This window comes from Plecotus auritus (genome assembly GCF_963455305.1).
Source record: "Plecotus auritus genome assembly, chromosome: 8".
Taxonomy (NCBI): Eukaryota; Metazoa; Chordata; class Mammalia; order Chiroptera; family Vespertilionidae; genus Plecotus; species Plecotus auritus.
Genome location: NC_137782.1, coordinates 30,798,057 through 31,048,433, shown reverse-complemented (window position 1 = coordinate 31,048,433; position 250,377 = coordinate 30,798,057). Strand labels below are relative to the sequence as shown.

General features: G+C 48.5%; 6 protein-coding genes across 20 annotated transcripts; 3 read left to right on the top strand and 3 right to left on the bottom strand.

The window, feature by feature from the left end:
* Positions 1-15,447: 15,447 nt before the first annotated feature.
* On the top strand, positions 15,448-15,708 carry LOC308255748 (bolA-like protein 2; the record flags this gene model as incomplete). 2 transcript variants are annotated; one of them, XM_080683622.1, is made up of 2 exons in its annotated part: positions 15,448-15,510; positions 15,549-15,659. In XM_080683622.1, the coding sequence occupies 2 exons, from the start codon at positions 15,448-15,450 to the stop codon at positions 15,657-15,659; spliced, it is 174 nt and encodes a 57-aa protein (XP_080539748.1). The 2 variants fall into 2 exon arrangements, with proteins under 2 accessions (XP_080539748.1, XP_080539747.1); XM_080683621.1 differs by having other exon boundaries at positions 15,448-15,708.
* A 60,404-nt stretch (positions 15,709-76,112) lies between these two features.
* On the bottom strand, positions 76,113-91,293 carry KLF15 (KLF transcription factor 15). Its single transcript, XM_080683367.1, has 3 exons — positions 91,049-91,293; positions 85,514-86,614; positions 76,113-77,374 (listed from the first exon to the last, which is right to left on the bottom strand). Exons 2-3 carry the CDS (start codon positions 86,587-86,589, stop codon positions 77,206-77,208), a joined length of 1,245 nt encoding a protein of 414 aa, XP_080539493.1. The 5' UTR covers positions 86,590-86,614; positions 91,049-91,293; the 3' UTR covers positions 76,113-77,205.
* Positions 91,294-128,536: 37,243 nt separating this feature from the next.
* Positions 128,537-159,172, top strand: CFAP100 (cilia and flagella associated protein 100). The gene is made up of 16 exons (XM_080683541.1): positions 128,537-128,644; positions 130,023-130,103; positions 134,941-135,041; positions 137,225-137,426; positions 139,072-139,139; positions 139,219-139,382; positions 139,597-139,677; positions 141,196-141,371; positions 141,697-141,729; positions 141,806-141,914; positions 145,349-145,400; positions 145,614-145,765; positions 155,534-155,669; positions 156,801-157,006; positions 157,920-158,013; positions 158,902-159,172. Exons 1-16 carry the CDS (start codon positions 128,617-128,619, stop codon positions 159,013-159,015), a joined length of 1,797 nt encoding a protein of 598 aa, XP_080539667.1. The 5' UTR covers positions 128,537-128,616; the 3' UTR covers positions 159,016-159,172.
* ZXDC (ZXD family zinc finger C) lies at positions 145,684-187,846 on the bottom strand. 3 transcript variants are annotated; one of them, XM_080683540.1, is made up of 11 exons: positions 186,830-187,835; positions 184,012-184,164; positions 183,836-183,914; positions 182,772-182,902; positions 181,335-181,505; positions 177,423-178,018; positions 176,148-176,207; positions 175,431-175,515; positions 164,801-164,970; positions 162,169-162,270; positions 159,459-161,097 (listed from the first exon to the last, which is right to left on the bottom strand). In XM_080683540.1, exons 1-11 carry the CDS (start codon positions 187,794-187,796, stop codon positions 161,011-161,013), a joined length of 2,601 nt encoding a protein of 866 aa, XP_080539666.1. In that variant the 5' UTR covers positions 187,797-187,835; the 3' UTR covers positions 159,459-161,010. The 3 variants fall into 3 exon arrangements, with proteins under 3 accessions (XP_080539665.1, XP_080539666.1, XP_080539664.1); XM_080683538.1 differs by lacking the exon at positions 162,169-162,270 and having other exon boundaries at positions 159,467-161,097; positions 186,830-187,846; XM_080683539.1 differs by lacking the exons at positions 159,459-161,097; positions 162,169-162,270; positions 164,801-164,970 and adding an exon at positions 145,684-145,742 and having other exon boundaries at positions 186,830-187,846.
* A 1,532-nt stretch (positions 187,847-189,378) lies between these two features.
* UROC1 (urocanate hydratase 1) lies at positions 189,379-224,711 on the bottom strand. 3 transcript variants are annotated; one of them, XM_080685116.1, is made up of 21 exons: positions 224,625-224,711; positions 223,817-223,971; positions 216,444-216,574; positions 215,354-215,447; positions 214,485-214,544; positions 214,019-214,147; positions 213,828-213,889; positions 212,984-213,050; positions 212,754-212,897; positions 211,811-211,899; positions 210,023-210,085; positions 209,483-209,662; positions 209,072-209,169; positions 207,969-208,041; positions 206,365-206,486; positions 204,495-204,565; positions 203,787-203,885; positions 202,020-202,119; positions 200,217-200,298; positions 193,458-193,557; positions 189,379-192,319 (listed from the first exon to the last, which is right to left on the bottom strand). In XM_080685116.1, exons 2-21 carry the CDS (start codon positions 223,940-223,942, stop codon positions 192,179-192,181), a joined length of 2,031 nt encoding a protein of 676 aa, XP_080541242.1. In that variant the 5' UTR covers positions 223,943-223,971; positions 224,625-224,711; the 3' UTR covers positions 189,379-192,178. The 3 variants fall into 3 exon arrangements, with proteins under 3 accessions (XP_080541242.1, XP_080541241.1, XP_080541243.1); XM_080685115.1 differs by having other exon boundaries at positions 224,427-224,654; XM_080685117.1 differs by lacking the exons at positions 189,379-192,319; positions 193,458-193,557 and adding an exon at positions 196,156-198,332 and having other exon boundaries at positions 224,427-224,665.
* Positions 224,712-228,973: 4,262 nt separating this feature from the next.
* Positions 228,974-250,115, top strand: CHST13 (carbohydrate sulfotransferase 13). Of its 10 annotated transcripts, none has more exons than XM_080683535.1 (5): positions 229,085-229,290; positions 229,582-229,841; positions 230,284-230,425; positions 241,224-241,306; positions 248,601-250,115. In XM_080683535.1, exons 4-5 carry the CDS (start codon positions 241,286-241,288, stop codon positions 249,444-249,446), a joined length of 867 nt encoding a protein of 288 aa, XP_080539661.1. In that variant the 5' UTR covers positions 229,085-229,290; positions 229,582-229,841; positions 230,284-230,425; positions 241,224-241,285; the 3' UTR covers positions 249,447-250,115. The 10 variants fall into 10 exon arrangements, with proteins under 10 accessions (XP_080539658.1, XP_080539661.1, XP_080539657.1 ...); XM_080683528.1 differs by lacking the exon at positions 229,085-229,290 and adding an exon at positions 234,918-234,997 and having other exon boundaries at positions 229,744-229,841; positions 248,601-250,109; XM_080683531.1 differs by lacking the exon at positions 230,284-230,425 and having other exon boundaries at positions 229,087-229,290.
* Positions 250,116-250,377: the final 262 nt, after the last annotated feature.

Genomic DNA, 250,377 nt, shown 5'->3' with positions numbered 1-250,377 from the left:
TCTAAGCTTATGTTCAGGGATTGGCTTATGTATTATCTCTTTTGGGAAACCTTCCCCAGCCCTCCTCCCTTGGAAATTCCCATATTTATAGCATAGATTACAATCTAATATAATTTCCCAAATGCTTGTCTGTCTCTCTCAACTATAAGGCTCCTAAGGGCAAAGACAGGGACTACTTCACCTGTGAAGCCCAGAGCCCTGCATGGGACCTGACTCAAAGGCACCAGTGGTTGAGTGTGGATTGAGAATGTGCCCAACAGAGAGAGCCTCTGCCTGAACTTTCTGTGGATCCCTAGGTGGCTGGCTGGATAGTGGGTGCTTGCATAGTCCTATGTTCTGGTTAAGGGGATGGGGTTACTGCTCCAATCCAGGGGCAGTTTAGAGGATGAGTCTGCCCAGGGCCACATGGGTGGGTGACCAGATGGATAGAGAGGTGCGTTTGCTTTCTGTTGTATAAGGATGATTCAGCGTGTCCTTTGGGAACTTAGTAACTGGATGGTGCTATGTGTACCCTGCAAAGGAAACATTAACTTGGCAGGTCTATGACCTTTGGGAAATCAAAACAGGTAAGATACATGACCTGAACTTTCTTTTCAAATTTGGGGCCAGTGTTCCCCTTTGCTCAACTTCTGTGGCCTCCTATTCAGATGCAAAGTGAGACCACCCCACACTTCTACTTTGCCCTGTGAATTACTCATGGTATCACCTGATGTCCCATCCCTTAGAACCTTCCCCTAGTAAGAACCTAGAATTCAGGGTGGCTTTCCTTGATGTTCCCCTGGAATATCAAGCCCAACATGTGAGTTTACATATTGTTTTAGTCCATTCTGGCTGCTATTACACAATACACACTGGGTAGCTTATAAACAACAGAAATTTATTTCTTACAGTCCTGGAGGCTGGAAGTCTGAGATCAGGGTACCAGCATGATTGGGTGAGAACCCTCCTCTGAGTCACAGATTTCTCATGTGTCTTCACATGAGCTCCATATGATCTCCATAGGGGGCATGGAGCATTTGCCACATCCAAAGAAGGATAGTGTGGAGAGAGGGCTGTTTGAGAGGAGTTGTGACCTTGGGCAAGGACACAGCCAACTACAAGGGAGAGCCAGGAAATAAAAACCCATCTCATTCTCTTCCCTCTCTCCTCAGATCTCCTTCCAGGACTCTCTCATGTTTGGGTAACTGGAAGTCACAGATAAAGAGGCCAGTAGAAGCAGTCCTTCCAGGTCAGACTCCTGAGCAGCAAGCAGCAAGGACAGGAGGAGCGGATGAGCAGATACCATCCAGTTAGGAGAAAGCCCACCCAAGTTTAATGGAGGGAACTTAATATGAAGCCATGGTTATAAAAGCATTAGAAGAACTGAGGGTGCAGACAAGAAATAATGAGGCAACCCAGAGATTAGCAGCAAACAAGAAGCTGAAACCCCTAAGGCCAAAGGGAAAATGAGGTCACTGGTGCCATTCATATTGCCAAACCCAGTGCACACACTTTTCCCCACATCTTGACCTCTCCATAGCAGTCAATGCTGTTGGTCCCCTGTGTCACTCATGTGCCTCCTTATTCAAAACACTTGCCCTCATCTGCTCTGTATTGTGAAGCTCTGAAATTGGAGTCATCCAGCAGGGGGAGAAAAACAAACCTAAAAGAGAACCACCTGGGAACTGGGACCAATAGGGTGGCCGAGGTAGAGCTGAGATCGAGGGCATCAAGCCTCTCCTGGAAATGCAGCCTGAAGCACAGATGATGCTCATTCTTTCCCATCTTCCCCAGGGCTTCCCAGAGCTTCCCAGGGTTTGAACACACTGGAAGGTACTCACTTGACAGCAGCCGAGAAATGTGGTTCACTGAGGCCAGGCACCTGCAAGGGAGAAACAGAGGAGTAACAAGGCGCATGACTGACACAGCGGAACAAGAGCTTTGACTGCTACAGAGAGGACAAGATGGGGAAGATAGTCTGTGTATTATATTTGGCACCATAAAAGGTATTGGTGATGTCAGTGAACACTGAGTCTGGAGTAACGGGAGCAGAGCCATCTTGGAGGGAGTAAGAAACAAGTGTGCTATGATAAAAACATGGAGACAAGCACTTAGGGCATTCTTAGCTGTGAAGAGGAACATAATGAGAAAGGCCAAGATGGGAGAAAGACCTGAAGTCAAGGGAAAGGGTTTTTAATGATAGAAACTTACCAGTGTAAAAAGTCAATGGGAAGGATTCAGTTGAGAAGGAAAAATTGAACGTACAGGAAGAAAAGGGAAAATTAGTAGTGTCTGTGGTCCCTAAACAGGTGGGAAGGGAAGGCATCTAAAAACAGATTCATGGAGTGTTCTTCAATGACACTAACCAGAGGGAAGCAAGGCAGGATGAATTGGGTGGGGATGGTTAGATGGATATGTGGATGGATGATGGATAGATGGATGGATATGTAGATGGATGGATGGAAGGATAGAAGGAAGGAAGAAAGAGAGGAAGAGAGGAAGGAAGGAAGGAAGAAAAGGAAGGAAGGAAGGAAGGAAGGAAGGAAGGAAGGAAGGAAGGAAGGAAGGAAAGAAGGAAGGGAAAAAGGAGACATGGATGTGTGGATGGGTAGATAGATGGACATGTAGACATAGGAATGGGTGATGAGTGGATGGGTAGATGAATATATGGATGGGTAGATAGATGAATGTTGGATTTCCTTTGCCTGTTTCATGTTGGTTCAAGATGATAGATCTCACCTCATAGCTTTCCCTCTCTCTCTAAACAACAGGTGAGATCATCTTGTGAGGTAGGATGGGAGAAGGTGGTTGGTTTGTGAAAGCTTGAGAAGCCAAGGCAGTGTTGAAGGCTCACTTGATATTGGTGGTCATGATTAGGACCCATCTGTACTATTTTAAGACCTTTTTCTAGCAGCACCAGGTACTCAAAGAGGAGGTACTACAGAAAAGTAAAGAGATCTTTGTGTTCATCCACCGCTGGCAATTTCCCCAGATGATTTCAGTGAAAAGCAAAGGGCAATAGTGAACTGCTATGTCTAAGCTAGACAAGGAAATTGCTGATGGGTTAGGGGAATTATAGAGGTCAGTGACCTAGACAGAGGTTCCTTAAGGCCAACGAGTGGTCATGCTGGGACAGTTGAACCAGAGGCTGAATGAGAGGACATGTGGGCAGAAAATGAGATGGGGATGCCTAAATCAGTGGCTCTGGTAGTGGAGGGGGCCTAGGTGACCACAGTTGTAAGAAAGAGTCAGGAGGAGGTTATGGCAGCAAGGGCCCTTTTGAGATTAGCAATAGGAGGAAGCATACATTTTTATATTCCCTATAATTGATGTTTTTCTATTTTTGGACCAGCAGCTACCCTTTTTAATTGCTTTAGTTTTCATGCTTTATTTTCAGTTTACTTTATTAAAAATAATTACCTACCCTATGATCCAGCCATTTCACTCCTAGATACTTTAACCACGCCAATAAAATATACATCCACACAAAGACTTGTAGAGTGTTCACAGCAGCCTTATTCATCACAGCCAAGACCTGGACACAACCCAATCATGTGCATCAACAGGAGAAAGAATAAACAAAGTGTGATATAATTATACAGTAGTATATGGCTTATCGATGAAAAGGAGCGAATAGATGTGGCAACATTATGTTAAGTGAAAGAAGCCAGACTCAAAAGGGTGCACACTGTATGAGTCCATCTATAGGATAGCTAAGATCAGACAAAACCAGTCCATGGAGTAAAAGTCAGATAGCGGTTAACTGGGACAGGGTGCAAGGGAATTGACAGGAAAGGGTCACCAGTTTTGTGGGTGGTGGCTACAACACGTTATACAATTTTCAAAACTCATTAAACTGAACAATTAAGATATGTGTATAGAAATTATTAAATGACTATAAACTAATACTATATATATGCTCAGTATAAAATGTAAACCAATTCAAAGGTGGATAAAGAATAATCTTCCCCACCCCATGCCCCACACACATTCACCCCCTTTGGTCTTCCCTGGCATAACTGATGTCACTATTGTTTATTTCACAAAACTGGAGTCATTGTTACTGTGCTTGTTACTATGCAATGACTTTTCTCATTAAAACATGCATCACACACCCGCCAGTGTGGCTCAGTGGTTGAGTGTCGACCTATGAACCAGGAGGTCATGTTTTGATTCCTGGTCAGGGCACAAGCCCAGGTTTCAGGCTCAGTCCCCAGTGTGGAGTGTGGGCATGCAGGAGGCAACTGAGCAATGACTCTCTCATCATTGATGTTTCTATCTCTCTTTCCCTCTCCCTTCCTCTGAAATCAATAAAAAATATATATTTTTTTTAAAATGCATCTCAGTGTCCCTAAATGTCAGTAGATAGAAAATCTGATCCCCACCCCCCACCATGAAACAATTCTGTGGAAACCGTGTCTCTTTATTATCACTACAGGACCATTGTGAAGGCCTTAACTACTTTTCCAAAGGTCATCACCTCCAAGTCAAAGAGAAATACAGCAACCTTAAAATCTGTGATGTCCCTAGAAAATTTATCCTAAGCCACAAGAACCCACTTGCATCACATCAACAGGTTTTTAGGGATCATTCTGCAAGTATGTATTTATAATTTGTAGAAAAATAATGTAGAATCCTACTAATTATTGTATTTTTTCAAGTGTCTTTTAATAGGCTTCTTTTGGAAAAAATTCAATAGTTGCAAATGTGTTAGTCTCCATAATATTTGTAAAATGTGTGTTACATTTTAAAACTCCTTTTGGTTTAATTTTTATTATAGAACATTTTTAAAACACAGAATTTGAGGGAAAAGTATAATAAAACTTCATGTTTCCATTATCCCACTTCAAAAATTATCAATTCATGGCCAATCTTGTTTATTTGTACCCATTTTCTCCCAATACTAGTTTATTTTGAAGCAAAACCAGACATCATATCATCCCGTTTATAATATTTCAGGATGTATTACTGAAAGACAAAATTATTTTTAAGAAATAACTACAACCTCATATCACACCTGAAAATTAATAATAATTTCTTAGTACCATCAAACATTCAGTGTGTGTTAAAATTCCCCCAGTTGTTACATAGAGTGCATTCAGTAGTTCTCAATCAGGCCCACCCACTGAAAATTGTTGATATGTCCCTTAAGTTTCTTTTAATCTCTCTCTCTCCGCCCCATCTTTCTTTCTTTCCCTCTTTTCTTTTTCTCTTTCTCTCCCTCACCCTTTTCTCCTCCCCCATGCCTACACTTTCAATTCTTTACAATTTGTTTGTTGAAGAAACAAAGTGGATTGAGTCGTAAAGTTTTCTGCTGGATTTGGGGATCACATCCCTTTGGTGTAAATTGGTAGCTGGAGCTAGAGTCATTGGGCCCAGGTTGATCTGTTTGTTGGTGAGAATGCCTCTAAAATTGTGTTGCTGCTTTCATCAGGAGGCACGTAATATCTAATTGTATCTCTCTCTCTTTTTTTTTATGTTGGTTGTCATTGATGTTCATTGCCTGTAGCCACTGTTTCATTTTACCAGTTTCACGGGCATCTCCCAAAGGTGACCAATGGTCATTTTTAAGCACAAATATGGACTCATGGAATTTGTTATATGTTTGTTTACTTCAATTCTTTGCAGTTATTTTTTTCCTATTGTGTAGATGTCCTATCTTTGGCCAGTAGAATCTCTTCAGCAAGGCTCCTGAGCACAGTTGCCATGACTCCCGTATGTTTGAAAGGCCCTTGCTTTCTGTTGCGAGAGAATGTGGCAGGTGCATTTTGTGCATCTCCTACCCCAGACACAGAATTACCCATTTCTCCAAAGCACCACCCCCAAAATTACAGTTAGCATGCGCTCAGTGGGCTCCATGCTCAGAGCCAGAATGCACTTCCAAAGAGACAGAATTTATCAGAAGTTCATACTGACACTTACAGTTTAAATTTACACTTGCACCATTTTATTTAACCCCTTTGCTCTCGCTCACATCTGTATCACTTTCCTCCCATGCGGAAGATTCTCATCCCAAGGACACCAATAGTAATCACCACGTCCTTTATCCCACACCACCGGACAGCAGTGTAGGAATAACTGTACTGACACTTTCTCTGACTATTTGATGACTGAAAAGAGTCTAAGATTTTTTTAGTGCTCCTCTTTATATCTTCAGAGCACTCCACTGAGTGCATGCACCATCACTTCCTAACAAGCTCACAGCCGATGGACATAATGACCACAGGTGGGCATACCATGGAGTGGTCAGCATCCTAATGCACATCACAGGGTTTCAGTACCCCCGCCCCAAGCCACAACACTGTAGCAAATATCCTTATGTGCTGGAACTTGTTCTGTAGGCTAGTTTCCCAAAAGTTGCATTGCTATGTTAATGGTATAGATGGTTTTCATCTTACTGGAGATGATCAAATTTGCGTTTTAAAAATATTATAACATTTTCACCCCCGCCTTACACCCCAGTGTAAGACAGCAGGTGACTTACCAACACTGGATGTTATCTGACTTTTGATTTTTGTCCATCAGACCTGCAAAGCTCGAATCATACTATTGCTTTAAGATTGCAGCAAAACAGGAAGTTATCATCTTTTAGTGTGTTCACTGATTATCTGAATTCCTCCTCTGCATTTGCCTGTAATTTGCTTGCATTTTTCTTTTTTTGGGGGGGGGGGTGTTTTTCTTATCAATTTATAGTAGCCTTTTGTATATTAGACTTAAACTCTTTGCCTACCTCATATCATTTGCTTTTTGATAGGTGAAAGTGTGCATACCCACATACCGAGGAAGTTAGAGACCCTGAAAAGGACATAAGAAAGCTCCAAATCATAAATTAATATCATCCAAGAAATAAGAAGGCTCTTACATTCTGAAACAAGATTCTAGTGAAAAATAAATGATTTGAGACAGAATTGGAGTCATTTTTAAACTACAACTTCTTCTAACGCCACTTCTTCAAAATAGACTTGCCCAGGCCGTGGTATTTTGTGGAAGAGCCTCACTCAAGGGGCCAAAGAGCCGCATGTGGCTCACGAGCTGCAGTTTGCCAACCACGGGGTTAGGGGAATTATATAGGTCAGTGAGACAGAATTGGAGTCATTTTTAAACTACAACTACCTCAGGTGATTGGGGAGGCTGAGCTACTATAGGTCACCTACCACACAAAGCCACTCCATCAACACAGGGAAGCAGCAAAATGCAGAGACAAAGAAACATGTCACGAATGAAAGAAATGGAGGAAAGCAAACTACTGGACGACATAGAGTTCAGAACCACATTTATAAGGTTACTCAAGAATCTTCTAAAAACCGCCGAGAAACTTGATGAGACCTCCGAGGAACTTAGTGAGACCTGCAAGGGCCTTAATGAGAATGCCAAAAAAATGGAAAAGGACCAGTCAGAAATTAAGCATACACTGTCTGAAATAAAGAATATACAGAAATTCAACTGTAGATCAAAGGACCCCAAGAATCAAACCAAAGATCTGAAATATGAGGAAACAAAAAACACCCAACCAGAAAAACAAAAAGAAAAAAGAATCCAAAAATATGAAGATAGTGTAAGGAACCTCTGGGACAACTTTAAGCGTACCAACATCCAAATTTTTGGGGTGCCAGAAGAAGAGAGAGAGCAAAATATTGAAAACCTATTCGAAGAAATAATGACAGAAAACTTTCCCTACCTGGTGAAAGAAACAGACTTACAAGTCCAGGAAGCACACAGAACCCCATACAAGAGGAATCCAAAGAGGACCACACCAAGACACATCATAATTAAAATGCTAAGGGCAAAAGACAAAGAGAGAATCTTGAAAGCAGCAAGAGAAAAACAGTTAGTTACCTACAAGGGAGTACCCATATGACTGTCAGCTGATTTCTCAACAGAAACTATGCAGGCCAGAAGGGAGTGGCAAGAAATATTCAAAGTGATGAACAGCAAGAACCTACAACCAAGATTACTCTACCCAGCAAAGCTATCATTCAGAGTTGAAGGTCAGATAAAGAGCTTCACAGACAAGAAAAAGCTAAAGGAGTTCATCACCACCAAACCAGGATTACATGAAATGCTGAAGGGTATTCTTTAAGAAGAGGAAGAAGAAGAAAAAGGTAAAGATAAAAATTATGAACAATAAGCCCTAACCGGTTTGGCTCAGTGGATAGAGCGTTGGCCTGCAGACTGACGGGTCCCAGGTTCGATTCCGGTCAAGGGCATGTACCTTGGTTGCGGGCACATCCCCAGTAGGAGGTATGCAAGAGGCAGCTGATCGATGTTTCTCTCCCATCGATGTTTCTAACTCTCTATCCCTCTCCCTTCCTCTCTGTAACAAATCAATAAAATATATTTTTAAAAAAATTATGAACAACAAAATGACATCAAATACATACCTACCAACAAGTGAATCTAAAAATCAAGTGAATAAAAAATCTGAAGAACAGCCGAAACCGGTTTGGCTCAGTGGATAGAGCGTCGGCCTGCGGACTGAAGGGTCCCAGGTTCGATTCCGGTCAAGGGCATGTACCTTGGTTGCGGGCACATCCCCAGTGGGAGGTGTGCAGGAGGCAGCTGATCGATGATTCTCTCTCATCGATGTTTCTAGCTCTCTATCCCTCTCTCTTCCTCTCTGTAAAATATCAATAAAATATATTTTAAAAAAAAATCTGAAGAACAGAATGGACTGGTGAATATAATAGTATCAGGGACATAGAAAGGGAGTGGACTGATAATTCTCAGGGGGGAGGGAGTGTGAGGGGTGCGGGAAGAGATTGGACAAAAATCTTACACCTATGGATGAAGACAGTGGCGGGAGGTAAGGGCATGGGGTGGGGTGGCGTGGGGAATCAGGTGGAGGGGAGCTATGGCGGGGGGGGAGGGAGAGGAACACTTGTAATAATCTGAACAATAAAGATTTATTTAAAAAATTAAAAAAAAAGAAAAGCAAGACACAAAACAATGTGTATATAATTTGTGTACATAGGGCAAATATACTCATAAAGTAGTTCTGAAAGGATACACAAGAAAGTAATGATGTTAGTTGTTTTGGGGTAAGAAAATGAGGTGTTCAGGGAATAGATGTGAGAGAAAATACTTTTTATTTTGTATCTTTTTGTACCTTGTGAATTTTGAACCATGAATTTACCGATCAAATATAAATAAATATAAGTTAAAAAAAAACCTCTACGAATAGCAAAAAGATTGGACAAGAAAAAAATCCTACTATTGCCTCTACAGTGCATAGTATCACATAGTCATAACAGATTATTAATTTTATAACAGACTATTAATTTTACCAAAGTTTTGCTATGCTCATATTGGGAGGCTGGGGGAGGAGGTGGGAGTGGGGAGGGAGAGAGGACAGAAAAGCAGATGGTCACTTTTAAGGACTAAATCCTCATTTGCCATAACAGACTCTCAATAGGGCATTTCAAAACCTGTTCCTTGAGCAATAATAGTCTAAGCACATTATTTGGATACAGTGATCAACCCAGTGAGTATTTAACTTGTAGTTGTGAAATGCTACTACGTGGCAGGCACTGCTGCAGGCATTGGGACCTGAGGGTGGGAAAACCAACACCTGAAGAAGTGAACATGATCCCCCACAGGAAGCGGAGCCAACAGGAAGTGGACAGGTGGGGTGTGGAGAGCTGGAATTTTTGTCAAAGGCTTTTAGTACTGCTTGAGTGTTTAAATGTGTCCATGTATTATTTTTATAAAAACAAGCATTATAACTTTCAGAGACTCTAAGTTGGCTCGCCCAGCATTGATTCCTACTCTCTTTCTCCCTTACCTTTCTCTCCTATAGGGACTAGAAAATTAAAATAAAGGATTGCCCACCTCTCTCTCTCTCTCTCTTTTCCCGTCAAAGTGTGGATGGGCTCTCTCAGCTAATCAGAGGGGCGAGTGGGGTGAGGGGTTTCTGTCTTACATACTTTTCTGCCTATGGATTTTTAAATTCCTCTGCCGAATATCTTGGTAGAAATTAATTTTCAAGGTTCCCCTTTTACTTTGTTGTTGCTTTCCAGGAATTTGTGAGACGTTCCTGGCACTTTTATCTTTCCAAGCCCTGAGACTGCTGGCTTCTCTGTTTAGAGAGCGAAATAAAACTGCCTTTATCCCCTGTCCCCCTTTTTCCTGCATTCCCTCATTAGGGAGGCTTTTAACCATTTGCTCCCAAGTGTCCTTGGTTCGGAAAGATAATGGCTTGTTATTTATTAGCCAGCTGCAAGCTGCCCAAACTGCTTGGCCTTGTTCAATTTTCTTGTCTCAGTTTCCCTATTCCTCCTGCCCTGGAATGTTCCTAGCTTCTTGCTATCCTGTAACACACCTATCCCCGCCTCTCCCCCTTTGGCCTTCACCACACTATTCTCTGTGTTCATGGGACATTGCCAACACTGTCCGAGGCTCTTGGTGGGCAGTGAAGAGCTACACAGTGAGGCGAGACCGCAGTCTCTGGAGGGAGACCCCTCACGGGGCTGATGTACTCATGGTCTCCCCTCTGGTGTCTTGTACTTAGCTGACCCCTGCCCTTCATTTAGATGCCAACTGGAAGTGCTCCCATTGTCCTCTTTCCTAACCCCAATATGGTTCCTTCCAGCTCTGAGCAGCGTCTGAAATTGTCATGTTATTAATGCAATTTTACTCACTTACTTGCCCTGTTCCAACTCCTTGAGAGCAGGACCATGTCCTACAACACACAGTAGAGGCTCAGTAAATGCTTGTGGGAAGAATGATGCCCTGTGCTCTGACACTCATTCCCACGAACCTGCACCTGCGAGGGTCATGTGTACATGAGGCTGATGGTACCTGGGCCCAGCAAGACCCACCTGCTCCCTCTTCCTGGCCTTCCCTTTAGTTTCAGAGGAGAGGTGTCCTTCACCTCTCTGGGGTTCCCCAGCTTCCCGGGCTCTCAGACGTCTAGGAGGCCTCCTTTTATCATTACTCTCTCTTTCTCCACCTTACCACCCTCCACGGATTGCTGCTTAGGTCTCCTCCATGCTAAAAATCCCTCCTTCACCTTTGTCTCACCCATCTCCTCCCCCCTTTGTCATGCAAACCTCTGAAATACAGGCTCTTCTCAACTTGGGACTTGAGGAAAGATTTATAGAGTCAGTAACCATTAGAAATACTGCACAGGAATTTGTCTGTACTGCTCACAAGCTGGGTTTCATCCCAGAGAGAGGATTCATAGCTTTAGTTAGAGTCTTACCGCCAAAAATTAAGAATTTTGGGATGTTTAGTCCATGTTAGTTATGAAAGCAATTGTTTATTAAAGAATATATTTCCAGGGGAAGCGGTCGTCAGAGGCACTTGCCAAGCCTCATGCCAGGAACTCGGCTTTGAAGGCTGCATGCCTCTTCCTGGGAGGTTATTGGGCCAGTTCTGGGCTGGACACCTGGAAAGGGAGAGGACCCTGGAGGGTCAGCCATGCTTATGGGAAGGAGGGTAGGTGCATGTGTGTGTGTTGGGGGGGGGGGGTGTTGATGATGGCCATCTTTATCTCAACTATAAGCACCATCGCATGGTTCTGCCAAGCTCTTTTTCTTCAGCCGTGAGGCCAGCAGGCCCCAGGTAAGAGCTGCTGGCACCCCTTCAGCTGATTCATTCAGGCATGCATTTTAAGCCAATCAACATTCACAAAGTCATATCCTGTGCTTGTGAGGCATATGAGCACAGAACTACAGGGGGATGAGAATCCTATATAATAAAAGGCTAATATGCAAATTGTCCCCACAGGTGGGAGTTCGACCAACCGACAAGAGTGGGACTGTGGCGGGATGGTGGAGCAGGTGAGCAGGAGGTGGCAGGCAGCGGGGGGTGAGGGGGCGGGGTGGGGGAAGGGAGGCCCTGGCCAGCCACCGGCAGCTGCTATAGACCCTACCTGTGCACAAACTTCGTGCACTGGGCCTCTAGTTACTCCATAGCACTCATGTAGTACTTACTGTGTGTCAAGCACTTTTCATATCAATCAACTGTTTTAAGCACTTTTCATATCAATCAACATCATGCTTCATTGCAGAACTTGAGAGGCATGTTCATTAAGCTCAGGAAATAAACATAAGAAATGAGCTATTATTTTTATTGTACAATTTTGGAACAGTGCAATGAAAAAAATAGAATACATAATTATTAGAAGAGACAAAGTCTTACTAGTTTCAGATATGTTGATTTTGATCCACAGACAACCCAAGAGAGTAAACAGAAAAGCTATTAAAATTAGTAAGTAAAGTCCCACAAGCTTTATGGAATGGGATGAGCCTCTTCCTGTCTCTTCTCTCTTGTCTGAGTCTCGTAGAGCCTTCTGAAAGTTGGGGATCCCCTGCCTTGGCGGCTGGAAGGTATGTCATGAAGAGCCAGGAAAAGAGTGGATATGAAGAAACTGCAATCACAGGGCACTTTGGAAAATGTAAAGATGGGTGTTCCCGTGGGACGTTAACATGATTTTGACAATCTAGTAGGTGCATTATCCTTAATGGTCCTTGAAGAGTGGCTGGAACTAGAAGCAAAGAATAGAGGGAGTGGCCCATTCAGAAGAGAAGGTGGGGCTGAGAGGCAGCACATTCAGTGGCAGGAACTTATGGTCCCCCCCATTCGCCCCATTTTTTTTCACTCCCCTTACCTAACCCCACTTCTAATAGCACTTCTTGATTTTGCTTTGGAAAACTGCAGATCTATATTGCATGCAGTCATGGTGAAAAATCAGTCGAGGCATTTCCTAGGCAAGGGCCTATGAAACAAGGAATCTGGCTCCATTCTGGTCCCCAGGAATCTGGCTCCATTGTGGCTGCCCTGTGCCCCCTGAGAACAGTACTCGCTAGGTCTTCAGTGGGAACTGACATCACTCTGGTTCTGAAGAGCTGATTTTTCACTTTTTCTTTGATTCTGTGAGCTATCCAACCCTCTCTTTGATTCTTGTTCCAGTCAACCAGACACAGTTTCTGTTGCTTCCAATTAAAGAACTGCCAATGGCAGCAGAGAGGTGAGGCTCCTGGGAACATGGAGAGTGACACATGCCAGGCTCTGGGTCACAGACCATAAATATCTCACTGTCTTTATGTAAAATCCACATAAAGTAGCAATTGTTACCCCAATTTGCAGATGAGAAATTGATTGATCAATGTCACTGCAAGTGAATGACAGAGAGAAAGTCGTAATCTAGTTTCTGTGTCCTACTGTGTGTAAAGGGATTTCTCCAGACTCTATAGCAGGGGTCCTCAAACTTTTTAAACAGGGGGCCAGTTCACTGTCCCTCAGACCGTTGGAGGGCCAGACTATAGTTTAAAAAAAAAACAACAAAAAACTATGAACAAATTCCTATGCGCACTGCAGGCCCGGGACGAGTCGGCTGCTAAGCAGGACAGGCAGTGGCACCCGGCGGGCCGGATAAATGTCCTTGGTGGGCCGCATGTGGCCCGCAGGCCGTAGTTTGAGGACCCCTGTTCTATAGCATGTGCTCATGAGCTTGCCAGGTCTCCAGCCACCTCAAGTCAGGTGTTTGTTCACCAACTGGTTCAGGCCTCCCCTACCTCCCCGCTCCTCCCAGTGCAGGACCTAATCTGTAGAGAGGCCTTGGACAGCATCCGGCTTTCATAAAATCCCAGTCAGGTCTTACTCCTGAAACAATTTTGTCATTTGGCATTTTGACAAAAAACCAATTTGAACAATTTGGCCATGGTTTCATTTCCATATCTCTCTCCATTCTAATCGCAATCTTTCCAAAATTGTGTTTCAACATTTTTATTACATGCTTTCCCATGTGGAAGTCTGATTTTTAAGCACACCCAGAGGACTCAAGTATACAATTTGGCTCTTTGTTCATAATTAAAGTCAGTTAGGCTGGAAGCATTTCCAAGAGAGGCCAAAGTGCTTGTTGGCCACATTGGAAAACGAACTGTTTGACAGAGATTCTAAGGGCTGCCCTGCCCAGCTCTCCAGGACTTGGGGCCAACAGAGCTGTGAGGGCTGAGCAGTACTGGCGCCTGGGGATGGGGAGGGGCAGTCCCCAGTCCTTCCCTCTCCAGGCTCACATAGAGCTGACCATCGTTCCAGCCTTGGCGTGAGTCCCAGCTGCACCACTGCCTAGCTGGGAGATCTCAGCCAGGTTACCTAATTTCATTGAGTCCCTGTTTTCTCATCTGTCACATGATTTACCTTTCAGGCCATGTTTCTCCATGTGACTCACCCATTTTTGGTCAAATTATATCTTCGTTTAAATATATTTTTGAAAATATATGTATATTATAACTCAAATGAAAACCCAGTATTAGTGCTATAAGTAGAAGGTATATCTAAAAAAATAGCACAAGTATAGAATAACTAATATATAATATAATCTCCTCTAACACCAGCCTGTGTACCACCAGTGATATGCAGACCCAATTTTGGAAACATTGCTCTCAGGTGTGTGGTATAGAACCTCAAATGTCTTCAGTCTGGACCTCCCCAAGTCCTCCAATTATCAGAGGGTCTGTCCTTTATTAAATTGAAAAACAAACAGCCTGCATCTTCATCCCATGCATTACAGCAGCTCCCCCTTCTCTCTCCCCTGCACCTGTACCTGTACCAGTATTTGTGTGGATTTCTAAAATGCTCATGTTTTCCCAGACTATGTGAGCTACCCACTTTTTTAATAGTTACTCGCTCCTAATTGGCAATCTAGGTTCCAACAAGGCCCGAATTTACATCCCAAACCTCTCTTCTGAACTGCAGATTCCTCCATCCAGCTGTAGATTTGACAATTCCATTTGGATGGATATCTTATAAACACCTCAGTCCTAGTATACTGAAAATAAGACTCTCAATCATTGCCCTAAACCCGGTTTTCCCCAATCTTCCCTATGGGGTGTGTGTGTAGGGCGAGGCGGGGGGCGGTATTCCTCAAGTCCACATGTTCCCATGGGCCTGTTCATTGCTGTATTCCCCACTAAGAACACATTGCCCAGACATATGAAAACATGCTCAAAGTCACTAATTATCTGAGAGATGCAAATCAAAACAACAATGCGGTACCATGTCACACCTGTCAGAATGGCTACCATCAACAAATCAACAAATGACAAGTGTTGGCGAGGATGCGGAGAAAAAGGAACCCTCCTGCACTGTTGGTGGGAATGCAGACTGGTGCAGCCTCTGGAGAACAGTATGGAGTTTCCTCAAAAAACTAAAAATGGAACTCCCATTTGACCCAGTAACCCCACTTCTAGGAATATATCCCAAGAAACTAGAAACACCAATCAGAAAAGATATATGCACCCCTATGTTCATAGCAGCACAATTCACCATAGCTAAGATTTGGAAACAGCCTAAATGCCCATCAGCAGATGAGTGGATTAGAAAACTGTGGTACATCTACACAATGGAATACTTCACTGCGGTAAAAAAGAAGAAACTCCTAGAAGTGGCACCAGTGAGAGTGGAAGCAGCGTGACCCGCGTGGGATCGGGGGTTCTGCCCGCGCCAGCCGCCCCGCCGGCCGCCATGGAACTCAGCGCCGAGCACCTGCGGGAGAAGCTGCGGCGGGACCTGCAGGCAGAGCACGTGGAAGTGGAGGACACGACTCCCAACGGCTGCACGTCCAGCTTCCGAGTCCTGGTGGTGTCGGCCAAGTTCGAGGGGAAGCCGCTGCTTCAGAGACACCGGCTGGTGAACGCGTATCTAGCCGAAAAGCTCCCGCATATCCATGCCTTTGAGCAGAAAACCCTGACCCCAGAGCAGTGGGCCCGTGAGCAGCAGAAATAAGAGACCAGCACCTGCACAGCCATTAAATTATGAATGGGGGCCAAAAAAAAAAAAAAAAGAAGAAGAAGAAACTCTTACCATTTGCAGCAGCATGGATGGGACCTGGAGAGCATTATGTTAAGTGAAATAAGCCAGGCAGTGAAAGAAAAATACCACATGATCTTACTCATTTATGGAAAATAAAGCACATTATAACCTGATGAATAAAAAGATAGATACAGAGGCAGTAAAGCACCGAACAGACTGTCAAATTACAGCGGGAAGGCTGGGGAGTGTTGGGGAGGGGGGAAAGAGATCAACCAAAGGACTTGTATGCATGCATATAAGCACACCAATGGACACAAGACACTGGGGGGTTGGGGTGGGATGAGGGCATGCGGCAGGGGCTAGGGGAGGCTGGGGGAAGGTCAATGGGGGAAAAAAGGAGATATATGTACTACTATATGTAATACTTTAAACAATAAAGAAATATTTAAAATTAAAAAAAAGAACACATTGCCCAGCACAAGGTAGACACTTGTATTGGTCAGCTGAAGAAACTGTTACACCGCAGTAACAAATGACCCCAAATCCTAGTGACTTAGAACAGCAACGGTTTATTTCTCACTCATATTTATGTCTCTCTCAGCTTAGCTGGGTCTGTTTCATGTCACCTTCATCCAGAATCAGGGCTGAAGCAGCAGCCCCTACCAGGCCATGTGAGTGTGATGGAAGAGGAAAAGAGCAATAATGTAACTACGTGATGGCACTTAAGCTTATGCTACTGATCACACCTCACTGGTTAAGACTGTCAACAGGGCATTATTCTCCCACGGACTGCTGGAGAATAATAGCACAATATACCACGGGGCTTAATAAGTACTTATTTAATGTTGACATATGAATACAGCTTCAACCATGGGTCTAGGACCTGGATTTCATATGCAATTAGAAAATGGGCTTTATACTCGGGTCACAAGCACATGTTTGGGACACAGAGCTCATCTACTTGCCTAGGGTATTAACCTCTCACATGTGGACAAGGAGTCCTGGCTTCACATGTGGGCAGAGACCCTGGCCTCTCCCTTGTACTAGGGGTCCTGGCCTCACACATGGGCTGAGGTCTTGGCCCCACATGTGAACTAAGGGACCTGGTCTCACCACAAACCTGGGACAAACTTCTCAGTCTCAGATCTAAAGGAAGGCACAGAGTAGGGCTTGGGTGTTCTGCTTTCTGTGGGCATCACTAACCCAAGATGATGTGTCCTCCTGGTTCCTGTCACCCACTTCCTGTTGGCAGTGTTCCCCTAGCTTCATCTGGTGCCTCATGGGATAGGCCCCTGGGTGAGCTATGGGCTTCTCTGATGTTGTGCCTTGAGCCATGGACCTTCCAGAAGCCATTGGGAAAGGCCAAGTGCCCACCTCCATTCTCAGATCTGGTTGGGCATCAGACATCATTTTAAACCCCCTCCAATCCTTGCTGAGGCTGGCTGGCACCATACTTCACTCCTCCTACCTGCCCAGAGAGGCCACAGGCCCGCCAGCGCTATGGTAGGTCCACCTCCTGAGCCCCTTTAGTATGCCTCTCCGCACTGGCCTGGGCCCCTAGCACACAGCCCAAATCCCTCAGGTCTCAGAGGCAACACACGAGGCTAGAGACTCACCACATCCCAGGGAGCTTACTGCCCAAGGCTCTCTGAAAACACTCATGGCCCAGAGCGGGTAAATAGGACTGGAAGAGCCTTCTGTGGCCTGGTCTTCTGAAAACAAAGCCTTATACCGGGTCCCATCTAACAGGCCATCCTGCAAGGATCAGGTCCTGTCCAATCTTCCCTGAGCTGGGGTCTCCTGCAGGCGGAGACAGAGGGTGGGAAAACCAGGAAGTCAGGACCACATGACACACAGCCCTGACAACTCTCCAGGTAGCTGAGGTTGGTACTTGGCCACTGAGGGCCTCAAAGGTTAGGGGCGGGGGTAGGTCTGGGTGACAGAAACAGGAGAGATCACTACAGATACACCCGCACAGGTGCAAAATGGCACACACACAAGCCAAGTGCCTTTCCACAGGGTCCTGGTTCAAAAGACACAGGAGCACAGTTCAGCTGCCAAAAAGAACAAAGACACTCTTCACTCGTGGGCAGTGAGATATCTCTAGGACATATTGTTATGTTTTAATAAAAAAGCAAGGCACAGAACAACAAGAAAGGCATGGAGTAGACTATATTCTATTGCTTGCATCTCCTATTGGCAAAACTTGTAACAGATACTGAGAGAACTCATAAAAGTGTCTACAGGGGGCGCAGGAGAGCAAGCTAGACAGGGATTGAAGAGTTCGTTTTTAGAAGTAAACTTTTTAAAAATCATTTTGAACCATGTACAGAGGATGCACAGAGTCCTCAATTGTCACAGACCTGGAATCTTTTAAGCCAGGAGCACTCGTTGTCACCCCCAACCCCAGCTTTCCTCCCACAAAGAACACCCCCACCCCCAGTTTTCCAGCTAGAATCACACTTGGGCCTGAGATCATAATGCCTTAGAGCAGCTAATTTGTGTGGCAAGAGCGTCCTGCCGTCCTGGCTGCGATCCTGACGGTGGCTGCCCTCCCAGAAGAGGAGAGGACAGTGAGCTTTGTCCTGCTGCAAATGGGGACACAGAGGCCCGGAAACTTGGGGTTGGCTCCAGGAGAGGCTCAGCCAGAGCCCCCGGCTGCTGCTTTGGTCTGCCTGCCAGAGCCCAGATTGCTATGGAGGGCCAGGGCCGGCTACTCTCCCATCAGTCCATGGGGACCTGAGAGATCAGTGCACTGACTGCCATCCTCTCCTGCTCACAGTCCTGTCCCCATCTTACCAACCACACTTCTGTGCCTACTTCCTCCTCTCCATGCTTCCCTCTCTACTCTCTCCCTGTCTGCTTGGAGACAAGGCAGGCTGTTGGTTCCAGAGACACGCCTGGGACTGCAGCCAAAAGCGTTTTGTCCAGAACTCAAAAGGGCTGTCTCCCAGGATATGGACTTTCCTGCCGGGGAGCTCCAGCATCTAAAGGAGCCGGGGAAATGCCTTTGTGGTTCTTGGAGAGATTCCACCCCCTCTCAGCACCCCACCAGCACTTGCATAATTAGAGGGCATAAAGGAGGCCAGGACTCTTATCTTTAAGTACCATCCCCCCACCCTGATGGCCTCCTTAGACCCAGACCTTTTGTGCCCCGCCCCCCCCCACCCACTTTTTGATGTGCAGTGTGAATATGGAAAGCATCGCTCAAGCCCATGGACTGAAGGGTCTTGGATTCGATTCCAGTCAAAAGCACGTACCTCAGTTGCAGACTCAATCCTTGGCCCTGGTCAGGGCACATGTGGGAGGCAACCAATTGTGTTTCTCTCACATCGATGTTTCTCTCTGTGTGGCTCTCCTCCTCTCTTCCAGTCTCTCTAAAAAAATCAATGAAAAAAAATATCCTCAGTGAGGATTAACAAAAAAAGAAAGAAAACATATATCCCTTAAGTCAGTGGTCGGCAAACTGCGGCTCTTGAGCTTATGGCACTTAAGCTTATGGCTCTTGAGCCGCAGTTTGCTGCTCTGTTGACTAATGAGTTTGCCAACCACTGGATAGGGGCTTAATCACAAGGAACAACAACAGCCAGTAATTATTGGAATTGAGAGTCTAGGTCAGTGGTCGGCAAACTCATTAGTCAACAGAGCAGCAAACCACGGCTCGCAAGCCGCAGTTTGCCGACCACTGCCTTAAGTGAACAGCTTGACAAAAATACCCACTAACCATCACCCAGATCGAGCCAGTTTCCCAGTTCCTCCCAGACTTGCTTGGGTCCTTCCCCTATAACCAATCCATTTCCTAGATCTTTCAGGGTTCTGTGTCCCTTATCCAATCCGATTCTTTCTCCAGGCTAGGCTCTGCCCCTTATGGTCCCCATCCTGGCTCCTACTGCACTTGCCTCATGTAGAAGCACCTCCCCCTGTGTCATCTTTGCTTTAGCTGGGCATGCGCCCAGCAGAGGAATTTCTCCTGCTGTTTTCATTCCTCCCCAAGTCATGACTGGTAACAATCCTTTCTGATCCATTTTGATCCTTTCTGCCTGCTTCAGAGATTAGGTTCCCTGGGGAGCCTATGAATGCTGCAATTTCCTAGTGAATCAGGCTCAGTGTCCAATTCAACTCCCTACTTTATTATACTTAACTGGAGGCCCAGTGCATGAAATCCGTGCATGGGGGGGGGGAAGGGGGAGCGTTCCTCAGCCCGGCCTGCACCCTTTCACAATCTGGGACCCCTCGGGGGATGTCCGACTGCCGGTTTAGGCCCGATCCCTGCAGTTGGACATCCCTCTCACAATCTGAGACCACTGGTTCCTAATCGCTCGTCTGCCTGCCTGCCTGATTGCCCCTAACTGCTCACCTGCCTGCCTGATCACCCCTAACTGCCTCTGCCTTGACCCCTGCTGCCATGGCTTCATCCGGAAGGATATCTGGAATGATGTCCAGAAGGTTGTTTGGCTGTCTGGTCTAATTAGCATATTATGCTTTTATTATTATAGATAACATCTGATTCCCTTTGCTCCCTTCCTTTATTAATATCTAGCTACCTATACTAACAAAAACACTTAAGTCTAAATACAATTGAATTCTTTTATGAAAAAGGAAAATGACCAAGAGGAGGTAAACCAAAATGACCAAAAGGATGGCATGAAAAACCCTTTTAACTGAATTTAAAAGTTAATTTAATTTAAACTTTAAAAGTATCTGTCATAAGCCAGTAGCTAAAGTCAAGTTTAATTAATAAGTGCTAGAGGCACCTTTATTCATGTCAGGCAACGGACACATGCTCAGTGAGCGAAGGATGCAGAAATCCTTTGGATTAGCTCAATCGCGTGATCAGTTTTTCAAGGCAATATTGTGTGTACTATGTATTGGGTACAACCCCAGTGGGGCAGGGCCAGCCCTACATAATCAAGCACATTAGTATCTCAGCAGCCAAATACGCTTCCCCAATTCTGCATATAAAGAGTACAGAGAGCTGACACTAGTTCAGGTCAGGTTTTGTTTCCCAATAAGTTTGCTACAAACCTGTGAAGAACTTTTAGATTTCAGCGCTTTTAGCACTTAGAAACTGCAGATATGTAGTACTGACGATCCATGCTGTCAATCAACATGGTCCACAAAATTCTAGACAATGCCAAAAGACAGAGAAATGAGGCAAAAACATTGAAAAGGGAAAAGATGACATTTTCATTATATTAATTGTCCCTTTCAAAACAATAACAGAGTTGTACTTTAAAAAATTCAGTATTTGTCCATATATCTGACTTTAACATATGTGTGTAACCATGGGTATAACTTTGTGTGTGTATGTAAGAATGGGGGGCATCCTTTTTTTTTTTTCCTCCCAGATGGAGACCAAGGACAGTTACAGTCCTTTGCTAATAATGTAATCCAGTCTCTTCTGTACCGTTCATTTCTAAGGCTCTCATTGTGTTGCTAAGGGAGCAGCCTTTGAAGGAGAGGGTGGGCGGTCTGTGGCTGCTTTCTTGCCCAGCTAAGCCTGAAAGGAAAGCAAAAAAAGAACACAGACTAAATACCACCCTGGATAGTAGTGTGATTTACTGAGTCCATGCAAATGGGCAGCAGGAGTGGAGGGGGCAGTGGGAGGAATGGTGGCTGTTCTTCTCTAACTAAGGGGCAGTCAGGAGACATTTTCTTCTTCAGTGTGGTAAGAACTGTTTGTCTTTAAGAGATTTGTGTTTGTGTTTAATTCAAGAGATACTTCTGTCCATGCAGATGGATTACATTTTAAACATGAAAACATCAACAAAATCATTTCAATAAGATAGAATAATAATTCTAGAAACTTAGAGGAGAAAGTCTTGTTTCTCAGAAGTCAGAGAGGTAAAACATGACTGATTTAACTATGTGAAAAAAAATATTTTTTAATTTATGCTTAAAAGCACCACAAATATTAAAGGAAGAAGAAATCACTAGTTTAAAATTTTCACAACTGAAATGACCATTGGAGAGTGTAATGGGTTAGACTGTGTACCCCCAAAAAAGGGGTTGAAGTTCTAATCCCTGTTACCACAGAATTTGATCTTATTTAGAAATAGGGTCTTTACAGGGGCAGTCAATTAAAATAAGGTCATTAGAGTGGGCCCCAATCCAATGTGCCCAGTGTCCATATCAAAAGAAAATTTGGAGGTAGAGACAGACACACACAAAGGGAAGAAGGTCACCTGAGGGTGCAGATGGAAGTGATGCATCTTTAAGAAATGGAATGCCAATAACTGCTGGCAAACCACCTGAAGCTAGGAAGAGGCCAGGAAGGATGCCCCACAGGTTTCAGAGATGGCACACCTGCCAGCACCTTGATTTCAGACTCACTGCCTCCAGAACCGAGACGATGGCTTTCTGTTGTTCTAAGCTGCTCTGTGTTACTCAGGAAACAAATACAAATAGTTAATAGTATTTAAGCGTAAAAAGTTCTTACATATTAGTAATAAAAAGAATGAAAACCCAACAGAAAAGTGATTGCAGTATATAAGTAAAGATGCCAAGAAATACATATACTCTGATCTCATTTTTGGAAAATAAACAATGATAAAGAGATTGCATATATGCATATTATGTGAGCATATATATGTGTATGTGTATATATACATGTATGTATATATATTAATATGTCTATTTCTAGGACAGTTTATTCTTATTTCAGCATGAGCAAAAATATAAAAGTATACTTGGAAACTTCTTATCATGTATTCTCAGAAGGCTGCTATAAGGGATAGGAGTAACGAGCAGAGGATGTCCAGCAAAATCATTTTTTAAAAATAGAGAAAGGGAAAATAATCTATATATATAAAAGCCCAGCGACCGGAAAGGCAGAACAACCAGAACAACTGGTGGCTATGACGCACACTGCGGCCTGATCTGGGCCCTAATTGCACCACCCCCTGGCCCACCCGGCCCCTGATCAGCCCCCAACACCCCGATCAGGGGCAGGGCTGGTCACCAACTTCTCCCAGCCCTCCCCCATGAAGGTCCGGCCTAATGGGCCCCCATTAGGGCAGGCTGGCTGGACCCCACCTGTACAGGAATTTGTGCACCGGGCCTCTAGTTATGTATAATATGCTTGCCATCACATATGTCTGAAAAATCAAGTTACATAACAATGTGAATAGAGCAGGATTTCCATTTTAAATTTATTTTCCAGTGTTTTTCACAGATGCCAATAACAGATTTGAGAATGCAGTGGTTTCTTTTTTCCATAAAGGGGAAAATAAAAGATGGAGGAAAATCTTCAAATATGACTTCCAACCCTCTTTTTATTGACTTGATTTATTAAGAGCTGGGTGGTTTTCCACCTAGTCTTCAATAAATATTTGAAGCTTTGCTAAGCTTGGGACAGTGGTTTCAAACACAGCAGCCCCTCCCACCACATTGCCTTTTGGTCTTGAAGTTATCTAGGAGATTCCACGGCCTCATTTAAATAACAAAGACACTCTTCACACAGGAAATCCCCAGCGCTTTAGAAGCTCATCCCCTGGGACAAGGCCAGACAAATTGTTTATTATCCCACAGCCATAGCAAAGGAATGAAATACTGATACAATCTAAAACAGGGTGAACCTCAAAAGCATTATGGTAACTGAAGGAAACCAGACACAAAAGGTCACATTGTAGGTTTTCTTTTATGTGAAATAACCACAATAGGTGAGTCACAGAGACAGCACACATTGGTGGCTGCCAGGGGCTGGGGAAGGGAGAAGCAGGGAGAAACCACTCAGTGGGAATAGGGTTGAGCGGTTGAGCCAACCCTGAAGCCCCCCTCTCAACCTCTCAAGAGAGATAATAAATGTCCTTTCTGTTCACAGGTATTTCCTTGGCTGTTGTCTTATTTGTTCCCAAGAGATATATGCCAAGGTGGCCGAGGCCAAACCAAGTTTATGGATGTTTCTTCAAGCTTGTTGCTCAGGGGAGGAGGGGAGAAACCCCGCAGTGGAGGCATGCAGGACGAACGCTGGTCTGCTCTAGTCTTCTCCCTCATGGGAGGCCCGGAGGCTAAGTGCCAAGGTGGAAGGCACAGGACATAGCACTGGGAAAGAGGTTGGCACCCCTCTCTGAGTCACAGTGAAAAAATGAGCGTGTTAGAAAGAGATTCCCTGGGCCTGTGTTCTGGTTATTCACTTTATCCTCCCTGTGCAGTCTGCCCTTCTCTATCCTGTTTCCAGCTCCAGACGGCCAAATGCAGTTCCCATCATGCAGCGGCTCACCCTCTGGCTTCCACTTGGGTTGGCCCGAAGGGAGCGGGTGTCTGAGAGCGGGAGGGGAGAGATCAGGGTGGTTAGTCTCCCCATGTCCTCTTCCCCTCCCTGTAGTTCTGATGGCGGTTGCTTCCTTTGGCGCCACTGTTCTTTCAGGAAATTTGTGTGTGGCTTGTGGGGGACAAAAACAGGGCACTGTGATCAATCTAATAAAAATTCATCTCACAGAGTGATGTGATCATAAATTCCTAACTGGGCAGGTCATGGAGGGCAGTCTTGCCCCAGACATATAACTTCTTTAGTAAAAGGTTATCCTTGCCTAAGACCTGTCCATTGTTTCTGTGTATCTAGGTTAACACACCTTTGAAATAGCAAGAACACCCTCAAGAGAGCACATATCTTAGCTATCCTGTAATCCAATCACAGTCTGCTTTCTCCAGCCTGTAATCGTCCTTATGTCCCTCCTGAATTCCAATTGCATAAAAGAATCTGCAAAAATGTCATTCTCTGGCGCACTTGAGATCTTGCTTCCTGGCAATCATTGTCATTTTAGCTCAAATAAACTCTTACAAAAATTCTTGACAGGTTTGGGCATTTTTTACATTGACAGGCTCCAGCCCTCATGGGTGCAGCCCTGCCAGCTTCTGCAGAATAAGGCCTAACAGCTCCCAGGCTGGCTGCTGACCCTGCCCTGTTCTGGCAAATAACCGCGCCATTTCCTTCTCTTCCATTCAGCTCTGAGAGCATGCCACCTGTCTCCTGTGGTGTATGGGACAGACGCGCTGCCTAAGGAATTCCTTGGATGCAAAAGGAAAACTGAAGTATGCCGACTGCCAGCCAGTTGTGCTTATTGTCTCTGAAGTTATCACAGGGTCCGTAGCGAATCCCAGCCACTGAAGGGTGTTACTAAAATGTGTGTAATTGGATCCTGTTCTATTTAAATATTTAGATAGAGTATAGATGATAGATAATAGACAGATGATAGATGATGGGTAGATGTGAATATGCACTCCTTGTCCCAGAGCAGTTGGTGGCAAGCAGTATATGAACCCAAACCTGCCACATATCTGTGCTCTATACCCCACACTGGGCTGATGTCCCCCAGACCTGTCCCAACGGGGTCTTATCATGAAAGCCATATTTGAATCCACACTCAGCCTAACAGATCCAGAGAGTGTAGCAGTTCATGGAAAACCAAAAGCTTCCCTTCATTACTACCACCTCAGCAGAGGACGCACTGCAAGGTATAGCGGAGTTACTTAAAGCATTTCCTACATGTTTATACGCATTTACGAGAATAACATATACAAGGTTCTTTCAAGACATGCACATTATTCTACAACTGTCTTTATGTTTTTCCCCTTAATCTATCACAAAACTATTTCCATAGCAGTACATAAATGTCTGCCTCAGTTTTTAATGGCTGCATGACATTTGTATTAATTATTTTCGGCTATATAACAGACTATATTAGTCAGAGTTCTCCAGAGAAACAGAACCAATAGGATGTGTAAATAGATAGAGAGGTTTATCTCAAGGTGTTGGCTCATGCAATTGTAGGGGCTGGCAAGTCTGAAATTTTCAGGGCCTACTGGCAGGACAGAGGCCCAGGGAAGAGTTGATTTGCAGAGTCTGAAGCAGAATTCCTTCCTCTCCTGAGTCTTGTGTCTGAAAGCCTTCAGCAGAATGGACAAGGCCCACACGTATGATGGAGGGTCATCTGCTTTATTCAAAGTCTATCCATTTACATGTTAATCTCATTTGAAACTACCTATCTAGGCTGGTATTTGACCCCAAACTGGGTATCATAGTGTAGCCAAACTGACACATAAATTAACATCATACCATCCAAAACCTTAGAGACTGAAAACCGCAAAGATTTGCTATTTCTCATGGTGCTGCGGGCTGCCAGCCTGGGGTGCGCCTTCCGCTGGTTTCAGCAATGATCACGCATGTGGCAATAGTCATGGGATGGCTTATCTAAGGCCCGGGAGGCCCAGGAAGACCTCGCTCACATCCAGCAGTGCTCGTTGTCCACTAGGGCACCTCGCTTCCCCTCCGTGGGGATCCCCGCCCCCCCTTCCTTAGCAGGCTGGACCAGTCTTAGCTATAACATGCTGGGCTCAGGGTGACGGCAGAAGCTGTGAAGGTCTGGCACAAGGCCACTCCCACATGCTGTGTGTGTCCCAGGCCGGCATTTAAGGGTGAAAACAGGCCCCATCTCGTGCTGTACGGGACTGTAGTCATATTGTAGTGGGGCATGGACACAGCTGGCGTGATTCATCTGTCTACTTCTGCATCGTAAGCCAGCTCCCCCGCTGTGGACAGAATTCAGCTCATTTCCCATTTCTGCTCTTACAAAGAATGCCCCAGTGGGCATTTTGGACCACATGCCAGCATCCTTGAGCAAGTCCTTCTGTAGGGCAGATTCATAGACATGCAATTGCTCAGAGCAGGGCACGGGATGTCTAATTGCCTCTCTTCCTACACCCTCGACAACTCTAGTCATTCACAGACTTTTGCATTTTTGCCACTCTGGTGGGTGATAAATGCCATATATGGTAATTTACATTTTCAGTCCCTTAATTGCTGGGAAGTCGAGTGTTGTTTCATGTGTTCATAGTACTTTCATAACTGGAAAAGTCTACTTTTTTAAAATACAAAAGTATCAAGAAGATATGGAGGCCTAGAGCACTCCTGCCCCATTATCTTGCCCCAGCCTTGGCACAGGAAAGGGGCCCATGAGTGCATCTTTTCTTGGGGGCTAGGAAGGTTCTTATTTGTTCAGAATCTCAGCATCTGAGGCGAGGAGAGAGTTGGAGGAATATAACGGCCCAGCACAAGAGCTCCATTTTATGGAGGGAGAAACTGAGGCCCTGGTAGGAATGCCACCTGGCTGAGGTCTCACAGAGCATGACAAACTAGGGACCAGGACCCAGATCTATTGACTCTGGTGAATAAGAAAGACAGAAAAAGACCAAAGAAAAGAGGGCAGGCTGTGTGCTTGCTCCGCGGGTGAAAGGCTTGCCCAGGGTTGGCCTAGCCCTCCCCCCTCATCCAGAGGTCAGGGAAGTATGTGTCCTCTTCCTACATAATGTCCGGGAGCATCTGCAAGGCCCCTCGCATAGAAATGTCAATAGTTGGTTCTATAAATGACAGATCCAGCGCCCTCCCCTAGGGGGGAAAGAGCTTGTCTCCAAGACAGATCACATGTCTCCTCCTAGGGCACTCCTGGGGCCTGGGCTACTTGACACCTACTGTCTCCTGGTCTGCAGACCAGTGCTCAGAACCTGCGGTGTCCGCGCAGCCTGACCAGAGGGGGGCAGCGGAGTGCAGCAGAGGAACGCGGAATCTGGTTCGGCTGGAAACCTCTGGCAGGATGGCGGTGTCCCAGAGTCACGTTTTAAGATCGGGGCAGAGCCAAACACAAGTTGGACTAAAGTCCACGGGAAACATCTTAATAAGTCCCATACTTGAGAGTGCCTAGCCTAGCTAAATCAACACAGTTGGGTGTCCCTCTGCGCCTGGGTCAGATCGCTGGCTCTGCAGCTCAGTGGCGAGGACCTGGTGTGAGCCATGCCTGTTTTTACACACTGGAGTTAGCCTCTGAGGAATGCAGAGGTACCGCTGCGGAGACCAAGGACGCAGCGAGAGCCGCCAGGTTTCTGTGCTGGCTACAGAGCTGTTCGTAGGAGTGGAGCATTTACGGGGCACTTCAGCACTTAGCAGGCACCCTGCATCCTCCTCACGCCTCTTCTCCTGGGTCTCAGGGCATGCATCGCCTGCACAGCGAGAACCAGTTTTGCTGTCTCTTCCCCTCTCCGTGCCAAGTGTGTATAATTGATTGACCCAGTTCCACGTATAGATGATGCAAAGCCCTTGTGTGTGCCTTCCCTCCCTGGTGGCCCTTTCATCCCATTGCACAATGGAGAGTGGGGTTACATGAGCCCAGAGGCCAGCACGCAATTCAGTACGTCCAGGACTTTCTGCTGCCTCTTGAGTAACTGGCCTTTGACAGGGCAGGGGAGGGGATCTATGGAGACTTTCCTGCCAAGATCAAGGCCCCCAAATGTCTGAGCTCTCCCTTCAGCCTCTATTGAGCATGTGGCTACCTCCTCCTCCCTCACTCCTGCCTGGTGCAGTCTGGGCCACTCCATGCCAGACTCTCAGAGCAGAGGCTCCAGGCACAGCCTGAAGAGAAGGGGCCTAGGAAGACCAGAGCCAATGGTCCCTCTAGTGCAGGGCAGACTCTCTACTGCTTCACCACCACCCACCACCCCCCCGCCCCACCCCCGCCCCTCACCCCCACTCCAAGCTGAACTCCCCCAAATCTGAGTTCCTTAGGGGGTGGCACTGAAGTCAAAATTAGATGTGAAACATAAGAGTAAAGCAAAATAAATAAATAAATCAGCTAAAAGATCATCACATTTTAAAGTTAGAGATTAAATTCCATGCCGTCAGGATGAATTGTAGGCCATACAGTGCACAGGTCATTTTCTTTATCTCCTTTTATTCTTCTTTTAACTATGGCAGACTTTTATTATGGAATGCCAGAGATGGAAAAACACATGTAGAAGAGTAGAAATTACTCAATTGTCTATTAACTATGCTCAGCTTCATGACTGAATGATCAAATGTCAAAGCTTTTCCCCCCTCTGTATGTATGTATGTATGTATGTATGTATTTATTGTCGTGCAGGTCATTTTAAATGGAATTCATTGCTCAAATTAATCCCTCTCCACTTCCTATGTTAACATAACCAAAATCCCAGTCAGCTCAGGGACTCTCACCCTTTTTCTGGGTCTGTGCCCACCTCCCTGTATTTAGAAGGAGTTGGTATGAGCCTGGACATTCATCCTGGCCCCTGCTCTAGGGTCAAGGAGATTTGGAGACCAGATGCGTGTTCAGGTGGCTGTGGGTGCACACCATCCACCCAGCGTCTTTTGGAAGGGGAAAGGAGTAGCGCCACCTCATGCGACACGGCGGGGGGGGGGGGGGGGCAGGGGGGCGGGGGAGGGAGGAAGAGAATGCACAGGCAGCTGTGGAGGCCAGGACTGCCACACTTCACAGGCAGGTACTCTCTCGAAGGGTGGCCTGTCACCCTGGGGTATTGAGATCCAGACTCCACATGTTGAGAGGAAAAGACAGACCCCCCTGCAAAGCAGGATTTTAGGACGGGTCTTCCGTGTCCGTATAGCAGGGCACTAGCAGACCCATCCAGCAGCATCACCCTGTCCACGGAACAACAGCTGTGCAATTGCGTTTTGGTGCACTTTGCTATCATTATTACAAGAACTAAAGAGTGGCAAAGAGGACTGGAAGTGCAGACACGGTGCAGAAGTGTATTTCTCCTAAACCAAGTGACGTGAGTGAGATGGCAATGGCTTGGGGGCTGAGGAAGAATGTCTGGGGCCACTCACTTGGGCTCTGGACCTCAACCAGCACTTGGATGCCAATATGAAAACAAAGGACAACACAAAAAATGCAAGTCAGAAATGCTGGAATGTGTCAACAAGCATCACGTCTGAAAACGGGGAGGTGACCCGGGGACTCTGTCCTGTTTGAGCTCTCTGGAAATGGACCCCCACCTCGGCCCGCTCACACACAGACATAATATTGAAGCCTATGGGGCAGTTTGCAATTGCACAGGGTCTTCTTCAGAGGGCATGATGGATACGAGTGGACAGTGGGGTCACCTGAGGTCAGCATCTGCCATGTTTCAAAGCCACGTGCCTTTATGAAGAACCAAGGTTTGTGCACCTCTTGATTCCAATTGACCTTTCTCCTGAGATGCTTGCATACCTGCCTCCCTTGCACTTAAACACACATATGCCCAGAGCTCTGAATTAGGGGGTTTAATCCAGTACCTCCAGCTCTACCAGGGCTGTCCCTGCCTGGGCTGGGGGTAGCCCCCTGGAGGTGGCAGGTGGGACCTGCCACAAACATCCATGGGCTGAACACAAAAGCCTCCTGGGAGGGTCAGGCAGTGCCCCAACAGCAGGAGGAAGAGAGAAAGGCAGGTGCAGTGCCCCGGTCAGGCAGAAGGAGCAGTTGGGCAAGGCGATATCAGAGGCTCCCATTTTTTTTATATAAAGACAAAAGTCTAGATTTTTACAGAAAATCAGAAGTTTTAAAATCATAACAAGGTTAAACAAAGTGTATCTGCAGGCTGGAAGCTTGCATGGGGCTGGGGACAGGGACTGCGGTGTTCCGACTGACTGGTGTCTCTGTGGTGTGTGGCATGTCATTAACATTCACAATAATTCCTAGGTGGATGAATGAATAAATGGATGGATGAGAGGTTTGGCAGGATGCCAGGCTCCCACGGGGTGGGAGGTTTGTTTACCCCGTATGCCACGGGAGAACCCAGTGTCCAGTGGGAGCATGCCCATGGAGGTGCTGGAGCTGGCATGCACACGAGGGCTGGCTGGCAGCCAAAGCAGCAAGGAGCTGGGGTAGGGTCAGACTTAGGGGCCCCTCTTGACCCTCCAAGTTCTCCAACAGCTTCCACTCCTTAAGCCCTCATGTCTGGTGTAACACAAACAGGACCTGAGTCAGCACAAGCCATTGAGCAAGGAGCACCTTGCACCCCCAGCATCGCCTTGTGCAGCTTTTCCCTGGACGTCTCCATCCCAGGAGAAAGGCCAACAGGGCAGGGGCTGGGGCTGGGGTGGCTTCCTGTGCCCAGCTTCATGGTCCTCTGCCTTCAGCAGGTCCACTGAGGAGAAGGAAGCTGTGCACCCAAGTCTTCCCTCGGAGTGTATGTGGGGGGTCTGTGCACATATGCGATGGACATCCGTGTTCCTTTGATGTGTGTGCAAGACCTGCTGTATGTATGCACGCACCACTGCAACGTGTGTGTGCACATGTGTGCAAGCATCTGGTGTGTCCGTGCATGTCTCCGTGTGTGCAGACCCTGGTTACGTGTATTTGCGAAGAGCACGGTATGGACATGTGCGCGCCATTGTAGGTGTCCACCTGCAGTGTCTCCGTGTAGTGGGGGTGTACACAGGCTGTGGGGGTGCACCTGCTCTGGGTGAGGTGTGCCTCTGGGCCTGCCTGCTCTCCTGGTGGGTGAGTGTGCCCTGGCGGCTCAGCTGCCCTCCCAGGCCTGCCCTCTGGCTCTCCAGCTGCAGGCTGTGGCTCTGAGTGCCCGCGACATCAGGTGCCAAGACCTAACCGCGAGCTGAGGGCTCGGAGCGGAGCGCCCCGCCCCCGAGGAAGGTCGCTGGGCCGCATTCTTGAGCGCACGGGCTGGAATTCGTACATTCCATTCATAACTTTCCTGCCAGCGGGGGAAGGGAGGACCAAGCCAGACACTTAGTGACTGAAAGCGAAGAAGAAAGAGAGGCTGCTTGCAGCTGCGACTGAGAGCTTCCAGCGGCCAAATGCATGAGCACGTGAGCAGTTCACCCCTCAGCTGGTGGCTGTCTGCATAGGACTGGGGTGCCGCCGAGCCTTGAGGTTGCTCCCTCTCACAAGCGACCTTTATGGTTGTGGCTGGAAAAGGCGCCATGGGCCAGTGAGAGCCAGAGACAGCCAGGGTGTCTTTGGGCAACAGAAGTACCCATAGGTCCCTTGTGTGGTAGGTTTTATCACTCCCATTTTACAGATGGTGAAACTGAGGGTCAGAGAGATGAAGTAGCTTAATGTACTCATTCTCCGTGCTAGTATCTCCTCCTCCCCATTACCCACATCTCCTTTGGTCAGTCCAGGCTTCCTCCAAAGCCTCCCTGGTGCCCCCCGCCCATGCTCTTGGCCTTGCATGTGCTGTCCCATTTGCTCGTGGGGGATCTGTCCTCCCCAGCTAAACTGCCTTCCCCGGGGACAGGGCCTGTGCCTTACCTGTGCCAGGCCAGTAGGCAGTGGGAGTTGAGGGCGGGCAGGGCTGGGGTCTAGCTCAGGGCTGGGGGACCTTTTTTCTGTCAAGGACCATTTGGATATTTATAATATCATTCAAGGGCCATACAAAATTATCAACTTAAAAATTAGCCTGCTATATTTGATCAAACATTTAATTAACTCACCCTTAATGCCTTGGCAGGGCCAGACCAAATGATTTCGCGGGCCTTATACAGCACACCGGCTGTTCCCCACCCGTGATCTAGCTAGTGGGAAATTCAGCCTCGTGGGACAGTGAATCATGACCCCACAAGAAACAGCAGCGATGAGATCAGGAGAGGAGGAGCAGAACCTGACTTGGCGCTGGGTTGGCAGGGAAGCAGGTGGGGTAGAGAAAGGGGTATGGTGGAAGGAACCAACCAGCATGGCCGGGACAAGTGGGCCAAGATGCTGCCGGGACAGCTGTGGCCGTGCCCAGAGCTAAGCAGGGACAACACGGAGAAGACAACTTAATTCCAGGTCCCACTGGCCCTGGCCAGGGCTGGGGCAGAGAGCATGCAGGTATCTCTGAGGAGCTGGGGGAACTGGGGAGTTGAGGAAGGGGCTGGCAGGGCAACTCTGGCTGAGGAAACAGCAGGAAGAAAGGCCTTGTGTGTGGAAGGGGCAGGGCGCTGCAATGGGGGGAAACTGGATGGTAGCTTGCAGAGGCCCACCTTCAAAAGCCAGAGAAAAGAGTGACATCTGCACTGCTACTACAGTACTTCAGCCAGCCTGGGGTGGTATCTGTTCAACCATCAGTTCACATCTGCCCCCTGGATTAGCCTGCATCGTGCAGAGCAGGCACTGAGAGGTTCAGTGATGGTGGAAGAAGGTGCTGGAACAGGCTGGGTCCTACAGTCCCTGCTCAGTCAACCAAGCATCAGGCCAAAGCATCAGGTAAGGAACTCCCCTGGGCCAGCAAGCCTGGGAAGGTCACTGATAGTCATTTCAGCAGGTCCCTCTGTCTGGCCAGTCTTTCTGCTCCTGAACCCATTCACTTTCTGCGTGACCTCAGGCAAGCCACTTCGTTCTGCTCAGCCTCAGTGGGCAATGGTGGTGCTGGCGTCTCCATCATGGTGTTGCTGGAGGTGCTGACAGGAGCCACTCAGCAAAGGGGGATTAGTTCCTGTCGTCCCCACCACCATCTTCTCCATCCTCCACCCCATTTCTATATCACAATTAGTTCATGTGGACCCGTTCTTCCAGGCCAGGAACCAAGTCACCTTGATCTGTGTTCACAAAGGCCTAGCTCTCAGCAATTTAGAGTCACGGTTCTCAAAGTGTAATCCAGAGAGCCCCGGGGGCCCAAGACCCTCCCAGGGGGTTTTCAAGGTGAAAATCACTTTCAGGATAACGTTAAGATGTTATTCCCCTTTCGTGTCCTCTCATGTGAGAACAGAAGCATCTTCAGGAGCGACGTGTCATGGCATCGTAGCTCTGACAGCCCAGGAGATGCATGCTGGGTATGCTTGTGCTTTAAAAGCCTCTCGGTTCTACACCCTGGCCGGGTGGCTTCGTCAGTTGGAGCATCGTCCAGTACACCAATAGGCTGTGGGTTTGATTCCTGGTCAGCGCACATTACCTATATTGCAGGTTCAGTCCTTGGTCGGGGCATGTATGAGAGGCAACCAATCAATGTTTCTCTCTTTCTCTCTCTCTCCCTCTCTCTCTTTCAAATCAATAAAAACATATCCTCGGGTGAGAATTTTTTTAAAAAGCCTGTCAGCTCTAATGTCAATTAAAAGCTCATCGAAGTCCTCAGTCATTTTTAATGAATTAATTAAGAGTGTAAAGGGATCCTGAGACCGAAACGTTTGAGACTTGCTGATTTAAACTGGGCTCAAACCCAGGCTCTGTCCCTGAATGACTAGGAACCTGGAGCAAATACTTTAAACATGGGAAACCCCAGGTCTTCTTCTTAAAAACGGGAAAGTGGCTCCTTCATCCTGGGAGGCAGATGGGAGATGCTGGGGACAAAGCATAGCAGTGCACCAGTTGGTAAACCCGGGCGCCCTCTGTACTGCTGCGGCCCGCTGCTCCTCTGGAGGAAGGCGGCCAGCAACCCAGCCAGCGCTCAGAGGACCCAGCGCCCTGTGGTGCTGGGGGGGACTCTTAGCAGCTATTCGCGGAGCCCAGCAAACAAGAACAAGTCAGGCCCCTACCCTGGAGCATTCATCCAGCCTGGCACCTTCCCCAGGCCGGCGCCCAGCCAGCTCCCTGAGCACACATTTTCCTACATGTCCAAGGTGTGAGAAAAGTAACACATTTGTTGCTGATCTTGTTGGGAAAGGCCTGGTTTTAAAAAGAAGTGTGTTTTGAATTTGTTGTGAAGTACATTCTGTAATTCCTGACCAAAATACCAACTGACGTAAAAGAAGCTCCTTCATGGAAAAAATATTTTGCTTGGAGATGGACCCCTGGATGTTCCTGAGGGGAAAGTGCCTCTTCCCCAAGCTGGAGCTGAGGGCCAAGCAGCGCCTCCCCCCACCCCCCAACAGCCACAGAATGGGCCTGGCTGCTGGGCTACTGCTTCAGAGGGGGCCGCAGTGAAACATCCAAAGGAAGCCACAGGGTGAAAACGCTCTTCCAACTGAAAAGAAAACTCAGTTTAGTGGCCAGTTACAAAATAAATATACAAAACCTTGTGGCTTGCCAAAGCCCCCAAAATAACTACAGCAAAATATATTGGAAAAAAAGATCTCATTCACAATTCAATAAGAAGTGAGGCATAAACCAAGCAAGGAAACACACACGGGACAGGAGACTGCAACTCCTACCTGAGAAATACAAATTCTGAAGTCAACGGAGAGATCCGACATGTCCCTGCATAGAAAGATATAACAGTGTCCAAAATGTCCGTTTTCTAGCAAGAAATACTGGAAAAGCAAAACAGGTGGATGGGGAAGTGAGATGATCAGACAGGAAAGGTAAAATCTTTTAAACATTGAATTCTTAATGCAAAAATGGAATGGAAAAGAATAGAAAATCTAAATGTGAACCCGAAAGTATATAAATATTTAATATGTGAAAAGATGACCTTTCAGATTAGTGGGGAAAGCATGTTTTCCCATAAACAGTTTGGGCAAATGGCCAACCCCTTGAAATTAAACAAAGTTAGACTCCTATTTCTTGTTCTAGATGGATTAAAGATTCAAACGAAAAATGAAACCGTAAAAACACTAGAAGCCTATTTCAGTGAATACTTATGTAATCTTGGTGGTAAGGGAAAACTTAATAAGCATGAAACCAAAGATTAAAACAATAAGGGAAAAGGTAAAAGGATTTGACCAAAAAAAAATCACACAACCAAAAAACACTTCACTGTGTCAATAAACACAAACAAATCTTCTCTTTAGATCTTCACATAAAGAGTTACAAATAAATGTGTGATTTCAAATGGTGCTAGGAAGAACAGTTCCTGATTATAGGTGATCCTTGGACAAGTCTTTTACTAGTAAATTTTAATGATTTTCTATTCATTATAAGGTCTATTCGAAAAGAACTGGTTTTCCATTTATGGGAGAGCTATGGTATTTCCTTTTAATAAATACATTTAAGTAGGGGGTTGATCTGGAGAACAAGGCTAATGACATACAGCTAGTTCAAGTACATGGCAAAAATCATGACCCTGACAAGGAAAATGAATGCAATTTGCTGCTGTAGACCAAGGGCAGCCGTAGCAGGATTGCTGAGCTGCGGTTCAGGAACACCAGTAGGAAGCACGGAGAGATGAGGGGATCCTGTGAGAGATAGGGGGTCCATCTGGAAGGAATGTGGGCAATCAAGAGAGTGGAAGTGGAGGATAACAACGAGGGCATCTCAGGCATTGAAAAAATGTTTGGAGGGGATCCCCTTGGCTTCTGGTGGGGCCTGAACAAGGCAGCAATTAGACGCACAGGCTCTGATGCAGACGAGATTCAAGTCCACGCTGATCTCCCTAGCAAGGCAATGAATCTCTCTGTGCCTTCATGTGCTCAGGTGTACAACAAGGATGATGAGAGAGCTCACCTCCCGAAGCACTGACTGTACCTCAACTTCCTCCCCTATGAAATAGAGTCACACGTAGCCCTCATTTGCAGGGTGTGTAAGCATGGAGGGCATTTATGATGCGAAGCACACACATATGCCTGGCACAGAGTCAGCACTCCATAGGCGTCAACTTCCCTTCTTTCTGCGGCTCCTGTCCTGACTGTTCTTCCATATGAATACAGGGTGCAAAACACCTTGTGTTGGTTATTCTGCGTTTGCCCACTCATTTTAACCCGCTCGCTGGTCTCCAATAGGTCACCTTTAAAACGCCCATGGTTCCTTCACCAGGATTCGAGATGCTCCCGCAGGGGAAGGACGGGACCAATGCCCCACTTCTCTTCCCACCCACCCCTATAGGGGATGGTCACCCAATCTTTCAGTTCCCAAGCAGCCTGTCTGCTCCTTTTCTTTCCTTCCTTTTTCTTCTCTCCCTCCCTCCCTCTCTCCTCTCACATCCTTTCTTGCTTTCTTGCTTCCTTGTCTCCCTTTCTCCCTCCCTTCCTCCTATTCTCCCTTCCTTCCTTCCTTCCTTCCTTCCTTCCTTCCTTCCTCCCTCCCTCCCTCCCTTCCTTCCTTCCTTCCTTCCTTCCTTCCTTCCTTCCTTCCTTCCTTCTTTCTTTCTATGTCTCCTTCCCTTTCTTTCTCCCTCCCTTCCCTTCTTCCTTCTCTCCCTCCCTCCCTCCCTCCCTTCCTGTCTTCCCCCCTCCCTTCCTTCCTTTCTTGCTTCCTTCCTTCTTTCCTTCCTTCCTTCCTTCTTTCCTTCCTTCTTTCCTTCCTTCCTTCCTTTCTCCCTTCTTTCCTTCCTTCCTTCCTTCCTTCCTTCCTTCCTTCCTTCCTTCCTTCTTTCCATGTCTCCTTCCCTTTCTTTCTCCCTCCCTTCCCTCCTTCCCTCCCTTCCTATCTTCCCCCCTCCCTCCCTTCCTTTCTTGCTTCCTTCCTTCCTTCCTTCCTTCTTTCCATGTCTCCTTCCCTTTCTTTCTCCCTCCCTTCCCTCCTTCCCTCCCTTCCTGTCTTCCCCCCTCCCTCCCTTCCTTCCTTCCTTCCTTCCTTCCTTCCTTCCTTCCTTCCTTCCTTCCTTCTTTCCATGTCTCCTTCCCTTTCTTTCTCCCTCCCTTCCCTCCTTCCCTCTCTCCCTCCCTCCCTCCCTTCCTTTCTTGCTTCCTTCTTTTCTAGGTATTGTGGGTGATGGGGGGGGGGGGGGTGTCCTGTTTTTAAATAAATACAATTTAATACAAGTGTTGATAGCAACACTTTAGCAAGTCATGACACAATCTCCCAGACATTGCAGAGGCAATGCTTGTGAAACAGCGAAGTTTCAATAGTGTTGCAAATTAGAGCTGTTGCTCAATGGCCCATCAGAACCTCTCCAAGCCCCTGTGTGAGAGCCTGGTGCCACAGACAGCGATTTCATCCCTTTCTACTCCCCTATGCCCATGCTCCAACGCCAGCATTAGCCAGCACGTGGAAGAGCCTTCTGAGAAGGGGCAAATGATACACCCACGGGAGCCAGGACACACAGGAGCCTTGCGTCTTGGATTATAGTTGTCCTGGCAAGAGAAGCCCTACAGATTGCTGAAAGCTGCATGCATGCACTCACTCCTTAGACAGCCAAGCTGCAGGATCAGCAGACCCCAGCCTCAGGACAGCAGACACCCAATGAAAGTAAAGTCTATAGGCCACAAGGAAGTTGGCAAGAACTGTTTTGCTCAAGTAACCCTCCTCTGAAGAGGCAGCGAGAGAAGAAGGAGAGCTCACTCACTCTGTGTGCCAACAAGCACCATGCCCAGGTAGCTCCGTCCTCCTCTAAGTGATAAGTGCGGGGTGAGCGGAAGGGGCCTCTACAAAGATCAGAGAAGGCTGTCGACTGAAGAAATTAAGAAAGTTGTCAAAGAACTACACTCACAGGGGAAGAGCATATTTGTTTAAATGACCTACAAGAAACAAAACGTAAATTTCAGAAAGCATTTGCAAAGCAATCTCAATAAAATTCTAGAAAACTTGGGAATTCATGGAACAAGATATAAATGATAATAAGACAATAGCTGAGATTAAATGGGAGATGTGTGCCCTAACTGGTTTGGCTCAGTGGATAGAGTGTTGGCCTGCGGACTGAAAGGTCCCAGGTTCGATTCCAGTCAAGGGCATGTACCTTGGTTGCGGGTACATCCCCAGTAGAAGGTGTGCAGGAGGCAGCTGATCGATGTTTCTAACTCTCTATCCCTCTCCCTTCCTCTCTGTAAAAAAATCAATAAAATATATTTTTAAAATAAATAAATGGGAGATGTGAGAGCAGGCAGAAATAATAAGACATAATAATGGACATTTATGTAGAAATAATCTCAAACTTATAGAAAAATTGCAAGAATAAAAGTAGTCCAAAATATACCCATTTATTATTCTTTACCCAGAGTTACCTATTGCTAACATTTTGCCACATGTTAACATTTTGTTTATCATCCTCTCCCTCTCTCTCTCTCTCTCTCTCTCTCTCTCTCCCTCTCTCTCTGCCTCATTTCTCCCTCTAAATTATAAAAACCACAGTCTGTAAAATGTGACATTGGATTCATGTGCTGCTCTCAAAAGAATAAAGCATCCTGCTCAAGGTCATTAGTACACGGGAAAGGAGGTGCTGGCAACATTTTGGAAGATGGAATTGCGATGGCTGGGGCCAGGTGGTTTCTGCGTTAGACTATGTCTTGTTTTGAAAGGTATGGTGGTGCCTTTACTCTATCTTGTGTCGTTCTTTCCAGGGTTTGAGGTGGCACCCATAATCAAACACATTGACATTCCTCTGGTCGCAATCATGACTATTCATACCAAGTAGGAAAAGTGAAGATAAATAAATGGCTTCAGTCAGTTCCCATTAAGTTTAGCCACCACATAAGTTCAGATCAGTTGAGGGTATTCTGGCAAATAGTTATGAGCAGAATACAATTAATAATATAATAACTATGTATGGTGCCAGATGGTTGTGAGATTTATTGGGATGATCACTTACTAAGTTATGTAATGTCTAATCACTGGGCTGTACACCTGAAAATAATATAATAATGTATGTCAGTAATACTTTCAACAATAAAGAATTTTAAAAAATAAATAAGTAAAAATAATGTATGTCAACTGCAATTGAAAGTAAGAAAAGATGAAATGTTTTATTAAAAATAAAAAAATAAAAGAATCTGAAACTGAGTTATATCTAAGAACCCTCATGTCCTCAGAGCGCTAAGAGATTCTCCTCTACCGAGATCCCTTGTCATGAGCACAGATATGGACCCCATATCTGCACATTCTGTACCAAAGTAAATAGTACGTGTCTGCTGCACACCTTTCAAATTCTCTTTTTTTTTAAATCTCATGATGGCAAAGATAATATTTGAAGGGTATCTTTTTCCTATTTAATTTAAGACCACTTTATTTATTCCAGATCTTAAAATATTCACAAATGTTGAAATTATTGAACTAATTTTCATTTCAACATTTAACTTGGTTGAAAGGCCCTTTGCCATGTGGAAATTTTAGTTTTTATGTGGACAAATTCATCCAACTTTTGCTTTTCAGCTGGCTGAGAATAGCCTTCCCTAAGCCAAGTTTGTAGAATTAGTTTCCTATGTTTACTTCCAATTCCTTTAAGGTTTTATTTGCACATCTTAATATTGAATTCTTTTGGAAGAAATATAAGTTTTGGGATTTGGGTCATTGAGTCCAATATTGTTGACTAAATAATCCATTTCATTGATTTGAAATGACACTTTCATCATCCATGAGGCTGGTTCTTGTTTCTCTGTTCTCATTTATTTTTTCTATTTGCCTTTTCCTGCACCCGGCAGAGTCTTTAAATCCCTGGACCTTTCAAAAAATTATTATATCTGTTAAGACAAACAATTCCCATTTCTATTTTTCATTCAAAAACATCTAGGCCATTTCCAAACATTTATTTCTTTTGTTCACATTTAGAATCAATTTTAAAAAATTTTTAAAATTCTATTAGAATTTTGAATGTGGTTGAAGTGAATTTATAGATTGATTTAAGAGAAATTGCTATCTTTAAAATATTATCTCCTTTTCCAGGAAAATCACTGCTTACTGAGGCCTTTTTTTATGTCTTTAATTGGCTTTTATTATTATTGTTTTCCTCACATGGGTCTTTGACACTTTATTTTTGTAACAGCTTTATTGAGAATTAAAGTCATGTATCATACAATTCACTAATTTAAAGTATACAATTTAGTACGTTTTAGTATATTCACAAAGTTGTGCAGCTCTCACCACATTCAATTACAGAACATTTTCATCTCCTCAAGAAGAAACCCCGCACCCTTTCGCTATTACCTACCCTCCTCCCCATCTATTATTCATCCCCATCTCTATGCAATAACCAATCTACTTTCTTTCTTTATATATTTACCAATTCTGGACATTTGATATAAAAGAAATCATGTAATATATGGTCTTTTGTGATTAGCTTCACTCACTTAGTATAATATTTTCAAAGTTCAATCATGTAATAGAATGCATCAGTACTTCATTCTTTTTCATGGTCAAATAAAATTTCATTCCTGCCAAAACCGGTTTGGCTCAGTGGATAGAGCGTCGGCTTGCGGACTGAAGGGTCCCGGGTTCGATTCCGGTCAGGGGCATGTACCTTGGTTGCGGGCACATCCCCATTGGGAGGTGTGCAGGAGGCAGCTGATCGATGTTTCTCTCTCATCGATGTTTCTAGCTCTCTATCCCTCTCCCTTCCTCTCTGTAAAAAATCAATAAAATATATTTAAAAAAAAAAAATTTCATTCCACATTTTCTTATCCATCCATCATTCAACTGGCATGTAAATTGTTTTTACCATTTGGCTACTATGAATAATGCTACTATGAGCATTTGTGTAGAAGTTTTTATGTGAACATATTTCAAGTCTCTTGAAAATGGAATTGCTGAGTCAAAGGGTAAGTCGATGTTTAACCTTTTGACTTAACTTTTTGTTAAACTGCCAGACTGTTTTCCAAAGTGGCTGCCCCATTTGACATTCTCACCAGCAGTATATGAGGGCTCCAGTTTCTCCACATCTTTGCTAACAATGGCTGTTATCTGACTTTTAGATTAGAGCTCTTCTAGTGTGGAGTGGTATCTCTTTGTGGTATTGATTTTCATTTCCCTGAAGACTAATGATGTTGAACATCTTTTCATGTGCTGATGGACCATTTGTACATCTTCTTTGGAGAAATATTTACTCAGATCCTTTGTCCATTTCTTAACTGTGTGATTTGTCTCTTTGTTATTGAGTTGTGTTTTTACATAGTCTACATCCAATTCCTTTATCGGAATGGGACAAAATATTTTGTCCCATTCTGTGGGTTGTGTTTTCACTTTCTTGAGAGTGTCCTTTGAAGCACAAATATTTTTAATTTTAATGAAGTGCAAATTTATTTTTTTCTTTTGTTGCTATTTTTTTTCTACTGTTGGTTTTATATCTAAAAATCTATTGCCAAATACAAGATCATGAAGGTTTACTCCTATGTTTTCTTCTAAGGGTTTTATAGTTTGGACACTTACGTTGAGGTCTTTGATCCATTTATAGTTAACTCATATGGCATGATGTAAGGGTCCCCCTGCATTGTTTTGCATGAGGCTATCCAGTTGTCCCAGCACCATTTGTTGAACAGATTGTTCTTTGCCCATCAAACAGACTTGGCACTCTTGTTAAAAATTAGGTGGCCACACAGAGAGCAGGCCGACAGCTATTGGGAAGGTGAGAGTGGAGGGATTGGAGAAAAAAGATAACAAAGAGAGAAAAACTCATGGACACAGATAATAGTGTGGTGATTGCTGGGGGTGGGGGGGGCGGGGGTAGAGGGGACAAAGTGAGAATAAATGATGATGGACAGAGACTTGACTTGGGGTGGCGACCACATAATGGTATACCGATGATGTGTTGTACAACTGTGTATCTGAAACCTGTATGATTTTGTTAACCAGTGTCACCCCAATAAATTCAATAAAAAGGAAAAAAAATTAAGTGACCATAAATACATAGGTTTGTTTCCAGACTTTTGATTTTTATTATTTCCTTCCTTGTACTTACTCTGGGCTTTGTTTCTTTTTCTTTTTCTAGTTCTTTTGGGTATAGGGTTAGATTGTTTACTTGAGATTTTTGTTGCTTCTTGAGGTAGGTCTGCAATGCTATATGAACTTTCCTCTCAGGACTACTTTCTCTGTGTCCCATAGATTTGAAGTTGTTGTCTGTTCATTTTCAGTTGTTTCCAGGTAATTTTGATTTCTTCCTTGAGCTTATGGTTAACCCATTTGTTGTTTAATAACATTCTATTTTGCCCTCACGTGTTGGAATGTTTTTCATTTTTTTATTGTAGTTGATTCCTAGCTTTATAACATTGTGGTCAGAGAAGATGCTTGATATGAGTTCAATCTTCTTGAATTTGTTAATACTTATTCTGTGTCCTCACACGTGGTCTGTCTTTGAGAATGTTTTATGTGCACTTGAGAAGAATATATATTCTGCTGCTTTGAGGTGAAATGTTCTGTAAATATCAGTTAAATCCATCCGATGCAGTGTGTCCTTTAAGGTTGCTGTTGCCTTGTTGATATTTTTTGTCTGGAAGATCTATACATTGATGACAGTGAGGTGTTAAAATCCCCAACTATGACTGTATTGCTGACTGTCCACCAAGATTTTCTACATATATTTAGGTGTGCCTATGTTGGATATATATATATATATATTTACAAGAGTTATATCCTCTTGTTGGATCAATCCCTTTAGTACTATATGGTGATCTTCTTTGTCTCTTTTATGGCCTATGTTTTGAAGTCTATTTTGTCAGATATAAATATCGCTACCACCGCTTTTTTTTTATTTGTTTCCATTTGCATGGAATATTTTCCCCCACTGAGCCACGCCAGCGGTGCCCTCCTGCATTTATTAATTGGAATTTATCTGTAATGAAGAGGTTAACTCACTTCTCAACATCAATAATTAAGCCACACTCCAGTCAAGAGAGCCTGGACAAGAGGAAGAGCAAGGACAAAGGGTAGTCTGGGTCACTTTTTAACTCAGCCCTTCTCCCTGCTCACCTTCTACCCTTTTGTTGCCTCCCCACTACCCCCACCTGGGCTGTGACTGATCTCTGAGGCTGAGCATGGGTCCTGTGTGTGCTTCCACGGTGTGTCTCCACATGCCTTACCTGCTTCCTTCTTCCACCTTCAACAGACCCTGCCCCTGTGCGGAAATCTCCCTTTCACTGCCTCCTTTCTCTCAGTCAAGAATATTGCCAGTGGATAGAGCGTCGGCCTGTGGACTGAAGGGTCCTAAGTTCGATTCCAGTCAAGGGCATGTGCTGAGTTGCGGGCTCGGTCCCCAGTGGGGGGCGTGCAGGAGGCAGCCGATGGATGATTCTCTCTCATCATTGATGTTTCTATCTTGCTTTCCCCTCTACCTTCCTCTCTGAAATCAATAAAAATAAATAAGATAAAAAGATTGCTGTTATAAAAAAAAAAAAAAAAAAAAAGAATATTGCCACTGGCCCTAGCTAGGTGGCTCAGTTGGTTGGAGTGTCATCCCGTACACCAAAAGGTTGCGAGTTCAATTCTCAGTCAGGACACATACCTAGGTTGTGGGTTTGATTCCTGGTTGGGGCACATATGGGGGGCAACGAATTGATTTTCTCTCTTACATTGATGTTTCTCTCTCTCTCTCTCTCTCTTCCCTTCCTCTCTCTCTAAAATCAATAAAAACATATCCTTGGGTGAGAATTTAAAAAAACTTAAAAAGAATATAGCCAGTGACTCTCCCCCTCTGTAAACACGCAAGTATTCGCACCCCAACACACACAAAAAAACATGCATACATAAATATACATACACATGAATGAATACACACATCCATAAACATACATACATACATGTTCTGATTATAGATGTCAGATTATAGTTTTTAAAAAGCAAACAATAAAAGGAGACAATAACAATAGCTTAGGTTTTTCTATAGCTCAGTTAATCCTTAGACCTTTAAGGGCAGATACCATTATCATCGCCCTTTACAGATGAAGCAACTGCAGCTTCCACAGCCCATCACACATCTGTGAGTGGCAAGGCTGGGAACCAAGTCCAGGCCTTTTGACCCAAGGCTTATGTCCTGCTCTGAAAAGTAATCCTTGAGTTGGTTTGGCCAAAAGTTGTCCCCTTCATGTCCTTGGTGCCCGAGGGCAGATCAGCACCTCCTCTCTCCCCCCTCAGCCTCTCCTTCCCTCCGGAAAGGTTGTCGGCTTCACATGGTCGCTGCAGTAATCCAGGTGCCTCTTCCTCGCAGCTTCACCAGCACTGGGAGGGTGGTAGTCACATCTCTTGTGTTGTCAGCTTGATAGGGCTTTAGAGATCTTAGTGTTGTTTAACGTGTGTTAAGTTTGTATAAATTCTCACTTAATTTGCACTGAATATCAAAGCTGTATATTTCTTAGCAATTTATACAGTATATCTGCTCTTGTCTTTCCAAGACGGGCAGCAGAGGTTAATGCCCTGCACATCTGAGGCTGATACCCTGGTTCTGACATTCCTTAGGGTGACTTTGGTAGGGGGGTGCGGTGGGGGAGGTATTCTCTGGTTCCTTACCTCCAAAGTGTAGAAAAGGCATCACCTACTTCAAAACCTTGTTTTGAGGCGAATACAGATCAATCCATTAAGGGGATTAGCATTTAAAATAGTAAAAGTTGGTTGTCATCATTGCTCATTATTTTCAGGGGGTATTCATTTCTTTGCTTACTGGTTTGTAAAAAAAACTCTTCATATACTACTAAAGGTATTAACTTTGTGAAACAAACATTCACTTTCTCTGTGGTGATTAATCTTAAACTTAATTTCTAAAATTGTATTAATCAAATATAGTAATATTTTCTTTCCTGGTTTCTGACTATAGTGTTATGTTTATAAAGGCCTGCCCTATTTGATATTTATTAAAAAGAGTCACAACCTTTTTTTTTCTAGTATGCACTTTAATAGCCTTATTTATTTTCACACTTAATCAAGCTGCAATTGATTTTTATGGAAAGCATGATGTAAGGTATCCAACTTTAATTATCTTGCAAATGATAAGCTTGTTGACCTAACACCCCTTTTTAATTTGTTCTCACCCCACAATTTTAAAATACTACGTTCTATCACATTATAGTGACAAGAAAAAAATTCTGAAATGCCCTAAATTAAATTACAGCAGGCTGGAGGGTGGAAGGAAGAGACAAGAGAGGTTGGTCAGTTAACTGCAGGACAAAACCAACAAAGACTGCTCACATGCCTGAGTGTGTGCTGGAACTTGCAATGAACTTCGAGGTGGCTATTGCCACGATTATCTCAAGAGAAGAGCCAGGGGCCACCAACCGCCTGGTGCCTCCACTTCTTGCTTATGCAAGAACTTTCCTGACCTTTGCCTACCAGCAATCCAAAGGAGCAAACACTTCTTCCTTAGATCTACCCCTACCCCAGAACTAACCCCGCTTCACCTTCTCGCACTCCTTTTGGCTACATATGGTGTAAATTCTTTCAAAACAACTTCCATCTGTCTCCCCCTGTTTCCATAGAAGCTCCTGTCGACTCCTGGCTAGCAGACATGTCATCTTCCCCATCTAGCCCTGTTGCTGGTGGTGTAGACTGCATGCCTGGGACCAGTTCCTTTTTGGGCTAGCACATGGCTCAGTAAACCTTTTCTTTTAGGAAAAGCGTTCGGCCATTAAAGTTTTTTTGTTTAACAATAAGTATCATAGAAATTTGAATCATTTTATAGATGTGCAATCTAGTCTATCTTATACTAAAGATGCACGTAGCTGTATGTTGGGATTTCTGGCTGGGCAAGTCCCACCCCATTACTGAGGAGAAATCAGAAGGGTGGTGAGGGCCACAGGCACACATTTGAGTGCCAGAGTCCAGTCGGGGGGGGCAGTGCTGGGAGGCTATCTTCACACCCCTAGTGCCCCATGACCTCAGGCAGATCCAGCAACTGTTCCAAACCAGTTTCCTGAGAGAAAAGTGGGCGATAAACCCTACTTTTGTTTCCTTGGTGGGTGTTAAGAGGATCAAGCAGGATGAGCTAACACCAGTGCCAGTAGAGGTTATAGGGTTAACATTTGGGGTGTGTTATGGGCTGCAGTGTGTCCCCTCAAAATTCCTGTGTTGAAGCTCTATTCTCCAGTGCCTCAGAATGTGACTATATTTGGGGATAGGGTCTTTTAACAGGTAATCAAGTTAAATGAGGTCACTAGGATGGGCCCTAATTCAATCTGTCTGGTGTCCTTATGTTGCCGGACAGCCTCCTGAGTCTGAGGAAGAGGGCTGTCCCTAACTCTTGTCAGTCTTATAAGAAAAATTTCAAAGGAGTGACAGGCAGCAGTGTTGAAGCAAAGCAAGTGAATTTATTAAGGAAGCAAGGCAAGCAAGTTTATTAAAAACACACTTGGTATAAAGCACCAGTGGGTACCCAGCTAGCCTGAGCATATGCCCAGTGGGGATTCAAGGGGTTTTATATCCTTCTTCCTATAGGTTTCAAGATTCCTCTGCTGGATATTTTGGGTAGCAGCTTAGTTTCAAAGTCTCCTTTTACATTGTTGCATCTTGTTTGGGAAGCCCTAAGACAGCTGACTTCTTTGTTTAGTGGGTGAGATAAAACTCTCCCTTCTTTCCTTCCCTGTCCTCCTGCCTTGGCAGCCCAGGGTGGTGTAAGCTATGCGTTCCCTGGTTAGGGAGGAAGGTATAAACCATTTGCTCTCCAGTGTCCTTGGTTGGGGAAGACAAGGTCTTGTGATCCACAAGCTGGTTGCAAGTTGCCCAAACTATTTGGCCTTATTTAATTTTCTTGTCTCAGTTTCCCCGCTCCACCTGCCCAGGAATTTTCCTAGTTTCTTACTATCCTGCTACATCCCCCCCTCGGAGACTCCCATCCCTAAAATCTTTTAGGGCTGATGAGGGAGGACTGTCTGTTTTCAGTAACTGCTTCCTGCTTACAATGTCCATAGTCCCTCCCTGCATAGGCTATGGAAGTCTCTCCCTGCCTCATCTAAGGGAGGCAAGGGAATGGGATTTGAGACTGGAACAGAGAGGCCAGTGTCTGATTCCTTTAAAGTAGGGATGGGCTGGAATCCCTGAAGTGTCAACATCTTGACATGGAATTGCTGTATCCCAAAAGTGACAAATTTGACAAGAAGGTTAGTTAGTGAAGTGGAGGACAATGATAGTAAAGCCCAGTTACCAAACTACTTCTCTGTAACAGGTTGTTTCTTGAGGAGGAGCTTGAGGTCTTGATGGGTTTGCAAGGATAGGTCTCAGGTGAAGGTTCCTGTGGGGACTCACAAGAGACAGGTTTAATTCGAGATAAGTGAACCCAACTGGGTACCCTTCCAAGCTTTACTGCAGTTTGGATGCTTACCCGGTCGTGACGTGGGCCTTTCCATTTGGGTGACAGCAGGCACTAGGGGCCCCTGGTTTAACTTGTGTTGGTGTCTTTATTGGGGGCAGGTAGAATTTGGTTTCTACGTTCCTGTAATGCTGTTTGGACCTGTAAGACAGCAACTGGGAGGTTTCCTTATCTATTATTAGGTCAAATCTGAGAAAGAGCCTGCCATTGGCGAGTTCAAAAGGGCTTACCTGTAACTTCCCTTTAGGTGTCGTCCTCATTTCTCTGGGTAACATAGAAACTAGGACTCTGAGGTCTCTTGGCAAAGCTTGGCTAGAGTCCTTTTTCCTTCTAAATAGCGTCATGGGCATGTAATATTAGAAATAATGTGGCCATAGGAGGGAAGACTGGAGAAACCAAGATGGCGGCATTGGTGAACACCTAAACTGCTGCCTCGTACAACAATTTCTAAACTACAGCTAAAAGACAGAACAGAAATCATCCAGAACCACAGGAAATCTGGCTGAGTGGAAATTCTACAACTAGAAGGAAAGAGAGGAGCACACGGAGACTCAGAGGAGCTGCAAAAGGCTGAGGTACAGAGACGCGCGTGGAGAGGACGGGTGGTTGAGTGCCTGGCTAGCTTTTTCTAGCAGGAGAGAGATGGAAGCTCCCTACTGCACTGAACCCCAGTTCCAACTGCACTGAACCCCAGTTCCGGGTGAGACCCTGGGGACCCAGACTCATACGGGGGGAGTCTGGACTGTCGGGATAAGAGAGGATTTGCAAATGGCAGAGGTCTGGAGACGCGCTTGCAAGTGCGCGCAGAGAGGACTGACTGCTGAGTGTGCCGCTGGCTTTCACTAGCAGGAGGAAGTTGTAAGCCCCCGACTGCGCTGAACTCCAGTTCCAGGTGAGAATCTGGAAATCCAGATTCATTGGGGGAGAAACTGGAGGGCGGATTTCTCTCAGAGGTGCTTGCAGCAATAACCGAGGGATACTGAGACCCAGGGACCTCATAGGGCCGGGCTGATGGGAAGCCAAGGCTGTCGGCTCTGCCCTGAGACTCTGCCCCATCTAAGCTGAGCTCAGAGGCTTTTGCAATTTTGCAAGTCTTGTCTCATAAGGCTATCTCCAGCACAGAAGTTCTCCCGGCATAGACACAGCTGATCCTCACAGCCAATTGGCCTGGAGGTCAATTCCTCCCAGTGATACCAACAACAATCAAGACTTAACTACAACAAGGCTGTACACACAGTCCACAAAGGGGTGCACCAAGAGTGTCCACCTCAGGTAACCGGGGAGGCTGAGCCACTGGGCCATACAGGACACCTAGCACACAAAGCTACTCTACCAACTCAGGGAAGCAACAAAAATGCGGAGACAAAGAAACAGATCACAAACAAAAGAAATGGAGGAAAGCAAATGACTGGATATAGAGTTCAAAACCACAGTTATAAGGTTTTTCAAGAATTTCCTAGAAAAGGCCGATAAATTGAGTGAGACCCTCGAGGATATGAAACAGGACCAACTAGAAATTAAACATACATTGACTGAAATAAAAAATATTATACAGAGACCTAACAGCAGACTAGAGAATGCAAGAATCAAGTCAAAGATTTGAAATACAAAGAAGCAAAATACACTCAACCAGAAAAGAAAAAAGAAAAAAGAATCCAAAAATATGAAGATAGTGTAAGGAGCCTCTGGGACAACTTCAAGCATACCAACATCAGAATTATGGGGGTGCCAGAAGAAGAGAGAGAGCAAGATACTGAAAACCTATTTGAAGAAATAATGACTGAAAACTTCCCCTACCTGTGAAAGAAATAGACTTACAAGTCCAGGAAGTGCAGAGAACCCCAAACAAGAGGAATCCAAAGAGGACCACACCAAGACACATCATAATTAAAATGCCAAGAGCAAAAGACAAAGAGAGAATATTAAAAGCAGCAAGAGAAAAACAGTTAGTTACCTACAAGGGAGCACCCATACGACTGTCAGCTGATTTCCCAACAGAAACTATGCAGGCCAGACGAGAGTGGCAAGAAATATTCAAAGTGATGAATAGCAAGAACCTACAACCAAGATTACTCTACCCAGCAAAGCTATCATTCAGAATTGAAGGTCAGATAAAGAGCTTCACAGATAAGAAAAAGCTAAAGGAGTTCATCAACACCAAACCAGTATTATATGAAATGCTGAAAAGTACTCTTTAAGAAGAGAAAGAAGAAGAAAAAGGTAAAGATAAAAATTATGAACAACAAATACATATCTATCAACAAGTGAATCTAAAAATCAAGTGAATAAAAAATCTGATGAACAGAATAAACTGGTGAATGTAATAGAATCAAGGGCATAGAAAGGGAGTGGACTGACAATTCTCGGGGGGAAAGGGGTGTGGGGGGTGCAGGAAGAGACTGGACAAAGGTTGTACACCTATGGATGAGGGCAGTGCAGGGGAGGTAAGGGCAGAGGGTGGGGTGGGAACCAGGTGGAGGGGAGCTATGGGGGGGAAAAAGAGGAACAATCATATTCATCTGAACAATAAAGATTTATTAAATTAAAAAAAATAAATAATGTGACCAGCTATCTGCTGTGGTGTTTAATTGTTTTGAAAAGTAAGTTACTGACCTTGGAGTCAGGCCTACGTTCTGGGTGAGGACTCCTTTTAGAGTCTTATATAGAGGCTTAGCAATTAGCCCCAAACCCGGTATCTGCAGGCAGCAGAAGCCAGCTGTTCCTAGAAATCCTGAGGCTGTTGCTTACTTTGTGGGGCCAGGAGAGCCAGTATGGCCTGTTTTCTTTGGGGTGACAGAGTCAGGGCTCCTGGAGTAAGTAAATACCCTAGGTATTGGAACTGCTGGGAGGTTATTTGGGCCTTTCTGGGAGAGACTGTATGTCTTCTAACTGTGAGGAAGTTTAATATTAGGATGGAACTTTTTTTCTTTTTTCTTAATAAATCTTCATTGTTCAGATTATTACAGATGTTCCTCCTTTTTCCCCCCAATAGCTCCCCTCCACCCGGTTCCCACCCCACCTCATGCCCTTACCCTCCCCCCACTGTCCTCATCCATAGATATAAGATTTTTGTCCAATCTCTTCCCGCACCCCCCACACCCCCTTTCTCCCCGAGGATTGTCAGTCAGATAAAGAGCTTGGTGCACCCCTTTGTGGGCTGTGTGCACAGTCTTGTAGTTAAGCCTTGATTGCTGTTGGTACCACTGGGAGGAATTGACCTCCAGGCCAATTGGCTGTGAGGACCAGCTGTGTCTATGCTGGGAGAACTGCTGTGCTGGAGACACGCTTATGTGGCAGGACTTGCTTCAGTGGGGCTTTGGTGCTCACTGAGTCTGCCCCTTGAGTGTGTCGCTTATGGATGAGAGTTGTAATCTGGTATGGTCTCACACTGGCCACTGGGTACACTGGCTCTTGGATCTCCAAGGAGGTGCAAAGTCAGCCACTGCCTGAGGCCACCCAGCAGGAGCTACAGAGAGATCTGAAGATTCCTCCTCTTTGTTTGGGTTTTGGAAGTGCCCAGATGAGGCCCAGCTGTGAAGCAAGGCAGGCTACGGCTGCCAAGCCTTGGGCCTTCTTTTGGAAGCTTTGGAGCTCTCTGACCCAGCTGCAGTTTGTTAGGTTTTAGGCTGTGAAAGGCCAGGCCATTCATATGCAAAAGCCACTACACACAGCTTGGGTGGGGTTGTAAATTGGGGTGGGGTCTCAGGGAATCACCAGGGCGGAGCAAACAGCAATGGCTGCCAGTCCCCGGGTATCCGTGTCTCCATGTCCTGTGCTCCGCTGCAGGAACAATGATTGCTACGAGCACCTCTGAGAGAAAGCCGCCCTCGCATTCCGGCCCAATGCCAGACAGTCCACTTTCTCCCCATTTGAGGTGGGTCCCCAGAGTCTCACCCAGAACTGGAGTTCAGAGCAGTCAGGAGCTTGTATCTCCCTCCCGATTGAAAAAAACAACAGCACACCCAGTTGCCAGCCCGTTTTGCATGCACCTCCATACATCCGCACCTCCGCACCTCCTACCAGTCTCAATGTGCTTTTTTCTTTCCTTCTAGTTGCAGAACTTCCACTCAGCCAGCTTTCCCGTGGTTCTGGATGATATTTGTTTTGTCTTTTAGTTGTAGTTTTGATGTGGTTGTGAGAGGCAGCAAGTACAGGTGTTTACCTATGCTGCCATCTTGGTTCTCCTCAGGATGGAATTTTTATCTGTGTCCTCTTTGTCAGTATTAGAAATTGATAGGTCATTAGCATACTGTAAGAGGGTCCCTTTGATCAATTGGCATTCCTTTAATTCCTTGGCTAATGCATTTTCAAACAAATGGGGACTGTCCCTAAAGCCCTGAGTGAGCACAGCCCACATGTATTGACAAGTTTTCTTAGTTTGGGGGTTCGTCCATTCAAATGCAAATAAGTCCTAGAAGTCAGGATGAAGAGGGATGCCGAAAAAGGCATTCTTTAAATCTCACAGAGTAAAATCTTTGGCTTGGTCATTCCAGCAGTTTGTTTTCCTTTACGTTGAGGTAGGGCAGTGGCCTCGTGTTCCGGCCCAATGCCAGACAGTCTGGCCTACAGGGGGTTGGAGGTAGTATTAATTCCCCATTGTTCCCAGGACTGCCTCAGCTCCTGGACCTCCAGGAGGAGGATATAGAGTGTTTAAAGACTCACTTTTACAAATCTTCTTTCAATTACTTTAGCCTTGTTTTCATTTTTAATTACCCAGAAGCTTAGACTAGACAAGATGTCCCTCCCTAATACGGGAATGGGGTACCCCAGATCTTCAAGAAAGGCATGCCTGAAAGTGAGATTCCCGAGGCTGAAGCCAAGGGCTTGGGTGAAATGGTAGCATTGAGGACACCTACTCACCCCTGTGATCAAACAGGTTTTGGAAGAAAGAGGCCCTGGTGAGTCAGTCAGAGCAGAGTAAGCAGTCCCCCCTTCTAATTAAAATGTACTGGGCTTACCTACCATGTCAAGGGGTAACCTTGGCTCCATCCCTCCAATCATGATGCTCTTAGTGAGAGCCAATTGGGGCATGGGCCCCTTCAGTTCAAGGCCATTGTGTGGATAGATTCTGGTTGGGGGACCCTCAGATCCTTGGGACAGTCCCTCTTCTAGTGGCTGAACTTGTGGTAGAGAGGGCATGGTTTTTTGAGGAGACCCCCTTCCCAGGGCATTCCCTTTTCCAGTGTCCTTCCTGTCCAAAGGAATAGTATCACCCCTTTGACGTTCATTGTAGTCTGGGAGCTGGGTGACCTTGAGGAGGTGTAAGGCTTAAAACTGTGCCTTTGCTTCTATTGGTGGCTTTTGTGCTCCTCCTTGGTTGTTAAAAACACTGAAAGTAATTTCTACCAGTGGCTCAGTGGGGATTTGGGGTCCCAATGCTAATTTTTGGTAACTTTTTTTGTAATATATTTTATTGATTTTTTACAGAGAGGAAGGAAGAGAAATAGAGAGCTAGAAACATCCATCAGCTGCCTCCTGCACACCTCCTACTGGGGATGTGCCTACAACCAAGGTACATGCCCTTGACCGGAATCAAACCCAGAACCCCTCAGTCTGCAGGCTCTATCCACTGAGCCAAACCGGTTAGGGCTTTTGGTAACACTTTTGATGTCTGGGAGGTGTCTGTGGGATAAAAATGCAGCCTCGAAGTGCTTGGCCTTCAATAGCAGTAAAGGAGGGATTAAGCAGTGGTGGCTGCTCTTTGGGAAGGCCAGTGAGCTGAGAAGCAGGCTGTTCTGCCTTTGGGATGGGCTTTGTTCCCTACAGGCAGAGGCTGTGAGGAAGCTGTCCTTTAATTCATCTGATATTGTGGCAATACACAGTCTATCAATTTTTCTTAAATCTCTATCTCGGTAAAGGGCTATAAACATTTGAATATAAGCTAATTTGTCCCATTTGCCTTCATTTATGCAAAGCAAATCTAATTAGAGAATACTGTTATAATCCAGAGATCCATCTATAGGTCAGACTTTCCTGTTCCTGAGTTGGTATTGGGGCCAAGTTGTATTACAAAAGAAAATTAATCTTTTTCTTTTTAAGGTCTGAGGCTTAAACTTTTTCCAATTCTTTAGGATGTATCCCAGAGGAAAATCTTGTGGTTCTGAATTTTGGTTTCCCATCTGAAAGAGAATAGAGGAGATCATAGGAGAGAATGGGCATACCTGTTCCTTCTCCATTGTTTCCACGCCTGGAGAAGGCATCTTCTCTGGCCCGGGTTTCCAGAATTAACTAGTCTTACTTTGTAACCCAATTCCTGGTTGCAGGGTCTGTCCCATGCCCCAAGGGTGGCCTTACCAATGACCAGGAGGTCCTGGGAATGGATTTTGCCCCACTCAGGCAGGGGACACAACTCCACTCTGGACTGCTGAGTGTCCCCTTATGTCTCTGTTCTCATTTAATTTAATACCTTTTGGTGCACTTCTATTCCTTTGAGGCAATAATGCCACGAGTTACTGACCTGTTTTTCCTGCCAAAGACCCTGATGGAGCAAGAATTTCAGTATTTCTAGTATCACCAGTCATTGTAAAGATGGAATTCTTCTAGGTTTTGCAATATTCTCATTCCCTCAAAAAATTTTACCAATATATTTTTCCACTGGAGTTTCTGAAAACTTGCCATTCCTGTCTGCTCCCCCAGTCTCATGGGTCCCATGGAGCCATGCATAGCAGATGCCTTTGTCCATATCCAAGAAGGTAATTTATTGATATTCCCTATTTTTTATAAGGTTCAGTAGGACAAAACCAACATTCCCTGCTGTGCCTGTCAGCCTTCTCAAGATATTTAACAATTTTTTTGGGGGGGAGGGGGTCTCAAAGTTATGTATCAGAGGCCAGAGCATATACATGAAAAAGATCCCTTTATCCCATTTATTCCACAATTGGCATGCAACCAATCCCCTAATTAAAGGGTGGCGTAAAGGGCCCTGATCAGCCTGGCCAACAGCCTTAAGATCTTAGCCTCAATTGGTTTAACCAGGGTATCTTGCCTAAGCCTTTGTTTATATAACAACAGTTGTCGGTTGATAGCTTCTGGCCAGTGCCTTTCTTGACAATGTTTGTAAAGGCAACCTAAGGGAGAGACTTCCTCTGAGTTTTTAGGATAATATTTCTGAAACTTGAGGGGTCCCCAGTTGATTCTCCCCCTTGTCTCTGACAGACACAACAAACTCCCTTTCTGCATTTCCTACAAGGGGGATGCAGATGCAGAGAGAGCTGCCAGAAACCACGCAGGGCAGAGAGGTGCAGCCGATTGACAACTGGAAGGTCTCTGAGCGCTGAGTGACCAACCCTGATGTGCGTGTCCCCGAATGAGCCAGTTAATTACAAGTGAAATGGAAGGCCCTATGAGGCTCCTGCACGTCTTAGGTGTCTGCTCAACTCCAGACACCTCAGCAAGGCCCTTACTCGCGTGAGGACATTCAAGACTCAAACCAGAGGAAGGACTTGCCTCTTTTCTCTTGAGAGCCCAGGGAAGCCCAAGCACTCATTTGGTTTTACTTTCAGTTTTTCTGTCCTGGGCACAGGCCCAGTATGTCTTGCTAATCTTTGTTATGCTGCAATCCCCTAAATCCTGATGGCAAAACAGGAAAAGAAATCCCCGAAGGGACCGAACTCACTGATCTGTCAGAGGCAATCAAAGAAAACCAGGCAACTGGGATTGCGGATATCTCCTAATCCTATATAATAAAAGGCTAATATGCAAATCGACCGAATGGCGGAACGACCAGTTGCTATGACGTGCACAGACCACCAGGGGCAGACGTTCAATGCAGGAGCTGCCCCCTGGCGGTCAGTGTGCTCCCACAGGGGGAGTGCCGCTCAGCCAGAAGCTGGGCTCCCGGACTGTGAGAGCACGCAGGCTGGGCTGAGGGACAGCCCCCCCACCCCCCCACCCCCCGCCTAGTTTTTTTATAAGGATCAGCTAGCAGCAATCCCACTCAGATCCCAGTGACTAATCCATGTTACTGGACAGTCTCCTGAGTCAGAGGGAGAGAGGGCTGTCCCCTCCCCGGCTCTTCTCAATCTCATAAGAAAGATTTCAAATGAGTGACAGACAGCAGTGTTGAAGCAAAGCAAGGGAATTTATTAAGGCAAGCAAATTTATTAAAAATACACTTGGCATATAGCACAAGGGGCACCCAGCTAGCCTCAGCACGGGCCCAGTGGGAGTTCAAGGGGTTTTATATTTTTCTTATAGATTTCAAGGTTCCTCTGCCAGATATCTTGGGTAGCAGATTAGGTTTCAAAGCCTCCTTCTACATTGTTGCATCTTGTTTGGCAAGTCCAAAGAGGGCTGACATCTTTGTTCAGTGGGTGAAATAAAGCTCTCCCTTCTTTCCTTTACCCTTTCCCCTTCTCCTGCCTTGGCAGTTCCAGGGTGATTTAAGCCATGTCTTCTCTGGTTGGGAAAGAGAGGTATTAGTCATTGGCTCTCAAGTGTCCTTGGTTGGGGAAGATAAGGTCTTGGGATTCAAAGCTGGCTGTAAGCTGTCCAAATTGTTTGTCCTTATTTGATTTTTCTTGTCTCAGTTTTTCTATTCTACTTTCCCAGCAATTTTCCTAGCTTCTTACTATCTTGCCACACTTATAAGAAGAGATTAGGACACAGACAGGTACAGAGGAAGTACCATGTGAAGATACAGGGAGATGATGACCAAGGGGATAGACACCATGATCTCAGACTTCCAGCCTCCAAAACTGTGAGAAAATAAATGTCTGTTGTTTAGTGGCCCCATGTATAATATTCTCTTACATCCTGAGCAAATGAATAGGGGGTTGTGGGTGCTTCCAGTTGTGGTGGCCTGTTGGGGCAGCATGGGGCCTCAGTTCTGGAATCACCAGGACCCTGTGGACGAAGAGGGGCCACCTACTAAACCTGACTAGCTCAGGGGAGGCCTACGTGGCAGACTTACAAACTCAGAGACCTAGAGTCACCACATAGGATGGTCTGAAATTAAAACTTTTTTTACTAAAAGCAGTTCATGGCAGGTAGTCACATCCGAGGACAGTATTTTTCCCAAACAAAGGTCAATTTTTTAACTGAGCCTGTCTGCTGTCTTTTTACATCTCATAACGTAGATAACATAGGTAGGATAACATACCTGATAACACACCTTTGCAATAACAAAGAAATTTCCTTTCTTCCCCCCAATCCCTCAAAGCACAAGCACCACACCAGAGGGGAAACAAATCCCCTAATTGCTAGTATCATGTTGATGGTTGACTGTTAACTATCCTATACCTAACTATGTAAAAGAAGTGTGTGTCTATCATTTTACTTTTTATCTAACCCCAGAGGTTTCCCCTGCTTTGCTTTCTCCTGCCTCCCTAATCTATCACCAATGGATTTTATGTAATCTCCCTACGCCTCCTCTTTTTATTGTAATGTATAAAATAAGGTGCAAAACTGCCATTTTCCAGATCATTGTCTCAATACATTGAGATTTTGCTTCTCAGCAATTGTCAATTTGGCTCACATAAACTCATAAAAATTCTACAGGTTTGGACGTTTCTTACATTGACATCCCTGTGATGTGCGGGGCATCTTGGTTAGTATCAGACACAGCTTTGAGGACCCAGGAATCCTGGCCATCGTGAGTCAAACCGCCCTCCACCCTGCCCAGGGAGATATCAGAACAGGTGGCCCTGCTTTCAGGAGCAAAGAGCTGTGGTGAGCAGGAAAATGAAGTAATTTTACCCCAAGGCCCCGCCTTTTTCTTGTTTGTTTGCATTTCTCTAACTACCAGACCCAAGAATTCCAAAGCTCTGGTTGGCCGCTGGTCAGGACTCTCACTGCTCCGCACGTTTCATTTCCCCGTAGCAGGGATAGGCCTGTTTTCTTGGCTGCGGACCACTAGGAAGCCCATAAGGCAGGCCCAGAGCTCCAGTACCTTCCCACCAATCACATGGCAGGTTTGGACAGATGTCCTTGACCTTGCTCTCTGCACAGAACTCCATCATAAGAAACAAGCATCTTGAAAGAAATATGGACAAAGATGTGAACAGACGTTTCACCAAAGAAGATATAAGGATGGCAAATGACTACATGAAATAATGCTTAAAATTGGGTAGCGTTAGTCCTTCAAATTCATTCCTTTTAAAACTTTTTTTTTTTGCATTCCCATGTGAATTTTAAACTCAACTAGTCAATTTCTATGAAAAAGTCTTCTGAAATTTGATTGAGTTTGCATTGAATCTATAGATCAATTTGGGTACAATGGACACCCTAACAAAGTTTACGCTTCCAACCTATGAACAAAGAATCTCTATTTAGGTATTTTTTGATTTTCCTAAAAATGTTTTATAGTTTTCAGCCTATAGGATTTATAGATTTATCCCTGTTTAATATTTTTTGTTCTACTATAAATGGTGTTGACTTTTTACCTCAATTTCTGATGTTGCTATTACAGAGAGATTGATTTTTATATCTAGACCTTGTATGCAGCAATCTTGCTAAACTCATTTATTAGTTCTAGTATCTTTTCTGTATATTCCTCGAATTTTCCATATAGGCAGCCATGTCATCTGCAAACAAAGATGGTTTTTACTTCTTCACCAATCTTGATGCATTTTGTTTCTCATTCCTGCTTTATTGAGCTGAATAGAATGTCCAGTACAATGTGCAGAAGAAGTGGTGAAAGTGAACATTTTATCTTGTTGCTGATCTTAAGAAAAAGTATTCATTGTTTCACCATTAAATACGATGTTAGCTGTAGGCTTTTTTATAGTCACACTTTATCAGATTGATGGAGTTCCCTTTATTCCTAGAATTCCCAGATTCTTTTTTATCATCATAAAGGTCTTTATCATCATCATCTTCACACTGAGTAGGCTGAGGAGAAGGAGGCAAGAGGGGCAGTTACTCAGTGTAACTTTATAGAAATACACCATAAGTTTTGTTGGACTTTTTTCCTTTTTTATTTCTCTAAAACTGTTTCTATACAGTACCAATCCTTCTTCCGTTATTTGTTTTCTATTCAGGGCCTGTATCATAAAAGGGTCCATTTCATAAAATAAGTCCAAAGCAGTCTTGAATAATCAAAACCCTTCTGCCAGATTGTCTAATGTCAATTAATTTTCTGGCTCTACTTCTCCCACATCTTCTTTCTCATCATCTGGCACCAGTTTGGAAGCACTCATCTCCATTGACTTGTCTTCCGTTAATTCCTCTGGTGTGGTGTCAATTAGCTCTTGAATTTCTCTAAGACCCATATCTTAAAGCCTTCCACCACCCCCCCCCCCCCCACCTTTTATTCTTGCCATATCCATAGTTCCTTTTACTCTTTCCTTAACTGGCTCTGTTGTAAACCCTGTGAAGTCATGTACAACATCTGGACACAGTTTTCTCCAGCAGGAACTTATTGCTTCACACTTGATGGCTTTCATGGCTTTTTCTATAACAACAATGGCGTCCTTCCAGAATGTCATTGTGTTCTCTCTGTTGAGGTTCTCTTCCATAGCGTTGACAACCCTTTCCATAGAGTACTGTATGTGGAGCCTTAAAGTCCTTCTGACCCCTTGATCTAGAAGCTGAATTGCAGATGTTGTGTTTGTGGCAAGTAGACCACTTTGATGCCTTCAGTGCTGAGCTCATGGGATTCTGGGTGGCCACAGGCATTATCCAATATCAAAAGTACTTTAAAGGGCAGTCCCTTACTGACAAGTTACTTCCTGGCTTCATAGACAATGAAACAATGGAACCAACTCAGAAAACGGGTTCTTGTTGTCCAGGCCTTCTTGTTGTACAACCAAAATCCTGGCAGTGGGTGTCTACCTTTTCCCTTCAAGGCTTGGGGATTAGCAGCTGTACATATAAGGCAGTCCTGATCATCAATCCGATTGCTTTTGCACAACACAGTAGGGTTAGCCTACCCCTTCCTGCCTTACATCCTGGTGCTTGCTTCTTTTCTTTAGTAATAACTGTCTTGTATTTTTTTTTAATATATTTTTTGTATTGATCTCAGAGAGGAAGGGAGAGGAAAAGAGAGATAGAAACATCAATGATGAGAGAGAGAATCATTGATTGGCTGCTTCCTGCACGCCCCACACTGGGGATCAAGCTGGCAACCTGAGCATGTGCCTGCCTGGAATCAAACTGGCAACCTCTTGGTATGTGGTCTGACCCTCAACCGCTGAGCCACACGGGCCGGGCCTCCATGATTTTCTTAGTGGCGTCTGAAAACTTACCTGCTGCCTCTTGCTCAGCAGACGCCACTTCTGTTATCTTGACATTTTTAAGCCAAAACCTCTTCCTAAAATGATCAAACTGTTCTTTGCTGGCATTAAATTCTCCAGCTTTAAATCCTTCACCTTCCTTTTGTTTTAAGTTGTCATAAAATGACATTGTTTTTTCTTCAATCACATTAGAGTCTATAGGTATACCTCTTTTATAGCAATCCTGCACCCACATAAAAGCTGCATTTTCAATATGAGATAAAAATGTATTTTACAAAAAGTTCAAGGTTTTGCACATGGTGGTGTAGCAGGGGTGGGCAAACTTTTTGACTCGAGGGCCACAATGGGTTCTTAAACTGGACCGGAGGGCCAGAACAAAAGCATGGATGGGGTGTTTGTGTGAACTAATATAAATTCAAAGTAAAGGAGCAGAGGGGAGAGCAAGAGAAACCTCCGCTCTTTCGGCTCCGCGGGCCGGATTGAACAGCTGAACGGGCCGGATCCGGCCTGCGGGCCGTAGTTTGCCCACGGCTGATAGAGCAATAGCTTCATGAATTTCCTTTTCTTTCTTCTTTTAAAAATATATTTTACTGATTTTTTTACAGAGAGGGAGAGGGATAGAGAGTTAGAAACATCGATCAGCTGCCTCCTGCACACCCCCTACTGGGGATGTGCCTGCAACCAAGGTACATGCCCTTGACTGGAATCGAACCTGGGACCCTTCAGTCCGCAGGCCAATGCTCTATCCACGGAGCCAAACCAGTTAGGGCATCCTTTTCTTTTCTTTTCTTTTCTTTTTCTTTTTTTTTTTAGTGGTCCTTACACTGGATGCAGTTTTCTTGAAATGGAGGGCAACCACAGCTACAGACCTCAACCTACAGTACGTGCCAAGCAATGCAACTTTTTCTTGTAACATCATGACTTTTCTCTGCTTCCAGCATCACTGGTTGCACTTTGCATGGGTCTCATGATGTTATTCAAGGCTTATCGTATTGCACTAAACATAGTAAAGAATATGTGAGCACTGCCAGAGATCACCTTTTACTTCCTTACTAAATTTCCTAGAGACAAACTGCTCACGTGGAGATGATTAATGTCACTGTTTAAAGGGGATTCTCACAACACTTGAGCTCACTGCAATAGCAACAGAAGGTGACTACAGAATTGTTGCAGTAGTGCAGATGGTATTGTTTTATGTAGTTATGATTGCATACTGTACCTTTACATCTGTTTACATTTCTCTCAATGGTATGCACCATGTATGGTCTGTCAGTGTTTGTGTGCATAAGTTGTGATAAAGTTAAATTTTTATATTTGACTTGTGTATATTTCTGGTAGTAAATGATAAAATAGAATAGTATCTGCATGTGGTTTATGCATTCATGACATACCTAACTTTTTCTTTAAAATACATATACATATTTCTAGGCTACACAGACTGTCCGCAGTTTTTTTCAAATTGTCACAAGTTTCCAAAAAAAATTTTCCAATATATTTATTGAAAAAAAAATCCAAGTGTACGTTTTTGAGAAATGGGACCAACATTTAAAATCGAGAATGTTTTGCATAAAAGTCAGGATCTTCAGCTTGTCTTCAACAATCGAAGCTCTGGCAACAGGGCCGCAATCAACTGGAGCTGAGAAGGACCGTCTTTGCCGCCTGCGTCCCACCTCCTGCAGGCCAAGCGCCCCCATGATGAGCACGTCTCTCACCCATCAGCTTTACCCATTTACTTTCCCAGCTGGGACACCTGAGCATCAGACACCAGTGACAACCCCAGCAGTGGACTTGACAAGGTTCCCAGTCTGCCTCTCAGCCCGACAGGCCATGTCTCCCAGGCCTCGATGGTTCTGTTCCTGCTCTGTGACTCTGGCCTGAGGACAAACAGGTCAGCTAACAGTGGGAGAAAACCAGCATCCCAGCCCCGACGTTGAGGTCCCCAACATGAGGAGAGGAAAGCCTGGCTGGGCTGGGCCACTTCCTGGCTGGCTTTCCGCTCCCAGGCATAATGTAATCTCCCCAGAAGTGGACTTGGAGATGGAAGTCGATGTGCGAGACATGTGCAGCCCTGAAGATCAACCCCATGGAAGGCAGGAAGGAGGCAAACTGTCTCGGTCAGCTCAGGCTGCTGTAACAAAATAACAGGTCCTGTGCCACCCTGTGTCGTGGGCCTCACAACAGCTCTGCTGGCCCATATCTTCAGGGTCCCTGCTACGCATGTTTGTAGTTGCTCCAGAATCTCACCCACACTAGAGATGAACCCCTTCCGGATTCCAGAAGCTTAAGCCCAGGCCAAGGGGCCTTTGGGGGAGAGAAGCCTCAGCATGCTCCCGCCTCCTTGCCCTCTTCCTAAGCCAAGAATCTTCTGCTAAGAAGGATGAATGAGCTCCATGGCATCCCAGGTGCAAGTTAGACCCTGGGAAGGGCAGAAGGCACTTCACCCAGGCTCCTGGGCTTTGCCAGGCCAACGTTCCCACACCTACCTTCCACCTTGTAGAAACATGGCCATCCTTTCCTGAGCTCTCTATCCTCTCCCATCCACTCAGCTGCGGGGAAGAGCCCTGAACCTGAGCTGAAACAGCACAGCCTTCTCCTGCCCTCAGTCACACTCCTGGCCTTCACACAGCATGCATTTTCCACCCCTCCTCCGCAACCACACTCCCAAGCTCCTCTCGCAGGGAGAGAACACCTATCCTCAATGCCTTTCTCCCCCAGAGCTCAGACCTTTATTTCTCCTGACCTTCACTACCTATGGGAAGGTCAGCCAGGTCCAAGGGCAGCGGGCAAGGTAGGAATGTACAGGTTAGGTGCAGTCCCGCCTCCTCCCAGCCCAAGCTGTTACCTGCTCAGTGCTTTAGAGCCCCATTCCTGTTTACTAAGGGGTCTGGAACAAACCAGGAAGGTGACCCAGCCCCCAGTGCCTTGCTTATCAGCTAGTTCAAAAATGGGGCAGCAGCTGATCCAACCAGTTCCCTATCAACAGTAAATAGTTGGGTGGACCCCTCCTCCTTTGGTTGGATCCATGTCTTATGCACAGCTGTGTTCTAAGCCTTCCTGAAGAAGGGGAGGTGGCTCTCCAGTCACTGACTAGTTGGGGCCAACCAGGCAGTCCCCAGTTCTGCAGCCCCTCCCAGCCCCCTTCTTGTAGCACCTGGTGTCAGAATGGAGTGTTGATTCCAGTCTTTAGGCTCTCATAGACTGACTTCGCTGGCAGGGCCCCTCCTCTCTGCATCTGGGCTCCCAGTAAGTCGCTCAGCAGGCATGCTTGTTTACATATTGTCGATGGCTGCTTTCAGGTGGTTGGACAGAAACGCATAAGGCCCTCAAAGCTTAAAATACTCACTATCTTGTTCTTTATAGATGAGCTTGCTGACCCCTGGTGTCAGGCAGCATCACTCCCATGCTTGGTGGCTGGTGCTGACAGGCACCCTCGAGGATTCTCACCTCAGTAAGGCCTGCCCAGGCTTCTTCACAAGGTGGTCTTGGCCTCCCAAGAGCGTGGAACAGACGCTGCAAGGCTTCTTGAGGCCCAGGTTCAGAAATCAAATGTCAGTCCCACCACAGCCTAAGTCAGGGGTGGGGAAAGGAACCCCCTTTGATGGGAGGTGCAGTGGCCACATCAAGAGCCCTGTACTGAGGGCTGGAAAAGCTGCCACCACCATTAAAAATATCACACACGTGTCTTCACCTGAACTCCCCAGCACAGCTACGTTCAGCCCAGGGCTCCTGACAGAGCTTCGCGGACCACCTGGAGAGAATAGAATACAATCCGGTGACCTTCACTGAGGCATTGTGGTGCCCTTAGGCTCAGAGCTCCCATGAAATTTCAAAGTGATGAAAAGTAAGGACCTACAACCAAGACTACTGTACATAGCAAGGCTGTCATTCCAAATTGAAGGAGAGATAAAGAGCTTCCCAGACAATGAAAAGCTAAAAGAATTTATCACTACCAAACTGGTATGACAAGAAATGTTAAGGGGCCCTGGTCAGCGTAGCTGGTTTGGCATCACCCCATGCACCAAAAGGCTGCTGGTTTGATTCTGAGTCAGGGCATATGCCCAGGTTGTGGACTCGATCCATAATAGGGGGCATGCAGGAGACAGCCGATCAATGTTTCACTCCCGTATCGATGTTTCTCTCTGTCTCTCCCTCTCCCTTCCTCTCTCTCTAAAAACAAATTTTAAAAATATTTCCTTCTTAAAAAAAGGAAATGTTAAAGGCACTTCTTTAAAAATAAAAACAAAAAATACGTACAAGAAAATATTGCAAAGAAAAAATTCTCACTGACAAAGGCAAACACACCATAAAAGCAGGGGATCAATGAACACATAAACAAGTACAAAGGAAAAGTAGGAAGATCATGTGTAATTACAACAGTAAATTAAGGGACACACAAACACACACCAAAGAAGTAAAAAATAATGGCAGAAACATAAATGTGGAGAGAGTGATAAAAAAAAATGTTAGTGCTTATAGAATGTGTTCGAACTTCAGCAACCATCCACTTAAAATAGACTGCCAGGAACATGGCTTGGTTTAGACGAAGCACATCATAACCACAAACTACCAATCTGCAAGAGCTACCCAAGAAATAGAGAGAAAGGAATCTGAACACAACACTGCGGAAAGTCATCTACGTACAAGAGAAGAGAGCAAGGGAGTAAGAAAGGAGTAGAGACGAACTGCAAAAACAGTCCGAAAACAACTCATAGAATGCCAGTGAATTAAATGCTCCCATTAAAAGACAAATGGATAAAGAATGTGTGGTACACATGGACAAGGAAATACTACTTGGCCATAGAAAGGAATGAAATCTTACCATTTGTGGCAACATGGATAGAACTAGAGGGTATTATGCTAAATGAAATAGGTCAGACAGAGACAAACAAATACCACATGGTTTCACATATATGTGGAATTTAAAAAACAAAATAAACAAACAAAACAGAAACAAACTTGTAGATGCAGAGAATAAACTGAGGGTTGCCAGAGGGGAGGGGTGTAGGAGGACTGGGTAAAAATGGTGGAGTGATCAAGAAGTACAAATTGGTAGTTACAAAATAATCACAGGGCTATAAAGTACAACACAGGGAATATAGTCAATAGCCTCGTGATAACTATGTATGGTGTCAAGTGGGTGCAAGATTTAATGGGGGGCTACTTTGTAAGTTATATAAATGTCTAAAAACTATACTATATGCCTGAAACTAATATAATATTGAATGTCCACTGTAATTGGAAAAAAAAAGTTAAGATTCTTAATCACATCTGCAGAATCCCTCTTGCCATGGTGAGGGAACATAATCTCAGGTTCTGGATTTGAGATGTGGGATCCATGGGAGGTTATTATTCTACCTACCACACGACCTTCATGGCCTTAAATATTATATTTAAACCTTTATATTTTATGCCACCAATTGTAGCACTAGCGCTTGCCTACCCATGTCATTTGCTCAACAAATATGTGTTCTGGGAGCTGGGTTTACAGCAATGAATAAAACAGGCAAAACCCCTATCTATTCCCAAGGAGTCTATGTTCCAGTGGGGAAGAGCAGGTAATAAACCGAATAAATGAGTAAATTATGTCCCCGGAACAATTGTTTTTTAGATGATAATTGGCAAAATTGATCAAAATTTAAAATGTGCCTGCTCTTTTCCCTGCAAATGTGCCATTAAAAAGCAGAGTGTAAAGATGTGTGTGCTCATCTGTTGTATTTGATAGCATTATCTATGACAGCAAACATTTTGCAACAATCTAAAAATTTATTAATGGAGAATTGATAAGTAAATTATGGTGCCCAGAAACTAGAATTTACAGATTGATATGATACTATTTATTCCAGGATCTGGGTTCATAGCAAATTCTGTCCTCATAAAACACAGCCGAGCCAGGGAGGGGGGTGGGGACAGATCCCACAATGAACAAAGGACAGGAGAAGGTGAGTGCTGTGGAGAAAGATGGGAAGATCAGGAAGGGGAGGAGGTAGGAAGTGCTGGCAGGAGCAAAACTTTTTGTTGTTTTCAAAGATTTTATTTTGAAATAACTTTAGATTTATAAAAGTTGCAAAAAGTACAGAGGGTTCTGGAATGCCCTTCTCTCCGCTTCCCCTGTGTTAGCACATTGCATAGCCAGGATGCACTTATCAAGACTAGGAAATGAAGGTAGGTACATCTATTAATTAGAGTCCTCTCCACAGTAACATCCGAGTCAGACTTGAAGGAGGCGTGGAAGGAGCTATGGGAAGAGCGTTCCAGGTGAAGGGAACGGCCAGTGCAAAGCCCTGTGGTAAAGCTGCCTGGAATTTTCTCAGAACAGCAGAGTGGGCTGGAACCCATTGAACTAGAAGTGGGAAGTGGTGTATGGCATGTGCTCTCTCCCATAGTCCCATTGTGCTTCCATGGGCTGCATGAGTATCAAGGCTATTAATATCTACATCCTGTCCCATCACGTTAAACCAGTCGAAAAATTAAGACCTGATACATAATTTTTCTATAAAGTGTAAATATTCTATAATTATGACAGTCAACCAAGTACAAGCTAGTTTTGGGGAAGCATAATTTATCTATCCAATTATCACATTAATAAATTTTTAGATTGTTTTCCACTGTTTGCTGTTATAAATGACTAGAGGCCCGATGCATGAAATTCATGCAAGGGGCTCGGGCCCCTGCCACTGCCGCGGCTGTCTCTGCCTTGGCCCCCTGCTGCTTTGGCTTGTCCAGAAGTACATCCAGAAGGATGTCCTGTCTAATTAGCATATTATGCTTTTATTTTATAAACTAGAGGCCCGTTGCACGAAGATTCGTGCAATAGGCCTTCCTTCCCCTGGCTGCCAGCACCGGTTTTCCTCCAGCACCCGGGACCAAGCCTTCACTCCGGCCGCAGCGGAGAAGCCAAGCCTCGAGGCTAGGCTTCTCTGCTCCAGCTGCAGTGAGGCTTGGCTTCTCCGTTCTGGCCACAGTGGAGAAGCCAAGCCACTTCAGTCTTCAGTCGTCTTCAGTCTTCAGTCTTCACTCTGCACCTGTGTGTGCAAATTAACCTGCCATCTTTGTTGGGTTAATTTGCATACTCACTCCTGATTGGCTGGTGGGCATTGTGGAGGTACAGTCAATTTGCCTATTTCTCTTTTATTAGTATAGATCATGCTAAATAGAACAAACTTGTACACATACCTTTTTTTTCTAAATATATTTTTATTGATATTTTACAGAGAGGAAGGGAGAGGGATAGAGAGCTAGAAACATCGATGAGAGAGAAACATTGATCAGCTGCCTCCTGCACACCTCCCACTGGGGATGTGCCCACAACCAAGGTACATGCCCTTGACCGGAATTGAACCCAGGACCCTTCAGTCCGCAGGCCGACGCTCTATCCACTGAGCCAAACCGGTTTCGGCAACACATACCTTTATACACAAATGTTCAATGGTGGGTTCGCTGGGTCAAAGAGCAGGCACATTTTAATTTTGATAAATTCTTTCAAGTTATCCTTTGAAAAACAATTGTGCTGCCATCAACAATGTTGAAGCAGTCATTTCTACCCCTTGGATGTAATCCATCTTTTACATTTTTTTCAGTCTAACCAGCATAAATAGAATCCATAGTCATTTTTATTTTCATGTATATATATGGTCAAACTTCTTCTCAATGGACTGATTTGCTAATCACATTTCTTATTCTGTAAGTTACTATATTCATTGCCCATTTTTCTATTGGAATTTTTATCTTTTAATCACTAATTTATACAACAGTTCTATGCATTCCAGATATATTTGGCTTGTTAGCTCATACATTTCTCTCCATGTCTAACTTTATCCATGTCTACTCTTTTTTTTTTTTTTGTATACAGGAAATAAAGTTTATTTGTTTAGAAATAAATTATATCACTGTGACTAACTCTATGTTGATGGGGTGTCCACTTGGCAGTTTTAGGTGAGACTCAAATGCCCAGTTGTCCAAGGGTATAATCACACACACACACACATACACACCAAGATAGGCCCCTGAACTCAGACCTCAGGCCCCTCAAGATTGGGGCATATGTTTTGGGGTCCTTTTTATGGGATGCAAGGCCTGTGACTCCTGTTGGGGTGTGGAAAGTGTGACAGTGTAAGAGAGTTCAGCCTCAGGTAGAATTTCCAGGTGTTTGGTATTAAGTGGGACAGTCCAATGATTAGCTTCTTAGCTAGAAAATAATGCAAATAAGAATGCAACTAAAACCTGTGAGGCATACATAGCCTTTTAAAGCCTCTATAGTTTCCAATTGGGTTTATCTTGTTTATCACCTGATACTTCATCAACAATGGCTTGAACATAGAGGGTGGGGTAAAGGTCGGTTTACAATTGTTCGCATGGAAAATAATACAATAATTAATAAACAATGCAAGAATAAACTCTGTGTTTTGCCCTCTCCTGTTTTAGCTTTGAGTTCTCTCTGCTAAGTGTATAATGATCTGTGAATGAACACTGAGATGTTGCAAGCCTTTTGTAGAGGGAATGGGTTTGCCCGTCTGCCAGCAAGATGTGCAGGTGCTGGAAAATGTTTGGCCTGATGAGATGACTGTTGGAAGAGTACTGTGTTCATTTAGAAGAAATGTCTTATTCAGCTTCTTGGCGTGAAAGAGGTGGGGCTACTGAGGGAATGCTCAAGTAACAATGGGTAGCAATAAAAATGCCACCAACAGTAACAGCTTTTATCCCCTGCCAGGCTCTGTTCTCAGTGCATTTCATGTTCACTCATTTAGTCCACACACTGACCTTATGAGGAAGGAACCATTATCATCCTGTGAAGATAAGGAAACTGAGGTAAGGAGAGGTTATATGAACCAGGGAGTCTGACTCTAATTCTCCTGTGTATTTAAAGAGGCCAATTTGAAGTTCCAGGAGGAAGAGAGAAACCCTAAGGTGACAGAAGGGACAGATGCCAAAAGTAAAGTCCCTGGGTGCCTCACAGAGAGGGTGGCCAATAAGTATAGTTATAATCTTTACTTATAATATATATGTATAATTATATTATGTAAATATTATAAATTATATAATTATAACTTAGTAGATATTATAATTACATTATTATTTTAACTAGAGGCCTGGTGCACGAATTCGTGCATGGGTGGAGTCCCTTGGCTTGGCTGGTTACCGGGGGGGGGGGGGGGGGGGGGCCGGCCGGCAGTGGGGGAGGAACTGTGGGTTGGCCAGCCAGTCAGGGGCCAGGGGGTGGGAGGGTCAGCCAGCCGGGTGGAGGGGCGCAGGAGGTTGGCTGGCCAGCCGGGGGGAGGGGCTGCAGGAGATTGTCTGTGGGAGCACACTGACCACCAGGGGGCAGCTCCTGCATTGAGCATCTGCCCCCTGGTGGTCAGTGTGCCATTGCAACTGGTTGACCGATTGTTCCAGTTCCGGTCATTCAGTCACAATGGTCGCTTAGGCTTTTATATATAGAGATTGAAACATCAAATAAGGGTTTCCCAAGCAAAATATTGTAACCCTGCAAACTTTTAGTAAAGGTGGCACAGATGGTTCTTGCCAGAGTGGCTGGACTCTCAGGACTAGTATTGAAGGGGTCAAGTGGGAGAAATGGGGTGCTAGGGGAGAACACAGAGCCTGCTGAGCTGGTGAGGGGCATCTTCACTACCAGGAAGGGGCATGAATTTCCAGATGTGCACCCAGACTTTTAGTGAGGGTGGAAGTAGGGAGAGAAGGAGCTCCCACCACTCACTGCATCACCGCCCGCCAGTCCTCCCTCAAGCTGACACACAGGGGAGGTCCCAGTTTCATCTGTTAAGTGAGACCAAGAACTCCTCTGCATGGGTCACTCATGGGTCCTTGGTGTCCTCTGGGGAGGGGGGTGCAACTGTCCACTTACTTGTCCTGCCAGCAGCTCCAAGCCAGTGTGAGCACCCACTTTTTGCCCTGGGCTTCAGTGGGAGAAGGGCACTCACTGCCACTTTGCAGTGGGACCAGACAGGTTGCCTCTTTCCAGCTGAGCCCTCTGGGGACAGCTGTTACCAACTTACCAGTTACCAGTTGCCAATTACACCATATAAATGAGACATCAAGGCTCATTTCTTCATTTTGTACACAAGGCAGAGACTTCTCAGATAAGGGGGAAATATATAAAATTAGATGTCAAAAAAATGCTACTGGTCTAAATTGCTCTTTTAAAAGGCAAGGACTTCTCTGGGAAAGAGCAGGGTCCTACCAGAGACACTTCAAGCATTCGCACAACTATTCGTACAACCTGAGGGTTTAGAGCCAGACTGGTATTAATTACATTATTACTTGGACATTGCAAACCTTTCTTCTCTTTCTGTAACAGTATTTGGTATCTGCATTTAGATGGTAAAACCCATTTGCCATTCTTTAGACTCCTGTCTAGCTAAATGTATTTTCACTCTTGTAGTCAGCTATTTCCAGCTCTGACAACCCTGCTCTCATTCTACTCATCTGTCACTCAGGTGCCTGACGTCTCTGATATAATCTTTTGAAGGGAGCTGTGGTGATCCCACTCCTCACTATCGCCAGCACCATTCCGTCTGGAAACTGCTCTCATTAGCTCAGCTCAGAGTCGAGGCACAGTTTACAGAATCAGACACTGGAAACAGGTGAGGATGGCGATGCCGGTGTGTCCTCACATCTCCAGGACTCCCAGAATTACAGCAGATGAGCTGAGATGGGAAAGGACCAGTGGAGGTTGAAAGCTTACTTGGTCTCAGGGTCCAGACCTCACTCCATGGGGGGGTCCTTTGTGCAAGGCCCACAGGTGTCCCTTCCAGCCGAGGCCTGACCTCAGGAGGTGTGAGCTGCCTTGGAGCTTCCATGTCCTTATCTCAGAGGCAGTTCTCTAGTGGGAGGCCCTTCTTTGGGTGTTGCATTTTTCTTTCTGACCCATCGCTTGTAGCCTCTTGTCCATCATGCAATGGATTTGCTATGTTAAATATGCTAACTTCCTCTTCACACATCCTGGGGAATTAATCTAGTCACACTGGTTTCACATAAGTACCCTGAGAGTCAGAGAGGCCTGAGGGGTCCTGGATTGTGAGAGAGTGCAGGCCAGGCTGAGGGACCCCACTGGTGCACGAATCTGTGTACCAGGCCTCTAGTACTAATATATAACACTAGAGGCCTGGTGCATGAAAATTCATGCATTGGAGGGGGTTCCCTCAGCCCAGCCTGCACCCTCTCACAGTCCGGGAACCCTCAGGGGCGGGAGGCAACCCGGCAATCAGGGGAAGGCGATGCCCCATCACACCTTTGCTGCTGCCACTGCCAGCAGCGCAAGCCTCAGCTGGTTACCTGAGCCTCGGGCAGCTCTGGGTGGCTGGGCAGCCACTATCCGAGGCTTGCCTGCACCTCGGGCCAGCCCTGGGTGGCTGGGGGGCTGAGGGGGCTGGGTGCTGCCATCCTGTGGCTGTGGGCGCCACCATCTTTGAAGGCAGGGCAGTCAATTAGCATATTCCCTCCTTATTGGCTGTGGGCACCACCATCTTTGTGATGGTGTGAGGGTCAATTAGCATATTCCCTCTTTATTAGATAGATAACAAATATGTACAAATAGAATTCTAATACAATTATACAACATGTAATTAAATTATATATAACTATATGCACACTTGATGTAAGTGAAGGGCTGGGAAAATACCCTACCCGTGGAGGCAGGAGGGCAGAGTGGGTGGGTCTTGGAAGCAGAAACTGGAACTGAGCCCACTTGAGCCCTATTGGCCTCTCTGACTCTCGGAGAGCTGGTTTCAGCCTGATCCCCACAGGCCAGACCGAGGGATTCGTGCACCAGATTTGTGCACTGGGCCTCTAGTATGCATATAGATCTTTGGTTAATCTCTTCCCACCCTCCCCCTCCCCCCTTTCCTCTGAGATTCATCAGTCTGTTCCATGTTTCCATGCCTGGGCATTGAGCGTCTGCCCCCTGGTGGTCAGTGCACATCATAGCTACCAGTCGAACAGTCACTACTTAGGCTTTTATATAGAGAGATATGTTACACACTAGTATATGTTACATATTAGCACATTTTATATGTTACATTTTAGTATGTTATATATATATTACTAGAGGCCCAGTGCATGGAATTCGTGCGGGGGGGGGGGGGTTGTCCCTCAGGCCAGCCTGCACCCTCTCCAATCTGGGACCCCTCGAGGGATGTCCGACTGCCCATTTAGGCCCGATCCCAGTAGGATCGGGCCTAAATGGGCAGTCAGACATCCCTCTCAATCCAGGACTGCTGGCTCCCAACTGCTCACCTGCCTGTCTTCCTGATTGCCCCTTACTGCTTCTTCCTGCCAGCCTGATCACCCCCTAACCACTCCCCTGCCGGCCTGATTGCCCCTAATGCCCTCCCCTGCAGGCCTGGTCACCCCTAACTGCCCTCCCCTGCAGGCCTGGTCACCCCTAACTGCCCTCCCCTGAAGGCCTGGTCACACCCAACTGCCTCCCCTGCAGGCCTGGTCCCCTACAACTGCCCTTCCCTGCAGGCCCGGTTGCCCCCAACTTCCCTCCTCTGCCAGCCTGGTCACCCCTAACTGCCCTCCCCTGCAGGCTTGATCGCCCCAACTGCCCTCCCTTGCAGGCCTGGTCCCTCCCAACTGCCCTCTCCTGCTGGCCATCTTGTGGCGGCCATCGTGTGTCCACATGGGGGCAGCCATCTTTGACCACATGGGGGCAGCCATCTTGTGTGTTGGAGTGATGGTCAATTTGCATATTACTCTTTTATTAGATAGGGTAGAGGCCTGGTGCATGGGTGGGGGCCGGCTGGTTTGCCCTGAAGGGTGTCCCAGATCAGGGTGGGGGTTCCCTTGGGGTGTGGGGCAACCTGGGCGAGGGGCCTGTGGTGGCTTGCAGGCCAGCCATGCCTCCCGGCGACCCAAGCGGAGGCCCTGGTATCTGAGATTTATTTATGTTCTATAACTGAAACTTTGTAGCCTTGAGTGGAGGCCAGGGCAGGCCAGGGCAGGCGGGAAGCTTGGCTTCCTCCATCGCCAGGGGCAACCCAAGCCTCCTGCTCTCTCCAGCTCCATGGCTGCTACCATTTTTGTTGGGATTTATTTATCTTCTATAATTGAAACTTTGTAGCCTTGAACGGAGGCCAGGGCTGGCCAGGGCAGGCGGGAAGCTTGGCTTCCTCCATCACTGGGGGCAACCCAAGCCTCCTGCTTGCTCCAGCTCCGTGGCCACCACCATATTTATTGGGTTAAATTGCATACTCGCTCCTGATTGGCTGGTGGGTGTGGCTTGTAAGCATAGCTGAGGTACAGTCAATTTGCATGTTTCTCTTTTATTAGATAGGATTTACAGTATTAATACATATGCTATTTGTTCTGGAGTCTGTTCCAGAACCCCAGTATCCAGCTACTGATTTTATTTTTCTTGCCCTCCATACCTATCTATCCCACTTTCATCTTTCCTTCCCAGCTGGGTCTGGGATCCATGTGAGTTTGAATTCCATGGCAGCACTCAGAAGCCTGCCCTACCTACCCTTCTTTGCTGTCTCCAAGGAAGATTTTAATTCTTCTGTTGCAGTTTTTGTTCCCTTGCAATATTCCCTCACCCCTTCCACCTCTCTCTGTATCTCATCTTGTTTCTCTTCTATTTCAGCCAGGGCCCCCTTTGTGGCATCCCAAGAGCCACCAGGAATTTTTTACCCGTTGAAGATAATGGGAAATTTCCAAAGATACCTTTCTGGGTCCTGCAGTGGATCACTGAGACATATACTTTCCGAATCTTCTGAATGCTCCCTTTGCCTCCACCTGCAGTTTTTTAACAGGCCCCGTGGTGTTAGTCACCTTAGCCTAACTTCAGGTAATGTAGTTCAGACTTGGTGTCTGTCACAAAGAGAACTGACCTTGTCCCCGTGTTTGGTCCCCTTATGTGATGTTCCAAGACCCTCACCACATTGACAGCTGTGCAAGTTAACATGCCCATTCCCAGCAGTTTCCCCCTATACCCGCTGTCTGGGTCTTTGATACTTAGAACCAATGGAGCATAAGAAAAGTTATAGTTCCCTAGAAGTCCTGACCCCAGATCTTTCTGCTTCTGTCCCCTTGACCTTTGTAGAGATTCTGGATCCTATTGAAGAGTAGACATTGTTGACTTTATAAGGGTTTTGTTTTGTTTACTTTTGTGCCCGTGGGTGAGGATTCTGTCATTTGCAGCCTTGGCTTGTCAACCAAAGTTTCGGAGTGCCTCTGTTCCCATAGGGTTTCCCTTCATGATACCCTAATATTCCAAGCCTGACAGTTAGTTCCATACCTGCCAGTAACACCCATTCTGAGAATGTGGACAAAGCCATGGGGGAGCCGAATCCACCCACTCTACCATGACTTACATGTTGCGGGGAAGGGGCCAATTTGCAAGGTTCTGAGAAGTGAACAGAATGTGTGCATGGCACCAGGCTCGACACCAACACGGTGGTTGTGCTTGCAGTGAAAACTCAACGCCTACTCTTCTTTTCTTTCTATTGTAATAGAACTTCCAAACTTTAGTTGTGCCCATAACCTCCAGATTAAGACTAAATTTCCAGCTTTTCTTGCAGCGGATGAACCTGTGATTAAGTGTTGGCCAATGGGACATGAGTGGACAAGACTGTGCAAATCCCAGCCCCTGACCTTTCAGGGAGGGAAGGAACACATAGCCCCTTGATGGCTTTCCCTGGGCTGGCACAGGACCCTGGTGAGCCATCTCGGACCAACACCCTAGGGCATGGAGAGCAACGAGAGAGGAGCTCAGGTGCCCCACAATGGAGCTGCCATATCAGCCTGGACTGCTTACTTTCAGAATATTTAAATAGAGAAAAATAAACTACCTATGCAGGCAACAGTGTTGGGGAGTTTCTTTGTTATAGCAGTCTAACCCAAACTCTGCCTGCTACACTACTCAATAAATGGTGCTTCCCCCTCTGTGTGCCTTTGGGAAGGGTATTGTGCAAGGTGGGGGTACCAGGGTGTTAAAGCTCTGCAACTTTCCAGACTCCTCCCTATTAGAAACAATTGTGGGAACATTGGCTCACATCTCCATCTGCTTCTCGGCTCGTAGGCCAAGACAAACATTCTTCTTCCAGTGACAAAGGTGGTGGCATGGGAGTCTCCCAGAGGTAGGAGACAAGCTAGGTGCCTCAACAGAACACCCAGTGCTCTCATGGGTCATGCTGAAATGGTGTTAGTTGCAGTAGAAGACCAGAGGCCCTGACTCCCCAGGCTCTCCATCTGGCCTGAAGGCAGGCTCACAGCCTGGAAAGGGTCCTCACCACTATTCAAAGTCACACGCTCTCTCTTACCCTTCCCCACCAGGTATGACCTGAGGACTTTCATCCCCATTCTGCAGCGGTAGAAGCTCAAATCTATAGAGTTTAAGAAATCCACTCAAAGTGGGGGGAGTGGGGATCAAGAGGCAGTGCCCTTCCCTCCATGCCCTATTCACTCAGCTGTGCTGCCAAGGTGCATGACAAGGGAGCAAACATACACATCAGGTGAGGAGTCTGGAGCCAGACTGAGGGTAATGACTTAGACCACCCCACCACACACAACCACCCTAGCCTTGGCCCAGACATAGGGTCAGCTGGAGGCTGCAGGTGCAGTGTAAGCGAGCTGTGGGGACATCCACTGAGATGAGCGGAGTGGGGTCCTGGGTCAGTGCACAGCACCATGGATACATGTGCTCACAGGCTCGTCCACAGAGATTGTCCTGACCTCTGGTGTCCTTTTATCTGGGCTATGTTGTTTGTTTGTGGATGAAGAAAGGCTATGCTCATGCCTCACTTACCCAAGCATGTTTGGCCATAGAAGGTATATTTGGTCAGGGCAAAGGACAGAGGTCATAAGGCCGAGTCCTTTCCCCAGGACCAGGGCCAGTCTCTGAGGATGTCACTGAGAAACACTTGCCCTGACTTCTATCAGGTTGCTGGGTAGACAATCACCTCTGGAAGGTCCTCACCTACTAATTCACACAATAGGAGAACTGTGGCCACCTTCCCTACCCACCTGGCTAGCTCATGGCTTCTCCTTCCTCTGGTCCCGCCCCACTCCCCACCCATTCCCAGCCTGCCAGGATGTGTGAATGGGTCCAAATCCCAACTGTGCAAGTGCTCAGAGAGCCCTCAAGTATCTGGGGGAGTTTCGGAGGCTTTGTCTCCCCAGAGCTCTGAGCAGCTGGGGAGGGTGAAGGTGGTGGCTGAAGTCCTAATCCATTTACCACCACGCATGCAGGTGGGAAGTAATATGCCATTTCCTCGGGGAGCTCAGGTGGGAGCATGATCTGCCCCCTACATCTGCACAAAACATACAGTGGGTGCACAATAAATACCCAATGGGCTGCACCCAAAGTGTCAAGTGCCAAGCAAGGGCCTCCAACAGTAAATCAGAGGAGTAGTGACCCCCGTGGGCCTGGCCTGGCCTGCAGTGGCTTCCCATAAGTGACACTGGGATAAGGGTTAGATTTGGGGTTGTGTAGAGAAGAGGAGAGACCACTCCTGGCCTTCTGGGATACTGGAATAAGCGAAACCTAACAGCCAGCCTGAAGGTGGAGCTGTGTGGGAACCCTGCATGGCGCTTAACCTGAAAGGTGGGGCTTAACCCGAAAGGTGCCTTTGTATCCTTCCAGGTATAAACCTTAAGGTCCCCTGAGACTCGGCCCCCAGATTACCCCATTTCCTGGCAGAGCAGAAGAAAGCAGTGTGTGAATATCATTAAGTTATTGAGTTCTTTTTTCTTTTTATTGGCAAAGTAAATATATTTTTATGAAGGACCAAAGAAAATATACATAATTGTAACATATATACACCAGCTTTATAGATTTTTAAAATTTCAAATTTACACAAATGCTGATGTTATTAAAAGATATTTTATGTAGATGTACCTATGTACAGTTTATTTACATACATTCATAGGATGTGAAATAAACCTATCAAAACAAGCTAGTTCATTTGATATTAATTTCTAGACAAAATGAGGAATGCATTTCTAAATAAGGACTGGGGGCTTTATCTGCTTCTTCTACTTGCTACACAGCCTGTTCCCCTCTCCTCCCAAAAGGTGACTCTGGAGGCTGGTGTCTGGAACCAGGATGAGGAGATGAGCCACACTGGGTGCAGATGCTCCGAGGCTAGCCTGCATCTGTCTGCCTGCCCTGCACATTTAACTGAAGCACATGCACTGTCAGCCCCCAAAGGGGGGACTTTTCACCCCAATCCTGCAGCCACCAGGAGGCCAGATCCTGCACCCCTAACAGCCCTGCCATACCTTCTAGTATGCAGGCTGAGCAAAGCATTTGGACAAAACCACCTGCACACCACAGTGCAGCCCAGGACTTTTGGCCTACTTCCTTTTCCCCAGTGTGGTTCCCTGCGGGAACTGACATTTCAAAACTGCACATTTCATCTTCCCGGGCAATAAAGTGCTGGCTCTGGCCCAAGCAGGGAGCCCAGTGGGAGAAGGGCCAGGCCCCCAGACACTGCAGCAGAGGCCTGTGACAGTGGCGCAGGAAGGCACGAAGGTGCGAAGGCACAAAGGCCGGCCTCCTGGGTCAGGGGCTGGGTCTCCCCAGGAAAGGCAGCAGGTGGGGGGGCTCTGGGTTCCTGCCTCCCAGGCCAGCCCCCCTCTTTTCATACCAACCCAGGCTGCTGGGTTGGCAACATTGTCACATTTCTCTGAAGGAGACAAATAAATTATTGCTACAAAATATATGGGCGATCTGGACGATCTGATGGAGCTGGTGGGATGGGGTGAGCGGGTGGTAGCGGTAATGGTTGTGTGGGTGGGTGGAGGTGGGGGGTCAGTTGGCAGCACGTACGGAGCGACTGCTCCGGGGGAAGCGATGCACCTTGATGTGCTTGGACAGGTGGTCACTCCGTGCGAACTTCTTCTCACACACAGGGCACTGGTAGGGCTTCACGCCTGAGTGCGAACGCCGGTGCCTTGACAGTTCATCTGAACGGGAGAACCTACAGGGACACAGCAATCAGTGAGGCCAGGCTGGCCCACCCTACCCCAACCACCCCCATCCCCCCAAAAAACATACACCCAGGCCAGCAGTGGATCCCCAGGACTCCACCAGCTGGGCAGCCCAGGGTACTTCAGCTACCCAAGTGCTTCTAAATTTATGGTGAAAATCCACTGTCCCAAGCCCCTTCCCCATGTAAATCAAAGGCTCTGCCAGCACAACAGGCCATTCTCCCGCATCTGGGCCTGAGAGGGGCTGGTAGGTGTTGGGACAGGCTTTCAAGCCTACCAGAGATCTGACTTACTCTCCACCCACCGCACCCCACCCCAAACACCGCCCCCCTCCGGTGTGCAGAGGGATCAGCTTGCCCTAACTGAAGCTATGCTTTATGCTCTCCCCTTAGACTCGAACTTGGGGCTTCTGTGGAGGTCTACATTGGGAAGCCCATCTAGAGGAGAAAGTGAAGCTGAGGAGAAGTGTCTTTCCCCAGCTGAGCAGGGAGTTCTTGACTCCTTTCCCTTGCCTCCATTAAAGAGACTCACCCCACCCTGGCTGGTTGCTCAGTGGTTAGAGTGCTGGCCTGTGGACCGAAGGGTCGTAGGGTCGATTCCCCGTCAAGGGCATATACCTCGGTTGCAGGTTCCCCAGCCCCGGCAGGGACGCTTGCAGGAGGCAGCCAATCAATTGTCTCTCTCACATCGATGTTTCTCTCCCCCCACAACAACACTGTCTCTAGATATTGATAGAAAAAAATAGCCTTGGGTAAAGATTTTAAAAAAAAAAAAAAGAGCCCCACCCAATTCCTGGACCCAGTTTTCCTGAAAGCTGGACCTCCTAAGATGTCCCCAAACAAAACTGTACCTCTACAAGGTACTTCTGAGAGTTTAAACGGTTCCCCTGCCACCTCCCTCTCTTGGCCCCCGTCTGTCCAGGAGCAAGTGTTCCCATAGCCCAGAGGCCACCAGTGGGAGAGGTAAGAACTGACTGGACTAAGGGCTTAGACAGCTGTCACTGACTTCAGGGATTTGAGGCTCTCCCCACCCCTCACATCCCCACTCCCCACACACATACTCTCCTCCTCTGTGTTCCACCTATACTGACCTGTCCTTGTTCCCTCTTGACATAGGACATTTGCAATACTGTTCCCTTTATCCAGAATGCTCATCCTTCCCTTCTCCTTGCTCCCTCCCACCCACTCCTTAGAGCCCAGTTCAAATGTTACTTCCTCAGGAAAGCCCTCCACGACTACATCATTCTAGGTTCCCACAACACAATGCACCTCTCTATCCTGGCCCCTGCCACAGTTGTTGCAATTTTAAATCCATTTCTTACTTTTTGATGAGTGTCAGTCTGTGCCACTAGACCATCAGCTCCATGAGGAAAGACACGTCTACCTGGTGCATGGTAGGTGCCCAGTCAGTGCATTTACATGAAAGTGTGGACACAGCAGGCGCCCAGAGCAGGCACCCACAGGAGGATGGAGCTGTCATAGGGACAGTACTCTCAAGTCCTAGTGCATCCATGCACCCACATGCACGCCAAATCCACACACACACATACACATGTGCATGCATGCACACCCGTGTGTATACACACATGCCATATGTGTGTGTGTCATGGACACGGGTACACTGCACACATGTGCGCACTCATACATACATACATGTCCCACACTCCACATCTGTGCGCACATGTATGCACATGCGCACGCACAATGCATGTATACCTATGTGAACACATACATGCACATATGCACACACTCAGGAGTGTCAGACCCAACAGCCCCGTTCCTGGACCTGGGGCCACACAGCAAGAGGTAGATTAGGTGGTGCCCCTGGAAAGCTGTCCCCAACCCAGCCAAAGGGTAGGGAGAGATGGCCCACCTCTGGCATGACCTATGGATGGAGGCCTTGATCCTATAGCCTGCCAAGAAGCAGGAGGACCCAGCAGGACAAGTCTTGGGGAATGCCCAGGTGGGAAACAGGAGGGCCTGAGCACAGATGGGGAGCTGGGCCCAGAAGCAGGGAAGATAAGCACCTCAGCTTGGCTTGGCTGTCCCTGGTGCCCTGCCCCTAGAGCACGACCAGGTTTCTTCTACCCCCATCCCAGAGCACCAAATGTGGTGAGTACAGAGAAATACTCTCAGCATGTTTTCAGAATTAAGGAAGACCAACTGGCCCATTTTCCAGATGAGGAAACTGAGGCTCAGAGTGATGAGGGCCTGATCTAGGGTCACAGGTAAGGCAGAGCAGCCGAGGCCCGCGCAAAGGTCTTGAAATAGCTCCCTGCTGTATCCTGCCACCCTGGTGGCCACAGAGGGCCTGGCCACACCCACAGAGCCTGGCTAGAAGGTATGTGCCACTGGAGCCCTGTGCCAGGGAGGAAGCAGCATCAACGGGCTCTGGCAGTCAGAGCCTGGACCTGAGCTCCTGGGCCAGGGCCACGTGCCTCCAGCTGGAGTTGGACATACAGCTTCAGAGCAGGTGGGCATGCCCAAGGCAGGGGGCAGCAGAAAGCTACAGGAAATGCCATCGACAAGTGCTAGAGCATTCCCAGACACCAGGCACTGGAAGTGCCTGCACCTTCCAGGGAGCCAGGATCAGCCCCATGGGACGGACTGATAATATCACATTGTAAGAGCTCAAAGAGAACAAGAGGCTTGCTGGGGTCCTACAGCAGTGGAATAGCAGGATCTGCTCAGGTCCCCACCCGACTGGGAGCCCTATGTGGTCCTGAGCAAACTTAAGAACCATCCTGGGCCTCAGTTTTCTCATTTACCTAATGAAAATCTTGGAATTCTTGTCCACCTTCCGGAACTTTTCTCAGAGGCCAAAGGCAGTGACACAGGACCACAGGGTCCCTGCCATCATGGGGGCACCAAGGGAAAGCTAGGTCTGAGAAGAAGCTGTCCCCATCTGCAAGCCCTCTCCCTATTGCTTTAGGGTCCTGCGATTTGAGAGGTACCGTCCATAGGAACTGAACCCTCAGAAGATCCCTGCCTTACACCCTACTCACATTGTCCCAAAGAGCAGCACTGGAGAGACCTGGGGACCACATAGAGGGAGGGGACAGGTGGCTGAGATGCAGGCACATACTGACTAGCAACCTGGGCAAGTTGGCAAGCTCTCTGAGGCTCAGTTTCCCCACCTGAAGCCAGGTAAGTGACAGACCTGCCTCAGAGGACTATAAAAGGCGACAAGTGTTTACAGCAGTGCTTGACACATGGCAATCACCCAACAATTGTGAACTCTTGTTATCAGCAAGGAGCTTAGCACAGCGCCTGGCCTCTGGTAAGGTCCTTGAGTGTGTGGGTGGTTACTGTGAATTGTGTTACTGGGTGCAGGACAGGGAAGCACAGAGGTCCAGGTGACTTTCCTGAGCAGCTTATAATGTCAGCACCACCACTGGCACACACAACACCTTTGTGCAAAGGCACCCCTTCCATCAGCCAGAAAGCCATGATTGTAAAGTCAAGTCTCAAAGATCCCAATGGGAATGGCACCCCCCAGCGTTGTGCAGTGCACAACCTGCCCAGCCACACTTGGAGGCCGAGCGGACTGCAGGGATGGGGTCGGAGAATGCCTCATCGAGTAGGGGAAGCAGTGACACAGGCCAAGAGAGCCAGACCACTGGGCTTGAATCCTGTCCCTGCCACCTCTTGGCTCTGAGGCCTCAGGCCTGCAAATCCCCTTTTCTGGGCCTCTGTGTCTTCTGGGGATGACAACAGTACCTGCCACACAGGGGTGGTGAAAGTTATTAATATTCATATTAGCTGCAGCAGGAAGGGATTCTTTCTGGACAGAACTGCTTGGCCATTCTGGAACAGGACGTTCCGCTGCAGGGAACAAAGAAGGCCTGTGTCTGAGAGTGAAGCAAGGAAACTTCTAGGAAGGCAGGCAAGCAGCCACTTCCCAGATGGTTAGCTTGGAATAGGGAAAGTCTGATTTCAACCCTGTCAAGGGTGCCAGAACCATGTCACAAGAGGGGAAGGGACAGGGAACACTGGCTTCAGGACCAAGAGCAGAAGGAAGCGGGGGTTGGTAACCTGGGCAAGTGACAATGGGGAGAGGAGTGCAGGGAGGGATACTGTTCATCACACAAAGGTGCACAGGGTGGCGCACAGGACACAGTGCCAGGGCCAGAACAGGCCTGGTAGGAGGAAGAGGAATCTGCTCACCAGGCCCAGCAAGAAGAGAGGCAGCCTTGGGAGTGGGGAGCTCTCCACATGGGGAGGCAAGCAAGCATGTAGGGGGCCACTCCAAAGACTAGCTGCAGGTGGAGGTCCTCTCAACACTCTAGCAGGCCACACCTGACTAGAGGCTTGCAGAAGGGGCTGGAGAGAGGTCCTCAGTCTGGGGGCAGGGGGTTGAGGGCAGACATCCCAGGGTGAACTCCTGGCTCTGCCACTTACTCGTTGTGGGACCATGGAGAACTTACTTAAATGCTCTGTGCCTCATTTCCTTCTCTGTAAAATGGGGACAACATACTGAGACATACCTCACAGACTTGTTGGAATATTACATGAGTTACTGCGTTAGGTGCATGCAGAGCAGTGCTTAGCACACATCAGGAACTGCTGTTATCACTGCTGCTATTGCTAGCTCTTTTCCCTCACCCATGGTGTACCACCTGAAAAAGCTGAGGGCCTGTGGGGGAGAGAGGACACCCAGTCATTATAATCCCAGGTGCACAGAGAAAGATGAGGGGAAAGTCAGCCCACGACGGCAGGTGTCTCCAGGTGGGAGAGGCATGCCTGCCATACTACTTGCAGGTCAGGGTGGGGCTGAGGCACTGCCTGGGGGTGCACCAGAGCCATACTCACTAGCTCTGTCCCTGCAGGCTTTCTGGGCCTCCATTTCCCCCTCTGTAAAATGCATATTGATGTCTCTATGTTCCAAGGCTATTATAAGGACTCAGTGAGTTACTGCCTGTGACCTGTGCAAAACAAAGCAGAGACCATTATAAGACCACCTTCAGTTGCCACTGGGGAAGAAGCATTGGAAAGAGAGGGCACAGAGAGGGCTGAGGTCCAAGTGGGAGCGTGGCCTGCAAAGGTGAGATCGGCAAACAGATTTTGTGGGCCTGTGGGCCAGAATGAGAAGCTTGGATGGTACTTAAGTGAACCAAAGTACACATAAAGGCCAAAATAGCCTCATGAGGTAATGAGTCCCCCGTGGCAGGAGGTATGCAAGCAAGTATAACTCGTGGAGGGGATTTCAGCTCTGAGAACCTTAGAATAGTGCCTAGCAGAGTGTAACTGCTCAATAAACACGATACCTCATCATCATCATCATCATCATTACTTCTCCTGCCCTGTCCAGACCAAGCTGCCACAAAGCTGGGTCTGTCCTCCTGTCCGACTGCTATAAGGGCTCCCTTCACCTCTGACCCTCAGATGAAGGCTATGGCCACACTTAAGGGACACGCATGTCTTGTATACATCCTCAGGGTGTCAGGATCCCTGAAGGGCAACTGGGACCCTCAAATTCTCAAAGAAACAGCCCTCCTGAGAGGCAGCGTGCTAGGCTCCTAGGGCCTCTGCCATGTGTGACCTCCACTCTGGAAGAGCTTGAGAGAAGCTAGGGATGCCCTTTGAAGCCCTAGGAGAGGATGGAGGCAGGGATGGCTCCAGGGTCGACTCCCTAGGGACCTCATCATGCCACGCACCTACCATGCCTTTCCCTGTTGAGTGAATCCTGAGCAAGAGGAACAATGCCAAGGCTTAAACAGTGGCAGAGCTGAATTCCCTCCATAAATCCCACTCTTGTTTGTATACCTCCTACCATGGGGAACTCACTACCACATAATGCCACTGTGTCGGGACTGAGATCTGACTCCTAAGATGCACTTTGGGCTGCGGTTCCTGTCTGCTTTCTGAGACAGCCTAGAAAACAGGACCCCTCCTCTTGTGGGAGTGGACCAATTGGGCAGCCTTGACCAAGGACCATACCTTTCCTCTATGGTCCCACCCAGTCCTATCCCAAATGGAAGGGCCACTTGCCAATAGTCAACAGCAGCCAGAGGACGGCGCCCAGGAAGATGAGCCCATCATAAGAGTCAGACTGATGCTCTGCCAAGCCAGATGCCCAACCTCTCTCCAGCCCCGCACCCCACCAAGAGGAGAATGCATCCAAGAGGAGTCCCTCTAAGTCTGGGGGCGCCTCTGAGGTGGGGTACTGCCCCATGAAGGCCAGGCAGAGAACCTTTTCTTCCCAGACTTGATCTTGGATTAAGAGTGACAATACCACCAATGAGAAAGGGGCACTGCTGAGCACCCCTGGCCCTGGTAAGGAGAGGCAGTGAGTAGGCGCCCCGCTTTACAGATGAGGAAACTGAGGCTTAGGAAGGGGGACCACCGCGAGGGCACACAGCAAGCTGGAGGCTGACCAGGACTGGAGCTTTAAACCATGCCACCAGGCACCTCGATATCTTTCCCTCTGTAGTGGAGTACCTGCCTCTAAAGCCCCATGTTTATGGTCTCCTCCCTGACCCAAGCTCTGACCACCCAACATTACACACATACCACCACATCAGGCCTCACAAGCTTCCCTGCAAGTGCGCCTGTACCCGAGGTCCTACGTGGCAGAGTGCGGCACGAGGCTCAAAGGCATACAGCACCAGCACTGACATCCAATGTGGTGGGGCTAGAGCACAGGCTCTCACAGAAAGAAGCCCTGCGGGTCTGCTGATTGGCACCTTCGGGGCCTTGGGGTGGAGGGTGCCTGCACTCAGGAAGGGCCTCCATAACCCAAGATGCTTTTTGGGATAAGTCCCTTCCCTGGAAAGGGGCTGCCAGCATCACATCAAACATTCTAGTCACAGCTCCTGTCCTGGGCCAGCCAGGACTCCAGGAGTGGCATCTCCCACCCTAAGACCACTCTCAGGAACTCTCAGACAGAAGTTTGGTCAAAAAAGCAAAAGCTACAAACTGCTCCCTGTGAGCCACACCAACATGGATGCACACTCATAGACAAGGTACACACATGGTCATGCAGCAGAGGCACACCCAAAAAAAGCAAGATGCATACACATGTGCACACACAGTGATACAGCCACTTGCAAGATCCAGTTCTGCACACAGATGGGACATGCCACATTGCTCTCTTACACACTCACACATGTAGCAACAGCCACATCAGCAAAACCCAGGAATGTGCCACTAGAATAAGCCACCCTCCCAGGCAGGCCAGAGATTCTAGCAGGGTGGGCATCCTAAACTGGGGAGAGCCCAGCTGTGGCACCCCAAAGCATCTGAGCTCCTGGCTGGGCTCCTGGCTGGCAGCCTGCTTTTCAGGAAAAGATGGACATGCTCTCCCAAAGGTGAGCCAGCACCTGGGGCCAGGGAAGGGAGCTCCACTGGGGTCCCATCCAGCTATGCTGCCTGAGGGCTGGGTAACCCTAAAAAGAGCCCCGTCCTTTGAGAGTTGGTTTCCCCGCCATGCTACACAGAGTAGAGCCTTCCACCTTTCCATCAGCACATCCAGCTGGGTCCTCCCTTGTGGTTGGCTTTTACACCTTCTCTAACACACCTCTAGGTCTCCCATGGGAGCAAGGGCCTGGCCCAACCCATGTGCCCAGGGACTTCTGTAAGGGAAGCTGGTCCCTTTGGTTGGGAAACAGCATTTTTAGGATGTGACTGCTCTAATATGACCACTTGGGTTCAAATCCCATTTACAAAGCTGTGTGACCTTGCACAAGTTACTTAGCCAGTCTGAGCCTCAGTCTGCAGTAAGCAGTAAGATGGGAATAAAGGTGGCACTTACCCTTTGGGGTGCTGCGAGGCAGAGGGAACAGTGCACACATGGTCAAAGCCCCATCTGGCACACAGACCAGGCCCCATCATTCTCAACTGTCCCTGTTATGCTATGAGAGCCCTTCTGCCCTGGCTCAGCCCCCTCACTCTCAGCACAAGCCCCAGCAAACCTTACCAGGAGACCAGTTGTTTTCTGGCTTTAGTGACCAGGAGGGACAAGCAAACTCTGAGCGGCTGTTGCTAGCTCTGGCACTGCCCCCTGCCCACCCCTCTCCCCTTCCTAATCAGTCTTATCTAATGTAGAAGAAATCAGCCTTGGCGGCACACCCAGAAGAACAGAGATAAGGGGCATCACTCACCACCCAGCCTGTCACCCCTCATACTGACCTCCACCCACAGCCCGGCCAGGTGCAGGCAAAGGGCTTCTCGCCTGTGTGCCGTCGTAGGTGGGCCTTGAGGTGGCTGCTTTTGGTGTACATCTTGCTGCATCCGGGGAAAGTACATTTGTGCATTTTGATGAGTTCTGCCGCCGGGTTCTTGGGGAACTTCTGGCCCATGAGGAGGCCGGTGGGGCCGGGTCCCAGGGGTCCTGACCCAATGGGCTTGGCAGCAATGGGCACAGGGGCAATGCGCACGAACTTGGAGGGCACGTTCAAGTTCGAGGAGGGCACCACCTGGGGCAGGAGTGCAAAGGTCTGCCCCTGGATGTTGACCAGGAGCTGGGCTACCTTGACACTCTCCGGGGCCTGCCCAGGGGAGGAGGGCTCTGTGCCTGATTCCTGCTTCACCTGCACAGGTTGAATCTGCAGTAGCAAGGGGATGGGGCCATCGGGTGCAGGCCCCCCACCTGGGCCCTGAGTGTCACCTGCATTGGCACCACCTGGCTGGGGAGCACAGCGCTCTCTCCCACCAGACCCAGGATGGAGATGGCTCCTGTGTGGCCCAGCTGAGAGCTGACTACAGACCTCCACATCCTTATTGTTGCTCTCTGGAGCCTCCTTGACCCCCAGCTCCATGTTCTCCTCCAGAAACTCTTCAATCTCCTCCAGAGTGGGCTGGAAGGGCCTTGGAACATCATCGGGGTCACCGACAGGAAACTCTGGGAAGCAGAAATGCTCCCCCTTCACAGGTGCCGGTGCCCTCCGCCAGGCCTCCCAGGTCACAGGACCACTGCTGGCCCCAATGTTGCCGCTGCCACCACTGCCCAGCGTAGCCTGGGATAGCAGGAAGTCCAAGATGTTGTCCTGGCCCTCAGCGCCCGGGCCACTGCTGTAGCAGGAGCAGAGGGCTTGCGAGTCGGGGCTGGCGCAGGAGCAGAGGCTGGAGGCATCACTGTCATCTTCCGAGGGGGGTGAAGGCAGCATGTGGTACGCTTGCCTGCTTACCAGCCTGTCTCCCAAATAACCAACCCGGCACTTCGGTGACGAGAAGTTCTCGTCCACTGGAAGCAAGTGGTCCACCATGCTGGCCTGGCCGTGCCACTGCTGGCTGTGGAGAGGAACAACAGAGCGCCAATCAGGATAGCACACTTACCTGCCATCTCGTGGGCCTGTACCCCCGCCCCCCCACCAGCTCACAGTCCCCATTGCCAAATGCCTGGATCCTGCCTCCACCCATACCCCAGGATAACTCTCTCTGCAAGAGTGTTTTCTGAAATTGCACCACCAGTTTGCAAGAGTGCTCTCCCAAACCCATTGCACAACCTAGGGCACTTTTGCTTTCAAATATATTTTCCAAAATAATTCTGGAAAGGGACACACCTGTGTCTGTGAATGATTGTGACTGCGGGTGAGCAAGAAAGGTATGTGAGGAGGCTCTCTGCACCTTGGAACAGCCAAGGTCAAGAACCCTGTCCAGTTATTCAGAGTTGCTGCATTTCTGAGGACATCTGACCTCAGCTTCATTCCTGTTGACTCATTAGAGTGGGGAAGAAGAATGGCCATTTGCCCTTTGACCCCTGTGTTGTTGGGGCTTGGGTAGGGTTGCCAGATTGAGCAAATAAAAATACAGGCTGCCCAGTTAAATTTGAATTTCAGAGTTTAAAAAATGAACAACTTTTAATTTGTAATGTAAGTATGTCCCAAATATTAGATGGGACTTGCTTATATTAAAAAATTACTATATCTGAAATTCAAGTTTAACTGGACAGTCTATATTTTAATTAGGCAACTCTAGTTTATGGCAAAAGATTAAAGACCCATTGTGCCTGCCCTCAAGGCCCTATTCCCCATCTGAAGCGGGCAGCTCACCACCCTCAAGCTCTCAAACCCATCTGAGCTTGGCTGCCTCCTTTCTGAAAGGAGAGAGGAGGGACAGGCCTGAAAAAAACAAGACATTTTACTGAGGTTCTATCCCTGGGAGAACTCACAGGAGCAGAGGTGGACCCAGATCTTACCTCATGTGACTTCACAACCGCCTAGTAGGCCTGTAGAGAAGACCCCCTTGGCCTGCACCCATGGAGCACTCACAACCTCGGGAAGACCCAGCTAACTCCTATCTCCCACTAGACCATGCTCTCCACGACAGCAGGCTGGGCTGTAGGGTGTCCGCTGTGTCCCCAGTTCCCAGTGTGGCAGCTGGTGCCCAGGAGGAGCTCAGAGAATGTCAACAGAGAGGAGAGGGGAAAGCTGTGTCCTCTGAAGGCCATGCTAGGTCTGGTGTCCAAGGAGAGTCAACAGTGTCAGGCTGTGATGGGGCCACCTCTGTGGACCTTTGTCCCCACCCAGTGATCATGAGTGGATGTTTATTGAGGTTGGGGATATTCTGCACCTGAAGCCAGCGCTTCTCTGCTGCCTGACATCACCTCTGCACCCACCCCCATGCTCTGTCTCCAGGACCACAACTGGGCCTGTCACCCAGCACTGCCCAACAGTCAAGAGGCCCAGCCCTGTGGGCAGAGAGCTCCCAAGGCTGGTCATCATCAACTGTGACCTTGGGCAAGTCCTCCCCAAATCTCAGTTTCCCCATGTTTCGTGTTCCCAATGACCTCAGGACCTTTGACCTCAGTTCCAAACTGATCTGGGAAGTTTAAGAGCTCCAGGAAACAAGGCAAGGTGGATGCCCTTGGCAAGTCTGTACTTCTGGGAAGTTTCACCAGGACATTTGGCTTTTAGTCGAAATACTCAGCTAAGGACTTAAAATTGGGTATTTTAAACTACACACTATTCACCAAATCAGGTGCCTTAAGGAATAAAAATGCCAGATAATATAAAGGGCAATGAGGCTGGGCAGAACTCACACTTGGCCCTACACTTCCCTCACCCCTGTCACCCCCCACCCTCTGAACAGGGGGCTATGATCCTACATGTGCAATATGTCAGCTGGGCGGATGGTCTTGGGCAGATGGCACAGCGTCTCTGTGCCTGTTTCTGTCTACTGGGTGGGGATGCTGCCAGCAGTGCCTAGTTCTCTTGCTTTAAGAGTCCAACGAGCTATCTATCATATGATGAGCACTTACTATAGGGCTGGCATGAACACAGGGCATGGTCAGTACCAGCCATTAAGATTAGCCTCCAAATGGGGCAACATATGGTCTTTCTGTCCCTCTGCTGTGATGTTAAGGAATACGGGGGACTCCAGCCTTCCTGGAACTGGGGAAGAAGCCACGACTGGTGGGAAGAAGCAGATCAGACCATGTTCCTGCCCACTTAAGCTCTCCTCTAAATTGTGACTACCAACTGAATATTCCATAATATCAAGGAATTTGTCTTGATATTTTTAAGTGTGGTGATGGTACTGTGATTCTTATTAAAGGAGGCCTTCCTTTTCTAGATATAAACTGAGATAGTCACAGATAAAATTATATAAAAAGAGAGAAATAAGTAAGTACAGTAGGATAGGGTGGGAGGAAACCTCCAATAGTTTCCCAAGGAAATGTGACCCAGCCTCTCCCAGCACCCAGCACCTGGGCCCTGCTCATCTCACCCATATCTCACCTCCACCTGCTCCACACCAGCTGTGTACCAAGCTCCCCAACTTCATGGACCTCGGGCCACTATTCTGGCTGCCCCTCTCTGAGCATCTCTCTTTCCCCAGTACTCCAAGTAGGAGTAACTTACTTCAATCTCAGCTCAGAAGTCACTCCGGGTGGGGGCCTCCCCTAACCATTCTCTAGTACATCATCCCACGTTATATTCTTCCTAGCAGTTGCCAAGGCCAGAAACTATCTTAGTTATGTGTTGGTGTACTTTATTTTCTGTCTACCTCCCCACCAGAATATAAGCTGTTCTGACTGTTCATTCAGTCCACCTCTGTATTCCAGTGTAAAACAGGACCTGGCAAACTTTGCTGATTGAGTGAGCGAAAGGCCGCTGCTGAAAGGGAGCCAGAAAGGAAGGGGGGCGGGTCAGGAGGGTAGAATGAGACCTGTTGTAGAACCTCAGGGTCAAGCACCAGTGTAGTAATGCAGGGCTGAGCAGCCTGGGCTGGACAATGAGACACTCAGAGCCTAGAAGGGGCTCTGGAACTGCTGAGGAGAGGGCATCTGAAAAAGGGCACGCCAGGGCTGAGTCGGCTAAGGCCCCTAAAACACAGCAAGCACGTGGCACGGCCAGGGGCACAGGCTTCGCGCGGGGAGGGGACGCACTGTTCTGGGCACTGTCCCCAGCAGTCCACCGGACTCCGCCCCTTACCCCCCTTACCCCCCCTACCCCCTTCGGCGCGCCAGGCCTGCTGTTTATCCTCCCGGGGACACAGCGGCAGCAGGAACAACATGTAATTGATAACAAGCCCAGCGCCGGCCAAGGGCTTGCCATTGGGTCAGCCTGCAAATCAAGGGGGTGGCGGACGAGGCCGCCCTTCAAAATAAGAGTCTGGGCTACCCGCTCAGCCGGCAGGCCCAAAAGTCCACGAGCCCGGGCGTCCTCGCACCTGTAGGGTGGCCCGAGAGCCCCACAAGCCACCCGGTCCTTAGAGGGGGGACATGATTTGAGAGGTTCAGACATTTGGTAATGTTGTCACCCCCCATTGCTGGGATTGGGCGAGAAAGCCCCCCTTTGCCCGCGAGTGGGGAGGGAGGGGGTCACGGGTCAGGAAGGGGTTCCATAGGGAACACCACAGTGGGGAGCAAAGAGGGAACCGGACGGCCAGGGAAGGAGGGGATGGCCTCTTCTCTGCCCCCGCCCCCGCCAGTCCTCGGCCATCGCTCTGCTAACATTCAGTCCAACAGGCCAGGAGGCTGAGCGGGGAGTGGGAGTAAGAGCCGTGTGAGCGGTGCGAGTGTACGCGACAGGGTGGGAGTGCGTGCGCGGGCGTGGTACGCGGCGGCCGGTGTGGCAGTACGGGAGTGTGTCCGCGACGTACTCGCGCGTGGAGCCAGCGTCGGTGCCCGGGCGTGTGTGTATGTGTGTGCGCGCGTATGAACGTGCGTGGGAAAGGAAGGGGTTGGGATCCCGCCCAGACCCCTCGGTGGAGGTCCGGAGTGCTGCCCGCCGAGCACCGCGCCCTCGGCCCGCGCCCCAACCCAAGCAGGCCGCGGCGGCTGACCGACAGTAACCCCTCCACCCCAGGCCCTCCGTCCCCCGCCTCCCCCGCCGGGCGGGCCGGTGCGTCCGCCTACCGGGTCCGCTCGCCAGGCCCCGCCGGGTGCCCGCCATATGGAAGGGCAGGCCGGCACGGCGCAAGCAGATACCAGGGGCCAGGCGCCGAGGCGGCGGTTCGGACCAGCGCCGGGAAAGTGCCAGCGGACAACAGGGTTCACTCTCCCACCGGCTTGTCGGACCCCCACGGCCCGCGCGGAGGATCTCTGCCCGTTCCTCGGGCATTTCCTCGGACGCTCTCGTGGAGCCTGGGACAAGGGCGCGGGCGCCGGGCCACTCGCCCAGAAGCGGTCCAGGACCACCCCAGCCCCCGCGTCCCAGTGAGCCCCCTGAGCGCCCCGGGCCGCGTTCTCGCGGCCGACCGGCCTCGCCGCGCCTCTCCCACCTGAATTTGGCTCACGCCCGGCCGGCGGCCAGGCCCCGGCGGTCCTGAGGCCCAGCGGGCTGGGCTGAGGGCAGCGGTCTGGTTCCTGGTCCCACGGCGGCCGCGGGCCGAGCCGCTCTCGCTCACTCGCCCGCGGGCCCGCGAGTCGCTGCGGCCGCCGCCGCTCGCAGGGCGCTCACTCCCCGCGGCTCACGTGACACCGCGGGCGCAGCGAAGGCTCGCAGGAGGCTCGGCCTCGGGCGCGCGCCCCATTGGCCGGCGCCGCGCGTCATGCGCCCGCTCTGGCCCCGCCTCCCGCCTCCCGCCTCCCGCCCCACCCGGGCTGCAAGGGGCGCTGCACCGCAGGCGCTCGCTCCTCGTCGCAGGGCCACGGGCTCCGCGCGCTCCCCAACCAGCTGCCCAGCCCCTGGCTTCAGGCCCCCAGCCACATCCCGGCCTCCACCCCTGGCCGTGGACTCGCAGAATCCGCGGGGTTCAGCTTCTAAAGCTGGGTTCCCAGGTGGGAAGGTGAGACAGGCCACGGGACCTGCGAAACCCTGAGATCGCACACAAGTGCGGTAGGCGCGGGGTTGGGCGCCAGGGGAGAACCGGGGACACAGCCCTGTCCAGGACAGCCCACTCCCACCCGCAGCCTCGACCGGGCCACTGTGTCTTCCGGCTGAGCGCCAGATAAAGTAGGGCACTTATCGTTGGAGAAATACGGTAAGGTCTTTCCGCTGAGGAATCACAGTTACCCCTGAATGTGCGCGGTGGCTGTGCTGCCACCTGGGCGGTCTAAGAAGTTTGTGGAGGCCTGCTGATCCCTGCTTCAAATCAACGACACACCCTACTCTGGGGCACTTTCCTGAACAGTGGGCAGTGCTTCACAGTCTTCTGTAGTCCGCAGCAATCCCGGGACGCTTTCGCATTCCATTGCGAGAGAGGAAGCTGAGGGCTCAGAGTGATTTGCCCCAGAAACACATGAACTGAGGGTGCCAGGCACCCTACTGTGTCCTTTAACCCACACTGCTGTTGGGTCCTCAGCCAAGCATTTTACAGACGAAGAAACGACTCTGAGAGGCCACAAGATCCTCCCCGGGTCACACAGCTGGTAAGGAGAGGAGAAGGGGAGGCAAAGAGGGCATCTTCCAGACAACCACAACTGGGGACACGTGGGCAGAAGCTCACGTCCTTTCCCCTCCTGGCCTGAGAGCTGGGGAGCTTTCTCCTGCTCCTCTTTGAGGACACTGCTAGAGCTGGAACTCACACACTCATTGCTAGGACTCTGAAATGATGTGGGTCTTGGCTCCTGAGTTCATGCTCATGCTGGTCCCCTGGATCCTGGAGCCCTCCCTGTGCACCTGTCAGTGCTAGTAGCTCCTGTTGGTAAAACCCAGCACCCAAACGCAGGCTTGGCCCAGGTTTAGAGGAGACTCATGTTGAGGATGAGGATGGTGATGAGATGCTGTGCACTGTCTGAAACTTTATGGCAGCCCTGGCCAGCATTGGCAGAACAGGTAGAATTCACCAGTTTTTATACTAGAAGAGACAGAGGTCTAGAGGGTTCGGTAACTCATTGACTTGTCTCTATGAAGGTGGGAGCCTGGCTCATCCATGGCATTTCTCCATCTGCCCTGCATACTATCCATCCTTCACTCCTCACACACTTCAGCCCAGTGTTCCCCACGCCTGAGTGAAAACCACACCAAAATGTCAGAAAAAACTTGGAAACAAAGACACATCCATAGCAGCTTCAGCACACAAGGAGGCTTAGGCACATGGCTGGTCAGAAACAGGATCAGAGAAAAAGAAATACTGAATGATCTCCCTTATATGTGGAATCTAAAACAACAATAACAAACTCATAGGAAAAATAGATAAGACTTGTGGCTGCCAGAAGTGCGGGGTGGGTGGAGGGGCATTAGAGGAAATTGGTCAAAAGGTACAAACTTCTGCCCTAGCTGGGGGTTTTCAGTGGTTAGAGCATCAGCCTGTGCACTGAAGGGCTGGGGGTTCAATTCCCGGTCAAGTGCACATACCTGGGTTGCAAGTTTGATCCCGGACCTGCTTGGGGCACGTGTGGGAGGCAACCAATCAATGTGTCTCTCTCACATCAATGTTTCTCTCTCTCTCTTCCTCCTCCTCCACTTCCCTCTCTCCTTTCTACTCTCTCTAAAAAATCAATGGAATAAAATAACTTCAGGCGAGGATTAACAACAACAAAAAAGATACACACTTCCAGTTATAAGATATATAAGTACTAGGGATCTAGTATGCAATAGGATGGCTACAGCTAACACTGCTGTATGGTATATGGGAGTGTTGTTAAATTCTAAGAGTTTTTATTACAAGGGAAAAATATTTTTCTTTTTATTGTATCTATATGATGGATACCAACTAAACTTATTGTGGTAATCATTTCATAATATACATGTCAAACAAGCCTATATAATAAAGATGTAATATGCAAATTAACCCTCACACCCTCACAAGATGGCTGCCTACGACCAGGCCTGCAGGGGGGTTAGTGAGGGACCACCAAACGACTGAACAAGCAGGCTGCATGGGGCAACCAGGCCAGCGGGGGGGGGGGCAGTTGGGGGTGACCAGGCCAGCAGGGGAGTAGTTGGGGGCAACCAAGCTGGCAGGGGGGGCAGTTAGGGGTGATCAGGCTTGCAAGAGGGGAAGTTAAGGGCGATCAGGCCGGCACGCAGAGGCAGTGAGGGGCGACCAGGCAGGCAGGCAGGTGAGCGATTAGAAGCCAACGGTCCAGGATTGTGAGAGGGATGTCCAACTGCCGGTTTAGGCCCGATCCCAAGGGGTCCTGGATTAGAGAGGGTGCAGGCTGGGCTGAGGGACCCCCCCCCCTCCGCCCCGTGCACGAATTTCGTGCACTGGGCCTCTAGTTATATTATATACCTTAAACTTATACAGTGATGTATGGCAATTATATCTCAATAAAACTGGGGGGAAACTGAAAAAACAGCCAAGGGGCTCCTGTTACAACCTGAGTCAGGCCATGTCCCTTCTTGACTCAGAACATTTCAGTGGGTCTCACCTGCAATGCCTGCAATGCCCTACAGGATCTGGCCCTAATACACCTCTGACCTCACCCTCTACTCTCCCTCTTTGCTCACATCACTTCAGTCACACTGGCCGCCATGTGATTCCTCAAACATACCGGGCACAATCCCACCTCAGGGTCTTTGCACTTGTTGTTCCTCTTGCCTGTATAATCTCTTCCCCAGAAATTACATGGCTCCATCACCTCCTTCGGGGTTTTATTAAATGTTAAATTAACTGTTAAAATTTATGACAGAGACCTTAACCTGGCCAGAAATCAGGAGAGGCTGTGCGAAGAGCTATCACACCTATGTCATTGTGAGAGCCCTACAGGAAGAACTCTACGTGTACAACAGAGCTCTATGGTTATAACAGCCCCTTCCCCAAACTCCCCGTTCCCCCTCATAAAGTACTTCCTCCATCTTTGTACGTGTGGCTCATCATGTCTGCATGTACCAGATTTCAATCTTTTCTTTTTCCTGAATAAATCCTTTTGGTGAAGAGTACCTAGTCAACTTTTGTTTCACGGTCAACCTTTTGGGGGGCCCATAGGGATTGCAGAGTAGTAACCTGGACAGCTTCAGAGCAGGTGAGCAACCAGGAGCTGGTTCCCCACAGAGCCACTTGGCTCACTGCTCTCTGGCTTGGAGGCTTAGGCTTGGTCTGGAACCCAGCTTCTGATTTTGCGTTCTGAAGCTCTCTGGACTTTGTTCAGAAACTCTTTAGAGGATTTTTGTTGTTGTCGTTAAAGAGCCTTGCTTGTTTGTTTGTTCATTTGTGAGCTCGGTTGACACTTTGGCCTGACTCCCCAGAAGTACCAGGCTGCTTCTCGGAACTGCACTTGCTTTCTGATAGATTCCATCTGGAACGGGGTTGTTTCCCCAGAAACTGAGGCTCGGCTCTGGTCTGGTTCTGTCTGGAACCAGACTGCTCCAATGCAAGCTGCGTCTCATCAGTCTTTGACTTGGATCTCTTGAGATCAGGCTGTTCTACTACAACTGGCTTTTTAACTTTGGCCTGACCTCTCCCCCGCCCCACCCCCCTTGCTCAGGGTGTTCTACAGAGAGACTGGCCGGTATCTAACCTGCAGGTTGCTGGAGCTATTCAGGCTGTTTGGGGCCCTTGCGCTAGAGAAAAGTCTCTGAAAAAAATGGGATCTCCATTACCTAAACATATCAAGACTGTTCCGTCTCTAGAAATGCCTGTTGAAATCATGTTTAAAAGCCATGGTCACTCTTCATATTTAACTAAATAAGCAGATCTGACCAAAAGTAATTCAGAATATCAATGGGCACCATAGGGAATCTTTGAAATTCCCAAACTTACTTTTCTTAAAACCCTATTGGATAATATTATCACTAAAACTAGCAAAGATGAATGGAATGCCTATTTCCAGTGGTATTTTGAGGCTTCCAAATGGTACCAAGAATCTGAAGTTGCCTCTTGCCAAAGTAAACTTTTAGAACTAACTGGGGCTACTGAACTTTCAAAGAGAGAAAGGATGGTTTCTGAAGCCTCATGATCTTCACTTCCAGTGCTGTCTTGCCCTTCCCCTCAACTCCTTTTTTTTTTTTCAAGCTTCACCTCTGAAGCCACCTGGCTTTCCATTATCTGGCTTCCTTGCCTTGCCTCTGATGCCATCTTCCTCTGAACTTTCTCTCCCTTTTTCCTCCTCTAAACATATCAGTATCTGTCTCTTGAAAGTTAAGCTCTCTGAGGACCCTAATACACCTCATGTCCCCTGGACTCACGCTGAGTTATAAGCCATGGTTAAAGAATCCCCTAAGGCAGTGGTCAGCAAACTCATTAGTCAATAGAGCCAAATATCAACAGTACAACGATTGAAATTTCTTTTGAGAGCCAAATTTTTTAAACTTAAACTTCTTCTAACGCCACTTCTTCAAAATAGACTCGCCCAGGCCGTGATATTTTGTGAAAGAGCCACACTCAAGGTGCCAAAGAGCCGCATGTGGCTCTCGAGCCGCAGTTTGCCAACCACGGCCCTAAGGTAACTGAGGATCCTCACAGATTTGCCTAGGAGTTTGATAGAGTTTTTCAGGCCTATCATCCTGGGTTTTCTGATTTATAGCAGCCAATCTATATGCTAGTTGGTGAAGGCCACCTCAACATTGGATGGGAATTGCCCAATGGGAACATCCGGGAGGGATTTAGAAAAACAAAATTTTTTAGAAAGAAGCTACCAGACTTCCTTAAGAACTTCACTGAGCAATAACAGTAGCTTTTTAAAAGTCTCTTGGAGCAGGATTCAGACTTGCTCACAAAAGTCTATCAAATCTGTTCATGACTATTATAATTGACTTTAGGTCATTTATAAGGAAAATTCTGGTCTTCCTTCAGATATTGATTCCACTTGGGTAACCTTTGATAAGTCTTTGTTTATTAAGAGGCTGAACCAATACCTTTCCCTTTTGGCTAAAAGGATCAGGATGACATAGGAAACCATGTCCACCCAAGATTTGGTTAATTTGGCCAATCAGATTGCTCGCACTCTATATGAGCTATTTAAAAGTAAGATTGGCATGATGTCTAATTTTTAGACCTGGCATATGAAGGCCCCTATATAAAACCAAATGTTTCCTAGCTTCTGCTATCATTGCAAAAAGCGAGGAGACTGGAAAAGGGATTGTGGCAAATTTCATCACTTCAGGTATCCTCAGCCTTCTCACCAGCCTTCCCGAGGTCTCTTAAACCTCAATGATGGGGCTCCATGGGACAACAGGGACTTTCACCAGCCCTGCCTCTTAATCAATTTGGAGAAGCTTTTCCTCAAATTGGTAATGAATCTGTCTCTGTCCTTCTGGCACCAACCTCTGCCTTGGAGTACTAAAACAGTTCAGATGGTAGGGATTTCAAATGCACTTTAACAGTCTCTGAACCTATCCCTCTTTACCTAGGCCCTTTGAAAGATACTCACTCTTTCTCCTTAGTTCTTCTTCCCTATTCATTTATTAGGCCAAGACTTCCTAGAGAAGTATCATCCCTGAATTTTTTTCTCCCAAAAGGAGGAAATAATCCTAGAATTTGACAGTAGCTATTAAAATAACCACTCAGGTGAACTAAATAATCTTTCAACATCTTTTATTTGTTCAATCTCTGGTGACACTATAGCTAAATCTGGGAGCACTGATCAATTATCTTTACTGAGTCAAACTGCTATCTTCTTTATGGACAAAATCTTCAAGTGATATTGGCAAGATCCACAGTGCACCACCACCTCCTATCAAAATTCAAATAGATTCTTCAAAACCCCTTCCCAATCCATATTCCATTAAGTAAAGAGGCTCTTCAAGGTATAAAGCCCATAACAGATTAACTCAGTCCCTGTAACACTCTCATTTTACCTGTGAGAAAGCCAAAAGGAAGGTTTGTTTCCCATCAATAAACCACATTGTTATCCCTCAAAACCCTATTGTCCCTAACCCTCATAAACTACTAACATCCATCCAACTAGAAGCAACTTCCTTACTGTAAGTGATTTGTGCAGTGCATTCTTTAACATTGCCGTTGATGAAGCTGGCTGATACCTTTTTGCCTTCACTTGGGAAGGAAACAATTCACTTGGACAATAATGCCCTGGGGCTTTACTGAAAGCCCTTCTTTCTCACAAGTTCTGAAGGTTGTTTTGGATGTTATAATTTCCCCTAATGGTTCTACTGTGTTGCAATATGTGGACACCTTGCTTCTTTGCTCTTCCTCCAAGTTCTCCTCACAGGAAGGCAGCCTCCACCTATTAGAACTTTTGGCTTTCAAGGGGCATAAAATCTCTAAAGAAAAATTGCAGTTTGTGTAAATTCAGGTTTGATATTTGGGACATCCAATATTGGAGCAAGGACTGCAACTGGATCCAGATAGGCTTCACAGTGTCCTAAGTTTCCCAAGGCCTAAAACTAAGGGTCACCTCCAAGGCTTTGTTGGGCTAACTGCCTATTGCCAAAATTGGGTCCCAAAATCTCTCTCTGCTGAAAAACATCTATATGTTTTACTAAGAATTATAGTCCTGGCCAAATTATATGGGAAGAACAGGACAACATAACTTTTAAAGTCTTAAAGGAGAGTTTAATAAACCCACCTGTTTTGGGGCATATCAATTGTTAGAAATATTCTCTTTCTCTCTCTCTCTCTCTCTCTCTCTCTCTCTCTCTCTCTCTATATATATATATATATATATATGTATATATATATATTCTCTCTCTCTACATATATACATATATAGATATAGATAGATAGATAGATATAGATATAGATAGATATAGATAGATATAGATATAGATATAGATATAGATATAGATATAGATATAGATATAGATATAGATATAGATATAGATATAGATATAGATATGAAGGAAGGGATGCCCTTGGGTTACTCACCCAAAAACATGAGGACCACCATAGGCCCTTAGGGTATTCCAGTCAGCAACTGGACCCTGTGGCATAGGGATACTGCCCTTGCCATAGAGTCATTACTACCACTGTCCTTTTGGTTGAGGACATAAAGGAAGTTGTAGGATCCCTTTAACCATCATTGCACCCCGTGCAGAAGCCCTCCTGAATTCTCACACCAGGATCTGCAGTTAGTTGCTTGGCTTTCTATAAAGTCCTTTTGTAAAGTGCTCCTCACATCACTCTTTCATGTTTAATAACCTTATTCCAGCTACTCGTTTCCCCTGTGATGCTGACAAAGCCCCTCATGACTACTTGGATATGGATGGATCACCTCCATATCCCTTGTGATGATCTGCAAGAGGCTCCTCTGGGTAAAGCTGGTTACTCATGGTTTACAGGTGGCTCATATTTTAAAAATAAAATAGAAGGTCCTCTGCTGGTTATGCTGTTTTGAGCTGACCCCCTTTGGAAGTCATCAAGGCAGCATCTTTACCTTTCACTCCTTCAGCCCAGCAGGCTGAATTATATGCTCTCACTCGGGCTTGTATTCAGCCAAGGACAAAACAACCATCATTTATAATGACAGTAGAGATGCCTTCGCAATAGCTCATGACTTTGGAATGTTATGGAAACAACATGGCTTTCTTACATCCAGTGGAAATAAAATTCAATGTCCTGTACATTCAAGAATTACTGCATGCTATACTTGTACCTGCTGCTTTAGCTATTATTAAGACCCCAGGGCATTCTAATCATGACTCTGGAAGAGAAAGAAAATCGCTGTGATGACATTCCTGCAAGGAATGCTGCCCTTAAAGGAACCAGCAGCAGTCAAACCTCTGTCATGGTCCAAGGGGATATTTCCAGCTGATAACTTAGAACAGGGGTGGGGAACCTTTTACTGCCAAGCTCCATTTGGATATTTATAGCATCATTCTCAGGCCATACAAAATTATCAACTTAAAAATTAGCCTGTATATTTGTTCAAACATTTAATTAATTCACCCCTAATGCCTTGGCAGGGTCAGACCAAATGATTTTGAGGGACTTAAGTGGCCTGAGAGCTGGATTTTCCCCACCCCTGACTTAGAAAGACTAGTCAAAGTAGCCCAACAATTGGCTTCAGAAAAAGAAAAGCAAGATTGGAAATCTAACAATTGTTGGTTTGATAAACAGAGAAAGGCCAAATAATAACCCAGTCCTACCTGAGACTAAAGTGTCCACACCTAACTATTGTACATGCATTAAACCACTGACAAAATGATAGTATTCATGAATCAATATTGGAGAAATGTTAATAAGACCATACAAAGCACCTACCCCACTTGTCCCACTTGTCCAAAGTACAACCCAGGGAAGTCTATTTGCATGTCTCTCAGACATTTCAAATTGCCTAAAGGGCTACTCAAGGGTTGATAAATAGATTTCACACAGCTTCCCCTGTCTTGGGGAAATTAATATGTTTTAGCAATGATCTGTATGTTCTCTCACTGGACTGAAGCTGAAGTCCAGTTAGCCCCTCTGGAACTCCACAGCAATGGAAGAACCCATTTTACTGATCAGTTTTGACAAGTCTGTGATGTTTGGCCAGACTTGTCAAAACTGTTGTAACCAAATGTTACAACATTTTCACTGCACTTATGACCCTCAATTCTCAGGTTTAGTTAAAGGCACTAACTGCGTTATTAAGATTCAATTGGCAAAATGTATAGAGACCATTCACATACCATGGCCAAAAGCATTGCCATTGGTCCTTTTAAATCTCAGATCCACCTCTTTTGAGTGGAAGACACACCAAAATATAATAATAACTAGAGGCCCAGTGCATGAAATTAGTGCACAGGGTGGTGGGGGGAGTCCCTCAGCCAGACCTGTGCCCTCTCACAGTCTGGGAGCCCTTGGGGGATGTTGGACTGATGGCTTAGCCTAAGCTGGCAGTCGGACATCCTTAGTGCTGCCGTGGAGGCAGGAGAGGCTCCCACCACTGCCGCTGCACTCGCCAGCCGTGAGCCCGGCTTCTGGCTGAGCAGCGCTCCCGGTGTGGGAGCACACTGACCACCAGGGGTCAGCTCCTGCATTGAGCGTCTGCCCCCTGGTGGTCAGTGCACGTCATAGCAACCAGTCATTCCGCCATTCCGTCATTTTGCATATTAGCCTTTTATTATATAGGATTCCCTCCAGTTTTGCTGGAAGGGCCCCTGTCAAGTACTGTTGACTAATCCCTGTGCTGCTAGACTCCAGAGAGTAAACTCTTGGATACATGTGTTGCATTTAAAGAAGGCACCTCCCTTGTCGATGTGGCTCAGTGATTGGAGAGTCGGCTCACATACTAATGTATTATGTATTTTACATTTTATTTTATTTGCTTTTTGTCTCATCCAATAGATTGTAAGCTCCACCAAAGCAGTGATTGTATCCATTTTATCCCTTCTACCTGCAGCACCAAGCACACAGGAAGTCACCAGTTTGATTCTGGATCAAGGGCTGGGTTGCAGGTTCAATCCTGACCCTGGTTGGGGTACATGCAGGGGAGAGGCAACCAATAAATGTCTCTCTCTCTCCCCCTTCTCTCCCTCCCCCTCCATCCCTCCCTTCCACTCTCTCTAAAAAGCAATGGGAAAAATATCCTCAAAATTAACAAAAGGAAGGAAGGAGGATTAACAAAGAGGGAGGGAGGGAGGGACCAAAACCTCGTTGGAACTGAGCACAGACTTGTGACCTGAAGTTAAAGCTGTCAAAAATTGACACAGACGGTCTCTGAAGGAGACAACTTTCCCAAAACGACTGTACCAGGTCTGTGCAAATCTTTTCCTTACTGTTGTTTCTTATTCTATTTCTCTCTCTTTCTTAGAAGGAAAACACCCTTGTTTACATTTTCCAAGCTAATGTGAAAGGGAAAACTTTCTGGTTACTGGATCTGACGTTAAGAACTTGGATCTGTCCAAGACAATAATGACCTTTATTTCACCACCTACAGGTTTGAACTCCTAGTTTAGAATCACCATTTAGACTGTGTATCATGTTGTTTTAAATTTTGTGTTGTATTCTTCTTGTTATTAAGCTCTTCGCCTGTTGCACATTATCCCTGAATACAAGCTGTTTTCTATTCCTGCACCTTCCCTCTGAGGTGAGACACGACACCCAGAAGTCCTTCTGGACGTGGAGGGACAAAAGGCTGCTGAAATCGGAAAACCTGACTGTTGATCAGCAATACTTTCAGAGAAAGATCTTGATCAGAAAGGAGAAAATCATGAGAGAGAGCTTAACCTGGACAGATATCAGGAGGGGCTGTGGGAAGAGCTACCACACCAATGTCATGGTGAGAGCCCTATGGGAAGAACTCTACCTTTATAGCGGAGCTCTATGGTTGTAACAGCCCCTAAACTCCCTCTTCCCTCTATAAAGTCCTTCCTCCTTCTTTGTACATGTGGCTCATCATGTCTGCGTGTGCCAGACTGCAGTTCCTTCTTTTTCCTGAATAAATCGTTTTGGTGACAGAATACCTAGTCGCATTTTTTTTCATGGTGAACATCACCTTCTCAGGGAGCCCTGCTTTAACCCCCCAATAGAAATGTCAGCACTCTATTTCCTACTTCCCTGTCCTGTTTAACTTCCCTTCTTTGTGCTTATTCCCTGCCAATGTATTATGTATTTTACATTTTATTTTATTTGCTTTTTGTCTCATCCAATAGAATGTAAGCTCCACCAAAGCAGTGATTGTATCCATTTTATCCCTTCTACCTGCAGCACCAAGCACACAGGAAGTGCTCAGTTGTTAAATTAATGAATTTATAAAAGACTTAAAGCAAACAGGGTCCACTTGAGAGAAATTAAATGGGCTCAGGAACCTGCCCCAGACAGGTAAAGGAGTCAGTCACTGGAGAAATTAGAAGAGTGATTTTCCCAAAACACCCAGAACACCCCCAAGCTAGTTTCCAGGGACTGCCTTTATAGAGAGTGTCTCCTACCTGATTCATTCTCTGCCTCCCTCCAGCGACGACCTTGGCCTGGTTAACCCCATTCATCCTTCAGAAATCACCTCATACTTAACTTTCTTGGGGACATAGTCTCATACCAACCTTATCTTCCACCTCCAGGCCAGACAGATCAGGTCTCACATGACTCTCCTTCATGCAGAGCGCCTGAAATATAGTGGGGACTCCGTAAACTTGTGTTGAGTAAATAAATGAATGAGTGAGTGGGTGGGGACACTGGCAGCCTAAGTAGATGAAGGTCCACCTGAGCATCTAGACACAGCATTTAGCCCCTCCTGCCAGCCTGATCACCCCTAACCGCTTCTGCCTCGGCCCCACCACCATGGCTTTGTCCAGAAGGATGTCCGGAAGGTCTCCCCGTCTAATTAGCATATTACTCTTTTATTAGTATAGATAGCCAAGATATGTAAGCAACTAAGTGTCCATTGATAGATGAGTGGATAAAGAATATATGGTATATATATATGATGGAATATTACTCAGCCATAACAAAGAATGAAATCTTGCCATTCGTGATATCATGAATGTACCTAGAGGGTATTATGCTGAGTGAAATAAGTCAGACAAAGAAACACAAATACCATATGGTTTTACTTATATGTGGAATCTCAAACAAACAAACAAACAAAACAGAAATAGACTCATAGATACAGAAAACTTTTTAATAGTTTCCAGATGGGAGAGGGGTTGGGGAATGGGTGAAAAGGGATAAAAGATTAAGATGTGCAGATTGGCTGTATAAAAAGAGTCATGGAGATGTAAAGTATAGCATTGGGAATATAATCAATAATATTGAAATAACTACGGTGTCAGGTGGGTACTAGATTTACTGAGGTGATCACTTCGTAAGTTATATAAATGTCTGATCACTATGTTGTACACCCGAAACTAACACAATATTGAATGTCCACTGCAATTGAAAAGTAAAAAAAAAAATGTTTAAAAGAAAGAAAGGGGCCTTGAAAGCATATACACTATGCTGTTTAAATATTTTATGACCTTCTCTATAAGACCATTTGGGCCTGTTGGGTTGTTTTTTATGGGGGGGGGGGGGCGAGCGGGGCGGGGAATCTTTTCTCTGCCATTAGATTTCCTGAATTTTACCATGATGCTTCTAACTCTGGACTCTTGTCTCTTCCTTATTTTGCTTTATGCTTGGTGTATCTGTTTAATCTGAAAACACAAGTCTTTCTTCAGTTCAAGGAAATTTTCTTCTATCATTTCTTCCTTTGCCCCTAGATATCTGCATAGATTGCTCACTCGCTTAATCAGGCCTCTGCTCAAATGCCACCTTACCATAGATGCCTTCCTAGACCACCCCATCTCAAACGGCAATTCCACTGCTCTCTGTTCCCTGGCCTTGGTTTATTTTATTTCATGCTCCTGATTTTATATTCTTCACCTGTTTGCTTATCACCTGTGTCTCCTATTAGCTGACAAGCTCCTTAAGAACGTGGACTTGGACTTTTTTTTTCACTACTGTATCCCAGGATCTAGGACACTCCAGAAATATCTGTCGAGTGAGTAAGAAGATACCTTCTAATGGATTTATAGTGAGTTTTTAAAGAAGTTTCTGGAGGCCCTGGCTGGTGTTGGTTGGGCATCATCCCATGCACCAAAGGTTATCAGTTCAGTTTCTGGTCAGGACACATTCCCGGGCTGTGGGCTCGATCCCCAGTGGGGGACTTGCAGGAGGCAGCCCATCTGTGTTTTACTCTCACACTGGTGTTTCTCTCTCTTGATCCTTCTCCTTTCCTCTCTCTAAAGTTCAATAAAATAATTTTTAAAAAAAGAAGAAGTACTTGGGGAGCTGGCATTGTCCCACAGTCCTGTAGTCAGCAATCTTGGCCTCAGCATATTCCATCCCATGCCCACCCCCTCTATACTGCCTCCCATAACCTCGAGCCTTTCCTTCAGCTCACACCTGCCCAAGCTCTGAGCCCAGCCTGTCCGCAGGGTCCCATTCAGTGGCCCAGACTCGGGCACAAAGGGACCACCTGAGACCATCAAGCACTGTGACCTACTGCAGTAACTGACTTCTCCCCCTTCTCAGGTGGGGAGCAACAATCCTCCCACTCTCAGTCCCTGTGTCCCTGCGGCTCAACTGGCCAGTGTCCATCTCTAAAGGGCTAGGATACTAAGAATACCGCATCTGCGGTGGGTTCAGGGAGTAGTTTTGAGGTATGAGCTAGGAGTGGGCAGGCACAGAGAGAGGGCGTGAGGGTGGTGGGGCTGGGTAAAAAGTACACTGCAGCAGAGTCCATGAATGGTTTTCTCTCTGGCATCTGCAAAAATTTCCAGATTGGGGGCAGCCTGATTCTCAGCCCCATGGGGCTGTGTATATGCCAGCCTGGACTCTGGTTCTGGGTCCCTCTAGCCAGATGAGTGGCATTGGGCAAGTCAGTCTGCCTGCCACAGCCTCAGTTTCCTCATCCATAAAACGAGTGCCAAGACCCCTGTCCTACTTGCCTCACAGGGTTGTTTGAGGATCAAATAAAGTAATGGGTGGGAGCAGGCGCTGGAAAGTACGGAGACTGGGGAGAGGCTGTTATCACTCCTTCCAGTATTTATCCAGCGCTCCTTGACCCCCCACACTGCCCTGGCCCGGTGCTGGCCAATGCTGCGGAAAAGGGACCCTGGCACACAGCCCAGGGGCAGCAGAATGATGGCAGTGCAGGGGGCGAATAACAAGTCAAACGGGTCAATGAGTGGTAAAATGCCAGAAGCCCAGGAAACTGTAACTACTTTGTCCTCCATGGGACCAAGGGTATCTCTGTCCCTATAGGTTCAAGCCCAAACCTCTCAGCGTGACAGCTAGGCCATTCGTTTGCATAATTCTTTTACAAATAACACCTGCACATTGTTGTAAAGTTCAAACACTACAGAAAGACATGAAATGAAGAGTCCTTCAACTCCAGCCCCACTCTGCATTTCTTGTTTGTTTTTCCCATTACCATGGGCAGTCTGGGCTCTGGGGCTCCCCATGAACATGACCTAGGGGTCTCCAAGCTGCACTGCAGTCTGAGGCACTTCCCCAGTCCTCCTTCCTCCCCGTCTGCGTTCCCAGGTGTCAGCAGAGCCCTGTACCCCTGCTGCTTTGTTGCTCCTGCTCCCACTTCCTGCCCTCATCCTCCATGGGCATTGCCCTCCTAAGCCTCTTGTATGTCTTATTCCATCCGATTCTCTGAAGACAAGAACTGGCAAAGGTTATTCAAAGAGCCAATGAATGAATACATACAGAGCCTGAGAAAAGTGCCAGGAACAGAGTGGGCATCTCTGACTCCCAGCGCATGGGGCTCCTTCCTTGGGGCTATCCTCAGAGACGTCGGCCGCTATCCTGGGGGGCCTCCTGTGTGTCCTCTCAGGAACCATGGCTTCTCGGGTTTCCTGAGTGCACAATACTCCCTGTTCACAGAGCCTTGCACCCCTGCTGCCGTTGTTGGGAACAGCCTCACCGTTTCTTCCCCATCAGTTCCTACTCATTCTCTGCATCACACCACAAATGTCGCTTCCTCGGGGAAGCCTTCCTGGACTCCTTTATATGCTCTCTCAACACCATGAACCTCTCTTCCAAAGCATTTGAAGGTTACCCATTCAGGTGCGTGTTCATTCCATTCCTACTTGTCTTTCTGCGACAAAGACTGCCGGTCTTCAGGTTTCTTCCTCCCCCTCCCAGAACTCCGTTTTCAGCAGAGCACAGTGGCTCTGAAGAGAGCTCACATTCCCTTGCAGCTGGCCAGTGGGAGGTGTGCAGAAGCACTGGCTATGGCACTGAGTTCCCAGTGAAGGGAAGGGCGTGCCTCCTCCCACATTCCCTCCCCAGGGGAATGCTATGGGGGGGGGTGTGGGGGGGTGTTTAAAAGGTAGGAACACAGACCCAGACAGCCTCCCGGAGCAGAACTGCCTCACCAGCGTGGGCTTTCCAGGACAGACAAACAAAAAGCTAGCATGTTTAAGCCAATATTGCTTTGAGCCCATGTTACTGCAGATGATTCTCCATCTGCGGGACAGGAAGCTCTGTGAAGGCGGGGAGCATGTCTGTATTGATTATCACAACACCCTCCTGGCACCTAGGAGGTCCTTGATTAATGTATGATGAACAAGTGATTGAGGTCTTTGGGGTCTGGGCCATTTCTTAGTCATTCAGTAATTCCTGCAACTCCCGGCCTGCAGAGTGAAGGGTTGGCTAAAATTCTAGAGAAGCACAGTACAGGAGAACTTACTGTGATGAAGGAAGTGGCCCCTAATCCCTGCTGTCCAATGAGGATCACAGAAGGCTAGTGGCCCCATATCAGACGGTGCACGTCAGAGCTGGAAGGCAGTTTAGGGAGAAGATGTAGTGCAATGCAACCCCCACCTCAAGCGGAGAAATGAGTGGCCCCCTGAGATAAGGTGGGCTGTTTCCCCATTCCTGATACATAAGCCAGATCACCAGGCAGAAGAGGGCTTCAAGCCCCTGCTCCCGACCCCCTCAGTGAGGGTCACATTAGGGAATCATGTCATGGTCATACCAATGCCAATCACAGTGGCCAACACTTCTTAGCCATCACTTCCTGCTGATGCCCACCACCACAGGTGAGGGAGGAAGGCTGCATCTGCCTCAGAGCAGGGGTCTCGAGCAGTCTGCCCAGTCCCCAATTGCTGAAGAGATGGGCAGAGCAAGGTTAGCTTCACCATGTGCCAGGCCTATGCTGGCACTTCACAGCCGCAGGCTCTGAGACAGAAGGAGGAGAGTAGGGCCCACTGTGTGTCTCGCCCAACACCGCGGCATGCAGGGCAGCCACATACTCCTCAACTCTTCTCATTTTACAGAAAAGAAAACGGATGCCAGAGAGGTGAAGCAACTCACCCAAGGTCACACAGCACATGCAGTAGCAAAGGCAGAACTAGAACTCAGACCTCTTCACTCCACAGGTCATTCTCTTATCACAGGCTGCTGAGCTCAGCTCCAGACATGGCACCCATTCCTGCTCTGCCCCATAGGTCCTCCCAACCAAGCTGCTCCTATGTCACCCACCTACCGGAGGCAACTGACCAGTGTTTCTCTCTCGCATTTCTCTCTCTCTCTCTTTCTCTCTCTCTCCCTCTCCTCCCCCCCCCCCATCCCCTCTCTCTCTAAAGAAAAAAAAAATATCCTCAGGTAAGGATAAAAAAATAAAAGAACTTAATGGTTGGACAGAGCAGGAGCCCCCTGGACAAAGGTTCAGCTCTTTAAACGATAATTCTATTTAGTCTTCGTAACTGCTCTCCTACTGGGCGCATTTTACAGATGGGAGAACAGGGCATGGAGCAGTCTCTTGCTCAGGATCACTCAGCTGGCAGGAGGTAGCTCCGACCCAAGGCTGTAAGAATTTGTTCCAATAACAGGGAGCAGGGATTTGGGGGGTGCCTGCTGCTGCCTTGAGAAGGCGGTGAGAGCCTGGAAGGGGGTACAGGGAAAGGCCCCCACAAGGTGGAGGTGGAAACCTTTAGGGGAAGAGGTGGGACATGTGGGCACCAAGCAATTCCCAGGGCAGGAAATGGCTGAAGCACAGCTCAGGCCGGGGTGCCGGGCTGTCACCTGTCCAGTGTCTTCTGTCACTTGTTCCTTATTGTTTTACACCCACACATCTGGAAGAGCCTGCTGCACCCTGGCTTGGAGATACCAAGGAACAAACGGCACAGCTCTGGAGGTCCAGGCAATGACCAGCAGCCTAGTGGGCACAAGCCTGGAGTTGGGCCAAGCATGCCAGCCCACTGCGGGGAGTTAGGACAAAGATGCTGATGCTGGCTCAGAGGCGCAGAGCAAAGCGTCATGAATAAGAGAGGAGTCTGTTTCATCCTTCCCACCACCAAGCAGCTGACGCTCAGGCTGGGATGGCGCAGGCTCCTCCACTGCTGGCCACTACCCCTTCCACTGATGATCCATAGCCACATACAGACCCCAGCCCTAAGGCAAGGGGAGGGGGGAAGGAGGGTGTGGCCCCACCCTGCCAGGCCACCACACAGAAGGAGCCACCATTACTGTGAGAAAACGAGTCTGGGCGTGAGGTTCGTGGCCAGGTTTGTGTGTCTCCGCCAGTGGACCTGGGCCCCCAGACACTTGGAGCCCGGTCCCACCTCTAACTGGCTGCAGAGATCAGAGCAAGGCCCCACATTCCACGGGGCTGCTTTCTCCTCTGCACCAAGAGTTTAACCAAAGCAGCCCCGAGTGGAGGACTCTGAACCTCCCTCCGCAGAGGTGGTGGAGACAGCCTGGGGAAGGAAAGGTGAACTCAGGCTACGCAGAGCTCCCTCAACCGTTCAGTGAGGCAATGCATCCCTGGCCACTGGCACCGCCCCAGAGCTCGGCTTTCTTGGAAAAGCTGCTGTGAACTGCTGGCTGATACAGTACTAACTATATTAAGTGCTTAGCTCCAAACAAGACATGGAGCTAAGGGCTCACAGGAGTGCTTACTAGCCTCCAGGCACTATTTTAGGTGCTTTATGACTCTCACCTCCTTAAACCACACAATTTCTCTGTGATGTGCACACTTTTGGGCTCACCACGGGGATAGGGAATCCATAAAATAAGAAACAACCACTACGACAAAGGAACACTCAGAGAACAAGAAAGAATCCTTGAGAACTTAATAACAATCTTCATGAAAACCCAAACCAAGATTGAATAGCAGAACTAAATCAAAATGACAGATGGAAATCGTAAGAGAAAAATTTCACAATGTCTACTGGAAGGAACTGAATTCACATTCAGAAATGAAGACAGATCAAAATCACCTCCTACACTTGGGCGGAGGGTGTCCATCAGTGACAGGGAGTTAATGAGTCACTCCTGCCTGGTTAAAGTCCTCAAAGTTGAACACGTGTTTTCAGGCCCACCTGGAGCCGAACGTTTCCATCCCTTTCCCCAGGGTGCCTATCCTGTGAGTGAGGGGATTGCTGGCATCACTTGGCTCTGAGCAAACCACAAGGAACCAGGGTGGGTGGGAAGTCATGATCACACACACAGGGCAGGCTTCACACGTAAGGGGTCCATGCAGCGGTCCTGCACTTACCAGCACCCCAGCCTGACACTAGCCATTTGCCAGATTCAGGGAGGAATTCCTTGTTGTTTAAAAACACAGTAAGGAAAACAACAGCTCAAGCGGAAAAAAGACACAAATAGAACATGCGTATGGCCAGTGCGTCCACAGAGAAAGGCTCACCCTCACAGCGGATCGAAGAAATACGAGTTAAAACAAGATGGCCTTTTCATCCAGTTGACCAAAATATTTAAAGTTAAGGCATTGTTGGAAAGTGTTAAATGGGCACATTTCCAGAAGGCAACCTTGTAATACATTCGTTGCTTTGGAGTTGGTAAGTCTGCTTTTAGAAGCCAATCACAAAGAAATGGTCAGACTTGCAGTCAGATTTACATACAAATGTGTCCTTCCCAACATTACTTAGAACTGAGAAAAAATAGAAACCAATTGATGTCCAACAAAAGGAAAACTGATGAACTATGTCCCAAATGTGCAGTGGAATATCATTTATCTATTTAAATCAGCATTTTAAGAGACTACTTGATGAAAGTTAAAGCAAAAAAAAGCAGGTGCAAAACTTTATGTAGAAATTGTTCTTAGATGATTATGCAAAGAAAATATATATATATTCATAGAAAAATTAGAAAGATGTAGAAGTTTTTATATTGATGATTTTTTTTAAATATGTACTTTGAGTGATGGGATCACAACTGATCTCTTTTTTTAGCATTAAATTTTTCACTTTTTCAGATTTCCTACAATGAATGAATATTTCTTTAATAACTAGAAAAATATGATTTTGTTATATGTCTGTTTTGATTGTGCAACTTAGTATGTTATTTTTGAAATTGTTTTTTATTAAGTAAACTAGAGGCCCGGTGCATGAAATTCATGCACTCAGGGGGGTCCCTCAGCCCGGCCTGTGCCCTCTCGAAGTCTGGGAGCCCTCGGGGGATGTCTGACTGATGCTTAGGCAGAGCGGGCGTAAGCTGTCAGTCAGACATCCTTAGCACAGCAACTGAGGCCAGAGAGGCTCCCACCGCCACCTCTGCTGCACTCACCAGCCCTGAGCCCAGCTTCTGGCAGAGCAGTGCTCCCCCTGTAGGAGGGCACTGACCACCAGGGGGCAGCGCCTGCATTGAGCGTCTGCCCCCAGTGTCAGTGCACATCATAGCGACCATTCAGTTGATTTGCCTATTAGCCTTTTATTATATAGAACTAGAGGCCCGGTGCACGAAATTTGTGCATGGGGGTGTGTGTCCCTCAGCCCAGCTTGCACCCTCTCCAATCTGGGACCCCTCAAGGGATGTCTGACTGCCCAGTGGGACATCCCTCTCACAATCCAGGACTGCTGGCTCCCAACTGCTCACCTGCCTGCCTTCCTGATTGCCCCTAACTGCTTCTGCCTGCCAGCCTGATCACCCCCTAACCACTCCCCTGCCAGCCTGATTGATGCCTAACTGCTCCCCTGCCAGCCTGTTTGCCCCTAACTGCCCTCCCCGGCAGGCCTGGTCACCCCTAACTGCCCTCCCCTGAAGGCCTGGTCACCCCTAACTGCCCTCCCCTGCAGGCCTGGTCCCCCCCAACTGCTCTCCCCTGCAGGCCTGGGTCCCCCACAACTGCCCTTCCCTGCAGGCCCAGTCGCCCCCAACTTCCCTCCTCTGCCAGTCTGGTCACCCCTAACTGCCCTCCCCTGCAGGCTTGATCACCCCAACTGCCCTCCCTTGAAGGCCTGGTCCCTCCCAACTGCCCTCCCCTGCTAGCCATCTTGTGGTGGCCATTGTGTGTCCACATGGGGGCAGCCATCTTTGACCACATGGAGGCAGCCATCTTGTGTGTTGGAGTGATGGTTAATTTGCATATTACTCTTTTATTAGATAGGATAGAGGCCTGGTGCATGGGTGGGGGCTGGCTGGTTTGCCCTGAAGGGTGTCCCAGATCAGAGTGGGGGTTCCCTTGGGGCATGGGGTGGCCTGGGCAAGGGGCCTGTGGTGGTTTGCAGACCAGCCACGGCCCCCACTGACCCAAGCAGAGGCCCTGGTATCTGGGATTTATTTATCTTCCATAACTGAAACTTTGTAGCCTTGAGCGGAGCCAAGCCTCCTGCTTGCTCCATGGCCACAGCCATTTTTGTTGGGATTTATTTATCTTCTATAATTGAAACTATGTAGCCTTCAGTGGAGGCCAAGGCAGGCCAGGGCTGCAGAAGCTTGGCTTCCTCCATCACCGGGGGCAACTCAAGCCTCCTGCTCTCTCCAGCTCCGTGGCTGCCGCCATTTTTGTTGGGATTTATTTATCTTCTATAATTGAAACTTTGTAGCCTTGAGTGGAGCCCTAGGCCAGCCAGGGTGTGCAGAAAGCTTGGCTTCCTCCATTGCTGGGGAAACCCAAGCTTCCTGCTTGCTCCGTGGCTGCAGCCATCTTGGTTTGGTTAATTTGCATACTCGCTCCTGATTGGCTGGTGGGCATGGCTTGTGGGTGTAGCAGAGTGATGATTAATTTGGGTATTACTCTTTTATTAGATAGGATGTTCTTACTGCACACAATATCAGAACAACCAAACAAATATAATAAAGAAAAAAATCTCATTTATAATTAAATCACAGTTAACATTTTCTTCTATCTTACAAAAATGGAAACTTATATTGTTTGTGCCTTTTTTAACCAAAAATTGTGTCTAAAACCACATAAGATTTACCATCTTAACCATTTCAGAGTACAGTTCAATATTGTTAAGTATATTCACATTGTTGTGCAACCATTACCACTATTTCCAAAATTTTTCATCTTGCCAAACAGAAACCCTATGCCCATTTAACACTAACTCCCCATTCCCTGCAAACCACCATCCTACTGTCTTTATGAATTTGACTCCTCCAGGGACCTTATATAAGTGAAATAATACAACATTTGTCCTCTGTAACTGGCTGATTTCAAATGTCCTCAAGGTTCATCCATGCTGTAACATGAGTCAGAATTTCCTTCCTTTTAAAGGCTGAATCACATTCCGTGGCATGGATAGACCACATCTTGTTTATCTATTCACCAATCGATAGACATGGGGTGCTTCTGGAGCCTTTTTGAAACAGAAGAATGTACTGTGACTTTTCTCTATGCCAATAATAATAGATTGATAGCAGCCATTGTTAGAAGTTGCCTAGTATTCCACAGAGGGACCTGCGCCATAATCTATTTAGCAAATCCACTCTTGAAAGGCATTTCTTTCGTTTCCAACTTTTCACTGTCATACAAAAGCTGCAATAAACTGCCCCAGTGCACACATCTTTGTATACCTATCCTACTCTTCTGAAAGATAAATTTGAAAAGTGAGATTTCTGATTCAAGGGTGTTTCAGATTTATCGTTTGTAACCAACTCATCCTTCAGAAATTAGATCAACTTAGATCCCTGCTATCAGTCTATCCTAATCCCCATTTCACATATCCTCATCAGCACTGAGGATTGTCACTTTACAAAAAGTGACTTGTCAGTTTTTGCCAGTGACAGGTTAAAAAAAAGTGCCATTGTTTTAATTTTGTCTCTTGGCTTATTGACGCAGTTGAATGTGTCTATATGCTTATTTATATTTTACTGGCGGTTGTTTCTTTTGTGGAGTGCCTGTTTATAACATCTGCCTGGTGTAGCAATGCTGACCTTCTCCTTACTGATGCGTATGAACCCCTGCAGAGGAAGGAGACTTGAACTTTGGGCATCATATACGTGGCCAAGCACGTTTTTGGGTTGCAGGATTCATTTATGTTTATGCATACAATCCAAATGCAGTTATGGATTCTGCCTTCAGTGTCATGTTTAGAAAATTCCCCCCTTTTCAGGGTTATCTATGGATTTAGTCACATTTTCATGCTGTTGCCTAGTAACACATCACCTTCTAGAATTGTCGTGGTTCAGTGTTAGTACCCTTTCTAGTCCAGCTGGAACTTATTCTGATGGGTGTATGCTGAGATGAGGACCTCACCTATGTCTAATAGTCAATGCCAGGCCAGCCCTGGATGCCTGTCCTTCCCTTCATGTTCTTCCCCCCTCATCACTTCCTCCTAAAATGCACTGGCCTTTTACACGACCCCCACCTGCAAGAAGAGAGAAGCTTTCCTGCTCTGAAGGCCGAGCCCTACCCACAGCCTTTCCCAGATGCATTTGCTGTTCAGAAGAAGATGCGGGAGAGGCTACCAGGTGAGGGGGCCCAGACGGTGGCATTTCGGACACTGCCACCATCCCACATAATGGACAAGCCATCGTGGGACAAGGAGAGTCTCCTCCCACTGGCCAGCCAGCATGCATGCACTCTGCCCGTGGTTTGGGATAGTTGATTATTAGTGTCAACTGCGCGTCAGTCTTTCAGCAGGTGGACTGCACAGCACATGGCCTCATTCCGTCCTCACAGTAGGTATTACTACCTTGATTTCTCAGCTGAGATGCTGAGCTGCAAAGAGGGATGAGTCTGATGACAACTCACAAGCAGCAGAGGCAGGAGGAGGCTCTCCTGAGGCACACCTTAGAGCCGTCTGCTAGTGAACAGACCTGTCGCCTGCAGCAGGGAGCTGGAGGGGAGCTCTGGCTGTCAGGTTAGGCAGAGTTGGATCCTACAAGCTGTCAGGGGTGGAGGAACGGGGAGGGCACACACAGGGCACAGGGCTGGCCAGGGCCCTCAGCTGTCCCTGCCTGAACTCACTCCTCTGAGTCCCAGCCCCTACCCAGGGTTCCCAAGGGTGCAAGGCATCCTGGGAAAGTTCTTCCCTGAAATCAATCTGTTCCCAGCAACAGAGTTCATTCATTCATTCACTCACTCAGCAGGCGTTTGAGCACTTACTGCGTGCCAGATACCGGTCTGGGGATACAGCGGTTAACATGCGAAGTGAGGACCTACTTCTGGGAGCTTTTACTGCAGGGGGGATAAGCAAGAAGACAAGAGTGACCATGATTACTACCAATGATAATAAGTGCTAGGAATAGTTAGTCCTCTTCATCTAGCCACTCTTTATGTCCTCTTAGAGATTCTAATCAAACAATGTCCCGTAAAAGACAACAGGAAGATGGAGGGAAGCTGCTTCAGGGAAACCAGCCAGGGAGGGCCTCTCTGAGAAGGTGATGTTGGAGTCGGAAGGGAAGAGCAGAGGGAAGGGTGACCCAGGCCCTGGGAATAACAGATGCAATGACTCCAAGGTGGGAAAGATCCAGGACGTTGGCGTCCCTGTCAGGAGGCTAAGCTGTGAGCCAGATGGATATGGGGGTAAGGTGGGAGCCATAAAGAGGGCCAAGGGGAGGCCAAGGATTCCGGCCCACAGTGAGAGATCACCTCCGACTCAACCACACAGCCCCCTAGCCCAGGTTCTGGCCGTAAGCACTGATGCTCTCCATTCCCTGCCCCCTTCTAATCTGCTCTAGTGTCCTTGGGAGGAGGGGAGAGGGGAGAGGGGGAGAGAAAGGGAAGAAATGCAACCCATCCATTAACCTCCTGATCAGCTAAGGAATGTAACTGACAATGTAACCAACACTATTGTAGATGGTAAAGAGATTTTTGTTTGTATTCTCAGAGCAACGGGAGTCCACTGAAGTGTTTAGGCAAGAGAGAGGCTGATTTGGTTTTTGAGAAGACTGTTCTGCTGTTGTATGCAAAAAAGGGCTGTGGGGGCATATCAGCCAGCCAGCATCCCGGAGGGATAAGACAATGCACTCAAATGGGCTGAAAAATGAATTAAGACAGGGCTCTTCACAGAGGCAGGGCAGGTGAAGGGCGTGCAGCTCCCAGTTACTCCCAGGCCTGGCTGTGCCCTGCCCTACACCTCTCCCCTGAGCACAATGGGGTGGGGGAGGTGGCGGTGGGCCAGAAGTAGCTGGGGACTGCAGTGGGGAGGTGGGGTGCCAACAGCAATACCAGAACCTTGGCAAGAGTAGGGTCCTCCTCCCCACCTCTCTCTGCTCCCACCACCCCTTGCCTGCCTGCCAGAGCCTCCTATCGGTCAAACCAAACCAGACCCAGAGTGAGACTCAAGGGGCCTCCAGAACACAGCAGGGGGCAGAGGAGGGCGTGGCAAATGGAGATGTAAGTGGACTGGAACATATGGATGGCAGAGGCTCGGAACTAGCCAGTTGCTTAGATGTGGGTGAGAAAAAGATTTTGTTTCCTCCATAGTGGCTCTTTGAGAGAGAGAAAAAATGTGTACATATATTGGTAGTCCTTGGTGTCTCCTTGATTATTATGATCTCTGAGTGGCCAGATTATTATGATCTCTGAACGCATAGTAATCTGGCCACTCAGTGTATATCCTATATAATAAAAGGCTAATATGCAAATTGTCCCCTCAACCAGGAGTTCGACCAGCAGGCAGGTCGGCCAACCGCCCATGTCCTGGCCAGGCTGGCCGGACCCCACCCATGCAGAAATTCATGCACCGGGTCTCTAATATACATATATTAGATCATAATAATCTGGCCACTCAGTATATATATATATATATATATATATATATATATATATATATACATATATATATATATATATATATATATATATATGCAAAGCTGTGGTGAAGAAAGAGACAAGATGAGGTGGGGTGGAGATAAAGCTGTGGTGAAGAAAGAGACAAGATGAGGTGGGGTGGAGATAACAGGTTCCAAGGCACCAAGGCCTGGGGCCAACCCATGCTCCAACACAGATGTGTGGGCAGGGATGACATTCACAATACCTACACATTGGAGCAATGCTGGCAGTGTGAGGTGCCCCTTCCTCCCGTTGGTGGGGCCAGAGCAGTGGTGTGGCTGGGCATAGGGGCCTTGGCTAGGGTGGGGCTCTTTATCCAGACTTGAATATTGTCCTAGCTGGTCCATCTGTGCCAGGACGTCCTGGGTGTGTCATCTTCCAGGTGTGTTATATGGGATTATGTTGGAATATTCTGAGGATAAAACAGAAAGCAGAGGCAGAGCTCAGCCTGAGGTGAACGGAGGAAGATAGGTGATGCTAGTCACCTCCCCCACCCCATTGTGCTCAGGGTAGGGGTGTGGGGGAGGGCACAGCCAGGCCTGGGTGATGTGCTTTCTGACAGTCATTGACCAGATCTCTTTATTGCTACTGCCAACGCCAAGGTGTAACCCAGAAGGGGGTCCTGGAATCCACTTAGTAAAGTGCAATCAGCATTGTTAAAAACAAAAATCAAAGAAACAGAAAGGAAAGAAACTCCCAGAGTTCATAGCAGATGGCAAGGTGAGTACTGTTCTGTGACACCTTCCTTTCAGGCTTGCACTAGACAATGGATTCCTTACCTTGGGTTACAGACAAGAGAATTGAGGAGTCACTGCATTTGCAGGCACGTGCCCTTGCTTCTCTTCTCCACCTGCATATCACGCCCCAGAGGGCCAGCTCCCCAGCCTGTCTGGTCTCTGTCCCCTGGGACCTGGACAGACTCTCCCCCTCTCTGCCTTTCCCCTCCTCTGGCTCAATGCTTCATCTTTGCCTGTTTTTGTTTCCATTTTACTGATAATGACACTGAAGTCCAGAGATGGAGCATGGCCTGTCCAGGGCCACCTAAAAGGACCTCCAAGCCCCCTGCACTGCCTGAGCACACAGGCAAGGTGCCCAGGGACGCCTCCGTGGGACAGAGTCGGAGGGAAGGAGTAGTAGGAAGGGAGGCATACTCTTGGGGAACTGAGAGTAGATCAGAGCCTAGAGAGGACCTACCTGACTCCTTGGGCTTTGGGACTGTGAGGATCAGAGTAAAAGGGCAAGGAAGGGCATCAAGGAGACACCAAGGACTACCAAGGCTCTATTCTGGGTGCTGGGCAGAGGGCAGCGAGCAAAACCAACACAAACTGCCGGGAAGGGAACTTCTTGTAACTGATAGATTGTCCCTTCCCCCAACTAGTGGGCGGAGTATGACATATGACATAACCTGTGTCTGCCGCCGGGACATCCCCGAGACATTGAACCACCAATCAGCGCCCGCTGAGTGCCCTGGGGCCCCACCCCTTTCTGTTCCGCCCTGGGCCCCACCCCTTCCTGTTCCTCCCCTCAAAAGGCGTGTTCACCGCTGCACGTGTTGCTGTCTCCCCAGACTGCGAGGCAGTCCGGCTGGGTCCTCCTTCTCCTCCTCCCCTCCTCTAATCCTGGTTTTTCTACCCTCCTCCGTAATGAATCTCGCTCACTAGTGCGAATAAACTTCCTCTTTAACATGCCTTGGTCCCCGACTCCCGTTTCCTGTGCCTCGAACCTTACAGTAACGTGAATGAAGAAATTAGTCAGAGATAAGCAGAGGCAGTGGGAGGCATAGCTAGACTGGGATGTCAATACAGGCATGTGAGTGGAGGCCCAAAGGATGATAGCGCTTAGCCAGGCTTATTGTCCCAGGAGAGCATCCCTGGCTGAGAGCCAGGCATGTGCAAAGGCCCTGAGGTGAGACAGACTAAGAGAAGGCCAGCGTGGCCAGAGCACAGTCTGCCAAGAAGCCAGTGCAGGTGGTGCAGTGTAGGTCAGCAGGTGGCGGTAGGGGGAGAATTTTTTTCCCTCACTGCCACTGAATCACTTACTCAGCACACACTCGTGTGCTGGTACTATACAATGGCCTGGACAGGCCTTTCCCAAGCATCGTCATCAGTGTTTGTGGCCTTTATTCCACGGTTTTGCCAGTGACTTCCAAATTTCTATCTCCTGCAGGATTGCTCTCTAAATCCCAGTCTTTTCTTTCAGCCACCTGTCTGCTGTCTCCATGTGGGTGCATCTCAGACACAACCAAACCTCAGTTATTCCCCTAATAGTTGTGGAACCCAGGGCACCCTTATCTCCGCACCCCAGCTCATCCAGAGCTGGAGGCCTCGCTCAAACATGCATGACCCCCGGGCTAAGCACAAGCTCTGTACACAGCAATGTCTGCCCCTGCAAACAGCACCCCTGCCTCTCCCAGGCCTAAGGGAGCACACCCATGGCACAGGTCCCTTGGGGAGGGTCAGGCCTCGGAACAGGCTCCCAGTTGTCTGGGCAGGGAACTCAGAGGCCCAGAAACCTGAGAAGTCGCCCACACACTCCCTCTTTTGGCCCGGCAGTGGCCTAGTGGCCTGTTGCCTAGTCCAGCAGATGCTCTTCCTGCCTCTCATTTCCACGGTTCCTGGGGCCTGGTCCAAGTCACCCCTCTCTCATCCTAGGACAGAGCAGCACCTCTTCCCACATCTACTCCTGTCCACTTCAATCCAGCCTGTTTTTGGAAATTTTAATTAGATTAAGTCTTCCCACTTAACCCGTTTCCCCTTGCGCTTGGAACCACATGAAGAGTCCAACCCCTGTGGCCACACCACAACCCTGCTCGCAGCTCCAGCTCACTGGCCACAGTGCATGCAGCGCAGCCGCCATCCCCACAGCTCCTCCTGTCCAGATGTGGGGACTGCCCGCTCCTTCCTCCCGAGTCTGGATCAGCCTGTGACTCACCTTGGTCCACAGACAGTGCCATCAGTGGCACTGTGCTGCTCTGAGCCTGGGGCTCACCAGGCCTTGCAGCTTCCTCTCACACCCTGCTCCGCTGTGTGAGACAGGCTCAGGCTAGCTCTGGGGAGCAGACACAGGCCTCTCACTCAAGACCTCTAGCAGTCCCCACCTCCAGCCCACCTGCCAGTCGACCTCAGATGTGACAGTGCATTCAGTTGGGCCCAGCCTGAGACCCACTTGGCAGAACAAAGACCAAATTGCTGATCCACAGAACTGAGAGCAAACCCAGTGGTTATTGTTTGAACACTCCATGTTGGGGTGGTCTCTCTCAGTGCAAAAGCTGACATCGCTGCAGTTCCTCAAGCTGGCCAAGGCCTTCCCAACCTCTGGGCCTCCACGCAGGCTTTGCCCACCTACCCAGCTTCACCCTGATCACGCCAGCCCAGCTCCATCTCAGCTTTACCCCTCAAACACCTCTGCAAAAAGGCCTCGCTGCCTTCCTCTGTGTAAGCCCCCTGTTGTCTCTCTCCTCGCCCCTTTGTTCCTTTGTGGCCCCATGGTCCCTGCCACTGCACACACCTCGTACCTTCCTCCTCTCGTCCTCGCCCTCTCCAAGCCCATGCTGGACTGTGGGAGGAAAAGGAAGGGACTCCCCCTTCCCCCGCCCCCCACATGCCTCCCATTTCCTCCACAGTCAGGGTGAGGCCAGCAGCCCAGACAGGGCCTCCTGTTCTGTCCTTTCTCACTCACTGTGTTTCATTCCTTCATTAACCTCCCTCTCCCCTGTTGGGTTGTAACTCCACGGGGACAGAGACCATCTCACACCGCCAGCTCCTTCCTCATTCCTGGCACAGAACAGGAGCTGAATAAACATCTGCTGAGTGAATAAATGACTGAACAAATGATCTAGATCTGAGTCCTCCACATGGGAATGCATCGGTGAGCTGGAGTCCTGCTGCGTGACAAGCAGGCCCCAGGGGCCTGGCAATGAGAGCACTTCCAGAGCGCAGCCTCTCCCCCACCTGCTCTGGGCCCTCCCAGGTGCTCAGCCCTCACAAGCTGCTTCGCCTCAGGGCCTATACCCAGCGAGTCCCTCACAATGTATCTAGGACTGGGCCACTTTTCACTCCGTACACTGCTTGCTCCCTGCCCCACAGTCAGGACCCTCCTTCTCCTGGACCACTGCCATAGCCTCGAGAAGGCCACCTGAGAAGTTTTATGACACAGCATTGTTTAAAAAGCAGGGCGCAGGAAAGGATGATCCTTTAGTGAAAGGATGCAGGTCCAGCTGCAACGCTGAGAGTTCTGAAGAGATTGTGGGCAGGACACGGTGGCTGGTGAAGGGAGACACTTGTGGCCAACCTCATTTGTTTCACTGGGACGTTAACACCCACAAAGTATTAATGCATTTCCAGTCTATCTTTTTAAAAGCAGTATTTTGAAGTGTCTATGAGTCCATGGGTGGGCATGGAGTTGGTTCATACGGGGGTTGAGTTAGGTGTTATTGCTATTGGTTGAAGAGGTGCTGTGATTAGAGTTAGAAGACTAGGGTTTGGGTTTAGGAATGGCATTTGCACAAAAAGGCCCAGCAGTAAAGGCGCCTTGGATTAGTGTTTGAGGAGGATGGGGTTCAAAATGTGGGTGGGGTTCAGAATAAATTCAGATTCTGATGGAGCCAAGGCTAGGAAGGGCTGGGGAGGGGTTGGAGTTTGAGATAGGATGTAGCTTTCCCAATAAAGTTGGAAATCAGGCCGAGGGCGTGTGCCTCTGGCCAAAGGAACTGCTTAGGCTTTGAGACCTCCCCATCCTTAACCCCACCACCCCAACATCTCCCTGCAGCTTGGGAAATGTGGCTGCCTCAGCGTCCACAGCCGCGCAGGAGCCGCGGAGGACTCCTGACCCCGCGCACAGCGCATCGTCCCCCCAACCCCATCCCTGGAGCCCCTGAGCAGAGCCAAGGTCGTGGAAACGCTGTTTGCAGGTCTCGCTTTGACGTGCACACGCTGCGCAGCGTCTTTTCAACTTGATTGCAAGCCTGCGTCACCGGGGAACCTTTCACCGCTGCCTGGGACAAAAGGTTCCTCTTTTTAAAGTCCACTTTGGTCAGAAACGGCATTCACCAGGGTCCGGTACTCAAACTGGTGCAGGGCGACACCCCGTGGTGGATTCAAACAGCGCACACCCCCATTCACCCATTCCCCATTCACTTACCGACTCTACCCACACCTATAACCTGCCCATCACACATCATCTATGCAGAACATCCAATCACTGTCCATTGCAGGCCCACCATCCACTCACCACATATAACTCAACCATTCACACACTTCCTCTCCACCCAGTTACCCATCCACTCATCCCTCCACCGGAATTTCCATCCTTTCATGTAAATATTTATCTTTCTAGTCACTATCCATTCACCATCCACTACCCCTTGACTCATTTGACCAATATCTATGAAGCACTTTCTGTGTGCTAGACCCTCCACAAAGCAGGGGTCAAGGGGTCACGGGACAGTTCCTGTCCTTAGGGGACCCACAGGGCCGCAGAGGAGACACCCCCACAGAGGCCCTTGTGAAATGGCCATAGCACTCACAGAACACCGAGAGGACGTATCGCCCAGACTTGGGGGCCAAGGACGGCCAAGTGAGCAAACAATTTCTAAGCTGAGATTTAAAAGGGGCTGGGACGAGCCAGGCAAAGCGGAGGGAGGAGGCCAGAGGCCAGTCCCCTCAGCGTTCACCTCAGAGTGGACTCTGAGCAGAAGGTGTGAGGAGCCAAGGCAAGAGAGGCCAGGCCCGCGAGGCCCTGTCAGCCCCTCCGACGTGCCCCGGTACCTGTGCCGCAGAAGTGTCTTCTACTTTTAAACCCTTTTATTTTTACAGAAATAATACATTTCTACGACTTCCTTGTCCCAAATAGGGACCAGCAGGGAAAGAGAAGAACCCACAGTCCTACCACGCAGAGCTAACACTGAGGTGGAGGTGCACATATGGGGACCTCCTGTGCATCCACAGGCAGCCAGTGCCGTGCGCCTCCGTGCTAGATGGCAGGGTGGCAGTGGGCAAGGCCGCAGCCCTGCCTCGGGTCTCACAGATGCCCCACTGGGAAGGTGTTTTGAAAGGGAGAGCTATGGGTATAGCAGACGCCATTGGGGACCAAACCCATCGTCCATTCGAATCACCCCATCTCCTCCTTAACACAACTGATGGTGTCTAGTCACCTGTCCTTGTCCCTGGGGCCATGCGCCCTGAGGCAAGTTCCCCCACAGCCTTCCCATCTCCATGCCTGGGTTGGTTTAACAATATTGTTGCATAAACAATATGTTTGCTAGGCAAACATGACAAACAGTGCTCTGGGGAGGCTCTCATTATCTGAGGTGATATTGCCTTACCATTTAAGTCACTGCCTGTGGAACTTTGTTTCTTGCATCAAAATGCAACCTAAATGATGTTAGGAACTATTGTCCAAGTTCCTTATCCTGGGCTCCTGAAGCTAAGTGACACCCTCCCATGGGGCACAGTCCAGAGGTGACACCCTGCCACCTCAACCTCCTGTCTCAGTGGAAGGCATGTCCTTCCCCTCATACCTGGGCCCTACCCCTGGCCTCCTCAGCACCGTGGTCCATCCATCTTTCCCTCTTCCTCCCCCTCGTTTCCTCCCTTCCTCCCTCTTGCTCTCCCTCCCTGTCTCCCTCCCTCCCTCCTCTCTTTTGTTTCTCTATGCCCTGAAGCATAGTCTAGTGCAGGGGTGGGCAAACTTTTTGACTCGAGGTCCACAATGGGTTCTTAAACTGGACCGGAGGGCCGGAACAAAAGCATGGATGGAGTGTTTGTGTGAACTAATATAAACTCAAAGTAAAGGAGCGGAGGGGAGAGCAAGAGAACCGGATAGAACAGCCGGATCCTGCCGTGGGCCGTAGTTTGCCCGTGGGCCGGATCCGGCTCTCCCCTCCGCTCCTTTACTTTGAATTTATATTAGTTCACACAAACACTGGTCCAGTTTAAGAACCCATTGTGGCCCTCGAGTCAAAAAGTTTGCCCACCCCTGGCTCTAGTCTCAGCCCCTCTTCCTGGCTGACCACAGTGCCATAACAGCTTGGGATGCCCGCCCCCCCCACCCCCCCCGCCCCCCCACGCCCCCCCCCACGCCCCCACCTCCCCTCCCCACCCCCCCCCACCCCCTGCCGCAAGCCTGTAGAGCCCAGGCACTGGAGAACAACCACTCATCCAAGGCTAATGCAACTTTCCCACCCAGTGTGCTGTACCCCTCCAGCCTCGCCATCTGACCCCTGGGCCATGGCATTGGGTCTGGCTTTGATGACCTAGTCTCCACACTGTGGGTCAGTGCCAGTCTCGCCCTTAAGGGGGCAAGATAGGGCCTTGGCCAAGACCCTCATGTGTCGTCTTTCTCATCACCCATCCACACTCTCCCCACCCCCCAGTACTTCCTGAAACTTCTCTCACCCACCTGCTAACAGTCTTCTCTTTGGCAAATCCAATGGATACATTTCAATCTCTTAGCCACTGGAGAGCATTTCTTCTTTTTAGTGTATTTATTGAGCTATAATTCACACACCAAAAATCTTACCATTTAATATGCATTTAGTAAAGAGTTGTGCCAACATCACCATAATCTAATTTTAAATATATATTGATTTCAGAGAGAGGAAGGGAGAGGGATAGAAACATCATGGATGAGAGAGAATCACTAATTGGCTGCCTCCTGCATGCCCCACATTGGGAATCGAGCCCGCAACCTGGGCACATGCCCTGACCGGGAATCGAACCATGACCTCCTGGTTCATAGGTCGAGGCTCAACCACTGGGCCATGCTGGCTGGGTACAATAATCTAATTTTAGATACTTTCATCGTCCAAAAGAAAAACTTACATATCCCTTAACTGTCACTGCCACCTTATCCCAAACATCACTCAACCCCCAGCCCCTGGCAACCACTAATGTGCTTCTGTCTCTATGGATTTGCTTATTCTAGACATTTCATATAAATGAGAATCAAAGATATGGGGTCTTTTATGACTGTCTTCTTTCACTTAGTCTAGTGTTTTCAAGGTTCATCTGTGGTATGGTGTTTATCAGAACTTCATTTCTTTTTATTGTCAAGTAATATTACATTGTATGGGCATGCCATCTTTTGTTTATCTACCCGTCCGTTTATGGAAATTTCAGCTGTTTCTACTTCTTGGCTATTATAAAGAACCCTGCTATGAATATTCATGTACAAGTTTTTGTGTGGACATATGTTTTATCTTTCTTGGATACATACCTAGGAGTGAAATTGCTGGGTCACATGGTAACTCGATGTTTAACTTGGTGAGGACCTGCCAGACTGTTTTCCAAAGTGACTGCACTATTTTACATTCTCACCAGCTGTGCATGAGGATTCCAATTTCTCCACGCCCTCACCAACTAGTTACATCTTTTTTTATGATAGCCATTCTAGTGGGTATGAAGTGGTACCTCCTTGTGGTTTTGACTTGCATTTCCCTAAAGTTAGTGAAGTTGGGCATCTTTCATGTGCTTATTAGCCACTTATGTACCTTCTTTGGAAAATATGTACTCAGCTTTGTATATCTACTCAGCTTCTTTGCCAAGTAAAAAAGAAGGAAATGTTGCCATTTGTGACATGGATGGACCCGAGGGCTAAGTGAAATAAGTCACATAGAGAAAGACAAAAACTGTATGATCTCACTTATGTGTGAAACCTAAAACAAAAAACAAAACAAAAAAACTCATAGATGCGGAGAAAAGTTGTCCGAGGTAGAGAAGCAAAATGGATAAAGAAATTCAAAAGGTACAAAATTCTAGTTATAAAATAAGTAAGTCCTGGGGTGTAATGTACAGGATGGTGACTCTAGTTAACAACCCCTCGGACCATAATATAATATTAGCAGGCAAGCATTATTTGAGGCCCAATAGATGCCAGGCTCTGTGCTAACCACACCATGTCCCTCCCAGGTCATTATTGATATTTCCACTTTATAAATGAGGAAAATGAGGCCCAGAGCACTTAAATAACTTGCCCAAAGTCACACAGCCAGTGAGGGACAGAGCTGGGATTTGGACCCAGCCCGGACTGATGCCACTGCCCCTCCTCTTAGCCGTCATGCTCTCTTGCCTGTCTTACAAGTATCAGTCAGTCTTCGGTCTGGAAAACAGGAGGATACATATTCTAGATGGTTTTCTTTCTAACCCTCTAAATAACTCACAGCCAAACCAAAGACAAAAACACACTGACCAAAGAGTGTGTCTTATTGTGAACCACGCCATTGGACTTCTTGGGCTTTTTTCAAAGTATATGCATAATTGTCTTTTAATAATTATATAAAATTATAGAGCAATTCCTGGTGAGAGGCAGTGTATGTCTGGTTAAAAGCAAAGATGAACTCCCCTGCCAGTGAATCCTGTTTCTGGCGCCCCTGGCTCTGCTGGGCACATTTGTCAACCTCACAGTGACTCAGTCTCCTCCCTCGTGTGAAGGCGATGGTACTAACAGGACCTATTGCCCTGGGTAATCTGCGTTAAATGGGCTGCAGCACAGAGAACAGTGCCTGGCACACAGAAAGACCATGGAAGGGCTCATGGGAAATTCACAACGGTCCATAAACTTCCTGCTTTTCTCTCTCTGGGTTACCTCTTTTCCAGATTCCTAAAAGACTCATCAGAACTTCTGGTGCTTGAGATAAATCATTTCAAAACTGTTTGCTTTCCTACCTCAGTCACCAGTTAACAAAGTACTTGCTGAATTCTAACTAAAAAAAAAATCTAACTTTAGTTCACGGCTTCCTGTGCTGCTCGTCTGTGATAGTTAGAAGGGAGGTAAGACTAGACACAGTCAGGGGCTAGATCACCGAGGACTTCGGGTGACAATGTAAGGAGCCTCTATCCTGGGGGTTAGAGGAGACACTTGTCTGTTTAGGGCAGTCGTCGGCAAACTCATTAGTCAACAGAGCGGCAAACCGCGGCTCGCGAGCCGCAATTTGCCGACCACTGGTTTAGGGTATATTAACACTGGCTGCTGTAATAAACACTCCCCCACGCACATATGCATGCACATGCACACGCACAAATCACACATGTGGCTTAACACAATAAAACTTCCTTCTTCCCTGTACAAAGCCCATTGTGGATGCTGTCACTGCCAGTGGGACGCTGTCCTCCAGTGCTGATTCAGGCATCCCCACTCCTCCCACCTCCAGGAGCTCCTCCACACTCCCACCCTGGTTCTCCCCCCTCACCCCACCCTGTGGCCCACAGGCCCCACCCTGCGACCCATCTCCCCACCCACACCACCTGCCTTGGGCAGAGCGAGGAGAGGCTAGCATTCTCATTGGCACCACATTACTAGCCTGCAGACTACTCCAGAGACCCCTAAATGTCCTTAAAAAGACAGAACCCTGTGTCCCCAACTCCAAAGAGCCTTTGTCTATCCAAAATCCCCTAGATGCATGGGAAAAATCTGGTGACCATGGTCAGAACTCAAGGAGAGGTCTGGTTGCTTTTTGGGGACCTGGGCCCAAAGTTTCTGGGAAAGAAATAAGACCCTAGTGCAGTGGTTCCCAATATGGGGCACATGCCCCACAGGGGCAATTTGATTTTTAAAGGGGGGCAATTAGAGAATGAGTTATGAACAGTGAATTTTTTGCATTTCTTATGGTTCTGGGGGCTTCATATACAGTATATAAATATATATTGTAACATTTATGCATTTCAGTTCTCTGTTATGTTTTGAAACTTTATTTGCTATTTTTTCATATCACTTCATATTTTTTTAACAATTTCTTAGTGATTTCTTCCTCAGTACTTCAACTGTCCTTTCGTTCCTTTATTTTTCTCTTTCATGGATGCCATGTTCTTTGGAAGTTTGTTTAGACCAAGTTAATGGCCTTTTAGGCTTCTTCCACGTGAATAGGAATTCACTTTTTGAATAATAAGAATTATATGTCACAAGAGGAGCGGGGGCATTAGGATTTTAGAGATGCTTAGGTGGGGCATGGCCAAAAAAAGGTTGGGAACCACTGCCCTAGTGCCTGTAGCTCAACAGGGGGTGGATCTGGCGATAAACTGGATCCCAGCTCTTTATCAGCTTGGCTCCTCCCCTCTGTGTACTGATAGAGCGTGTTACTCTGTGTCTTTAGTCCTTGTCTCACACAGCCTCTGGAGCAGTGGTTCCCAACCTCAGCTCGGGAGTCCCAGGGAGGAGGGCTTGCTACAACTCAGATGCTGGCTCCGCCCAGAGCTTCTGCTGACAGAGCTGGCGAACTTTTGCTTCTCTAAGGAGTCCCCAGCATTTCTGAAGCGGCAGGTCCCAGGACTACACTTTAAGAACCGCCCCTGGAGAAAGTGAGGTCCACTCTGCAGAAAGGACCACTTACATGCGAAGGCACACTTGGAGTCAATGAATGGGGGAGTGAAAAAGAGCCGGAAGACAGTGAGTATAATGAAGACAGAGGAAGGACACTCCTGTTCACCAGACCCCATCCTGGGCCGGGCACCGACCTGGTGGCGCCCCTGGAATTGAAGTGGTGGGAGTCTGGGCTTCGTCCTTACCCCACCCTGCGGTCCACAGGCCCCACCCCAAAGCCCGCCTCCGCGGCTTTTGTGACGTCACGACCCCAGTGGCCAGGAGAATGGTTGCTGTGGCAACGTAAACCAAAGGCCCGCGCGCTCTGAGCCTTGGAACCGTGGCGCCGAAGCTTAGGATCAAGCCCGGTGCGCGAGGCTGGTGGGTGCGCCCGGGGCTCTGATGGGGGGCACGCGGGGTCAGGGTGAGCTCTGGGCCAAAGCGCAAGACCCCTTTTGCAAGGCTCCCCGCCCTTCCTTCCTTGTCGCCATACTTGCTTTATCGCTCACCCAGACATCCCTCTGTCCAAGGTCCCCGCCGCCGAGCTGGGGTGGGGAGACCAGGTCCTAACACGGGCCTCACTGGATTCCTGTCCGTGAGAACCGAGCAGGACTGTGGCTGGAAGGGCACAAGCTTCGGAGTCAAGGAATTTTGGACTGGAATCCCAGCTTCTGCCCTTCCTGGCTGTGTGACTTAGGACACCTCTCCGGATCTCTACTTTGTTTTTTCCTTTGCAAAATGAAAAGACATTCAATGTTAAGGAAGTGCCAAGCGCTTTGATATAAGCACATGAGCTACAGATCAGAAAAGAACCCCTGTTCTCATGGAGCTTAATTCTAAGGGCAATAAGCTGATTTTTTAAATCGATAAACACCGTGGGTGGTTGCAGAGAAGAAAATAAAGTGAGGTCACATGGGGATGCGGGTAAATAACCCACTTTAGATGGGGGATGAGGAAGGCTTCTCTGAAGGGGTGACCTGTGAGCTCAGATCTGAAGAGAGTGTGGGAGCTGGGTGCGGGAGGACAGTTTTGGCTGAGGAGGCAGCAAATGCAAAGACCTTGGGGCAGAGCATGGTTGGTGTGTTCTAGCGAGTCAGAGAGGGGAGAGAGGATGGGGTGCGGGTCGGGAAGAGGGGAGCTGCAGGTGTTGGCCACATGGTGAGCCCTCAGTAAATGCCAGCTGTTCTCAGCCACCCAGGCGGAGGGAGGCTGGGGGCCTGGAGACCATCTGGCTCAAACTCTGTGTCATTCCCCAGGTTGGAACCTCCTTTAGCCGAGGTCCGGTTTTGCAGCAAGCCCTTGTTCCTCTGCGGGGACGTCCAAGGTCCTGTCTACTATGGTCTCCAAGGACATGGCGAACAAGAGTAAGTGCCCAGTACCCAGCTGGCATGGGTTCTTCCGGGCCCAAAGGGAGCCTTGGGAGCCTGGGACAGTGAGGTCTAGAGTTAATCCAGGGTTCAAGGGATTCTAAATCAAGCCATGAGGCAGAAACCACAGTTTGCCAGGTTCCTTAGAAACCCCATGTACCAGAGTCCTAAGGTTGCCAGGACAAAGTACCACCACAGACTGGTGACTTAAACAGCAGAGATTGATTATCTCGTGGCCTGGCCCTTGGGGTATACTACTTATCTCCCAGGCCCTCCCTTTCCTTTCATCATCCCAGCTCCCCCTCCCCGACACTGGTCCACGAGGACCAGCTCCCTGAGCTTTCCACCAAAGCACACCTCTACGCTCTCCCGCAGCCCCCAGCCCTCTGCCCTCCGGGCCAGCTTCCCTCCAGGCAGGCATAGCCTGGAATCTCCAAGCTACAAAAGGTTCCCGAGTGGGGGCTGAAGGAAGCGTGGGGCCACATCCCACCTTCCCTGTGGGTATCAGTGGAAGAGAGAACAAGGAAATGGGAGTCTCTGAGGGCCCAGCCCTGACAGAAGAACCTGGTCAGCTCACAGCAAGAGCACTGGCAGGGCAGGAAGAAGACACTTAGGGCCCGTGGCCTCCCTGTGTAACCCGTGCTGCTCTTCAGGGACAAATGGAAGGGTGTGCAAGGGAAGGCACCTTCTGTGCGCCAGGCGTGTGTGCTAGGAACTTCTGTGGCCATTTTCTTGCACGATCCTTACAACTTCCCAGCAAAGTCAGCATGATTATCTCAGATGTGGAAACTGAGGCTCAGAGAAGCTGAGTGGCTTGCCAAGCCAAGGTGAGGCTGCTGAGGCTGGAGCCCTAAAGTGTGCCGAGCCGGCACAGCCATGGGTGAACCTGCGAGAGGGCGGTGAAGGACTTAGAAAAGACAAACAAGAGAAGAAAGCTGGGGTAGGTGGGACGCTCCTCTCTGATGGAGAAACAGCGCCACAGCCTGCAAGCTGAGTCTTTATTTTATAGCCAGTTTCCAAGAGGCAAAGTAAGGGTGTGGTCAAGATGTTTACAACATTCTGGTGGGTTTCGAATCTGCTCAATTACATGCACCTGCTCAAACTTTGTTTACTTGCTGCACCTCCCGCAGCCCATATCACTCAGCCACATGGAACCACAGGTTCAGACCATAAGGTCAAGTTCACAACTATAGCCTTTGACTGTAATTGTGCTGGGACTTGCACGTGGCTTTGCCATGAGAGGATCGTGCCCTCTCATTAGTCCCAGGCTTGAACCTGTCCGAACGCTGTAGCCGCTCTCCCCAGCCTCATGCTGTTTTCACAGCTATCACAAAAGATGTCATTTCCTGTGGCCCTCACTTTTGTGTCTCCCCAGAGAACAGCCTGGACTCCACAGATGAGAGCTATCCTTCAGTCACTGAAGAAAGAAAAAAGAAACATAAGAAAAAAGGCAAAGGTACCTCTGGAGCCGGGAGCTGAAGTCCCAGGTGGTGGGGGCACTCTCCCTCAGCTGCAGGTGCCTTCAGACCTAGGCTTCAGGTGAAGGGCAGAGGCCATGCTCCTGTTTCCATGAGGAAAAGGGCTTCTGAGACCTGAAATAATAGAAACATAAAGTAGGATATGTTCCTGCAGGAATGGGAATGTGGGAAGCAGTCCACAGCTCCATGAGGCTCCACCAATAGCAGTTCTACAAAATCATCCAGGTGACCATATCCTAAGTCTTTCTCCTCCACTGTCTTTATCTGTAGGGCTTTCAACTGCAAGGTTGTCACGTGGTCACGAACTGGCTGCTGCAGATGCAGCCATCACATCGCATTCCAGACAGGGAGAAGGATTGAAGAGAAGGGCAGAACTGCCTACCTGCCACTTTAACCCTCCCTGGGAAAAGATCCTTCCCAGAATCTCCACCCAACAATTTCTGACTACTTTTTTTTTTGGGGGGGGGGCGGAGGAGGAGTCACAGAGCCATTAGGATCTGCAAGGGAGGCTGAGACCCTAGTGTTTAAGTCTGGTGACTTAAACAACAGAGTATAGCTTTTCAGCTAGGCGCATGGCTGCCATCTATTAGGAAGAAGAAGGGTAGGCAGCTAGCTGCATATGCCTCGTCCTCTGAGCCCCTGCTCTGTCACTCTGCACCCTGGCTTCCAGGACTCCCTCCTGGTTTCTGTACTGCCCCCACCCACCCCCAAGACTCCTGGCTTACAGGCCTGTCCGGTCTTCCTGCAGAGGTGTGCAGATGTGAGCATGTTCCCTGCACCTGTCCTTCACAGGCCAGCTCCCACCCCTCAGCCCACCCCGCCCCCATTTCCTCTTTTAATGATTAAAATCCCACCCTAGCTGCTTTGGCTCAGTGGATAGAGCATCTGTCTGCAGACTGAAGGGTCTCAAGTTCGATTTCGGTCAAGGGCACATGCCCTGGTTGCAGGCTCGATCCCCAGTGGGTGGCACGCAGGAGGCAGCCATTCAGTGATTCTCCTCATTGATGTTTCTCTCTCTCTCCCCCTATCCCTTCCTCTCTGAAATCAATAAAAATATATTTTTTAAAAATAAAATCCCAACCTGCCCATAGGTAGAGACTAAAGCCCAGTGAACTCACATGCCTGTCACCAGATTGGGCAGTAGGCAAGATTTTGCCACTTTTGCTTCATCTATCCCCTTTCTCCTTTTCTTTTCAGTCTTTGACAAAATATAGGGTGTCCCAAAAAATGTATACACACACTTTGAATGATTATAAAGGCAGTGTGTATTAAAATACATGTCATTTTCAAAATTGAGCCATCAGCTGTTAAAGTGTATGTACATTTTTGGGGGGATACCTTGTATTTTAAAGTAAAATCCAGATGTGTCATTTCATCCCTACATACCTCAATGTGCATTTTTCAAAAACAGGAACATTTTCTTACAAGCCCACAATGAAGTTAACCAGACCATCGTCAGACTTACCCAATTATCTAAGAAACGTCTCCCTCCAGAAGATTTGTTTTAATCGGGATTCAAATGAGATCGGACCATCTTCAGTCGCTTTTGATCTAGCACAGCTATTCCCCCACGACTTTACATTTTCTGTGCCTTGAGTTGTTGAAAAAATGGTGTAATTGTCCTGTACAATGTCCTTTGTGATGGCTCTGCTTCCTGGTGCTGTCGTTCTAAGGACAGGAACATCTCTGTTCCCTATATTTCTTTTAATTGAACACTAGATGTTTGATAGGATGGATCCATGTCCCTCTTTGTCCACAGACTCCTTCCTAGAGGGGCTGTGTGCTTCCTACCCCCTTTCATAAGAAGCCCACACACCCAGCTTCCTCCCTGTTGGCCATGCTTCAATGGTAGGTTCAGGTGTTAGCCACCTGACCCTCCATCACAGATCCCCCTCAGCCATTCACCCAATAGTTTCTTCTGCTTATGGGTGCTTGGCCCCTCACATAAGAGTGAGGGTCCTGGGTTTTGGATTTGTTTTTTCTTCACTGAGACATAATTAATATATAGTGAAAAGAACAAATCTCAACTATACAGTTTGATAATTTTTTTTAGTTTTATTGCTTTTTAGAGAGGAAGGGGGGAGAGAGAGATAGACATCAATGTGAGAGAGAAACATCGATAGGCTGTCTCCAGCATGGGCCCCAACTGGGGATCGAACCCACAACCTGGGTATATGCTCTGACTGGGAATCGAACCCTCCACCTTTTGGTGTACAGGAAGACACTCCAATCAACTGGGCCACACCGGCTAGGGCCAGTTTGTAAATTTTGACAGATGTATACAACTTCTTACCCTCCACCCATTCACCATCTAGAACATTTCCATCTGCTCGGTTCTCTTCCCCCCAAAGGTGGCTATCTTTCAGGGAATCTGCTCTCAGGGAATCATTTTATTCGATCTCAGGCCTCACATATCTGGAATCGCTCAGTGCTCTTTTGATCTGGCTTTCTTTACTCGACATCACGTCTGAGACACACGCAGCAGGCGTCCCTTCTCTGTTGCTATGTGTATTCTGTAGTGCGCATATGCCAACAATGTATTACTCTTTCTAGAACTGATGAACATTTGGGTTGTTTCTGTGGATTTTCGCTATTACAAATAACAGTACGATGCATTTGCAGTCCATGAGTACGGGATGTTTAGTATTACTGTGAAGACAATCAGCGTGTTAATGTGAAGATGAGCCCGCAACCAAGAATGGCAATCATTTGAAGCAAATCATCCCAGAAATGCAATTAGTTTAACATTTATAAACCAGTGTGGTACATACCCCATAAGAGAATGAGAAAGAGAATTACATGATCATTTCAATAGATGCAGTATAAGTATTTGATAAAATTAAAAACATTTTCAATAAAAGTCTTAGCAACCTAGGGATAGAGAGGTCTGATAAAGGGGACTGAGGTGGACTGAGGAGGGACCCCCAGAGATGTCCGCATCTGAATCCCCAAGCCTGTGACTAGGTTCCCTTACATGGCAAAGGAACTTGGCTGATGTGATTAAGTGAAGGGTCTGGAGATGGGGAGATGATCCGGGACTATCCAGATGGGGTGCTCAGTGTCATCAAAAGGGTCCTTCTAAGAGGGAAGCAGGAGGGGCAGAAGGAGAAGGTGTGACATGAGAAGCAGAGGTTGGGGTGCAGGCCCTGCTCCCTCCTTAGGAGCCAGGCTGCGAACTGACTGGAGGCCCTTCTGACTTCCTCCCAGCCGTGGGCCAAGGAGCAGATAACCTTTATCCTTCCCATTCTGAGCGTAGCTCACTTTTTTCAACTCTGTGTTTTGACAGGACGTAAGTCTTACAGAAAAGTTGAAAGAATAGTATGAAGATGTAGAATGCCCATGATTTGGGCTTGCCAACCCCTCCTCAGGATGGACTGCAGATGAAGCGTCCTAGGCAGGAATGTCTGCGTGACGTGCTGGGCTCCCTTCGGAGAGAGTGCCAACTCCTCTCTCTCCTGCCAATGCTCACTTCGGGCGCTTGCGTGATGTGGAGCCTGCCAGGCTTCCCCACTGTACAGCCCCTTTGCTCTTGGGAATAAGTGTCTTGTGCAGAGGTATTTTGAGACGATCATAACTTGGAACCCCTTTAACAGTGCCCTCCTTTTGCTGATGGGGATGCAAAAAGAGATAGACCTCCATCCAGAGGTCAGCATGTTTCTGAAGCCTGGAAACTGCCTACAGCCCTTGGCCCCTAGTCTCCCTTTGGAAAAGCAGTTCCCAAGAACCGGCCAATGGTGGTAGTGATGTCCTCAGGATGTCGGGGTGCTATGAATTGCTACACATCCCATGGCGAGTGCACCCTGATGACACCCTGGTGTGTCATTGCAGCCCTTAATGTTTGCTTACAAGGCCCACAAAGAATTAGTAACTTCACAGGGAACTGCTGATGGTAAAGTGTCCTTTTTAAAGGAACATGTGGAATTATTAAAATTGTATGTTGAAAAGTACTAGAAGAAAACACCCTCAAAAATGTTACCAACCGCTAATTCAAAGCGAAGTTGCTTTTTATTCTTATCTCATTCTCTTTCACTTTCAAGAATGTTTTGTTTTGTGTCCAATGAACCCTGTTTCTTTCCTATCAAGGGTAGGGGGGAAGCAGCCATATTTTTAAGGCCTTTGTTTGGGTCCTTTGGGCTTCTGTCCTCCCTGACACGCTCTGAGCTGAGCTGTAGGAACCTCTCCCTAAGCCCTGGGGGTGGGGGTAGCAGAATTGGGTCCTTGGAAGTCCCATCCTCCCAAATTCTTACACAGCCTCTCCAGGCCTCAGCCTCATTGCCCTTACCCGCCCCCCCCCCCACACACACACACACACAAGCCCAGTCTTCCTTTGGCCTTGCGGGGGCGGCGGGGGGGTGGGGGTTGGGGGTGGGGGGAGGGTGCCTGGTGGAGACTCCTGCAAGGACAAAGCACATTCACCTAGAGTGCTCACTTCCCACTGACAGATAGGCACCTCAGCACTGGAGTCAGCAGGCTCTCGCTTCTCCCGTCTACAGAGTAGAAGTTCCTGAGACTTTAAATGAGAGAGGACAGAGGGCCAGGGACATAGCAGATGTCTGAGGCAGGAGGGGCTGTGTTCACCAGGTCTCTTTCAGATGCCAGGAATAGAAGCCCAACATCAACTAGGTTGAGTTTACGGAGCTGGAAGGCCCAGGGGTGGACTTCAGGCACAGCCGGGCCCAAGAGAACACTTGCCACTTGCTAGTGCTTTCACAGAAGCTCCCTAGACTGGGCTGGGAGGGTGCTGGGACCCCAGAGGCACAGACCTCAGCTTGAAAGAGCTGGCTCCTCTCTCCAATGAGGTATTTCCCTCCCCAGTGTCTGTGGTTGTTCCGGACCGTTCAGCTAATCCTTTCCATATGTCTGGGAACGTGGATTTCTTCCTACTCAGAGATCAGGAGCGGAATAAATTTCACTCAGTGAGTATGCAGAACAAGGCCTGCCCCGGCGCTTTCTTCCCTTACACAAGCAGCAGCAGCCCGATTTCCGAAGAGCACTTTCCCCAGGTCACTCTCTAGAAGGGCTCACCATTTCCTACAAAATCAATGGGAAATCCCCCTAGCTCTCAGATCTCTGACCTGTCCCACTGTCACCCAGTTTCATCACCATTGTGCCTGGGCCTTTGTCAGGCTGGGCTCCTGGGAGCTGCCGTGGCCACAGCCTCTGCTACCAGGCCTTTACTTCTGCTATCCCTTGCATGAGATGCCATCCCCTTCTGAGGCGTTTCCTGTCCTTCAAGGCCCATCTCAGACCTCAGGCACCCTCTCACCTCCCCCGGGGAAATCCCCCCACAGCTGGCCCCCACTGCTCTGGCCTTGCACAGTCACCTGGTTGGAATTCTTAGAGGCCAGATATGCACACAGGCACGCACACATGTGCACATACACACTGCATGCCCCTCAGCAGTGCCTGGGAGTCCCGGGGCCAGCCCTGACCCCCAGGCTGTGCCTTGTCTCCACCCCAACATAGTCTCCCTTGCCTCCCAATCCCAAGAGCTCATGTGCCCAGACAGCTGCCCCCCCCCCCGCCCCCCAGCCCACCCCACGCACATACACCCTGCCACGGCACGGCTGGCCAAAGCAAGCAAGCCTCACTGCAGCGAGGCTTGGGGAGAGCACCAGGTGCGCATCTTCTCTGGGAAGTGGCCAGCACAGGCCATGTTTCTGGTCATACGCTCATGACCAGTGTCTCAAGCTCCCTCCTGTGCTGGCACTGTCCACCCCACTTCAGGGCTCAGAGTCTGAGATTGCATAGAGCTGTGGCTCCCACTGCAACTCCAACCAGTACTGACACCCCAGACCTCTGGCTTAGAGACTCTGGAAGAGCCACCATCCATCAGTGTTCCCCCGACTCGTGCCATGCTCTGTACCCACTCATGCCTTAGAAGGAAGCTCATGAAAAGCCACACTGAGCAGCTCACACTTCCCTGAGGCCTCCAGAGTAGGGAGATATTGCAAACACACGCCCAGACTTTCTCTGACCTTGACTTAGAGAGCTCACCAGTGCACAATTCCGTTTTCTTCTGCCAACGTGGCCCTGCTTTGGGGCTACCTCCGTCTTCCTCCAAAAGCCCCTGCAAACCTCACACTCTTCCCCACGCCCCAGCAGAGCTCCCCAACCTCACACTCCTACCCCACCCTGCCCCACAGAGCCCCCCAACCTCACCATGATCAAAAGCAGCTACCCAAATATCTTCTAAACACAGGTCTTCTGCCACTGGGATTCTAGAGGGTGACATTTCCCCGATTTTGTTGTTATACAGGGCTCACACCAGATCCTGCCACAGCTAGCTTTTCCCTAAGCAGCGTTCTTTAGAGGCTGAATTGGGTTTTGTACCCGCCAGGACCAGCAGGAAATAGAACCTACCCAGGAAAGGCCACATGAAGAGTTCACATGAGGCCTCTCTGATCCTAGCCCACCCCAGGAGGGATGTGGAGACCCCCGGGGTCTGAACAGAAGAGTCAGGGCACCCCCGAAGCCAGAGATCTAAACGAGGCCTCTGCGAAGAAGAGACCCCAACCCACCTCTTATCCTGGGATCCCCCGAAGTGAAAGGCTGGGACCACAGGTCAGGGCAGGTGGAGAAGAGGTGGGGAGGCGCAGAACCCCATGACAGCATGGCCCCGACACTGGCTGTCACGTTTGCAGATCAAACTCAGGTTTTCCAGTTTCTTTTGAAAACTCAGATCTAATTTCCCCGAACCTTGGGATGTTGGATTTAGCAAATCACAATACAAGTTTAAGTGTGAATTTCAGATAAACCAAGAGTCATTTTTAGTGAGTATGTCCCTTAACTGCTGATCTAGAATGCACATCACCTGGCAGGTGCTCATCTGGCCGCCCTCCTGGACCTGGCTCTCCAGAGGCCAGCCCTGCCCACTCCCTCAGAACCCCAGTGTGCTCCCCCCCACACACAGCTCCACAGTCTTTCCTGCGCTTGGCACCTGGGCACCCCCCACCCTGCCTGACTAAGTGCGCGCCACCTCAAGTCCATATGACCGTGGCATGGGACAAAGCAGGAGGCGGCAACTGGGCCCAGGAGAGGGGGAGGATTGTGTGGAGGCTGGCACTGGGAGACCTCGCCTGACCCGCCCACCCCCCAGGAGCGGCAGAAGAAGAAGATGCTAGGGTTGCACCAGAAGATGACCTACTCCTCCAAAGTGTTGGCCAAGCACACCAGCCTGCTTCGTGAGCTGCAGCTGCAGGACCGGGCGGATGACCAGGAGGCACGTGCCCTGGCCGAGGCCCAGCAGATGAGCGCCTTCCAGGAGGACCACACCTCCTGGAAGCTGGCCATGACCAAAGGTACTGCTCCTCCCTCCCCGACATCATGGCTGTGCCTCCATGAGAGGGCCGTGCTGCAGAGTAGGGGCTGCGGTGCAGTGGGGAAGGGGGGCCTTTCCTGTCTGACCCCTGCCTTCCGAATCACAAAGATCAGTTCCGGATGGAGTGCAAATCTAAAAGCCTCTGGACCCCAGTACTGCAAGGATTCTGAGTGCTGACTAGGCACGATGAATGCAGGTTGTATAAACATAGGCATTTAACACGGAGATAATGAGTCAGTGTAGAACTAGATTGCCTGGCTTCAGATCTCAATGGCGGCACCATCCTGGCCAAGTTAGCTAACTCCTTCCCGCTGTGGTCTTCTCTCCTGGCTGATGACGGTAGCAACCTCATGGTTGGGGGTTCAACCTCGTCAAACACTGCACATAGTGAGGAAGAACTGTGTGTGTTTGTGTGGATGTGTGCAGGCACGTGTGTGCGTGTGCACGCATGGGCGGTTATTTTTGTAACCCAGTAGGAAATCTACAGTACTGAAAACGCATTAATATTCTACCAACCCAGATGATAAAGTATAATATCACTAAGCTAGAAAGTAGTAGTTGGGATCAGACAGTTCTGGAACCCCCGGGCCTACGGGTGTACTGGATATGAATATACCAGTACACATAAGGAGACCCCAGTCTCCACCCTGACACCGTGGCTTGTTCTTGGGGTATGAAACCCTGTGCTTGCTTTGACGATTGTGTGCCAAGCTCTGCATGGGGGGAGCAGCACGGCATGTGCTTTCTTTCTGCCTTCGCCCTCTATTCCTAAGACCTAGGAGAGGCAGGTGGCACCTGGATGGGGAAGCCTGGACCCAGGGTGTTTGCACAAAAGACTTGTCAGTGTCCAGCTTTGGTTTCCAGTGAGGAGCTGGGTCTCCTTGAGGGCAGGGACTTCCCCAGGGTGGACCAGGAGGCAGGGACCTAGTGGGTTCACTGCCAGGCATCTAGACTTAAAGCAGGACCCCTACAGCACACCAGCTTTTGGAAAGGAGAGGATTGGAGGGACAAGACAGAGCCACGTGGTTCCACAGTCCTTCCCACAGTCCCTGGGCTCTCCAAAGTTGGGGAGTGTCTAGGTCTTCCTTTCCAGAAAGGCCAATGAAAGAGGCCCCCACGGCCTGTGGCCCCACCATGCTGCCTCTCTGCTTGTCCTCTGGAAGGTCATCCAGGAGCCCACCCCTCATGTCCTCCCACCTGTGGAAACCCTGGCAGTGTAGACTTAGCTGCTGCCCAAGTTAGGCCCTGGGGACTTAGGGCACCCCCAGTTGAGATCATCCTGCCACATTTTCTCTCAGGTCCTGGCAATAGGCCTTTTCTTATGAAGTCCAGTTGGGTGAAACTTCCAGGTAGCGGTCTCCAGAGTCTCATTCCAGGTGAGAGGAGCGCGACAGCAAGAGAGGCTCTTCCCACCTGGACCCGCTGCAGGCATGGAGGTGTGACCTGTCAGCAGGGCCTTCTCTGCCTTTGCCGGAGGCGGGGCTGGCTCTCGCACGCTTCCCGTGATGGCACTGCATTGCACCAGGAGCAGCTGACCAGCCCCTCTTCCTGCGCCCCCATCCTCAGCCACACCTGAGTCTCTCTTCCACTGCCCACCCCCAGATGCCTCCCTCCTCCCATTGCAGAAAAGAAAGAGGATTCTGACAGCATACACAAGTACATCAACCAGAAGCGGCAAATGTTCCTCCTTCAGGTAGGCCCGTCTGCTGCCAGGAGGGGACCTGGGTGGGCTGTCCGGTGGGGAGTGTAATCCCTGCTCTGGTGGCCATCAGTATGCCCTGGATATGAAGCGGAGCGAGATCCAGCGGCTAGAGATGCTGGCAACTAAGGAGGAGGAAGAGCTGGATCAGGCTGAGAAGTCCCTGGAGAAGGATTCGACCCTGTTCGATGAGTTCCTCAGGGAGAATGACCGCAGCTCAGTGCAGGCCCTGAAAGAGTGAGCCTGTGGCCAAAGGGGCTGGTTGGCCATGCCCCCAGGGTCCCCTGTGCCTGTGCAAACCACCCGACCTAGCCTGCACCCACCTCAGCCCCCGCCTCCACCCTGGACCCCAAACCAGGCTCCTGTTAGCTCCCCCACCTCCAGCCTGGCCTGAGAGCAGTTTGGCCTCTTAACAGTCTGAGATTGGCTCCCTGCCCCACCCTACCCTCAGGGCAGAGAAGGAGACCAAAGGGAAGATAGAGAAGATCACTGAAATCCGAGATCTGACCACCCAGATCATGAATATCAAAAGGTAAGGTCAGAGGCTGCCTGGTGGGCTTGGCTCAGTGGTTGAGCATGGACCTATGAACCAGGAGGTCATGGTTCAATTCCCGGCCAGGGCTCGACCAATCGATGATGCTCTCTCATCATTGATGTTTCTATTTCTCTCTCCCTCTCCCTTCCTCTCTGAAATCACGAAAGAAAGAAAGAAAGAAAGAAAGAAAGAAAGAAAGAAAGAAAGAAAGAAAGAAAGAAAGAAAGACTAGAGGCCTGGTGCATGAAATTTGTGCACAGGAGGGGGCGTGTCTCTCAGCCCAGCCTGCACCCTCTCTAATCTGGGACCCTTGGGGAATGTTCGACTGCCAGTTTAGAGGAGAATCAATTCCTGCAGGATCGGGCCTAAACTGGCAGTCGGACATCCTTCTCGCAATCCGAGACTGCTGGCTCCTAACCACTCACCTGCCTGCTGGCCTGATCCCCCTAACTGCTCTCCCCTGCTGACCTGATCCCCCTAACTGTTCTCCCCTGCTGACCTGATCCCCCTAACTACCCCCCCTCCTGTCTGATGCCCCTAACTGCTCTCCCCTGCCAGCATGATCCCCCTAAGTGCTCTTCCCTGCTGGCCTGATCACCCCTAACTGCCTCTGCCTTGGCCCCGCCACCATGGCTTTGTCCGGGAGGACATCTGGTCTAATTAGCATATTACCCTTTTATTAGTATAGATAGAGGCCTGGTGCATGGGTAGGGGCTGGCTGGTCTGCACTGAAGGAGGTCCCAGATCAGGGTTGGAGTCCCCTTGGGGGCAAGAGGCCTGTGGGCGTTTGCAGGCCAGCCATGCCCACATTGGGGTGGGGGTCTCTGCTGGGGGTGGGGGTCCTCGCTGGGGGCGCGGGCAGCCTGGGCAAGGGCCTGGGGGCAGTTTGCACGCTGGCCGTCCAAGTCCCTGGCTTTGTCCAGAAGGATGTCTGGAAGGTCTCCGGTCTAATTAGCATATTACTCTTTTATTAGTGTGTGTGTGTGTGTGTGTGTATGTATATATATGTGTGTGTGTGTGTGTGTGTGTTTATTTATTTATTTCTTTTTAAAAATAAGGTCAGAGGCAAACTTGGCCTGGGCTGGCCTACCCACATTTCCCTTCATCACTTCTTCCCTGGCCAAAGGGTGCTTCCCCACAACACAAAGCTCATCATTTTCACTGAGCTCTAAACATCTCAGGGCTTCAAAACCCTACAGGCTGCTGCCCATCTTACAGATGAGGTGACTGAGGCCAGGAGAGGTTCACTGACTTTCCGGAGGCCACACCATCAGGACACAGGGCTCACATGGGTCTGAGGCGTCTGGGCTCCACCCTGGGAGGGGCAAGTCAGTCCCTGAGGGCTGTCACTCTGGGAGGTATAACCCACATTGGCTCCTGTAAGGTGGGCATCCTCTCCCTGGCACAACAGTGCTTCTGTGCCCACCCTTCTTGACCAGGGTGCATTGGGGTCCCCCCTGGAGGGGCTTCCCAGTGGGCAGAGCCTGACCTCGCCTGTCCCCTCCTCTTGCTCAGCGAAATCTCCAGATTTGAAGACACTCTGCAGCATTACAAGGTCTGCAAGGACTTCCTGTACAAGCTGTCACCCAAGGACTGGTTGGAAGAACAAGAGAAGAAGCAATTGGCTCTCAGACAGGCCAAGGAGGCCGCCAGGGCCAAGGAGAATGCTCAGTTGTCACAAGGTGACAAAGGTAGCTGAAAGGAGAAGATAGTTCCCTGGGTCCATCTAACCCTGTGCCCAGCCAGCAGAGGCCTTGGAGGTGTCCAGGTCGTGGGACTGGCCGCTTCCACACCCTGCAGAGCTCCAGCTGGGGCAGCAGCCACCCTTCAGCCACCCGTGGCTCAGCACAAGCACCTGCTTGGGGAAATGGGGCTGGCTCTCAACTCAAACCCAAGGGCTTTCTCCTATGCACCTGCCTTCTTCTGCCACTGAGGGAACCCTGCACCCCCAAGCAATGTTGCCTCAGGCCCGGTTCCAGCCGAGGCCATCAGGGACCTCTCCCTTGCTTTCTGTAGGACCAGGGACCAAGGGCAAGATGAGCTACAAAGGTACGTGGCTGCCCCAGGCTGGAGGGGCCCCACCCTGGGTTGGGGCAAATAAAAACTCCTCCTCTGCTTCCTCCAGACGGGCCAAGCCCAAAGAAGCCCTGGAGAGTGCTGCAGGTGATCCGGGTGGGGCAGGTGCTGACCAGCCCCGGCCATCACGACCATCAGTCTGGGCTGGACTCCAAAGGGTGAGTGGGCTGGGGGAGCTGTAAAAGTGGCTGGAGCCTGGTGGGCGGTGCTCCCCAATGGCTCCCGGCCAGGGCACCCAGAATAGGCCCAGACTCTGAGTGGGGAGAGTAGGAGCAGAGTACATAGTCTGACTTAATCTAGAAAATCAAGAGGTTTTCTAAAGAAAGGTTTGTTTCTGCCTGATTCAGTAAATGTACTATTAGTAAGCCCAGGGTGGCCCATTCGGGTGCTAATAGATTAGTCAAATGTGAACAGATGAGGGCAGCCAGATGGGCACAGGGAACAGGATGGCACATGCCCGCTGCTAGTCCTCTGTGGCCAGGGAGTGCTGGCCCAAGGACCAGAGCTCCAGAGCTGTTCAAGAGAAGCCAGACATCTAGACTTCTTCATAAAATTACCCAGATTTCAGTGTGACAGTCACTTTGAAATCTTTTAAGAAACACTGTGAGGTACAAACAGAAACCCCACGTCGATCCATGTACCAGTGCAAACCTGTCTCTCCACACCTTTGCCGGCAAGGCCGGAGCTGTCCCCCCACCCACCCCACCTAGTTCATATGCTTAGCTGCTGGGTCACCTAGTCTCTCCTCCCTCGCCGAAACGCTCACGGAAATCACAACTCTAGCTAAACTGAGAAATCTCAATGCCCCAGTTCCTGTGCACCTCCTGCCAGGCTGTTGGCCAGGAAGCCACAGGCAGCTGGTGATGAGTTTTTATTATTTCCTGCATGTCCTTTCAGCCATTTTTAAGCAAATAGTACGTTGAACCATATGAAGTTGCTGTGCAGGTCAAAAGGGTACTGGCATGCCCTTATGATTCAACCTACACATAAGCAAAGGCGATTTTCTTATGCCCAGCCTTCCTTTCACAAGGAGCTAACCCTCACATCTCACCACTTCTCCACTCACAGTATTGCCAGGGGGCCTCCATAGCCAGGGCTCCAGCGTCCTGGTGTCTGCCGAGCCCCTGGCCTCTTGATGCTGACTGGGGTGAAGTTCACAAGATGTAAATATGGAGCAGGGCACGAACACTATATCACAGGGCTGTCTGGCATTTGCCTTCACAGTGCCAGGACCACTGCCAGGTCTCACCTGTCCCATGAAGTCTGAACAACCTTGGGCCAGAGGGATGAGGGCCTGGAGAGTCATGTGGGAGCCAGAGCAGGTGGCTGGCAGTCCTGGAGCCAGGGCAAAGGAGAGAGAGCTTGATTGGCCCATGCAAGCTGGCGGGCTGCAGACCCAAGGAAGCAGAGCTTCCACTTGAGTCCAAAGGCAGTAGGCTGGCAGAATCCCTTCTTTTTCAGAATACAGAAACTCCAAGACAGAGCTAAAGCAAGTGTGAGGTGATAGCTCATGATTTCTGTGACATTTTCATGATGAAAAATATGATGACCATTCAGATGTCCTCTGTGAAAAGTGTTCAATTTTTGTACATTTTTATTGGATTGTCAGCCTTTTTTTTTTTTTTTTGGTTTTCTAGTAGCACTTTATATATCCTGGATGCCAGGCCTTTACGTAATAAGTGTAGTATAAGTATCTTTATCCAGTCTCTCTTGCCTTAATACTCTTAATGTTATCTTTTTTGATTCCAGTTTACCAATCTTTACTTTTATGGTTGGTGCATTTTGTGTCCTACTTAAGAAATCTTTGCCAGCCCAAAAGTCACTAAAATAGTCTCCTATGCTTTCTTCTGGAAGCTTCATAGTTTATCAGCTTGGATGAGGGTGGTAGTTGGGGAGATGAGGAGAATGAGTAGCTCGGGGGCTCAGGAGCCTCCCCCTCACTCTCCCTCTCGGGGTCTGTCTCTTCTGCTCATCCCTTTATGTGATCTGTCCTCTGTCCTTTCTTCTCTACCACGGCCTGGCCACCCCCTCCATGGTTCTTTTCCCAGTTTCTTGAGCTCCAGGCACCTATGAGTGTCTCCCATTAGATGTTCTCTACACTCAACCACCCAAATACCAAACTGATACTTCTCAGGCTGAAGGGGAGCCAAGCACTACCAATTTGCAAGCTCACGTTCATCTTTATGAATCACGGTTCATGCCTTATGGAGAGCAGCCATCATTGGCCAGGCAAATGCCATGGGTAACTCTGAAGCCTGCGACCCCTGCTGGTGGGGGCTGGTATTCCAGTTGAGTGTTGAATGGAGGCTCCAGGAGGTTAGAGATGCATGCTTCCTCTGCCTAAGTTGCCCCTCAGCCCTAGAGCTCCCACTGTGAGGCCCCTCCCTGAGAACAGAGGTCTGGGAGCACACTGTCCTGGTTTGTATCTGGGTTCCTCCATCTATTGGTCAAATGACAGGTCTCTGAGTACAGCTGGACAGGATGTCACTGCACATGACACTTAGCCAAGAGGTTGAGTGGGGCTTAAAGTCCAGTCCACACTTCAGGCTATGTCCATCTTGAGGGCAGATTCTCCAAAATGTAGCTTATGGGCCAACAATGTCCTGCGGGTGACCTTGGGTAGGTGACTTGATATCTGAGTTGCATGTTCCTTAGTTGCCAAATGGGCATCAATGTGTATACAATATGAGGCACAGGCCCAGTGAGTGTTTAGCATCCTCTCCCACAGGGCCCTGCATTTATCACCTGTCTGCTGCAGGTGGGTCAGGGCCTGGAGTCTCTCAGGCCTCAGCCCAGGTTCCTCTGTCTGTGAGCCTGCCCTGGCCCTTCTTATCCAGCAGAACCTGCAAATCCAGGGTGAAGGCCAAGGCTGGAGCAGGCGCAGAGGGTGATAAGAGCAGGTCTGGATGTGGGGCAAGACTGGGTCCCACGCTGAGTGCTCCAAGCCCACACAGCCTTTTCTGCACCCCTGAGGGCTGGCCCAGGGTGGTTTCCGCCCCTGTGGGGTGCTCAGGGTCAGCTGAAGGTGGCTGTGAGTGTCACAGGATCACTATGAGGGCCATCAAGGACAACTGCCAAGGCCAAGTCTAGATAAGGGAGATGGGCAGAAAAAGCCCTGAAAATGGCTTTTTAAAAAGGTGACAAATGGAGAGGGACAGCCCCAGTAGTGGGAGCCACAGGAGCCAAGGACCTGAGGTGGAGTCGGCACCTAGAGAGACTGGAAGGGAGCTGGCAGGACAGGAGCAGAGTAACCTTGGACAATGGGGGAGGTAAGGGTTGGGAGGGTAGCAGGACCCCCACAACTCCCGGGTTGAGGCCGAGTTTTATTCTAACTAGAGAGAGATTAATTGAATTTTGAGAGTTAATTGAATTTTGAAACAACCCACCCCCAGTTGCTGTGTGACAGCTGGGGGACCAAGAGGAAGCTGGTGCCACCACCTGGGTAACTTGTGTGATGAACAAGGGGACAAGGGGACGAGGGATATGGGGTTGGAGAGGAGATGCTGTGGAAATACCAGGAGTCTACACCACTGAGATGGGGCACAGTGGCCCCAGGCTGGGCCCTGGCGCCCAAACCCACATCTCTCCGCAGGTCCAGCTCTCCTGTCTTCCCCAATGAAGAGGACCCAGACAGTGATGGGGAGGTCAGTGGCCCCACTCTTGGCAGGGTCTGCGGGAGTCAGGTCCCCTTGCCACTGCGTTGCCGGCGGCCTCTCGCCTCCCCTCCCCCCGCCCCCCCCCCCCCACACACACACACACAGCTCTGGTTTGCAAGGTCTGGTGCTGTACTTCACGGAGTCCCCCAGCTCCTGGAGGCCCCCCGCCTCCCCCCTACACACACACAGCTCTGGTTGTAGGGGCTGGAGCTATACTTCAAGGAACCCCACCAGCTCCTGGAAGTCTTTACAAACCTGGAGGAGCAGAACCTCTCACTGATCCAGAACACACAGGAGATGGAGGAGGCCTTGGAGGAGCTGAGCTTCACCCTGAAAAATACCCAGATCCGCATGTAAGTCTTGAGTGGGGCCACCCTAGCCAGTGAGGAGGCGGGCTCTATCATTGGTAGTCAACCTGGGACCTCCATAGCCACTGGCAGCTGGACCGTGGGCCCCACCCCTCCCTGTCCTAGCCCTGGCCCTTCCCTGACTTCTGTTTTCTGGAAAGCTCCATTTGAAGTTGGTGCCTGGCTCTGGTGAGATGTGTCCTGTTGGGTAGGGAAGTTGAGGGTCATGGGGACCCAGGAGTGACCTGGGAGTAGATCATATCGGTGGACTGGACCATCCGCGCCCTGGAGCAGTCTGCAGCCAGAGGGAGGCATCTTAAGGAACTCTCACCCCAGGTGCATTCTGCTGATGCCGGGTCCAGGAGAGCTGGGCTGGGAAAGATCAGTTGGGGCACTAGGTGAGGTCTGTTGGGAACAAGGAATTCACTCCTAAACCAGAATGAGGACCTATTCTGGGTCAGGCCTGGGTCTAGGTCCTCCAAGGATAAAGTAAGGCCCTTCCTCATTGAGCTGACATTCCATGGAGCAGACAGACAACAGATGGGCCCACAGATTTGACTTGTAGACTGACACATGTTAGGAGGGCAAGTATGAGAATGATATGAGAAGAGGCTACAGAAGAGGGTGGCACAGATTGACAAGGGCAGGGAGGCTCCCTGGGGAATATGTCATTTGAGCCAGGTACTTCCTGAGTGATGGGAAGCCACATGTGATCTGGGAAGAGGGTGCCAGGCAGAGGAAAAGCAAGTGCAAAGGCTCTGAGGTGGGAGCCAGCCCAAGGCTTCAATGTCCCACGGGAAAAGCATGTTCCTGAATGCCCATGTCTTGTTGACCCATGTCCTGCCATGGAGAACTCCTGCTGGGAGTCTCCAGACTTACGTGAAACTACTAGCTCTCAGGCAATATTGTGTTTCCTAGGAAGCTGGAAGGTATCAGACACACATAGACATGAGCTGGGGAGAGGCAGGCAGCCTCCCAGGTTCTAAGGGCCTGGCAAGAAGACACATGCATGCACACATACACCTCACAGAGTTCTTCATCTCATTACAGCCTTTGTTTTAAAGTCTGTATTGTCTAAGCATTGCTATTCCAGTTTCCTTCATTTCCATTTGCATGAAGTATCTTTCTCCATCCCTTTACTCTCAGTCTGTGTGTTTCGATGTGAAGTGGGTCTCTTGTAGGCAGCATATGGATCTTGTTTTCTGATCTATTCAACCAGCCTTTTGATTAGAACATGTAATCCATTTACATTTAAAGTAATTATTTATAGGTATGTCATCATTACCATTTTATTTTATTTATTTATTTTTAAATGTATTTTATTGATATTTTACAGAGAGGAAGGGAGAGGGATAGAGAGCTAGAAACATCGATGAGAGAGAAACATCGATGAGCTGCCTCCTGCACACCTCCCACTGGGGATGTGCCCGCAACCAATGTATGTGCCCTTGACCGGAATTGAACCCGGGACCCTTCAGTCCGCAGGCCGATGCTCTATCCACTGAGCCAAACCGGTTTCGGCCATTACCATTTTATTATTCATATTTTTATATATTTTTTCTCTTCTTCTTAAAGCCCATTTAACATTTCTTATAATACTAGTTTAGGGGTGATGAACTCTTTTGTAGCTTTTTTTGGGGGGGGTGTCTGGGAAGTATTTTCTTCTTTTTGATGCTATTGTAAGTGTAATGGTTTACAGATTGTTCATTATTTGTGTATAAAAATGAACTGATTTTATATCCTGCTACTTTGCTGAATTCATTTATTAATCCTAACAGCTATGTTGTAGAGTCCTTAGGGTTTTCTACATGTAAAATCATATCATGGGCAAACATAATTTTTACTTCTTTCCAATTTAGATGCTTTTTTTTCCCTTACCTAATTGCTCTGGCTAGAACTTCCAATAGCATGTTCAATAGAAGTGGTGAAAGTGGGAATCCTTACCATGTTCCTGATGTTAGAGGAAAATTTTCAGTCTTTCAATATTATGTTTGTGGTGGGTTTCTCATATATGGCTTTTATTATGTGGAGGTAGTTTCCTCCATTCCTATTTTGTTGAGTGGTTTTTCATGAAAGGACACTAAATTTTGTCAGATCCTTTTTCTGTATCATTTGAGATGATCTGGTGGTATTTTTCTCTTCATTCTGTTAATGTGATGTGATTTTCATATTTTGAACCATGTTTGCATTCCAGGAATGTTTCGCTTTGTCATGTTGTATAATGCTCTAAATATGCTGCTCAATTCTGTATGCCAATATTTTGTTGAAGTTTTTGCATGCATGTTCATAAAGAATATTAGTCTGTAGTTTATTCTCTTGTAGTGTCTTTGACTGACTTTGGCACAATGGTTATTCTGTTGTCATGGAATAGGAGATGTTTCCTTCTCTTCAACTTTTAAAAAATACTTAAGAAGGATTTGAATTAGATTTTTGGTTACTGATTCAATCTCCTTACTAGTTACAGGTCTACATAAATTTTCTATTTCTACATTACTTAGTCTTGGTAGATTTTGTTTCTAGTACTTTATAAATTTCACTTAAGTTATCCAATTTTGGGGTGTACAATTGTTCGTAGTACTCTTTTTTTAATTTTATTTATTTATTTTTAAATTTAATAAATCTTTATTGTTCAGATTATTACAATTGTTTCTCCTTTTTCCCCCCATAGCTCCCCTCCACCCGGTTCCCACCCCACCCTTTGCCCTTACCTCACCCCACACTGTCCTCATCCATAGGTGTATGATTTTTGTCCAGTCTCTTCCTGCACCCTCCATACCCCTTTCCCCCTGAGAATTATCAGTCCACTCCCTTTCTATGCCCCTGATTCTATTATATTCACCAGTTTATTCTGTTCCTCAGATTTTTAATTCACTTGAATTTTAGGTTCACTTGTTGATAGATATGTATTTGTTGTTCATGATTTTTATCTTTACCTTTTTCTTCTTCTTCCTCTTCTTAAAGAATATCTTTCAGCATTTCATATAATACTGGTTTGGTGGTGATGAACTTCTTTAGCTTTTTCTTATCTGTGAAGCTCTTTATCTGACCTTCAATTCTGAATGATAGCTTTGCTGGGTAGAGTAGTCTTGGTTGTAGGTTCTTGCTATTCATCACTTTGAAAATCTCTTGCCACTCCCGTCTGGCCTGCATAGTTTCTGTTGAAAAATCAGCTGACAATTGTATGGGTGCTCCCTTGTAGGTAACTAACTGTTTTTCTCTTGCTGCTTTTAATATTCTCTTTGTCTTTTGCTCTTGGCATTTTAATTATGATATGTCTTGGTGTGGTCCTCTTTGGATTCCTTTTGTTTGGGGTTCTGTGCGCTTCCTGGACTTGTAAGTCTATTTCTTTCACCAGGTCGGGGAAGTTTTCAGTCATTATTTCTTCAAATAGGTTTTCAGTATCTTGCTCTCTCTCTTCTTCTGGCACCCCCATAATTCTGATGTTGGAACGCTTGAAGTTGTCCCAGAGGCTTCTTACACTATCTTCAACTTTTTGGATTCTTTTTTCTTTATTTTGCTTTTCTGGTTGAGTGTTTTTTGCTTCTTTGTATTTCAAATCTTTGACTTGATTCTTGCGTTCCTCTAGTCTGCTGTTGGGTCTCTGTATAATATTTTTTATTTCAGTCAGTGTATGTTTAATTTCTAGTTGGTCCTTTTTCATATCTTGAAGGGTCTCGTTATACTTATCGGCCTTTTCTAGGATATTCTTGAAGAGCCTTATAACCGTGGTTTTGAATTCTATATCCAGTCGTTTGTTTTCCTCCATTTCTTCCGTTTGTGATCTGTTTCTTTGATGCCGCATTTTCACTGCTTCCCTGAGTCGGTAGGGTAGATTTGTGTGCTAGGTTTCCTATATGGCCCAGTGAGTCGGCCTCCCCAGTTAACCTGAGGTGGACACTCTTGGTGCACCCCTTTGTGAATTGTGTGTACAGCCTTGTTGTAGTTAAGTCTTGATTGTTGTTGGTATCACTGGGAGGAATTGACCTGCAGACCAGTTGGCTGTGAGGATCAGCTGTGTCTACACTGGGAGATTTTCGGTGCTGGAGATAGCCTTATAGGATTAGCCTTGCCAGATTGCAAAAGCCTCTGTGCTCAGCTTGGAAGGGGTGAAGTCTCAGGGCGGGGCAGACAGTCTTGGCTTCCCGTCAACCCTGCCCTTGTGCGCGTGAGTCTCCAGACCTCTGCCTTCCGCAGTTCCCGAGTTTCCGCCTTACAGTCCAGATTTCCCCCACAAGAGCGTGGGTCCCCAGGGGCTCTCCCAGAAGTGCGGTTCAGTGCAGTCGGAACTGGGATTCAGTGCCGTCAGGAGCTTCTGACTCCCTTCTGCTAGGGATAGCCTGTGGTAACCTCCGCAGTCAGTCTTCGTGCACACTCGTGCCTCCAGACCCCTGCCGCTGCAGCTCCCCTGAGTCTCCGAGTCTCTGTGTGCCTTTCTCTCTACCTGACAGTCCAAACTCCCCCTGTATGAGCCTGGGCCCACAGAGTTTCACCCGGAACTGAGGTTCAGTGCAGTCGGAACTGGGGTTCAGTGCAGTCGGGGGCTTCTTTCCCCCTCCCGACAGAGAAAGCCAGCCAGGCACTCCGCCGCCCTTCCTCTCTGTGTGCGTGTCTCCATACCTCAGCTCTTTGCCGTTCCTTCTCTGTGAGCTTTCCTCTTTCCTTCTAGTTGTAGAATTTCCACTCAGCCAGCTTTCCTGTGGTTCTGGATGGTGTCCGTTCTATCTTTTAATTGTAGTTTTGAAATTGTTGTGCGGGGCAGCAGTTTAGGTGCTTACCTATGCCGCCATCTTGGTTTCTCCCCCGCAGTACTCTTATAATCCTTTCTATTCCTGTAAAATCAGTAGTAATGGTCCTGTGTTCATTTCTGATTTTAGTAATTTGAGGGGTTTTTCCCCTTATTCCATCTAACCTAAAGGTTTGTCATTTTAATCTTTTCAAATAACCAATTCTCTATTCTTTGTCTCTTCTAATATTTGTTTCCCTCTGCTAGTTTTGAGTTTAGAAGATTTTTTTAAAGAAGTTATTTAAGTTATGAAGTTAGGTTGTTAATTTCAGATCTTTCTTCGTTGTTTTTATTTTGCTTGTTTTTCAAGTGTTTATAGCTATAAATTTCCCTCTGAGCACCACATCTGTGTCTCTCAAGTTTTGGTATATTGCATTTTTTTATCTCTATTTTTTTCCCCCTCAGCTTTTATCTGGGAATGTCTTAACTTCTCCCTCACTTATAAAGGACAACTTTGCCTGATAGAGAATTTTTGTTTGACAGTTGTTTTTCCTTTGAATGCTTTGAATATAACAGCCTACTGTCTTCTGGCCTCCAAAGCTTCGGTTATTGTACTTTTTAGCTCCACAAGTTTTTAGGATGTTTCTTTATTAATATTTCCATTTTGTTCACACATTGTTTTTCTTGACTTCTTCCACATCTTCCATTAGTTCCTTGAACATCTTTTAAGATAGTTGTTTTAAAGTCTTTGTAATATATCTACCATCAGGTTTTCTTAGAAACAACTTCAGTTGATTTTTTTTTCTTTAAGTGCACCATACTTTGTGTTTTTGTGTGTGTGTGTGCCTTGTGTGGTTTTTGTTGTTGAACACTTAACACTGGAATCTAATAATGTGGTAACTCTGGAAATCAGATCTCTCCCTACTCCACGGTTTTGTTTATTGTTCTTACTGTTTTTATTTGAAAGTTGTAGGCAGTCTCTATGTTGAGCCTGAGATTTAAAACTTACGGTCTTTTTAGGTATTTTCTGAGCCTTTCCCTAAACATGCACAGTCACTTTCTAGTTTTCCCAATATATATTTGTTTTTGAATGTCCTTGATCTTTAGTGTCTGCCTTTCAAAAGGGGGAAAAGCAAAAAACAAAAAATGAAGAGGGGAAGGGAAGAGCACCAGCCCTTTAAATCCCTTGGAAGTCACTTCAGCCAAGGGGGAGGAACTTAAAACAATGGGGGAGGTACAACAACGCTGGCTGCCTGTGTGCACCTCTGTGATCCGAAGCACCCATCGGTGATCAGAGCACAGATCCCCGATTTTGGTGGAGAGGGTCCTTTTTGCCCACCATAGCTCCCACAGGCTATGCAAGCTACTTCAGGAAACTTGCCTGCCACTTGGCTGGGAGTGGTGGTTGGGTAGCTGCTACTCTTCTCAGAGTTGAAATGGACTGTAATTAACTGCAATTGCTTTCCAGGCTTCCCCTGGAAGTTGCAGGCTTCAGTACTCCAGAATTCCAAAATGGTTTTATCAGACTGATTCTGCCAGTGCAATTGTCTAGGTGGGGAGACAGATTCCTAGTGCTTCCTACTCTGCTATCTTCCTCTATTTCAAAATATTTTATTTTGATTTTGTTCTTTTTTGCTGCTATTTCTGCAGGAATGTGGTAACTCTTTTGTTTGGTCTTTTGAATGACTGTTATCTACGTTTCGTGGTGCTTGCTGCTTTTTTTTTTTTCTCCTTTACTACCAGTCTAGTAAATTTTCTGGTTATATGTCCTCAGGTATTTATAAATGAATCCTCTTTTTTGTGACCTTTAAAATAAACTCCTTATACCTTATCCCAGTGGTCGGCAAACTGCGGCTCGCGAGCCACATGCGGCTCGCGAGCCGCAGTTTGCCGCTCTGTTGACTGAGTTTGCCGACCACTGCCTATCCAATTCAGGCCAATAGCTCTAAGAAAATTTCAAACATATAAACATATATAAAAGTAGAGAGAATAGTATAATGAGTAACCCAATGCCATCACTATTGTCAACACTGATCAACTCATAGCCAATCTCCTTTCACCTAGACCCCACCCACTTCCCCCATCTTCCTTATTATTTTTAAGCAAATCCCAGACATGGTACCATTTCATCTATAAATATTAGTGTAGATATTTCTAAAAAGATAGGTCTCTTTATCATAACCTCAATACCATCATTATATCTTTTTAAAAAAACAGCAATTCTTAATATTTAATATCCATAATCCATATGTGATTCCATTTTTAAGATGTTAGTTTGAATTATATTCAAATTAAGATCACATTCCTCAATTGGTTGTCTTTAAATCCCTTTTGATTGCTCTGACTGGGGTGGCTTAGTTGGTTGGGCATCATCCTATGCACCAAAAGGTTGCCAGTTCAATTCCTGGTCAGGGCATATGCCTGGGTTGATCCCTGGTGGGAGCCATGCAGGAGGCAGCCAATTGGTGTCTCACTCTCACATCAATGTTTTTCTCTCCTCCCTTCCTCTCTCTCTAAAAAAGCAATAAAAATATCTATTTTTTAAAGATTTAGTTTAAATAAATAAATCCCTTTGATGGGTTCCCTCTCCATCTTACTGTCCCTCTGCAGTCCAGTACTTAAAAGAAACCAGGTAACTTTTCTGGCAGCAAAGTGTTCCTCAGACTCTGTGTGTGCACTGAACTCTCCCAGGAATCTTGTAAAAGTCTCTGATTGGGCAGGTCCTAATCAAGGTGTGGACTCTGCATTTTTTGACAAACATGCTTGCCAGTCTGAGGATCAACAATGAGCAGTGTGTCCCATGTTCCTCTGCATTTTCTGTAAATCAGAGATGGGATCTAACTGAGAAACAAAGATTGAGACCCAACAATTTTACATGTAAAGACAACTAGTAGGGAGAAGTTATCCCAATCACCTGAAGAAATAGAAACACAACAAAACACCACCACCACATCCACATAACAAAGGAGGGCAGAGGTGAAGCAGCACTGTGCCGACTGTAGGATATGCAGAATATCACACTGACTAGTTAAGGCATTGAAAGTAAAGGAAATATTAAAAACTAGGTTAAAGCCAAATGCAACCTTGTATCCTTTAGGACCCTAAAAGCACCTGCTCCTGCAGTGGGTGCTCTCAGTTGGAGGGAAGTAGGGTCTGATACTAGGAGGTGCTCCCCGTTGTCATCCCAGGTGACCTGACAGGTAGGGTGTGTGTGTGAGCTACATGTAGCATCTCTGGCCACCACCTCTGAGACTTAGCCCAGGAGAACCAGCCAGACCAGCTCAGTACCCCTCACACTCAGTTTTCTGGACTCAGCCCTTGGTCCCACAGCTGGGGAAATGCAACCTGGGGGCTCCTATGAGGCTGTAGCCCTGTGGTGATGCACATGACAGACCATAGGTCCCCCAGTGGGCAAAAGAGCAATAGCCTGTGACACTGCTTAAGACCAAGAAAATGTCAGTAGGTTCTAGCAACAAATGGAGAAATGCCACAAGATCATCATGCGGGTAGAAGGCCACCTCTGGGTCTCCCAGGCATTGCTGATGGAGTGGCCCGATGTCCATGCAATCATTGACTGGGACTGGCATGCAGCTGCCTGCACTAGGTGAAGCTATGCCAGCTTAAGAGCTGGGATTCCAGTTGGGGAAACCCCAACAGATAATGGTCAGTGTCTGCCATGATTATAAAAGAGTTTTTCTTAAAAAATGTATTATTTAAAAGTTGATTCTTGCAATCCCATTCCTAAATATATACCCAAGAGAACTGAAAACATGTCTTCACAAACACCTGTCTGTGAATGTTCATAGCAGCATTATTCCCAAGAGCCAAAAGGTAGAAACCACATGCCCTCCCATGAATGAGTGGGTCAACAAAGTGTAGTCTGTCACTCAATGGACTATTATGTGATCACTAGTGACCCGGTGCATGAAATCTGTGCACATTAAAAGGGAATTAATTAGAGGAAATATTTTAATATTGCTATTTGCCCTTTATAATAGAGGTGTCAGAGATGAAAGAAAATTAGTGAAATGTATATGAAAATCTTCCTCCTGTCAGAGTCTGGGGCATTCCACGGGAACCAGAGTCAAGTCCCCACCCACCCACGTGCGCCTCAAAATCACACAAGACCCAGATCCGGCCGGCCCCACCCTCATTGGTCTAGATCCAAACCGGCCAGCCCCACCCCCATCAAGCCCCACCAGGGTGGGGGGGCAAGACCTGAAGTCCCCTGTCAAGCCACAACAGGCAGGGGGCACAGCCTCAGGTCCCCTGCCCTGGCCCAGCACCACGCAGCCTCAGGTCCCTGCTGATTGCTCATTAAGGCTCGTTACAGGAACTTGGCCTTCGCTGTGGGCGCAGCCATCTTGTTATGGAATGACAGTCAATTTGCATATTCCCTATTTATTATATAGGCCAGTGGTCGGCAAACTCATTAGTCAACAGAGCAGCAAACCGCGGCTCGCGAGCCACGTGTGGCTTGCGAGCCGCAGTTTGCCGACCACTGAGATAGGCTAAGAAATCAAGTGTTTTTTTTTCAACCCCCTCCCCTATTCCTTCTCCCATCCCCCACCCCCACCCCCATCCATCCCCCCCACCCTCATCCCTCTTCCCCAGGAATGAAATTTGACACATGCCACATTGCACTGAATGACAAAGCCAGACACAAAGGGCCACATGTATACAAGTCCATGTTTATAAAATGTCCAGATATGAAGAAATATGAAGTAGAGGGAGAGTAAATGGGGAGTGACTGTTAATGCATACTGGGTTTCTCTCTGGGTGACGAAAATATTCTAAAATTAGATTATGGAAATGATTGTGCAACTTTATGAGTATACTAAAAACTCTGTTATTATTATTATTAGTTGTTAGTTGTTAAAAATCTTGAACTTTACCCCTGCACCTCACAGTTCCTTTGACCCCTGGGCATGTAGATACTTTGCAGTCATGGTCCCTTAGCCCTCAGGACAGCAGCAGGAGGGGTCAGGTTCAGAGAGGTGAAGTGCCCAGGGCCACACTGGTGAGCAGGGCCCTGCTGGTCCCCCAACCAGGGATAGGGAGGTCAACCAGCTGAAGCAGTGGATCACCACACTGATGATGTCCATCACCAAGGAGGAGGAGACAGCTGCTGAGCTGGAGCTCAAAGCCCGAGTCTTCCATTTCGGCGAGTACAAGGGCGCACAGGAGGTAGGCCCCCCGACGGCAGCCAGCAGGTGGTGGGTATGGAAGGAGTGCAGGTGGCCACAGGCTGGCAGCGGGGGAGGGGAGGTCCTCTTCCAAGCACCTGCTGGGGGGAGGTCCGGTGCCTGGAGCTCTGACAGTGGGGAAGTAAGGCCTGAGATTCAGCCATGCTCTGGGGCTGCCAGGCCCCTCACCACCTCCAGGTTCTGTGGACCTGACCAAGGGGCACCAGCTGAAGAAAGCCCTTGGTCCCCAAATCCAAGGCACCCTGTGTGTTTCTGCTCCATGGCTGTTCATTTGCCCAACACACCTCCTCCATTCTTTCTTTCGTTGGACAAATACGTCCGGCTTTTTAAACATGTATAATATACCCAGAGAGGCACATCCCCAGGCCAGAGTGTGAGAGAATTTTTAGTGCACATTAGGCCAGAGATGTTCCAGGCAGTGGGACCAGGATTTGGCACACACCCTTCTTAACGGCAGCCCCAGCTTCCTAATTCATCCAAATTCCTATTGAGCACCCATTGTGTGCCAGGCACTGGGCTAAGTACATGGGATGCCATAATGAGCAGGCCAGTGTGTCTCCGCCTCTTGCTGGTCATCACTGGACACCAGCTGTGCCCTGTGCCTGGCTTAAGCCTTTTTGCCTGCTGTTCCTAATTTAGTCCACAGGCCCATTCATGTGTCTGTGGGGTTAACTGTTTTCTGAATGTTAGACACACTCAGAGAGGGGAGTTCAGCAGGCCAGGGCCACAGAGAAAGTAGGTCACAGGATGTGGTCCTGTGGGCGCTGAGGTCAGTGCGGGGGCAGCAGAGGGAGGGCTCCCAGGAGGAAGGGACTGGGCCTTGGTGGACACACTGAGGCAGCTGGGGGAGGGGCCAAGGCACAGGCATGAGCCCTAGTGGCGAGTGGAACCCAAGACCTGGCTGACCACAAAAGAGCAAATGGGGGAGAGGGTATCACAGCTCTGGCCAAGGAAAGTCCAGGTGTCCAGTTCTGTTTTCCCCATGCTTCCTAAGTGTCACCTGGGCAGACCAGGGCCCTAGGAGGTCCGCCATGCTGCAGTGAGGGCAGACCATGGAGAGGGAGTGGACACAGGTCCGAGCAACCCCACTAGTGGACTGCCCGCCTCACAGGACAAGCTGCTGGACAGCCTCAACCGCAAGGTGCTGGACGTGTACCGGCAATGTGTCGGTCCCCAGCAGGAGTCCAACCTGGGCACCGTGCAGATGCTGACCGTCATTGAACACCAGCTGGATGAACTGCTCGAGAACCTGGAGCGTGTGCCCCAGATCAAGATCGAGCAGGCCGAGAAGGCCAAGGAAAAGGAGCGGCGCCAGAGGTGAGGGCCCAGGCTGCCCTCCACACCCCTGCTGTCTTGCCCTCCAGGAACCCCCAAACAAGGGGAAAGGACCCTGGTTCTCCAAGCTGGGAGAGCCAGCGGCCAGGGCTCTGGGGGAACCGGAGGGAACCCACACTCAGCCTCCATAAGGGAAGCCCTGCTTGTGGAGAGGAGGATGTTGTGGAGTCAGGGAGCCAAAGTGAAATGTGGCTAGCACAGCCTTGCCTCAAAAAACGGGCCATTTTCCTGGCTGGATGGGAGGGAAAGAGGCTGGCGTTACCAGAGCCCAGACAGGGAGGAGCAGAGACTCCGGCACAGGGGGCGTGGGTCCGTCCTCCGAGAGGAGGCCCGGAACTCCCCAGAGGCCTGGTGGGGTATGGGTGAGTTCCAGGGACCATGACTCCTCTGGCCTGTAGGCTGCCTGGTTTACTCACTCCTGTGCCGAGCCCCGAGACACAGCCATCAGCAAAAGGTCATCTGCCTCTCCTATGAGCTCTTTCTCTGTGTCCTTGGTACCTTGCTCAGGGCAGACTCGGGGGAATGGTTTGAGGGCCCCAAGTACAAACAGGAAGGAGACAACACTACTAATCTTGAGGTCTGGTCTTTCAAGGGTGACGATAGGGAAGCATAGGCACGTGGACCAGTGACTGGGGATAAGGACCTAAGAACCTGGGCTTCCTGGGGCTATGAGAAGATGACCTTTACATTGTCTCCCAGGGGAGCCAGAGCTGGATGCCCCCCAAGGAGCAGGGCAGAACCAAGGCCCTGACCTGGAAGAAAAGGGCGGAGAGGAGTGGGAGTTTTCTCAGAAGAGGGCAGGCCATGGCCTGAGAGCTGTGTAGGAAGGAGCTGGGAAGGGAATTTGGCAGCCTCTCCAGTCCGTAGTGCATCTCTTGTTGCCCCTGCCACCTAGACTCCGGGAAGAGAAAGCCAGGATACAGAAGCAGCTGCAAGAGGAGCGTCTCCAACGGGCCCAAGCCCGGGCCCAGGCCGAGATCAAGAAGAAGGTGGGCAGGGTGGGGCTGGGGAGATACTGCTGGGGAAAGGTCCCACGTCCAAGCACAGTGTGGCTTGGAAAAGCAAAGGGTCTGCAGCTGAGTCTGGTTCACCGAATCCTTTGCAGATATTACTGCAGGGGTCCTGGGCCCCTAAGAGCAAGGCTAGGATAGAGCAGGTCTCCCATTCCTGGGCCTGCTGCCCCTCAGGGCTACCCTCGCCTTCCTCCAGAAGCCCTCCCCTGGGGCTGCCCGCTCCCCTACACACATTCCTGGTCCGTGACTGACCTGGTCACGCCCTGCTAGCCTGCCAAGAGCTAGCACAAAGAGCTCAGCTGCCCAGAGTCCCACTACACAACCTGCCTCAGAACAAGCTTATCACCTATCACTAGAGTTCCCTTGATTGCTGTGCCCCAAATCCTCCACCCCACAGGGAATGGTCAGGAGCAGCATGGTCTCTAATGCAGGCCTGAGGCTGAACATGGCCCATGACAGACAGACAAGGCCGATGGGCTTCCCCTGCAATAGACCAGCACTCTCTCTACTCTGTGCCATGGGGAATGATGGACACTGCAGGGTCTCCCTGAAACCCCCACAGCAAGAGACGGGTTCCCTCTGTTTAGTGGTATTTCCCATCTGTGTTTCCAGGTATTTCCCGCACACGGCCCCCACACATCTAGGGGCCGCCCCAGAGCACAGGCTTTAGGCTGGACAGATACACTTCTGAGTTGGCTCAGCAACTCCAGCCCTCAGCCTGTAGCTGACCAGGAGTGACCACAGACTGGGGCAGTCCACAGGGCTCCCCAGCCTCCTAACGGGTATGACCCCTCAATGTCTAGGCAGCACCTCTGGTGCATTGAGGCCACAGGCAGAGGGTTACTGAGTCCGCTTCCTCTACAGAGAGGCAGAAAGTTGGTGTCGCGCTCCGAGCCCCCGGCCCTGAAAACCAAGGAGGAGCCTGAGCACGAGCTGCTGGACAAGGAGAAGGAGGAGCAGCTGTTTTTCTTCACCTAGCCTTCCGGGCACTGCCATGGCTGACGGCACAGGGAGGACGGCAGCGGGAAGCGAACAGGGTTGTGTCAGGGCCAATGCAACCCTCACCTGCGCCTCATGGTCTCCTGCTGTATGTTTCTTCACTCATGTGAAATAAACCCATGACTCTTTGGTGTCTAAGGGCTGTTTAAGGATGTAGACCCTATCTCGAAATGCCAGCACTACTCTTAATCATTAACCCCAAGCAAATGCTTAAGGGAAGAAGGCCATCTTGGCTCCCATCTAAAACAACTGCTTTAAGAGACAAGCCAAGTCCACGCTGGGGTGCAGTGTGGGGCCAGCTCCAACACAAAGACAAAGCAAGCAGCAAGCTGGGCAGATGGAAGGGTCATTATTCCTGACTGAAGGAAAAAGCAATGTCAACACCATTACACAATTCCTTAAAATAAGTCAAGCGAAGCCTTCAGTGCATAACTATACAAAAACTTTTATTCATTTGCACTAGGGTTGGGTCCACTGCCAACAGGGGACCTCAGTGCCCAGAAAACCGACTAACAGTACCAATCACTTTGTAGTGGACATTCACTGGGGGACGTGCGGGAGAAAGGTCCAGCAATACGTCCTCCTTCGGGAGGTCAGTGAGGTATGGCCACCCTGGCCAACAGGCCTGGCTCCTTGGAGAGGGAGGGGATTTCTGGAGGACCTGGAGGCTGAGGTGCCACATGAGCACAGAAATTGTTTGTGAAGCAGCACAGAGTTCTGTACGAACCATTTATAAATGGGGCCTAAATTCCTTCAGATGGAGAAGCACTGAGCAGGAGCGGATGGCAGGCACCTCAGAATAGGACAGAGAGGAACCACAATCGAATGCTGGGTCACTCCAAGAGCCCAAGTCCAAAAACTCAAGAAACAAACACAGAATGGGCAGAGTTTGGATGATTCCAAGTCTGAGAACCAAAGTAGCATCTTAATAAACACACACTTCAAAAGGCATAAGGCAAACACAGCATTTCTGAGTGATCGTGTCCAGTCCACTAACCAATTAACAAATATGTGCAAGGTTATCAACTCGTCTTCTTTTGCAAGACAGAATTAACTCTGTAAAATATGTGGTGACATGATATGCACATCTTCAACCTCAACAAGAACATATACATGCCATCATTACAGTCCTGCACATAATTTATAGTATTCTGAACATGACTTTATAAACCATCGTCAAATTACTATTAAACATTAGTACCCAAATACAGAATTTAGAGAAATTATTTTGAATGTTTTAATTCTACCATCTCCAAACTGTGAGCTCAAAATTCGGTCTACACAGAGAGCTCACAAACAGGGCCCCCAATGTGTCCACTTCACCCTCAATAATTGCCTCTCACACCAGCAGCCTGCCTGGTCTGCCAGAACATGGATGAGAATTCGGCTTCCTGTGACGATAAGCCCACTTCTGTCCCACAGTGTGACAAAAGTCAACCCCCCTACAAGCACCATTCAAAGGGGTGGGAAACAGCCTGTCACATAGCTCTCAGGGAAAGCAGGGTGTTTAGCTCTCGGGGCAAATGCTAAAACCCCGAAGCTGAAAGACCCTTCTGGTTTTACTACAGATCAAGTTGTATTTGACTAGGGGACCTGTTCTCTATTTCCTGCACAAGTCTGTTTTTGTAACTGCAACTGGTGCTCCATGGCTCAGATGAATGGGACAAGGGATGTGCACACACAGGCACAAGTACAGAAGAGGGGTGTGCTTTGCTAGGAAGGCAATCCTTGCCTCACTGAAGCACTTTGCTTATACAAGGCAGTTTTAAATAGTACGGCCCCTAACTGGTTCCTGATAGAATGTCAGAAAAAACATGTTCAGTGAGTGCACCCATAAGTCTCTGAAGAACTAGGCTGGCCTTCTGAGCAGAAACCAAGTGGGCTCTCACCCAGGCCTGCAAGATCATGTAACAGAGTCTCACGGGGACACAGATGGGAGGCATCGCCCTTGGGTCCCCCAGTAGAGGGCAGCTTTCACTGCAGGTCCTGTAGGTTGACAGTGCTGCCTGTGCAGTGCGTGTCCTCAGGCCCAGCAGCCCCTCCGGCTGCAGGATGCACCTCCTGCAAAACCAAGCAGAGTAATGAGGAGGTCAGAATGGGGGGCTGAGGCAGTGCAGGACCACTCACAGGAGGCAGCCTCATAGCCGCTCACCAACTAGCAGCATAACCTGCAGGGCCAGCCAGCCAGGTGCTTCTGACTTTTCTCAAAACTACTCCACCTCTTCCTTTTAGAGAAATGTTTCTACCTCATTAGATTCAAGGCCACGATGACCAGCTTTTGGCTCTTTGTTTCCTACCTGGTGTCTTTAGGAGTGATCTTGTGAGTGGGAACACCAGGCAGCATGTAGTAGGCACTAACGGGGCTTTCTGGATGTCCCCACTGCAGCAGTCTGGGAGCTCCCACTTCACCCCCACCTCATATCAGTGCTTTAGTCAAAATTTATTTTTGACATTAAGGAAAATGTTTAATCCTTTGTACACCATAAGCGTCTATAGACGCTTTAAAAACTCATTTTTCATGAAAATTTTCAACTGAAATATTCAAGAACACCGGAACTGTAATGTATTTATTTTTATAATATTCATTGCAAATTTATATTTTTAATTAAATTCAAAATATAGTGGTGGTTGGGAAGGTTTCCATTTTGGATGCGTGGCAGTTAACTGGTTAATAGCCCAATTTCTATTTTATGGATTTTTAAATATATATTTAAATCTGTTAGAAATTTAATAAGCTAGATACTTTCATTATTTTATATCTAAATCTGAATTATCCACAGCTACCTATGCCCAGCTTAACCACTTACTTAAGGAAACTAATTTGTCTGCGTCTATTTTTCCACAGGTTAAAACTAACTTCCCATAGAAGAAAGTGACTAGAATTTCTCTTATATAAAATATTTTAAAGAGTATGTTCACCTTATTTACAAGTAGGAGCTACAATGATAGCAAATTTGAGCTTTAGTCTTATCCTTTTATTTTCTGCCCATTTACCCACCTTTTCTAGAAAGCGGCAAACATCCAGGCAACAACGCAATGGATCTCCACCCGAGGCCTACCTCAGTGCCCAGCCTCTGAAGCTGGAAGCTTCATGATAGTCTAACAAACCCAAAGACGTGTAAGACATCAGACCTGGAGGACATAGACGGGCAAACCAATGGCGAGCAGGGGGTGGAAGGTGGAAGACTGCGGGCTCAGCACCACCGGCAAGACTCCTTCACCTGAGGGGCCGTCCTGGGGAGGGAGGCAACAGCACATGTTTTATTAACCAGGCACGACAGCATTCCTACCTCAGCCTGAGGAGCTCTATCAGTGCCATATGCAGAACTGGTCCCATCCAGTGTATCCAGGCAAGGCACCACCTCGACCCAGGTGAGGCCCAAGAACCCAGCAGCAATTGGCAACAGGGGCTGGGAGCTGATGCCCCTCCTTCTGAGCCTCATCTCTCATCCTGATCCCAGCCTAAGGCCCAGGGGCTAAGCTGGGCCTGAACCACCTGCCATCTGGCTGCTCCTCCCTCCCAAGCCCTTCTTCTGGAACTTTCCTGTACTCTCCCACACTCAAATGCCTCCTCTCAGTCCAAGTGCCAATTTCTCTCCTGTGAGTTATTCTTGAACTCTGACGGAGGGCCCAGGCACCTCTCCCTCAGTATCTCACTGCTCCCCAGCAGCCTTCTCAGACCACACAGGTAGGCACATCTCTGCCTTGAATCCAGCCCTCAGTCAAGCTGGAACTATAGATGAAAGGTCTTTCCAAGAGGGGCTATCAGGCCCCTAATTGTCCACTTCAGAAAAGGGACACTGTTTAATACTTCACCTTTCATCTGCACGTCAGCCTGTGGTCATCCACAGCTCCCATCACTTAATCCTGGTGCCACCACCACTACCATCAGTAACTCTCATTCCTTCCAGTCTCAAGAACCTTCTGTGTCAAGCATTGAGCATTCACTATCATTCCCATCTTATATGTGATAAGACGGAAGCCCCAAGTGCTTAAGTAACTTACCCAAGACTACCCTAGCTGGTAAGGGAAAGATAGAAGATTAAAACCCAGGTTTCTCTACCTCAAATCTGACATCTTTAATTGGTGTTTCTTAGAAAAATAACCACAACTCCCTTTCCAACTAGCTCCAGTGGTACCAGCTTCCCTGCAGTCTCTATGTCCAAACCTCGAGTCCTGCAATCTTCACTGGGGACCTGCTTGCTGGCTTTGACCATGTTCAGAAGGCTCAGACTGGTCCCCCTCCACTACCTTTATCTTGGAAAAATCTTTCATTTCTCTGCAGGCAAGACTCGCCCCCACAAAACCCTCACATCTGCTTCTGGTTTGCTACAACCGCCTGGCCGTCCACTGGGCCTGTCTTCCAGGGACCCCTCTGGCTCTGCCCAGGCCATTGCTACCTCTGTTTCACTTATCTGAACCCTACAGACACTCCACAGCCAGCACGGTCCTACCTCCTTCATGAGCCTCTCCCAGGACTACAGGCTCCACAGACAGGACTCCCTGCTTCCTCTTCCAGATCAGCTCAGGACTCAGATGTTCTATGGCATCTCTAACTGGGCCTCCTCGGCCACACGGTGCTCTTTGGCCCCAGAATACCCAGGACACAGAAGACTGCTCAGTGAAGAGGCAGGATGTGATTGGGTCAGGCCAGAGGGGCATATCCTCAGCTTTTAAATCTTGTCTGTTCTCGCCGAAACTGGTTTGGCTCAGTGGATAGAGCGTCGGCCTGCGGACTGAAGGGTCCCGGGTTCGATTCCAGTCAAGGGCATGTACCTTGGTTGCGGGCACATCCCCAGTGGGAGGTGTGCAGGAGGCAGCTGATCGATGTTTCTCTCTCATCGATGTTTCTAGCTCTCTATCCCTCTCCCTTCCTCTCTGTAAAGTATCAATAAAATATATTAAAAAAAAAAAATAAAAAAAAAAAAAATAAATCTTGTCTGTTCTAAAACCCAAATTACCTTACATCTCTATTCCAGCCCTTCAAAAGTGAAACTGGAAATAAAGTTGTACACAGAGGTGTGGAGGTGAATGTGTCTAGTGAGCATTCGTGGAGTGGCTACCGGCTGCAGAGTCTGCTGGGCCCGGGGCATAGTCTAAGAGGTGGCTGACCCTGCCCTTGAGGGGCTCAGTTTGGTAAAGAATGAAAATGGGAAAAGAAAAAGAAAAATTAAAAGCTAGCACCTTTAATATATAAAGGCTACATCATCTGGTGTGCTACCAGCAGTCCCCAGAGATGAGGATGACCAATGCTGCCTGAGGAAGCCCCTGCACCCCAGCCCTGAAAAGAGAAGTAGGGTCTGGGGAGGGGCAGGCAGAGTGAGAAGCCAGGCGCCACAGCATCCACAGCTGCAGTGCCCGTCTATGGCCAGCCTCAGGCAGCCCAAGCAGCTGCATGACAGCTACAGGGGGCCTTGCAATGGAGCAGGCATGTGTCTACACCTCACAGGATTCCCAGCATGGTACAGAAGACAGAGCACATGGGGAGCGGGGGGGACCAGACACATACAGAGAGTTCTGACACAGATGCTTCGATCTTAATGAAGATAAAAGCTTAAACAAATGTAGCTCAATGGGTGGGATGAAGGGAGAAGCTCAGGGTTATGGACAGATGACTTAGGATATAAAACAAGACATGGAACGGTGGTGAAATGGCCGTTCACTGAGAGAAAGGAACACCCAGAGACAGAGCCCTGAGGCCTTGCCCACAGCTCTCACCTGGACACCTCTGAGGCCTGCCTCCTCCCAGCTCGATGGCTCTTACCTGCAGTAACTGGACCTGAACACACTGCACCCCAGCTGCTGGAGCTGGTCCTGGCAGACCTCCGCCGGGCACCACAAGGTTCCCACACAACCAACCACTCTGGTTTGCATACAAGTGAGTAGGAGTGACTTTGCCACCTTTCATTTTTCTCTGAGTAGACCCTGAGGCTCCTAAAATGAAACAAACCAACAATGCACTGTACATTGTGCTGTTCAGGCCCTTGCCTTCACAGAGGCCACACTCTGGGGGAGACAGCCTTCCCATTACCTGACACTGCACAGCCCTGCAGAATTACAATTACTGAACAGGGACGGTCATGAGGTAAGAGGTGAAGAAAACAGGAGAAAGATTAACAAACTTATTATATGTGTCGCTTGGACAGACAACATCAGACTCCAGCTGCCCGTTTCTTGAAGGTGGAGACTCTTCCTTACCCTCCAACTCCAACAGCTCCAGGCATGCAGGAGACCTCTGAGACCACTGAGCAAAACCAACCAATGGAGCAGCAGAATCACGGAAAAGGAACAGGAAAGAAAGCAGGTAATCACACCCACCCCTTGGACACCTTGGCGCATGCTAAATGGCTGCCATATCCTTCAGGCTATTTCTGTCAGCTTCCTTTACAAAAATCATCACTTCATAAAAATAGGGTTTTTAAAAAATTAAGTACAAAGAAGGAAGAAAAATCCTGACACTCAGGAAGGGTTTTTCTGACACTCGCAAGGTTTGTGAGCAGCAGGAAATCCCAGAAGCAGAAACCAATGGCCTAGATCAGTGGTCGGCAAACTCATTAGTCAACAGAGCCAAATATCAACAGTACAACGATTGAAATTTCTTTTGAGAGCCAAATTTTTTAAACTTAAACTTCTTCTAACGCCACTTCTTCAAAATAGACTCGCCCAGGCCGTGGTATTTTGTGGAAGAGCCACACTCAAGGGGCCAAAGAGCCGCATATAGCTTACAAGCCGCAGTTTGCCAACCACTGGCCTAGATTCAAAGCCTGGCTCCACAACTGAGTCTGCTACCTATGTTTTCTTCTAGGGCAAAGAACCTGAATAGACACTTCTCCTAAAAGGACATACAGATGGCCAATAGACATGAAAAGATGCTCAACATCACAATCATCAGAGAAACTCAAATTAAAATCACGGTATCACTTCACACTTGTTGGGAGGGGTATCATCAATAAATCCACAAACAAGTGTTGGCAAGAATGTGGGAAAAGGGAACCCTTGTGCACTGTTGGTGGGAATGCAACAGACTGGTGCAGCCACTGTGGAAAGCAATATGGGGTTACCTCAAAAAATTAAAAATGAAACTGCCACTTCACTCAGCAATTCCATTGCTGAGAATTATCTGAAGAAACCAGAAACACTAATTCGAAGGGATATATGCACCCCTATGTTCATTGCAGGATTATTTACAAAAGCCAATTATCTGGAAACAGCCCAAGTGTCCATCGGTAGATGAGTGAATAAAACAGTCGTGATACATTTTAGACAATGAAATACTACTGGGTCATCAAAAAGAAGGAAATGGTAGGTAGAAGGGAGGGAGGGAGGGAGGGAGGAAGTCTTGCCCTAACCGGCTTGGCTCAGTGGATAAAAGCATCGGCCTCCGGACTAAAGAGTCCTAGTTCAATTCTGGTCAAGGGGACATGCCTGGGTTGCAGGCTCAATCCTCAGTGGGGGGTGTGCAAGAGGCAGCTGATCAATGATTCTTTCTCATCATTAATGCTTCTGTCTCTCTCTCCCTTTCCCATCCTCTCTGAAAACAATAAAAATATACACACAAAAAAGAAGGAAATCTTATCCTTTGCGACAACATGGATGGACCTGGAGAAAACATTATGCAAAGTTAAATAAGCCAAAGATAAATACCATATGATTTCACTCATATGTGGAATCTAATTTAAAAAATGAAGCAAAACAGAGACAGACTCATAGAGAGCAAGCTGACAGCTGTCAGGGGTGGTGGGGGAGGTGGAGGGATTGAGAGGGGAAAAAAGAACTCATGGCACGTGGACAATAGTGTGGTGAATGTGGATGGGGGTGAGGGGTGGGAATTGGGGGTAGAAAGATATGAAAGAGGGTATAGGAGGGATAAATGGTGATGGACAGAGACGACTTGGGGTGGTAAACACACAATACAGTGTACAGATTATGTGTTGTAGAATTGTGCACCTGAAACCTGAATATTTTGTTAACCACTGTCACCCCAATAAATTTAATAAAAAGGGGGGTGGAAGATATACTATAAAATATATTTATTCACAATGAAAAATTTTCATATTAATAGTAAAAAGCAGATAAAAACATGCAAGTGCCATTTCTTCAAAATTAGGCTGTTTATACACATAGGAAAATGTTTAACATCAAACGTTAGAAGCAGTTTTCTCTGGGTGGTGGAGATGCAGGGGAAAGTGCACAAAAAATGCACCTTTATTTTTTCCAAAGAGTAAACCATTTACCGAATACTAGTCCTTTGCTTAATGACTTCTGTGCCACACTCCAGCTGTCCCCATTTGTCCTGCTGACCAGCCCTCCTCCAGGGCACTGGCCAGGCTTTCATCACCAACATTCCTCAGCATGCCTAGGTCACAGCACAGCAGTCTCCCCACCTCACTGTTTCTCTTTTTCAAAGCCTGCATGGAGATTCTCACTAAATTATTCCTCCAGATGAACTTAAAACTGACAAGTTTGTGGTTTTTAGGTTCCTTTGGGATTTAAAGGAACTGAACAAAGATGTAAATTAGTAAGAACTAAGTGTTTCTATCCAAAGTACCTGGTAAGCCTTAAGCAGGATCTCATCCAGGCCCAGTACATATTCATCCCTGGTGATCCCAAGATACTTTATTACTTTTGTTGCCATTATGAGATCTATTTTATCCATCTCTACCCACTGGCTCAGTCACCACTCTGATCTCAGCTACTCTCATTTCCCTGCTGGAGGAAAATGAAGAAACCTCTACCTGCTCTTTTTGCCCCTAACTCCCCCTGTCCCCCACCAGAAAAGCAGCTGGAACCATCCCTTAAAAAATATCACATCACCTTTCTAATTATGCCTCTAATGTTTTCCCATCTGACTCTGAGTGAAAGCCAAATGACAGTGACCTTGAGGCCCTAAGCAGCCTGGCCTCCCACCCGCTTTCTACTTCCCAAAGCTTTCCCCTAACTGGCTCTGCCAACAAACGCCTTTCCACTGACACTCTCAGGTGCTCATCCGGAGTCCTTCGCCCAGATCTGCCAATGTGCTCCCTTCCTCACCTCCTGCATGTGTCACCTTCCCGGAGAGGCCTCTGTCTACCTTTTTAAAACTGGAAACCATCACAGGCCCCTTTCCTTGTTTTGTTCACATTTATCACATGATTTACTGTTTTATCAAATGTGCTACATCCCCACCCCACCTCCAATCAGAATGCAAGCAGTGGTATCTGTGTTGTTTTGGACACGCAGCAGGAATATTTATCAGAAGGAAGGTGTCCCCATCTCATTTTTCAGTCAAGGTTTATGTCTCCTCCATTCAGGTTCTACACAGTTGTGAAATTTCCTCCTGGATATTTTGTAATTTTTGTTGCTATTGTGAGGTATTTTCTCCATTGCATTTCCTAATTAGCTACTGCTGCCATACAGGACACTCCAGGTGGTTATACGTTTGTTTTATAAATGGCCACTTAAATATCTTTTAATTGCTAATCATTTTTCAGTTGATTTTTGGGGGTTTTCCAATAAGCAATCAAATCATATTTAAGTTATTATATGTCTCCTTACTATGGTTCTTATTCTTCTTTCTTGCTTTATTTCAATACAAGAATCTCCAGAACAAAATTAAATACCAAAGGTAATAATGGTAACCAAAATAATTCTTGCGTGCATCTAGAATACCTCTGTTAACTCGCCATTAAGTATGATTTTAACTCTTCATTGGGTTACAGAATCTTTATTATATTCTATTTCCATCAGTAATGGATATCAATTTTTTAAAGTAAATACAGAATCTGTTGAGAAAAATAATAAAGTTCTTGACCGACCTATGATAACAAACCCAGTAGCAATATTAAATCATCCTAAAGCTATGGACTAAACCTCACTGTTCAGAATATGAGGTTAAATACACTGAGTGCCAGATTATTATGATCTCTGAACACATAATAATCTGGCCACTCAGTGTATTTGTATCCCAAATGGGTACCAAAAGTTTTCTAGACTTTTGCTGGAGATCAACCACCTATTTGCCCTGAGCTTTCTATCAGTCAGTGCAAAGAAGAAAACTGATCAGGTGCATGATTTATAGTATCTTTGATATCAAATAAATAAGGTACTCAAGAGAAGTACACTGAGTGGCCAGATTATTATGCGTTCAGAGATCATAATAATCTGGCCACTCAGTGTATACTGCCAGACCCTACGTGTTTTGAGAACATTTCCATCTTCAATCTACAGCTCCCCTTTTGGGGAGTATCTTTGTCAGGCTTTGGTATCCAGATCATGGGGTGTTCCCTATTTTCCACAAAAGTTCTAGAATAGCGACTACTATAATGTTCCATGGACAAGTAGAAGCTGTATAACCAATGGCAAGCATGAGATTCTGAAATACTAACTTCATCCACAGTTATTGGTCATTTTTTAATGATGATTTCTGTTTTCCTGAAAAATATGCATTTTGTTGCAAGCACTCCAATTTATTACCATAGAGTTTATACAATATACAGTTATTTTCCATTGAATCTGTGAAATTTAATTATGCCTTTTTTTTCTTGGTAAAACTGCTCAGCAGTAGAAAATGACAAGTTACAAGCTGTATCCACATACGATTTTTTGTTTGACCCACACAGAATGATTTTTTAAAATATGAATAGGTTATCATATTTTAGCATCAAAATCCAGATTTCTGATTCTTCTTAGATTTGTTCTTCCATCCATCTTGAAATAAGCTTATTCCACTTAGCTTCCTTTCTCTTATTTAACAGGAAGGCACCCACAGGCATAAACTCGCAACTGGCTTCAGCCACATCCCCTACCTTTCATCCTTAACAACAAGTGGCTTATAAGATTCAAAGTGCTTTAAGCATTTAACTTGTATTATCTCACTTAACCCCCACAAGAATCCAATATAGCTGCTTTTATTACCATTTTACAAGGGAAAAAATTGAAGCACAAGAGAAGCTGCTTGCTCAGAATTCGAACTTTTAACCACATGCCTATCTATCTTTTCTATGCGTATTTGTAATTAGCTTCTACGTCTTCTTTAACCCAAGAGTTGGGTAGGTTTTCTTTTGTTTTCCCAGTAATTTTTACTTTCTAGTTTACCACAGTATGGTCAAGAACGTATAGTCAGGCTGGGGGTTTGTGCCTAAAGACTTTGTAATGCTTTTCCTGATGGCCTAATTTGTTCAGTTTAATTTCTATAAATATTCCATAGTCATGGAGTAAGATCTATTGAATCATCTTTACTACTCCCATTGTAAATATCTTTCAGATCTTTTTCCATTTGATCTGCAAATAATGAGTTAAATTAACCACTTCGGATGTGGCTAGGTTTTTATTTATCCAACTCTAGATTTCCATCAGGTTTTACTTTCTATTGTTTGATATTGTAAGCCTTCATATAAATATTCACATAAATGGTCACAAGTCTTCTAGTATTATATGTGAACAGCAACCAAAAACAGACAATCCTCTCTGCCTCAAGTGCTCGTCTTTAAATTTTGTGCTTTCAATGCTAGTAGCATTAACCCCGCTTTGTGATTTTTGCTTGTTTTTATTTTCTTATCCTAATTTTAACCTTCCTAGATTATTTCCACCCAGCATGTGCCTCTTCTATACAAGACATAGTTGGGATTTTGCTCTTTGACTCAGTAAAAAAAAAGTTAGAGAAGCTCTGGCCAGTATGGTTCAGTTGGTTGAGAATCATCCCGTGCATGAAAAGGTCATCAGTTCGATTCCCAGTCAGGGCACATGCCAGGTTGTAGGTTCCATCCCCGGTCAGTGTGTGTTCGGAGGCAACCAATCAATGTTTCTCTCTCACAAAGATGTTTCTTTCTCTCTCTTCCTCTCTCTCTAAAAGTCAATTAAAAATATATATTTTTTAAAAGTCAGGGGAATCACACTTTTACTGTAAATGAGTGTGAGTCCCAACATTGCTGTTTACTATCTCTTCCAGTAAGTACTGTATTTTCTTTCCTTTCCCCTGCCCTTAAAGAGCAGAGAGATATAATTTATAGTTCTGAAACTGGTTACATTTTTTAAAGCTTATTTTGCTAACTATTGGCTCCAAGAATAAAGTTTCTCTCTACTTTTTATTCTTGGTTTATTTTGAGGATTAAATATTGAACATTAAAAAAAAAATGGCACAATTTTATTTTCCACACTCAATAGCATACCCATGGGAAGGATCTTAGATTTTAGACCCTCTATCTTATTTTTCAAAACATTTCAGATTGCACATTTTCTAAGAACTGGCATATGTACTTTAGTACACAGACAAATGAAGTCCTGACTGTGTTTAAATTACTTAAATCCACTAACAGTCCTGTTTCCCTGCAACTTCACTGTTCTTGGACTTATTATACCATAATTCATTAATCACAATCACAAAATGTCTATTTTGCTCCCTGGTAGCAAAGATCAATGAGCACACCCAGAGCCCAGACCTCAGTTTCTGATATCACTCTCCAATAAAAGGAACAAGGCTCCTTGGAGAAGTGGTAGACTTCAGGACTGAGCTAAGGATAATACAAGATAAGCCTGGTGGGGCCAAAAATTAAGATGTCTCACCAAAACCACCAGGATGGAGACATGTCGAAAAGGCACAAGAACCCAACCAAAATAACGTCTAGTAGCCAAAGCTGGAACAATTTGAGCAGAAAAATAAATATGGATAATATTGTATTTACTGTAATATTGTAAAGATTATAATACAATGTTATTATGATATTGTAATAGTTGTAATACAACTAGAGGCCCAATGCACGAAATTCGTGCAAGGGGCTCAGCCCTCGCAACAGCGGCGGCTGCCTCGGCCCTCGCAACCCCAGCTTCGTCTGGAAGGTGGTCCGGAAGGACGTCCAGCTGTCTGGTCTAATTAGCATATTATGCTTTTATTATTATAGATATTGATAATAACCTAAAGGATAAATACCTTTGCATCCATAACTAACTAGATAAATGATATAACTAAGTAGATAAATGGGAGAGAAGGGACAGTTCTTCCTTATAGAAGAATTCTAACTAATTAATGAACAAGAAATTGAAGGAAACAGAAAATCACCTTAAGAACACAATAGTAGTAAGACCACAGGTAAATCCACCCTTGAGTGTTGAATTACTAAGAGGCTGAAGGAGAAAAAAGGTATCTGCACAGTGTGGGGGAATGGATTAACCTTGCCCAAGGTGAGATATGTTCGTTATTCAAGATTCCAGGAATAAATCTCAAGGCCCTTGAATGTCCTGTCTGGAAAGTATGTTTAACTGGGGGCCCTGGGCCACTCCACATAGTCTAACAATATGACTTAAGGTGGAGGCCTTGGGGCCCTGATGAATGGCTGGAGAGTACGACTCAGGTGAACTGCCCTGGTTGGCAATACCGTGTGTTGTCACACAGTGGGAGAAGCAGCACTGTCCACAACTCCAGGGAAAGGCTAACTGGAAGCTTCACTATAGGAAATCCCCTGCATCCTGCCCTATTCCCTTGGCTGACTTTATTCTGTATCCTTTCACTGCAATAAACCATAACCGTGAGTTCTGAGTTCTTTTAGAAAATAACTGAACCTAAGAGTGGTCTTGGAGACCATCAAACTTGCAGTTGGGTATCAGAAGTGAGGGTGATCTCACACACCCGTGAGATTTGCACACCATCTCAAAATATCTACCTCAAAATAAATATTAATTACAAAGGGAAAATAATAATTTCATAATGGGAAAATCTGGCAACAATACCTTAATCCAGTGACCAAGGTTATCATAACCTGTAACAATATGTAATTACATGTACCTCAATACGATGCAATGAGAAGAACACCTCATTTTTGTTCCAAAGGTTCCATAATTTCAGTCAAATCAAGAAAAAGCATCAGACAGACCCAATGGTGGGACATTTCAGACTAAGGGACAAACACTCTTCACAGGCACCATGAAAGTCAAAGAAGGGTTGAAGAACAGACACAGACAGGAACTAAGGCACTGTGACAACCAAATGCAACGTGGGATCCCAAACGGGATCCTGGAAAAGACACTGGTGGGAAACTGGACAAATCCAAATACAGCCTGCAGTCTATGATCATGAGTTAGATAAATGTGCTATCACTATGGAAGAAGCTAATACGAGGGGAGGCTGGGTAAAGAGTGCCACAAATGGAGGACACAAATAGGTACAATACATAATATTGCCAATGAGGGAAGCATTTTTCTGCAAACTAAAATTCTATCAAAATAAAATGTCAGAAGAGATAAACACAGTCCCAAGGGTTTTGGAAAAGGGAATGTGGGCCTATATTTACATTCCTCTTATCAGAAGAGTGCTTTGCAACGACAGTATGTGGGTGGCAAAATGTGAGCCTTTGAACTTAAAAGAAAATTCTTCTACTATCTTCACATATGAAGGCTGAACACTTGGCAGGTTCCAGATTTCTATTTCCCATAAACGTCTATAGAATGTTTAAAGCACTTTGACCACTATTATAAGATGCTAAGAAACCAGATCATTATTTTGAAAACTGATAAACAGAAAGATTTAGACATTTATCCTGACTTTCCTGTATGAACTGTATCAGGATAAAAAAAAAACTGATGAGAAGTTGCTCTTTACAGAAGTATTCTAACTAGAAATGAGAAAGAAAAGATAGAATATCATCTTTCTGCAACCTCTAATAGATCCAGTCACTGATCATCAACAGCTGCTAACAACACAGGACAGACCACCTGACGTCAAGACCCCCCTGGAAAAGCCCCCCACTGCAAGAGAGTTTTGCTAACCCCCAGCCTACCCCAAGAATCAAACTTCAACCAGATCAAGCCTATTGATATAATTATTAATTTATAGGAAACATAGAAGACAGGAACCTGTTAAACTACACTATACTAAATACAATCAGCAAACTCCACACTGGCCAGATTCTTCAACAAATACACACAAGAAAGAGAAAAGAAGAAACTTATAGATGTAAAAGAAACTTAAGAAACATGTCAATCCACAATAACATATGAGCCTTATTTAGATTCTGATTCAAACAGTTATAAAAACATTTATGGGATTTGAGACAAAAGTTGAATACTTGTGCCGAAACCGGTTTGGCTCAGTGGATAGAGCGTCGGCTTGCGGACTGAAGGGTCCCGGGTTCGATTCCGGTCAGGGGCATGTACCTTGGTTGCGGGCATGTCCCCAGTGGGGGGTGTGCAGGAGGCAGCTGATCGATGTTTCTCTCTCATCGATGTTTCTAACTCTCTATCCCTCTCCCTTCCTCTCTGTAAAAAATCAATAAAATATATTTAAAAAAAAAAAAAAAAGTTGAATACTTGCTAGATATTGATGTTAAGGAAATCGTGTTAATTTTTAATGAAGCGATGATAGTATGATTAATATATAGCTATTTTTATTCAGTGTCCCTGAAAAGATATAAAAGATAATGCTGAAATATTTTTTTAAAAAATAATAAAAATATAAAACCACATGTATAATGCTGCTTCAAAACAATGCAATGGATATAACATTTATTATAGTTTTAAATGTTCATAGTATATTTTTTCCCTTTAAGCTGAGATTACCTATCAGATTAAGTAAATTAGTATTTGGTTTTCTTCATCAACTTTGCCTAATATGTGCTGAACTGATCAACAGGAAGTTATTATTATTTTAAAGAAAAAGCCCTATGTTAATAAGTACAGAAAGACATAAAATTATATTGCTAATCCTACATACCTCCTGACATTTTATAAATACATTTTAGATAAATATAAAAGACAAATTAAATATATAAAATAATATTAAAAAGAATTCACTGTTACCTTTACAAAAGAATTTACTGTAGTTTCCTTTAAGCACTACATCTCACTATTCCACTTTGAGGATGGATGAACAAATAGGTACATGAGGCCACAAACTAGCAGGTCTTGTTGGGTCCACTTAGTTATTTAAAAATTCAAAAGGTTGCTGACATTTTAAAATTAGATTTCAACATAACTCTGAACTGGGTGCCCTTAATGCCTCATGCCACCCAGGGACTGGCTCTGTGGACAGCAGCAGCCCGTCCTCAGGGTTTTCTCAACACTAAGCTCAAAGGCCAGCAGCCATTTAGCATCAGATTTCTATCTCTACTTTTCCGACACCCGGTCTGCTTTGCTCTTTACTTTGCAGCTTACCAGGTAACAACCACTAATTTTCACTCAGTTTTTGTTTTGTTTTGTTTTTTAGTTAAATAAAATATGTCCACACTGATGCTGAGAATTTCGCTAGTAACTTTTTTTTTCTTAAATTCACATAAAACTAAGGAGTTGATGAAAAGGCATTTTGAGCATAAAAGTAACACAAAGAACAATGATACACCCATTCTATGTGTTTCTTCTGTCCCTAATGAAACCCCAAGGTAACACTCAGAACCCTCACTCCCCCAGCACTGCAGCACACACAGCCTCACCTGCATTGCTCCCAGTTCCTTTCTGCTTTTTTTTCTTGGCTAGTTGAATGGCTCGGGAATCAGTTCTTGCTGAGCCCCCACTTTCCTGAGATCAAAGAAATGTGTGTCAGTCACTTGACCCAAACAGCAAAGGGAGGGTTAGCAAAGGAACTACTGAGGTGTAATAAGTCTGCTTCCTGAACAGAGTGGAGTCCAATACTCTTTGAGAATCTCCAGCAAAGGCTCACCGAGAATCAAATGCTACATCCAGTTATAATGATAGCTACACAAAATCAGAGTTGGAACAATATACATAATTTTATTATCCAGAGAAGCAAAGTTTATTCCTCCAAAGTCTAAAATACTAAAATATTTTATACAGAAACTGTTAAAAAATGAATTACATACTTCTCTGCTGTCTGAAACAAATAACCACCCTTCCTTCAGTGATAATTTACTGCATTAATTCGCTCCAACATTTTTCAGAGCCTGCCACACAATACTTATATGGCAGACCTGGGGAAGTCCTATCTCATATACCCTCGCAGGTGCTCAACTCAAAACCTTACATACCAAAATAATAATTAGTTACTAAATTCAGTAAAGATTACTGAGGGAGCCAAATAGTATTTAAATAGGACTTCAACTGCTGTAAATTTGTGAATGTTTTTATAAGAGAAAGTTTGTACTTATCACTACATAAAGAAAAAGAACACCCCTAAACAGCTCATGGCATACCTGTAACCCATTCACCACACACCATCTGTGCTCAGAGAATCGAGGCAGCCCGTCACTCAGCTAGCGAGAAAATGAACAAGGGTCAGGATCATGGTCATGGTGGCTCCTCCTACCTCCACCCACAGTTAGGCCTCTGATGATGCAGTGGCACCAGAGAACAACTGTTTCCCAAGGCACCAAGGCCCTACACTCAGGTAGTGACTCCCCACGCCATCTCCCTTTCTGGCCCAGGCACCTGCACACCTGGCAACTGCTGCAGCCACCAAAGCAGAGGTTAGCACATGTGGCTATGCCCCCACAACAAGTGAGACACCAGAAGAGGCTTGACAGAAACAGAGCTGCTCTCAGACTCAGACATAAAAAAGTTGGCTCTATGGTATGAGTTCATCACATCCCTCAAAATTGATCCTAATTCAAAGGATTAAACTTTTTTTTAAAAATGTGGTAAAATAAGATTTAACATGTTGAACAGTATCACCATCAAAGTTAACCTGTGTCACAGAGAAAAAACCTATTTGATCATTCCCATCTGAGCCTGAGGAAAAAGTCAGACTCAGAAAATCTTTAAATTATTTTTAAATTAAATTATATTAAATGTATAGCTGACAAATTATATTCACTGTCAAGCTTCAATACTGGAGAACTACTCATAACCCTCCAAAAACAAAGGTTCACAAACCACTCCCCTTCCCCCACTTAATTCTAGTGTTGTTGTTTTTTAATTGTTTTGAATGATTTTTAAGTTTTCATTAAAATTTGAAAGGCAGATGATGTCATGATTCCTCTTCCTCTGGTTATCAGTAAGTCTAAGGACTTGTTTTATGTGAAGAGCACAAAGGCAGAATATTTCAACATTATGAAATACTCCCAATTTTTTCAAGAAAAGAAACACATTATCACACAAAGAACTCAAAAGGACCTTAGAAATCATCTAGCCAACCCCCTCATTTTAGAAATGAGAATTTAAGGCTCAGACAGGTCAAGTGATTTGCTCAAGGTTGTAAAAACCAATCAGTTCAGACTTAGGATCAGAATTCAGATTTCCAAACTTGGTAGTCCAGGGCTCCATCCTTTCGCAAAGAGTAAGAAATGTCTACACATAAATGATTCATCCAGAACATCCTCAAAATTGAGTGTTTAAGAGAAGTAAGCTAGGTGGTAGTGACTGAATATAGCACTTCATACCAAAGAGAAGTTGCCAGTCCCTGCACTGAGGCCTGAGTCTTTCTGAGGACTGTGCCTTTCTAGAAGGCTGGAAAACACAGGCCAAGGTACCTCTCTGTTTCGTTCTTGCTGCCTGACAGCACCAGGGCCAGGAGGCGAGTCTGGTTCCACTTTGATTGAAGTCAGCAGTTCTGGAATACTGGTGTTTCCTGGTGGGGTGCTTGAAGAGGTCAGTGTGGTGGTGTTCGCTGGTAAACTGCTGCTGGAGGTCAAAGCCTGTGGGTCCTGACTCAAGTTCTTCACAGGGAGAGCTACCAGACAGCCTAATGCTCCTGCACTTACAGTCTGCACATCATCCATATTGAAGTTGCTTTGCTGAAGAACAGTGGCTGCTGTCCCAAGAACAAGAGGGCTGTCCAGGCTTGGAGGAATGTCATTGTGGGCCACCAAGACCAGTGGGTCCATCGGCCCTAAGGAACTATTATTAGGGAGGTTCCCTCTGAGAGAGGAACTCACAGAAGTCACATCAATAGTCAGGATTCCAGAGGTCAGCGCCTCGTCCGAGGCCCCTGCTGCACTACTCCCATCAGCAGGTGCATCAGAGAAGAGCGCAGCCAGGTCAATGTTGTTGAGCTCATTTTGGCCTGGGCTGCTTAGTTCACTGCTGAGTGGAAGAGAACTCGGAGCTCCTAGCTGAGGGAAGAGATCTGAAAAGGAATGAACGCACTAGTTACTACATTCCCTTAAAGATTAAGAAGTTTTATTTGTATTCAAGATGTTAAGCAACCCATTAAAGGCACCATATACTGCCTTCCTCCTGCCCCTGCTACGTGGCACATCGAAAGTGGCCACAAGCTGAACGAAGGCAGCGTGATGACATGTCAGGCATTTTACACATGTTGTCTCAAATCCTCAAACTGACAGGGATTTCTCCAGACAGAGGAAGTGACTCACGAGTCTAAATAACATTTTCTAAAGTCATATTAATTGGTAACAGGACTTGAACCATGTCATTCTGGCTTTAAATCCTGTACTCCTTCTGCTATACCACAATAACTACACCTGAAAAGATTAAAACTTTCCATGGCACACCAATCTTCAATAGTCAGATACAAGGTGAATTCTGGTGCTGAGGATATTTTTGGAATCAGCTTGTATCAGCTCATTCCTCATCAAACTGTATGCCTCACTCCTCAACTAGCTGCCACTCCAAAACAAATGCGTCATCTGGGGGTGATCAGTGGTGAAAAATTAGGTCTGTGGGACCCAGCTCTAGGGAGCTGCAGAGAACTGCGATTAGGTCCCCCAGGCACTCTGGAGGTGAATTCCCTTCCCCTTCCACCATTGTATTCCCAACCTTTCATACTCTTCCATCCACCCCTGCTATGATCATTTTGAGGGTGCAGAGTCTGTCTGACCATCTTTGTCCCTCAACACTAGGCACAGTGCCTGGCCCTTAAGCAGCATTTAATAAGTATAGTACAAACAATTCCAGTAGATCCCTCTTCATTTTGTCTTACGTACTGAGCCAATACTATAATTATTTATTTGTTATCCAATTAAGTAACTCAAATGATCAGAACACCCATGGGGGAATAATGAACATTACCATAATTTAAAAAAATTTCAATGAATATTCAAGTTGGGGGTTTATGCACAAGTACACCCAATCATCCCAAATCCAAAAACAAACAAGGACCTGATGTTATTCTTTCTTAAGAAATTCCTTCCTGCAGCTTCTAGAATGTGCCAGGGCCCAGCCAGAGGGAAAAGGCTCTCAGTTCCTGGATCTATTCCTTCCACACCAACCATTAAGCTAATCCCAAACTCATATTTTCTGGTTGTGGACAGCACGTCAGCGTGCCTATTATATTTTTCATGCAAACCTATGAAAGAATCTACTCTAGACATCCGCCCCCAAAATAAATTTTAAAATAACCAAATTTGGAATATACTTTCTTTAGCTGTCATATTACTTCATAGTTTATAAATAGGAACAATATATTATTGCTTCTTCATTAATTATCTCTTAGTACCAATGAAACATTTGAAAGAAAATGGTAGTGATTCTTTGGAGAAATTAAAAATAAAAACTCTCTCTCTCAAAACTTTCCAAAAACTCCCTTGACAATCTTGAGGATTCAGCTCCCTATAAAACAATAATAATCTCAGTGCAAATAGATACCAATTTGTTCATAAATTTTCCACTTAGCATTTTATTAATTCCACATATATTACTGGAGACCTGCTATGTGTAAGAGCCAGGTATTTTAAAAAATCACTAAATAAATATTAATTAATAGAACATCTAGCCCAAGGTTATAATCATGACCTTGCTCCAATCTTTCTTTGCCTATGTGACCCAGGCAAATCCTTCTCATTTCCACCTCAGCCTCTTTTGTCAGTGGCAGAGTGATGAGGAAGCCCCAATCTCAGGACCATTGGGAGGAGGAACTCAAACAGCTAATCCAGGGGCTGCCATAGCCCCTGGCAAAGTCAGTCCATATTATATAGGCATTCCAAAGCATCTATTTCTCACAAGGCGAGCACTGAGCCAACACCTGATCATCTACCCCTAACGTGACAGGGAATAATGACACACAAGTAAGTCAATATCACATCATAAATGCGGAGTGTGGAAAAAAGGCACTACAGAAGCACCTGAGAGGTTCTCACACGCAGAGAAAAAACAGTGCCGTTTCTGACTTTTGAATGAGCCAGGCTAGGAAAGGGGAAGGAGGAAAGAGGCCGGGCGCATGGTATCACAGAACACCAGCTAGCTGGGCAGGTAGAGACAGAGGCAGGAACCTGATCCATCACTGAGGGCCTCTGAACACCAGCATAAGGCACTTGACTAACTTCTGTGAGCCAAGGAGACAGTTTCTAACATGAGTCCTCAAGACACCTAGTGTCCAGAAGGGCAGCTTCTTTAAATACAAAGCTGAATAGCAATCACTGTTATAGCCAAAAGAGGGAAGAAGTGACCACACTAAATAGGATTAAAAGAAGCCAAAGGACACAAACATTCACTGAACTAAACTACTCATCAAGCTCTGCTCTAGGGACTTTAACTCCACATTTCATTCTGAGAACCACTCAAAATCTGTGTTTAAAAGATGAGGAAACTGGGGCTGGCAGACCTGTGCCCTGCCTAGGATCACACAGCTGGGAAGTTGGCTGCACCCCAAGGCTGGAGCTACCTGTCACACAGGTGGCAATGAGCAGGGCCTGGTGAACAACATGCTCAGGTAACTCTATAGCCAGATTTCACTGGCCAGGACCTGCCAGGCACAGCAATGCCGCCACCCCCCCACCTCACCATGTCCCAGAGAGCAGGGTGATGTGAGCAGGGGAGGCAGCCATATGGCAACCCAGACCCCTCAACATCCTAACTGTAGAACTATGCATGTGGCCTCAAGAAGAAGGATTCTAAGTTCCATGCCACCATGTAGCCAGATGAAAAAGCCCTCATGTGCCCAGACTCCCCCTCTGGAGAACTGTCGTAGTTCCCTCTCAGCCCTCACACCCCTGCCTCAGCCACATCCTGAAACACAACTCTGTTCTTGTTTTCAAGGACTTTCCTCAGCAGCAGGATGGAGAAGAGACAGAGGGTGTGCTCAGAAAGAACAACAGGACTTAGAAAAAGGATCCAAAGACAGAAATGGTAGAGAAGCAGGCTTAGAACTTAGGACAGAGATCACAGGAGGATACAGATTTTGGAGACATATGCAGGACAAGCCAACAACATGGAATACTGAATGCAGGAAAAGCCAGCAACATGGAATACTGAACGCTCTTCAAGGTAAGCACTTCAGACAAGGATTAGAGAGGCAGAAGCAAGTGGCAGCAGAGTCCATGCTCCCTGGGCTGGTAAGACCTCACTGCACTATAGAGTAACTTAACCTAGGACTCAGCCAACTTCTAAAAGGAGCTAAGGAAGGAATGACACCCTTTTGCTTCTCTGACACGGGTCAAGCTTACACATCTTTGTAGCTCCCTAAGAGGGACATAAATCAAGCCGACCTGGGTGCCGGCTGTGCTGCCTGACCACATGTGCTTTCATACTGTGCTTGGAGGTGAAGAGTCTATTACAGCTGGACACTGGGCAACGGCTTTTTGGAGCAACCACGTCTTGCAGGTGTTTCTTGGAGTGAATGTAGAGACTGCTACGAGCGGAGAACCTGGCACAGCACCCTGGAACAAAACAAATGATAAGTGTTAAACCTATAGATTATCAAGGAACCAATGCTGACATTTCCTTGTCATCTATGTATATATATAGAAGCTTAAACAGCCGTTATGACCAGTCGCTATGACACGTACTGACCACCAGGGGGCAGATACTCAACGCAGGAGTTGCCTCCTGGTGGTCAGTGTGCTCCCACAGCCAACCTCCCCCAGCCGGCCAACCTACCACAGTCCCTCCCCGCAAGCTGGCCCCCATAGGCCCTGAGGCTGAGGGACCCCACCCATGCATGAATTTGTGCACCGGGCCTCTAGTATCAAAATAATGAGACAATGCATGTCCATGTTTTGCCCACTAGCAAGGGACATACACTGAATACCTCTTGGAGCAGCATCATAAGAAATTAAATTTGAAAGCAAACTCTGTTTTTAAAAGGAGATTTTAAGTACCACATCTTTTGTATGTAAGATGTGTGATCCTGAACTAGTTAACTCTGAACCTGTTTCTTTACCCATTACACAGGGCTGCTGGAAAGATTAAGTTAAATTAAGTGTTAAACAACTCCTTTAATGTTAAAGTGCTAAAAAATTTATACTAATCATCTCTATCAAGCTAATACTATAAAAACAACTATAATTCTATGACATTTAAGGTTAGAAGCTATCTCAACAGATCTCCAAGGCCTATTCCTCTCATTTTACCAATGAGAAATTGATGCCCAGAGGGACCAAGCAAATGGCCCCAAGTCAGGGACATAAGCTGAGCCTGGAGTTGGCACTGCCTTGCTGACTACTCAACTGCTTAACCAGTCAGTAAGACCACAAACCTGCATGCAGGTCAGAGGGAAAACAAGACAGATTCAAAAATACAGCCACCTTCCTTCATGCCCTGATTTTCCACTGTTAAGAGCTCTACACCAAGGTCTTCTCACAGCCTGAACAAAGAAAACACAAACCTGCTCACTGGTGGGGTTCTTGGCAGCTCATGACCTGGTAGGGACATGTAAACAACCAGCTGTCCTCACAGCCACCAAATTAAACAGGTAACTAACTAGAGCCACAGATCTAGTAAGTGCCCTGCAGGGACAACAGTCAAAACAGCAATACAATGCTCCCAAGGTACAGCAATTAACTAAAAACCAGTAAATCTAATGCTTCAACTTACACTCACTTTGCCCTTAGGCAACTAAAACTTAACTTTAAACAGCTAAAAATTACAACATCAATGTGGATATGGTGCTAATTTACAGCTCAAAGAAATGTATTAAAATCTACCTTCCACAGGACACTCGAATGGCTTTGTGCCCAGGTGGGTGATGCTGTGGCCTTTCAGATGCTCTGCTCTCGTGAATGACTTCCCACAGCCTTCCACAGGGCAGATAAACCTCCGATCGTCATCGTGTTTCCTGCCAGGACAGAAAAACATGACACGGATTACTCACACAACCCAGAGGCCCCAGGCCTCAAAGGTGATTCTTTGTTTAAAATTCTGCAAAATATACCAAACTACAAATGCTTTGCATTTAAAAAAACTTTTATCAGTACATTTCAGAGAACCTTAATTGTGTCTCTAGCCCACATGGGCAGATTTGCAATTTAGCCACCCTGTAATTAGAAATTCTACTTTACTCTAATGACCTAGCCGACCCCAGAGTCAGACACAGAAAAACCAGCTGCTTCAATCTAGAAAGAGCTGAGTCTCAATGTACTGGTAAAGCTATCTCCACTGTTTAGGAATCCCAATAATAAACAAGCTTCCTAATCCACAGAGGGCAACAAGAAGTGTGCACAGAAAATCCACTATAAGGCGAAAGGACCTTCTCAAGTCCATGCATAAACACTGTCTTTTTCTGAGTAACACTCAAACTCCAGCTATGCAAGCATGGACAAACAGCCCAACCTCTTGAGTCCCACTGCAAAACAGAGAGTAAGAACATCAAAGTCGGAGTTCTTGGGAAGATTACATAAAATACACAGAAGTGCTGAGCAGCACCTTCTTATAGGCTAAGCCCTCCAAGGTCGTCATTATCACCATGGAAAGTTTCTATTGACAGGAGGAAAGTTTATTCCACACCATAATTTTCTTAAAAATATAGAATTGTACATAACAGGTACCAATTAAATTTAAAAACAAGTATACACAGAAAAAAAATTGACTTTGGGTAATCAGGATTCTCAGTGGTTTCCTTCTTAAAGCTTTCTGAATTTGCCAAATTAGCTACAGTGGGCTTTCCTTATAACTTAAAGAAATCTGAGATAGTTTATCCATAGGCTTCTGCTACTAAGAAACAATTCATTCATTTTCAAAACTTGTAATTCAACCAAAATGTATAGATTACCTTTTGTGCCTCAGGAGTTTAGACATGCTGGTAAAGGTCCAGCCACAACTGTCAGAGTCACAAATAAAAGGTCTTTCACCTTAGAAAAGAAAAAGTTACACCACGTAATTATAAATGCAAGCTACTACAAAGACAGATCTTGGATCCAAATGACATTGCATTCCCTAGCTCATTACCTGTATGACTTCTCAGGTGAATTTTCAGGCGACAGGCTTTGTCATACTGTTTGCTGCAACCAGGAAAGGAGCAGGAAAAGAGCTCCTGTTCTCTGAAGTGGGCTCGGTTATGGGAAAACAGAGCACTCACCGTGATGAAGGTCTTCTCACAGCCTGAACAAAGAAAACACAAACCTGCTCACTGGTGTGGCAAAAATCACAGAAGACAGCTACACTAGCCACCATCCAGGACACTGCTGGCACTGAAGCAGATGAGGGAAAAAATGATTCAGAAGCACCTCTGGAAAGTTATTACCATTGACATCTGGCTTTGTAGTAGCTAAAGTAAGGTTGGCTAGCAAACGAAAGCCACCTGTTTTTAAATGACTTAGAGATGAAGGATCTGATCAAGGGAAACGCCTCCAATCACAGCCATCTGCTCCATTCTGTGGCACAGGTCTTACATACATTTTGTGAATTCAAATGTCAATGCTGTCAGTGTGAAATCCAAGAAAATCCAATACGAGAAATTAGATACTAAGGAACAAGATTTTGTCTGTTAGGGTTGGGCTTGGAAGGGCCACAAACCATCGTAATATCTGAGACTTTTAAGCCCTTGGAGTGATGCTTTATCCTCTACACATATAAAAGTCCTCCCTGAGCCGAGACAGGTTTGGCTCAGTGGATGGAGCGTCGGCCTGCGAACTGAAGGTTCCCGGGTTCGATTCCGGTCAAGGGCATGTGCCCTGGTTGCGGGCACATCCCCAGTGGGAGGTGTGCAGGAGGCAGCTGATCGATGTTTCTCTCTCATCGATGTTTCTGGCTCTCTATCCCTCTCCCTTCCTCTCTGTAAAAAATCAATAAAATATATTTTAAAAATAAATAAATAAATAAAAGTCCTCCCTGATATCCTCTGCGACAGGCAGCCCCACCTGTCATGTGGCTTCTCTTTTTCCTTTTGCCCATTTCCTCAAGGCTCCCTACTTTGTCAAAGGAGATTACTGGGGTCATCTTCATTCACATGGTCTTTCCCATCATCTCCATCCTCAGCCCCCAGTTGAGCCACCAGCCAAAGGAGCCTGTCTGAGCAACTCCCAGACTTTCCACACCAATTGTTATCCTTTGACAAAAATATCCAGTGCTCAAATAGGGTGGAAAATATCAGGCTGCAAGGTGCTTATCAAGTGTCTTCATAGTAGCTCTTCTCAGAGCCTTTAACATGCTACCAGTGCCTGCAGATACACCCAGCAGATGCACACTGCACAGCACCACACAAAAGTTCTGGCCCAAAGAACCCTGTCCCTGGCAACACTGAACTGGAAAATCGACCTCTCTAAATGCCCTAAAATCATCCTCTTTGCCATAAATCTACCCCCCCCCCCCCCATTCCTTTCCCTGTTTTGGGCTTTGGTGAAGTCATACACTTGGTCAGATAAATCCAAGCATGCTAAATCTCTACCTACATAAAACAAACCCACATCTACAAACCAGCCCTTTATCCTGTCTCTGCATCTGGAGCCCCCTCACCATTCCCACTGCCACTGCCTCTGCCTAGGTCAGCCCTAAGGAAACTCAATCTGGAACATTTCTCGGAACTTCACTGATTCCTCTCCTGCTTCTATCCCATCTCAAACATTGACACCCCACAGATCTAGCTCAAAACTTCAGGAAGATCTCAGGCCCTAAAGCAGGCTAGATCCCTGATTTTCCTAGTATTATACCCAGAATCATGCTCTCTGTGCAGTCTTTAAGCCACAGTCAGATTCCCAGAGTATATGACAGAAAAAGGTTTCCAATCAGTGGCCTGAAGCTATGTCCTCCACGAAGAGGCCACATGAGACAATCTACAGCACATGGGAAGGAAACTCTAGAACATGTTGGCATTTTGCATTTCACTCTTTCAAGTTCTCTACACTTGAGTATATTTTATATTTTACATTAGGAGAGCATCAAATGTATATAACATGTCAACACACACACGTGGGACTCACGCTAGGTGCGTGCTTGCCTTTTGGTTTTAAAGAGTTGGTGGTGTAAGGACCTTCACCATCTGCTTGGCCCTCCCACCCTCCCCACAGCCCACAAGCCCTGCCTTGGCGATGCAGTTTTTCCCACCAGCAACGCCTCCTACCCTATTCCCCAAGCCAACTCCTTGCCAGGAAGGAATCTTCTCTTCCCTGGGGCACTCTCTTTATCAGAGCACCTAGACCCGCCTATCCCGGGAAAGAATTCACGGTATGGAAGCCTTATCTCCCCATCGCTGCAGGCTATCACGGTGGACAAAGAACCATCACTGGATTTCTTTTCCACATTGCTCGGCCTCAGTCACTTCATCGGTCACATGAGGACAATTTTAAGAACTTGACAAAACTGTGAAGTCCAAAGAATAGTATAAAAGGCACAGAACGTGTGCTACACCATCTTAAGGCCTTACATCTGGACGCCCCACCAGAATCTGAGGAGTGAATGTTTCTAAAAGAGATGGAGGAAAACAAAGACCTGTCTCATAACAAAACTCTGGGAAGATGCGTTATTTCTTTCACTAACCAGAAGCACCTTCAGAGGGATCTGTTGCCACCACCATGGGGAAGGACAACTGTGATTATTTGTGCTAGCTCGCGGTCGTAATCCCCACGGCAAGACAGGGTTCAGGTGCCCTGGGAAGAACTAGGACACAAACCCCAAACACAGGAGCGCTTCCGTCCCCGCCCCTCGTACTTGGCCCACCGAGTTTAAACCCTGCCCAGCCCTGCCACCACACCCACTCTGAGCAACTGGATGTGGCCCTGGGCCCCGGGCACCCTCAAACCCCCGCAGCCGCCCGCAGGCCCTGGGTTACCGGGAAAGTCACACTTGTAGGGTCGCTCGGGCTCGAAGTGGCTGCGCTGGTGAGAGCTGAGCTTGGCCTGCGTGGGGAAGCGCTCCGTGCACACCTCGCACTTGAACAAGTTCTCCTGCTCGTGGCCCTTCATGTGCGCCTTGAGGTTGTACACTGTGGTGAACTTCTTGCCGCAGCCGCCCACCGGGCAGCCGAAGGGCCGCAGCTTGTCGTGCGACTGCAGGTGCCGCTTGAGCTTGTAGGAGGTGGTGAAGGCCCAGCCGCAGCCGTCCAGGGGGCACTTGAAGGGCCGCCGGCCCTGGCTGCTGCCGTGCGTCAGCAGGTGCACCTTCAGCTGGTGCTTCTTGGCGAAGGAGAGCGAGCACTGCGGCTCGGGGCAGCGGTAGCCGAGCGCGCCTGGACCCAGGGGCCCGCGGCGGCCCTCGGCCGGGCTCGCGGCCTCCTCCCGCGGCTGCGCGGGCGGGCCCGGGGGCGTCAGACCCTGAGGCGGTGGGCCGGGGGGCGGCGGCTGTGAGGCCAGAGTGAGGACGCCGCGGTCCAGGCGCACCATTAAGTCCTGGCCGCCGACGGCGACGGTGTCCCCGAGGGCCGCGCCAGGGCCGGGGGCGGCGCCGCTGGAGCCCTGCTGGGGCCGGCCGGCAGGACTCGCGTCAGCGCTGGGCTCAGCCTCCCGCCGCCCGGAGGCCTCGGTCGCGGCGCCGCGCGGCACTTCCAGAAGCACCACGAAGGAGCCGTCGTCGTCCTCGAGGGGCGGCGGGCTCGGCCCGGGACCCGCCGCCGCCGCCGCCCTGGCCTCCCCTCGCCGCGGCCCCGACCCGCCATCTTCGGAGCCCCGCAGCAGCAGCAGGCGGCGGCGCGCGGGGCCCGGGCTGGGGGGCGGGCCTGGGCCTCGGCGGAGTCGGCCGGGGCCGCCGCCATGTTGGGCCCCGCGCGGGGTCGGAGCGGCGAGCAGCGCCGGGAGATCCATCTTGGACCCTGCAGGGGCGTCGCAGCCGCCGCTTGGAGGAAGCGCGGTCCGCCCCGCCCAGGCGTGCGCGACGCCGTGCGGCTGCTTCGGAGAGTCGGCGCCAAAGCCCGGCGCGGAGCAGGCCCGAGCGCGCGTGCGCGTGAGCCGCGGGGCGGGGCGTGCGGTCCACTGGCGCGTGACGTCAGGGACACCCCTTCCCCGGCCCCCAGGGAGCTGGGCTGGCCCTCTACCTCCGAGCTGTGGTTTGAGTGCTTGCGGGGAACGAGGCTAGCCTGACTTACAGCAATCCCCTTTCGTCTGGGGAATGGGTTAATAATTGGGGATCAAGATGGACACCCGGTCGTGTGCCCTCACCGGGAATTGAACCGTGACCTCCTGGTTCATGGGTCCACGCTCAGCCCACTGAGCCACACTGGCCCGGCTCGCCCCCTTTTTCTTGCCTCATTGATTAAGCTGTGACATCTCATCTCATCTTCCTCGCTTTGGAACTAGGATTTATACAATCAGCTTCCCTGGTTCTGAGACCTTCAGACTCAGACTGAATCACATCAATGGCTTTCCTGGGTTTCCAACTTGCAAATGGGACTGCCATGTTATATTTATCATTTATATCTATATATAGATAGATATATCTCCTATTGGTTCTGTTTCTCTGGAGAACCTAACACAAACATAGATTCAAGTCCCAACAGAAACCATGCAGGTGACACCTATGTGTAAGAAATCAGCTGCTATGCCCAAGAACAGACAAGCACACTCGGCCTTGCTATTAGAGTACGGTAGGAAATAGTAGGGACTGTAGCAAATTGGAAAAAACAGGCCCAGCCCCCAGGGTCCTCCAGCTGATTGCTGTCACTTAGGCAGTAAGGGTACAGTGTCACCTGATCTATTAATTTTGTTCAAGTAAATGCAAAGTCTGAAGTTTTAAGTGAAATCTCCCAATTTGTAACAATTGGTGATAATGTAATATATATTTTTCTTTTTTTTTTTTTTTTTAAGGGCAGGCCAAACAAAATGCAACTGCAAGTCAAGTCCAGTCCCCAGCCCCCAGCATAGGAATCTATTCTGGAAGGCCAAGGGCAAGAGAGCATACCTCTCTGCCAAGACCTCCTCAACTGGCCTGGGCTGGCCAGCAAGTAAAGCATCTGCTTCCCAGGAGCTCCAGGTTCACAGGAAGCAGAGACTGCCCAGGGAGAGAATGTCCAAGGCAACTAAAGCCTACACCCATTATAGCCAATTGGTTTCTATTTTAATTGTTTTGTTGTTTCTGTTAATCCACACCTGAGGATTTTTTTGTTGTTGATAAAATGGAGTCTTTTAGAGAGAGTGGAAGGCAGGGAGGGAGGGGGAGAGAGAAAAACATCTATGTGAGAGAGACACATCAATTGGTTGCCCAGGGCACACACCTGGATCAAACCTGCAACCCAGGTTCCTACCCTTGACTAGGAATCAAACCCACAACCCTTTGGTTTCCAAGCCAACGCTCCAACCACTGAGCAACCTGCCAAGGCATGATAAAAACATTTATAAGTGGACTACACATTTCTGCTATTAAAGAAAAACCTTCACTGCTGAAAGCTTTTGTGGAAGAAAGGGTTTATTGAGCCATTTGCTAGCCAGAAAAAGGACTACCACGTCCTGGGTATGCAATTTAAACCACCAGCAGCAGGGCTAGATGGGGAAGACGAACATATCTACTCTCCTGTAGCTGACCGGGCTCTTTTACAGAAGTAAGTTGTTTTGAAAGGATTTACATTGGCTATAGACAAGGGTTGGGGGAACAGGAAAAGGTGAAGCAGGGACAGTTCTAGGAGAGGTGCACAGTTCATAAGGAAAAAAGATTTACTGCTTTTGATTGATTGTGGGCAACAGTCCAGAAAGTTCCTGCATAAGCAGGATGCAGTGGCATCTGATGGTCAGCTGTTTCTTTTTAGACAGCCACCTGGAAGTTGATTCAAAGCTCCAGCAGCATTCAGCGATACAAGCAGTCTTTTGTTAGTTGGCCCACAGCTATTAACTGGTTAATTACCCTTGTCTCTATACCAACTATAATTTAATTTAGGGCTCAGAGTTCTTTTTCTTGTCACTACTTTCTTAAAAATAAGACAGAACTGGACACATTGGGCATCCATGCTGTTCTATCCACTCCATGGTTACTGAGGCTGTGGTCAGTTGCCCTAAACCCCCACTGAGCCCCATGGTGGCCAAATTCTGGATGTCAGTAGTCACTTCTCCCTGCTGGCAGCTGGCAGCAGGCTGATGTGCTTGTGCCCAGCAAAGTAGCCTGCTCCCTGGCATGGCTTGGTATGGAGCCAAAAGGGGTTCTGAGGCCTTTGCATGTGGCAGAAGCCATCTTTGAACTTGGCCCAAAGCTGGCCATCAAGCCCTACCTGTCCTTAATAAGAGAAGGTGCTGGGTGGGAAAAGGGGGGCCTAGTCTTAAAATCGAACATATCTTCTTCGTGTTTCCCTAGGGACAGGGAATGCTCAGGCAGCTGTATGAGCCAGGGTGCTTTCCGAGGAGACTTGTTGACAGACGTTGTGCTGGTTTAGATGCTGTGCTTGCTGTGTGGAACCAAAGCCCTGCTGGGATGCCTTTAACAGCTGAGGACCAAGGAGTCTGGAGAGGGGCAGGCCCACGCTGGGATGGCAGCTCCATGTGCTGCCAAGAGCACAGGTTCCTGACCTTCCCCCGTGCACCCTACCTATGCCTCTGTGGACCTCATGGTCACAGAATGGTGGCTGCACGTCAGCATCACACCTGAAGTTCTAGCAGGAAGAAGGGGCAAAGGCAAAAAGCAATCCAACCGCATCGCTACATTTTTATTAGGAAAAAACAGCTTTCCCAGAAGTCCTACCTGGCATACTTCTACCTCATTTCATGGGCCAGAACTAGGCCAGAGGTCACTCACTCCTAGTTGCAAGAAAGACTGGAAAATCAACTATTTTTACTGGGTCTGTTGCTGCCCAGACAAAATTGGGGTTCTGTAAGACTGAAAACTCAGAATCCAGCCAGACTGGCTCCCTCTTTGCAGACATGGAAGGGGAGGGGTGAAAAGTTTTCTGTGGCTCTTTGGAAACCCATCCCCCAATCTCTTTCTTAATTCTTTGTTTAGGATGAGCCATTTTTAAGTCTGTAATGGGCCCAACAGGGGGCTAAGCTAAGGCCAGAAACTAATGAGAATAAGGTACGTGGTCAAAGCTGTTCTGCTTAGCATGGCAAGGTCACAGGGGTCTCCTAGTGTAGAGAACCTGCAAGCCTGGTGCCACCAAGGGGGCCTGCATGACTACCTGCATGGCCCTGGGTGTTTACAGGAAAGGGAGCAAGTCCTGATTATCAGTGTGCAGGGCAGGAAGGATGAAAGAAGAGGAGCAGGGAACTCATCTCTCCACTTTGCTTCTTTTTGTAATTGGGGGAAGAATAAAGCAGAACCACCACCCCTTTAAAGAAAAAAAAAAAGCACCTTCTTCAAAATGAAGGCCTGAAGAAGCATGGTCACATGATCCCCTCTGCCTGGGTCATTTTCATTGAGGCTGGGCTCTGGGGTCTGGCAGGGGCGGGTGAAGCCAGCCTCAGGTCCCACACTGCTCCTACAGGACATCTGGGCCCAAACGGGCCTCCTGAGCAGACTTTGGTCATAAGTAATCAGCCATGGGTAGTACCCCTGCTCTCTCCTTTTTTCCCCAACAAAGCATCACTAACCTTTAGGGCAGAGCTCTGCCAGCCCTCATCCCACCACCCTGCATCGACCCCACCCACACCACGGTCCACAGCTCTCTAGACAATCCTTTATTTTCCTACCTTCCTCCCTGGACACCTCCAAGCCCAGGGCCTGGTGAATGTTCCTTTGTGCCCAAAGCTGGGGCATGGAGGTACAGAAAGTACCTGCATAGACAAATGAACAGGCTAGCAGATGGAAAGAGAGCTGCATGGATGGCTGGAAGGTGGGCAAGAGACGGTGGTTGATTAAAAACCTGCCCATAGGAAAGCCTGCCCCTTGGTAGGAAAAGGAATGACAAGAGGCTTAGAAGGGACTTAGTTGATGCCCAGCTCAGCCAGTATTCACAACACGCCTACCTCCAAAGCTCCTGGAGTCTACTTGAGGATTTAGCCCCAAACAAGACTTTCATTGCCCTCCCAGGTTCTCAGGGGAGCGACATGGTCATGGAGAAATGGCTCCACCTCTGTGGGCCTCAGCTGGCTCATCTGTGGAATTGGGACAGCAATAGCCCACCCTCTAGGGTGCTGTGAGGCCAAATAAGGGCATGGGTGTGGACCTGCTGACCCAGGAGAGGGAGGTGTGCAACGAAAGACGTGATGTGGCTGTGAGGATGAGGACAGGGACCAACGGGGACGAGGGGACCATGGCAGGCTCTCCGTGCTCATTTCCGCAAGGCCTGCTGGAGCATGTGCTCGTCTGCCACCTGGTGTGGCAATGTCACCACCAAGCCCTTGTTCTCCCGCATCGTCTCGCAGATGATCTCATAGGCCTTCTGGTTCCCGGACCAACAGCGGCGGGCCACCTGTCAAGGGGTGCGGAGGGCTGTGCTGTAGCTGGTGCCACCATCACCGGGTTCCCAACAAGGCATTCTGGATACACTGGGGCTGGGCTCAAACCCCCTGGAGGACGCTCATACTATCTGTGGGGTCAGTCTGTCCTGGCCCCACCCGAGGCTCAGACCTCCTCCTCTCTTGGCCGGATTACTACTTACCTGCCTCTCTGAGCTGAAACCAGCTAGCCTTCTGCCCAGCCTCCCCACTCCATGCAGGGGCACAGGCCAAGCACCCAGGAGTCATCCTCAGCACCCTTCCTCTCCGGCCTCATAGATGGACACCCACCTTGGATCAGCCTTAAAATCTCTCTCCATCTACTTCCTCCTCCCATCTCCATCATCAGGGCTCCCTGGATGACTGTCATGGCACCTCCCCCAACCCCCCTCGCCTCCCTGCAGCCATTCTTACCAAGCCCGCCCACTGGTCCTCCCCACCTCCCCCACCCATCCTCTCACTGTTTCACTGCCTTCAGGATGAAGACTCTCCTCTGCTGGGGGCTCCCAGGGAGTTGGGCCTCCAAGCACCCCTTCACCTCCACTCTCACATTTGCTTTCCGGGCCACCCAATGTCAAACTCTCTGGGCTCTTGTGCTCCCTATTTCACTAAGGACCGCACATACCCTTCCTCATTACCACCTGACTTCCCGTTTGTTCCCATCACACACACACACACACACACACACACATACACATGCCTGTCCTGGATCACAGCAAAGCTGATCATAGCCGCAGAGCCAGAGGCTGTTCTAGTGAAGGTCCTGCACTCTCTGACTCGCCTCAGAGATGGTGGAAAGATGAGGCTTTAAAAGGAGGCCTCTCCTACCCGCAGGGGGGAGTGGGCGCTCTCACTGGGCAGGCAGGGTCAGATGCCAGGGGCCCCCAGTGTGGACAGAGGCTGGACTGGAGGGTAAGGCCAGAGGCCAGGAGATGCAAAGAAGCCTCTGGAAACAGCCCAGGAGAGCTGTGGTAGCTGATGAGGAGAGACACGAAGGACCAGGAATGGCCATTTTTGGGGTAAAAGGGACAGAACTCAGTCTCAGGTCTGCAGTTGGAAGGGGCAAAACCACCAATGGAGAGAGAAGGCAGAGGAGAGACCAGGGTGACTTACTCCATTGGAGACATCCCAACCGAGCATCATCTTGGCCCTCTGCTCAGCCTCCTGGGTCCCATCTAGCACGAGGCCAAACCCACCATTCATCACCTCACCCCTGGCAAGAGACAAAAGAGTTTCCGGGTCACCTCTGGGTCCTGACCCTCACAGAGCAGGCAGAAATGCATGTGAGTTTTGGGATGTTCTGGAAGCCCTGTTTGAGGATGTCTTGTGGTCAGCCCCTGGGGCCAAAGCCTGTGCCCGCTTGACAGCCTACAGATGCAGGAGCCTCACAGTGCTGTGCTGTTCACTCATGCCTCCCTGCTTTACCCCATGGACCCTGAGCCCACCTTCAGGACCCACTTGTGTGCCACATTGTGCTTGAAGCCTGACCTCCCAAGTGTGACATGACCCCCTTCTCCTGTGGCTCTCAGAGTGCTTCCTGTAAAGGAATGCTTCCTCGGGGGTCTCTTGCATTGCTCAATTCAATTGTCATCCTTCCTGATTTTCTGTTTATGCTCCTTGTCTTTCTTATCTCTTCTTTCTACTTGCTTTAGGTGTATTTTGGGGTCCTGATTACTTGATTTGAAAGCTGAGTTCCTTTATTTTTAGCATTTCTTGTTTCCTAATTAACACATTTCTCTGAATTCTGTTCCGGCCACCTTCTCTCACAGGTGTGATATGTTCTTGTGTTCATTTGTTTCTTAATAGATGTCACTGGAATCTACTTGAGTATGTCAGTGTCTTCCATTGTCCGCACATTTGCCCTGTGGTTCTTCTCCATCAGCCATGAGGACCCTCTCCTTCCTGGCACCTCTGTACTTCCGTCCTCACCCTCGATGTCATTAGCAACGGCTGCTGGGCCCAGCCGAAGTTCCTGCTCAGCTCGAATCCCTATACTTCACGTGTCCCCTCCAGTTACTCACTGGAAATGCCCTGGATCATGTCGGTACCTTCCAGGGCTCTTCTGCCAAACACGGACACCTGAGACCACAATGCATGGCCTTTCAGTACCCAGTGCCAATGAGTTTGCTGTTTCTCCTTCCCACACCCGGAAGGTGCCTCTAGTTTCTCTAGTCTCAGATCCTTCAGGACTGTCAGGCCTTATCTGCTTCTCTGCCCGGTCGGGACCCTACTGATAATTTCAATCAGTTCCCACCAAGAAGGGGAGGAGCCCTCTGCCCCAGGAGCCACCAGTGCCACTCTGGGCACAAAAGCTGCTCCTGGCTGGCCCTCAGCCTAGTGTTGATGTCAGCTTGTACCTGGCCAGCCCCGTGCACGTCTTGCAGCTGGGAGCCTGTTCACAGGCATGGGGCTGGCCAGGTATGGGCTGGCTGATGCTGGTTATCAGAGAAGAAAGCAGACGGCAGCAAAAGTCACTAAGTGAGGACTCCCGTGTGCCCTTCAACCAAAGAGGTCATTTTGAGATTAGAACTATGTCTTTCATTTTTGGGTCCATAAGCCCAGATGGTGAGAGACCAAAATTGCTCAGCTCTAGGTGTCCTCTGCAAACCTCACCCATGAAGAAGCCCTGAGCACACTGAGCCCAGGAAAATGGGGTGCTAAAGGCAGCATTGCTGTCAGTGCAGCATTTGGGGACAACTAGCCCTTTGAGAAAAACATAAAAGTAGAACCTAACATCACACATAAAGAAAAACAAAATATTTAAAATTACAAGATGAATAAATAAAATTTAGGACAATGTTTTGTTTTTAAGTCAGGAGAGGGATTGGTGTTTTAAAGGAACATTTAAAAAAACAGAGCCAGAATAGAAAAGCCCCGGTGAGGAGCGTGGATCCGCCCGGGTACCCATGCCAAAAAGCCCAGCTGTGGGGAGGGTGGTTCATTCTCAAACCCCAGCAATAACTCCTTAGGTCCTGCTTGGGGCAGGGACTGAGCAAGAGACAGGGGCCTGCTCGTTTCTGCCCGAAGTGGCTCCTCCAACAGCGATCAGGGCTCTAGAGCTCCCTGCTAGCAGCAAGACTGTCAGGTCTGCAGGGAACTGAGGGCTCCCTGACCAGTCACTCTGCCTCATATTCACCTTCCCCAACTCGTCCCTTCCCAGGTGGGCTTCCCTAATAACTCTTCTGTACACTCCCAACCCGACCTCGCCCCCGCCTCCTGGAGAACCCAACCAGCACAGATGCTTTAAACAAAGTTCAAAGACTGTTGACACAAACCCACCACATCCATCTTACATCTAGATTAGATGAAGAATGCCTGCAAATCAATAAGAAAAAGCACACAACTCAAAAGCAAAAACCTCAGCACGAGCAATTCAATTCAAAACAAGAATTTGTTACTTCTTGCCTACCAGGCTGGTAAACCCCAGTTAACATCCAGTGAGTGATCACATTTAGTGTTGAGGAGGTTAAGCAAACAAGAATTTTTATATCAGGAAATTTGTTGGCCACTATCATTTAAGTTTAAAATGCCCACCTTTTTTGAACCTAAGATTACAACTAGCATCTCGTGACAGCTGTTAACATTTATAGGAGGCATGCCACGTGTCAGACCCTGTTCTGGCACCTTTACAAGCGATTGGTGGTGGATTGGCACAAGCATTTGGGCTAGGCCTCCTGCCAACCCAGCTCAACCCAACTCAAAGATGTTTATCTCTGCTGGGTAGTTTATGTCTTCGATGGGTCTGTTGTAGCAATTAGATGATCTTGCACACGTTTCTTTTTTTTTTTTCTTCATATGTTTTTATTGATTTCAGAGAGGAATGGAAGGGAGAAAGAGATAGAAACATCAATGATGAGAGAGAACCATTGATTGGCTGCCTCCTGCATGCCCCCTTCTGGGGATCAAACCTGCAACTGGGGCATGTGCGCTTGTCTGGAATTGAACTCTGGGACCCTTCAGTCCACAGGCCCATGCTCTATCCACTAAGCCAAACTGGCTAGGGCTAGCACACATTTCTTAGAAGACCTTGTGCATGTTATGCACTATATAAGCCTTAGCTATTATTAACTCATTTAATCTTCACCAGTAGATGCAAAGCAGTTGCTATTATTATGGCCATTTTGTCGATGAGAAACAAAGCTCAACAGCTTAACTTGTGCAATCAAATCGACTTCAGAATCCATGATGTTAATTAAGCAACAACATTGTACATACAAAGATGCTCCCTGCTGCACTGGGGATAGGCGGGGCGAAGGAGGTCTCTATGCACAGATGGCGGGAGCCCTCGATGACCTGGGCTACTCAGAGTGGTCCGTGGGCAGCAGAAGCAGCATCACCAGAGCTGGTTAGAAACGCTGAATCTCAGCCCCTCCAGACCTGCCTAGTCAGAATCTCCATTTTAACAAGCTCCCCAGGGAATCCTGTGCACGTTCAAGTTTGAGTTGCCCATTAAGAGGAAAAAAATGTATCCGGGGTCCTCAAACTTCGGCCCGTGGGCCACATGCGGCCCGCCGAGGACATTTATCCGGCCCGCCGGGTGCCGCTGCCTGTCCTGCTTAGCAGCCGACTCGTCCCGGGCCCGCAGTGCGCATAGGAATTTGTTCATAGTTTTTTTGTTTTTTTTTAAACTATAGTCCGGCCCTCCAGGGGTCTGAGGGACAGTGAACTGGACCCCTGTTTAAAAAGTTTGAGGATCCCTGAAAGATGGTTGATTAAATACATCAATTTATTCCTCAAAGTCATGGGCCCCGGGACTGGTTCTGCGTGTAAGGACAGAGGCACATCAGAAGGTGAGAGAGCGAACATGAAACACAAAGATGGAGGACAAGTCTCAACACCCAACAGTGAGGCCCTGTCCCTCCCACCCAGTTCCCAGAACTGACCTACCCTTCCCTACAAGGGCTTCCCTACAAGCCCTCTCTAAACAAGCAGAAAGTCCAGCCAGCATGGCTCAGTGGTTGAGCATCAACCTATGAACCAGGAGGTCATGGTTCGATTCCTGGTCAGGTTATATGTCCAGTTTGTAGGCTCAATCCCCACTAGAGACATGCAGGAGGCAGACAATCAATGATTCTCTCTGATCATTGATGTTTCTATCTCTCTCTCCTTCTCCCTTCCTCTCTGAAATCAATAAAAACATACTTAAAAATAAAAATAAAATAAATGAACAGACAGATATCAAGGACAGCTGGACAGACACCACAAGGACAGACACCAAGTGAACAATCAGAAGGAGGGTCTCTGAGGAGACAGGCAACAGAGAAAGCAGAAAATGACACACAGCTGACATTGCTCATTAGGAAACATAAAATGCAAAAACAAAACTAAAAGCAAATCCAGTAATAAACAGCAGGGTAAGTTTATAACCTAGAAACATGGGTTTCCATACAACAACACCACAAAACGAAGCTGGAGTTGGATGTGGTTTCCTCTTGGAATAGGAATGGTCATAGGCCAGATTTTCTTTCCTGCTGATATTTGCAGCAAGCTTCACAGGAGTATCTGATGGGTTAAATTACGTACTTACGTGTGAATGAGTCTAATGAATTCCACCATGAATTTGAGGTGTTCCCAAAGAGCCCTCAAGAACAGCCAGAATACAGAGCTGGGGGGCAGCCCGGTGGGTGGGAGCCACTTGGGAATTTACATTCCCTGTCCTGAGAGCCCTAGTGCAGCGGGTTAGAGCAAGCAGTGTCCTGCCTGAATTCTGGCCCTGCTGTCTCCTGTTCAGAGGCCCTCGTGTTGTTGACCCTCAGTGGCTTTGCTCTGTCCCTTCTTGCCCTCTGTTGTCCCATTGGCAACGACGAGTGGATCTTGGAGGCAACAGATCTGGGTCCAGATTCCGGCTCTCCTACCAGCTCTGTGGCCTTGGGCAAGTTACTCCCCCTTCAAATTCGCTCTTCGCCTCCAGAACCCTCTCAGTAAATCCAGCGACAAATGGCCAGGTATCCGTTACCAGGCACTCTTCTCGTCCCTGTTTTCTCCAGCCTTTGTATCAAAAAGGACATGCATTCCGGTTACATTTTCCATTAACTAGAGCCGCCTGACTGAGCTGCAGCTGGAAATTTCAGCCAAGCCGGCCCATCAGAATGCCCTGGGAAGCTCAAGTGCTGAAATACTTGGCTCTGGAGGACAAGGCCAAGCTTGATCCAGCCAGAACGGGCTCAGAGGTCAGTTCAGAGGTGGCCAGGCCCAGGAAGCTGCCCTCTCTGGAGCCACAGCACCCCCTGCTGCCCTTGTCCTGGGAGTGTCCCCCAGGTGACCCCATAGAGACAGACCCTGTGCAGGTGCAGCTTAGCCTCTGGTGCCTCCGTTTCCTCATCTGTAAAATGTGTTTTCCTTCTAAGATTAGGTGAAAGAATGGATTCAAAGAGTCTACAAAATGCTTGCCATGGGGCCCATGTGCAATAGTGTTAGTTATTCATTATTCTTAGCAGCAGATGTGATACTATGACTTAGAATAAGAAATATATAGGGTGTCCCAAAAAAATGTATACACACACTTTGAAATACATACACAGTATTTATTAAAATACATTTCATTTTCAAAACTGAGCTATCAGCTGTCAAAGTGTGTATACATTTTTTGGGACACCCTGTATTATGGTCTTTATCCCATTTCTGGCACAGAACTAAAACCTTTGGAATACCTAAGTGTTGAGAACAATAAAGATGTCTTTATGTTAATGAGGTGACTTGTCCCTGCTCCCCCTCCACACCCCACCTACTGATAGGGGTTGGTTGTCAGGGGAACCAACCAGGAATAGAGGGTTGGAACTTCAGTCCCACCCCCAGACCTCCAGGAAAAGTGGAGGAGCTGAAGGTTGAATTGATCACCAATGGTCAGTGACTTCATCAATCATGCCTATGTAATGAAGCCTCTGTAAAAACCAAAAAGGATGGGGTTCAGATAGCTTCAGGTTGGGGGGTCAGAATGCTTCCACACACCACTGTGTGGGGCCCCAAACACCACAAAGACAGAAATTTCTGTATTGGGACCTCATCCTATGTTTCTTTTCATCTGACTGTTGATTTGTATCCTTAAATCTCCTTTGTAATAAAAATCTAGTGAGTAAAGGGACTTCCTGAGTTCTGTGAGCCACTCTAGGAAATTAATAAACTCAAGGAGGGGGTTGTAGGAACCTCAATTGGTAGCAGTTCAGTCAGAAGTAGGCAACAACCTGGGCTTGCGGTTTGAAGTGAGGTGAGAACAGTCTTGTGGAACTGAGCCCCTGACCTACGGGATCTGAGGCTTTCTCCAGGCAGATAGTGTCAGAATTGAGTTGAACTGTAGGTGCTGGAGAAAACTGGTGAGTGGTGTGAGAAAACATGTACATGTTGTTAGTAGAATTGTAGTGAACATCTTCATGATGGAGCTGTGATTGTCAGCCAGATTGAGACCCTCCCAGAAACCCCAATTTCCTACTGGTGAAGACTAGAAACGGTACTGGCCAGGGCAGAGTCCTGAGCCAGGGACCCAGGAGAGCAGAGAACCCAAGCCTCCTGCCTCCCTGCCTGTCTGCCTGGGAATTTGAGGTGGATCGGAAAGACAGCACTGTGAGAATTCCTGAGGAAATATCTGTGAACGCCAAGTGAAAATTGGCATCAAAGGGGCAGTCATGGTTCTTACAGACTTCCCGTCCTGTGTGGCAGGTGAGACCCCAAAGGAGGAGTGGTTTGTGCCAGACACTCCCGCACACTTCACCCCCAATGTTCTGTCCCTCCAACATCCAGCTCACAGGAGGGAAACATCACAGTAAAGCCTTCAGCAGAGGGAGCTTGGGAGAGGCAGGGCCCAGGACCCTCAAACAAATCCCTGTGCCTGCCAGGGGAGCCTGCACCCCCAGCACCTGTTCTCCAAAACTTTCTTACCAGCCCACGCCCCCACCGTTGTGAAGAGCGACCCAGGTGGCTCCTCGAAAGGCATCACCCACGAAGTTCTGCACGGCCATGTCTGTGGAAACAAAGCCACCACCCGTTATTCCCTGAAGGAGGTGGGCCGGGTCCAGGCCGGGCTCTGGCCGGTACACAAATGGGCATCCACGGACCCCACTGCTGAGCCAATACCATTCAGGCCTGGAGAACAGATGGGGAACTAGGCACAGATGACCCTAGAAACAGCAACAATTTATGTTTGCAAAGCTAAGCCAAGGCAGGAGAGATGGACAAATTCCCACTGGTACACTTCCCTATAATTATGCTTGCTAGCACTGAACGCCAGATAAAGTGCCCAGAAGCAGAAAGAAAATCAAATTAACAGGGAGGTGGCAATGGGTTTAGTTTAGAGATGTAGACAGCCAAACATCACTCCCACCCTTAAAACAAATAAAAGAATGGGGTGGTGGGGCTGAGGGGGAGCGCGGCGGGGGGGGGGGGGGGGGGGGGCGGTGCGGAGGGATCACAAATTAATGACTTTTCTTGACTCCATCAGAGAACTTATGTCCCAGGGCAACTAATTTGAAATCTGGAGAGAGAGAGGCATTTCCAAAGAAAAACTGAACCCAACCTGGTCACCTTACAACTGTCTCAACTGATAAAGGACAAGCATGAGCCCTGGGACTGTTAGGTCCATGGGACATGGATATACGGGGGCTTGAACCCTTTGATGGGCTCTTATTCCAAAAACTCCACTATGTGCTCACAGAGGATATCAGGGAGAATCCTGAGTATGCTTTTTCTTGGTGCTGGGCTGTGAAGATTGGGAAGCGCCATGAGCTAAGAAATGCAAGCAATGCAGCTCTAGGTGCTAGAAAAGGCCAGGAAATATTCTCCCCTAGAGCCTCCTAAGATGTCACCTCAGCTTCTACCTTGCAGAAAGAAGAGCAAATTAAACCCAAAGCAAGGAGGAGGATGGACATACTAAAGATTAGAGCAGAATTCAATTAATTTGGAAGCAGAGAAGCAATTGAGAGAAAATCAAATAAACTAAAATCTTTTTTAGAATATCAATAAAATTGATAAACTTCTAGCCAAACTGACCAATAAAAAAGAAAGAAGATGCCTATGAACAATATCAGGAATGACAGAAAGGATATCACAACTGACCCCACAGACATTAAAAAGATAATAAAGGACTACAACTCTATATCCATAAATTTGATAACTTTGCTGAAATGGACCAATTCCTTGTAAAAAGAATAGTGTTCCTAAGAGTCCACCTTCTTCCCTTGGGGTCCTATCCATAATAGCAGGACCCCTCAGGGGCTGGGAATGAGCAAGCCACCCAAGGAACAAGACTCATCAACAGCCCACCTTCCCTGAACACTGGCTATGGGTCCCTGATGTGATGCTGGATGTGTAGTCATTCAGTTTATTTTTCACAACAGCCCTCTGAGGTAGATACTACTGTTATTTCCATTTTACAGACGAGGACGTTAAGGTTGAGACTTTAAGTACCTTGCTGAAGATCCCCCAGCAAGTGATGGGGCCAGAAGCACACCCAAGTCTTGAGCATCCAACGGTCCCAGTTTGCCCAGCACTGGCCCAATTTAAAAACCTGAGGTCCCATGTCCCAGAACCCCCTCTGTCCTAGGTTGGTCACCCTATGTCCCACCTTTCAAATGCCAGCACATTTTTTTTGTAACATTATGACAAACTAAATGAATCAATTGATTTGTAAATAAAATCCAAATCCAACATAAAAAAAAATTGTTTTTGATGTTTTATCTTCCTCACCTGCACAGAAGGCAGAGCCGTCATAGATGTTGGAGGTCTCCCTAAAGGGACTGTCTGTGCCACTCACATCATGGTGGTCTCGGCTCAGGACCACCGGGGCCTGCAGTGTGCAAAGATAGGAAATGTGAGCCAACAGTGTCCACCACAGCTGCCCAGTGGAGGGCAAAGTTGCATCAGGCCATACCAGAAGCCCTTCAGATACCACCCCCTGGAAAACAGACCTTCAGCAAGAGGAACCACCGATGTTTTTGATGTCCTTGCGTAGCTACTAATAGATTCTGCTTATTTTGACACTTACTATGTGCCCAGAAGCCCCCATATAATATGTCACCGAGTCTTCTCAATAACCCTGTCCAGGTAGGCACAACTGTTATGCCCATTTTGTAGAAAGGAAAACTGAGGCCCAGAGAGGATAAGAAACTTGCCCAACATCACAGAGCTGGTAAGTGGGCAGGCTGGGGTTTAAACCCACATACAGTATACTCGAGTCTGGGCTCTTCAGGCAGCCTGGCCCCTGAGCGTGTGGCACCACTGGAGGTCGGCTTTCCCAGCCCTCCCCAGCGGGCACGGAAGTTCACAGGCTCCCCATGTAGGAGGAGGTAGCCTGCCAAGAGGGTAACTCCCACTGCTCTGAACCGAGGACCTCCTCTCCTTCCCAGAACAGGCCCAGTGTCCTTCCATCTCTTCACCTTTGTCCTGGAATCACCTGCCCCCAGGTATTCTGGCATCTTCTTGATACTCAGGCCTCAGTTCTACGCCAGCAACTCAGAAAGGCCTGTCTTGACCACCACATATAAAGACACCGCTCATCCCCACCCAATCACCCTCACCTTGTCACCTCGACTCATTTTCTTCACACTGTTCGTCACCATCTAAAATTCTCCCTGATTTTATACCTTTAGTTGCACATTGTTAGTTTCTCTTCACTAGTAAATAGAATGCTTATCTTGTTCTTTGCCACATCGCCCCCTAGTGCTTAGAATAAGCCTGGCATAGAGGAAGCTGTGAATCAGTTGACAGAGGAAGGAAGGGAGGGAGGGAATGAGGAAGGGAGGAAACACCCAGCTCTCAGTGCTGACCTGTGACCCCAGCTGGGTGTGAGTATGCCCTGAGGGATGTTTGGCAAACTATGCCTGCCTTCCTCGTGAGCACCCTGGGCTTCCAGGAAGCACCCAACAGTAGTGTGTTCTGATGGTGCTCTCTGAGAAAGGCCAAGGCTGCTGACCTTGCTGCCAGTGCCCCCCAAAACCACCCACAGGGACAGCCTTCACTTTCATCTATTTCAATCTCCTCTTCATGTCTGATCATTAATATTCCTGGTGCTTCTAAACAGAGGACTATCATGTGAGCCTACAAACAGAGGGGCCAGAGGTCCCTCTGAACAGTGTGCCCAGGGCTCCGTGGCCTCCAAGGTGAGTCCGGCTGATTCAGAGGAAAACAGCAAGTTTGTCATGGTTTGAAAAAGATAAGTCAACAAAAATATATAAAATACTCATGTGGAAGCCAACTCATTTAATCCTTACTCCCATGCTTTGAGGTTAATATGATTCTCCTTTAACAGGAGGGAAACTGAGGCTCAGAGAGGGCACTTGACTTGCCCACAGTCACACAGGGACCAGTGTCAGAGCCTGGGTGTGAGGACAGATCATCACTCCCTGCCCCCAGCTATCTGACCCTCAACTAACACATGCACAGAGCATGGGGCAGTGCCGGCACTGACAGGAAAGAGCCGAAGGGAGGCCCCACCAGCAGCACAAGAAATGTCACCTTGATCTTCCCCTGGGCGATGGCTTGGTTAAAGGCCACAGCTATGGCCACACGGCCTTTTTGGTCTGAGTACAGGATCCTTGCCTGGGAGCCTACCACCTGCGGACAGAAAGGTGAAAGGAGGCACCTCAGGGACCTGAACTCACAAGTCAGCTCCTCAGAGAGACCTTTCTGATCCATCATTATCGCGCAGTCCCCACCCGCACCACATTCATGTTCACACTCACCTGAGCATAATCACAGACACAGAAATGAGGCCCAGGCAACCCTGGCCTTCTCAGTGCCTCACCTGCAGGGCCCCATGAGTTGCCACAGAGAGCCCGCCCCACGCACACCACCACAGCCAGGTGTGCTCCTCTGTACAGATGAGACAGGAGGCTCAGAGAGGCTGAGCCACTCGCCCATTCACACGGCTGAGAAACCAGGGAGCCTGCCTCTCGGGACCCAGCGGCTGCCTCTCAAGAGAACTATTTGAGTAACTGGGTGAAGAGTAACTTGCCTGGCCCCGGTCACTGTCCCAGGCCACCTTTTGAAAGGTCCCTGGCTTCTCTGTCCAGCAGCCCCCTGTGTGAAGTAGCTGCTGGCTCTAGTGGGTCTGCTACCTAAGCAGTCTCACGGGTATGTTGGCATCCTCTCAGATCGCTCATCTACTGGCCAGGTGGGCAGTCCCATGGCCCGCCCCTGCCCCCCAACAGGCCAAGCCCTCACCAGCCGGTGCTTGGCAGCCTCCCGAATCCAGCGAATGTTGTCCACATACTGCAGCTTCACAGCGGGGTTCACTGTAAGGAGTGGGGGGGAGGCGTGTCACAGGCACCGGGAGCCCGGACCCTTCCCGTCGCAGGCTGCTTGGCATAGGCACTACTCTTCACCCAGCCCTGGAGCCCCGACACAGGGTCAGGGGGACTCCCTCCACAGCACCCCACTAGGCCATCTGATTTTCAGAACCAGCAGTAATAGTCATGTGAATTAATGCACAGAAGTGTGCAACCCACTGTCTGATACATTCATTCCTTCAACAAACATCTCTTGAGTGCCAGGCCAGGCACTGGGAACCAAGACTGCTGCAGACTGTGAAGAAAATAAAAGTGTGATGAGGTCGTCACTGGGTGGGTGGGTCAGGAGGACCGAAGTCCTCTCCGAGGTGACAGTCGAGCTATAGCCTAAATGCTAAGGAGGAACCAGCGACATAGAGATCTGAGGAAGCAGCATTCAAGGCAGAGGGAATAGCAAGTGCAAAGGCCCCGAGGTGAGAGGAAGCTTGCTTATCCAAGGAAGACAGGCCAGCGGCTAAGTATGGAGGGCGTGCAGAGGCGGGCAGCAGCCAGGGAGCTCGGGAGCTGCTCTTCCCAGCTCCTGAGAGCAGACTGCTAAATCTGCGGGAATTCTGTGAGCCAGTGGAAACACAGACATTGTTAAATTTCAATTAAATGAACTTACACTTTTTAAAAATGTATTAAAAATTAAGATAATGGCCCAGCCTCCATGGCTCAGTGGCTGAACATCAATCTATAAACCAGGAGGTCACGACACGTGCCCGGGTTGCGGGCTCGATCCCCAGTTGGGGGTGTGCAGGAGGCAGCCGATCAATAACTCTCTCTCATCATTGATGTTTCCATCTCTCTCTCCCTCTCCCTTCCTCTCTGAAATCAATAAAAAATCTATTTGTTTAAAAATTAAGACAATGTTCATAAGTCACCACTTCTTAATTTACTACCTTTTAGGAGGATCTATGTTCTCAAGGTTACCTGCCTGGTGGAAATACTACTACTGTTCCAAGTGAAGCCCCACTTGAAATAAGCCACCTGAGAGTATTTAGACCTTGGCCATCAACAGATGCAACAGCGCAGAGCTTCCTCCTGAAGGGCTAGTTGTTGAACACCCCCCTATGAGGAGGCCGATGACAAGATTCCCAAGAGAAGGCCCCCCACTTCCTCTTCCTACCTCAGTAGGCCTCCCCCTGCCTAGCTCCTCCCACATAGGTGGCCCCACCCACTCTCAGCCCGGTTCTCCAGCCTTGGATCAGACTCCCTCCACGCCCCTGAACTCAGATGTGGACAGTAGGCTGAAAATGGTCCCTGGAGATTTAAAACGAGCAACAAAGGCTGAACTGAACCCCGAAGGAAACCACTGAAGAGAAGGCCACCCCTGGACCTTAGAAAAGCTGCAGAGAAATGAGGGCAGGAGCTTTGACAGCTGAGTATGTTTGACAACTTAACTGCCTTCTCTTCTCCAGGTGACAAACGGCAGGTCAAATCAGCTACACAAGAAAGGACTGTGGTTAAACAACCTCCCCATCCATGTGCAAATGGAGAACCAAGGCTCAGGATCAGAAAAACCACAGATCCACCAGAGGCTCTGCCGTGAAATACGCAGGGGCCTGGTGGATGTGGAAGGCCAAAGGCTCAGAGGGCACAGAGGCAGCTACAAGGAATCAGAAGCACTGCTGACAGGCACAGACTGGAAGCCTTGTGCCCCTCTGCCCACAAGGGCCCGGCAGGGAATGAGGAGAGGGGGACAGGGGGTGGCTGCCCTGCACTGTCAGGCAGACCCTCCAGCCTCTCCAACCTGACAGCCTTACCTCCGCCAGCAATGGCCTTCTCCAGCACAGACGTGGCCAGCTGATCGGTGACCGCCAGGTCCTGAGGGTCCCCGGATGTGCACACCCAGCGGAAAGGCCCGAAGCCCTGGGAGAATATATCCCTGCAAGGACAAAACGCCTGATGGCCTTCCCAAATGGCTGCACCCACTGGCTGGGCCAGGATCACCATGGTCCAAGGAGGGGAGGCTGGCATGTGTTCCAGAACTGAGAGGGGGTGAAGGCCATGTGTCTGTTGGGGTGTGTGTTGGGGGGCATTGTGTGTGGGCACGTGTAGTAAAGTGGGGGAGCGGCTCCAATGTCCAGAATTATTGCTGGAAGCCCCTAAGTCGCTAGTTGGACAGGATGTTTCAGAGGCCCTGCCTCCTCCAGCCCCCTCCAGCCTTTCAGTCCCCCTTCCCCTCAGTCCCCCTCCCTCTCCTCTTTCCCTTTAGCCCCCCCTCATTCCTTCTCCCGCCCCCTCAGTTCCTCTCCCTCCTCCTCCACCTTCCTCCCCTTCAGCCCCTCCCCTCAGCACCCTCTTTCCTCCTCCCCCTGAATTCCCCCAGTATCCCCTTCCTCTCCTTTCCCCCCCTCCCTGAGTCACCCCTTCCTTTCCCTCCCTCCCCTTCTTCCTCCTCCACCCCCTCCGTGCCCCTCATCCCCCCTCCATCCCCTCAGTGCTCTCCCTCCCTCTAGCTCTGTCTCCCCCTCACAGCTGCACCACCTCCAGCTGCAGGAGCAGGGGGCTGGGACACAGACAAGCAGAAATTCCTTAGATTGCTGTTATAGACAGCCTGACAACCCATCAAGGAAAACTAAATAGTTAGGAGAAGTAGTAAATGTGGGGACTTGGCCAAATTGGCCTGAGGTGATCTGACCTTGTTGTGGGAACTCCAGGCAGAGGGAGGCAGCAGTCTGGCCCTCCCTGAGTCCCACACTCCACAGCCCCTCGTGGGCTATCCCACTGCTTCCCTCCCCAGAGAGGCCCAGATGCCCCCCTGCACTGTGGCCACTCTGGCTCTGCCCCCACAGTGAACCTGAGAAGGAGAGGTTTGCCTTCTTGCCTCCCTCCCTCCCTGGACCCATTTTGCCACACTGAGGGCCAGGAATCTTCCAAAAGCATCCGAGGCCTTCCTTCTCCTGCCCCTGTGTTGCCCCTGGCCCTGGCCTCCAAGGCCACCCTCAGCCAAGCCCACTCTCCCTCTGGGTACCTCCCTCTCCTCCCTACTTGTCCTGGGCCACTGTCCTCTCCAGACCTGCCCTGCATAGCCAAATAGACACAGTGGCTTACGGGTCAGGAGGCCTCGGCCTCCATGGATCAAGCCATCAGCCGCCCTCTTGGGCCCACTGCCATGGCCATGGGATGGACAGCCTTTAGGGTCATGGGTACTGGAGGTTGGAGGCTCCAGGCCCCTGCAGCCTCCTTGTCCTTTGACTGAGGCCCTGTACAAGGCCTTTCACGGTTCAGTTTCTCTACCTGCATTTTGTGGTGGAACCCCATGGCCTGTTGTGGTGGCCACTTGGGGCCACAGGAGTGGTCAGAGGAGGGGCTTTTCTGATCTGAATGTCCAGGACCCAGACACTGAAGGGGCCTCATCACTTACCCCATAATATGCTGGACGTAGGAGGGGTAGCGGAACTCGGTCCTGTCAGCACCTTTTTTCTCCACGTCAGCTCCTGTGGACAGAGCATCCGCACAGTCCCCTGGAGGAGCCGAGGGCTGGCAGGCCCCACCCCAAGGTGAGGACATACATACACCACCATCAGATGACAGTTTACACAGAGCCCCGGGAAAGACTGCAGAGGCTCTGATAGCGAAGCATCGCCAGGTCTCTCAGGCAAGAAAGAGACAACAAGTGCCGTCCCGGCTGGAGCCATGGGCTCATGGTGTGGGGCAGGGCAGCATGGACACATGCCAGCGTCCGCCTCATGGGTGTCCAGACAGGCACCCAGAGCCTACAGACTCCAAGGTGCGGGGGGAGAGCTTGTGCCGGAGATGGGCTGGGAGGGAGACTTTGCACTGAATATCTTTTGTACCTTCTGAACTTTATAATCCATGAATGTAAGAAGTTTCCTTTATGAAAAAATAAAGCTGCATATATATATATTATATATATATATATATATATATATATATATATATATATGTGTGTGTGTGTATATATATATATATGCAGCTTTATTTTACACACACACACACATATTTGCAATGGAGCTCATACTGGAGCATTGTACTTACTCTCTTTATGGTGCTTTATATATATTTTTAAAATATATTTTATTGATTTTTTTTTTTACAGAAAGTAAGGGAGAGGAATAGAGAGTAAGAAACATCGATGAAAAGAGAAACATCAATCAGCTGCCTCCTGCACACTCCCTACTGGGGATGTGCCCGCAACCAAGGTACATGCCCTTGGCCGGAATCGAACCTGGGACCCTTCAGTCCACAGGCCGATGCTCTATCCACTAAGCCAAACCGGTTAGGGTGGTGCTTTATATTTTTAAGGAAAATGGAGAAACGGAGGCCAGAGAGGTCAAGCTGGCAGGACCAACTTCCAGAAGGCCGGGCAGGGCACAGTAAAACCTGCATGCCATGACCCCTGCCTCTGCCAGGCGCCTGCCAGGCCACCCCTGGCTGGAAGGAAGGGAGTGAGCCCACTGCAGCCCGGGAGGATGAGGCCCCCTCACCAAGCCTCCCCTCTCTCACCTGCTCTCTGGGCCTCCAAGAGGAAGGCGTTGCCATAGTCCCAAAAGAAGAAGTTCTCCTTGGCCAGCCTGTTGATGGCCGAGACCTGCCTCCTCAGGCTGCAACAAGCCAGCAGTCAGCTGTCAGTTCTGCCCCCCAGTGAGACCCTAAAAATGAGCCCTCTCTGCCCCATCACTGTCACCCCCAGCCTCATCCCATGGAGCTGAGCCAGCCCTGCTGACTTCCACCCAATCTGACAGAGGAGGAGACAGAGGCTCAGAGAGGTTAAGGGTCTCACCCAAGGCCACACAGCTGACCACTGGAGAACCAAGCAGAGGCCACAGCTACTCAGTCCAAAAGCTCCTTCCAGGGTGCAGCCTCCCACCCCCCACCCCTGCCCTACACCCAAAGCAGCCCTGGGCCCAGCATCACCTTTCCTGGACCAGTTTCTTAAATGCGGCAGGATCGGAGGCCATGAGGCTCTGGGCCTCTGCAAAGCCAAGCTGCACAGGATAGTAGCCTCCATTGAATGGGTTGTGGCAGGAGGTCTGGTCCGACCCCAGGTCTACCAAGAGCTCCCCCGTCTTGTCTAATTCCTGGACCAGGCGCTCCCTGGGGAAGATGTGGGATAGTCAGTGTAGGGTGGCACCTGCCCAGGGCAGCATCTGGGACCCGAGTTTAGGGCCCAGCCAGGAGGGCATTGTAGCACTTTTTCCAGCGACACGCCCAATAATCAGGGACTGGGACTAATCCTACATCCCCCCCACACCCCCACCACGCCCCCTAAAGAACACTGTGCGAAGGATGCTGTGAGCTCAGGCCAAGATCCAGGCGATGAAAGCTGGGAGCAGAGCCTCAAACCAATGCTTGAAGCTTTGTGTTCCGGGAGTACCTGGCCGCCATTGGGACCTTGGCTGGAGGGAGAGGTTCACCTAGGGTCCTCAAGGCTGCTGACTCCCACTCCTGACTTACCAAAGGTCCACCACATTTCCATGGTAACCAAGACTGAGCACCTCCTTTGTTTTCCTTGCTTCCCTAGAGGGTACAAGAGCAGAACAGATGGCCCCATCACACCTGCCCACAGCTGTCCACCCTGACCAACACACAGATAGCTAGAATCCAGAAGACTCAAGAGGCCACCAAAAGCATTGTGTGCATGTGTAGGGGATGTACTTTGAGGACCCAGACCATAAGGGAAACAGCAGACTTGACTACTCCAGACAGGAGAACTGAGGCAATACTTAGAATGAGGGCTACTGCTGTTAGAATTCTAATCAGGACTTTCCTAGAATTCACTCAAGATGATACTCAAATAATAAAAGTCACTAAAGTCACTAACATTAATGCCAAACATTACTTGGAAAAATAAAAGTACACAAAAATGAAAGTATATTTTAGGGAACAGAAGATTTAAATACATAAAAGCACTCACAGATATGAGAGCTATCACAAAGCAACAATAAGTGGGGCAGTGGGGCACCCACTCAAAGATGCAGATCGACCGAAGGCCTTGCTTGGCAGAGAGACGCCAGCGGAGGCCAGACACGCTCCTCTCCCCCAGGTGCACAGGATAACAAAGTGGAAAGGGGCACATGGTCCTAGAGCAGAGAGGGGCGCTGGAGGAGGAGGACTGCATCTCAGCCTAGGGGCCAGGACGGGTACCGTGAGCCCCATCACTCCATTCCCATCTGTGTCTCCTGCAGCTCAGGGAGCAGAAATGTGACGAGACAGGCTGCTTAAGGCAGTTTGTTCAACTGATGTGAAATGACTGTGTGTGTGGCATTAGGAATTAAGGAATTAAGCTGGCCCAAACTTTGTGTGAGTGACATGAGGGAGAAGGCAGATGGAAGAGGTATGTTTAGAGCTGACAAGAATATCGGAGTGGTTGGAAGTGTGTGTGTGTGTGTGTGTGTGCGCGCGCACGAATGGGTATGTTACTAAGAAAGATTTATGTATTTTAGAAAGATATATGTCAAATAGTATCCCATCTTGAAAATGGGAATATTTCTCAAATTCTGTGCGCTCTCGGACATTTTCATGCAAGCCCCCTTGGGTCAGAATAGTCTAGCCAGGGTGGAGGGCCACAGCACCCAGGCATCTTCCCCACACAGGCTCAGTTCTGCAAAGCAATCAGTGGAGAGGGTGCTTCCAAAATGGCATCTGATCGGCAGGCCCAGGACAGTCCCCGCCCACCCCCCCGTCCCCTTACCCCCCCCCACACACACACACATACATTCCCACTAAAATCCTCTGAAGTTCTCAAGCAGGAGGAGAAATGCTGCCCGCCCTGGACACTGCACAGGCAGTCACAGCGTCATTGGGAAGGAATAGCGAGTATTGAACCTGAAGGAGTCACCCTGCGGGAAAAGCTCCATCTTTCAAAGTTCATGTTTCCCCAACAAATTCAATGAGCATCTACTATGTGCCAGGCTCTGGGCTAAGCACTGAGGTCACAACAGTGAGAAAAACAGATACGTTCTTTGCAAAACTGTGGGAAATGAGAAGATGATGGAAAATCTCTTAGAACCAAGTGTCTGACCACCAAAGTATGCAAACCCAGGGTTTCCTACACACCCGCAATAATGACCAGTGAGAAACAGGACGTAGAAGATCCTACTGCACCGCCTCTGAGTGGCCACTTGATGTGGTGGCACCTGGGGCCAGATGTCAGGCAGTGAACAGGTCTATGCAGAGGAACCCAGCCTCGGGGCCCTTTCCCACGGCCCCCCACTCTCGGTGCTCACTTGTCAGGAGTTGTACCTGAGTCTTTTAATGCACTGGTCCAAGCTGTCGGTCACTTCCATCAGCCAACCTTGCTGATGGCGTTTCATGAGGGCTGCTTTATCCACCTGTGAGCATGACACACAAAGCCACCCAGTCACAAATCATCCTAGGGTGTGTCCCCTCCACAAGGTGGGTGTCATCCTCCCATGAAGATCACCCACTTTTGCAAGGGCAAACTGGGGCAGCTGTTTTATACCCACGAGGGAAGCCCAAGAGAATCTAGATATATTGGCCCTGGCATCACTGGGCTGGGGAACCAGTGCCAACACTGTTGGTTACATGAGGAAAATAAACCCTATTTATGGGAACTGCCGTAGCTCGGGTTTCTGTTATCTGCAGCCAAATGGGCTCCTAACAAGTACAGCGGTGTATGTCACAGTTTAATATCAACTATGTGCAAATCACACGGGTGGATATCACCGAGGCTTTTCTTAGAGCCACTCACCTCCTCTTCCCGTTTCCCTTCCTGTCCTTGGCACCACCAACGAAAGCTGGGACAGTCACTGAGAAAAAGCGGCTGCCCGCCCCTCTACTGATGGGCAACTCATTTGCTTCCCCCCAGCTGACTGTGAACTGTCTGAGTTGGGGGAGTCTGTGTTCATTTATTTACAAACATTTATTATCTCCCTGCTATGGTCCAGGCCTGCAGTGGGGTAAGGAGCGGTAACCACAGAAGTCAGTTTCATGGGACAGCATCAGCAGGCATTGACCACGGAAAATGACGGGCTCTTTGAAGGCAGGAGGTGTATGCTGCCCCGGGAACCCACCTTGGAGGCTTTGGCGAGGGGGCGAGAGAAGAGATGGGTGTGAGTGTGAGTGTGAGTGTGAGTGTGAGTGTGAGTGTGAGTGTGAGTGGCTCTGGAATGAGGAAGGAGTGAGGTGGGCAGGGATGAGGACTCGGCGTTCCTGGGGTGCTCACCTCTGCTATCACACCGATGCACCCCACGATGACTGAGGCTTTGGCCTGAGCGCCACTCATTCCGCCCAATCCAGAGGTGACGAAGACTTTCCCAGCCAGGTCCTCGACGCCCAGGTACCGACGTCCAGCGTTCAGTACAGTGAGCTGCAGGAAAAGGGTGGGAGCTCACTGTCCACCCCCAGCATGTCCACCTCCCACCCCTGATGCCAGGCATGACCCTTGTCTCTCACCACTGTGCCATGGACGATTCCCTGGGGACCGATGTAGCAATAACTGCCTGCTGTCATCTGGCCATACCTGACCACAGAGAGGGCCAGCAGGGGAGTGAGCCCAGTGCTAGCCACCCACTTTTGATGGTTTAAAATTCATTTTTATATTTATTTACTTTTCTTAAAAATCCTCACTCAAGGATTGTTTTTCATTGATTTTTTAGAGAGTGTGGAAGGGAGAGGAGAGGGGAGGGGGGAGAGAGAGAGAGAGAAAGAGAGAGAGATGAAAGAGAGACACATCCATTGGTTGTCTCCCACACGTGCCCCCACAGAGGCCAGGGATCGAACCTGCAACTCAGGTACATGCCCTTGAATAGGAATCAAACCCACGACCTTTCAGTGTGCAGGCCAATGCTCTAACCACTGAACCACTCTGGCCAGGGCTTCTTTTTCTTTTTTTTTAATAAGAGAACATTTACTTAGAAAATCACAGAGGTATAAGAAGTAATTTGTAGAAGAAATGGGCTTAGGAAGTGAGTTGTAGAGTCAAAAGAAGGGCCCTGAGAGCTGGGGAGTGAGGAAGGTAATGATAAGGATCATGGGGGGAGGAGGAGGGGAGGGGAGGGGAGGCACAGTGTCAGGGAGAGTGCCTAAAATTCATTTTTTAATTACCCCAAAATGCATTAATACAGTGTCCTTTAAAAAAAAAAACAACTACTAGGGAATATGTAAATATGAAATTGCTACAGTGCTGTGACTGTATTTTTCAAAATTGTATTTAATATTGCTATACTGTTTTATAATATAAGTGGAAATGTACGGTATTTACTGGAATGATACAACAGAAACTGAAATAGAGACTTACATGGTAACCCCCATGGCAAAGAGCTTCTCATACTCTTCTCTGGAAGAGTAGTTGGGAATGACCTGGAAAAGAGGGCGGAGCCAAGGGCTAGGCCAACACACACCCTTGGAAGCACGGCTAAGTGGGTGTCAGGGAGACCGGGCTCTCCCTGCGGCCCCCGGCCGGCACCCTGTGGGCTGCCCAGGACCCACCATCCCGTTGGTGATGACCAGCCTTGGGGCTCCAGGGCTGCTCGGAAAGAGGCCCAGTGGGTGTCCACTGTACATGACCAGGGTCTGCTCCTCTGTCATCTGTGACAAGTAGGACATCGTCAGCCAGAACTGCAGGAGAGAGCAAAGCATGGAGGGCTCTGTAAGTGGGGGTCCCACAGTGGCCCCAAGCCGCCATCCAGGCTCTGAGGGCTCCCCAGGCCAGCGGTTCTGCCCAGTGCCCCATCCCTTCAGGCCTCTGTTACACTATAGTGGCTCTTGGTGCCTGCAATAATGCCCCTCCTCCCTCGGGACCTTCAACATCCCCACAGTGTCTCCAGCTGTGATCTCTGTATCAGGCAAGCGGACACCTGAATCCTGGGCCCTGGGTTTGTAGCCTCCTTCCAAGCCAGGGGGTGTGGTTGGGGGGAGGCCTGGGCATGGGGGCCAGGCTCATCGTCCAGCATACCTGAGCCCAGTTGCTGAACACCTGTCCGTTTCCTCCGTAGGTCACGAGCTCCTGGGGAAACTGGAGAAGACATGGTGTCATCTGAGATGGTGGCCTGGGAAGGGAGGGCCCCACTCCCACCCTGCACTGGGCTCTACGGGCAAGGTGGCTGATGGCCCTTTCAGAAAGAGTGGTGGGGCCAGGGGAGATGCCAGAGGGGTGAAGTCCAGAGCGAACAGCCTCTGCAGGAACATGGGTCCATCTGTGACTGGGGTGAGGGAAGAGCTGGGGCTGGGGTTGCTTTGGGAACTCATCCTGGGGTCAATGTCAGGGGTCCATCTGTGATCAGGTGTTTTTTTAAAATATTTTTTTATTGATTTTAGAGAGGAAGGGAGAGGGAGAGAGAGAGAAACATCAATGATGAGAGAGAATCATTGATCGGCTGCCTCCTGCGTGCCTCTTACTAGGGATCAAGCCCGCAACCCGGGCATGTGCCCCTGACCAGAATCGAACCTGGGACCCTTCAGTCTGCAGACCGATGTTCCATCCATTGAGCCAAACCGGCTAGGGCTCAATAATTTTTTTACTAAGCACATGTTAAAATGCAGTATTAAATCTGCTTCTTTTTACTTTTTCGTGGGGCTATTAGGAAACTTAAAATTACATGTTTCTATGACACCAGTATTGATGTCCTGGTGGTGGCTGCTGTGGGCGGGGTGGGGGTTGGGGGGGACTGGGAGAAGGGTACGAGGTCCTCTCAGCACTATTTTTACAACTTCTGAGATCTCTGTCATTATTTCTAAATAAAGAGCTTAAATATATTGCATGTGTGTTTCAGGTTACAGTTCGACTGGACAGCGCTGCCCCCGCTTCGGCGCCCCTGGGGTTACCTGGGCCACGGCAGGGTCCAGGTTGTTCATGATCATGTGCATGATGGCTGCTGCAGCTTTCGTCCGGCAGGGGTACTGCTGCACTGGGTAGGCCCTGCAAGGGAGTCCAGGTGCTAGGGGTGATGGTGGGAGGGCACACAGGTGTGCACAGTGAGACCCCACATCCTGCTGCAGAAGTTGGCTGGGGCTCCCAACAGGAACCAAGGCCAACCGGCTCTGGTGCCCACCTCCTGCTTTGCGGCCCCCACCCTTCCAGGTGTGGGGAGTTTGGCCCCCACCCCACCCTGGGCTGCCCTTCCTCCCTTCTCGGCAGGCTCCAGCCGGGAGAATGCTAACTTGGAAGCAAAGCTGATGTCTACTTTCCAGAAGCCGCTGCTCTGGGTGCAGTTTATTCTTTCACTCTTTCCTGGCACCACCTGTGTTCCTGTGCACCAACTCTAGAGCAGGTGCCAGGCAGCAGGCCACAACAGGAATGAAGAGACGTGGTTCCTGCTTTTTGGGGTTCATGCCATTCCCTGGGGTGGTCCCAGACAAGTCTGGGTTTTGGGCCTACCCAAGAACAAGGATGCTCAGTGTGATACCAGGGCGGGGCGGCAGCATCTGGGAGCTGTGACAGGCAGATCCTCCCCCCTATGCAGTGTGGGGTGAGGCCCAGCACCCGTGGTTTCACAAGGCCTCCAGTGCCAGGGACAAGTCAGCTTGAGAGCCCTATGGGAAGCCTGAGCTCTCTGAAGACACGGGCAGAGCCACCCTCTACGCCTCTCCGTGCTCTCTGGCGAGACAACAAAACATGGGGCTTAAAAGAGGATTTTGTATACAGTGTGGATCCAGACTTACAGAGGATTGATTGTCCAGGACAGTGGACCAGAGGGACCCATCTTCTGGTCAGTCCTGGAGGCTTCAGCCAGGTCTAGGCTGCAGACCCCCACAGATGACAACACACACAGTCACCCCCTAGTAAGGGGCATCGACTCAGCACGCCAAGTCCATGGGCCTCCTAGTGTGGACAGCCTCCATTTCCCCTTCCCTGCTGACTCTCTGGGGTTCCTGACCTCCAGCATGATCCCTCTTTCCGCCCGCCAGCACTCACCTCATTTCAATGCGGGGGGAGAACCGGTACATATAGATGTGACCATACAGTCGCAGCTCCTGGGCAAACTCGGGGGCCAGCAGCTTCTGGATGTCCGGGGGGAAGTAGCGCAGGGCATTCCTCAGTGCCAGCTGGAAGAGAGTGTGAGGGGCATCAGGGGCAGGGGCTCCGGGCCGAGCACCCTGAGGCTCCTATGATGAGCCATCCCCCCACCCGGGTTTGCCCCTGGTCCACTCAGAAAACTATGGTCACACCCCAAGGCTGCCTAGTTGTCACCCTGGGCCCATCTACAATGTCACCTCCTACATGAAGCCTTTCCAAGAAGCGTCTTGCTCACTGGGGACCAGGCTGCTAATTCCATGCAAGGACCAGGCAGAGTCCTGCCCTTGTGGTCACAGTGGGAGAGGCAGAGCCAAGAGGAGTGGGAATGGACCTGCCAGGAGCCAGCCCATAGGTACAGAGGAGCACTCTCCACTAGTGCAGCTTCCAAGCAGCCTCGGGCCACACCTGCCGCCCTGGGACTGAGATCCTGCCAGGCCCAGGGAGGCCCAGCACAGAGCCTAGAGCCAGAAACAGGAGAAACCTTCTCAGGGCTCCTTATCCAACGAGGGCAAGCAGCCCAAGCTCCCCTGCTCCCACCAACCCTGTCACTCTTCTCCAGAGATCCCCGATGCTGCTGCTTCTGCCCCAGGGCCTTTGCACCTATCCTCCTGCCTTATAACCCCCATCACCGCTCTGCTTTCTCTTGGAGGGTCCCTTCCTTCATTCTGGTTTCAGTTCCGACGCCCCCCACGCAGAGGCCTTCTTGATCCCCAGCCTCTCTTCCCGCCTTTGTTTCCTTCTGGAGCTTTGCACTGTCGGTCACTTGATGATGGGTTTGTTTCTTTCCTTGCTTACACTCTGTCTTGCTAAGCTCAGGGAGGGCCAGAGTCCTGGCAGACTTATTTATAAGCTCTCCTCCTTATAACACCCAGACTGGAGCCTGAATGTGGAGGCAGGCGAAGTGGGGGAGGACACTAGGTGACATCCTGGTGTCTGGCTGGACATGGAGGCCATTTATTCACCGATGGTTACAGGGCAGTGGAACGCTGGGAAAATTCCAGGCCAGTAGAATAGGGAACCTGAGACAGGAAAGTTAAAACAAGGCCAGTGTGGGCAATTTGCAGCTGGCTTGTAAATAACAAGCCATTATCTTCCCCAAACCAAGGACGCTGAGGGCAATGGTTAAGAGCCACCCTCAGTGCCAGCTAGGGGAGGAGTGTGGCGAGGGGCAGCAGAGAATGCGGGGAAGGGGAGGGAAAGGGCAGTTTTACTCCCTAGGCAGAAAAGCCAACAGTCTCAAGGCTCGGCATGAGAAAGCTGGCAGTTGGCTTGCCTGGCTTCCTGAATAAAGGTGCACGCTTTAATTGTTTAATAAAATTGGCTTCGCCACAATGCAGTCATCTGGAGTTCTCTCATTTAAATTCATTTATATGAGAAGACAAGAATTGAGGTTGGGGACAGCCCTCTCCCTCCAACTCGGGGCTGGAGGCTATCTGATAACACCTCTCTGGTGTCTGAGGGGTGCCTCTAACACAGGGACCCTGGAGAACAAACACTTTGAGGTGAAAGGAGATGGGGAGCTGGATGTGGTAAATTTATTTACTCATTCATTCAACATATGTCTATTGAGGGGAGGGGTGATAGGGACTCGGAAAAGACAGGTGGCTTTGACACCTGAAGGCAGAGGTGACAGGAGAAGAAACAAGGGCCTGGGACTGGGAGGACACCAGCATTCGGGCAGGGGCAGAAGTACCAGCCAGGAAGACGGGGAGCTGGGAAGCCAGCCAGGAGCACAGATGCCCTGGAGGCCAAGGGCAGAGGCCTAGGAAAGGAAGGACAGCATGTCCAGTGTGCCCTGGGCAGTGAATCACACGTGTGTCCCCGGGGCCGGAGGGGCAAGTGGGGTGGGAGGGAGAGAAGGAGAGGGACCGTTCAGGAGGGAGCAGAGGACAAGAGCAGGCAAGGGGGGGAAATGCCAATTTAGGGAATTTGGGAATCTGGAAAGGGTTTGCAGAGACATTCCCTCATTTAATTTTCACATCGAATAAAAGCATGTAATCCCTTCTCTCTTGGAAAACAAAAGCTGATCAGAAATATGAGTCTCTCCCTTCAGAACCATGGCTAAGAAGAGGCCCCCACAGGAGTCTTTCAAGGCCTGCTGGCTTCAGAATCACTCAGCGTGCTGGGCCCACCCCCAAAGGCTCTGTTTGCATTTCCCCAGATGCTGCTGCTGGCCTGGGGACCCCACTTTGGGAACCACTACAAGACAGCAAGGAGGATGAACAATGCACAAGTGCATGCCGCGGGGATGAATCTCCCGCTGCGTTGAGACACAAAAGGGATGTACAGTGCTGCCTACTCCTCGCACACAGTTCCAGAGCAGGCGTGGCTAAGGAATGCTGTGAGGAGTCAGGACAGTGGCTGCCCTTGTAGGTCAGGGCCCGTTCCCTCACCTGTGCACGTGGGGTTTGGGCTACTTTCTGGGTGTTTTCCACATCGGCAGAAAAGTTGTTTGTTTGCTTCTAATCATAGCTTTCCAAGAACATGGGTATTAAGAAAAAAGTTTCAGCCCAAGTCAGTTTGGCTCAGTGGATAGAGCGTCGGCCTGCGGACTGAAGGGTCTCAGGTTCGATTCCGATCAGAGGCACATGCCTGGGTTGCGGGCTCGATCCCCAGTAGGGGACATGCAAGAGGCAACCAATCAATGATTCTCTCTCATCATTGATATTTCAATCTCTCTCTCCCTCTCCCTTCTTCTCTGAAATCAATTTAAACACACACACACACACAAAAAAAAAAAAAAAAAAAAAAACTAGAATAAAAACTTTAAAAAGAAAAAAGTTTCAAAAGCAATTTATATTACACACACCACAAATACTCCACATGCCACACATACTCCAAACAAGACTTAACCTTACTACAAGGGTCCTAATATATTCTATCCTGTTCTAACTTCTTTTATTTCATTCTATAATAAATATTGGTTGCAACCCCCTTCACTGATTTCATAACCTGCTAAGTGGCAGCTGCAGTCTGAAACCACTGCAGTCACTGTCCTCACAGAAATGCAGGCTTCATTACTGGGGCTAGACGGGGTCTTTTACCAAGGCGCTAGGTCACGAAGGCCCGGTTTACCAGCGTCAAATGCTTTTGCAACGTTGTCCAGATAACCACATAACTCAAAAACACAACAAAAGTTCCTGTCAAAATTAATGATTTTTAAACTGTGTCTGTGGATAGAAATGACTCAGCCATTCTACGATACATATCTAAAGAGTGTGCGAAATTCAATCTGTTCTGAAATGAAGTGTTTGTGCACGTGTGCCATTAACACAAAGGGGATTCTGGCAGTTTTCCAAATCCTAAATGCAGCACAGAAATTACTTGCCTATTTTCCCCTTGTGGAAGATTTCCATTTTATCGCCATTGAATTTTTTGTTATTCAGCCTAGACATGTCTTCGTGTCAACTATTCTGCATCAGTTTTTTACTTTCAAGGATAATCTATGTCTTTTTATCTGCAATTTCATGTTGGTACTTAGTTTAGGAAAGTTGTCTTCTGTTTCATTTTTGTTCAATAACTTTATCCCCTGTGTCTAGAGTTACATAATGAGCATGTGATAATTATTTGTTGAGTGAAAATTTTTAAAAAGAAGCAGCTCTGTTTGATGGTCTGGATTCAATGCTGCAAGTTTCTGATGGGGAGCAGTTCTCAGCACGAAGATGACACAATGGTGTTCAGAAAGGTTGTATGAGTTGTCCAAGGTCCTGCCACAGGCCTGGGTTCCTCTCTGTGCCGCAGGCTGCACCAGAGCACCTGCTATACAGCACAGGCACGTGTCCCCTTTCTGACCTTCCAATCCCTCTCTGCAAAATGAGTGCAATGATCGCATACACCTTATCGGGCTGTGTTGGGGACTAACTGAACTGACACGCCTAGGACAGTGTCTGATACACCTATGTGCTGTGTGAGTCCCAGCTACCAAAATGACCATCTCCCACACTCATGGCCCTCCATGCTGCCCATGTTTCCTCAGCCACCTGCCCCCTCTGGGAACTCTGTAGAAACTCCATACTCTCTAGAAGAGTATTGCTAAGCAGCAGGCCATTTCCCACTCAGAAACCTTCATGGGCTCCCCATTACTCATCTGATAAAATCCACACTATTCTTGGCATTCAGGGTCCTCTGCACCCAGTTCAGGCTTCCACCGGCCTCTCCACCCCTAATCTACTCTGGTCAGGCCAGTCCCTGCATCTTCACTCACTGCCTCCCTTTGTCTCCAAATGGTCATCTCAGATTTTCCAGTCTAAGAACCTTGCCTGTGTTGCCAAGACCACCTCCTCCAAGAGGCCCTACTATGTTTCTCCTCTCCTGCCGGCTGAACCCTTGTATAATGTTGGTTTGGGCACTTAGCATAGACTCTTGTCCACACATTCAACAAACATTGGGTGTCACTAAAGATGCAGAAATGAGCCCAACAAAGCCCCACACCCAAGAAGCTCAGGATGGTGTATTAGTGATGGGAACCCGGATGCGAGTGTGAGGTCTTCGGAACCGGTGCCTGGTTCCCAGCAGAGCCCATCCAAGTAGCGCAGAATGCGGGGATAAGGTCAGGAAGAGAAGTCACATATGGCAAAGGGAGGATGCTGGAGACATTTCAAACTGTCCATGACTACCTTTTCCTCTGCGCTGTAGAAGTTGTCCTGTGCTCATGTGGAGAATACAGTGGCTAAAGTATCATACACAGAGCACACTCTATATTTAAACAGAGACACCTACTTAAAGGGGAGCAAAGAATGAATCATCCAAATGAAATATTACAAAACAGTTTAAAAAATGGGGACTTTAAATACACCAACAACGAACAATCTCAAAACAACAACAACCTAGCATGTATAGAATGCTTCCACTGTATTTTTAAGGGCCCACACCACCATATATGTACATACAATGTGGCTGAAAAGATACACCTAAACTAAGTACAAAAAAGGGGTGACTGAGGGAGGTGAAGTGGGGGAACTTATACTTTTATAATATTCCACTTGCTTATCTCACAAAATCACCTTTCAAAGTTTATGTCAAATGTCAAAGAAACACATTTAAATAAAAATATAGAACACAAGCCAAAGGAAAGGCATAACGTGAGCTGCTGACGAAGCTGCTGTTGAGCTTGGGCCCCGTCTAGAAGAACATTCCCGGCTTCTCCCCCACGGGAGCCAATATCTCACACAGAGCTCGCTGCGACAGACGCCGGTTTCCGCACCGACCAAGTCTCCAACACCTGCAGGTGTCCTGCGATTCAACTCAGCTCTGACACTGTCTGCCCGGAGTCCGCACAGGCCCCTGGGTTGAGGACTGAAGCCCACATGACTGCCACCCACACACACACTTCAGGTGCCAATCGCAAGTCCAGGCTGTCACCTCCCTTCTGAGCGACCAGCCACAGATCGGGGTTCCCACCACCCCTCCAAGGGTTTGATAATTTGCTAGAGTGGCTCACAGAACTCAGGAAAACACTGCTTACTGGTTTGCTCTGTAATAAAGGAAGTGATCATGGATACAGATGATGGAAAGATACAAAGGGTAAGGTCTGGGGAAGGGTTCCGGAGCTCCTGAGCCCTCTCCAAACCCCACCCACTCCCCACGGAAGGGGTTTTTATGGAGGCTTCAGCCTGAGTAATGATTAATTCATTCTCCAGCCCCGCTCCTCTCCGGAGTATGCGGGGTAGGGCTGAAGTTCCAAGCCTTTCTCACCATGGATTGGTCCTTCTGGTGACCGGCCCGCATCCAGGAGCCCACCTCCTTAGAACAAAAGACCTCCCAGCTCCTATCCCTAGGAAACCCCAACTGAGTTAGGAGCTCTGTGTCAGGAACTGGGATCTAAAATCAAGTAGTAGTAGTGGGGGTGAGGGACAGAGATACATACACATACATTTCTTATTGTTTCACAAGCACCAGCTGAAGGCTGGCTAACCCTGGCACCCAGACCGGAGATGTTGCCCCTTCAACAGCTCAAACTGCCCGGACCAGCAAGTCGCCCCTACTCCAAGGGATTCGCGACCTTCAGGCAAATGGCAACAGACGCTGGCAAAGCTGAGGCGGCCCCTGCTCCTCAGCACCCGGGTGCCCTCCTTGCGGACGCAACCATGGAAGCTGACTGCCAGCATATAACCACTGGGTGTCGCCTGAGGTGCAGGTGGTGCAGCCCTCGGGCCCTCTTGGTCAAAGGTGAAGGCACTGGTGGCCAGCAGGGAGGTGACTGAGTGGGAGAAAACATGAACCCTTGCTTTGACCTCGCTGAGCGGGGCCAGATAGGCCAAGGATGAGACGGATGGCAGTGGGGGTGGAGGTGGGGAGGGGCGGAGCTCCCCGCCCCCACCCTTCCCCAACACCTGTCCTCCCAGCCTGGCCCTCAGTGCCCAGACCCCAGTCCACCCCCACCTTTCCTCACCACCGTTTCCTCCTTTGTGGGACGCCCTTGGCAGGAAGTGTACGGGGCAGCCTCCCTAAGGACAGCAGTCTTTATCCCTGACGGGGCGGTGCGATTCCTCTCTTAATCTGTGTACTTAATATTTTCTACTCCCCCCGCAGTGTTCCTAAAATTCCTGAGTAATTTTGAGTAAAGAAAACATAGGAGAACACTATTTACACAACCATGTATTTTATGTCATTGGCCCCCTCCACTACCCTGTGGTCATTATTTTCATCCCCAGTTTACAGAGGAGACAGCAGGTTCCCAAACACTCAGTGACTTGCCTGAGGTGCTGGCTGGAGGGACTGTGCGAGACCTAGCCGGGGTGCCTGGCCTCCCAACCAGCTCTCACCAGAACCCCCCAGCCCTCCCCCCACTCCCACATGCCTCCACTAGGGTTCTAGCCAGGAAGCTGAAAACTCATCTGACGATTTGCGGGGAGGGAGTCCCCACATAAAACAAGAGCTGACCTACTACAGAGTAGAACGTCAAAGTTATGTGCGTGTCTGGGTCGGGAAGGTACATATTCAGCTGCCGTGTGTTTGGGACACTGCACACTGGCCCCGTCCTCCTTGGATGGAGGCAGGCACAGCATCATCACTTACTGGCTGGCTGACCTTGAGCCTCAGGGTCCTTGTAAATGGGGAGCATAATTCCACACCCAAGGGTGGCCATTGGGGAGAGAATGAGGGATATAGAGTGTTTCGGAGTCAACCACGCATGGGTCCCCCCACCCCACTGCCAACCCTACTGGGAGCTCCTGGAGACCCCAGGCAGAAAGAGTAGGAAGTAGGAGATACCCACCCAGACCCACCCAGAGGGCAAAGAGTCCCAGCAGGAATGGGGCTCAACTTCTTACCTGCTCCTCTGCAGGGCTGAGGCCAGGGGTCCTGACTGGGGCATGGGGTACCCCAGCCCAACGTCCCCGGTTCTCTGGGAGGGGCCTCAAGGGCAGGCCAGAGCACAGCTCCTGGAGGCTAGACATGTCTGCTGAGACTGAGGTGGAGGCTGGCTCTGTGGAGAGGCCAGGGAGAGACTGGGCAGTCAAGGTCCAGCTGGGAGGGAACCTCCAGCCCCAGAGCCACCTCCTCCAGCCCCTCATTGGGCCCCGGGCCTATGGAAGGAGCCATGTGTAGGTAGGTCACAGAGTCACTGGCCACGGGGCTGACTTGAGGGGGGAGCAGCAGTGGTCTAGGGAGAGGCAGGCTTCACACAGGGAGACAGCTGAGTGGGGGTTTAGTCAGTGGGGCTTGAGTGGGTTGTGATTTTAGGATATGATTTTGGGGGCTGGAGGGACTCTAATGGGAGTCACACCAGGGAGGCGATGTTGGGGTTTGTGTCTTGATGATGGGGAGCCACCTGATATTGAACCTGGCACCCAGTAAGGGTCTGTGTAGAAAGTAGATAGTGTCCTTTTTACCCCTTCTCCCTGCCACCTGTGTGTGTGTGGAGGGGGGGGGGTGACAAACCTGGCAGGAGCCCACCCAACAGCAGGTGCATCCTCCCCGGCTTCCATTCCAGTGCACGCTGCTTCACCCCTTCTCAAAGCTCTGTGTGAAGGGCCTGCCAGGGAATGGCCCTCATCCCCAGTCCATTGACGACTGCAAGAAAGTGCTCCTCCTTAGCGCTGTGCTATGGGTGGGGAACTGAGGCCCGTACTCACTCACCCAGCCAGGAAGTGCCTGCAGTCTAATCCTGGTGGTCCTGTGAACCCAGCTCAGCTCCTGACCAGCCCTGTGGCCTTGGGACTTGTCCCAATCTACGCAAGTGGGTGGCAATTAACCACTCAGGCCGCAGGAGTCACAGGTGGTTATGCAAGCACCCAGCGCAGAGCCCACACTGAAAAGGTGAAAAGAACAACAGCTCTCTGAGCACACCAGGTGAGCCAGTTCACTTTGTACTCTCAGGGCCTGTGGGCTTCACTGTCCCATTTAATGGATGTGGAAACTGAGGTCTAGAGAGGTGGTAGGACTTGCCAAGGCCACTCAGCTAGTCATGGGTGGAGCTAGGATTTAAACCCTCCGGCTGGCACAGTGAGCAGGCTTTGTTGGGTCCTCACCAGCAGACAGGCTGCTTGGAAGAGCCAGCAAGCAGAAATGCGCTTGTTTGCTTTCCAGCGTTCATCCATTCGCTCTACCTTTCCAGCAGGACTGACTGAGCACCTCCCAGTGCCAGGCACTGTTGCTGTCCTGGAAGCAGCAGTTCTTTTGTAGACACTGCCCCCCACCCACCCCTCGGGGCATGCACGCACCCAATGTGACAGCCAGCACCTGCCTCTCTCTGCTGGAGGGCTGCTTCTGGTGGCTTAGGGCAGTGGTCAGCAAACTGTGGCTCGCGAGCCACATAATGAGTTTGCCGACCACTGGCTTAGGGCATGTTCATCCAGCTCAGAGGTGGGCTGGAAGGGCTAGAGAAGCGACAGGAGAGAAGGGACATTACTGGATAAATACCCCAGCTCCCTCGGCTCTCCCCGGGTGTGTAAGTGGGTAGATAAGTCTGGGGAGTGTTCTGCGCTGTCTCGTCTTCCAGCAGGACTGGGCTGAGTTGCCCCCCTCCTGGCTTCCAGTACCACACCCTTGGATGGTGGCTTTCCCTTCCCCACCCCACACCCCACACCCCACTCCCCACTCCCCACACCCCACACTCCATTCCCCATACCCCACTCCTCACTCCCCTCTCCCCACACCCCACACCCCACACCTCACTCCCTGACCAGACAAACTACCTGTACTGAAACCTCCCCTCAGGACTTGCTTCTGGAAGAGGCTTGTTCATCTGGCTCAAGAGAAGAAAAAATCAAACCATTTTTGTGAAATCTCCTGACTTTTAAATGTTTGCAACCAATTTTAAAAATTTAAGAATTGTATCGAATAAGATGAGTGGATTCTATCAATGCCAGTGACCTGGTTGTGACACTGCACACTGCCAGAGGTTATCACTGGGGGCACAGGGCACATGGGATCTCTCTGTTTTCTTTCTAACAACTGCATGTTAACCTGTGTCCCCAAATAAAGAGTTTAATTTTTTAAAAAAGAATTGTAGACGCTATTGAAAAGAATGAGGATCTCACAGATGTTAAATATGGCTAACAAGTAAGTTCAAACCCTGGCTACACCACTGACCAGCTTGTGTGTATTTGGGTAAATTACTTAGCCTCTTTGTGCCTCAGATTCCTCATCTGTAAACCAAAAGCAGCAACAGCTCCTGCGTCATGAGATGCATCTGAGGATCAAATGAGATAATACATGCGAAGATCTTAGAATAGTGCCTGGCACAGAATGAGCACCAGATAAGAATAAAATATTGTTATTTTTCTCATTGTTGCCACTATCAAAAAAACAAGGAACACAGTAATGTATGCAGTACTAACTGTAACGGAAAGAAATTTTAAGGAAATTAAAATCTCCGAGGGATACACAGGAACTGGAGAGAGATGGGAGGGAAGGACTCTTGGGTGTTTTCCAACATTGTCAATGTACTGAATGCCACTGAATTGCACACTTTAAAGTGATTCGTTTTGTTATGTGAATAGCCCCTCAATTAAAAAACAACAACAACAAACTTATGGTGTTCTTCAAGTTTAATCCTTGGATAAACCAAATAAATAAAATCTTAAAACTAGTAAGGAGTAAAGACAGGCAGGAGGGCACTGCACGCCAACCCCAGGCACGCAGGACCCCAGGCGCTCGGGACCCCAGGCGCTCGGGACCCCAGGTGCTCGGGACCCCAGGCGCTCAGGTCCACCGCACACTGAGCTCCATGGGAAAGGGAGCCCTCAAGGAAAGCCGGTGGGGCCAGCTCCAGATCACCAGGCCCAGCGGCCCTTCAGATGAGCAGGAGACCCCTAGTGGGAAGCACCCAACTGATTCCCTTCCCCAATTCCTGACCCACAAAATTGTTAGCAAAATGTAAATGGTTTGGTTAAGCTGCTAAGTTTTAGGGCAGTTTGTTACTAAGCAACAGCAACTGGATCACTGCATCAGGATCCCCACTGGGGCCTTTACTCTGCCTGGGAAGCTTCTCCTCCCTGCCCGCCATACCTGCCCGGTCCTCCTCACCCGATTCACATCTCTGCTCAATGTCATGTCTCCCTGAGGCCTGCCACTGCCACCCTTGTGGTACACACTTCCCATCCCTTTATTCTGCATTTGTTCTTCACAGCACCATTTACCACCGGCCATAATTTAGATATTTGCTCCTATTTCTATGCTCTCCCCCATGTCTATTGAAAACTCCACGAGGTCAGAGGGTGTATCTGCCTGGTTCTTGCCACTGGTGCCTTAGCATAGAGAGGGCATTCAGTATCTGTTGAATGAGTGAGTGAGTGAGTGAGTGAGTGAATGAATGAATGAATGAATGAATGAATATGAGCCCCTGTGAGAGGACAGAGGCTGCAGAGGGCGCTTTCCCAGGCAAGCCGCTGAGGGCACATTCATCTTCCCACCGCAAGACCCAACTTTGGGACTCTGCCAAGTGCTTGCACAGATTTTTCTGAACAGAGATGGGCTGAGATGTTGTTCTCAGCTTTGGCCGCCAGGTGGCAGTTCAGGAGGCCAAGATTCACCCTAAGGACCCCAGGGGCTGGGACTCCTTACAGAGAAGGCCAGACTCAGGGAAGGGTCAGGAATACAGGTGTAGATTAGATCTGGGGCCTGCTGGGGGTGTGGGTGATCCCGAATCTCTGGGTCCAGAGTAGCAGCAGCCCTGACTTCAGGCGAGCCCAGGGGTGAGTTAGACGCTCCCCAAGGCTCTCTGTCCAAGTTGTCTGGAAAGCCATAATAAAAAGCTTCTGGTTTTATCAGAGAGCTGGTTTTCCCACCCCTCTGCTATTTGACACCTATCATCATCCTTGGGAGCTCTATCTTTAAGCCAAAATAACTATTATTTACTTGATATACTTCCTTAAATAGACTTTTAAAACTTAAATATATGTAATAAGAAGAAATTTATTTGGGGGGGTGGTGGGGGAGAGGAGAGATATTTGGGAGCAAACCAGCAACTCAGGTATGTGCCCCTAACCAGGAATCGAACCTGAGACCCTTCCATGTGCGGGCCACTGAGCCATACTGGCCAGGGCTTTTTGATATTGTTGTCATGAGCCAAGGAATTTTTATATCATCACTGTAACTTGCCAGAAACAGGCAGTACTATAAAAGTTAATAACTGCCCTAGCCCAGGGGTCGGCAAACTCATTAGTCAATAGAGCAGCAAACCACGGCTTGCGAGCCACATGTGGCTTGCGAGCCGCGGTTTGTCGACCACTGCCCTAGCGGGTTTGGCTCAGTGGATAGAGTGTTGGCCTGCAGACTGAAGGGTCCCAGGTTTGATTCCGGCCAGGGGCACATGCCCAGGTTGTGGGCTCAATCCCCAGTGGGGGGCGTGCAGGAGGCAGCCAATCAATGATTCTCTCTCATCATTGATGTTTCTATCTCTCTATCCCTCTCCCTTCCTCTCTGAAATCAATAAAGAAATATATTTTTAGAAAAAGTTAATAATCACTAAGATATTGTATTTAGATGGCAGTCACTGAGTGCCAGGTACTGTTTCAAACATGTCCTGTATCTCATTTAGTCCTCAAAAGACGATGAGCTGTGTCCTAGTACTATCCCATTGTACAGGGAACGGGACACAGAGAGGTTGGGCGACTGTCCTGATCTCACACAGCCAATAAGTGGTACCAGCAGGTTTTAGAGTCACCAGAGTTTTCAAGAGCTGTTAAAAAACTGGAGTTTACTGCAGCAACCTCCCCACCCCTTTCCCCCCGCCACACACACTCACACACTTACTGCTAGGTATTAGCTCAAGTGAACACACCAGTGCACACAGCATCAGCTGCCTCCTCCGGTCCCCTGCTAGCCTGCCCTCTGGGCAGCAAGACCCAGGGGACAGTCCTGGTCTCCTCACTCACAGGGCTAGCTGGATTGGTTTATTTTTCTGAGGCTGGACTTTACTCCCATTCCCTCACACCCAGGAGTCTTCAGCAAGTTTTTGTTTGTTTGTTTTTGTATTGATTTCTGAGAGTAAGGGAGCAGGAGAGAGAGATAGAAACATCAATGATGAGAAAAAATCATTGATTGGCTGCCTCCTGCACACCCCCCACCTGGGATCAAGCCGGAAACCTGGGGGGACAGAATGGAACCGTGACCTCCTGCTTCACAGGTGGACGCTCAGCCATTGAGCCTCGCCGGCTGGGCCTCAGCAAGTTCTGAGTGCTCACCTGGAGTCTGGAGCAGCTGTGGAGGCACACGGGTCCTCCTGCTCCTGGGGATGTGAACTGAGACCTTCACCTCTCCTCCCTCAGTCTAGCTGGGACCTGCATGAGCCAGAACTCAGGTAGGACCTGGAGACACCTGTGGAAAGCAGGCTACAGGGTGGCCTGGGGGAAGGGAGGGACACTCTTAAGCCTGATCCTGGGAATCAGGACTCCTGGGGAGTCCCGTACATCCCTGGCTTGTACAGCAAAAAGAGAAGGGGCGACAGGGCTCCCTCCACCTAGGCTCCACCCTTCGCACCGTGGACAGCGATCATGTGTTTATGTGGTGGGGGTGGGGGGAGTGGGGGTCGGGGGGTGCAGGCATGGAGACTGGACGAGGCCGGCCAACCTGCCCTTACCCACCTCTGCAGTCCTCCAGGCCAGAGCCGCGTTCCCGGTGGCCCCGCGACCCGCGCGAGGAAGCCCTCGCACCCCCGTGCCGCGCGCTTTGGTATGGGCCGCCGGGCAACCGGGGCGGGTCCAGGGTCGGCGCCGCCGCCCCGCGGGACACCCGGACTGCAGCGCTGGCACAGGATGGGGAGGCGCTGCTGGCGGCGGCGCGCGCTGGCGGCCGCGTGTCTGAGCGCTGCGCTCCTGCTCCTGGGCGCCGCGATCCGCGCCCTACTCCCGGGTGAGTGCCAGCTGGGCCGGGGGTTAGTGGCCAGACCCTCGACGGGGCAGGGGCACCTGCTGTCTGCTCCTGGGCTAGGGGATAGGGGTGAGTGGGCTCAGAAAGGCTCTAGATGCCCCGCCTGTGCCCCAGCTCCCCGCAAGCTCTTGCTCCCTTCGAGAAGTGGTCTCCAAACGCCCGGGATGGGGACCCTTAGGGCCTGCCAGCCTGTGCCTAGGGACCCGGGTCAGTGGCGGGTGGTGGACTGCGTTTGGCCCACCAGGGAAGGCAGCTTCCTTTACTTCACCCCACCCCTTTAGAGCCAGGCGTGGGAGAGAGTTTGATGCCCCTGCATCCCCCGCTGGTTCCTCTATGTGGCTGGCGGGGTGCTGCCTGGGGTGACCTGCTCCACCTGAAGTTCACATTGACAAGGACTTGGGGCTCCTTGGCATCTACCTCACAGTCTGGTTGGTGAAAATGAGGCAGCCAGTCAGGACCCCGCAGTGTGAAGTCCCTGCTCCAGGCCGGCATGTGCCAGACTTCACTTGTATGAATTCCTCAAACCCTCTCACCGACCCATTCACACGGAGGGACATGCCAGAGAAGTGAGTGGAGGGATGGGCGTGGATGGCTGACTTGCTGGCTGCACAGTCTGTCCTGGGCTTGAGGGGCCCAGTCATTGGCTTGTTCTCCTGACCTCTGGCTCTGTTTGCCTTTCCTGATGTGAGTGTGTGTGTGTGCGTGCGTGCGCGTGTGTTTGGGGGGCAGGGATTGTGAAAATCCTTGGAGTCCCCTTTTGGAGCCTCTCAGACAGGGTCTCAGGGAGTAAGTTACCACACCCCAGAGTGGGCAGGGGCCACTGGGCAGTGGGGTTAGGGTGGCCTAAGAGATGAGGCTGAGGAGACTGTTTGGGGGGCAGCACTTACCCATGGGCGGGGGGGGCGGCTGGGTCTAGGTTGGTGTAGGATAGGTCATCCACAGCCTTATCTGCTGGGTGACCTATTCCCTCCCCTCTCAGGACTTCAGTGCTCCCATCTATAATGGAGTGCCCAAGTTCTTCCTCACCCAGCTTCTGCTGAGGGGGATGAGGGCACACAGGAAGTGCCTGGCCTCTGGCCTCCTTACCATGGCACTGTCATGATTAGGACTGGCACTGTGCTCCTTTCTTCCTGAGGTGAGGGGCTTCTTCCCCCCATCCCCACTCCCTGCCAACCTCAAACTTCCCTGACTGCCTCTGGACTGGAGGCCAGGGTTTGGAGAGGCCTCCTCAGTGCTCACCAGATCACCCTGCCACTCACACCATTCCCTCTGTGGCTGGACACCGCTGTCCAGACCTGGACACCCCCACAAGCCACGGGTGGGAGCTGCAGTCCTGTACACCAAAATGGGTGTAGGTTTGATTCCTGGTCAGGGCACATCCCTAGGTTTCGGGTTCGATCCCCAGTTGGGGCTCATATGGGAGGCAGATGGATGTTTCTCTCTCACATCTCTCTCTCTCTCTCTCTCTCTCTCTCTCTCTCTCTCTCTCTAAAAATCAGTGAACATATCTTCAGGTGAGAATTTTAAAAAAAGGAGAGACTTTGAAATATCCTGATGTGGATGAGACATTTGAGTTGAGATCTGAACAACAAGCAGTATCCTCCCTAAAATGTCGTTTCCTGGAGGAGCTTCCCCGGTTGAAGGAAAAGTTAGTGCAAAGGTGGGGATGCACCTAATATGTTCAGAGTGGCTGCAGCTGAGGATGAGCTGGAAAGGGTGGGAGATGCACCTAGAGGGCCTTGGGAAGGAACTGGAATCTACTGTTTGCCATGGGAAGCCTTGCAGGTTTTAACATCACCAAGATGGAGCAAGAAGAAATAGGAAGCCAGTTGAAGAGACGTGATTTTCCGGAGCAGAGTGGACGGGGCTTGCCCTGGGCTGCTACTGTGGAGGAAGCAGAAATGGGGGGCTTCCTGATGGTTCTGGAGACAGAGCTGATGTGACTGGTACCCAAGAATGATCTGATCAGATAAGTTTCCATTCCACGTGGTTTGTGGAATTCAGCATGGAGTGTGAATTTTAAATTCAATACACCAACCTAGACCCAGCCGTCCCCCCCCGTCCCCCCCACCGCCACCGCCATGGATAAGTGCTGCCCCCCAAACAGTCTCCTTTTGTTTCTCTCCAAAACAAAAAGGCAGAATTGCTTTTTACTTATGAAGGGTTTGTCCACGTGTTCATCGCTTAGCCTGATCACCAGAGGTAATGTCCCTGACCCAGGGGCACACAGGTCACCCCAGAAGGCCTAAGTCATCAGGGGGAGTGAATGAGCTAGAGCAGACTGGAGCAGCAAGGCCTGCGGCTCCTGCTCATCTGGTCTTGCAACACTAGCCCAGCTAGAACTTATTAACCAGAAACCTTGTGTCATAATCCATGCTTACCAGACTGGGGATCTCCATTGTTTCCCCAAAATGGTGAAGCCTCAAGTCCCCCATGCAACAATTTGCCCCCGCTCCCTCCCCCTACCCTCCATAAAGCGGGGGACTGAGGCTTTCCTTGGGGGTGAGCATGCACGGACAATTTGTCTGGTTTCTTGGTGTGGCATTTCAGCCACCAGCCTGTGGATGCTGTGAATCGAGTTTTGTGCAGGGTGGAGTGGGTGCCTGAGGGCAGGATGGCATGGCTTGCATTAAGGTCACACATATGCTGTGGCCTGGGGTAGAACCCTGTTTCTGGCCCGTACTTGCTGTGAGGCCTTCGGCTTATTTCGTTGCCTCTCTGGTCCTATTTCCCCATCTGTCAGGTGGGGATAATAATTGTTACTACCCAAAAGGAGAAAGCATCAATGTGTACAAATCACTGAGGACAGTGCACGGTGCCCGCCGGATTTCCGGGAATTCTCCCAGTCTCTGTCTCTGTCGTTGTGTGTAGTTCCTTCTCTTTTCATCTCTGTCCTCGACACCCAGTTCCTCTTTCTCTCCTCCCTCCTATTGCCCTCTGCCTCTTCTCTCTCTCCTCTCTCCATAACCTCCTGCTATTTTTGTTTCCTTTTTTCAAAGCAGAACCCCGTGTGGTTTGCCTGTGGTTGCTCTGGATGGCAGAGTTCTTTGGCTTAGGTCCAGGACCATCCCTGACCACGAGACTGGGGCCTGCCCACCTAGCTCTCCCTGGCCTGTCTGCTCCACAGTGCCCTGGGCAGGGGCCCTGGGACACGGAATCCAGTGGAAGGGCTTGGAGGAAATAAATAGGTGGTGGGGGCAGGGGGGCTGGGGAGGAGGTTGGGTGATGGCAGTGGAGGTTGGGGGAGGCCTCAGGGTGGCCCTGTTTGAGGCTAGTCCCTACACTAGACCCCCAGCCTCTGGCTGTCCAGAGTGGGGGGCTGGACACTGGGATCTTCAAGCATTCCCCTCTGAGCCCCTATACCCATCTGTCCCCCCTCCATGGCCAGCCTGTCCTCCTGGAGGACCTGGGTTCCTCTGATCTGTGTGGCGGGCCGGGTGGGGATGGCCCAGCCCTGTAATCACTGGCCACAGCTACTCTGGGCCTCTCTCTGGTGCCCACTTCCTCTTGCACTCCACCCACTGGCCACCGGAGTCTGGTAGGGGACTCACACTCCTGCAGGCTGTGGTCTGCCCAGGAAATGACAGGCCTTTCTCAAGGGCCTTTCTGGAAGATTCTGAGTTAAGGGGCCTTAGAATAAGACAGGCCTAGGTTTCTTCTCTGTCACTTGAGCCACACTGGCTGGGCTGTACCACAGCTTTTTTATCCACTCATCTACTAATGGACATGTGGGCTGTTTACAGATCTTAGCTATCCTATATAATAAAAGCCTAATATGCTAAGTGTCCAGTTATCCAGTTGGCTGTTCAACCAATCAAAGTGTAATATGCTAATGATATGCTAAGGCAGCTCAACTGCTCGCTATGACTGACCACCAGGGGGCAGACAGTTGACCGGTCAACCAGTTGCTGTGATGTGCACTGACCACCAGGGGGCAGATGCTTCAACTGGTAGGTTAGCTTGCTTCTGGGGTCCAGCCAATTGGTACTGAGTGAGACAGGTTAGACACGCCCTGGAACCCTCCTGCGGTCCCTCCCTGGCCCTGATCATGCACTGGTGGGGTCCCTCAGCCTGGCCTGTGGGGTCCCTCAGCCTGGCCTGTGCCCTCCTGCAATCTGGTACCCCTCGAGGGATGTCGGAGAGCCGGTTTTGCCCAATCCCACAGGCCAGGCCAAGGGACCCCACTGGTGCACGAATTCATGCACCAGGCTTCTAGTTGTAAATAATTCCGCTATGAACATAGGAGCGCATATATTCTTTCTGATTGGTGTTTCTTAGGATTTTTAGGATACACTAGTATTCCCAGAAGTGGGATTACTGGGTCAAATGGCAGTTCCATTTTTAATTTTTTGAGGAAACTCCATATTAATTTCTACAGTGGCTGCACCAGTCTGCATTCCCACCAACAGTACACTGGGGATCCCTTTTCTCCACATCCTGGCCAGCACTTGTAATTTGTTTATTTATTGATGATAGCCATTCTGGCAGGTATGAGGTGATACCTCATTGTAGTTTTAATTTGCATCTCTCTGATGATTAGTGATGTTGAGCATTTTTTTTTTTTTTTTTTTTTTGGTATGTCTATTGGCCATCTGTATGTCCTCTTTGGAGGAGTGTCTTTTTTTTTTTTACGTTTACTTTTTATTGTTGACAGTATTACAGATGTCCCCTATTTCCCCCCCATTTCCTCTTATCCACCCAGCCCCTACCTCATCCAGGCCTTTACCACACTATTGTCCGTGGCCACGGGCTATGCATATATGCATACATGTTCTTTGGTTAATCTCTTTCCGTCCCCCACACCTTCTTTCCGTCCCCCACACCTTCTTTCCCTCTCCCACACCTTCTTTCCCTCTAAGATCTGTCAGTCTGTTCCATACATCCATGTCTCTGACCTCTGGGTGTAGTCAGAGCTTAAGCTCCACAGGGCTGGGCAAGAGGCATTCCAAAGGGTGGGGCTATTACTTCCCCCCAGGCTAACGCTGCAGGAATGGGAAAGGTCTGCCTGAGAAAGATGGCTTTTGCAGTATGGGGGAGTAACTCAGTACAGGGATTCAGCTTTCTCCCCAGAGCCACCAAGCCTGGACTCTCCTCAAAGAGCTCGAGTCCACTCTGCCCTCCCTCTGCCAGAGCCCACGGTGAGTGGCTGCAAATTTAATATTGTGCATTGGCCCTTTAAGAAGGTGCCTGCATTTCTAGCTTCCTTGTAGATAACTGCTTTTCTCTTGCAGCTTTTAAGATCCTCTTTGTCTCAACTTTGGCATTTCCATTATGATGTGTCTTGATGTCAGCCTCTTTGGATTCATATTATTTGAGATTCTCTGCGCTTCCTGCATTTGTATGTACAGTATATTTCTTTCAGTTATCATTTCTTCAAATAGGTTTTCAATACTTTGTTCTCTCTCTTCTCCTGCTACCCATATGATGAAATATTGTTACACCTGATGTTGCCCCAGAAGTCCCTTATACTATCTTCATTTTAAAAATTCATTTTTCTTTTTGCTGTTCTGATTGGGTGTTTTCTGCTACCTTATCTTCCAAATTGCTGATTTCTGCTGTTGTTCTTTCTAATGTATTCTTCGTGTCAGTTATTGTCTTCATTTCTGACTGGTTCTTTTTAGTGTTGTCTATCTCCATTTTTTTAAAAATAAATCTTTATTGTTCAGATTATTACAGGTGTTCCTCTATTTTTCCCCCCATAGCTCCCCTCCACCTGATTCCCCACCCCACCCCACCCCACCCCATGCCCTTACCCCTTACCCCCGCCACTGTCTTCATCCATAGGTGTAAGATTTTTGTCCAATCTCTTCCCGCACCCCTCACACCCCCTTCCCCCTGAGAATTGTCAGTCCACTACCTTTCTATGTCCCTGATTCTATTATATTCACCAGTCCATTCTGTTCTTTAGATTTTTTATTCACTTGATTTTTAGATTCACTTGTTGGTAGGTATGTATTTGATGTCATTTTGTTGTTCATAATTTTTATCTTTACCTTTTTCTTCTTCTTCCTCTTCTTAAAGAATACCCTTCAGCATTTCATGTAATCCTGGTTTGGTGGTGATGAACTCCTTTAGCTTTTTCTTGTCTGTGAAGCTCTTTATCTGACCTTCAACTCTGAATGATAGCTTTGCTGGGTAGAGTAATCTTGGTTGTAGGTTCCTGCTGTTCATCACTTTGAATATTTCTTGCCACTCCCTTCTGGCTTGCATAGTTTCTGTTGAGAAATCAGCTGACAGTCATATCGGTACTCCCTTGTAGGTAACTAACCGTTTTTCTCTTGCTGCTTTCAAGATTCTTTGTCTTTTGCCCTTGGCATTTTAATTATGATGTGTCTTGGTGTGGTCTTCTTTGGATTCCTCTTGTATGGGGTTCTGTGTGCTTCCTGGACTTGTAAGTCTATTTCTTTCACCAGGTAGGGAAAGTTTTCTGTCATTATTTCTTCTAATAGGTTTTCAATATTTTGCTCTCTCTCTTTTTCTGGCACCCCAAAAATTCAGAAGTTGTCGCAGAGGCTCCTTACACTATCTTCATATTTTTGGATTCTTTTTTCTTTTTGTTTTTCTGGTTGGGTGTTTTTTGTTTCCTCATATTTCAGATCTTTGGTTTGATTCTTGGGGTCCTTTGACCTACTGTTGAATTTCAGTATATTCTTTATTTCAGACAGTGTATGCTTAATTTCTGACTGGTCCTTTTCCATTTTTTTGGCATTCTCATTAAGGTCCTTGAAGGTCTCACTAAGCTCCTCGGAGGTCTCATCAAGTTTCTCGGCGGTTTTTAGAAGATTCTTGAGTAACCTTATAAATGTGGTTCTGAACTCTATGTCGTCCAGTAGTTTGCTTTCCTCCATTTCTTTAATTCGTGACATGTTTCTTTGTCTCTGCATTTTGCTGCTTCCCTGTGTTGATGGAGTGGCTTTGTGTGGTAGGTGACCTATAGGGGCCAGTAGCTCAGCCTCCCCAATCACCTGAGGTGGACACCTTTGGTACACCCCTTTGTGGGCTGAGAGCAAAGTCTTGGTGTAGTTAAGCCTTGATTGCTGTTGGTACACTGGGAGGAATTGACCTCCAGGCCAATTGGCTGTGAGGACCCGCTGTGTCTATAATGGAAGAACTGCTGGAGACACGCTTATGGTGCAGGACTTGTTTCAGTGGGGCTTTGGTGCTCACTGAGTCTGCCTCTTGAATGTGTCACTTATGGATGTGAGGAGTTGAAATCTGGTGTCTCACACTGACTACTAGGTACACTAACTTCTGGATCTCCAATGGGGTGCATGTCAGCTGCTGTCTGAGGCCACCCAGCAGGCGCTACAGCAAGAACTACAGTTTTTCTCCTCTTTGCTTGGGGTTTGGAGGTTTTGGAGCTGTCTGACCTGGGCTGCAAGTTTTCTATGTTAAGCTGTGATAAGGCAGGCCATTCATATGCTAAAGCCGCTGCTTGGAGCTTAGGTGGGTTTGTAGGTTGCGCAGGGCGGGGTCTCAGGGCATCACTAGGCTAGGGCATGGCAAACAGCGATGGCTGCCAGTAAGCCGGCTCTGCATCTCCGACCGCGTCCCCGCGTCCCGCGCCCCAGTGCAGTAAACAATTATTCCTGCGCGCAGCCCTGCAAGCAAGCCACCCTCACTTTCCAACCCGATGGTAGACAGTCCAGCTTCTCCCCGTAGGAGTTTGGGTCCCCCACGTCTCCCCAGAAACTGGAGTTCAGAGTAATCGGGAGCTTGTCTCCCTTTGGGTTGAAAAAAGCAGCGCTCCCAATAGCCCGCCGTCAGCCCGATACGCACGCCCCCGTACCTCAGCTTTTCAGCGCTTGTGCACGTCTCAATGCTCTTTTCTCTTTCCTTCTAGTTGTAGAACTTCCACTCAGCCAGCTTTCCCGTGGTTCTGGGTGATAGACATTTTGTCTTTTAGTTGTAGTTTTGAAATTGTTGTGCGAGGCAGCAGTTTAGGTGTTTACCTACGCCGCCATCTTGGATCCTCCTCTATCTCCATTTTTATGTTTCCTTTTTGTTGAAGTTCTCACTGAGATCATTGAGCATTCTTATAACCAGTGTTTTGAACTCTGCATCTGGTAGATTGGTTGTCTCCATTTTGTTCAGTTATTTTTCTGGAGTTTTGTTCTGTTCTTTCATATAGGACATATTTCTTTGTTTCTTCATTATGACTGCTTCCCTATGTTTGTTTCTATGTATTAGGTAGATTTGCTACATCTCCTGGTCTTTGTTATTTTTAATTCTTTATTGTTGAAAGTATTACATATGTCCCCCTTTTTCTCCCATTGACCCCTTTCAGCCCTCCCTCCCTGCCCCAACCCCAGGCCTTCAGCACCCTATTGTCTGTGCCCTTGGGTTATGCATACATGCTTACAAGGTCTTTGGTTGATTACCTCCCACCCACACACCCTCCCCTGCCTTCCCTCCGAGATTCTGCATTCTGTTCCATGCTCCATGTCTCTGGATCTACTCCCTTCATTAGTTTATTTTGTTTCTTGGATTCCACATATGAGTGCAATCATGTGATACTTGCCTTTCTCTGACTGGCTTATTTCACTTAGCATGATACTCTCCAGCCTCCTCCATGCTGTCTCAAAGGATAAGAGATTCTTCTTTTTTACTGCTGCATAGTATTCCATGGTATAAACATACCACAGCTTTTTTATCCACTCATCTTCTTATGGGCACTTGGGCTGTTTCCAGATCTTAGCTATTGTAAATTGTGCTGCTATGAACATAGGGGTGCATACATTCTTTCTGATTGGTGCTTCGATTTTCTTAGGATATATTCCTGGAAGTGGGATTACTGGGTCAAATGGCAGTTCTATATTTAATTTTTTGAGAAAACTCCATACATCTCCTGGTCTTGGTGGAGTGGCCTTATATAGTAGGTGTCCTGTGGGGCCCAGAGGTGCAGTCTTTCTGGTCATCTGAGCCAGTTGCTCCAGTTGTGTTCCTGTGTGAGTTGTGTGTGCCCTCCTGTTGTAGTTGAGCCTGGATTGCTGTTGGCATGTCAGTGGGAGGGACTGACTCTCAGGCTGACTGGCTGTAAGGACTGGCTTTCATTACAGTTGAGCTGTTGTATGGGGTTTGACTGCATGGAGCAGGATTCGTTTTAGTGGGGCTCTGGTGCCTGCCGAGTTCCTCTCTGAGTGTCATTTATGGAGCTAATTGGGTGGTGCTCAGTGCAGTGTAGTCTGAATTCACAAGGTGTGTTGGTTGTAGAGCAGGTGTCCTCAGACTTTTTAAACAGAGGGCCAGTTTACTGTCCCTCAGACCGTTGGAGGACCGGACTATAGTTTAAAAAAAAAAACTATTAACAAATTCCTATGTGCACTGCGGGCCCAGGACAAGTCTGCTGCTAAGCAGGACAGGCAGCGGCACCCGGCGGGCCGGATAAATGTCCTTGGCAGGCCGCATGTGGCCCACGGGCCATAGTTTGAGGACCCCTGTTCTAGAGCCTTTGGGAGGGAATCCCGCACATGCCCAGATCAGCTGCTGCCTATGCCTGATGCAGGGCCACCTGCTAGGAGGTACAAAATAATCTTCAATTGGTAGCTGCCAGTGCTTTGCTTGGAGGTGCCTGGGGTGCCAGGATTGGGGCTGCTTAGCAAGAGGTACAGGGCATGCCAAGAACAGCCACTGCTTGTTTCAGGTTTGTGGCCGTTTAGGAAAGTTTGCAGTATAGGCCAAGGCCAGCAGCTAATGAGGAACAGCAGCTAAAAGAGGCAGATAACAAAGTTGGGTGGGGTGGGATCTTGGAATCACCAAGTGGGGTAAGTGGTATTAGGCAGGTTGTTGGAAACTCAGATGTGGCACCAGCCTGCCCCTGTAGACTGGTGGAGTAGGGGGCTAGGGCTCAACAAAGGGAACATAGCACCTGCTAGCACTTGCCAGTTGTGGGGGTGGGAGGAGGGCTCAACAAATTAACAATGGCACCTGCCCACGTTGAGCTGCCCCTCCAGCCTTCACCCAAAAGCTAGACAAGGCAGTTCTTTCCCATATGTCCCTGGTGCTTTTCTAGCTGTTGTCCCTTCGCTGGAGCTTAGGGCAATGTTTGTGAGTGAGTCTGTGCTCGGGCCTTTTAAGAGGACACCGGGGTCTACAGCAGCCCTCTGTCTTACCAGACAGAGGCCCCGCTGATTTTCACAGCAGATCTTGCTCCTCACTGGGGACCTCACAGCTGAGATATCCCTCCTGAGTATTAACTTCCACACATGGTTGTGGGACCAGCCCATTTCAGGACTCTGCCCCTCCTACCAGTCTCAACGTGGCTTCCTTTTAAAAATTACTAATTCAATCTTTTCACTTGTTATAAGTCTGTTGAGGTTTTTGTATTTCTTCTTGAGTCAATTTTAGGAATTTGTGCCTTTCTAGGAATTTTCTATTTCATTTAGGTTATATAATTTATTCTTGTACAGTTGTTCATATTATACTCTTATAACCCTTTCTTATTTCTATAAGGTCCAGTACTAATGTCACCTCTTCCATTCCTGCCTTTAGTAATATGAGTCTTCATTTTTTTCTTCTTGGTCAATCTAGTTAAAGATTTGCAATTTTGGTGATGTTGTAAAGATTGTGTTATAGTTTATTATTGTATTAATAAATATAATCATATTTAAGAAAAATATGATCCAGAAGGTCTTGAACCTTTCCTCACCTATATTGATTATAGTACTAAAAATATATCCATATTAATTGAATATGTTTAAGAAGATAGTCCTTAAGGCACATTTTGAGTGAAGAATAAATTTAACAAGCTGAGTTTATGGTAGTTTTAGAAGATTGAAAAATTTAGCACTGAGACAGACAGATAGTATCTGTCCTCAGGGTCGTCCATTCTGGGAGACAGCTAAAGCTGTATTTACCATGAAGAAGCATGCACACTGCTTGGGGAATTACAGGCTGCTGGAGGAATTCACGGTGGATCAGTAGAGAGCCTGCAGTCTGGCTGTGCCACTTCACTACTGCCCATCCCTCCCTGGACAGACAGGTAGCTTCTTGAGCCTCTGAGGGCTCCTCAGTCATGGGGCTGGCTAGGGCAGGGCATGAGATGAGGGCAGACTCAGGTGGGTGAGTTTGAGTGGTCAGGCCTTTCCCAGAGGGCTATGGACTGGGTACCATCTTTCCTCTCATCTCTTCCTGTCTGGAATCCTCCAACTCTAGAGGGCATGGCATGCCCGATGGATTAGGGGCCCTGTCAGTGCTTCCCCACACTTCACCAACCTCCCTCCCCATCCCAAGGCAGGTGGGACAGGAGGGAAACTGAGTCTCAGAGATGGGTTAGTTGTGCCTTAGGTGAGCTGACCAAGCCCAACAGCATCAAAGCCATTTCTTCTGATGCAGTGATGACACCTCTCTCTTTATGCTCCACAGAATCTGGAAACAAGGCCCTGGGCTCTGGCTGGCTTGGTGGGAAGAAGAGGAGTCCCCTGCAGATGCTCTATGACCTGGACCAGGTAAGTGGACAGACCCCATTCTGGGACCCCTCCCTCTGCCTCCAGACATGGAAACCTGAGATCCCCAATGTAAACCTACAGCAAACATGTCAAACTCACTGCCTGTGGGCCACATGCGGCCCACAACAAGTATTTTTGCGGCCCAGCCAATATAACAGTATGTAAGAAACGTTTTAATAAAAATTTTGTAACTTAATTTTTACAATACCCTGTTATACATAATCTCTATATATAAAAGGCTAATATGCAAATTGTCTGCTCGGGAGTTTGACCAGGAGAGCGGGAGTTTGATCGCTCACTATGATGTGTGATGACCACCAGGGGGTGGTGCGGGACATGTCTGGCGACTAGTGGTGGCGGGGTGCTGAGGGGGTGAGGGAAGGAGGAGGCGGGGAGGCGAGGAGGCCAGGCCTAGGGACCCTACCCTGCACGAATTTCGTGCACCAGGCCTCTAGTTACTAATAACAAACTACAACGTTTGCTAATGACTGATTACTATAATCGTGTTACATTCATTTCCCTTATGTGCCTTATGTGCAGGCACACCATTTCTCTCCACTAATACTAGCAGCGAATATTTTAGCAGCCAACTGCCACATCATTAATCTTGTACTGACTTGTTTGGTGTGTGCAACAGGAAATATTTCGCTTTCAAAGAACAAGAAAAATAGGTTTATTTGCATTACACTTATTAATTTATGCAGTTATTCAGTGTCCGGTAAGTTAATGTTCAAGAAATAATATTAATTTTTATTAAAATGTTCTATTATTTTATGTTAATGATTACTCATTTCAGCCCTTTGTATTCAGCATGTCTTTATCAAAATAAACCTACAGTTCTATGAAAATTGAAGCTATTATTTTTTTGCGGCCCACATAAACTTAAACCTTGTTTATTTGGCCCATGTTAGCCTTTTACTTTGACATGCTTGACCTACAGTCATGGGACTGGAACCCACACTGGGCACAGAGAAGCATCCTCTGAAAATCCAGGCTCTGGGGATGTGACAAGGGCAAATCTTGGGGGCAAGCTGAGAGAGCTGGTGTCTCCAGCTACCCCCCATTGTCCATCACCTACTCAAAAATACACTGTGCCCACTCTGTGCCAGGCACTGTTGTATGTGCTGTGGATATGAAAGAGACTGAAACAGACACTGAGTCTCCCCTCAGGGAGTTGACAGTCTAGTGGGGAGATAGTAATTAAGTGAACCCCAAATCAGTACCAGCTGCAATAGGGAAACACAAAGGAGCCCCTGCCTCACCTATTCTCAGGCAATGGACCAGATGGCTTGCTGGTCCATGAACCTCACTTCTGTTGTTGGCCCCACTAGTACCACACACACACACATAGGGTTGTACCCCACTGAGAGTCACACCCCCTGCCTCACACCACACCCAAACAGCCACACTCAGGGGCACCCATTCAGGTAGCATGTGTTGAGCACCTACTGTATGAAGACTGTGCTCAGGAAGCTATGGATCCAGCCACAACCAGGTAGGCTAGTTCCCTGCCCTTGTGCCGCTGACAGTCCAATGGGGCGGGGCGGGGGGAAGATTATCTGATCACTGCCTCCACTAACCTGTGACTGATTTGTGTCTAAAGGGGAAGTATGAGGCACAAGGAGAGCTCTACCAGGAGGGTCCTAGTTTAGATGGGGGAGAGGGACCTGTATGAGAACATTTTTCTCACTCCAAAAAGAACCTAGTACCCATTAGCAGTCAATCCCCATGTTCTCCAACCCCAGCCCCTGACAACCACCAATTTACTTTCTGTTTCTATGGGTCTATTCCAGACACTTTATATAAATGGAATCATACAAGTGGCCTTTTATGTCTGGCTTCTTTTACTTAGTGTGCATAATGTTTTCAAGTTTTATGCATGTTTTAGCATGTGTCAGAACTCCATTCCTTTTTATGACTGAATAATATCCCACTGAATGGACAGACCACATACATACTACTTATCTATTTCCCAGTTGATGGACATTTGGGTTGTTTCCACTCTCTGGCTAATATGAATAATGTAGTTGTAAGCATTTGTGTACAAGTTTTTGTATAACTTTTGTTTTTGTTTCCTTAGTATAAACCTAGGAATGGAATTGCTGGATCATATGTTTATTTTCTGAGGAACTGTCAAACTGCTTTCCACAACATCTATACCATTTACATTCTCACCAGCAATGAACGAAGGGTCCACTTCCCCGCATCATCACTAATATTTATTGTCTTACTAGAGGCTCAGTGCACGAAATTCATGCATGGGGGGGGGGTCCCCTCAGCCCAGCCTGCACCCGCTCCAATCCAGGACCCCTCGGGGGATGTCTGACTGCCGGTTTAGGCCCAATCGGACATCCCTCTCACAATCTGCCAGTTTAGGTTGGACATCCCTCTCACAATCTGGGACCGTTGGCTCCTAACTGCTCACATGCCTGCCTGCCTGATCACCCCTAACTGCCCCCCCCTGCCGGCCTGGTCACCCCCAACTGCCCCCCCACCTGCTTGCCTGGTTGCCCCCAACTGACCCCCTGCCAGCCTTGTTGCCCCACGCAGCCTGCTGTTCAGTAGTTTCGTTGTCCCTCACTGTTCAGTTGTTACTATTACTGTGACGCATCCTGGACAATTTGCATATTCCTCTATTATTAGTATAGATTGCCTCAAGGCTCTTAATACAATGTTTAGAAATTAAAATCTTTCTTTTAAGAAATCTTAGACAAAAACAAAACAAAACAAAACACCAAAGAAGGGGGTAGGAGGGTTGGAGGGTTAGTCTTGGAGGTGAAGACCCAGAAAAAGCTTGAAGAAAGCAAGGGTGGTTGCTGGAGGTACAGCTGAGGAGGGCTAGGAAGGGCTGGGCTCAAGTGTTTTCCTAATATTACCTAATTCATAGAGTTGTAAAGGGCATAGCAAGGGGCCTGGCACACAACACGTGCTATAAATGCTATTTTACAGAGGAGGAACAGGCTGAGAGAGGGCCAGCTTCCTGCCCAAGTACTGAGATTAGAATTTGTTGGAGGTTGGGGGAGGACTGCTTGGGATGAAGAAATCAAGACCCAAAGGAACATGCCAATTCAGAAATATAGAAATAGCTAATTTTATTATTGAACAAAAAAGATCCTAATAGCCTGCAAGTGGCTGCATTTTTTCAACTCTGTTTATAAATTAAAGCTACCATTCGTTTTTTCACAATTTTAAATTTAATTTTATTTGAATTTCACAAAAGAAAAAGAAGTTGATGGAAGTGCTGAATTCATATAAATATTTCCTCTAGACAAGAGTTACTTCCCCTAAAATATCCCTTCAAGATTAAAAAAAAGAAAATGTGAGAACATTAAAAGTTGAAGTCATTATGATTTTTTCCAAACACATATTTTCATTTTTGTTTGTATAGACTGACTTCTTGCTGTGAAAGATGAGTTTGTTGGCCCAGCCACACGGGCATGAACACGCAGTTCTGAAAATACTGAGCCCTTCTGTACCAGTTAATAAATGTCAGTCACTTACTCTCCCCAGGGCTCTCCCTCTCTCCTGGCTGCCCATCCCACTGCCAGGACCAACCCCCATCCTCATCTCCCCAGGACCCAGAGCTACAGGGGAAAGGGGACTCTGGTCCCATCTCCCCAGGCAGCTTAGTTTCCATCTGTTTTACATAATGGCCTCAGGTAAGGCTTTGTTTGCAGGAAGTATTCAGTGTGAACACCGTTTGAAAACCCCTGCTCAAGGTCAGCCCTCAGGCCCTTGCAAGTTTGCACAGTCCGGGGTTTCCGAGAATGGAGGCCTTTCTCCCAAACACACTACTAGCTCCTTATGAAGTCAAGTGCATGTCTGCATCCTGGTGTAATTACCTTGCATCCAAATGGGCAACAGACACAGGCCTGCAGGTATGGAGACAACCCCTGAGCCAGCTCCAAATCAGATGAGGCAGAAGGTGCTGGAGCCCAGGCTCAAGTGGAGGCAGCAGGAAGGGAGTGGGCTTTGCTCGGTGCCCAGCCCTGTGCCAGGTGCTCACCGTCTAGATCCTCTCCAATCCTATGAGAGGTGTTTCTTTGCTCTTTCCTCCCTCCCTCCTTCCCTTCCTTCCAGATTTACTGAGCACCTGTCTGTGCCAAGGGCTGGGGTACAAAGGCAAAGCTAGTATTCCCAAGATGCTAGCCCCGTGAGAGCATCATCAAGAAAACGGCTGTGACTGGGGTGGGTGCAGGATGCAGGGGGAGACCCAAGTGACTCAAGGAAGGTTCTCCAGTGAAGTTAAAGCCAAGCTGGGATTTGAAGGATGAGGAAGGGCATTCAAGGTGGAAGGCACTGCATGTGCGAAGGCAGGGGGGCAGGAAACAGCCCTCCTGGCCTGGGAACTGTGGGAGGGCGATGGAGCCCAGGTCCAGGAAATTTGCTGGGTGAGGGTGGGGTCCCAGAACCCACTATCTGGACCTTCTGCCTCCTTGACCTCCTTTGCTCCCAGCTGCCTGGCCAGGAAGAGGCCTCTGCCTACCTGCACAAAAGGAGGTTTTGAAGCTGGAGGGAGGGAGTGAAGAAGGAGGGGCCAGCTGGTGTGTATTTTTGGATTGCTTCTCAGAAATCTCCCCCCCCCCTCCTTCTCTTCCTCCCACACCATGGCTACCACGCGACAGCTGGGGGAGCCACCTGTAAGCTGGGCTGAGTTGAGGGGGAGGTTGGCTGGGGGTAGGGACCGCTGTTCCCCCTCTCTGAGCCTCAGTTTTGGCATCTAGAATATGGGTACAACAACCTAGTTGCTGGCTCCTGTCAACCCAGGTGCTCCAGGAAGCAGAGGCCCAGGCTGGACTCATTAGAGGAAAGGCCTGGGAGGTAAGGGCGGGGCTGGGGAGTGCCCTGCATCATCCTGCAGCTGGGGGCTCAGCAAGGCGGCGAGGAATCCCCGACCCACGTAGCCTGCACTTCCCACCAAGCAGCATGCCCTGGTGCCCACTGCATTGTCACTGCCAAGGAGCTCCCGGGGGAGCCGGAGACAGGGCCAAGGCTCAGACACAGGGATGAATCTCCTTGTGAGCCCCTGCAGTGAGAGGTCTAGGGGGTCTCCCCTGCTGGGGCACAGGGCTCAGCTGTTCCCAGAACCCAGTCAAAGCCCCAAACGGAGGGGCAAGGAGGGTTCTATTTCCTGAGGCTGCTGCTCCGATAACTACAGATTGGCCCAAACAAATAGGAAAATGTGCTCTCCCCGTTGTGGGGCCAGAATCTGAAATCAGGGTGTCCGGGGCTGTGCTCCCTCAAAGGGCTCCAGGAGGGGGTCCTTGCTGCCTCTTCAGCAGCCGGGGACTCCTGGCCCCATCCCTTCAATCTTCACGCAGCCCATCCTCCATCCTCACTGGACTTCTCCCTCAGGTTCAGGTGGCCCCATCCCTTTGTTGACACACCTATTCTCCCATGATCAGGTGGCCCCACCCCTTTTTCACGGGAGTACTTCCGCTTGATTATGTGACCCTGTCCCCTTGTTTACATGCACACTGTCACTTGATCACGTGCCCCCCCATTGTCTGCGTGCCTGTGCTCAGTGTTCACATGCCCCCACCCCCTTGAGACCTTGGATGGTCTCTGTTTCTGGGATGCCACCTTCCCAGTTGGCTGTCTGCCCCTGTTCTCACACCTGTCAACCGTCCCTTTGCCAAAGTCCTTCCAGAAAAAGCCATCTCTTTCCTGCTGAGACTGTAACAGTTGGGATTGAAAAGGAGACAGGAGAGTTGTGGCCCGTCCAGGGTCCATGCAAGAGGTCCACAGGGGCCTATGCAGTCCCTGGAAGGCTGTGCCTCTGGGCGGCTGCTTTGTCCCGAGATCCATCCCAGCTGGTAACCTTGGCGGAGTCCCGCTGCATTGGGCGAGGGCCTTGTGTGGAGAAGGTCCTGCCTCCCCTCGCCGGCTGTGGCTTAGAATACAAAGTACCATTATTTTTCCTGTGTCTGGCTTCCGCAGCCCGCCTCCCCTGGCAGATTTGGTTTTACCCCAAAAAGAAATTGATTCGGGTCTGCAAACTGTCTGACTTCTGCATTTGCTCTGTGAGACGTAGCTCTGCCCAGGTGCTGCCTGGTATGAGATCCTGATGCCACCCCACCTCCGTGGCAGTATCTCTCATCCCCTGGAGACCTCATTCAGCACACAGCACCCTCAATGCTCCCCTGTAGCTCCAGGGACCCGCTGAGCCTGGGCCCCAGCCTGTCACTAGTCCCGCAGGTCCTGCCTGTAGCCCCAGGGTCCTCAAACCAGTCTGGGAGGGGCCGGTGGGTTGACCCCTTAGACAGAGGGGTACAGACCAAAGCTATCATTCTTTTTTTTCCATATCATCATGAGTTTTTTTGTTTTTTCTTATTAAAAAATGTTAATGTTGACATTATTGCAGGTGTCCCCCTTCCCCCTTTGCCCACCTCCACCCATCCTCTCCTCCCCTTCCTTGGCCTTCATCAAAGTATTGTCTATGTCCATGCGGTATGCATGTATGTTCTTTAGCTAACCCCTTCGCCTTCTTTATCCAGTCACCCCTCCTCAAAAAATTAAAGATGGAACTGCCTTTTACTTGATCCCAAATATTCTGGGAATATATCCTAAGAATTCAAAAAACACCAATCAGAAAGAATATATGCTCCCACTATGTTCATAGCATTATTTACAATAGCTAAGATCTGAAAACAGCCCAAGTGCCCACCAGCAGATGAGTGGATAAAAAAAGCTATGGTACATCTACACCATGGAATACTACAGGGCTGTAAAAAGCTACCATTCTTATACACTCATTAGTCAATGGAGCCAAATATCAACAGTACAGCGACTGAAATTTCTTTTGAGAGCCAAAAACCGACTTCTGCGCATGGGCCGCGAAGTTTCCATCGCACTGTAGGGGCGCGCCCACACGTGGTATTTTGTGGAAGAGCCACACTCAAGGGGCCAAAGAGCTGCATGTGGCTCTCGAGCCGCAGTTTGCCAACCACTGCACTATGCTACTTCTAGTAATTCAATGTGCTCTCATGGTGAGGACTCTGAAGCCATACTTCGTTATCAGTCTGATCCTGTCACATTTGTTATCAGGACCTCCTCAGTCCTGAGTGTCCAACAACTGACTAATCACTTCTCTACATGCCTCTGCAAGGTTAGATTTATTTCCCCCAACCCAGGTCCAGGACAAATGCCTAGGCCCCCAATCATACAGTGATGGGTGGCAGCGCGGGGTTTCCAGTCCAGGCCCCCTACCGGCTGCCGGACCCTGACTCACACAGGTCACTGGGCGTCACGCCCGCCCGGCAGCTGCCCTGACACCGACCCCTGTCCTCCACAGGGTTCGAGCTCGGCCCTGGCAGAGGTGCACCGGCAGCGACGCAATATGCTGCGCCGCGCCTGCAGCCGCCACACACGCCGGCAGCGCCTTCTGCAGCCCGAGGACCTGCGGCACGTGCTGGTGGACGACGCCCACGGCCTGCTCTACTGCTACGTACCCAAGGTGGCCTGCACCAACTGGAAGCGCGTGCTGCTGGCGCTGCGCAGCCCGGGGGCCGCAGACCCGCAGGCCATCCCCGCGCACCAGGCGCACGCGCCGGGCCGCCTGCCCTCTCTGGCAGACTTCAGCCCCGCCGAGATCAACCGGCGCCTGCGCGCCTACCTGACCTTCCTCTTCGTGCGCGAGCCCTTCGAGCGCCTGGCTTCGGCCTACCGCAACAAGTTCGCGCGGCCCTACAGCGCCGCCTTCCAGCGGCTTTATGGCACGCGCATTGTGCGGCGCCTGCGCCCGCGCCCGCACCCGGACGCGCTGGCCCGCGGCCACGACGTGCGCTTCGCCGAGTTCCTGGCCTACCTGCTGGACCCGCGCACGCGCCGCGATGAACCTTTCAATGAGCACTGGGAGCGCGCCCACGCGCTCTGCCACCCGTGCCGCCTGCGCTACGACATCGTGGGCAAGTTCGAGACCTTGGCGGAGGATGCGGCCTTCGTGCTGGGCCTGGTGGGCGCGCCAGGCCTGCGCTTCCCCGCTCCACCGCCCCGGGCCAAGGCAGCCACCGCCCAGGACCAGGCCATGCGCCTCTTTCAGGACATCAGCCCCTTCTATCAGCGGCGCCTCTTTGACCTCTACAAAATGGACTTCCTGCTCTTCAACTACTCCGCCCCCTCCTACCTGCGGCTGCACTAGCCTGCAGTGTTCCCCACGGGGCCTGGTGCACTGCAGAGGCTCCGAGGCCAGGGATGGGGAGGCTGGAGAATGGGAGTTTTTGACAACCACTGCATTGGGCCGACATCACACCTGGGCGGTTTTGGGTGCAGCCATTCAGCTGTTGTATAGCTGTGTGCCTATCCCCTGTCCTGCCTGTCGCTTGACGTTGCTTCTTCTAACTGGGGTGGGTGAGGATTTGGATAATAGAGTTTTAAGTTACAAAGAGTCCATTTTTTGTCAGCTGTGTCCCTGAACCTGTCCATGGTGTAACAGAGCAGAATGCTGGCTCAAGGCAGCCTGTGGCCATCCTAATTCCCTCCCCACTTCATCTACTCTGGTAAGGACAGCCCTGGCCAAGGACAGAAGCCCTCCCCTGCAGGACTCAGGCTGGGGCCATCCTTGCCCATGGGCATGGCACAGGAGCCAGCTGTGAGCCGCCTTCACTCTGCCCGTCACAGAGCAGGGCCACCTTTCCTGTGGCTGGCCCTGCCCTGGCCCCACCCTTGGTCTTAGTCTGGCCAGATGCTATGTTGCCTCTGTGTGCCCACGGAGTCCAGGGTGCAATATGACGGCAGGTTTTATAGGACTTGGGTGATCTGGGGAGCTCATGTTATCGAAATAAATGAGTTTTGTTACTTTCTGACAGTTTAGAGTTTCTCCACTTCATTTTGACATTTGCTCTGGGGTGTGGGGCTGTCTGATCTTGGAATCTCACTGAGTCTCTGAGCCTCAGTTTCCACTGCTGCCAAATGTCCTTAGAATGCCGGGTGGTTATGAATGAGAGAGACGGAGAGCCTGGTTTACCTTCATAGCAGTACACAAGCGTGAGGGACTACATGGGGAGTGGGTATGGAGGGAGTGCATCATATGGGGGGATCCTACATTGTAGGGTTGGGGAAAACAGTCACAA

Excerpts from the sequence above, each read along its gene's own strand:
- KLF15 (XM_080683367.1), bottom strand. The coding sequence starts at position 86,589 with ATGGTGGACCACTTGCTTCCAGTGGACGAGAACTTCTCGTCACCGAAG. Across the intron at positions 77,375-85,513 it reads TGGCCGGGCTGTGGGTGGAG|GTTCTCCCGTTCAGATGAAC; the intron begins GTCAGTATGAGG and ends GTGTCCCTGTAG.
- CFAP100 (XM_080683541.1), top strand. The coding sequence starts at position 128,617 with ATGGTCTCCAAGGACATGGCGAACAAGA. Across the intron at positions 135,042-137,224 it reads AGCGGAATAAATTTCACTCA|GAGCGGCAGAAGAAGAAGAT; the intron begins GTGAGTATGCAG and ends CCCACCCCCCAG. Across the intron at positions 145,401-145,613 it reads ACCCAGACAGTGATGGGGAG|GGGCTGGAGCTATACTTCAA; the intron begins GTCAGTGGCCCC and ends CTCTGGTTGTAG.
- ZXDC (XM_080683540.1), bottom strand. The coding sequence starts at position 187,796 with ATGGATCTCCCGGCGCTGCTCGCCGCTCCGACCCCGCGCGGGGCCCAA. Across the intron at positions 184,165-186,829 it reads CTACAAGTGTGACTTTCCCG|GCTGTGAGAAGACCTTCATC; the intron begins GTAACCCAGGGC and ends TTCTTTGTTCAG. Across the intron at positions 175,516-176,147 it reads GTGTGGTGAATGGGTTACAG|GAAAGTGGGGGCTCAGCAAG; the intron begins GTATGCCATGAG and ends CTTTGATCTCAG.
- UROC1 (XM_080685115.1), bottom strand. The coding sequence starts at position 224,457 with ATGCACCTGCTGTTGGGTGGGCTCCTGCCAG. Across the intron at positions 214,148-214,484 it reads TGTTCAGCAACTGGGCTCAG|TTCTGGCTGACGATGTCCTA; the intron begins GTATGCTGGACG and ends TCTCTCCTGCAG. Across the intron at positions 203,886-204,494 it reads AGGCTGCCAAGCACCGGCTG|GTGGTAGGCTCCCAGGCAAG; the intron begins GTGAGGGCTTGG and ends TTCTGTCCGCAG.
- CHST13 (XM_080683528.1), top strand. The coding sequence starts at position 229,745 with ATGGGGAGGCGCTGCTGGCGGCGGCGCGCGCTGGCGGCCGCGTGTCTG. Across the intron at positions 229,842-230,283 it reads GATCCGCGCCCTACTCCCGG|TCTGGTTGGTGAAAATGAGG; the intron begins GTGAGTGCCAGC and ends TCTACCTCACAG. Across the intron at positions 234,998-241,223 it reads TCCCTCTGCCAGAGCCCACG|AATCTGGAAACAAGGCCCTG; the intron begins GTGAGTGGCTGC and ends TATGCTCCACAG.